Source organism: Pristis pectinata, chromosome 9, assembly GCF_009764475.1.
Source record: "Pristis pectinata isolate sPriPec2 chromosome 9, sPriPec2.1.pri, whole genome shotgun sequence".
NCBI lineage: Eukaryota > Metazoa > Chordata > Chondrichthyes > Rhinopristiformes > Pristidae > Pristis > Pristis pectinata.
The window spans coordinates 95,216,219-95,504,576 of record NC_067413.1 but is presented as its reverse complement, the minus strand read 5'-3'; the positions used below and the strand labels follow the sequence as shown (position 1 = coordinate 95,504,576).

The 288,358-nt window shown below is 45.2% G+C and overlaps 1 protein-coding gene across 4 annotated transcripts; it reads left to right on the top strand.

Moving 5' to 3' along the window:
* Positions 1-54,001: 54,001 nt before the first annotated feature.
* LOC127574270 (collagen alpha-1(XV) chain-like) lies at positions 54,002-280,191 on the top strand. Of its 4 annotated transcripts, XM_052023134.1 has the most exons (41): positions 54,031-54,194; positions 54,341-54,420; positions 136,833-137,380; positions 146,761-146,835; positions 146,938-147,036; positions 163,539-163,719; positions 169,203-169,303; positions 179,711-179,878; positions 180,475-180,501; positions 189,801-189,863; positions 191,414-191,494; positions 193,434-193,496; positions 195,431-195,580; positions 200,375-200,437; positions 201,453-201,497; positions 203,374-203,490; positions 212,879-212,956; positions 214,374-214,409; positions 220,673-220,735; positions 229,499-229,534; positions 233,505-233,579; positions 233,681-233,737; positions 244,055-244,108; positions 244,742-244,816; positions 246,027-246,062; positions 253,350-253,403; positions 253,496-253,555; positions 255,114-255,191; positions 255,340-255,381; positions 256,774-256,816; positions 258,981-259,070; positions 261,383-261,411; positions 263,670-263,798; positions 264,534-264,678; positions 264,945-265,009; positions 268,189-268,317; positions 268,406-268,465; positions 268,565-268,606; positions 269,893-270,090; positions 276,783-276,895; positions 278,297-280,191. In XM_052023134.1, the coding sequence occupies exons 1-41, from the start codon at positions 54,184-54,186 to the stop codon at positions 278,514-278,516; spliced, it is 3,879 nt and encodes a 1,292-aa protein (XP_051879094.1). In that variant the 5' UTR covers positions 54,031-54,183; the 3' UTR covers positions 278,517-280,191. The 4 variants fall into 4 exon arrangements, with proteins under 4 accessions (XP_051879096.1, XP_051879094.1, XP_051879092.1 ...); XM_052023136.1 differs by lacking the exon at positions 255,340-255,381 and having other exon boundaries at positions 54,002-54,194; XM_052023132.1 differs by lacking the exons at positions 54,031-54,194; positions 54,341-54,420 and adding an exon at positions 125,142-125,996.
* The last annotated feature ends 8,167 nt before the right edge of the window (positions 280,192-288,358 follow it).

Sequence of the window (288,358 nt, the reverse complement as noted above, 5' to 3'; positions counted from 1 at the left end):
CATTCTCCCCCACAGACGCTGCCTGACCTGCTGAGTTCCTCCAGCATCCTGTCTGACCCTGCGGATTCCAGCATCGGCAGTCTCTTGTGTCTCCAGTCAGTTTAGTGCTGTTGGTTGAGGGGTAATTATTGGCCAGGACATTTGGAGAAGTCTTTAGTTCTTTGACTAATCCTTTGGAGTCTTTTGCGTCCTTGTAAGCTTTGGATAAATGTCAATTGGGACTCAAGTCTACAACTCAGGATTTTTAGAATTAAACAGTTGGAAGATTGAAATAATAACTTATATTAAGTGACGTTGTAAAGTTCATCAGAGCAATGAAAGGCAGATAATATAAGATTTCTTTATTAGTCACATGTACATCGAAACACACAGAGAAATGCATCCTTTGCGTCGAGTGTTCTGGGGGCAGCCCGCAAGTGTCGCCACGCTTCCGGCGCCAACATAGCACGCCCACAACTTCCTAACCTCTATGTCTTTTTGGAATGTGGGAGGAAACCGGAGCACCCGGAGGAAACCCACGCAGACACGAGGAGAACGTACAAACTCCTTACAGGCAATAGCCAGAATTGAACCTGGGTCGCTGGTGCTGTAATAGTGTTATGCTAACCGCTACACTACCGTGCCTGCCCCCAATTAGCCACCTGCATGTTTCTACTGGAACAGCAGACAGCAGTGGCCTGCAGTGCTGAATCTGTCGGACTTCACCGGTTATAGGGTCATTGTTATAGGGAGATACAGCACAGGAACTAGCCCTTCAGCCCAATGAGTCTGAACTGACCATCACTGCAGTAATCCTGCATTGATCTCATTTTGTTGATGTCTCCGTATTCTCATTAACATCCCCCCCCCCCCCCCCCCCCCGCCCCAAGAGTGTACCACTCACCCACCAATGCACAGTGACCAATTAACCCACCAACCCTCACATCCTTGGTTAGGGGGAATGTGAAAACTCCACACAAACAGCACCCGAGGTCAGGATTGAACGTGGGTCTCTGGTGCTATGATGCAGTGGCTCCACAAGCTGTGCCACAGTGCCAGAACTGTCCTTGATGCCCCGATCGACCTTAGGCCGGTACATATAGTCTCCCACGTTCATAAGAAAAATACCTACCTGGATGGTCCTTGACCAGAGTGAGATTATGCTGGCTATAAATCTCTGAAAATGAGTGATACTGAAATTGAAGTCCGTGTGCCTTCTGTCCACACCCCGTGCCTGCTCGGTCCCTCATCACAACTGTTCGTTTGAGTCTCCCCCACACACTGCTGTTTCCTTCCCTTTACTCCATGGTCCACTGTCCTCTCCTATCAGATTCCTTCTTCTCCAGCCCTTTGCCTCTTCCACATATCACCTCCCAGCTTCTTACATCACTCCCACTTCCCCCCCCCACCTCCCTATCTTCCCCCTCACCTGGATTCACCTATCATCCATCAGCCTGTGCTCCTCCCCCTCCCCTCACCCATTTATTCTGGTTTCTGCCCTCTTCCTTTCCAGTCCTGATGAAGGGTCTCGGCCCGAAACGTCGACTGTTCATTTCCCTCCATAGATGCTGCCTGACCTGCTGAGTTCCTCCCTCATCTTGTGTGTGTGACACTTAAAATAATGTTCCTCGGTACACATTCAGAATCAGTGAACTGTGGCCCCACTTCAGACAGCCCTGACTCACTGACAGTCCTGGAACACTGATTAGATCGGATGGATCTAATCTCATCCCTCAGTTCCAACTCTGATTCACCTTGCTTCAATAAGGTGTATTCATACGTTTGCCTTAAAGCTTCATCTGTGCAGGTGGTCCTAGCAAACTTCTCAACTATGAGCAGAAATTCTCTGTCAACAACATACATCCACTGTAGCATTTTGCTTCCATGTTCAGTACTCAGTAGAGCACTCCAGATGTGACACTATTGTACCTACCATCCACAGAATGGCCAACTTTGGCCCAAAGATGCATACCTCCCATTTATTGTCCATGACCTGGGTGAAAAGCCTGCCAACCAGATATTTTTGAAATCAAATAACCCTTAAAATGATGGCCAGAGCCTCTTTTTCCATCTTCATGGAGTTTTTCTCACTGGAGGTGACTGTCGCACGGCAGTGTAGCTGTTAGTGTAATGCTATTACAGTGCCAGTGACCCGGGTTCAATTTCGGCCATTGTCTATAAGGAGTTTGTACGTTCTCCCCGTGTCTGCATGGGTTTCCTCTGCGTGCTCCGGTTTCCTCCCACATTCTGAAGATGTACGGGTTAGGAAGTTGTGGGCATGATATGTTGGCACCAGAAGCGCAGCGACACTTGCGGGCTGCCCCCAGAACACTCTACGCAAAAGATGCATTTCACTGTGTGTTTCGATGTACATGTGACTATTAAAGATATCTTATCGATGAAGTGTAGATGGTTGGTATCTCATCGGGTGGCTCCATGACATTGATGATGAACCCTCCATCCCATAGATGGAGGCAGCGCATGACAGTCAGAATGGCTTCCGCATATCATAATGGATCTGAAAATATTTGCTACTAAGTTTTGTCCCACAAGGTTTATCTGCCATCCGTAATTCTTACCCACTGAGCAGGGCTCCACTGTACGTAACTTTAGCCAGCCCCTCGGGCTCAAGAACAGTTTGCTTCTCCTCCAGTTCTCTTGGTTCTGAGGTGGTTGATGAGCTTCTGCCTCACGGTGCAGGAGATACTTGATGGGTGGGTGGGTGGGAAGGGAGATGGTGTACCTCCACCATTTTCAGTGGGCTTCCTTGTGCCCTCAGTAGAATGGCTCAGTTTTCAGCAGCTTGTCAAATGTTCCTTCTCCATTCCAGTTGGTGACAGGCCAGGGATACCTATGTTGGTGGTGATACTCTAATTTTTCAAGGAGGATTTGAAGCATTTCCTTTCTTATCCAGGAAATTTGTCATGATGGAGCCAGGAATAGATTGCTTGTTTCAAGAGTCTGATCTGGGGTGTGTAGATGCTGTGATCTGCCCATGAGAGCTCAGTGTTTCTGATCAGAGCATCAGTTGTGGGGCTGTTGGCCCGGGAGAGAATGCTGATGGTGGTTTGCCTATCCTGCTAATGGAATTGAAGGATTTTGTGAAGATGACATTCCTGGCACTTCTCCAGGGCTTTGAGGTAGGTGGTTCGTGTCTCTGAAATACACAGGAGGGTGGAGATCAAACCACCCAGTAAAGCAGAGATGCCAAACCCAGAGTTTGAAGATCAAGACATCAAACTCAGCTGGGTTTGAGGTCTTGATCTTCAAACACCCTTCCTCGGACAACCAAAGGCTGTGCTGGTGCACTGGAAGCAATGTTCCATCTTTGATGTCTGGCATCCCTGCAAAGTGTTTCTCAAGGTACAGAAAATCATCCACGTTTTCCAGGGTCCAGTTGTTGACCTTTATCGTTGTGTTTTACAGCAGGGGAAGATAAGTCGTGGACCTTTGCTTTGTGGATATTTGGTTAAGGCCCACCTTCTCATGTGTGCCATTAAGTCAATGATGGTTTGAAGCTGACTCACTGAGTCCGACCCTTCACAAGCATTGCCCGCGTACAACGAATCAGTGGTTGAGAACCCAAAAACCTTCCGATGCTGAAACCCAAAGGATCTTAGACCTGAAAGGTTAAGCCTGTTTGTCTCTCCACAGATGCTGCCTGACCTGCTGAGTACATCCAGCATTTCTGTTTTGAGCTTAACGACTGAGATTGACATAGAATTGTACATATGAACAAATGAATTAGAAGCAGGTGTAAGACACTTCCCTCAAGCTGGCTCCTCTATACAACACGATCATGTTTCAACTCCATTTTCCCATCCACCTGGGGGCACCTTTCACACCCTCCCCCCTTGATTATCAAATATCCACCTCCCTCTGCCTGAAACATATTCAATGAGATTTCCAAAGACCCACAGCCATCCGAGAGAAAAAATCTCACCTCCTCTCTGCTTTTTTTTAAAGTGACCATTAGTTCTAGATTCTGCCACAAGATGAAATATCCCTCACTCAAGACCCCTCAGGATCTTGTATGTTTTCATTAAGTCATCTCTCACTCTTCTAAACTGTGATGAACGCAAGTCCAGGCTGTACAACCCTCAACCGTTCATTCCAGGGAATGGTCCGGTGAACCTTCTCTGAACTGCTTCCAACAACCTTCCTCATAAAAGGACCAATACTGCACACAGTGAAGTGTAATCGATGAAGGGTCTCGACCCAAAATGTCACCTGTTTATTTCCCTCCACAGATGCTGCCTCACCTGCTGAGTCCCTCCAGCGTTTTGTGTGCATTGCTCCAGATTCCAGCACCTGCAAAATCTCTTGTGTCTCCATGGAAGCATAACCCCCCTAATCTTTCAGCGAATCCTCCAGCAATTACATTCTGTTTTTGTTCTAATTGTGTTACTTCTTCTACTAATTTGTATAATTTACAGTTAATTTATGTTTTTCTAGTGAATGTTGTGCATCTGATGCTATGTGCCTGCGATGCTGCCGCACGTAAGTTTTTCATTGCACCTGTGCACACATGTACTTGTGCAGATGACAATAAACTCAACTTTGAATTTAACCTTGACTTTGATGTGGCACCTTATCAAGTGTCATCTGAAAACCTAAGTATAGAACATTCATCGCTTTTCCTTTATCAACAGCATGTGTTACTTCTTCAAAGAGCTCCAACTTTGTCGCACATGACTTCCCTTTCGTAAAACCACATTGACTTTGCCTGATTACCTTGAATTTTTCTAAGTGCCCTATGATAGCATCTTCAATAATAGCCTCTAACTTTTCCCATTAGGCAGATGTTAAACCAACTGGCTGCAGTTTCCTGCATTATGGCCCTCTCACTCTTTGAATAAATCGGTTATATTTGCTATTTTCCAATCAAATGGTACCTTCTGCAAATTTGGGCAATTTTGAAAAATTAGAACCATAGAACCATACAGTACAAAACAGGCCCTTTGGCCCACCGTGTTGTGCCGTCCATCAAACCACCTTCACACTATCTAACCCTTTCCTCCTGCATATTCCTCTATCTCACATTCCTCCATGTGCCTATCCAACAAACTCTTGAACCTGTCCAATGTATCTGCCTCCACCACCACCCCAGGCAGTGCATTCCATGCACCAACCACTCTCTGGGTGAAAAACCTCCCACTGACATCTCCCCTGAACCTCCCACCCATTACCTTAAAGCCATGCCCTCTCGTCTTGAGCATTGGTGCCCTGGGAAGGAGGCGCTGACTGTCTACTCTATCTATTCCTCTCAATATTTTATATACCTCTTAAAACCAATTATCAACTGTCTCACCAGCCACTTCATTTAAGACCCTGGGATGAGGTCCCTCAGAACCCAGGGATCATTAGCCCACAGCTCCATCCATTTGTTCAGTACCACTGCCCTAGTGGTTATAATTTTCCTGAGATTCTTCCTTCCCTTTCCCGTTTATCTATATTTCTCGTATGTTATTTGTACCCCCATGTAACTAATTGGTGGTCAGTGCTTCCAGTTGAGACTCTGCATGTAGAGCAGGGTCTCAACCCAAAACATTAACCATCTGTTTGCCTCCACAGATGTTGTTCAACCTGCTGAGTTCCTCTAGCAGTTCTTTTTTTACTGCAGGTACCAGCATCTGCAGTCTCTTGTGTCCCCATGAAACCAAGTAGAAATTATCCCACAAAGCTCCAACTATGCTGAGGACAATTACGATGTCTAATGGAATCTGTGGTACCCAGCTAACAGGGGCTACTGATTTGAATTTTACAACAAACACTTGTAGATGAGGTTGTAGGCACTCCACAGACTGAAGATTATTAATATATCTGGACAGAAACATTTCTATAGCATTACAGAGAACAGATTTAAAATTTTCCAGCTTCCATTCAAACTGGCTTTCACAATTTTGGAAACAAGGTTTCTCAAGCTTTCATACACTGAAATGGAACAATGAGTTGAGAATCTAGAAACTATTGTCTAATCAGGCACGGCAGTGTAGCGGTTAGCGTAACGCTATTACAGCGCCAGCGACCCGGATTCAATTCTGGCCACTGTCTGTAAGGAGTTTGTACATTCTCCCCGTGTCTGCGTGGGTTTCCTCCGGGTGCTCCGGTTTCCTCCCACATTCCAAAGGCGTACGAGTTAGGATGTTGCAGGCATGCTATGTTGGCGCCGGAAACGTGGCGACACTTGCGGGCTGCCCCCAGAACACTCTACGCATAAGATGTATTTCACTGTGTGTTTCGATGTACATGTGACTAATAAAGATATCTTATCCTATTGGCAGCAGCATTAACCATGACACCCGAGATCTTCCAGGTCACAGTGCAAGGAATGAATCATTGCTTGTTTAACCAAGATGATTGCCGGTTGCCATTAATACAGAAGATGATAACCTACATATTGTGGAGGCAGCATTCAGATTACACTAGCAACAACATAAACCTGAAGCTGAGAAATGAACTTTGGTTTGAGCTTTGATGCCAATGGTCCTCACTCTGGAGGAAAATGTAGAAGTCAATTCCGATGCACCAAGAGCAGAAAAGATAGCAGAATGGAATTTGTTCTTTGGGATAGTGCAGTATTAACTGTGGTTCTTTCTAATCCTGCAACACAGTATGCACATCATTGAAACAAGAATATGTAACAGATGTGAAGCAATGAGCAAAAAACCGTGCATGGGGAATGCAAGTAAAACCTAGCAAGTGAAGTTCTCTTAGTTCACTTTGATACTATGTGCATTTGAAATCGGTATGTGACGCTTGATGTTATGGCGTGGGTGCAGTGGCAAACCACAATGATAGATGACAGACGAGAGAATCTCAACACTTTTGCTTCATGTCTCCTCACGAAGAGTGACCGCACTTAAAAGGAAATATTTGGAATTGTGTTTGGAATCAAGAAATTCCTTTAGTTTTTACCAGACCAGTTCATTAACTACTACAAGTCCTGAATCAGTGAGACCTACAGTAGCGGCATCAGAGATGTAAAGTTGAGTATTCTGTCTCGCAGGATGCTGATGCAAGCAGAACACTATTGTGGGCACTCTGTCACAGCTGTAGCATGAGAACTCATGCTGAAAACAAAAGTGTGATTGATACGTTAGATTAGTCAATGAGGACTTCCCAATAACTGCATCTGAGATCACAGACAAGACCCAGAAAGACACAATGTTTGAAGGACAATAGAATTTGACAACATATGGACAAGGAACTGAAACTGCTCCACAATTATCACCATGAGATGTAAGGTGAGCATAGGTGATTCAGGGAGGGTTATACTGAGTTAATATTAGTTCTTTCAAGAGAACTAATCAACAGAAAAGATCTTGGCTGAACTTCACACTGAACACACAGCAATGGTCTAAATGAAAACGATTGCAGGAAGCTTTGTTTAGAGGACTGCTTTGACAGTTATCTTGTTAGTACAGTATTAGGCAAAGTTGTTTGAATATGCCACTGAAAACTCCTTTGCAGTCATAGCCCTGGGCTACCAGACCTTTTCAGAGAGTAATGTAGATTTTTTTGAAATAGGGAATAGAAGTTTCCTGGGCTGATTGATAGATCACGCATCACCACTGAAGTGCTGAAGATGGATTGAGGTGCCATATCAGTTCACCACCACATCAGTTCACGCATCACCACTGAAAGTGCTGAAGATGGATTGAGATGTGTAGGATTCCTACAGATGGATTCCTGAAGAATTCCTGGCATCTGTTCCTGGTTTCAATAAACTCTGAGGACTTAATGAAATAAAATAGCATCACTTATACTTACCACTCATTGTGCCTCGTATGTTTTGGGCAGTGACAAAGCTCTTTCACCTCTGAATGAATCTGACAAGTCTATCAGTGGTTTCTCAGCTGTCCCCAGGTTTCTCAACATGGTTTCTACAGTGCTTCACCATGTAGCTTTTGGGTGGTCTTCAGGTGTCCATCTTGTTTCTACTCTAGTGATGGAGCCAGCTTCCATCTAAAACACACGGTTAATCCATTTCCAATACATCCCGGTCAGGGTCAAAAGACGTGGATTTTCCTGAGGCAAGTTGTGTGAAATGGAGTGAGTTTGGACATTTCAAGCTCTTCCTAATCCCACTTGCTAACACCCAACGCATTTAGGCTGTAACATCTCAGCTCTGCTGTGACATAAGTTACTTTCCTCTTTTGTATATTGTCAGCAGGTTCCAAAGAGCAATCTGGGTTTCATCCTTGACGTTGAGCACTTCAACCTTCATACCAATGGCTTCCTTCCAGCTTTCACCACTGGTCATTTTGCCAAAGGCCATCGCACGTCGTAGTGGTAAATTTCTCTGCCACTGTTTCTGGAACCTGTTCTTGATTTTACATGGCAAGTTGAGTGCTTTATGAACAGCCCACGACCTGGAGGACCAAGTTGTCAGTTTTGTCTGGGTCCTCCTATGAAGACTGACCAGGCATTGTGGAATCTGTCAGCAGCAGAGCCCAAGCCTCCTCCACTACCTAGCACTCCTTCATCGCTGCCCCCCTCCGCACCCCCATCCCCCCATCTCCCCAGCACGCACTCTGAAGATCATTGGAGTATGCAACAACACAAAATACTGGAGGGGTCCAGCAGGTCTCCAGCATTTTATGTGTGTCCTGACCTGCTGAGTTCCTCCAGTATTTTGTGTGTATTGCTCCGGATTCCAGCATGTGCAGATTCCCTTCTGTCTCCAATTGAAGTATGCAAGTTGTCTTGCCATGGAGGGTGCAGACACCCAGGGTCAGATCAACCATCTTGTTCCTTCTTATCACCTGGCTTCAAACAAACCAGCTAAAAGGTCAGTCAGAATGATAAAGGAAGCTCTCACAGGCGTATCTAAAATTCTGCACAGAATACCAACAGGTCAATTTCTTACTGAAAGGTAGAACAACTTCAAACGTTCTCACAGGTGAAAATGTAAACAAGAAATGCTGGGAATACTCTGCAGGTCAGACTGCATCTACGGGAAGAGTTAACGTTTCAGATCAAAGACCCTTCATCTTTTCCAGAAGAAAGAGAACATGGTTGACACTTGCTTCTAGAGTTGAATAGAGGTTGGTTGAGTCAAAAATGTCACCATGGCACTAATCAGAAAGAATGAGTAGGTTTTGATTCTCAGCACCCTTTCCCCAGCAAATCAAACTCAACAAGGAGGAGATTTAGCCTCCTCAGGAGGCTAAAGAAATTTGGTTTGTCCCCTTTGATACTCACCAACTTTTATCGATGCACCATAGAAAGCATTCTATGTGGATGCATCACGGCTTGGTACTGCAACTGTTCTGCCCAGGACCGCAAGAAACTGCAGGGAGTTGTGGACACAGCCCAGCGCGTCACGGAAACCAGCCTCCCCTCCATGGACTCTGTCTATACCTCTCGCTGCCTTGGTGAAGCAGCCAGCATAATCAAAGACCCCACCCACCCAGGTCATTCTCTCTTCTCCCCTCTTCCATCAGGCAGAAGATATAGGAACCTGAGGGCACATACCACCAGGCTCAAGGACAGCTTCTATCCCACGGAGATAAGACTATTGAACGGTTCCCTTATACAATGAGATGTACTCTTGACCTCACAATCTGTCTTGTTATGACCTTGCACCTTATTGTCTACCTGCACTGCACTTCCTCTGTAGCTGTGACACTTTACTCTGTACTGTTATTGTTTTTACCTGTACTACCTCAATGTCCTCTGTACTACCTCAATATAATTGCACTGTGTAATGAATTGACCTGTACGATCGACATGCAAGACAAGTTTTTCACTGTACCTCGGTACAAGTGACAATAATAAACAAATTCCAATACCAATTCCAGATAGGAACTGCAGAACCCAAGAGATTCTGGATTGGAACTGGTGACAAAATTGAAAGTATTCATGTGAGTCAAATGGTTTCAGCGAGGGATGATCCAAGTCTGGAGGGTGAACTGCTTTAGTTGGGTCCAGTACAGTCTTCAAAATGTGAAGTTCGAAATCCATGGAAGTCTGCCAAAGAAGCAGAGCATTCTTTGAGTTCATTTTGAGAGCCAAACAGTCCAAAACCTGCAAGGTAATCAGGAAAACTCTGAAAACCAATCATTGGATAAGATTTATTGTCAATTACATGTGAATAGAGGTAAGTTTCTTGAATCTCACTGCTGGCTTAAAAAAAAGAATGTACAGTGGCATGCAAAAGTTTGGGCACCCCTGGTCAAAATTTCTGTTACTGTGAATAGTTAAGTGAGTAAAAGATGACTTGATTTCCAAAAGACATCAAGTGAAAGATGACTCATTTCTTTAATATTTTAAGCAAGATTACTTTTTTATTTCCATCTTTTACAGTTTCAAAATAACAAAAAAAGAAAAGGGCCCGAAGCAAAAGTTTGGGCACCTTGCATGGTCAGTACTTAGTAACACCCCATTTGGCAAGTATCACAGCTTGTAAATGCTTGCTGTAGCCAGCTAAGAGTCTTTCAATTCTTGTTTGGGGGATCTTTGCCCATTCTTCCTTGCAAAAGGCTTCTAGTTCTGTGAGATTCTTGGGCTGTCTTGCATGCACTGCTCTTTTGACGTCTATCCACAGATTTTCAATGATGTTTAGGTTGGGGGACTGTGAGGGCCATGGCAAAATCTTCAGCTTGTGCCTCTTGAGGTAGTCCATTGTGATTTTGAGGTGTGTTTAGGATCGTTATCCTGTTGTAGAAGCCATCCTCTTTTCATCTTCAGCTTTTGTTACAGACGGTATGATGTTTGCTTCCAGAATTTGCTGGTATTTAATTGAATTCATTCTTCCCTCTACCAGTGAAATGTTCCCCGTGCCACTGGCTGCAACACAAGCCCAAAGCATGATCGATCCACTCCCGTGCTTAACAGTTGGAGAGGTGTTCTTTTCATGAAATTCTGTACCCTTTTTTCTCCAAACATACCTTTGATCATTGTGGCCAAAAAGTTCTATTTTAACTTCATCAGTCCACAGGACTTGTTTCTAAAATGCATCAGGCTTGTTTAGATGTTCCTTTGCAAACTTCTGACGCTGAATTTTGTGGTGAGGACGCAGGAAAGTTTGGCTTCTACAACAGGATAACTATCCTAAACACACCTCAAAATCCACAATGGACTACCTCAAGAGGCACAAGCTGAAGGTTTTGCCATGGCCCTCACAGTCCCCCGACCTAAACATCATCGAAAATCTGTGGATAGACCTCAAAAGAGCAGTGCATGAAAGATGGCCCAAGAATCTCACAGAACTAGAAGCCTTTTGCAAGGAAGAATGGGCAAAAATCCCCCAAACAAGAATTGAAAGACTCTTGGCTGGCTACAGCAAGCGTTTACAAGCTGTGATACTTGCCAAAGGGGGTATTACTAAGTACTGACCATGCAGGGTGCCCAAACTTTTGCTTCGGACCCTTTTCCTTTTTTGTTATTTTGAAACTGTAAAAGATGGAAATAAAAAAGTAATCTTGCTTAAAATATTAAAGAAATGTGTCATCTTTAACTTTATGCCTTTTGGAAATCAAGTCATCTTTTATTCACTTAGCTATTCACAGTAACAGAAATTTTGACCAGGGGTGCCCAAACTTTTGCATGCCACTGTATATAGTGTTTCTTTAAGCATGGATGTACTGTCCTCTGGGTATCTACGTGTACATTCATGCTGTGGATGTAATGTTGGAAACACACAACAGGTCAGGCAGCTTTTGTGGAAAGAGAAGCAGAATTAATGTTTTTGTTCTGACAAAGTCCCTCTGATCTGAAATGTTATTTCTATTTGCATTTCCATGGCTGCTGCCTGACCCACTGAGTGTTTCCAGCATTTTCTACTTTTATTTCAGAATTTAAAAAAAATTTCTTTCATACAATTATCCCAGCATCACCAATAGCCTGTCCTGGTCCAACCACGTAGACATCACAGCCAAGAAAGCTCACCAGCACCTCTACTTCCTCAGGAGGCTAAAGAAATTCGGTATGTCCCATTTGACTCTCACCAACTTTTATCGATGTACCATAGAAAGCATCCTATCTGGAAGCATCACTGCTTGGTACAGCAACTGCTCTGCCCAGGACTGCAAGAAACTGCAGAGAGTTGTGGACACAGCCCAGCGCATCATGGAAACCAGCCTTCCCTCCATGGACTCTGTCTATACCTCTCGTTGCCTTGGTGAAGTAGCCAGCATAATCAAAGACCCCACCCACCTGGATCATTCTCTCTTGTCTCCTCTCCCATCAGGCAGAAGATACAGGAGCCTGAGGGCACTTACCACCAGGCTCAAGGACAGCTTCTACCCCACTGTGATAAGACTATTGAATGGTTCCCTTATACGATGAGATGGACTCCTGATCTCACAATCTACCTTGTTTGATCTTGCACCTTATTGTCTACCTGCAATGCACTTCCCTGTAGCTGTGACACTTTACTTTGTATTCTGTTATTGTTTTTACTCTGTAATATCTCAATGCACTCTGTACTACCTCAATGGACTGTGTAATGAATTCATCTGTATGAACGGTATGCAAGACAAGTTTTTCACTGTACCTCAGTACAACTGACAATAATAAACCAATACCAATACCAATTGGACAGGAGAATCATGTTCTCCCTGCTTCTCAGCAATGTAACAACATCACAGGCAGTGTGAGACATTCAGTCTGCCAGGTTAAAGTTTCAACATGTAAGCTGTTTAAATGTCTTGCTTTGCAAATAAATCTTCTTCCGAGGCAATCCCTCAGGACTGAGGATGACTTGCTTCCGCTCTGGGTCTTCTGGGTTCTGAGGTAACTGATGAGGCCAAGATGTGAACCAAGAGCTCTTCCACAGGGGCAGGCAGCGGCTGACTGTGTAGGTGGGTGGGTAGTTTGTGAGATGATATCTCCCTCTGCCACGTACACAGGGCTTCTGTGAGCTTGTGAGATATGGCCTCGTGAGATATATCCTCCACTCTGAGCATCATGGGCCCGAGGTTCTCAGGCGTCAGTGAGAAGGTTGCATTTCTTTTCGAGGAAGCTTTTGAGCACATCCTTGCATCTTTTTCTCAGATCACTGGGTAACGTCCTCCCACAACAGAGTTTGGAATAAAGAGTTTGCTTCTGGTGCTGAGCTTGCAAATGAAGTGGCCTGCCCAGCACAGCTGACCAAGATTAAGTCGGGCCCTACTGCTGGGATGTTGGCCTGGAACAGGACGCTGACAACGGTTCACTTATCCTTGCAGTGAACTTGGAGGATTTTGCAGAGATGGTGTTAGTGGTTTTTCCAGCACCTTGGGATGCCTGCTTATATCAAATAAACCACTAATCCTTTGGCTATGTTTACAGTATCTTAATGACTTGTGGAGCTATTACAATGCAAAAACAATGTGATTAGGTGCAGTTAATTTTTTCCCACTTTAGTTTTGTGTAAACAGAAGAGTTTTTAAAACACTTTTTGCATAAATCAAATGAGAAGGATTGCTAACATGTATAGCTAAGGGTTTAATTACTTGAAGTACTTATGACAAATATATTGTTACTCGTGAAATTGTCAAATGTTAAATCAGAAGTAAAATTTTCTTCAGAATCCTTAAGATCTACATGTTGAAAAAATGTTAAATGAATCATATAGAACGTGCAGCAAAATCTCTGCTTAAAGTTTTGGATCACTGGAACTCACTGCCTGTAAGATGAGAATCAGGATCAGGTTTATTATCACTGACATATGTCGTAAGGTTTGTTGTTTTGTGGCAGCAGTACAGTGCATAAAGACATAAAAATTACTGTAAGTTACAAAAATAAATAAGTAGTGCAAAAGAGGAATAACGAGGTAGTGTTCATGGGTTCATGGACCGTTCAGAAATCTGTGGCGGAGGGGAAGAAGCTGTTCCTGAATCATTGAGTGTGGGTCTCCTGTACCTCCTCCCTGATGGTAGTAATGAGAAGAGGGCGTGTCCCAGATGGTGAGGGTCCTTAATGATGGATGCCACCTTCTTGAGGCACCGCCCCTTGAAGATGTCTTTGATGGCGGGGAGGGTTGTGCCCGTGATGGAGCTGGCTGAGTCTACAACCCTCTGCAGCCTCTTTCGATCCTGCGCATTGGAGCCTCCATACCAGGCACTGATGCAACCAGTCAGAATGCTCTCCACTGTACATCTGTAGAAATTTGCGAGAGTCTCTGGTGACACACTAAATCTCCTCAAACTCTAAATGAAGTAGACCTGGAAGCTGTCATATGTCCTGAGTCAAAGTTTCAATCAAAGAACAGATAGACCAATAATTCATCTCCATTCATTAATTTCCTGTCTTTGTTGGATCCAGTCCTGCTCGGTGTAATTTGACAGAGCATTTTATATCCTCAGAGTCAATTAGTACCTCCAAAGGCAATTGGAAAGGCATTTGAGAGTGAGTAATTTACAGGGCTCTGGGGATAGGTCACAGGAATGGGACTGATGGGATTGTTCCAGAGAGAACCAGCACAGATTGGGGGGGGCTGAATATGCTGGAATAACTCTATCATTCTATGACTTGCTGGCCCAGATCTTGACCTTGTCCAAGATTGCAGAGAGCTGCTAGCCCCCTTAATGATCTCCTAGGTGAGACAAGTGACACAACTGCTGGCTCACCACCTTAAACAATCGGGCACGATCAAGACCCGCTCTATGAGCCTTCGTATCTGTTCCTGACAAAGACAAGCAGGTAACTAACACGTAGCAACAACTTGGTAAAGGCTATACAGTGTAGAGTACAGACTTGGATTTGTTATGAAGTGTACTATTTGTAGGTTGATTTGTTACTTGTAATATTCCCTTCCAATTCCTTTTAAGGATATACACTGATGTTGAATTAATCCCTTCAAAATACGCTACTGGTTGGTGACACTTGCCTGGGGAGCAGCCAAATTAACACATAAATATGTAACGTGGCTGAGTTAGCTCAGTGGCAGAACTACTTTCTAAGAGTCAGAGAGCTATGTATTCTCATCTCACTGAGAGACTCAACACATGATGCCTGCTGAAGCATTTGGTGCCCAGCTGAGGAAATGCTTCACTGGCCGAGGTGTTATGACCTAATAGAAGCCTAATTGTTCACGTGGATAATCTTGGAAGCTCTCATACGCCCTGGGCCAAAATTTCATCCAAAGAACAGATAAACCAATAGTTCAAATCCATTTATTAACTTCCTGTCTTTGTTGGATCCAGCCACTGTCTGCATAATGCAAATTTTTTGGAGCATTTTATATCCTCAGGATGTCATGATATGTTTCTCATTGGCTGGTCTCAGTTGTGGCTCAAGTCTGTTGCATCCTCATCAAATTTCACTCCAGCATCTTGAGTACAAAAGTTTAGGCTGGGTCCCCACTGCATTAGTGATCGTTTTTTGTTGTAGGCACTGCCTTCGGCTGACAATAAGGCTCAGAATTTCCTGGTAGCAATGAGCCACCTCTGTTCATCAGCTCATTAAGCTCAAACTTACAAACAGACATACAAATTAGGATCAAGATGTCTGGGCCCAACACATTGACGCAATCACGAAGAAGGCATGCCAGCGGTTCTACTTCATTAGGAGTTTGAGGAGATTTGGTATGTCACCAAAGGCTCTTACAAATTTCTGTAGATGTACGGTGGAGAGCATTCTGACTGGTTGCATCACTGCCTGGTATGGAGGCTTCAATGTGCAAGATCCCAAGAGGCTGCAGAGGGTTGTAGACTCAGCCAGTTCCATCACAGGCACAACCCTCCCCACCATCGAGGACATCTTCAAGAGGCGGTGCCTCAAGAAGGAGGCATCCATCATTAAGGACCCTCACCACCTGGGACATGTCCTCTTCTCGTTACTACCATCGGGGACGAGGTACAGGAGCCTGAAGACCCACACTCAATGATTCAGGAACAGCTTCTTCCCCTCTGCCATCAGATTTCTGAACGGTCCATCATTATCCTACCTCATTATTCCTTTTATTTGCACTATTTATTTACTTTGTAATTTATAGTAGTTGTATGTCTTTGCACTGTACTGCTGCCGCAAAACAACAAATTTCATGACATATAGGTCAGTGATAATAAACCTGATTCCAATTCTGATTCTGAGTTTCAATGAAGTCATCGCTGATCTGACTACAAACTCAACTATGCATTCTCACCTGCACCTACTCACCTTTCAGCCCCTTGCTCATCTATAATCTACAATAAAAGACAATAAGCTGCTCTCCTATTGTTTGAAAAACCAAATGGTACAACATCTAGCTCACTGGGACCATGTTTCTCATGTTCCTTATAAACTCAGTGGGACCACGTTTCTTAAGCTCCCTTTAAACTCACTGGGCCCTCTATCATGAACTCCTTTTCAACTCACCAGGAGGGCCCACTTTCCACATTCCTTTTAAGCTCATCAAAGCCCTGGTTGCTGCGCCCCCTTTACTGAGACACATTTCCTACACTCCCTTTAAACGCACCAGATTCACTGGAAAGTTTGTTGGTCTACTGTGTAACGTCTAATAAAAAGTGAATTAAAAATGTGTTGGGGTATCAACGGGAGTAATATCCAATAGTCCGGAAAATCTGCTAGTCCGATATCACCAAAGCAGAGAGGGTGCCGATCACTGGAGTTTTACTTCTGCCTTAAAACTATTCAAAGACTTGGCTTCCATCACCCTTTGAGGAAAAGAGTTCAAAAGACATGGCACTCAGCCAAAAAATTTTGTCTCTTATCTCTGTTAAAGGGGTGACCCATCATTTTGAGACAGAGACACCTGTTTCAAGATTCATCCATTGAAGGAATTACCCCTCTCCACATCTACCTGTCAAGACTCCTCAGGATCTTAAGTGTTCCAGTGCAGTCCCCCCTCACTCTCCTGAACTCTAGCAGGTACAAGCCGAGCCTGTCCAATCTTTTCTCAGAAGGCAACCTGCTCATTCCAGGTATCAGTCCAATAGACCTTCCATGAAATGATTCCAATACATTAACAATCTTCCTTAAATAGCAAGACCAGTACAGAATACAGTGCTCCAGATGTGCTCTCACCAATGCTCTATATATAGAGTCATAGAGCAACACAGCACAGATACAGGCCCTTCTGCCCAACCAGTCCATGCCGACCATGGTGCCCACTCAGCTAGTCCCAATTTCCTACGTTTGACCCATATCCTTCTAAGACCCGCCCCTCCGTGTACCTATCCAAGTGCTTCTTAAATGATACTATTGTACCTACCTCAATCACTTCCTCTGGCAGCTCGTTCCATATACTCACCACCCTCTGCGTGAAAAAGTTGCCCCTCAAGTCCCTTTTAAATCTTTCCCCTCTCACCCTAAATCTATGCCCCGTCATTTTGGATTCCCGTTACCCTGGGGAAAAGACTGCTTCCATCCACCTTACCAATGCTCTTCATGATTTTCTCAGCCTCTATAAGATCATCCCTCATTCTCCTATGTTTCGAGGAATAAAGACCTAGCCTGGCCAACCTCTCCCTGTAACTCAGGCCCTCTTGTCCTGGCAACATCCTCGTAAATCTTTTCTGCGTTCTTTCCAGTTTAACCACATCTTTCCTATAACAGGGTGACCAAAACTGTGCACAGTGCTCCAAGTGCAGCCTCACCAAGGACTTATCCAACTGCAACGTAATGTCCCAAGTCCTATGTTCAGTGCCCTGACTGATGAAGGCCAGTGCACTAAACACCTTTTTCACCACCCGCTCCACCCGTGATGCCACTTTCAACGAACTATGCACTTGTATTCCCAGGTCCCTCTGTTCCGTTACAATCCCTTGTGCCCTTCCATTCATAGGGAGTACCATATCTGAAAGATAACTTCCCTGATTTTGATTCAATTTCCCTAGCAATAAACAAAATCATTCTGTTAGCTCTTCTAATTACTTACACTTCCTGTCTGTTCACTTTTTGTGAATTGTTCAGCAGGACACCCACATCTCACTGCATCACAGAGTTCTGTAATCTCTCACCATTTAGATAATATCCTTATGGTTTACTTTTCCTGCCAAAAAGAACAATTTTGCATTTCCCCACATTATACTCCATTTGCCAGATTTTTGCCTGCTCACTTAACCTATCTATATCTCTTTCGTAGCCTCCTTAAGTTTTCTTCACAACTTACTCTCCTACGTATCGTTGTGTCATCAGCAAATTCAGTGATCATACCTTTAGTCACACCTTGGCAGAATGAAGCCATCCTGACCCTTACTGCAGGACTCTGCAGAGTTCTGCAGACTTAACTCCCGTCACATGGTGGGACCAGAACAAATCCCTGCTACCGCAATGAATGTTTCAAAAATGTCTTCGACAATTTAAACAATTCAAAATTGATCAAAGTATCTAAAAATTACACAATTAATTAATTTTAACAGTCTTGAATAACTGAAACTTACCTTTCACCCTGCGGCCAATCCTCTCCATTCAGATGTCGAATACACTGTTCCGTAGGTCTAACCCAGGTTCCCCAGCAGGAATCCAGGAAAAATGCAGGATGTTTGTGCTCCAGTGCTGAAGTCAACAAGGAACTATTGACACTTCTCAGGAAAAGCTGGGCCGTTAAACCGAAGCTGTATTGGCTCTGGATGGATGGAATAAAACTGTTAGCAGTACGCCAAGGAAAAGTGGGAGAATTATTTCTGCTGCATACCCAGAATTTATCCCTCAATCAATATCACCAAAAAATGATTCGGTCTTCAGAACATTTTTCTTCCAGCCATGTTGGTTGTGAAAGTTCTCACATTACACTACGTTTCGAATTTTCTCTTGCTCTGAGGTGATGAAACTTAGAGTCATAGAGTCATAGAGCAATACAGCACAGATACAGGCCCTTCGGCCCAACCAGTCCATGCCGACCATGGTGCCCACCCAGCTAGTCCCAATTTCCTGCGTTCAGCCCATATCCCTCTAAGCCCCTAAAATAGAGGTTTGTAAGATTATGAGAGGCATAGATAGAGTAGACAGCTGGTATCTTTTTCCCCGGGGTTGAAATGTCTAATACCAGAGGGCATGCATTTAAGGTGAGAGGGGGTGTGTTCAAAGGAGATGTGCGGGGCAAGTTTTTTTTTACACAGAGAGTGGTGGGTGCGTGGAATGCGTTGCCTGGGGTGGTGGTGGAGGCAGATACGATAGAGGCACTCAAGAAGCTCTTAGATAGGCACATTAATGTGAGGGAAATGGTAGGATATGGACATTGTGTAGGCAGAAGGGATTGGTTTAGTTGGGCATTTTAGTACTAATGTAATTGGTTCGGCACAACATTGTGGGCCGAAGGGCCTGTTCCTGCACTGCAATGCTCTACGTTCAATGCTCCTCTCCCCACAGATACTGTGCATGTTCAATACACAAGACTGCAGATGCTGGAATCTGGAGCAAAAAAAAACTGCTGGAGGAACTCTGTGGGTCAGGCAGCATCTGTGGAAGGAAATGGACAATCGACATTTTGGGTTGAGACCCCTCACCTCCACCGAACTCCGGACAAAGGGTCTTGACCCAAATATTGGCTCCCCATTTCCCTCCACATATGCCACCTGCCCTGCTCAGTTCTTCCGGTAGTTTGTTTGTTGCTCCTTATTTTCAGAACTTTCTGGTTTACGTCAGATATCTGCAGTTTTAGTTCTTCGGACAATAGGAGGACAGAAGACAGAAGTGATTGAATGGAAGAAGAGATCGCGCACAGCACCATAATGATAATTGGACATGTAGAAACAAACACCTCCTGCTGCTGACAGACGGTGTGGGAGAAGCAGCTTGGAAGGTTCGAATCTGGAGCAGGACTAGATCATTTTCTTTGAGCCTGTTCCCTCATTCATCAAGATGTGAGCTAACCTTTTGCCTCAACTTCATTTTCCTGCATGATTCTCACTCATAAGGATGCAATCATAAGGAAAGCGTGCCAGTGTCTTTACTTTCTTAAGAGGTTAAGGAGGTTCGGCTTGTCACCGAACACTGTAACAAACTTCTACAGCTGTACTGTTGAAAGTGTCCTGACTGGCTCCATCATGGCCTGGTACAGCAGTTCGAATGTGCAAGAACGTAAGATGCTGCAGAGAATAGTGGACTCTGCCCAATACATCACGGGCACATCCCTCCCCACCATCGGTAGTATCTACAGGAGGTGCTGCCTCAAGAAGGCAACATCCAGCATCAAAGATCCCTACCGTCCGGGCCATGTCATCTTTTCACAGCTACCATTGGGCAGGAGGTAAAGAAGCCTGAAGTCCCACACCACCAGGTTCAAGAGCAGCTACTTCCCCTCAACCATTCAGTTCTTGAAACAACCCACAAACCCTTAATCACTACACTTTAGCAACACCATGACCACTCTGATCACTTTGCACGAAAATGGACTTTTTTTTTGTTCTAATTGTGTTTCTTCCTTGGAAAAATTGCAATTAATTTATGTTTAATTTATATTTTTCTTGGGAACGCTCCTTATCTGATTTTATGTGCCTACGATGCTGCTGCAAGTAAGTTTTTCATTGCACCTGTGCACACATGTACTTGTGCATATGACAATAAACTTGACATTGGCTTTGACTTTGACTCACGTGATCCCTTAATATCCAGAAATCTACTAATCCCTGTTCTGAATGCAGTCAAGAACTGAGCATCCACAGCCTTCCAGAGGGAAGAATCCCAAGGATTCACAATTCTCTGCCTGAAGAAATTCCTCCTCATCTCAGTTCTAAATTGCCCACCCCTCATCCTGAGACTGAATCTTGGTTCTAGGCTCCTCCGCCAGGAGAAACACCTTCTCTGCATCCAGCCCACCGAGACCTGGAAGAATTTGGTTAGTTTCAGTGAAATCTCGTCTCCTTCTTCTAAACTTCAGAAGATACCAGACGAGTTCACCAACTGTCCTCTCAAGCAGCAAACCCGCCATTCCTGGAACCCGTCTTGCAAATCTTCACTGTGCTCCCTCTATGGCAAGTAAGGAGACTGAAACGGCACATTCTCAAAGAACTCTGGTGGATTCATCAAACATGTTTTTGTTTAGATAACACCATGCTCTCTCTGCCTGGTCCTGTTATGCTTTTCAAAGTGTTCTGTCATTGCAATTTTCATAATGGATTCCAGTGTTTACCCTGCTATCAATTTTAGGCTAATCATTCAGAGGTTCCCTCCACCTCCTTCTCTAAATAGCGAAGTCACAGTTATTATCCTCCATCTATAGGAACAATTTCAGAAACTATAGAAATTTGGAAAATGATAACCAGAGCATCCATTATCTCTAAAGCCATTTCTTTCAAATCTCTGGAATGTAGATTACCTAGCCCTTCAGATTTATCATCGTTTTGTCTTACCAACTTATTTAGTTCCATTTTTAGACATACTTGCTCGAGAGTGCGCTGGTATTTCTGGCAGATGTTTTGTGTCTTTTCTGTGAAGACTGACAAAGAGTGGTTGTTTAATTTTGTCATACAGTCAGCCCACAGTCAGCCGGTAGTGTACGAGGTACAGTCCTCCCACTGTCAGTCAGTGGTGTAGGAAGTACAGTCCCTCCACTGTCAGTCAGTGGTGTACGAGGTACAGTCCTCCCACTGTCAGTCAGTGGTGTAGGAAGTACAGTCCCTCCACTGTCAGTCAGTGGTGTACGAGGTACAGTCCCCCCACTGTCAGTCAGTGGTGTACGAGGTACGGTCCTCCCACTGTCAGTCAGTGGTGTAGGAAGTACAGTCCCTCCACTGTCAGTCAGTGGTGTACGAGGTAGTCCCCCCACTGTCAGTCAGTGATGTACGAGGTACAGTCCTCCCACTGTCAGTCAGTGGTGTACGAGGTACAGTCCTCCCACTGTCAGTCAGTGGTGTATGAGGTACAGTCCTCCCACTGTCAGTCAGTGGTGTACGAGCTACAGTCCCCCCACTGTCAGTCAGTGGTGTGGGAGGTACAGTCCCCCCACTGTCAGTCAGTGGTGTGGGAGGTACAGTCCTCCCACTGTCAGTCAGTGGTGTGGGAGGTACAGTCCCCCCACTGTCAGCCAGTGGTGTACGAGGTACAGTCCCCCCACTGTCAGTCAGTGGTGTGGGAGGTACAGTCCTCCCACTGTCAGTCAGTGGTGTGGGAGGTACAGTCCCCCCACTGCCTCAGCCCCAGCTACAGAAGTGAATTCGACAGCCCCACAACCGCGGGAGAAGATGCTCGTGTCCTCTGTTTGAAATCTCAACTTTTAGTTTTTTTGCCAGGCTGATTGCCATGCGGAACAGTTGGTTGCGTCCACCCTGGTTTATCTTTCAACCGGAACTCCTCACAGCTTCCTCCTCTGCCTTGCCAGCATCTTGCACACTCCTGGCAAACTTCTTCATTGCATTGAAAGGAGAGGAGAGTTAGATCCTTTAAACATCAAAATAGCAACTAGGATGCTGCGGCACTGTGTCATCTGGGGATTAATTCATTCCCATAAGCTAACTTGTTTTCTCTCTTACCCAGTTCCAACGAGTCTTTGACCTGATACATTAACTTGGGTTTCTCTCTACATAGCTGCTGCCAGAACTGCTGAAAACAGCAATGAGATGGACAAAGGGGGAAATCTCTGAACTGTTCATCCACTGTCTTCTTATCAACTTTCTCTCTTTCACAGCTCAGTGATGAGGTGCATCTCAGTCAGCAGGGAAAGGGAAATCTAGCGGGAAGCATGCTCTCCTCTTACACCGCCCATCCCAATCTGCTGCCATTATTTTCAATGGATTTTGTGAAGGTTTGCCACGCACGTCCCTTTGGTCCCAGTGTCGATCATGATGGATACTCGAAGGGTAAAGAGGAACATCTATGCCCATTGTGTGCAGCGTGGACATACTACCTGGTGTCGTCCATCCAAAAGACTAAAACCTGATTAAAACTTAACCTCGCAATCTATAGAAATACTCCATACTTTTTCTCTTGTTGGTTTTGCTGTGTTCTTTCTCAGAAACAGGCTGTCAATGAGTGATTTGCAAATTCCAGAATTGCATCCAAGGAAAATAAACTGTTCAGGAAAAGCCTTAATGACTCTCCAAGGTATTTGAATTCTGCTTCACACCATTAAGTTTTACAAGGAGAGTCTTTTCATGGAACTGGCTGGTACACAGCAGAGGTTTGAATTTACATAGGGGGGGTATTCAGTAGCTCCCTTAATCACTGCTACATGCACAACCATTGGTAAATGTTGCATTTCTGAGGAAAATTTCTGTAAGTTTACAAGCATGAAATGTGACCAATGTGTTACAACAGTGATGTCCAAAAGAAATCATTGATCAGCTACAGGTGTGGCTACAATGACAAAGTTTTTGCCACATTTCTAATTTCAGTTGAAACTGCCTGAAACACTCATAGGTAAATGTATCATGCATGTGTTTATTCACCGAACAACTACACATTTGCAAAGAATGGAACAAACTGTTCCACTGGATGAACTTGCAGAGATGTTGATGCACCCCTCCACACAGACTCCAGATTACAAAACACACCCACGCTCTTGATCTTCGCTCTAATGGGCAAGAGTGCAGCACTTTCTCAGCTGTGTGAGGCAGCTGTGTCAGACGACACCACGATCATACAAAGGCATGAAGATTGAGAGCTGCAGCTGGACTGGTGCTGTGATGAGACCCAAGGGCCAGAGACTTTGAGTATTTTAGAGCAGTTTGTACTTTAATCTACAACAAAAAAAAATCACAGGTCTTAGGTGACATATTCCAATGTTCCAGACCATGATTTAGGGTAGGCTAAAGGAAGTCTGTGTCACCCTCACTTCGATGCAGCACAGCTGTTAATTCTGTCAACTTGCTGCTATCCAACCTCCCAGCCTTCAACGTACCCAGTGATATCAGATTAGGGTGGAGTTCCTGAATGGTCAATGTATTTTATCAGCCAATCCAATCAAATCTCCAGAGTTTTCCAGGCAACAGGATGTGGGCAGGCACGGTAGTGTAGCAGTTAGCATAACGCTATTACAGCACCAGCGACCCGAGTTCAATTCCAGCCGCTGTCTGTAAGGAGTTTGTACGTTCTCCCCGTGTCTGTGTGGGTTTCCTCCGGGTGCTCCGGTTTCCTCCCACAATCCAAAGACGTACGGGTTAGGAAGTTGTGGGCATGCTATGTTGGTGCCGGAAGCGTGGCGACACTTGCAGGCTGCCCCCAGAACACTCTACCCAAAAGATGCATTTCACTGTGTGTTTCGATGTACATGTGACTAATAGAGATAAAGATACCTATATTTAGTGCTACGGACAAGCAATGAAATGATAGATACAGCATGAAGAAAGGGAAGTCAGGGAGACAGAAAGGAGGTTGGGAGGAGAGTAGGGATGGGAGATCGGATGGAAATTGAAGACTTGGAGATAGAAAAGGGGGTTGGGAAAAATCAAAAGATAGAGAAGGACTCATGGAGCGGGAGATGGGGATCGATGATCCGGGACATTGAAGCTGATACCAGAGGTGAGGAGTTGGGTTGACAGGTGAACTTGATGTGTCTAGAGGAAGCAGACCTGTTGTAACAACCTGTGCTAGACGGGCATTGATGAAATTCCCTCACCTCGTGGGGAAACCTGGCTGACTATGGTTAGTAATAAAAATCCTGTTAAACTGGAGGCACATAGCCTGCCTAAAAGATTTCCAGGTTGTTAATATTTTAACTTCTCATCTCATCCAAACATTCCTTTTAATGTGTTAAATATACTCCCGTGGCCTGTGAATTGGCAGACGCGTTGCACATGCTGTGTGGTGTATGGGAGCCTCGTCTTTGTACACTTCACACTCAGGGTGGCAACTGAATTCTTCAGAATGTGCTGCTGAGATGTCCCGTTGGTTATCATCTTCACCCCAGAGTTAAGCAGTAGGTCACTTTAATATTTCCCACGCTGCCTATTACATGTACACAGAGATGCACTGACTACTTAGGGGAAGGAGAAATAATGCATGCTTGTTCAGAGGAAGAACAACAAACATCCACATCACTGACTTCTCACATTGTTCCTTATTATAAACAGGCATGTAAACTGTATGAAGGGCTCTTGTGAAGTTGGTCATCTCAGATTCTGATCTGACTGCCATGGTTCCTTATGTCCAACCCATCCTCTCTGCTGGAGCGTGGGATAGTCAAAGCCACAAGAACTCTGTTTGTAAAAACAATAAACATTCATTTTCTCAACATTATATCCCTTTCTTTTGAGCCACAAGCACAGGGTGTAGTCTGGTTACTGCTGGCTGATTTTTGCAGGGAAGTTCTGTACCACTGAAGAAGTTTGCAGGCAAGTTAAGCACTGACTGACCCTGTGCAAAGGAAGCAGGTCTCCCCTACCCCCACCTTCTTATTCTGGCTTCTGCCCTCTTCCTTTCCAGTCCTGATGAAGGGTCGTGGCCCGAAATGTCGGCTATTTATTTCCCTTCATGGATGCTGCCTGACCTGCTGAGTTCCTCCAGCATCTGCAGAATTTCTTGTGTCTAGGTTTAAAATATTCTGGTCTGGGGTTCTTGGGGCCAGTTGAGTCAGTTCATCACACAGTGCATTGAGATAGTACAGGGTAAAAAGGAATACAGAGTAAAGTGTCACAGCTACAGAGAAATGCATTGCAGGTAGACAATAAGGTGCAAGGTGATAACAAGTTAGATTGTGAGGTCAAGAGTCCATCTCATCGTAGAAGGGAACTGTTCAATAGTCTTATCACAGTGGGGTAGAAGCTGTCCTTGAGCCTGGTAGTATGTGCCCTCAGGCTCCTGTATCTTCTACCTGATGGGAGAGGGGAGAAGAGAGAATGAGCCAGGTGGTTGGGGTCTTTGATTATGCTGGCTGCTTCACCAAGACAATGAGAGGTAAAGACAGAGTTAATGGAGGGGAAGCTGGTTTCCGTGATGCGCTGGGCTGTGTCCACAACTCTCTGCAGCTTCTTGCGGTCCTGGGCAGAGCAGTTACCGTACCAAGCCGTGATGCATCCAGATTGGATGCTTTCTGTGGTGCATCAATAAAAGTTGGTGAGTGTCAAAGGGGACATGCCAAATTTCTTTAGCCTCCTGAGGAAGTAGCGGTGCTGGTGAGCTTTCTTGGCCGTGGTGTCTACGTGGTTGGACCAGGACAGGCTAATTGGTGATGTTCACTCCCAGGAACTTGAAGCTGTCAACCCTCTTGACCTCAGCACCATTGATGTAGACAGGTGCATGTACACCGCCCCCTTTCCTGAAGTCAATGACCAGCTCCTTTGTTTTGCTGACATTGAGGGAAAGGTTGTTGTCCTGACACCCCTGACACCATGTCACTAAACTCTCTGTCTCCTTCCTGTACTTCGACTCATCGTTATTTGAGATACGGCCCACTACGGTGGTATCATCTGCGAATTTGTAGATGGAGTCAGAGAAGAATCTGGCCATGCAGTCATGAGTGTACAGGGAGTAGAGTAGACGGTTGAGGACACAGCCTTGTGGGGCATCAGTGTTGAGAATAATCATGCTGGAGGTATTACTGCCTATCCTCACTGATTGCGGTCTGTTGGTCAGGAAGTCAAGGATTCAGTTGCAGAGGGAGGTATTGAGTCCCAGGTCTCGGAGTTTGGTGAAGAGTTTGCTTGGGATTATAGTATTGAAGGCGGAGCTGTAGTCAATAAACAATAGTCTAACACCCTGTCCTTGCCCCCTTGACCTCTCTGGCCTGCACTAGCCTTGAGGGCTGTCTGAATAAGTACTGCTTGCAATCACAGACTGATCAGTAGTTGGGAAAATCAATACGTTAAGCCATTCTGTCCCATTCAATTCAGATCTCCCATGTTATTCGCATTAAAGTAATGGTGTTGAAAACTTAACAGAGCTGGTGGAAGGAGGATAGGAATCAGGGCTGCGATTTTTTTGTTGAACCTCTGGACAGATAGCCCTGCTACCAAAAGTTAAAGGCTGTAGTTTTGTCCTTGGTTATCTCTCTCAGCTCCCTATCTGCAGCAATTAGAACGGTAATGGTACCTGGTCAGTTAGTGACCCATTTATGCCTCTCCCCTAGTGCCACCTATCTTGGGTGGCCCTCCGGGGCAGAAATCATGGTTTCAGGCAGTTGCCTCCCTAGTTCAACTGGCATCAACAGTCCCATTCCAGTCAGAACTGTGCCAGGCCCAGAGAAAATAAATGCTGGACCCAATCCATCCATCCGAGACTTCCCTCTCCTCTGACTCCACAGCTGGCACCCCCACCACAGGGCACCTCTTCCTCCTGGACAACGCTCTGTTCTGGGCTTGCCCAGCACAGGAGTCAATCGATTTTCCAATCCCTTTAACCAGGAAGCACAGGTTTAAGACTGCAGACAAGGTTGGCCAAGGTTGGGTGCCCCAATTAGCCTGGTGGGTAGGAACAGCACGAGCCCAACTGAGAAACAGAAAATGTTGGAGATACTTAGTGGGTCAGGCAACATCTGTAGAAAGGGAAACAGGGTTAACGTCTTGGGTCAAAGATCTTTCATCGGATCTGAAAAAGGTGAGAAAACAAGCATCTTTTAAGTTACAGACAAGGTGGAGGGTTGGAGAGAACAAAGGAAATGCCTACAATAGTGTGGAGATCAGGACGATCCAGGCAACACAAACGCAGTTGGTTCACTCTAAGAGAAGATGGTTACTGCTTGTTAGTCTGGAGGAGGTGTTGTCAGAGGGAGCTGAATCAGGGCAGAATGGAGAGAGAACAAAAATGCTGGAACTGTCAGAACACAAGAGTTGCTAGAAAACAGAAATCAAATAGAATGCTGGAAACACTCAGCAGGTCAGGTAGCAACTGTGGGGAGAGAACAACTGAGTTAATATTACAAGTGCATGACCTTACAACTGAACTGGCCTTGTTTAAGCACAAACAGGAAAGGCAGGTTATCTGAAATTGTTGAATTCAATATTAATTCCCAAGTGCTGCAAGCAAACACCACCCCTCAGACAACAGGTAAAATTCCTTGGAAGAGCTACTGTCAGAAGGGAGAGCTGTTCCACATTGACCTGTAAGACAGGTAAGTAACTGAAGGGCTGGATAACTGGGTACTTATCCCAAGGCGTAGGCTTTGTCCTTTTACCTTTTCAAGAAACATGCTCAGGATGGTGTTGTAACACCAGGATGATTCCTGGGATAGGAAGCAATAGAGGAGGATGTCACGAGCTGGAAAGGATGGAACCAAGGAGCCACCTGTTAAAGGAACAAAGGACTGCAGATGCTGGAATGTCGATGAAAAACACGATGATCAAACTGGAGGAACAGCACCTCATTTTCCACCTTGGAACCTTGCAGCCTAATGGCATGAACATTGAATTCTCCCACTTTAGGTAATCCCCACCCCCCCTTCCTCACAACACCTCCCAACCCCCCCCCCTCCCCACCACGCTTCTTCTCTTCTTCCCACTCCTAGCCTTGCTTTAGAACATAGAACATAGAACAGTACAGCACAGAACAGGCCCTTTGGCCCACAGCGTTGTGCTGACATAGCTAATCCCTCCTACTTACAGAATGCCCATATCCCTCTATTTTCCTCTAATTCATGTGCCCACCCAAGCCTCTCTTAAAAGCCCCAATGAATTTGCCTCCACCACCCTATCAGGCAACGCATTCCAGGCATTCACCACTCTGAGTAAAAAACGTACCCCTCACGTCTGTTCTGAACCTACCCCCCTCACCTTAAATGCATGCCCTCTGGTATTGGATCGTTCAATAATGGGAGAAAGAAATTGCTTGTCCACCCTATCTATGCCCCTTATAATTTTATACACGTCCAACAGATCACCCCTCAGCCTCTGCCACTCCAGAGAGAAGAGCCCAAGTTTGTCCAGCCTCTCCTGGACTCTACTCTTTTCTATCTCTTTCCCTCTGTCTCCTTACCTTTGACCCATCCCCCAGTGGATCTGCTCTCCCCTCCTCCCCCACACCTGACTATCACCATCTCTTACCTGCATCTACCTATCACCACCCTGTGCCCACCCCGCCTCCCCTCTTTTGTCCACCTGTTCTGCTTTTCCCTCCTATATATTGGGCTTCCCCTTTTCCTATCTTCAGTCCTGAAGAAAGGTCCTGACCCAAAATGTTGAGTACCTGCTTTTCTCCACGGATGCTGCCTGGCCTGCTGAGTTGCTCCAGCATCATCGTGTTTTTCGCTTGCTAAAGAGTTGTTTCAGCACTATGGGACCCCAAGATCGCAGATTAACACCAGGGATTCAGCATCGCTCTAACTTTGGGGGAAGTAGCAGCTCAGGGAACCGGTGATAATTCCCGAACTTTTCAAGAGTAATGGAGATGAATTACTAGGGATTGCATAACCAACTGTTCCAGTTGATTTAACCATGTTGCAATTCCCACAGTTGTGTAGTGTGAGATGGCCATTCAAAGTAATGGTGGAAAGTTAGTTGAAAAAGTTCTGGGTGGATATGGTGATAGATGCAGAGAAAGTACAGTTAGACCGCGTGTGCCCATGCATGAATATAACTAGTAATTTAAAGGATACCAACCAATGAAAGAGCAGGATTCTCCACTGGATCACATGGATGTCTCCAGACCTGACAGAGTGTGCTCAGACCAGAGACACGTTCTTCTGTCCTGATAACAGAATGGAGTGTGTGGGTTTGATCAGGGCCAGGAACCCCGGACTGTATCGTGGTGGTAACTGCAGACCAGCATTTCTCTACGGACGACAGGGGGGAGTTTTGTGTGACCACCTTGCACCAGGAATAATATACAGTAACCATTGTGTTGGGAATTTTTCTTTATTCTGCTCCAACTTGTAAGAATCGGGATGTTTCACTAAACCTGCATCCACACAAGGAGGTGAATATAATGGCATTAGTGAGGCTAACAGCACAACTACATAGCACAGTACAAACAGGGAATTCCACTCTGACCACAACACCTGCTACAGCTGATGAAACAAATTAACTGCTCACAATAGCATCATTACACTCCAACAAAAGATAATGGAAGGCACTGAGGAGGGGCTCCTTCATATGGGGAACGATTCACCATGGTAGGATACCTGCAAGAACACTAAAACTTAGCAATGAATTAGAATCTTGTCACACTAAACAAAGAGTTCATTGTGTGGGAGTTGAGTGTGGAGATCTGGGTCGAAAACAGAGGTGGAAAAAGCTGAGCCCGCTCTATTGACAAAATGACAAATGCTCCGGCTTGAGGTGAGGAAGTCAGTGCACAAGGTATTGGATCAGCAAGAACAGGAGAATCCAGATTAAATTGACTGACCTATTGAGAACTCAAAACTTTTGTCATTTGAGGGTGGAATCCTGTAGCCTTATCTCAGGAAGAATGGACAACAATACCTACCTTACTGGAGTCGAGGGGCTGTAGAGTAGAGGCAGTTTGTAGCACACATCCAGAAATTGACTAAAAGTTTAATATTCCAGCATACCAAGAGTTTGGTAAAGGACCAACTGTGAGGGGGGTGGGGTGGGTGGGTGGGTGTGGGGGGGGGGGGTGGAGAGAGAGAGAGAGATGTGAAAATGAAAAATAAATCAGAAAATGCAAAAGAATTAAAATAAAATCAAAATCACTGCAAAACAGTGAATATTTGTTAAGTTTAACCATATCTCTCTGTCTCTGATGCCCCATGGTTTTTGACTATCCACGAGTCTACAATCACAGTCTCATCACCAGCAGTGCTCCAAGTGTCTGGTTCTGCACTCAAAGCCTTGGAAGTGCTCACAGTCAGAAGCTTCTGAGTCAAAAAGCATTAGAGGAGCACTTCAATTATCCAAACAAAGAGCTGTTGTAGTTGAAACCCCAGCTGCACATCAAGGACTGCATTGTGAGTCAGTGGTATTTCACATCAGTAACGCTGTTAGTTTATTTCAACAAAGGAACACCCATGGCACTTGAACTTTCCCACCTGAAATGTTTTCTTCTTGGACAGTTCCCTAGAACCAAGGCTGACTTGCAATATTGTGGCTTCCAGGTGACTGCCAATATGGGGCAGACCATGCCTGAAGGGACAGGCAGGTGGGTAGTTTGTGAGGTGGGGGTGCACTCCATTTGCTGCTTACACAGGGCTTTGTGTGCTCCTGAGGCATGGACTTGAGGTTCTCAGCACCATCCTGAAAGTTCCTTGTCCACTTTGAGCAGTCATGGGCCAGGAATTCACAAAAGTCAGTGGGGGTGTTGCGTTTATTCAAGGAGGTTTTGAACACATCACAGAATAAGGTATTCTGGTCTTTGGTTATTCAGTGAAATCTGTAGCCAGGACTTCTGCACAACCTGTGGTAACCCATCCACTGTGAATATAAACAGTCTGGGGAAGACACCAGGCTACACCAGCAAAACTGAAGTGATTGTAAGGTGGAACATGTTATATCACTGAAGCAGAATGCCCAGGGTTTTGACTGACACCTGGTTCTTGTTACATATATAAAGTTAGTGCATTGATAAAGACCTGTCCCAGCTATTGTGCTTACAAGGTCTCGATTCAGGAGACCTAAAGAAATACCCAATGTGAATGCTAACTTTTCCTGACCTGGCCTGTCCTGATGTAGGTTTAAAAGGTATGTAGCAAACATTTCCTTTTACTCCCAAATGTGCTTTGTTTCAGATAAATTTGAACAGAATCACTGTAGATCAAAGAACGTGAGGATTCAGAATGTGCGGTCCTGAACCTTGGTCCCAGAAGTTTCCTTGCCCAGCCCACCTTTGCTGGGCCTCTGTGGGTATAGGCTCCAGGAAGGATTGATAAAGGCCCTGACTGTTCCTGGTCAAGGGAGAGGTCAATAAAAGCCTTCATGTTGGATTTGGCAGTTTTAGCTGAGGCAACAAGTGGGAAATGATGTTACTTATGTGGTATTTATCCAGTTGCTTCAGCAGCCAAGGTTTTCTCCCCTTGGTGTGGAAGGCTCCTCCTAACAGCAGGAATCTTGCAGAACATGCATGGTGACTCTGGAATGTGGGTCAGATTTTGGGAGCAGAATCACGGACCACTTAAGCACCTTTGGTCTGATTGATTAAAGGTGCTTTCACATTATAACTGGCCTTGCCGTGAAGTGGCTTCATTTGCTCCATTTTGTTTTGCAGTCTGTTCAGCAAAACAAATCACCTTGGTTTTGGCCTTTATCGAACACCCGTGTAACGTTTTGGTTCATTCACATGGAGGAGGATATTGGGACCCTGCAGTAGCTCGGAGGAAGCCCTTAATTCATGCTTAAGGACCATTAACATTTAGTTATTGGGATAGACTTGGGGAAGCTGATTCTTTAACTCCAGAACCAATTATCTGAACTAGCAAGGAAGAACTCAGGGTCTTCAGTAAAACTCATGAAATCCCAGAGTCCGGTTAGGCGCCAGGACATAGTTCCTTTCTGAGGAGATTTAGGTTGCCAGTGAATTCAGTGAATTCAGATTTACAAATGGTCAGCAATTGAGAGCTGGACAATTCCTGGTTCTAAAACTTGTGGAGGATGACTCAGCTATGAGTTGCATTAGACTTTATGTATCTTAGTTTTTTGAATGTTTTAATTTTACCAACAACTAGTATTATGAATGCTAATGAGTTCTTTGATTTAGTAAGTTGCAGTTCTCAGACATGTGGCAGTTTGCATACTTCCCAGAAGAGTTTATGCAATTTACCAGACATTAGAAAAATACTTATGATCTATCACATGGCAGATGTCTGCTTGAGATCTGCAATGATAATTTTTTGCAGACTGCTGCCTATGATTTATTTTACATAGCAACATTGGTAAGCTAATAAAGTTTTGAGAAGTGCTATGGAGGAGTTATAATGAAATTATTTAAAAGCTACATTTTGAATGAATGAAAAGGTATCCATCTAGAAAAATTCCCAGGTTACACATATTGGGCGAAATTCCACTGTTAGCAGTTTGTAGGTGAGGAAGTGGTGGATAGAACAATCATCCTGCAAAGTTTTATAAACACAGCTTTTGTAATCTTATCTTGTAGAAAGCCAACATGCTTCATTTTTAATGAATCATAAAGTCACAGCGAACCTCTGCTCCATCTGGACCACAACAATGATAAAAACTAAATTACAGGAAGATTCCAGAGAAAGATGGGTTCCAACTAAAATGAAAGCTGGCCTCCCTGAGGGCAGCTTCTCAGTCTTTCATGTAGTAGGCTCAGCTTTATCGTGTTTGAGTGATGTTCATGGCAGGTGTTTTTGGTTGTCATCTTGCAATGTAATCCAGGAGAGTTCAGTTATAGGCCGAGTGAAGATCAAAGACTAAATGGTGTGACAGAAAGACAACGTGGTATTCAGTTGTGGTTAGGTTGCAGCTTGCTTTCAGTGTGGGGCAGTGTTTATTTAGCTTGGGACCGTCAGGGGTTAGGTGCCCACTTTGGCAAAGCAATCCCACTGACTGGTCAAGGACCATCCTGGCATAGAAACAGGAAAATAGGAGGAGAGACAAGTCATTCATTCCTTCACACTTGCCCCATCACTCTGCACGATCATGGCTGATTATCTCAGTCTATATTCCTGCTCTCTCCCCAAAGCCCTCAATGCCTTTGTGTTTACAACTCTGTCTACTTCTTCAATCCAAGTTCAGGTTTATTGTTGTAACAGGCGTACATACACAGAGTACAAGGAGTATAAATGTCATGAAAATTAGCTCTTTGCAACAGTAGCACAGTACATTACAAAATGACAAACATAACATAAAATTAACAACATAAATTCTACATAACGTACTCATGTGCAACATAAACAACAAACTAAACATAATGACCCTAGTGCAAGACCCTAGGGCAGGCACGGTAGTGTAGCGGTTAGCGTAACGCTATTACAGCGCCAGCGACCCGGGTTCAATTCTGGCCGCTGTCTGTAAGGAGTTTGTACGTTCTCCCTGTGTCTGCGTGGGTTTCCTCCGGGTGCCCTGGTTTCCTCCCACATTCCAAAGACGTACGGGTTAGGAAGTTGTGGGCACGCTACGTTGGCGCCAGAAGCATGGCGACACTTGCGGGCTGCCCCCAGAACACTCTACGCAAACGATGCATTTCACTGTGTGTTTCGATGTACATGTTACTAATGAAGATATCTTAATCTATTAAGAGAGAGAGAAAAATATATGTAGTCTGAAGTAGTGTTAGGGTTTTTCAGGTGCGTTCAAGAATCTGATGGCAGTGGGGAAGAAGCTGTTGTTGAACCTTGAGGCGTGAGTCTTCAGGCTCCTGTACCTCCTGCCTGATGGCAGCAATGAGAAGAGGGCATGTCCCGGATGGTGGGAGTCCCTGATGATGGATGCCACCTTCCTGAGACATCGCCTCTTGTGGATGTCCTCGATGGTGGGGAGAGCTGTACCCATGATGGAACTGGTTGAGTCCACTACTCTCTGCAGCCTTTTGCACTTCTGTGCATTGGAGATCCCCCATCAGAATGCTTTCCACTGTCCATCTGTGGAAGTTTGTCAAAGTCTTTGATGACTTGCCATGTGTCCTTAAACTTCTAAGAGAGTAGAGAAGCTGGAGGGCCTTCTTCATGGTTGCATCTACGTGCTGGGCCCAGGGTAGATCCTCCAAGATGTTGACACCCAGGAGCTTCTTAAGATTTCCACAGATTCAGCAACCAATGTGAGGAAATTTCTCCTCATTTCAGTTCTCAATGTCTTGTCCTATATCCTAACACTGCGACTTCTCCTAATACTCCCAGCCAGACTATAACTCCGAAAAGCCTCCGTGGTTGGAATCATATCTAGCACAAAGGACAATGGTTGTGATGGTTGGAGGTCAATTGCCTCAGCCACAGGACACCTCTGCAGGACTTCCTCAGGGTAGTGTCCAAGGTCCAACCATGTTCAGCTGCTTCATCAATGACCTTCCTTCAACAGTAAGGTTAGAAGTAGGGATGTTCACTGATAATTACACAATGTTCAGCACCGTTCGTGACTACCCAGATAATGAAGCAGTCCGCGTCCAAATGCAGCAAGACCTGGACATTATAGATGGAAAGTAACATCCGCACCATGCAAGTGCCTGGTAATGACGATATCCAACAAGAGAAAATCCAGCAATTACCCCCTGACATTCAATGGCATTACCATCACAGAAACAGACCTGGAGTAGCCATGTACACAATGTTGGCTACAAGAGCAGGTCACAGGCTGGGAATCCTGTGGCAAGTATCTCACCTCCTAACTCCCCAAAACCTGTCCACCTTTTACAAGGCTCAAGTCAGGAGTGTGACCCAATACTCTCAACTTGCTTGGATGAGTGCAATCTCAACAACACCCAAGAAGTTCAGCACCATGCAGAACATAGCAGCCCACTTGATCGGCACCCCATCCACAACTATTCACCTGCTCACCACTGACAAACAGCAGTAGCAGTTTGTACCATCTACAGGATGTCCTGCAGCAACTCGTCAAGGTTCCTTAGAGACCACCTTCTAAACCCACCACCTCTCCCAACTAGAAGGACAAGGGCAGCAAAAGTACAGGGAACACCACCCCCTGGAAGTTGCCCTCCAAGCCACACCCCATCCTGACTTGGAAATACATCGCCGTACCTTCAGCGTCGCTGGGACGAAGTCCTGGAACTCCCTCCCTAACAGCATTGTGGGTACACCCACGCCTCAAGGACTGCAGCGGTTCAAGAGGGCAGCTCACCACCACCTTCTCAAGGGCAATTGGGGACGGGCAGTTAAGTGCTGGCTCAGCCTACGAAGCCCACACCCCTTTGCAAGATCTCCCGTGAAGCATAGTTGTGGGTGGGCAGGCTGAGGTTCATCAGAGTGCTCCAAGTATAAGGAAAAGCTCTGGCGATTTCATTAGAACAAAGGAGGGGTGAGGTGATCGAGGGGCTACAGTGGAGCAGGCGGACAGATCCCAGTGATTGACAAGTCCACGCAAAGCAGATTCAGATCTGGGGTTAAGCACTGAGAGAACCAGAGCAGTAGATTGAAATCCCTTTTCACATTGTGAAGCTGTTGTACACATGACTCAAATAAGGTACTGAAGCAGAAACAATGATGATTTAAGTCATGCTTTCGATGAGTGTTTAAGACAGGAGCAGGGCCGAGGGAAAGGTGGGCCCACCACTCTCCCACATCACACACCATCACCCTCCCCCACCCTCCAACACACCCTTCTCCTCACCATACTCTTCATGGTTGGATTCGACTGTTTTAAGTGATTTTTTTAACATGTTTAGTGTTTAATACACCTCAAGTGGCTGCACAAGGAATGGCCACTTACTAGCTTATTGGTTCGTCCATTGAGTTTTCTCATTGGTTGGTTTCGCCACAGGTATCTAACAGGTTTTCTGATTGGACAATTGTTAGCTAAGGAGTATCTCTTATCTCAGGTATAAAAGGAGTTATTTTTTGTTGTTCACTCTCTTGCTCTTTTACTCTTTTCCCATCTTCCCATCTTCCCCTCTGCCCCCCTTCCCCCCTTCCCCTCTGCCCCCCTTCCCCACTTCCCCCCTTCCCCTCTGCCCCCCTTCCCCCCTTCCCCCCTTCCCCCCTTCCCCTCTGCCCCCCTTCCCCCCTTCCCCTCTGCCCCCCTTCCCCCCTTCCCCCCTTCCCCCCTTCCCCCCTTCCCCCCTTCCCCTCTGCCCCCCTTCCCCCCTTCCCCCCTTCCCCTCTGCCCCCCTTCCCCCCTTCCCTCCCTCCCCCTCCCCCCAGCTTATCTTTAGTTCCTTTTGTCTCGGCTCGTCTCCCAGTAGTAAAGCTGGTGCCATGTGCTCTGTGACTGTTTCTTTGTTTTAAACTTTCCAATGAAACTTTGTGAAGGACCAAGTTGTTTTCAACTCATTCCTGGACTCCTGAAAGAACCTGCGGATTCAAAAGTAACCGGATCCGACACCACCCTTCAGCGGCCTTCCTCCTGCACCCCCGCGGCCCCCAAATTCCTCTCCCATCAGCACACCCCCACATCCCGCTTCTTCCCCACTTTCCCACAACCCTTACCCATCAGTGTAGCCCCACATCCTGCCTCTTCCCCACACTCCCACGTCCCACCCCCTTCCCACTGTCCCCACCTGCCCCATGTTACTCACACCTACCTGCCCTCCCACAATCCTCCCCACACCTCCCCCCACCCTCCGCGCATCTCTACTCTCCGCCGCACTCCCAAGCTTCCCGTCCCACAAAACCCAACCACCCTCCTCTACTGCTCTCCCAAACTTCTCACCCTCCTTTCCTCAGGAAAATGCCATCAGACCTGTGCAAAGGAACCAAACCATCTGACCATCCGGAAGTTAAGCATTAGCCCTTCTGCTTGAAGCCTGTGCACCGGCGCAAGGAAACCCGGCCCGACTCAGTCATCTTATAATTAAGTAAATGAATCTGTGCGATGACTGTGCCACACTGCCCGAAAATATGATTGTAAGATGAGTCAACCACATAAACTGGCAGCAGTTCAACACTTTGTGAGCAAGAGAATTAGTGCTCGACCTCTTCTCATGTTGCAAAGAAAAGGAAAAAAAAACTAATTTTCACTCTAAAGTCTTTTCACAAGCATAATCAGTAATTAAGTATTTAATGAAGGCCCTTGGACATTGGGATAGACGCAGGCAGCACCTTGCCTCTCTAAAACTCCAGCAAACTGCACCAACTAAATGACTCAACAGGTAGAAAGGAAATATCAAAGAACAGGGACATTTAAACCTGAAGGAGTCGTTCAATGTCTGAAAAGCACTTCAGGACATTTTGGTACTATAGAAGTGTTTGTCTATACCACTAAGTGCCCTTCTGTTTGTAGATGGCTTAACCAAACTTCACAGCTGTTTGTCCCACTGAGAAGAAGAGATGGAGAAGAGGGCAGGAAGATGCCTTGGAGTGTGGCTTGCCTCAGACGTCAAAGGTGGCAGTGTTCAGTGAAGTTGGTAGTGACAGAGTGATGCTAATGTCCTTGTGGTGACCTGGCTGTGAGGGACTTGTCTTTTGTTCCTTTACCAAAGGTGGTTTATTCAGTGAGTACAGAATCACATTAATACAATTTTACGGTACTTCATGATTCACACTATTTACATTTTTAAGACCCCACCCACCCGGGTCATTCTCTCTTCTCTCCTCTTCCATCAGGCAGAAGATACAGGAGCCTGAGGGCACGTACCACCAGGCTCAAGGACAGCTTCTACCCCATTGTGATAAGACTATTGAACGGTTCCCTTATACGATGAGATGGACTCTGACCTCACGATCTACCTTGTTGTGACCTTGCACCTTATTGCACTGCACTTTCTCTGTAGCTGTGACACTTTACTCTGTACTGTTATTGTTTTTACAAAGGAGTGTGCCACCTCACAAGCTGCCCCACACACCCACCACCTCAGCCACCTCCTGCCCCCTGAGGAAGGGTCTGTTGTTCCCACATTGACCCCCTTCAGCCACCTCAGAACCCAGAAGAGTGGAGCAAAAACAAATAATTCTCAATCCTGAGAAACCACCGAGGGTGACAAAGAGTCTCATGAGTAAGTATGAATGATTGATCTCACACCGTTAATGACATTTAAATGTATAAGTACAAATTTTATGAATAAAGCATGACTTTAGAAAATAATATTTAAATACACAACTCAGCTTCTGTAAGCTGTAAGTGGATGCATTTGAGGCAAAATGGGTTTGCCAGAATATTTGCTTATTAGACTTCACCCAAGCCGACAATGCCTGTTTTGGGGGTTACAATTATTCCCTGTCATTCAATACAGAACCCATGGAACACAAGGGACCCTGCCCCAGTTGGGTCCATCTGCCCATCACCCACACACCCATCCATCTAGGTTTCTTCTCCCTTGGCCTACCCTCCCTATCGCCTCCCCCACCTGGCTTCATCTGCCCATCGCCCCTCCCTTATCTGTCTCCACACATCACCTTCCAGCCTCTGCCTCACCCCTCCCTCTCGCTTCTCTATACGACCTATCTCCCCCCTGTGCTCTCAGTCCTGATGCAGGGTTTCGACCTAACACATCGACCAACCCTTTGCCTCTACAGATGCTGCTTGACCTGCTGAGTTCCTCTGGCAGTTTGTTTTTTGTTCCATAATCCATGGAATGTTTCCTTGGAGTTTTAATTGGTGGATCTGCTCAAATATTTGGTTCGCAATACATTCCTAGGCTCCCCTTTCAGCTCGTTGGAAAAGTAGAGTGCTGAGGAACGCTCCACGAGTGGGTCAGTAAGCCAAAGCAAGCACTGGACTTCCTTCAAGTTGTTAACCCCCTTTTGATTGTTTTACATTTTTGCCCAGCAAGTGACATTAAATTAAAGGTAACTTAAAATGAAGGGAAAGAACGATACAGTGTCTGCTTGGTCTAGTAGCTGACTTAAATAAGATTTCTGCTGAATTTTTTCTATTCCTATTCCCAGACATTACATGCACAGTGATGCACATCTGGAGGGTTTGGATCAAAAAATCAGCCCCTTGTAGTGAGCACACAGACAAAATGAGGAGAATTAATGAGCCATCTAAAAGTGTTAAGCTGTCGTTCTCCATTTCAGTTACAATTTAACCAGTGCTATTCCTCATTATCACATTTATTGCATGTGATTTACAAACTGCGGAAACAAAATTCGTTCACAGACTTGTATTTATCTATTTTTGTTGTGTTTGTTTATAAACTTTAATTAGTGGGCCAGTAATTAAAGGCAACTAGTGAACTTCCTTCAACTTTACAGTGGCTGTTTAATTCAGTAGCTGATTTAATCTTGCTGGATCTATCCAACTTTCGCCCATCGGTGCTACTTCCCCCACTCTCGCGGAACTCGTCAATGTTATCACCTTTGCCGTCTGCCTCCACCCTGTCCTCACGTCCACATTGACCATTTCTCACCTTTTTCTGGATCTCTCTGCCTCCATCTCAGGAGACAAACTATACCGACATGTAGTATAAACTCATTGACTTCCACAGCGACCTCAACTACACCTCCTGACCGGCTGTAACCCTTTAACCCAGTTTCTCTGTCTCCTAGTGCATCTTCCAAAAGATGAGGCTTCTGTTCCAGGACTTCTGAAATGTCCTCCTTTGTCAGCAAGCATAGCTTCCCCTCTGCTCTAAATAATGGAGCCTTCACCACTTGGTACGGCAACTTCTCTGCCCAGGACCACAAGAAACTGCAGAGAGTTGTGGACGCAGCCCAGCCCGTCATGGAAACCAGCCTCCCCTCCTTGGGCTCTGTCTTTACCTCTCGCTGCATTGGTGTAGCAGCCGGCATAGTCAAAGACCCCACCCACCCGGGTCATTCTCTCTTCTCTTTTTCATCAGGCAGAAGATACAGGAGCCTGAGGGCACGTACCACCAGGCTCAAGGACAGCTTCTACCCCACTGCGATAAGACTATTGAACGGTTCCCTTATACAATGAGATGGACTCTGACCTCACGATCTACCTTGTTGTGACCTTGCACCTTATTGCACTGCACTTTCTTTGTAGCTGTGACATTTTACTCTGTACTGTTATTGTTTTTACCTGTACTACCTCAGTGCACTCTGTACTAACTCAATGTAACTGCTCTGTGTAATGAATTGACCTGTACGATAGTATGCAAGACAAGTTTTTCACTGTACCTCAGTACAAGTGACAATAATAAACCAATTCCAATACCAATTTGCTGATGTCTGCTCTCACCCCCTTAACCACAGACGGACCAGAAATAGAGTTCCCTTAGTCCTTATCTTTCACCCGACTCGCCTCTGTATTCAGTATATCGTCCTTTGGCATTTCACCTTCCACAGGGACCACTCTCTCTGCGACTCCCTGGTCCGCTCATCCCTTCCCACACACCCCTCACCGTTGCTCGGCACTTTCCCCCGCACCCATAGGAGGTTCAGCGTTTGTTTGTATGCCTCCTTGCTCGCCACCATTCAGGAACCTAAGCAGGCCTTCCAGGTGAGGCAGTGATTCATGTGCACCTCCTCCAATCTCATCTACTGTACTTGATGCTCTCGATGCGGCCTCCTCAACGTCGGCGAGACCAGGCCTAGACTAGGCGACCATTTTGCGGAGCGCCAGCCGTCTGAAGCTTCCAGTTGCGTGTCATTTCATCTCCTCTTCCTGTCCCCACACCGACCTGTCTGTCCTTAGCCTTCACTGCCACAGTGAGGCCAAACACAAACTGGAGGAACAGCACCTCATATTCCCATTGGGTGGCCCGCAGACCACTAGCAATGAGCTTTGAATCTTCCAATTTAAGATAACCCACTGCCCCCCCCCCCCAGCCCCCGTGTTCATTTCCCACTGCCACCAGTCCACCCAGGTTCTCGGTCGCTGCGTTCACCTTTCCCCTGTTCCATCCGCCCACCACCCGCGCACCCATCCACCTGGGCTTCTCTTCCGCTGGCCCACCCTCCCTGTACCCTTCTCCCATCCAGTTCCGTCTGTTCACCATCCCTCCTCCCGTCTGGTTCTATATCACCGTCCAGCCTCTGCTCCCCGCCGCCCCCCCCTCTACCCACCATCCCCCACCCAGGTCCATCTTCTCATCGTTCCCCACCACATCTGGGTTCACCTTTTACTTCCAGCCCCTGCCTTGGAATTGGAGCTGGAGTCGGTTCATTACGGCCATGTGTACCGAGGTACAGTCAGAAACATGCCTTGCGTACTGTTCATACAGATCGATTCATATAGGTCAATTCCTCGATCCTCCCTCTCACGCCTTTATGCTGGCTATCTTACCCCTGCACTCTTTCCCCTGATATAGGGCCTTGGCTCAAAACATTGACCATCACTTTGCCTCCACAGATGCTGCTCGACCCACCGAGTTCTTCCAGCAGCTTGTTTTTTGAATCAGCCCCATTCTTACGTGTAAACACTACAAGAATAATTACCCACCTCTGAATTTGAAGTGGTTTGAAACAACACCAGTTCACAATTTCCTGACTCCACTAATGTAGTAAAATGTCTTAAAATGTTTCAAGAAACTTAATTAAAGAAAATAACCGGAGAGAGGTAGCCAAGTCCTCGGTCAACGTGGTACATGTTACGGCAATCTGAAAATAAGGAGGAAAGGAGCAGAGTTTTCAGGAGGAACTCTGGAACTTGTTGCCTGGTGAGATGGTGGTGGGCTAAAGGCAGTGAGAGACACAGGCCAGAGTGAAAGGGGGGCAGAGATCTGGGCGGCTGAGAGGGCAGAAGTTGCTCTCTGAGAGGGAAGTTGTTGAAGCTGGGAGATCTGGGTGGGTGCAGGTTTCCATCAGGCAGGGTGAGCTGGAGGAGGAGGAAGCAGGGACTGGGGCAGCACTTAGATCTGCAGGTTCAGGGGACTGGGGGGCCCAGTGACCCAGAGGGGAAGTAGGGTTGAGATGGACAGATGTCAGTGCACTTGGATGTGGCTGAGTGCAGGGAGCCAGGAATCTCGGAAGGTTGGTGGGTGATGGGACCCAGGAATCTCGGAATATTAGTGGGTGTAGGGACCCAGGAATCTCAGAATATTGGTGGGTGCAAGGACCCTGGAATCATGGATGGTTGGGAGTGCAGGGATCCAGGAATCTCGGAGGGTTGGTGGGTGGGGGGATCGAGGGTCTGATGTAGAGTTCCAGGAGGTTCTGAGCTCTGGATCCAAGCAGACAGGTGGGAGGCTTGGAGAGCTGGAACAACACAAAGACTCAGGATCCTCGGCTGGTGTAACACAGGGATACGGGGGGGGGGGGGGGGGGGGGGGGGGGGGGGGGCGGGGTGGGGGAGGTGGTGTCAGGTGGTTGGAGGAGTGTAGAGACCTTGGAGGGCTGTGGGAGCACTGAGATTCAGGAGGTTCTGGGGGCTGTTTGTACCAACATGAATGGAATCACATGGTGTTTCTCGTTCTTCCAAAATAGTCACTTTAACTCACATTGAAACGGAACATCGAGTAAATATAACTGTTGGTTGTGGCAGTGGGACCTACAGCAGACGCTCCAAGCATGGCACAGCAGAGAACCTCACAAATTTAGGTAGCAGCAAGCCACAAGCTTAAGATGGAGGTTTCTTTCACAACTGGGAGATATACACCACAGACAGACAGCAGTTCATGGGGGATTCTGACATTTATAGCCGGTGGTTGGGACGGAGACCATGTAAATGCTTTTGGTGATTATCTCCAGAAGTCCATCTCACTTTGTGCTGTAACTGGCGTGCGCAGGTGAATGCACTGAACAGCTCAACATCATGATTGGGAGAATCAGTGGGGTAAAGCAGGTTAGCGCTGCACCCTCCTCACTATATCCAGCTGTGGCCAGGGTTGCTTTCAAGACAGAGTGCACCTTGGAGGTGGTGGTGCTCCCATGAGTCAACAGCCCTTGGTCTTCAGGTTGATAAAGACCCTGGGTGTGGAAGATAAAGAAATCACGGCAACTGATAAAGGGTTCCTTACAGGCAGTACACACTGCAGCCACAGTATGCCAGTAATGGATGGGGTGAATGTTTAAATAAATGGTTAAAGTTCTAAACAAATGGATTGTTTTGTTCGAGGTTGTCATTGGCTGGCACTTGCTCCGTGTGAAAGTTGCTTGCCATTCAGCCCATTTCTGAACGTTATTCAGATCATACTGCATGGAGGGATAGATGTTCCATTTCCTGAAGAGCTGCAAATGGAACTGAACAGCTCTCCTCCTGAATCAATCTTGAGGCGAATTGGTTGGATATCGGATAGTGCTGTGAGTAACCGCTGAGTATTTACTATCATCAACTGAAGTCTGGATTATCTCCGAGTCCTACTATACATGGCCATGGACTGCTCCATTATCTGATGAATTATAAATGGAACTGAACACTGGGGCGTCATCAGGAAAGGTTCCAGCTTCTGACTTTAAGATGATAGAATTACACAGAATAGCATTGAAATTACAGCACAGAAGCAAGTTATCAGCCAACAGATCCATCTCACTCGCACCTCCTCCCAACTTCCCTTATCTAAGTCTGTCTGCATGACCTTCTATACACTCCGACATTTACTTTCTACTTTTCTCTGCTTACCTGACCTCCCCTTAACTATTATTCACCTTCTTGTAACAGCAGATTCCATATCCTGACTTATCTCTGGGTAAAGAATTTTCTTTTGAATCCCCCATTTGATTTCTTGGTTGTTGCCTCATTTTGCTATTCTCCATCCTCTCAGAACATAGAACATAGAACATTACAGCACAGTACAGGCCCTTCGGCCCACAATGTTGTGCTGACATTTTATCCTGCTCTAATATCTATCTAACCCTTCCCTCCCACATAGCCCTTCATATTCAATTAAAGCATTTTATTATTTTAAATGTCTTGATTTGATTAGTTCTCTGCCTTTTCTAGTAGCTAAGGCTTTCTATTTCCGGTACCACCCTCATAACATTTTGGCATTCTCTCCACCTCCTCTCTATCCTTTCCTATTAAGTGGTGCTCAGAACTGTGTACAGTTTTCCCTGTGTGTTCTAACCACTGCTCAGTTTGGGATTGGCAGAACCTTTGTGTTGTTCAATTCTGACCTGTAGAAATAAACTCCTGTATTTATTTTGTTTTGCATTACTAAGTGTCCTTATTAACCTGTGTCACTTCTTTCAGTGATTTGGGTAATTATGTTCCAAAATTCATTTGTTTTTCATTATCCCATACGGTTTCTTATTTTCTGTTTTGCAACCAATAGACCTCATATGCAGCCAATGAAATTCATGCCAATTATATTCCAACACTACGAGTTTACTAACCTGTTGCCGTGCAATGGGTGAATTCACTATTGACTATTTACCTTCTTCCCATTCCCAAATTTGATGTCAAATGCAAACGCAAACGTAGAAATTACGCCCTTGACTCAAAAGTCTAAATTGCCAATGTGAACTGTGAACGACAGTGGTCCCATACTGATCTTTGCAGGACTTCAGTTTCCACCTTCTACCCTTCTGAATAGCTAACCCTATTCCCCTGCCCCTGACTTGCCCTGAGGCCAGCCGACAACCTCTTCCACTATTTACCTCCGGAATAGGGCTCGTGCTTTATTCATTTATCAGGTATGTGATATTTTAATGAAGGTTCGTCTTGAAATCTTGATAAACTATATTTATTGCATTAACCTTGTCCACTCTTTGTGTTATAATTTCAAAGAACTGAATGAGGTCGGTTGAGCAAGATGCTTGCTTTCGAAATCCATACTGACTGCTCATTATTGTATTTTAACTTTCTATCTATCTTCAGTTTTCATTTTTTTGTGAGGATCCAGTTATTTTTCCAACTCACTGATCTTTAGATCCTGGACATGCTCAACTTCCCTTCATAAATACATTGGCTATCCATCTGACCTCTGATGCTATACTTTTTAATTGTTAAATGTAGTACTGCCTCTGATATCACTTTCCCCATTCTTTTAATATGTAAAGACCCAGGAGGTTTATCATTTTTGAGTTTGATTAGTTTGCTTAATAATCCTATTTTATTTTTTAAAATTCAGATGCATCATTTCCAAAATCTTTTCTTATCATATCCAATGGCAGTTAATTATTATTTTTGCCATTTCACTAACACTGCCTATAATATTTACCTTTCTAATCCAATCCTGACTTCCCTGTTTTTATTTTAGACAATAGACTGTTTTATTGCGTTGTTTTATGGCCCGTAATAATTTAACCTGCTGATTCCCCTTCACCCTTTGTTAGTTTTTTATTTCTCCCTTAACCTCATCTCCCTCATATGCCTCTCTCCCTGCCCTCAGTTTTTTCTCCTAGGTCTTCATACACTCAGGTTGTGGAGTGCCCTCCCCCATTTTTTGGAAAATATATTTTCCCTCTACTCTGTTGGTCACCGTTTTAATTGTTTGCCGTTACTGCTCAGCATCGTTTGCATCGACTTTCTCACAGGGATGCTGGCAGAGCTGCAGAATATTTATAATATTTGCATCGGGGAGGAGGTACAGGAGCCTGATGATCCACACTCAACGATTCAGGAACAGCTTCTTCCCCTCCGCCATCAGATTTCTGGACGGTCCATGAACCCATGAACACTACTTGGTTATTCTTTTTTTTTCTGTACTACTTATTTATTCTGTAATTTACAGTAATTTTATGTCTTTGCACTGTACTGCTGCCGCAAAACAACACATTTCACGACATATAAGTCAGTGATAATAAACCTGATTCTGATGTGAAAAGACTGACTAGACTGGGATTGTTTTCTTTGGAACAGTGGAGCACAAGGGAAGATTTAATCAAGGTATAAAAAGCTATGAGAGATTGAGTCCAGGTGAAGAGGGATAATCTATTTCCTGGCAGAGACTTCAATAGAGTCATAGAATCATACGGCACAGAAAATCTGACCATCTGACCAAGATGCCCATCCAAACTAGTCCTATTTGCCCACGTTTGGCCCATAACCTTCTAAACCTTTCCAATCCATGTAGCTGTCCAAATGTCTTTTAAAAATTGTTATTGTATCTGCCTCAACCACTTCCTCTGGCAGCTGATTCTGCATAGATACCAACCTTTGTGTAAAAAAAGTTGCCCCTCAAGTTCCTCTCAAGTCTTTCCCCTCTCACCTTAAACCTATGCCCTCAAGTTCTTGATACCCCAACTCGGAGAAAAAGACATTCACCAGGTCTCATGATTTTATACACCTCTATAAGATCCCCTCTCAGTCTTCTACACTCTAAGGAACAAAGTCCTAGCCTGTCCAACCTCTCCCTATAACTCAGTCCTGGCAGCATCCTTGTAAATCTTTTCTGCACTCTTTCCAGTTTAATAACATCTTTCCCATAGCAGGGCGACCAAAACTGAACATAATACCCCAAGTGTGGCCTCACCAGTATCCTGCACAACTGCACCATGACCTCCCGACTTTTAAACTCAAATCTAGAGAACACAGTTCTGAGACAATTAATAGAGAAAATAGAGGGGTGTTAAGGAAATATTTCTCAACTGTGTTGAAGAATGGGACAAAATGAGAGACAGGGGCTTCAAAGGTTTTAACTCTGCACTGGTTTTAGTGGAGGAGGTGGAGAGGAGAGATTGGTATTGGTATTGGTATTGGTTTATTATTGTCACTTGTACCAAGGTACAGTGAAAAACTTATCTTGCGTACCGTTCGTACAGATCAATTTATTACACAGTGCATTGAGGTAGTATAGGGTAAAAACAATAACAGAATACAGAGTAAAGTGTCACAGCTACAGAGTAAGGCAATAATGTGCACGGTCATAACAAGGTAGATCATGAGGTCAAGAATCCATCTCACCGTATAAGGGAACCATTCAATAGTCTCATCACAGTGGGATAGAAGCTGTCCTTGAGCCTGGTGGTATGTGCCCTCAGGCTCCTGTATCTTCTGCCTGATGGGAGAAGGGAGAAGAGAGAATGATTCCTACATGACTCCTTTCATTTCAGTGTCAGTTCATTAAGCAGCAACACACTTCTCAGTAGTTGGGAGAGTTCAACTGATGTGTGCATGCCCCTTTGATCTGTACGAACGGTATACATGACAAGTTTTTCACTGTACCTCGGTACAAGTGACAATAATAAACCAATACCAATACCAAATACCAAGGGTTCAGAGGGACCCTGAAGGGCTAATGAAGACCCTCTGGGCCACATCCAGGTGCTTCTGGCAGGAGGTTGCCAGGGAGATCAGCAGGACCTGTGTATAGAGCAATAAAACATGAGAGTAGTGCACTTTGGGGAAGTCTGCAATGCAGGCAACTGTCTGGAGCAACACACAAAAAATGTCAGAGGAACTCAGCAGGTCAGGCAGCATCTATGGAAGGAAATAGCCAGTTGTCCGTGTCCACTTTGCCTTCTCCCGTGGGCTCCAGGCAAGGTAAACACATTCTTTTTTTCCTCCATGGTCTGGGTGACCTCTGTAATGCAGAAAGCTGTACCAGATGGCAGAGATCAGCGCAGTAACCTGAAATGAAGTGGATGCTAGGAAACTCGAACTCCATGGCCAATGCAGTCCAAGTCCAAGGTCACTGGAAGAGGAATGAATGTTGTTTGAGTGTTAGCCCTTTAAATAGCGCAGTTTCAGGGAAACAGGTTTATTACAAGCTGCTTGTTTTGTAGGTAAATAAGAACTATGGTTTCTCAGAACAGTGAGGCGAAGCATAATGCCGAGATGAAATTTAAGTTGTTGCACCATTGTTGGTGCCACTTGCAGAAGTCCAACGACATGAAAAACATTGCAGACCTAATGGAAATCCTGCCACAAAGTCAGATGTCAAATTGTCAGCCAGGCACTAATAGGTGAAGCCGAGTGTTGTCAAGTGGAGTTTATTGTCATGCGCACAAGTACGGTGAGGTACAGGGACGGTGCAGCAGCATCACAGGCACAGGTCTGGAAAGCAGAAGAATATTGATCCACTCCAGGTTGAAGGGACTTTCAATTCACCAGCACTGTTTTATGGAGTTATGCAAAGTAACTTCTTGGCCCCTGTCACTCAATTTCACATGCAGCTTCCAACTCTGACAGGAACATTACACAGGAGGAGGCTGGAGCTGTGTGCAGTGAAACAAGACAAGACAACAAGACGAGATATGTTTATTAGTCACATGTACATCGAAACACACAGTGAAATGCATCTTTTGCGTAGAGTGTTCTGGGGGCAGCCCGCAAGTATCGCCACGCTTCTGGTGCCAACATAGCATGCCCACAACTTCCTAACCTGTACAGCACCCAGGGCTGAGGGAAGGGAAATCCCAGGTCTCCACCTGACAACTATAGGCTACAGAGAAAGGCTGCTGGATATACCCAGTACAATACTGGCCAGATTCCTGCCAGGAAATTTATTTCCACTTTCCAGCACTGCAAGCTTTGTCTTTTGATTTTCAGGTAACTTGCCTTCTTTCTCTGTATCAGAAGTGGTCATTTCTGCGGTGAGTCATGCTTCTATGACAGTGCCTCAGTTTTTCTCTCTCGGTTAATCCTGCCTGAGTTGCTGGGCATGTCCCACAGCCCTGCGATTTGCAATAACTTATACTGCTTTCTCTGTATGATCACCCTTTATATCTGCCCCTATTAACACATTGACTGGAGGACCTAAAGCAACACACACAAAATGCTGGAGGAACTCAGCAGGTCAGGCAGCATCTATGGAGAGAAATAAACAGTCGATGTTTCGGGTCGACTGTTCGTTTCCCTCCATAGATGCTGCCCGACCTGCTGAGTTCCTTCAGCAAGTTGTGTGTGTTGCTCCAGATTCCAGCATCTGCAGAATCTCTTGTGATTGGAGGACCTGAGCAGCCTATCCCCATGGTAACCATGGCTTACCCTACTATTGCTATCCACAATCAATATATATTATTATTCTAGGAGATAAGATATAATGTACCTAGGTTTGCTTCTGCTACAAAGCTGGGTGGCAGTGTGGGCTTTAAAGAGGACTCAGAGAATATGAGAAAGTAGGAGCAGTAGGCCACTCAAGTCTGTTCTGATATCCCATTTGATATCAGAGGTAGTGTAGTGGTTAGCAAAACGCTTTACAGAACCAGCGACCCGGGTTCAAATCCGGCCACTGTCTGTAAGGAGTTTGTACATTCTCCCCGTGTCTGTGTGGGTTTCCTCCAGGTGCTCCGGTTTCCTCCCACATTCCAAAGACTTACTGGTTAGGAAGTTGTGGGCATGCTATATTGGTGCCAGAATATTGGCGACACTTGCGGGCTGCCCCCAGAACACTCTGTGCAAAAGATGTATTTCACTGTGTGTTTCGATGTACATGAGACTAATAAAGATATCTTATCTTATCTTAAGATTATGGCTGATCTGCCTCATGTCTCAACTCCTCTTTTGTGCCAGTTCTACAGAGCGCTCGCTGCCCTGATCTTTCAAAGAGAAAATGCTCTTTAAATACTTCCAGTGATCTAGGCTCCACAACCATCTTGGGTAGAGAATTCCATAGATACACAACACTCTGCGAGAAGTTCCTACACGTCTCAGTTTTAAATGACCACCCTCTTATTGTGTACCTATGTCCTCTTGTTTAATTCTCTCCACTAGTGTCTACTTCTCAATATCTACCTTGTCATGCCCTCTTAGGGCCTTATGTTTTTCAATGGGATCAACCCTAAACTCCAAAGAATACAGGTCTGATTTTCTTTACCCATTCATGATAGGACCAACTTTTCTTCCCTGGAATTAGCCTAGTGGACCTCTTCGGGACTACCTACAATGCTAGTCGGCCTTCCTTAAACAATAGGACTAAAGCTGTAGAACTCCAGGCATGGCCTCAACAACACCCTGTACAACTGTAACAGTATTTATCTGCTTTTAATCTCCAAACCCTATCAGTCAAATCCAAACTGCCATTTGCCTCCCTAATTGCTTTCTGCACCTGCACAAAACTCTCAGATCCCTCTGAACTGGATTCATTCTCCATTTAGATAATAATCTGCCTTTTCGTTCCTCCTCCTGAAGTGCATGGCCTCACATTTCCTCACATTAAATACCATTTGCCACATTTCCGCCCACTGACTCAACCTAGACACATCATGTTGCAGAGAGGCTTCGAGGGGGATGTGAACACATTGTGTGAGTGTGGAAGGGAATGGCAGGTGGGAGATAATGTGGAAGATGTGAGGTCATCTACTTTGGTGGAAAAGTTAGAAAGACAGAGTATTTGTCAAAGGCGGGAGCTTGAAAGTGTGACTTTTCTGATGTCCTTGTACATAGGTCACTGAAGGTTATCACGCAGGTGCAGCCAATTTTCAAAGGCAAAGGTGTGTTAATCTTTATTGCAAGGGGATTTGAGTACAAGTATAGAGACATCTTTCCTCAATTATACAGAGCTCTCTGGTGAGAATGCACCTGGTCTCACTCCTTAAGGAAGGATAAAGCTGTGACAGAGGGACTGAACTGCATGTTCACCCGATCGATTCCTGGGGTTGCAGGTTTATCAGAAGAGGTGATATAATGCAGACTGGGCCTATGTCCTCTAGAATTTAGAAGAATGAGAATTAATGCCATTGAACTCTACAAAATTCTTTCAGGGCAGTGGTGTGGACATGAAGAGGCTGAATAATTCACTCCTGCTTCAAGTTCTTATATTCTTTTGTTGGGCAGAACATACAAAAGCCTGAAAGCACGTACCACCAGGCTCAAGGACAGCTTCTATCCCGCAGTTAAAAGACTATTCAATGCTTCTCTAGTATGATAAGATGGACTCTTGACCTCACAATCTACCTCACCATGACCTTGCACCTTATTGCAAGGGCAGGCACGGTAGTGTAGTGGTTCGCATAACGCTACTGCAGCGCCAGCAACCCAGATTCAATTCCCGCCGCTGTCTGTAAGGAGGTTTACATTCTCCCGGTGTCTGCGTGGGTTTCCTCCGGGTGCTCCGGTTTCCTCCCACATTCCAAAGACGTACAGGTTAGGAAGTTGTGGGCGTGCTATGTTGGTGCCGGAAGCGTAGCGACATTTATGGGCTGCCCCCAGCACAGTAACGCAAAAAGACTCATTCCACTGTGTGTTTTGATGTACAAGTGACTAATAAATAAATATCTTAAATATTTTATTGTCTACCTGCACTGCACTTTCTCTGTAACTGTAACACTTTATTCTGCATTCTGCTATTGTTTTACCTTGCACTACCTCAATGCACTGTTGTAATGAATTGATCTGTATGAATGGTTTACAAGTTTTTCACTGTACCTCGGTACCTGTGACAATAATAAACCAATTTACCAATTAAGCATTCTCTTCTTCTGCCTCTTCCAGGTTGCAGAAGAGTTTCTCCCTGAGTCATAGTGCGGATTCCATTCAAAAGGCACAATGGACATAATCTCTATCAAAGTACAGCTCCAAGAAAATTGCAGAGAGAAGCATCAACAGTCTTATCAACTGAGAAGAATTCAATTCTCAAATCTGATGGCATGCAAGCTGGTGGTTCTGGCCGGGAGTCCACCACAGGACACAGAATGGGATCCCCCGGCATCATTCCGATCCTCTTCTCAATGGTCCTCACTGCAATGTCTGACAAGCTCCCAGGTTTAGTGGAGCTAATCTGCTGGATGAAGGAGGAACTTCAACCTCTTTCATTTCCACTCACGCGTTCGAGGGTCACAATAACCTCAGTCAGCAAGCTGCAGTTTGCACCCAATGCTTCAATATGGGCTCTCTCGGAAGCCAACTTGCAAGACCTAATCAACTTGTTCACTGAAATGTACAAGAGAATGGACACTGAACAAAAGTCCTCCAACCTCGCTCAGCTGCACACCATCCCCCACCCACCCCAACAATAGAAAGGGTGCTTTAGAGAGGGTGCAGAGGAGGTTTACTAGGATGCTGCCTGGATTAGAGGGCATGTGCTATCAGGAGAGGCTGGACAAACTTGGGATCTTTTCTCTGGAGCGTCGGAGGCTGAGGGGTGATCCATTGGAAGTGTATAAAATTATGAGGGGCCTAGATAGGGTGGACAAGCAATACCTTTTTCCCATTATTGAGCGATCCAATACCAGAGAGTATGTATTTAAGGTGAAAGGGTGTAGGTTCAGAACAGACGTGAGGGGTATGTTTTTTACTGAGAGAGTGGTGGATGCCTGGAATGTGTTGCCTGATAGGGTGGTGGAGGCAAATTCATTGGGGGTTTTTAAGACGGGCTTGGATGGGCACATGAATGAGAGGAAAATAGAGGGATATGGGCATTCTGTAGGTAGGAGGGAATAGCTATGTCGGCACAACATTGTGGGCCGAAGGGCCTGTTCTGTGCTGCACTGTTTTATGTTCTAATGAATATCCATGGGAAGATCCTGGAAATATGAACTGCTCATCAAAGGCAGACATCCATTATGAAATCCACCTTCACCTTCAGTGATGTTACTTTTTTTGGTCATCTGAGGGAAGGATCCCATGTCTGGAACTAAACCGGGCAGCAGTCATCCCTGTTGTCCTGTACGCCTCTGAGGTCTGGACTACCTCAAAGCACTGGAGGTGATATCACCAATGCTGTCTCTGCACAGTCCTCCAAATCCATTGGCAGGACAATGAAACCAATATCAGCATCCTCTCCAGGGACATGGCTCTGATCACACCGAAGCACCTCCAGTGGACATTGTCCACATGCCTGGCACTGGAATCCCGAAACAGACACTCTACCCTGAATTCCATCAGTGGCAAGAGCTTCCATGAAGTCAGAGAAAATGCTTCAAGGATGTTCTCAGAACCTCCTTGAAAATATGTAAGATCCTCACTGGCTGGTGGGAACCCATGACCACTCACAACCAAGGTTCTCAGAGGGCTAATTCAGCAGCAGTAGACAGAGGTCAGACCAAGATAGTGGAAGGAGCAGAGAACCTCCCAAGCCCTCAGCCAACACACAAAAAGTACTGGAGGAACTCAGTAGGTCATGCAGCATCCATGGAAGGAAATAAACAGTCGACGTTTCAGGCTGAGACTCTTCATCAGGACTGGAAAAGAAGAGGGCAGAAGCCAGAATAAGAAGATGGGGGGAAGGGGAGGAGAACACACAGGCAAGGGAGAGGTGAGATCAGGTGAGAAGGGGAGGGTAGGTGGGTGAGGGAGGGGGAGAAGATGTAATAAGCTGAGGCGTGATAGAACTCACCTATCCCCTGCCTGCATGTACTCCTCCCTCTCCCCCCACCTTCAGTGTAGCAGTTAGCGTAACGCTATTACAGCGCCAGCGACCCGAGTTCAATTCCCGCTGCTGTCTGTAAGGAGTTTGTCCGTTCTCCCCGTGTCTGCGTGGGTTTCCTCCGGGTGCTCCGGTTTCCTCCCACATTCCAAAGATATACGGGTTAGTAAGTTGTGGGCATGCTATGTTGGCGCTGGAAGCGTGGCGACACTTGCGGGCTGCCCCCAGAACACTCGACGCAAAAGATGGATTTCACTGTGTGTTTCGACGTACATGTGACTAATAAAGATCTTACCTTCCTTTCCAGTCCTGACGAAGGGTCTCGGCCGGAGATGCAGACTGTTTATTTCCCTCCATAGATGCTGCCTGACCTGCTGAGTTCCTCCAGCACTTTTTGTGTATTGCTCCAGATTCCAGCGTCTGCAGAATGTCTTGTGAAACTCTCAGCCAAGCTGCATCTGTGGCTGAGGTCCCACCACCTCAGAACCCATAGCAAGTCATCCTCCACACTGAGGGACTGTCCAAGGTTCAGTTTAGATTCAGTGGTGGCAGTGTACAATTCTGTCGCTGGGCTTGGAGTGCACTGGTTCGTTGGTGCTGGTTGTTTGATTCGGTGCTAGTTGTTTCTAGCCTGAGTTTACTGTCAGCTGGTTAGTTTGGTCAGGGAGGTCGGGAGGAGGGATCTCCCAGCCCTCTGCTATGTAAATAGGAGGTGGGGAGAGGGAGGTGCGGGCCATCGGGAGGGGGTCCTCGCCCGCGCAGACTGACTGCTGCCTGTAGCTCGGATTACAGTGCAAGTGAGTTAGAAAATCGCAGTCTTTGTGACTCGCTGAGGTGGCCGGCGGCTGAGGCCGGCGGCACTGGTGTTCCCACCCATGTGGCCGTGACTGGATCAGCTAGTGAACAGCAGTCATGGAGCACAGGTAAGGAGATGTGAACCCCCTCACTCTTTCTCCCTCCAGCCTTCGTCTTTGCCCCTTTATGCCTGCCTTTTGCTGATCTCTTCTCTGGTTCCTTCCCCCCTCCCCTGTCCGCTGTGTGTGTGTGTGTGTGTGTGTGTGTGTGGCAGGTTCTACAAGACCACCCTGACCCAGATGTTGCTCCTGCTCTGGTGCTGCAAAGGGACCACCGCCGCCCAGGTTCTGGAAGGTAAGGAACGCCAGGAGGGAGAGGGATGGGAGAAGAGGGAAGACTTCCACACCAGTCTCAGGTCACAGGGGTGAAGAAGGCGGTGCACATTGCATTTAGGAAACGTTAGTATGCCCCTGTGCTGTGAATGAGAATTTACATTTCAGTTTGGTGTCTAGCGAGGTTTAATTGCTCAGAATGACCATTGAGTTTATGGGCAGCTTTACTTCAGCCACGTTCCTGTCCTGGACTTGCCTAGTTTGGTAAAAGGAGCGTTTGTACTTGTGGGAACGGGGGTTGGGTGAGGACAAGGAAAAATGATCTTTCCTTTCAAGGTTTTTCTGATGTGTGTGGTAGAGACTTGAGCCTCCGACCGTCAACGCTTGTTAATGGTTTGTGTTAACTGTTAGCTCAATTCTATGGCAAGTTTCTGGTCGTAATGGCGAGGAAATCAGTGCAAACTGGTGGCACTGTGCGGAGCACCTTGTGTGACAGCTTGCAGCTTTTTTCGTGAAAGGAAAGGGTTAACCATTGGACTTTGCCTGAATTCACCAAAAAAATGAAGGAAATTTTACATTTCTATTTATGAATCATTACCTGTTTTGTGAATGAGATCACTATATGAGCTCTGAATTTATGTTTGAATGTGATTATGTAAAATATATTTGTGGCAAAATGTGGCTCTTATGTTGTTTGAACTGGAGTCAACGATTGCCACTCAATGGTGAATGGTCAGTTTTTATCATCACTGTTGGAAATGCATTAGATGAGAGAGATTTTTCCACCGGTGAAATCATTCATGATCTTGGTTGCCTACTGTTCCCACAATGTGAATGATGAGTTCCAACTTTAGTTCCAGTTTGGGAATATCGGCATCCAGTTGGCTTCTGCTGGAACGCCATGGTCCCCGAATGCATCCTGCGCACTGGCGACGGAACCTATGTTTGTCCTCCCTTGACACAGAATTGAGTCAATCAGACCCTTGTATCTGCTCCACTGCTGAGGTTACTCACTAGCACCCCCTGGTCATACCCATCTCTATCACTCCCTCCCATCCACATTTCCCGACCAACACTGAAACCCTCAAAGTCCTCACTTACAAACCTCTGAAGTAGCTGACAGCTCTGCCCTGCACATATTACCATTAACCTTCTCTGCTTTAGAGACCTCTTCTGTGTTTCCTTGTGCCATATCTTCCAGTCTCCCCCCCCATCTCAAACCTTTGCTGCTACCCTTGCTTGTTCAATCTTGCTCGTCACAGCCCCCTCAGACACCACCGTCAGTGCCACCACGTCCCTGAGGTCTGTAGCTCCCTTCTCCGCCTTGTTACTGCTCCTCCCACCTTTAAACAGATCACTCTTTCACTGAAGCTTAGTTCCTTCTCTGCCTCTCTCTCAAGCTCCCTGCTCAGTACCGAATGCTCCCTCACTCCCAAAACTCCCTTTTTTAAGCAGCAGTTGACAGTTTGTTGAAATTATGGATGTCTTATGGTTAATAGTAATTCAGAACATGTGTGCTGGTAGTGGTTTCTATATGTCAGATTGTGACTGAAGCAGAGCAGCAGTATAATTTCAGGGGATTGACCAGATTGTATGCACAGCTTTCTGTGACATTCTTTGCATCATTAGGGCAAAAGCGCAATGTTTGCTGATAATTGCTTAATGTTCGATTCTATTTGAAACTCGTCAGCAAGTGAAGCAGGCCATACCCGCTTGCAGAAAGACCTGGACAACATTCAGGCATGGGCTGATCGGTGGCAAGTAACATTCATGCGACAACATGTGTCAGACATTACTGTTGCCACATGTCCCATCATCAACATCCTGTGGGATTGTCACTAACCAGAAACTCAACTCAATACCATAGCTATAGGAGAAGTTAGAGGTGGGTATCCTGCAATAACTCACTTCCTAACACTCCAAAGTGTTCCCACCATCACAAGACACAAGTCAGGAGTGTAATGGAATGCTCTCTGCTCGCCTGGATGCTTTCAGCTCCAACCACTCACAAGGAGCTTAGTACCATTCAGGACAAAGCAGCCCATTTAACTGGAACCTGATCCACTCAGTTGCCTCTATTGCTGGTACACATTGACTTCACTGTGTAACATAATTGGTATTGGTTTATTATTGTCAGTGAAAAACTTGTCTTGCATACTGTTCATACAGATCAATTGATTACACAGTGCATTGAGGTAGTACAGGGTAAAACAATAACAGAATACAGAGTAAAGTGTCACAGCTACAGGGAAGTGCATTGCAGGTAGACAATAAGGTGCAAGGTCATAACGAGGTAGATTGTGAGGTCAAGAATCCATCTCATCGTATAAGGGAACCGTTCAATAGTCTTATCACCGTGGGATAGAAGCTGTCCTTGAGCCTGGTGGTCTGTGCCCTCAGGCTCCTGTATCTTCTGCCTGATGGGAGAAGGGAGAAGAGAGAAAGACCCAGGTGGGTGGGGTCTTTGATTATGCTGGCTGCTTTACTGAGGCAGCGAGAGGTATAGACAGAGTCCATGGAGGAGAGGCTGGTTTCCGTGATGCGCTGGGCTGTGTCCACAACTCTCTGCAGTTTCTTGCGGCTCCAGGCAGAGCAGTTGCCGTACCAAGCCGTGATGCATCCAGATAGGATGCTTTCTATGGCGCCTTGATAAAAGTCAGTGAGTGTCAAAGGGGACATGCCAAATTTCTTTAGCCTCCTGAGGAAGTAGAGGCGCTGATGAGCTTTCTTGGCTGTGGCATCCATGTAGTTGGACCAGGACAGGCTATTGGTGATGTTCACTCCTAGGAACTTCAAGCTCTCAACCCTCTTGACCTCAGCTCTGTTGATGTAAATAGGAACATGTGCATCGCCCCCTTCCTGAAGTCAATGACCAGCTCTTTTGTTTTGCTGACATTGAGGGAAAGGTTGTTGTCATGATACCATGTCACTAAGCTCTCTAACACAATGCACTGGAGTTATTTACTCATCTTCCAAGTTCACAACTTATGCCACCAAGAAGGCCAATGAAGCAGGTGCATGGTAACATCACCACCCTCAGGTTTCCCTTGGGAATATATTGCTGTTCTCCCATTGTCACTGGGTCTAAGTCCTGGAACCCTGCCCAACAGCACTGTGGGAGCACCTTCATCAGGACTGCAGTGTTTTAAAAAGCAGTTTGAGGGAAATTAATGGCGTGCGATAAATACTGGCCTTTCCACTGAAGGTCCATTACAACCTGAAAATTTAATTGAAAAAAAGTACTTACACTTCACTGTAGCTAAAGTACAAATCCTACCTGAATCCAATCAGGGTCCAAACTGACACTGGTCCAATGGTCTAAATCACAAAGAGCTGCATAACAGCACTCCAAAACCCACAGAATGCCATACTGACACTGAAGCTGTGAAGTGTGAATGCCATTCTGCAGACCCATTTAACTGTTTCAAGAAAGACATTGCGCATAGAAAATGGCAGCCTGTCTTTCTATCTATACAACTGCTCTTCCTCTGAATCTGAGGGTGTCATTTATAGTGCCCAGTGCTCCCGGTGCGGCCTCCTCTACATCGGTGAGACCCGACGCAGATTGGGTGACCGCCTCGTCGAGCACCTTCGCTCCGTCCACCGCAACAGCCAGGATCTCCCGGTGGCCGCCCACTTCAATTCCCCGTCCCACTCCCATACTGACATGTCCGCCCACGGCCTCCTCTACTGCCGCGTCGAGGCCAGACGCAGGTTGGAGGAACAACACCTCGTATTCTGCCTTGGGAGTCTCCAACCTGACGTCATCGACGTCGGTTTCTCGTAACCCCTTCCGGTGACCCCTCCTCTCTGCTTTTCCTTCCCCCCCCCCTTGTTTTCCCTCATTCTTGTGGCCCCCCTCACCCCTTCTCTTTCCCCTCCCCGCCTCCCCTCACGACCTGCCCATCCATTCCTCACCTCCTTCCCTTTATTCCATGGTCCACTGTCCTCTCCTATCAGATTCCTTCTTCTCCAGCCCTTTGCCTCTTCCACCGATCACCTCCTAGCTTCTCACGTCATTCCCACATCCCCATCTCCCCCACCCACCTACCGTCCCCCCCCCTCACCTGAACTCACCTATCCCCTGCGTGTGCTCCTCCTCCTCTCCCCGCCTTCTTATTCTGGCTTCTGCCCTCTTCCTTTCCAGTCCTGATGAAGGGTCCTGACCCAAAACGTCGACTGTTTATTTCCCTCCATAGATGCTGCCTGACCTGCTGAGTTCCTCCAGCATTTTGTGTGTTGCTCCAGATTCCAGCGTCTGCAATCTCTTGTGTTTCCTATCTACGTTGGTGGCTTTGTTATTGAAAATATTACAGGATTAAGGTATCAGCTACGGTTCAGTGGTGGCAGTTTGTCTCTGGATCAAGTGCTTGTGGGTTAAGTCCCACTCCCGGGACTCGAGCGCATAATCCACGTTAGAGTGTACTGAAGGGGTGTGGAGTTGTTGGAAACTCCATACTTCAGATGCACAGTTAAGCCAAGGCTAATCTGCCCTCCGGTTGAGGCCAAATATTTCATGGTGCCACTTACACGGGAAGTAGGAAAATTCTCCCTTGTGTTATGAGCAATGTTTATACTTCAGCCAACAGCTGTAGAGAGGTTACTGGACTAGGTGCTGTTTATGGGACCTTGTACATAAATTGGATGCTGCATTTCTTACCTCACAATGTAACTGCATTTCAAAAGTACTTCATTAATCAAGGAAACATTTGCTCTGGGATATTCTAAGTGAAGGAAAGGGAGTATATACGTGTAAATTGCTTCTTTCTATAAAGTGTGTAGAGGAAGCCACAGTCACAAATTAACAATGCGCTATTTCTGGTTGCTATGTTTATGTCTGAAAATATTTCAATGGCTTGATATTCCCTCCTTTAGCTTCAATCACATCTTCTCGCCCCTTCTATCTTTAATTAGAGTAGCCTGTCTTTTCTCATTGGGTCACTGTCTTATGTTGAATGCATTTGCCTTTGACTTCCCAGATAACACAGGGGCTCCATATGGAAACTATTCTGTGGATTACCTGGATGGTAGAAAATGTATCCCATTATTTAATATGATGGAGGTTTTGGCAAACGTTTCAGCTGGAACTGTTTTTGCTGAGTTTTAAGTGAATTTGTCAGGGGGAATCTCTCCACTGCAGTATTTTATTTATATTAAGTTGCTTTTGATTGACCATTCACCCTCTCTCAATGCCATCAATAAAGTGATGCATTTCAAAATAAAGTTGGTATACAAGTTGTGTTGTTTCTCCAGGGGCTGCACAGCGGATTACTCACTGACCTTCCCTGCTCTATATTATACAGTTCCTCCTTGGTACGGTAGTGTTACTTTTAAAGAAGCCCTTCACCTCTGTTCCATTTTGCACTGACAGCCATGTATCAGGTCCACAAGGATGCTGATACCATGGCTTTACCTCACCATGGACACCAATCTCAAATTTAAAATCCTTGGACTCAACTCCCCTCAATGGCCAATTTCTGCAACCTTCTCCTGCCCCATAATCTCCCAGTGACCCTGCTTCACTTCACCCCCCTCGGTGGCCCAGTTTCTGTGACCCTTTCCAGTTTAACAGTAAATCTGCTTCTCTCCAACTCCAGACTTTGGCATATGTCCACTTCTTTTTTCCCGTCTGTTTCTCCAGCAGCGCAGGCAGCGAGGCCCAGGATTTCTTCCCCGGAGTACCCACCTTTCCTCCTTTATCGCCATCCTTAAATTCTCTCACTTCGACTAAGTCTTTGGTCACCAGTTCTGATATCTCCTTCTCCGGTTCTCTGTTGGATTTTTCCTGATTACACTCAGGGAGTCGTCCTTTCAACAATGGTACTTGTACCATTCAGTTTTGCAAGCTACATTTGTCTTTCAATGCAGTGGTTACTGGATGAAAAATCCAGAGTTCTGGACTAATAATCCAGAGAACGTGAGTTCAAACCTCACAGTGCCAGTTGGTATTGGTATTGGTTTATTATTGTCACTTGTACCGAGGTACAGTGAAAAACTTGTCTTGCATACCAATCGTACAGGTCAATTCATTACACAGTGCAGTTACATTGGGTTAGTACAGAGTGCATTGATGTAGTACAGGTAAAAACAATAACAGTACAGAGTAAGGTGTCACAGCTACAGAGAAAATGCAGTGCAATAAGGTGTAAGGTCACAACAAGGTAGATCGTGAAGTCATGGTCATCTCATCGCATAAGGGAACCATTCAATAGTCTTATCACAGTGGGGTAGAAGCTGTCCTTAAATCTGGTGGTACGTGCCCTCAGGCTCCTGTATCTTTTACCTGATGGAAGAGGAGAGAAGAGAGAATGACCCGGGTGGGTGGGGTCTTTGATTATGCTGGCTGCTTCACCAAGACAGCGAGAGGTAAAGACAGAGTCCAAGGAGGGGAGGCTGGTGGCCGTGATGCGCTGGGCCGTGTCTACAACTCTCTGCAGTTTCTTGCGGTCCTGGGCAGAGCAGTTGCCGTACCAAGCCATGATACGTCCAGATAGGATGCTTTCTATGGTGCATCGATAAAAGTTGGTGAGTGTCAAAGGGGACATACCAAATATCTTTAGCCTCCTGAGGAAGTAGAGGCGCTGGTGAGCTTTCTTGGCCGTGGCATCTACGTGATTCGACCAGGACAGGATGTTGGTGATGTTCACTCCCAGTTTGGAATTCAGTTTTGAAAACATGCAAAAAGTGATGCTATTGCTATAGCTATCTAACCAACATTTTCTTTAGGCTGGGAGGCCTGTGTGACTTCAGTTGCATTCCAAGTGGCTTAGCAAGCAGCTCAACTGTATCAAAGCCATCAATGTTTTGAGGAAACACTCTCTCTACATAGACTAGAGCAAGTCCAGAACATGACCCTGCACTGCCTTCCACAGGACAGCAATAAATGTCAGCCTTGCCAGCAACACCCACATTCCACGATTTTAAATTCACTTTTAATTGTGCACTGAAGGCCAGTACTTGGCAGCACTTGTAGGAACACACAATGATTATAAAGTGCATAGCTTGTGTTTTAGAGCAATGGAGTCTTTCCATTTCTTGCTGTTTATGAAGTGGTTGGACTTTTAGCTTGCGTTGATGACCAGAGTCTTGGCAAGGCCTGTGTTCTTGGAAAACAGTCACAGAAAACATGCCAGAATAAAATGTGATACCTTTGGCTTTGTAGGATCTCAAGCTTCTTCCTGTGGAGCTGAGAAATGACTAAGGGTTTAACAGTGCTCTGGTTTCTGTCGATTTGGGGCCTCACATCTAAATGACAAAGGAAGAAGCTCCCTGAGTGAAAAGAAAGCACAGATTATGTAAGGACAACACCGAGTAAACCCCTTGCAAACTGTAGTAAACCCCAGAAACTTCCGGCTCTCCCTACCTGCTTACATACTTCATAAATAACTATCTTTGAAAATCCTGCCAGTTTATCTGTAATCTGTACAATGATCTGTGATCTGTAAAATAAATTCTTTTGATAACTAGGGCAAAACCGGTATTGTCATACAGAGGTCATGAGGCCATGGTCTGGTTTATAAGATTTCTTTATTAGTCACATGTACATCGAAACACACAGTGAAATGCGTCTTTTTTGTGTGGAATATTCTGGGGGCAGCCCGCAAGTTGTCACCACACTTCCGGCACCAACATAGCACGCCCACAACTTCCTAACCCGTACGTCTTTAGAACGTGGAAGGAAACCGGAGCACCCGGAGGAAACCCACGCAGACACGGGGAGAACGTACAAACTCCTTACAGACAGCGGCCGGAATTGAACCCGGGTCGCTGGTGCTGTAATAGCGTCATGCTAACCGATACACTACTGTACCTGCCAACAGAAAGCAATATCCCCTGCACTGGGATCTCCTGTTAGCCAGCCATTTTAATCCCACTTCCCATTCCCACACTGACGTGTCTGTCCACGGCCTCCTCTACTGCCAAGTTGAGGCTAAATGCAGATTAGAGGAATAACACCTCATCTTTCATTTTGGGAGTCTCCAACCCGCCGGCATCAACATCAATTTCTCTAACTTCCAGTAACCACTTCCCTCGTTTATTACCCCCCCACACTTTATTGTTTTCGCTCTGGCCCCTTTACCCCTTCTCTTTCCCCTTCCCCGCCCTCCCGACCTGCCCCTCACCCACACCATCCTCCCTCTGGTTCCTCACCTCCTCCCCTTTACTCTATGAACCACCGTCCTCTCCTATCAGATTCCATCTTTTTCAGCCCTTTGCCTCTTCCTCCTATCATCTCCCAGCTTCTCACATCACTCCCACTTCCTCCCTCTCCCCGCCCACCTACCTTCCCCCCTCACCTGGACTCACCTATGACCCACCACTCATGCTCATCCCCCACCCCCACCCTTTTATTCCGGCTTCTACCCTCTTCCTTTCCAGACCTGATGAAGGGTCTTGGCCCAAAACGTCAACTGTTTATCTCCCTCCATAGATGCTGCCTGACCTGCTGAGTTCCACCAGCATTTTATGTGTGTTGCTCCAGACTTCCAGCATCTGCAGAATCTCTTGTGTCTCTATCTCCTCTGCACAGTGTGCGAGTCCCTGTAGCTGGTGTCCAGTGGATGGGGGGACTCAGAACTTGGGCTGGTGCCCCCTCTTGTTGTTGACGTATCTCCTGGCATCGGCTCCAGGGGCCGAACGGTCTCCTTCTGTGACTTTATGTGGTCAAGGTTAACGAGTCCACGATGGGCAGTAGAGGGTGAAGTGGTGGATGGTAGACAAGTGACACACACACACACACACACACACACACACACACACACAAAACTCCGAGGTGATGGATTACAGGATGCATCGGAGAAATGAAATATTTTAATCAGGCTCCTGCAGTGAGTTGGGAGCCTGGTTTAAATGTAATGATTGCTGTGGGATGTCCCAGACCGTGTCATGACACAAGTGACTGCGGAGGTTGCAGTGCTTTATTGTGCACTGTCCGAGGCACCTCTGCCTGCTGGTCACAACCTCTCCATGCCCCTGCTCTGGACAGACAGTGTTCCCACCAGCCGATTTTTCTCACCCGTCCTGATGGCAGGTATGTTCAGGTCCCTCCGTCCCCAATCTCTCAGCCCTGGGCTCCGAAACAAGCCCATCCCACCCTTTCCTCCCCCCACACCCCAATCCTCATCACTGTCCCACCCCCCAATCGTCTCCAACTCCTACCTCCACCTCGAATTTCCATCCCCGCCCCAAACCCCAACTCTAGTCCGACTCCAATCCAGCTACAACCCCCGGTGCTGCCCCCAACACCCAACCCTGCCCCAGTTCCCATCAGTTATCCAGCCCACACCCCTGTCCAGACCCCATTCAATGGGACTGGCTTGGATGGGGCATCTTGGTTGTCATGGACCAGTTGGACCGAAGGGCCTGTTTCAGTGTTGTGTGACTCTATGACTCTGTGGCACTCAGACATGTCCCTAGCCCCATCCCCATCCCTGCAGCCAGCACCCCCCATCCCCCATTTTCTTCCCAACATCTCCTTCCCTCCCGTCTCCCGGTTGCTGGCCTTGACCAATCCCCTTGATCCTGTCAGCTGCTGGGCTCTCCAACTCTTATCCTTCACCATAATCAAAGACCCCACCGACCCTGGTCATTCTCTCTTCTCTCCTCTCCCATCAGGCAGAAGATACAGGAGCCTGACGGCACGTACCACCAGCCTCAAGGACAGCTTCTATCCCACTGTGATAAGACTATTGAATGGTTCCCTTATACAATGAGATGGACTCTGACCTCACGATCTACCTTGTTAGGACCTTGCACCTTATTGTCTACCTGCACTGCACTTCCTCTGTAGCTATGACACTTTACTGTTATTGTTTTTACCTGTACTACCTCAGAAGAACTGGAGGAAGAACATAGCCGGAAGCCCTGCCATGATATTTGTCAGGAGATTCAGCTGGCCCCCACTTCCAGGTCTCTATCCCACTGTTTCACTCTCTGGTGGGAGCTGTCTCCAGTCCTGCCATTTGGCACTGGTATTGGTATTGGTTTATTATTGTCACTTGTACCGAGGTACAGTGAAAAACTTGTCTTGCATACCGATCGTACAGATCAATCCATTACACAGTGTAGTTACATTGAGTTAGTAGAGAGTGCATTGAGGTAGTACAGGTAAAAACAATAACAGTACAGAGTAAAGTGTCACAGCTACAGAGAAAGTGTAGTGCAATAAGGTGCAAGGTCACAATAAGGTATATTGTGAGTCCACAACTCTCTGCAGTTTCTTGCAATGCTGGGCAGAGCAGTTGCCATACCAAGCTGTGGTGCATCCAGATAGGATGCTTTCTATGGTGCATCGATAAAAATTGGTGAGCGTCAAAGGGGACATACCAAATTTCTTTAGCCTCCTGAGGAAGTAGAGGCGCTGGTGAGCTTTGACTGACAGCAGCTCACTGGGAAGGACACACTGCCTGCAGTGACTTCACGTTGCCCTCCCTCTGAACTGCGCTGCTGGGCTTGAACAAAGCAGTTGGAATCATTAACGGAATTTGCAGGGTCCTGATGTGGAAAGTGTGGAGCACACACAAGTAGGCTGCCTTTCTCTTAAAGCTTGGCTGATGCAGGGAGGGGTGGAGAGCTGAGCCATGCACCAGGGCAGTGACGGGGAAGGCGGGGGGTCCCAATCTATCACTGATCGTACTTTTCCTGAGGCAGTGGATGGGGTGGCAGGTTGGTGTAGATGGTGGGGGTTGATGGTCTGGTGGAGGCTGGACAGGAGGGGTGGGGGTGGACCGTGGTGTGGGGGGATACGAGGAGGAGTGGATGATGGTGGTGAGGGGGTGGATGGTGGTGAGGGGTGGGGGATGAATAGTGGGAGTGGTGGTAGGGGTGGATGGTGGAGGGGTGGGTGGTGGAAATGGGTGTTGGGGGCGGGTGGGCTTAGGTGGGGGAGGAACATCACAGTGGCCAGGCAGCGATGGGCGATGGTTCCTGTCAGTCTGATCCCCAGGGAGATTCCGGATTGGAGCAGGGTGCAGGGGGAGGTGGGAGCAGTAGGAAGTAACACCCACTCCCCCATGCTCCCCCCCCCCACTGCCCCCCCCCAGTTGGGAGGTTGGGGGAGGGAACGAGGGCATTCCTGGTAGGTGTGATGGAGGAAGGGACCTACCAAGTAAGGGGCAGAGGCAGGAGCAAGGAGGCCCGATGTAGAGGCAGGGGTCATGTCATGAAGTGGTAGGTGGGTGAGGATGAGGAGAGAGGGGGTGTGGTGTGAGCTTCAGTGCCCTATGGTGTTGGGGAGGGGGTGGGGGGGAGACACCAGAGACCCTTGACGTGGGACAGAGAGGTGTGGAGGAGAAGTGGTTGGGAAAGAAGAGAGCCCCAATGTGGTTGGAGGGGGGCAATAGTGTGGGAGGGGTGATGTTGGGGAAGGGGCAGGAGAGTGGGTGGAATCAGGGCCCTGAAGTTGGGGGGAGGGGCAGTGGCTGGGGGGTGATCAGATACCCCTAATGTTGGGGGTAGGTTGGTGAGGAGCTGTATCTTCTAACTGGGGGAGGTGGGGAGTGAGATGGGCCTGTGATAGGCACCCAACTGCGGTTAGCGTAACGCTATTACAGCGCCAGCGACCCGGGTTCAATTCCAGCCACTGTCTGTAAGGAGTCTGTACGCTCTCCCCATGTCTGCGTGGGTTTCCTCCGGGTGCTCCGGTTTCCTCCCACATTTCAAAGACGTACGGGTTAGGAGGTTGTGGGTGTGCTATGTTGGCGCCGGAAGCGTGGCGACACTTGCGGGCTGCCCCCAGAACACTCTACGCAAAAGATGTATTTTACTGTGTGTTTCGATGTACATGTGACTAATAAATAAATATCTTATTCCTGGAAGCAATTGCGCTGAAATATCTGCACATGCTTCTTCTTTCTGAGAGAGGAAGGAATTGCTCCTTGATTTATTTCCATGCGAAGGTTGTGGGAATGAGGTCCAAAGTTGTGTCTGGTGCCAAGAGCACTGAATCCAGGCGTGGGATGAGGGAATGTGTGTCCAGCCAGTGGGAAGGGTGAGCAATCTCAGCACAGGGCCCACGTCAGCCGGTGGAACAGGTCATTGTGTTTCCATTCCATAACCACCTGAAAATAAATCAGAAAGCAGAATCTGTCCTCCCAGAAAATATCCAGATGTGTGGCTACACACAAAGAAACGCAAGCTCACCATCCCCGGAGCTATGAGATTGGTGAGTACACTTGTTTCTGTCGAATTATTACAGCAGTATAAATGTGTAATAAACAAAATAACATGCATTTGTTCAATGCTTCTCACTCTTAGTATGACTCCTCTTAAAATTCAGAAACTTTTCCAGTCCCGAAATGATGCCAGTTGTAATTCCGTTACCCTGTCAAGTGAAAGGGATCGACCTATGATTACAGCGTCCAGTGTCTCTGTGACCCCAGTTTTTATTCTTGTGACCCCAAATTAGGTTGTGACCCCATGGTCAGGAGCCAGTGGACTAATTACTCAGGTTGCCAGGTAACTTCTCTGTTTGAATGTCAAGTAAAAGTCATCAAAATCCTACACACACACACACACACACACACACACACACACACACACACACACACACACACACACACACACACACACACACACACACACACACACACACACACACACATCGTGCATCACAAGGCCCATCCCCAAAACACACAATCTCAAAGTGACAGTCCTCCAGCAACTTGACTTCACATCGAGCAGAGTGTCTTTGATTCTGTTCAGGAAGAGATTTTCATTTAGTGCGCTTGGGTCTGTGGCTTTGGATTGTTGACCTAATCTTGGCACGTGAAGTGCTGATGTTTGCTGTGGCCCCTTGGAGAGACTCTTGGATCTAACGTCGATGACCTCAGGTTTGTGGCCTGTATGGATACAGTGAGGAGATCACCATTCCCTCACAGCACGCAATGTTTAAAGTGGCGCACTCATAGCTAAAGGTGGTGTTTAAAAAACATTTACAGTAAAGTACCACTGTTATTATATGGTAACATCTATTGCAAATATTGCTGCTTGTTCTGAGAAGTGCTTTTCTTTATTTTAAAGGAGTGAAATAATTGTTTGATGGGGCATACTTCTGTGGAATCTCTGTACTCTGTGTTTGCAAATCACTTAATTCACATTGCTGGAGTTTTTTAATGACATATAAACATCATAAACCAGATTGTTGTTTTTCCTATAACTAGAAGATGAACTCTCCTGCCGCTCCCACTCATCTGTGTAGCCGTTTCCCCCATCAGCACACAAACTTATTCACACTATTCCGCATTCCAGAGCTGAAGGCCACAGACAGTTTCAATGGGAGTCTGATTCTGTGTGAATCTCAGACCGGACCATGTTGTGCTGTTTGCTGCATTAACCCAGCTGTGGGCCATTTATAGAGAGGGAAGGAAAGAGATTGCTTGATTATGAGTTTGTAAAGTGGAATGTCTATTCGCAAGATAAGAGGCTGACTTTCCAAAATACTTCGCCATGGCCAAGTATGGTTGTCCCTTTAATGCAGTATTCATGGCAGGTCAGTAACTGTGTAACAGAAGGGAGGTTTACAGAGCATCTCAGGAACTAAGTTTGAAACAACAGTGAGAATGGCACGGTAGTGTAGCGGTTAGCGTAATGCTATTACAGCGCCAGCGACCTGGGTTCAATTAAATTAAATTTAAATTTTATTTTATTTTCAGCGTGGTAACAGGCCCTTTTGGCCCGAGTCCACACTGCCCATTTTAAACCCCCATATTAACCTACCCGTACATCTTTAGAATGTGGGAGGAAACCGGAGCACCCGGAGGAAACCCACGCAGACACGGGAGAACGTACAAACTCCTTACAGACAGCGACGGGAATCGAACCCCGATCGCTGGCGCTGTAATAGTGTCGCGCTAACCGCTACACTACCGTGCCACCCCGCTTCCGGCCACTGTCTGTAAGGAGTTTGTACGTTCTCCCCATGTCTGCATGGGTTTCCTCTGGGTGCTCCGGTTTCCTCCCACATTCCAAAGACGTACAGGTTAGGAAGTTGTGGGCATGCTATGTTGGCACCAGAAGCATGGCGAAACTTGCGGGCTGCCCCCAGAACACTCAACGCAAAAAATACATTTCACTGTGTGTTTCGACGTACATGTGACTAATAAAGAAATCTTATCTCATCTAATCTAATCTAAAATGTAATCCTCGAGACCCAGTTATCACATCATTCGCTTCACTTTTTTTCTCGTTTTAGCCGAAGGGAATTGTGCCACAGGCGAAGTGAATTGTCACACCCGTGCATCTGGGCGGGACTCACTGCTCTGATGCCCGTTCTCAAAGCCAAGAGAACGGGAGTGAATGTCAGGCACTGCCTTCAGTTCAGTTTGGCAGGAGAGTGCCCATGCAGGCAATTTGGTGCAGATTTTATTTGTATTTCATTGCACTTTTTAAAACTTTAACAGAGTACTTCAATCATTTAAAAAAATGTCTGGAATCTCTTTTAGGGTTAATATTTGACTGCAGTGCTACTTGGTATGTCCTGAGAACACGCAGATTAAAATTGTACATTCCAAGCTGGTTTCCATTCAGTGGAATATTTATTCCACAAGAAACTGGGGATGCACAGATTCGAAGAAGTTCACTATCTGTTTCCCAGTTAGCAGCAAACCATCATTTGTTGTAGGAGTGAATCTAATGATACTTTGAGTTGCAGCTACATGCTTAATCAGGTTTAATATTTTGTGAGTTTGAGCTGATGACACCGCGTAAGGGCAACTGGTCTTCAAACAATTGCATGGACAAGGGGAGTGGCATAGTATCTCCCTAACTTCTCAGGATGAGGCACTGAGGGAAAAAGTGCATTCGAGTAATGAATCCAATCTCCAATTAGGCAAAGTAAGAGAAATAAAGAGAGAGGAGAAAGTTAGGATTGAGAGAAAGGAAACAGGAAGTTTAATTTTTAAAGCAACACACAAAACGTCTAAATAGAGAGAGATTCTGCAGATGCTGGGATCTGGTGCAACACACACACAAATTGCTGGAGGAACTCAGCAGGTCAGGCAGCATCCGTGGAAGGAAATAAACAGTCGACATTTCGGGTCGAGACCCTTCATCAGGACAAAGCATCTGCAGTCTTTCTTGTGTCTCTACTGTTTAGGTTTCAGATTTCGAAATCGCCAACAAGAATTAAAACCTTAAGTAATCCACTTTTGTGTTTATTTTTAGTGCTAGTCAAATCCATTTATAATAATTAAGAAATCATTGCAAGTTAATCCAGACTCTATTACGTGCAGTCAATTCCTGATTATTGGCTTGCAGGTGAACCCCTGCTTTTATTTCCAACTCTGCATCTACATATTAGTCACAGCTTCACCTACTGCCAGAGGTAAACTTGAAAACTGACACCCAAAATTCAACATCTAAACTCAGGTAAAGTCTCCTGCCCTCTCTAAAACAGTTTCTGCAGCCTGCCCGTGGCAGGGAAAGAAAGTCTAAAACTTCGGATCATCCGTGTTTCTCCAATATCCATGGAGCCCCCCACCCCCCAGTTCTGGATGATCAAGATTGAACTGCATGTGCACATTTTAAATGTTTGCAAAGTAAGCTTGTTGTATCATTTCTGAATAGCTCTAAGCCTCTGTGGTGAGTTTAGTGTGTGTCTACCATACGGACACTGTACTTCATGCTGTTCGCTGCATTCCAGTGGGAGCTTAACAGCAAGATGTCATATTTGTAAAGCTAATGGTTGAATTGGCCCATCAGACAACTTTTGGATTTCTATAATTAACCATTTTCCTACCCCTCTCCTGTAAACACTGTACCATTTGCATACCAAGTGGTATCTGTCATGATTCTTAAGCAAATCATTTATCACCATACCTCTCATATCTTCCCCCACATCCCCTCACCCAATCCACCTCTGAATCTCACCCAGGTATAGATAATGGTCTCATGCACCTATCCCAGGGAAGGTGATTATAAGAGTACCCTGTACAAGGTATCCTTTCTTCTGTATGAGGAACCGCAAGGAACTACAGAACTACAGTTCTGGTCGCCTCATTACAGGAAGGATGTGGAAGCTTTAGAGAGGGTGCAGAGGAGATTTACCAGGATGCTGCCTGGATTGGAGAGCATGTCTTATGAGGATAGGCTGAGTGAGCTGGGGCTTTTCTCTTTGGAGAGAAGGAGGATGAGAGGTGACTTGATAGAGGTGCACAAGACGATAAGAGGCATAGATCGAGTGGACAGTCAGAGACTTTTTTCCAGGGTGAAAATGGCTAACACGAGGGGGCATAATTTTAAGGTGATTGGAGGAGGGGGATGGTAGAGGTTAAGTTTTTTACACAGAAAGTGGTGGGTGCATGGAACACACTGCCGGCAGAGTTTGTGGGGGCAGATACATTAGAGACATTTAAGAGACTCTTAGATAGCTACATGAACGATAGAGAAATGGAGGGGTATGTGGGAGGGAAGGGTTAGATAGATCTTAGAGCAGGATAAAATGTCGGCACAACATTGTAGGCCGAAGGGCCTGTACTGTGCTGTAGTATTCTATGTTCGATGTTAAAAGGGGCAGGAGAGGTTTGACTTTTCTGCAGCGGAGTTCACAGGAGGCCCCGGGGATGTGCCCAAGGGCCATCTTGCACAAGAAAGATAATTTCACAAAGTAACACCAATGGAAGGGAGCTGAGAGATGCAGGAAGGGACCATGTATCACCCTCAGTCTGTGTGTCCTGTGCACCACAATAGCCAGGCGTAGGCTCCACTTTTGCAAGAGTGATTTTTATTGCCTGAGACTTCTGTTTTACTCCAGCGCAAGGCCTTAGACCTTTTCTGGGAGAGTGAGGCATTAATCACTTTGTTCAAGTGTAATAAAAATGGCTGCTCTCACCCAGCACCCCCCTGCGGTGTTCCACATGCTGGGCTGGCCCACAGCCAGATGTGGCGTGATTTACCGGATCTCAGGAGGAACCTTTTCCCGACTCATATGCTCAAAAAAAGCAGAGAGAACAAAAGTTTGCGTTTCCATCGAGCAGAGAACGGAGAGGGGTTGCCGCGGAAACGAGCACGGGCTGCTCGTCCTGTGGATTCCGAGGGACTCTTCATGCAGACGGACCACCTGAGGACTGAAAACTATGCTTGTGATGACCACAGTCCTCTCGGCCAATTACTATTAATCAGGAACAGAACTGTTCTTTAATTAGACTCCCACTTTCAAACAGCTCCCATTGCACAAGAGGAATGGTGGGCACAGGTGAGAGGCAGGCTCACTGTAATCCTATCACCGGGCTAGGCTGCCTTGGACAATCCCCGTCCAGCTGAGAGCGTGGGATTGGCACTCGGGTTCCATCCGATGGGGGATTATTGTTCACTGATCACCTACTCGGTCTGTTGTAGTTATGCTTTACACCACCAGCTTTAACCACGTGTCAGCCATGACTCAGTGACAGCACTTCCCACCAGACAGAAAGTTGTGGGCTCATGAGCTCCCGTCCCCCTTTAGTTTTCCGAGTCTTGTGGTGGGGGATGGTTGCACTGACAAGGGTGTTGTCTGACCTGTAAAAGATCCCATGAGCCTAACTGAAGAATAGAGAGGAGGTTACTATTCAGTGGAGACACAGGAGAGTAAATACTGGAATCTGGAGCAAAAAATATCTGCTGGAGGAACTCAGTGCAAAGAGCAGCATCTGTGGGGGGGGAAGGAACTGTTGACGTTTTGAGTCAAGGCTCTGCATCAGGACTAAGAGAGGTGTTGGTTGATTATTGTCACTTGTACCAAGGTACAGTGAAAAACTTGTCTCGCATACCGTTCGTACAGATCAAGCCGGGACATGTCCTCTTCTCGTTACTACCGTCGGGGAGGAGGTACAGGAGCCTGAAGAGCCACACTCAGCATTTCAGGAACAGCTTCTTCCCCTCCGCCATCGGATTTCTGATCGGTCCATGAACCCATGAACACTACCTCGTTGTTCCTCTTTTGCACTATTTATTTATTTTTGTAACTTATAGTAATTTTTATGTCTTTATATCTTGCACGGTACTGCTGCCGCAAAACAACAAATTTCATGAGATACATCAGTGATAATGAACCTGACCCTGATTCTGATTTGATGTCATGACTCGTCACTGAAAGGCAACACCTCCGGCTCCCCGTGGGAAGAATGGAGAATCGGCATACTCCAGGGACTTCAGCACCCAACGCTGACATCCCCCAATGGTTTGCCAAGGGTTTGCTGAGGTGCTGCCTTTCAGTGATGAGACGTGAGATCGAGTCCCAGCTCCCCTCTCCGAAGGATGTCAGAAATCTCTTGGCACCACTTCTGGAAGAGCAGAAGACTTGTCCTCCGTGCTTTGCCACTATATATCCTTCAACCAACTCCACCATAAAGTGGTTCTGGAATCTGACTGACTGCACATGTAATCTATGTGAGGTGCCACTTCAATGCAAATTTGTTCCTTCCACACACAAGGCAAATTTTACTCATGACAGAGTCACCAACCACTCAGTGCAGAGATATTGGAACTGCTTATCCAATGCTGAGGAAGTCATGAGACTTTTAAGAGGGTCTATTGGAAAGAAATGTTCCTGGACGCAGTTAGAGACTGGCTCCAATCCCAGACCGAACAATGGAATTTCATCCCCTTCAGATTTTTATGAATTGCACTGCAGAAGCGTATTCACACAGTCTCCACGGTATTTACAGTATAATACCAGTCCTGGTGGAAATCAGTGAAAACTCTGTTGCATCAGCTGGGTTGCTACTGATGGAAGGGGTCCAATGAAAATCAGGCAGCCCAGTGTATTAGCATGAGTGATGAACCACATCAACTCTGGGACTCCAGATAAACCTTCACCTCAAGCATCACATGACTCACCAGTTGCACCTTGGTTCAGGAAGCTGAGGGCTCACATTCACTCCAAGAAACTTGAGGACAAAATCCAGGCCAACCCTGACAGAGTGAACTAAAATTGGTTTATCATTGTCACTTGTACCAAGGTACAGTGAAAAACTTGCCTTGCATACCGATCGTACGGATCAATTCAATACACAGTCCATTGAGGTGGTACAAGGTAAAACAATACACAATGCAGAGTAAAGTGTTACAGCTACAGAGAAAGTGCAGTGCAGGTAGACAAAAAGGTCCAAGGTCATAACAAGGTAGATTGTGAGGTCAAGAGTCTATCTTTTCGTACTAGGCAACAGTTGCATAGTCTTATAACAGTGGGATAACATAAGCTAAGATATCTTTATTAGTCACATGTACATTGAAACACACAGTGAAATACATATTTTTGTGTAGTGTTCTGGGGGCAGCCCACAAGTGTCGCCATGCTTCTCGCGCCAACATAGCACGCCCACAACTTCCTAACCTGTACGTCTTTGGAATGTGGGAGGAAACCGGAGCACCCGGAGGAAACCCACACAGACACGGGGAGAACGTACAAACTCCTTGCAGACAGTGGCCGGATTTGAACCCGGGTTGCTGACGCTGTAAAGTGTTACGCTAGCCGCTACACTACCGTGCCTGCCCTAGATAGAAGCTGTCCTTGAGCCTGGTGGTAGGTGCTTTCAGGCTTTTGTATCTTCTGCCCTATGGGAGGGGGGAGAAGAGAGAATGTCCGGGTCAGAGGTGCCGTCATTCAGATGGGATGTCAAATTGAGACCCCAGTTGCACTAAGGCAGATGTAAAAGATCCCATGGCACTCTTCTGATGAAGTCTCCTGTGCAACGATAACTTCACAAACAGCATCACTGAAACAGATCATCAGATCAATATGTCAGTAATAGTTTGAGGAGACCTTGCTGCATCCATTTCTGTGTTGCTTAATATTATAGCAGTGGTTACACTTCAAAAGCATTCGGTGGTCTATCCCAGGGCTGTGAAAGGCACTATTTATATGCATGTTTTTTCCCTGTCTTACCATCCTCTACAGCACAAAGTAAACTTTAGCTAAACAAGTAGTATAAGTTGGGCATTGATCCCAGGCTCCCTCCTCAACCCACCCATGTCCCCATGTCATTTTGCAGTTCAGACAGGATTCGGACAGAGTTACCACCAGGCCTGAGGGCAGTGTCTCTCTCTTCCACTTTATTCTGTGGATATGGCAATCAAACTGCTCTTGCAGAGACCCTGATCTCTCAGAGGCCAGTGGCTGTATGAGTCCACGTCAGAAGCAACATCATGGGCTTTTATAACTTCAGAAAGATTGGGACTGAGTTACTCCACTCATTCCCACAGCCAAAGCATGGTGCAAGGACTTAAATAGAAGCTTAAGCATCGAACTCCCTGATGTTACATCAACCGGAAGACCTTCAAATTGTTTCATTTCAGCTCCACCTGCATCCTGGCACTCACTTACAGCTGGCAGGTGCATTGGGAAAAAAACAGTGTTGGTCTCCACACTGCAATGTTGGGTTGACACCCCCGTGACGTTAAGTCTTTCGGTTACTTTTCAGATTTCGGGCTTGCTGACCAATCACACCCCCCCCCACACCCCCTATAGTCACTACATCAACACCCTACTACCCTCTTATGCTGTTCATTCCCCCTTTCCTCCTGTCCCACCTAAGGTTAGGAACCAGCAAGGAAGCAGGATGCTTTCAAAGCTGCAGAATTCGAGCGCATTTCTCCAAGGTTGCGGTGATGTCAATGGCTATTTCGATGGTGGGACACAGCTGCAAACTTCTATAGTGAGATTGTGTTGCCCCAGGTCAAGGTCAGATCCAGGGCTGGGGATCAGGAGGGCAGGTGACCATAGCCCAGTCTGGGTCAGTACTGAGGTCAAGGGATGGGAGGAGGGAAGGATCAGGAGCCTGTTCTAATGTCAGGTGGGTGGGGAGGGGGTAGAAGTATCTGAAGATCAGGACAGGGATTTAACATTGAAGAAGCCCCCATTGGGGGCCCCGATAGGTTCTGGGAATGGCTGGTGGGGGCAGAACTAGAATATCATGGTGCGTTGGGATGGTCTTTCCACTTCTGGAAAGAGTTGCTTTTAATTTAATAACAGTGAAAAAAAACAGTGCATGCAATTGAGTTTCTGGGTATCAATTATTTCAAAATGAGTTCCCCCCCCCCCCACCTATCTACCTTCCCCCCTCACCTGGAGTCACCTATCACCGTGCACCTCCCCCCTTCCCGTTATTCTGGCTTCTACCCTCTTCCCCTCCAGTCCTGATGAAGGGTCTCAGCCCGAAACGTCGACTGTTTATTTCCCTCCACGGATGCTGCCTGACCTGCTGAGTTTGTGTGTGTGTGTTGCTCCGGATTTCCAGCATCTGCAATCTCTCTTGTATTTCAGAATGAGTAATGAGAATCAGCAGCCAGTTCACAGAGGGTCAGGAGGGCAACGGGCCAACGGCAAGTCTCCCAGTAACCCTCACGTCACCAACACCCTCACATGCCATGTACACTGAGGTGGCCTTGGCCCTGGGTTCCATCAAATGGTTGTTCACCATTTCACCTGCCTGCCAAGAGGTTGTGGTCTCACTGCAGAGTCTGGAAAGTTTAATCTGGCATAAAAGAGTCATCAGCACTTTTCCAGCACGACCACACTTCACTGCAGTATTTTTCTTGGTGCAGGTTTGCTTTTGAAGGTGGTAGCAGAGTGGCAGTGGTCCTGGGCAACTGGATGGACCACGGGGCAGTTATGGCTGGTCTGGGTCACACAGTTACAGTTGTTCAGGGGAACAGGGTGGTTACAGTCAGGGTTAATTGAAGGAGGAAGTCATATAATGGATGACAGGAGCCAGGCCAACAATCCGGTTCTGCACACAAGGCTCACAGACGGATTTGGGGAACGGCAGTGCTGTTGTACAATGAGAGATTGGGTTGACTCAGCTCATATTCACGAGAGTTTAGAAGAATAAGAGGGGAATCTTCTTGAAGCAGTCAGGGATAGACAGATTCTGTAGGGAGTGTGTTTCCCACCAGGGGTCACAGTCTCAGGACGCCAGTTTGAGATGAGGAGAGATTTCTTTGCTTGGAGTGTGGTGAACATGTGCAATTCTCTACTGCAGAAGGTAGAGGAAGAGATAGATATCTGGAGCGGCGGAGGCTGAGGGGATACCCGATAGAAGTTTATAAGATTATAAGACATAGAATGGAGTAGACAGCCGGTATCTTTCCCCCAGGGTTGAAATGTCTAATACTAGAGGGTGTGCATTTAAGGTGAGAGGGGGTAAGTTCAAGGGAGACGTGTGGGGAAAGTTTTTTACGCAGAGAGTGGTGGGTGTCTGGAATACACTGCCAGGGGTGGTGGTGGAGGCAGATACAATAGAGGTGTTCAAGAGGCTCTTCGATAGGCCCATGGATGTGCACATGATGTGAGTCACCAGTGAGGGTGGAGGTCGAGGGTCACCAGTGAGGGTGGAGATCATGGGTCACCAGTGAAGGTGGAGGTCATGGGTTACCAGTGAGGGTGCAGGTCGTGGGTCATGAGTGAAGGTAAAGGTCATGGATCACCAGTGAGGGTGGAGGTGAGTGAAGGTGGAGGTAGTGGGTCAAGAATGATGGTGGAGGTCATGGGTCGCCAGTGATTGTAGATGCCATGGGTTACTAGTGAGGGTAGAAGTTGAGGGTCACCAGTGAGGGTCGAGGTCATGGGTCACCAGTGAGGGTGGAAGTCGAGGGTCACCAGTGAGGGTGGAAGGCAAGGGTCACCAGTGAGGGTGAAGGTCATGGGTCACCAGTGAGGGTGGAGGTCGTGAGTCACCAGTGAGGGTGGGGGTCGAGGGTCACCAGTGAAGGTGATAGTCGAGGGTCACCAGTGAGGGGGGAAGTCATGGGCGATGGATGACGGTAGAGGTTGTGAGCCACGGCCAACAAGAGAGGGCTTGAGCAATGGCTGGTGGTATGAAGTCATGAGTTCTGTCTGATGGTAGAGGTCATGAACTCCACGTTGATAATGGGAAGTGGAGATAGGTCAGTAAATATGCATAGGATTCTGGATTGTAATAAAACTTCCCATGGATTCACTAACATAGTTCGGGGAGTAGGTCTACATGTGACCCCGGTCCACACACATTCGTGACTGTAGGGTCAACGCCCTAGGACAAAATATGAGGAAGATTTGACTCACTGTAATCTGAGTTTAACTATGATAAATTGACCAGAACTTTTATTTGGGCAATTTCCAGCAAAGTATTTTGGCATCGGAGAAACAAAGAGAAAGAAAGGAAAATACCACAGCTACTTCCTTGTAAACCAAAATGAATCAAAATGTAAGCAGTTTTGTTTTGAAGATGTAGAAGGTTGAAGATAGCCCAGTGTTAAAAAGAATTTTGATCATTTATGGATTATTGAAAACCTTGTGTACTATACTGACATTCTACCCCTCCATGTTTGCCAATGTAACAATATTACCCTCTGATTTTTCTGTCAACTGTCACACCGTAGTTGAAGATTCTGGTCACTAGGTCACTCTGAAGAGTAGGTTTCTGGGGTCTTTCCTCACAGTATCAGCTGAAAGGAAACACAAGAGATTCTGCAGATGCTGGAATCTGGAGCAACACACACAAAGTGCTGGAGGAACTCAGCAGGTCAGGCAGCATCGATGGAGGGGAACATTGACTGTTTATTTCCCTCCATCGATGCTGCCTGACCTGCTGAGTTCCTCCAGCATTTTGTGTGTGTGTTAGTATCAGCTGACGGCCTGTTTGAGTACACTTCTCAATGTAGAAAAAAAAATCACACTTAGAGTACTATGTCCAGTTCTGGTCGCCTCATTATAGGAAGGATGTGGAAGCATTGGAAAGGGTGCAGAGGAGATTTACCAGGATGCTGCCTGGTTTAGAAAGTATGGATTATGAGGAGAGACTAAAGGAGCTAGGGCTTTACTCTCTGGAGAGAAGGAGGATGAGGGGAGACATGATAGAGGTGTACAAAATATTAAGAGGAATAGATAGAGTGGACAGCCAGCGCCTCTTTCCCAGGGCACCAACGCTCAATACAACAGGGCGTGGCTTTAAACTAATGGGTGGGAAGTTCAAGGGAGATATCAGAGGGAGGTTTTTCACCCAGAGAGTGGTTGGGGCATGGAATGCGCTGCCTGGGGTGGTGGTGGAGGCAGGTACGTTGGTCAAATTCAAAAGATTACTAGATAAGCATATGGAGAAATTTAAGATAGAGGGACATGTGGGAGGAAGGGGTTAGATAGTCTTAGGCGAGGTTTAAAGGTCAGCACAACATTGTGGGCCGAAGGACCTGTATTCTGCTGTACTTCCTATGATGCTATGAATATTTAGATTGCTGCATGGTTCGGCATCTGGCTCACCAGGTAATCTTTGCCATGATCCCCTTCCTCTCCCCACGGCCCCACTTCCTGCATTCCCTTTCTACACAGCTGAGCCCCAGTTCCCTTGCCCCCTTTCAACTCTCCAGGCCCTGGATCCCCCACTTACCTGGTTCACTGGGCAGTTCTTTATAAAACTGTATAACATCTAAAAAAATAATTAAAGGAGTATCCAATTACAGTACATCCAATAGTCTGGGAAGTCTAGTTTCGGAAGAAAGTACTTTAATATCAGAGATTGACGTCAGCTGGTTGAGACACTGAACTTTCAAATTCATTGAACAAGGAGCAACTACAGTGCCATCCCAGCATTTTTGGGCATCACTGCATAATCCTGAATTAGTCAGGAAGCGGACTGAGAGACAGATGTGTTGTTCCAATAAATGTGTGTGCTTTCTCTGGAAATGTACTTTCCCTTCCTATTCAGGCTTAAGTATGTGAGTGGCTCATGATAATCCCAAATACTATGTTGGGCGCATTTATAGAAGACTTGCTGTTGTAGCCTATCTTTCACAAACAAGCTCAAACCACTTCCCCACCAATTCAGTACATTGAAAGGTTTTCACTGTTACAATGTAAGAAAAGCGTCAAGCAATGTGTGCACAGCAAGGCGGACAGCAAGCAATGACCAAAGCCACCAGATCACCTGTTTTATGTGTTGATTTTGGAATATACATTGGCCAAATCAGAGAAGCAAGGGAAAGTGGTCATGTGGTATGGCAACTGCTCTGCCCGTGACTGCAAGAAACTGCAGAGAGTTGTAGACACAGCTCAGCACATCACGGAAATCAGCCTCCCCTCCGCAGACTCTGCCTACACTTCTTGCTACCTCGGTAAAGCAGCCAACATAATCAAAGATCCTACTTACCCCGGACATTGTCTCTTCTCTCCTCTCCCATCAGGCAGTAGATACAAAAGCCCAAAAGCACGTATCACGGACAGCTTCCATCCCGTCATTATAAGACTATTGAACAGTCCCCTAGTACGATAAGACGGACTCTTGACCTTACAATCTACCTCATTATGGCCTTACACCTTATTGTCTACCTGCACTGCACTTTCTCTGTAACTGTAACACTTTATTCTGCACTCTGTTATTGTCTTACCTTGTACTACCTCAATGCACTGTGTAATGAATCGATCTATATGGGTGGACAGCGTGCAAAACAAGTTTTTCACTCTACATGTAACAATAATAAACCAATTTACCAATTTGGCTGAATTGATATTTGCACCCTTTCATGTCATCAGTTGAAAGGCTAGTGGCGGTGTTATAGTTTCTGAAAGGGAATTGGATAAGTACTTGAACCAGAGAAATTAACACGGCTGTGGGGAAAGAGTCGCAGAGGGAGACTACTTGATTAATTTACCTCAAAGCCAGCAAAGACACATTGTGCTGAATTACTGGTCACTGAGCTTTAAGGCTCTGTGAATCCAACAGAGAATTAGCTAAACCTATGAAGAGATTGCTACAAGTTAATTGACTGTAGTTATTTCACAGCAGGTCCTGTTATTTAAAAAAATATAATGATTTGCACAATAAAGCATATGCCCAAGGTATGTGTTTGTAATTCACTTTAAATTAAAACCAGGAGTCAGAGGCACATTGCTCTGAGGCGTTAAATTGGCCAAGTTGAAAGGGAAGGATGAAAAGAATTTTCTTTGTGTGGATGTGTGTGTTCTTGTCACTAGTTTGAGGCATTCGGAATGTTTCCCTCTGTCCCAGCAGTCGTGATTTCCGGTGTTGTGCGTTTGTACAGATGTAACTGCTGGACGTGTCGATGATGTTTGTTTTCCTCCTCCATCTAAATGCAGGAGCAGGGAACAGTCAGATTTTTTTTTCTTTTTACAGCGGATTTCACAAACCAGGCAAGTATCTCCATCTTTCAAAGTTAGAGCTGCAGACCCAGGCATTTCCTACTGCAAAGTTGCCCCCTCTTCCCAGTCCCTGCTGTGATTGTAGAATCGGCCGACACACAGTCCAGCAATTCTGGTCCACAGGATTGCCTTACCTTGCTTCAAACTATACCTTGCTCACTGACTGTATGCATGACTGGAGTTCTGATGGTTTCCTCAGTTCTCATTCATCTCCGAGGAGAGCAGTTGAAGAAGAACAAGTCGCACTCTATATGTTCTCTTCTCTCAGGCGGTCCCTTAGGATGGAGGATGACTTGCTTCTATTCTGGTTTTGTGGGAACCACAGACTTCCAGAGATGGAGCAGGTAGTGGCTGCTGGAGTTGATGAATGTGTAGCGTGTGAGGCAATGCATTCCTTCTGCTGTTTAGGCAGGGCTCCAGTGCGCTCTTCATGCATGGCCACGAGGTTCTCAGTACCTTTCCAAATGCTTCTCCTCCACTTTGAGCCATCGTGGGCCAAAGATTCCCAGGAGTCAGTGGGGATATTGCGCTTCTTCAAAGAAGCTTTGAGCACCTCCTTGAATGTTATATTCACTTTATAACCAAGAAAATAGTTTTTAAGCGTAGTCAATGTTGCAATGGAGCAAACATGGCAGCCAACTTATACACAGCAAGAACTCATAGATGACAATGTGCTAAGACCAGAGAAATTGGTATAGAAAAATTTATTGAGGAATAAATATTGGTATTGGTATTGGTTTATTATTGTCACTTGTACCGAGGTACAGTGAAAAACTTGTCTTGCAAACCGATCGTACAGGTCAATTCATTACACAGTGCAGTTACATTGGGTTAGTACAGAGTGCATTGATGTAGTACAGGTAAAAACAATAACAGTACAGAGTAAAGTGTCAGAATATTGGCCCAGAGACCAGGGGTATACTGAAATAATGCCATAGGAAACATTATTCAGATGTCAGTCCAGATTTTGGTTCTCAAGTCTCTGGAGTGGGACAGGAAACCAGAAGTTCTGACAGAGATGGAGCACTACCCACTGAAGTTCAGATAACACTGGCATTCTATAACCACTTACCCTCATTTTTCCAACTGGATATCACAGAGCTGACATGCACCTTTTAGTCAAAGGGTACAGTTACAAGAACCAGAAATTGGAAAGACCAGAGGTCATCAACCTGAAAAGTTAACTCTCTTTCACCGTCCACAGATGCTGCCAGACTTGCAGAGTAGTTCAACGTTCTGTATTTTTATTGCAGATTCCCTTCATCTGTAGTTTTTTTACTTTTTGGACACAATTATGTTGTGGATATATTCGTGTGACTTTTACATAAAATGCAGATGATTTGAATAGCATTACACATTCTGTGCTGTACTGATTTCTCCACACCCTCCTCCTCATGGTTTCTAATCTTCTGAACTGATCAACATTACTCAGGCAGCAGATCACTGACTCAGCCTTTAAATGAGCAATTGGAACAAGTCGCTTTGACCCATAAAATCTGTCTCCTGAACTGCACTTTACTTTCTCATGGTACAGGTAATGTAATACTTTGTTCTTGCTTTATCTTTCAAGCATCTCATTTACAGCTGAAACTCTCCAATACATCAACCACTAGTCACCAGCCGTTTGGGAATTACAGGGGGAATTAACTGCGAGGGTTTGTTGGTAACATGGTGCGACTAAGAGCAGAGGATGCAGCAGATTTTTGATCATTGTTCATGTTTTATTTCCTTAGCTCCTGAATGTTGGTGGATGTTTATAAAATGGTTTGTTGAGTAAATGCACTCCTGAGGCACAATTACCACTATCATGTGAGTGTTTTTGACTTTCTGTTTTAAAATTAAATGATATAACTAAAATGCCATCAGTGTAGCCAAACATCTGGTCGATTGGTGATTTACAGAGATACAGACATCAAATGACAAAGTACAGCATAAGAAACAAGCCATTCAGCCCATCTGGTAGTGCTGATGTTACGGTTCCTTTGAGCTTCTTCTCCTCAGTGCATCCAAGCCTGACAAGTGATCATTCTTAAAGTTAGAAAACTGGATGAGGCCAAGGTGGGAACCACGGACTTCCAGAGAAGGAGCAAGTGGTGGATGACGGAGCTGGTGGGTGGGTAGTGTGTGAGACAGTACCTCCCTTCCACCGCTTGTGTGCTCTCTTTGCTTGGTCTCGTGGTTCTCAATACCCTCCCAAATGCTTCTCCTCCACTTTGAGGGATCATGGGCCAAAAATGCTTGACGCAGGAAGATTGAAATAAAAACAGGAAAATGCTGGAAATACTCAGTAGGCAGCAGCAACTGTGGAAAGAGAATCAGTTGAAGACCCTTTATTGGAACTGGGAAGAAAAGAAGAACTTTCGAAGCTGTGACCTGCACATATTAGCTGCTTTCTAGATGAAGTCTGTCATGAATTTGCATCTGGACATATTAGTGAAAATAATCTTAAAGTTTAGATGTAGATTTACATTTCAATTGGATCACTTTGCTGAGTGGATATTCTTCACCTTTTGCTGGGACCACACATGGAGTACTGTACACAGTTAGGGCCCTTTTTTTTAAGAAAGATAGACTACATTGGAGACAGTTGGAAGGAGATTCACTGGGCTCCTTCTGGGGTGAGAGAGTTGTCCAACCACAAGCAGCTAAAATGAAATTAGATCTGTATTCTTTGGAGTTTAGAAGAATGAGGGGTGATCTTATTGAAAGACATAAGATCCATAGGGGTTATGACAGGGTAAATGTCAAGATTGTGAGCAGTTTTGGGCCTTCTACCTGAGGAAGGATGTGCTGATGTTGGAGAGTGTCCAGAGGAGGTTTACGAGAATGATCCCAGGGATGAAGGTGTTAACGTATGAGGAGCGTTTGATGGCTCTGGGCCTGTATTCACTGGAGTTTAGAAGGATGAGCGGGGATCTCATTGAAACCTACCGAATATTGAAAGGCCTGGATAGAGTGGACGTGGAGAAGATGTTTCCAGTAGTGGGAGAGTCTAGGACCAGAGGGCCCAGCCTCGGAATAGAAGGATATCCCTTTAGAACTGAGATGAGGAGGAATTTCTTTAGCCAGAGGGTGGTGAATCTGTGGAATTCATTGCCACAGATGGCTGTGGAGGCCAAGTCATTGAGTGTATTTAAAGCGGAGGTTGATAGGTTCTTGATTAGTAAGGGCGTCGAAGGTTACAGGGAAATGGCAGGAGAATGGGGTTGAGAGGGAAAAATAAATCAGCCATGATCAAATGGCAGAGCAGACTTGATGGGCCGAAGGGCCTAATTCTGCTCCTATGTCTTATGGTCATGTCTTATGGTTTCCACTTGTGGGAAAATCTCAAATGAGGAGACATTGCTACAAGATTAGGGGGCGGTCATTTAAAAATTAAACATGTAGGAACTTTTCTCATGGAAGGTGGTGAATTGCTGGAATTCGCCACCCAGGGGGTTGCTGAGACTCGATCATTGGGGGTAGTTAAAGAGGAAGTCAATACATTTTTGAAAAATCAAGGAATTGAGGGCTATGGGAATTGGTTTCAGGGGCCAAGTGGCCTACTCCTTTTCCTATTGTATAAGGTTATGTTCTTCTTTAAACCATGTGATTTAATTTTCACTTCCCATCTCGTGGTCCATTCTGTACTTCAATACCTTAGGTATCAGGAGGGTTTCCATTCCTCAGCAGACTACCCTTAATCCTTTAGACTAGGTGGTGGCTCTCAGTCACCTCCTTCATACTTTCCCTGGACCACGGTCCCAATAAGGAACGCCAGGCCACTGTCTCCCAGAGCATCGCATCAGTCAATCTCTCCTTCACTGCCTCCAGATGTCCATTACTTATCCCATCAGTAGATCTCCCCTTCACGGCCTCCAGCTTACCCCATACTGTCCATTTCTATCCCTTACTCAAGATCCACGACCAGGACTGCCCTGGAAGACTGATTATTTCTGCCTGTTCTTGTCCCACCAAACCTATCTCCTCATACCTCGACTCTATCCCGTTTCCTCTTATCCAGTCCCTTCCCGCCCACATCCGGGACACCTCACATGCCCTCCATCATTAAAACAATTTCCAATTCCCTGGCCCCCACCACCTCATCTTCATCGAGGATGTCCAATCCTTAGGCGGGCACGGTAGTGTAGCGGTTAGCGTAACGCTATTACAGCGCCAGTGGCCAGGGTTCAATTCCGGCCACTGTCTGTAAGGGGCTTGTACAATCTCCCCGTGTCTGCGTGGGTTTCCTCCCACATTCCAAAGACATAGGGGTTAGGAAGTTGTGGGCATGCTATGTTGGCGCCGGAAGCGTGGTGACATTTGAGGGCTGCCCCCAGAACACTCTACTCAAAAGGTGTTTTTCACTGTGTGTTTCGATGTAAATCAGACTAATAAAGAAATCTTACCTTATCTTACCTTACCATCCCCAATCAGGAAGATCTTAGGGTCCTCCTTTCTGGCTCCACCCATCACCCACCAGCTCCTGCATCCCCCCTCCCTCTCTCCTCTTTATGCTGGCTATCTTTCCTCTACACTTTCAGTCCTGATGCAGGGTCTCGACCCAAAACTTCGAGCATCTCTCTACAGATGTTGCCTGACCCACTGAGTTCCTCCAGTAGTTTGTCTTTTTGCTCCAGGTTACAATATCTGTAGCCTCTGGTGTCTCCTGTGTTCTCTCAAACCTTGGCGCAGGTCACCAATGGCTCTCTGTGACTACTGGGCCGACTCAGCATGGGGATTTGGCTCGTCTCCTGCACTGAGGTCCCTTCCAACCTTCTTATGCCCTTTACAGCTGGTGGGAGGGCATTTTTTAAACAGAGCTTTGTGTCCAGAGCAAGGGGCATAAATCTAAGCCATTGACGATTGGCTGTTGTTTATACAGTTCCACTCATAAATCAGGGAGTCCTATTTCATAAATTATATAGTCCTTGGTTAGGAGGTGATTAATTTCAACAAAAGAATTAATCTTTCAGCGCCCTTCTGTTTTGGAACAGCCTGCAGTTCTGAGCATCTTGGTGCAGGACTGGGATTTGAATGTAAGTCTGGTGTTCCTGGGCTGGGGACCTGCATCCACCCTTACGCATCACAGGCAATGTTTATATTTAACCAGAGCAGCTGTATTTGTTTTTTGAGGCTTTAATTCCTGCTCTTAGGCAGCCAACAATCAGCAGACATTCCTGAGCACACGTATACATCACTAATGGCAGCAGCAAAGTGAGGTCATGAAGTTGCATGAGCCTGCTGCTGTCTTCTTGCAGAGTGATTCCTTTATGTTAAACAAACTTTCAACTGATTTCAGCATCGATTCTATTAGCTTCTACAGGTAAACCACCAAAGGACTGTGTCAGCATGTATACCCATTGAGAGAGGGAGAGAGTGTGCATGCCAGCACATTGTGCGTGTGTGTGTGTGTATATCTGTGTGCATGTGCACACGCCTGCATTTGAATGCATGTTTGTGTGTGAGAGTGCATGCATGCACAACTCCAGGCAGTGGTTCATGGAGCTCTCGGATTTTCACATTGGTAAACCAATGGTTCAGTGAATTAATCTTCACATATGATTCTCTGGTTTAAGTGATCAAGTCCTGCCACAAGAGAGGAGCTTTGGTCACTCTTTGGAGATTAACTGTGACTATAACAGTTGCTAACTGCAGTCGCATTGATTCCTTCATAATAAACGTTTTAATTCTTTTCTCTCTCTTTCTCTCTCTCTCTTTTGCTCACTCACTCTCTTTCTCTCCCCTCTCTCTCTTTTGCTCTCCCTCTCTCTGTTTTTTGCTCACTCTCTCTCTCTTTTCCCCCTTCTCTCTCCCTCCCTCTCTCTCTTTTGCTCACTCTCTCTCTTTCTCTCCCCATCTCTCTCTCTCTTTTGTTCACTCTCTCTCTCTGTCTCTCTCTTTCGCTCACTCTCTCTTTCTCTCCCCCTCTCCTTCTCTCTCTTTCACACTCTCTCTCTTTCTCTCCCCCTCCCTCTCTCTCTTTTGCTCACTCTCTCTTACTTTCTCTCCCCCTCTCTCTCCCCCCCCCACATCTCTCTCTCCCTTTTGCTCACACTCTCTCTCTCTCTCTCTCTCAACCCTCTAACCTCCTCAGGGTAGAGGGTGGTTGGTGTATGAGAAAAGCAAGGTCTGAGGCTGAGTTCAAAATGTCAGGGAGAGAGAGGGCAGGTGTCAGAGGTTCTAGAGCTGGGCAGGAAGGGTGCAGATATTGGAGGTCCAACTTGGACTGGAGAGAGCGGCAGTGAACAGGAAAGGCCTGATCAGACCCTTGGTTAGTGGTATTTGGCTGACCTCAGCGTCTCATTGGCAGGTGGGGGGGGGAGGCTTTAGGGTGATTACCAGCACCTTTATCGATCTGTTCAGGGGTCAGGGAATGGGAAGTCAGTGATTGGATGGTAGAGGCCAGACATGATTGGGAGATCGGGGCCTGGAGTGATGAGGAGAATTGGGGAAAGTGATTGATGACCCTACCGAGTAAGGTCCTGGACCAGAGCAGGCTAATGTGACCTCAAAGCAAAATACTGCAATGAAATCAAGAAAATGGTACGAATACTCAGCAGGTCAAACAGTAGCTGCAGAGGGAGGAAGGTCAACAATGTGACCTTCTCGCTCTCTCTCTCTCTCTCTTACTCTCTCTCAACAGAACCTTGCTGTCTGGGACTGACCAATGACAGTTGTCCCGGGCAACATAGATTAATTCCCTGACAAATTGCCAAAAGGAATGATATCATTTGTTCTGTCCAACATGAAAATTACAGGAATGACTCACACTGGAAATTAGCTGGTTAAATTTACAGCGTGATGCATTTCAACCTGAGGATAGCACTTTTCAATCCAAGGCTAGATATTTCAATCCAGGGACAGTCTTGTTCAGTCATCTTTAAATCATGGGGTAGTTCTTTACCATCGGAAGACACTCCTTTCCACTCTGCGCATTACCGTTTTCGATCTGGGATCAGTCCTTTTAAATCCCATGATAGTCCTTTACAATCGAGGGATAGACCCATAGTCCGAAGGTATTCCTTCTTAAATCCAGTGATAGTCCCTTTCAAGTTAAAGATAGTCCCTTTCAATCAGAGGGCAGCCCTTTTAAAATCCAGTGATAGCCCTTTTGCGTCCAGGGATAATCCCTTTTTAAAGTACAGATTAGGAGCATAGAAGGCCATCTGGCTCCTTGAGACTGCTCTGTTACCTAATAAGAACATGGCTGATCTGATTGTGACTTGAACCACTCATTCCCGTCTATAACCCTTTGCTTTTCAAGTATCTTACTTTTGCACTGAATGTAATCAAAAATCCTGCTTCTACCAGCCTTTCAGGAAGAGAATTCCAAAGTCTCACAATGATCTGAGAAAAAAAAATCATCTCATTTTGGACTTAAATCTGTGATCTCTTATTTTTAAACATTGACATCTGGTTCTATAGACTTATCAAAAGGAACCATCCTCTCCACATCCATCCTGTCAGAGCCCCCCTCAGTTTCTTATAGATGTTAGTCAAATCCCTTCTCACTCTCCTAAATTCCTTATAAGACAACAACCCTTTCCAGGTATTGGTCCAGTGCACCTTCTCTGGATACTTCCAACAAACTTCTGTAAATAAGGAGACCAATACTGTACACAATATACCTGATGTGTTGTCACCAATACCCTGCACAGATCAAGCTTAGCAGCGGTTAGCGTAACGCTATTACGGCACCAGAGACCCAGGTTCAATTCCGGCCGCTGTCTGTAAGGAGTTTGTACGTTCTCCCCGTGTCTGCATGGGTTTCCTCCGGGTGCTCTGGTTTCCTCTCACATTTCAGAGACATACAGGTTAGGAAGTTGCGGGCGTGCTATGTTGGCGCCGGAAGCGTGGCGACACTTGCGGGCTGCCCCCAGAACACTCTAACGCAAAAAAGATGCATTACACTGTGTGTTCTGATGTACATGTGACTAATAAAGATATCTTATCTTATGTATGATAACATTCTGTTAGCTTTCCTAGTTACCTGCCCTCTGTATCTCAGGGCACTCTAATCTCTCACCTTTTTCAATTTTCCTGTGAAAATGGACAATTTTGACAGTTTCCACATTATACTTCATGTGCCAGAGCTTCGCCAGTTCACTCAACTTTCGTTTCTCCCTTTGCAGCCTTCTTATGTCCCTTTCACAACGCACTCTCCAAAATAACTTCATGTCATCAGCATATTTAGAATCTAAGACATTTATATGCACTGATACCTGTGGTACATCACTCATTGCATCTTCCAGAAGATCAGCCAGAAGACGACCTATTTATCCCTATTATCTGTTTCCTGCTAGCCGGCCAATTTTCAATCCATGCCAGTAATTTACTATACGCCGCGTGCATTTATCTTCCATATGATGCAGCACCTTACAAAATGCCTTGAGGAAATCTAAGTACATCCGCCATTTCCCTTTCATACACTACACATGTTGCTTCTTCAAAGAACTCCAGTAAATTGATCGAACATGATTTCTCTTCCACAAAACCACATTGACTTTGTCAGATTGCCTTAAATTTTTCTAAGTGCCCTGCTATAATGTCAATAAAAAACAGCTTCTAATATTTCTCCTGTGGCAGATGTTCATTTAACCGGCTGTAGTTTCCTGCTTTCTGAATAAAGAAATTACATTTGCTGTTTTCCAATCTAATGGAACCTTTCGCAAAGGGAAATTTTGGAAAATTAAAAATCAAACATCAACTATTTTACTGGGATCTTCTTTTAAAATCCGAGGATGAAGTCCCGGAGACCTGTCAGCCCACAGATCCACCGATTTGCTCAGTACCTGGTGATTGCAACTTTTCTGAGTTCCTCCTTCCCTTCCAATTCCCAATTTACAGCTAATATTGGCTGTTACCTGTATCCTTTACAGTGAAGTCTGATGTAAATATCAGTTTAATTCACCCGCCATCTCCTTGTTTCCCATGTTTAATTCTCCAGTGCCACTTTCTATAGAACCAGTATTCACTTAGTTAACTTTATCCTTTTAAACATCTATCGAAAGTCTTACTATCTTTTTATATGTCTGGCCCGCATTATCTCATGATCTATTTGGTCCTTCCTTATCAATACTTTAGTCATTTGTGGCTTTTTTGTAACACTTTATTCTGCATTCTGTTATTGTTTTACCCTGTACTACCTCAATGCACTGTTGCAATGAATTGATCTGTATAAACGGTATGCAAGGCAAGTTTTTCACTGTCACAATAGTAATACATGTGACAATAACATATCATCACAATAATACATGTGACAATAATAAACTAATTTACTAATTTTATATGCTGTCCAATTTTCCTAGCTACCATCTATTTTTGCACAATAGTATGTTTTTTTCTTTAAATTTGATACAATCTGTAACTATTTTAGTCAACCACAGATGGTGGGTCCAACATTTAGCATTTTTCTTACTGGTTGGAATGTATCCATTCTGTGTATACTGAAATGTTCCATTAAATGTCTGCCACTGCTTGTTGACTGACTGATCCCTGGAACTAATTCATTAGTGATACACCCTTTTAAATCCTAGGATAATTCTTTTCAATCTTTTGTTAACTCTGAAATAAACATGCTGCTGAAGTAAACACGGCCACGATTTAATTTCTAGGCTAGTTACTTTCGAGTGTTCTTTCGTACATTTTGTCTGACCTTGATGATTTCTGTCAGAATGTGCACGGTAGTGTAGCGGTTAGTGTAACGCTATTACAGCGCCAGAGACCCGGGTTCAGTTCCGGCTGCTGTCTGTAAGGAATTTGTGTGTTCTCCCCGTGTCTGCGTGGGTTTCCTCCGGGTGCTCTGGTTTCCTCCCACATTCCAAAGACGTACGGGTAAGGAAGTTGTGGGCGTGCTATGTTGGCGCCGGAAGTGTGGCGACACTTGTGGGCTGCCCCCAGAACACTTCACGCAAAAAGATGCATTTCACTGTGTGTTTCGATGTACATGTGACCAATAAAGATATCTTAATCTTAATCTATTTTCACCATCAATACAAATAGGCTGACAGAACACAACTCACAGGAACACTAACATTGTGCTAAAGTTGTTGGACTTGTAAATTCATAGAAAATCAAAAAGAAACGTAGATCTGATTATGTGAAATAAAAGCAGTAAATGTTTCAAACGTTTAGCAGGCGGGCAGCATCTTCAGGGAGAGAAACAAAAGTTAATATTTCAGGTCAACTAGTTCTGATGAAGAGTCATTGAGCTGAAATATTAACCCTGTCTCTTTCCACAGATGTTGAGTGTTTTCAGCATTTCTGCTTTGCAGACGCTGCTTTCTAAACTAAATTACAAGTGGTTGAATTCTCCCTTTCAAGTTGGGGAATTGAAATTCAGTTAACAGCACATAGAAAAATACAGCAAAAGACAAACTGCGGGATAAACTCAACGGGTCAGGCATCATCTGCGGAGGGAAATGGACAATCAACGTTTCAGGTCGAGACCCTTCATCTGGTCTGAAAGATCGAGGGGAGGTGGCCGGTATAAAGAGGTGAGGGGGGAGGGGTGGAGCGAGAGCTGGCAGGTGATAGGTGGATCCAGGTGAGGAGGGGGTGATAGACAGACGGAGGAGGGAGGGTGGAAATAACGACAGAGGCACGGAGGTGAAGGGTGGAGGATGGTGGAATCTGACGGGAACGTAAGGTGAAGCATGGAAGCAAATAACGGAGGTGAATGCGAAAGGGAATTAAAATGGCAAGCAAGCGGGAGCTCCAGAGGTCCGTGGCAGACGGAGCGCGGGTGCTTGGCAAAGCGGTCGCCCGCTCTGCGCTTGGTCCCACTGATGTAGAGGAGGTCACATCGAGAGCGCCAAATGCGACAAACAAGGTCGAAGGAGGTGCACGTGGATCCCTGCCTCACCTGGAAGGGCTGTTTAGGTCCCTGGATGGTGCTGAGGGAGGAGGTGTAGGGAAAGATGGACAATAAATGCCAATGACTTCCACATCCCTAGAAAGAATATAAAAATCAAATTTCCAGACTGCAAACAATTGTGACGAACGTTCTGTCAAACGACTCTCTCCCAAGTTTTACTCAATACTTTGCGATTAGTCAGTTCGAGCGCATGGGAGAACTCCAAATAAATGTTGTGCAGCTGCAATTGCCTTAACACAGAGAACAGTTTTGTACATATTTCTGGGTGCCTTAACAACTGCAAAGAAATTCAACTCCGAACTATTTAGCAGAACTTTCAATTATTCCAGCACTCTTTTACCCAATGCAAAACTCCTCCTAATTACAAGACACAAAGGTTGCCTCCAGTGAAATTTTCAATGTCACTCATCTGAAAGGTAACGAGTCGAGTCCTACTCCCTCACAGAACAACCTACTTTCTTTAACCCCACTTCTCCTGACACCGTGCTGTTTAAAGGACAAACACTCAAACTGAATTCTCTGTCCTCACCGAAATCTGTGACTTCCTGCAATCTCAAATTGACCCTCAAACATGTGCCTCAGCTGCTTTACCCCCAGTTGTTAGTGTCTGGGTCACTCTAACTCTCAGCTTCTTAGCCTCAGGACCATTCCAGGCACCTGCTGTTATCTGTCACTTTTCACAGCTTGCTGTATTAGAGTAAAAGACTTCACCCACTTCCTGCTCAGTCCACAGACACAAATGAATGGGCATAGGTATCATTCCCTAAAGACATTCCCTGCTTACTGTCTGCCAGGCGCACCTGGCTGTAGCTCGGGAGAATCCCTGTGGATTCCTGTACAAAGTACATGCCTTCTCTAAACACTGTTCTTTACCACATCCCTCTGACTGCCTGGAACCACACTCCTACCCCTCTCCCCATAAAGTGTCCCCTCCTTTTGGGCAGTAGGTTGAGTACCAGTGGCTGTTTACTAAGTCTAACTTGCATTATTATCTCTAAAGTGCCAAGGGTAATTTCAGTGAAGAGAAAGAGTTAATGTTTCAGATCAATGATCCTTCATCAGCCATTCCAGATTCCAACCTCTTCAACCGTGGTAATATCTCTGTCGAAGTTGCATTAATGAAAGGCCGGAACAATTCTTCTGAGTAGCTTTGTTTCGAAGCAGCTATACTTTTCAGCCTAGGTAACTGAGACCTGCTTTATGGCATCAGCTACTCTGTCTTTGCTCTCCAGTTTTCTCTCAGAGCTGCTGGTTAGCAGACAAAGCTTACCTATGTGTCTGTCTAATCTTTCATTTTACTGGTGGTGTTTGAAAAGAGGGTGGTGGTCATGTGTGTATGATAAGAGTCTCCATTGAACCAGGAGAAGGGAAAGACTTGGGGAAAACTTTATACCCAAAAAACTGAAAGGGCTAATCAGTTGATGCAAAGAAAACAAGTCCCACTGCTTGAATTTGTTGCTTTATTTGGAACTTGTTCATTTACAGAGTGAGAACTGGACTGTGTAAATAGCTGTGATGGTCGTTAACAGCTTTTAGCCGAGCTTTTCTTTCTGTTTGGGCCCTAATAACCCAACAGAGGAGCTGGGCTCAGAGATCACCGTATCAGCACAAAGGGTTGCTTTCTGTCTTTTCAAGAGCTGCTAATGGAATTGTAATCTGATTGTAATAAGTGGGTTTTCCAGCATTTTAAAAAGGAATTAAAACTCCCTCATTTCCATCCAAAATGTCAGAATTGTTGACGTTATGAAGACATAAAAAGGTAAGAGGCAAAAGGTCATATTTTTAGAAATGGCAACCACTATAAACCTCTTGTTCCCTCAAACAATGATGCTTTACAGACGACAAGGGCCATTCGATGAAAGGAGCCAGGAGAAAATTGGCCAAAAGAAAGAAACTAAAATTCAAACCTCGTGTGATAGGAAAATGTAGACATGCATTTTTGTGTTTTGGTTCATCGGAGTAAAGGCAGATAAGTGATGATTAATGGAAAACTGAATATATTAAAGATATATCTGCATACTAAAGCACAGTTTAAAACCTAGCTAAGAGCATTTCGAGCTTACACTAAGTAACGTCAGAGTAAGGCTGCAACTGGGAGTTGCAGTCAAAGTGGCAATTCACATCTGCCAGAAAACAAATTGACTTCAGTTCCCCAAATGAATGTTTCTCTGATGTGAAAATTTCCGTTCTGGTTCAAACCGTACAAATACAGCAGCAGAACTGACACTGCCTTATAATCAGGAAAGCAATGTTATCTGGTTTATTAAAAGCCTCTTGTTATATAATATTCATAAAAGGTAACAACCTTAGAGACTGGTGCATGGTGGGAAAGGTGTGCTCAGCCGTAACGTGCAGGGGCCACTGCGCATTGGTGCATGGCCCCACACTACAGTATCCCACTGTGTATGGCATTCTGTGCAGTTACACAGGTCTTCACCACTTCTGCTGATGAGCCAGGCAAACTTGGGGAGTGTCGGCTCATGGGTGTGGTTATCGTGCTTGAGAGAAGTTGGGAAGGTGGGAAGGGCGGATCAGGACTTCACTCCAAGGGTTGGCGACTTGAAGATTAGGTTGGGGTACATCTTTCGGTTTGAAGGTGATGTGGGTCAGGCTCAGGATCAGTGCAGGGTCAGGTGGTACGAGCCCAAAGGAGCCCTGCAGTGACAGGGCATGTGGAGTGGACTAGGAAGTAGGAAGTAGGTGGACAGTGTAGGGGGTTCAACCTGCAGGTGGTTCCAAGCAGCGGGACTCAATGCCATTAAGGCTGGTCTGCTGAAGCAAGCCTGGTATTAACCGTGGAGCCTCGGTGGGCTGTGGTGTTTGCAGGTCGCACACGGGGGCCATTGAGTGTAATGCATGTGGTGTCCAGACGCAGTAGGTACCTCAGTGGTTGTCTGGCTGCTTCTGTGCCTCAGCATGTCACTCACAGGACAGGCCCACACCTTCGCAAACAATGCCACAAGGTGCTGTTGGGGTGTCTGCGAAATTTCTTCTGTGCAGTACAACCAGAACGTTGGTCACATCTACCATCCAACTCACAGCTGTCACAACCAAGTGCCAGAAAGTTCTCAATATCTCATAGAGGGTCATAGAGCAATACAGCACGGATACAGGCCCTTCGGCCCAACCAGTCCATGCTGACCACGATGCCCACCCAGCTAGTCCCAATTTCCTGCGCTTGGCCCAGACCCCTCTAAGCCCCACCCTTCCATGTACCTATCCAAGTGCTTCTTAAGTGATACTATTGTACCTGCCTCAACCACTTCCTCTGGCAGCTCGTTCCATGTACTCACCACCCTCTGTGTGAAAATGTTGCCCCTCAGGTCCCTTTCAAATCTTTCCCCTCTCACCCTATATCTATGCCCCCTAGTTTTGGACTCCCCTCTGGTGGGGAAAAGACTGTTACCGTCCACCTTATCTATGCCCTCATTAGTTGCCCATCTCCATTCAGACTGTTAAGTTCCGCAAAGACTCACATGGAGCATTTAAAACCTGTCGACAACCCTGGCCTCAGACTACTGTGTGGACAGGGGCTTCCTATGTGACCAGGGCTCATTGTGATTTGCCATGCTTCACGTCCAGGCTGTGGACTCCCATCCCTAAAGCCATGCCCTGCCTCTTACCTTGTCCCATTGTGTCCGTACTTGTCTCGATGCGCAGACTTTTTTCTTTCTGTGAAGTACCTTGGAGCACTTAACTACATTTATGATCCTGTGTAAATGTAAATTATCGATACAAGCATCCTACCTGGATGCATCACGTCTTGGTACGGCAACTGCTCTGCTTGTGACCGCAAGAAACTGCAGAGAGTTGTGGACACAGCCCAGCGCATCACGGAAACCAGCCTCCCCTCCATGGACTCTGTCTACACTTCTTGCTGCCTCGGTAAAGCAGTCAACATAATCAAAGACCCCACTTACCCCAGACGTTCTCACTTCTCCCCTCTCCCATCAGACAGAAGATACAAAAGCCTGAAAGTACGTACCACCAGTCTCAAGGACGGCTTCTTTCCCGCTGTTATAAGACCATTAAACGGTTCCCTAGTACAATAAGATGGACTCTTGTCCTCACAATCTACCTCATTATGACCTTGGACCTTATTATCTGTTTGCACTGCACTTTCTCTGTAACTGTAACACTTTATTCTGCACTTTTTTATTGTTTTACCTTTTTTTACCTGGTTGAAATCTGTTTATTTTAAAGCGAGAAGTATTAAGAATAAGACCGATGAACTCAGAGCATGGATGAACATGTGGAATTACAATGTTGTGGCCATTACAGAGACTTGGCTGCTTGATGTTCTGGGGTTTAGGTGTTTCAAGAGGTAGGGAGGGAAGTAAAAGGGGTGGGGAGTGACATCGCTAATCAGGGATAGTATCACAGCTGCAGAAAGGGAGGACGTCGTGGACTGAGTCAGTGTTGGTGGAAGTCAGAAACAGGAAGGGAGCAATCACTCTATTGGGAGTATTCTACAGACCCCCCAGTAGCCACCGGGACACTGAGGAGTGGATTGGGAAGCAGACTTTAGAAAGGTGCAAAAATAATAGGGTTGTTGTCATGGGAGACTTCAAGTTCCCTAATACTGATTGGCACCTCCTTAGTGCAAAAGGTTCAGATGGAGCAGAATTTGTTAGGTGTGTCCAGGAAGGATTCCCGACACAGCATGTGGACAGGCCGACTGGAGGAGAGGCCATTCTGGATCTGGTACTAGGCAATGAACCTGGTCAGGTGTCAGATCTCTCGGTGGGCGAGCATTCCGGAGATAGTGACCACAACTCCCTGACCTTTAGCATAGCCATGGACAAGGATAGGAGCAGACGATATGGGAAGGTTTTTAGTTGTGGGAGGGCTAATTACGACGATGTTAGGCAGGAACTTGGGAGCGTTAATTGGGAATGGATGCTCTTAGGGAAATGCACAGCAGAAATGTGGAGGCTGTTTAGGGAACACTTGCATGGGGTTCTGGATAGGTTTGTCCCACTGAGACTGGGAAAGGATGATAGGGTAAAGGAACCATTGTTGACAGGAGAGATGAACTATTTAGTCAAGAGGAAGAAAGAAGCATATTTAAGCTTTTGGAAGCAAAAATCAGACAGGGCTCTTGAGATTTATAAGATAGCCAGGAAGGAGAGCTAGAAGGGGGCATGAGAAGGCCTTGGTGAGCGGAATTAAGGAAAACCCCAAGGCATTCTACACATATGTGAGGAACAGGAGGATGACTGGAGTGAGGTAGGACCACTCGGATAAAGGGGGAAACATGTGCCTGGAGGTGGAGGAGGTAGGGGAGGTCCTTAACAAATGCTTTGCTTCTGTGTTCACTAGGGAGGGGGACTTTGATGAATGTGAGGTCAGCATAGAACAGGCTAATGTGCTGGATCATGTCGAGGTTAAGAAAGAGGCAGTGTTGGAGCTTCTGAAAAACATTAGGATAAGTTCCCAGAGCCGGACGGGATATACCCGAGCTTACTACAGGAAGCGAGGGAAGAGATTGCTGGGGCGTTGACAATGATATTTGCATCCTCCCTGGCCACAGGAGTGGTACCAGAGGATTGGAGGATGGCAGATGTTGTTCCCTTGTTCAAGAAAGGTAATTGGGATAATCCTGGGAATTATGGACCAGTGAGTCTGACGTCAGTAGTGGGCAAACTATTGGAGAGGATTCTAACAGACAAGATTTATGAGCATTTGAAGAAGCATAGTCCTATTAGGGATGGTCAGCATGGCTTTGTGAGGGGCAGGTCGTGCCTCATGAGCCCAAATGAGTTTTTTGAGCAGGTGACAAAACAAGTAGATGATGGAAGAGCAGTGGACCTTAGTAAGGTATTTCTCCATGGTAGGGTCATCCGGAAAGTCATGAGTCATGGGATCCATGGAGATTTGGCTACGTGGATTCGGAATTGGCTTGCCCACAGAGGGCAGAAGGTGGTAGTAGATGGAGAGTGTTCTGCCTGGAGGTCGGTGACTAGTGGTGTTCCGCGGGGATTTGTTCTGGGTCCCCTGCTCTTTGTGATTTCTATACATGACTTGGATGAGGAGGTGGAGAGGTGGGTTAGTAGGTTTGCAGATGACACAAAGGTTGGAGGTGTGGATAGTGAAGAAGGTTGTCGTAGGTTAAACGGGATATAGACAGGATGCAGAGTTGGGCAGAGAAGTGGCAGATGGAGTTCAATCTGGGCAAGTGTAAAGTGATACACTTTGGAAGATCAAACTTGAAGGCGGAGTGCAAGGCTAATGGCGGGATTCTTAGCAGTGTGGAGGAACAGAGAGATCTTGGGCTCCAAGTCCATAGATACCTCAAAGTTGCCGTGCAATTTGATAGGGTGGTTAAGAAGGTGTATAGTGTGCTGGCCTTCATTAGTTAGGGGACTGAGTTCAAGAGCAATGGAGTAATGTTGCAGCTTTGTAAAACCCTGGTTAGACCACACTTAGAGTATTGGTTCTGGTCACCTCATTCTTGGAAGGATGTGGAAGCTTTAGAGAGGGTGCAGAGGAGATTTACCAGGATGCTGCCTGGATTAGAGAACATGTCTCGTGAGGAAAGGTTGAGCGAGCTAGGGCTTTTCTCTTTGGAGCGATGCAGGATGAGAGGTGACTTGATAGAGGTGTATAAGATTATGAGAGGCATAGACAGAGTGGACAGCCAGCACCTTTTCCCCAGGGTGGCAATGGCCAACACCAGAGGACATCAGCTTAAGGTCAGCGGAGGAAAGTTCAGGGGAGATGTCAGAGGCAGGTTTTTTACACAGAGAATGGTGGGTGCCTGGAACGCATTGCTGGGGGTGGTGGTAGAGGCTGATACAGTAGGGACATTTAAAAGACTCTTAGACAGGCACATGGATGTAAGAAAATGGAGGGTTATGGGCTGTGTAGGAGGGAAGGGTTAGATTGATCAGGGAGTAGTTTTATATAGGTCAGTACAACATTGTGGGCTGAAGGGCCTGTACAGTGCTGTACTGTTGTATGTTCTACGTTCTATGTACTACCTCAATGAATTGATCTGTATGAATGCTATGCAAGACAAGTTTTTCACTGTTGCTCGGTACATGTGACAATAATAACCAGATTCCAATTCCAATTCCTCATGGAATCATATAGCACAGAACAGGCCATTCACCCCCCTTTCCCACCCACTTATTTATACTAATACTACTTTATTCTCCCTACATCCCCATCAATTTACCCCAAATTCAACCACACACCTACCTACCAGGGGTAACTTACAGTGGCTAGTGTACATTTTTTGGGATGTGGGAGGAAACCGGAGCACCCAGAGGAAACCATGCGGTCACAAGAAGAACGTGCAAACTCCACGCAGACAGCACCCGAGGTCTTGTTCCTCTTATGTGAGAGCTTCTGACCTTCATCTTGTTCTTCTTGTATGAGAAGTATTGAGAGATATTTTTGACCCAGGCATTTATATTGTCACATGTGTGGTTTATCACATGGGAATCACAGGACTTATTGATGTCCTTGAGGAGTAACAGATGGAATGCAACATTTTGACAGTTGTTGCCGACCAGTTTGTCATTAACCCTATGTTCAAATCTGCTCATGTGTTACAACAACACTTCAAAATCACTATATTGCCTGTAGCTCACTCCAGGAGTTCCAACACTCCATGTGTCCAAGTCTGCTGTCAATCTATAAAAACAAGGATTGTTTTACTGTTGTGGGGTACTGTCGATCATTTCTGGCCCAGCTCTTATATTGTTTTGTGATTTTTCCTATTTCATGTTCATGAAAGGCTCAATCAAAGCTTACATTAAGCAAGTTAATGGATTATCTATAGGGTCAGTACCAACCCTCAAATACTGGCAGATCAAACCTGGCGTGCTCAGAGCAAGTCAATGGTTCCAATGTTGTAAAGTGGAATGTGAGGGAAAGAGTTTATGAGAAGTTCTCCCCTGATATTAGGGTGGTAACCTTCACAGCAAACCTTGTTGTATTTCACTGTTAACTTGTGCAGCCACAGGATGTGTGTTGATTGAGTGATTATTTACTCTGAAAGCAAAAGCCAAGATCAACCATTCGAGTTGTAGGGTGTTCGCATTTTTAAGCAATGTTTGATTCTGGGCTCTGCAAATGTTGCTCTTGGCACTTCCAGTATCAACAAGTTTAGTCCAGGAAATTTAGGAGATGGGCCAGACTACAAAGTGAACACTGCACATGATGATGAGCCTGTGCCACAGAGGTCTGTTGCCACCCTGATTGTAATAGACTTTAGCATCAGTAGGAGGCAGGCCTAGTGAATGACTCTACAAAAGATAAAGTGGATCTCTATCACTGGGGAGCCACATCCTCTCTTGACAAAACTCTGTTTTTTGGAATTCCTTCTGTAAACCAGCATCTGCCTTCCCTTAACTCTTCATAAAAATGCCTCCATCACCAAGTAATTTGATGGCAAAATGTTGTTTTGCTTTCCTAGCATGCATCTGTGAAGCATTGTGGGACATAGTTCCACATTAAGGGTGATTGGCAATGCCAATTGAAACATAAAAAACGGCTGCTTTCACATCAACAGAAAAGAAGAAACTGTTGCATTTACAGCAAAACTCCAATAAGCCAATCATTCCAAAATCCTGATGGTTTGGTATTTGATTCACTGGGAGTTTCCTAGACTCCACTTAAGCTCACCGGGGCCTTGCGTCCCATGCTCCCTTTAAAGTTACAGGTCCGCACGCTCTCATTAAGCTCACCGGGGACCTGCTTCCTGTGTTTGCTTCAAGCTCACTAGGGCTCTGTTTCCCATTCACCTGAAGCTCACCAGAGTCCCATCTCAGGCTCCTTTTAAACTCACTAGGCCATGTTTCCTGCTCCCTTTAAACTCACCAGGGACCTGTTTCCCACACTCTCTTTAAACTGACCAGGTTCACGAGAAAAGTTATTAAACAGCTGTGTAACGTCGAACAAAAAAATGAAATAAAAGGGAGATGCAGTCACTTCAACTCCCCCTCCCACACTATCACTGATACATCAGTCCTCGGCCTCCTCCACTGCCAGGAGAATTCCAAGCGCAAACTGGAGGAACAGCACCTCGTTTTCCATCTTGGAACCTTGCCGCCTAACGGCATGAACATTGAATTCTCCCACTTTAGGTAATTCCACCCCCCTTCCCCACACCCCCCCCCTCTTCTTCCCTTTCCTAGCCTCTTTTTTCCTACCCCTTTTTTCCTCTCTCTCCTTCCCTTTGACCCATCCCCCAGTGGATCTGCTCTCCCCTCCTCCCCCGCACCTGCCCATCACTATCTCTTACCTGCATCTACCTATCACCACCCTGTGCCCACCCCGCCTCCCCTCTTTTGTCCACCTATCACTGCTCTGCTTTTCCCTCCTATATATTGGGCTTCCCCTTTTCCTATCTTCAATCCTGAAGATGGGTCCTGACCCGAAACGTTGACCGCCTGCTTTTCTCCACGGATGCTGCCTGGCCTGCTGAGTTCCTCCAGCATCATCGTGTTTTTTATCAATGACATAATGATGCTGTGTGTTGGATAAATATTAGCCTGGGCACCAGATGAAGAGCCAATAACAATAATTCGATGGTGTGATGTTGAAGCCAGATACTTGCACTTGGAGTGGCAGAGGGTATGCCTCTGTCATGTTTATGTGTTGCACTTTGCATTGTTATGTTCCATGGCCCGTCCCTGTTCAGCACAGTCACACAATGGAGAAGTTATTAATTTCCATTTGTACATCAATGGTTTGCATCTGGCACTATTTGTGCGGGTGGTTTAGAGGTGACCGTAGGTAAGTGTGAAATGAAAGCCAGAGATTCTCTGCTCTGTGTCCTTCACAAGGTGTTTATTTGTGAGCCTTGTGACTTCCACCCGCCTTACCAAGCTTCCCCAGAGTTGGAGATACATTTGTGGAGATTAGCATGTGTGAATCCAGGAGGGTGGGTGAGGGACAGTGGTGAGGTGCTGGGGAATGGATCTTGAGAAAGCTTGTGCGTCACAACCTTCAGATGGAGGAGTGATGTTTGTCAGCACGGGGTCCAGTGAGCTTTTGTGTTCCAGTGACGCACTGCACTGCCGCGTTGAGTGCGTTATGTTAAGGTGGTTGTAGTCCCACACTCTAGTGAATCCACTGAGGATTATATGCTTTCTGATTAGATTACAAAATGGACAGTATGATTTTTCTTCAGTTATTTTGATGTGGCTGAATATTTTCATTATTCCTAAGTGCTTGCATGTTTGTAATTATCTTTTCAATTTTTTTTACGATTTGCCGCAATATTTATAGTTTATAGACATTCTTTAATCTTTAAATGCTGTTGGAATCTAAGGGTCTTTCAGCAGGAGAAGATGTTCCGCCCTGAACCTTGAAGCATGGCAGTGATGTCCCCATCTAGACTTTGCTCCCAGTCTCCAGCACACTGGAGCCCCTGCGTTCTGCCCAATAAGGGACAGGCAGGGATTCTGGGGAACCATTCCTGGCAACAGCCAGTCCAGCACAATCCAGCACAATGTACTTCTTAAGAACTTCCCACATAACTTGGAGATTCCTAAATATATAGGCATAGATTTATAAAGAATACAAAGATTTAGAATAAACAAATATTCTGCCACTATTTTCTAGCCATGTGTAACTGTCATTTAGAAGATGACTTTTGCTTGCAATGTACTGGGATTCTGAGGGAGGAGGTATGATTCAGAGCCTAACAAATCCTTCTTTGACATTCATTTCCATTATGGCATTGTTTAGTTATGTTTTGGAATTTGGAAACTATTGCTATAACACCACTGGAAACATTCCTGATGCTTGCATTTAAGATCTGCTTTTCACTTTATGCATCAGGCCTTTGAAGCCATAATAAGGGCCATTTTTCGGGCAAATCTTACAAATTATTTTCAAAGAGCATTAAAATAAGCCATGCATTCTTCTTCAGAGGAATGTAAACAATCCCCAGAACTGCAACAACACACTTCAATTGATGCGGGTTGGATTATTGACACTGAGGGTTCAGGTCAGGGTAAAAATAATGCCCGGATCTTGTGATCAGAGGCAAACTTATGGTACTCGCCACTGACCTCAAAGCAAGCTGCCCACCAAGACCTAAGGATCCCTGTACCATGGATTTCCCCATCTTTAGCATCGTGAGCCATCTGACTTCAGTTCAAAAGATAGCTCCTGGCGTCCAGTGAAGTGATATCCTGAAGCAGGCCAACCAGCTAGTAACATTGAAGAATCCTTGCCATCCACAAACCTAGAAGTGAAAAGTACAATGTTTAACTCACACTTTTATGAAGTCCAAAGTAAGAAGTCTAACATGCATATTGGATTAAGATAGAAACTGAAGTATTATAAAAAGTTTTAAATAACACAGTAAACATCTTTATTAATTGAAATGTGAGCAGTTACGGCCCTGTAGAGGTGAAGTGCAGACTGTTAAGGAAGGAAGTGCCGGCAATTCTCATGCTGCAGCTGACAGAAAAGAATAGAACAAGGTGAGTGAGGCTTCAGGCTGCTTGCACGATGGTGGAGAGGCATTAGAGAGGGATGGCTTGGAGCTCACCTCAGAGGGTCACTACACAATCACATCGACCTCAATAATGTCCCTGATCAGAGCCACCTTGGTTCTGCGGAAGAAGTGGAAACCCATTTGGAGGGAATCAAATAAGAAGTTCTGGGACAGGTGGACGTGGATTTGAGAAGCTGTGGCATGTTAGTATTGAAGAGGAAAAGAACATTGGAGGTGGGGAGGTGGGGAACCTCTTTCACAGAAGAGAGTGAAGGAGAGGATAGCAGTATCTGAGGGTTTAACCATCAACAAAACTAACTGAGGGACGGTGGTGGGGTGTGTGGGGAAAGGCAGGGAGGGAAGTTGTGTTCAGAGGGAATAGGCTCTCAGGAGGTGAAGTCACATGGCAAATAATATTGGGGGGGCACTCAGAGAGAAACAGGAAAAAGAGGTGAATTTGCAAGAAGAAGCTACTGATAGGAAAGATTTGTCTGTCTCTTAGCAGTTGTCATTGTGTTGGACAGAATATAGGAAATTAGAGGACTTTATAACAAGGCTAATGCAATAAAATTACAAAAGCGTATAACCTTCAATTAGAATGAGCAAACCACACTGGTAGAATTAGCTTGAAGCAGAAGTTCATGGAATGAGTTTTCTAAAACTAAATGTTGAGCAATTGGAGCAATTAGATTACTAATTAATCCTGCCTCATATATTATGCAATTGGGTAGGATTAATGTAATGATACAGGCTTATTTAGTAATCTTAGGGTAAATAATCCTCTGTGGTTCATGACAATTTTTTTCATTAAGTTTGAAAGTGATGTTGTTAAATCCAAAACAAGTCTTAAATTTTCCAGTATTGAATGTGAAGGCGAGTTGAGCCAAGTAGACCGGCAAATTAGAATAAACAAGTCTTAAAGGAATAACTCATAAAGCTCAATTCTTTAATTGAAACATGATGTAGTCATGACTGAGTGAACTCGACTTTAAATTCAGGGTAAAAGAGGCTCTCAATATAAGAAGAACAGTAAGCCCAGGGATCTTCTCAAAAATTAGAAAATAATGACCAAGATATAGGTCACGTTTAAATCTTCAGTATGTTCCTCATTATCATTAACTCCAAAGAATCAGCACCATGCTGTTGAAAATTGGGACAACATGGAAAAAAGCAACTTTTTCACACTTCTTGAGAGACACAGGAGACTGCAGATGCCGGAATCTGGAACAACAAACAATGTGCTGAGAGAACGCAGCAGGTCAAGCAGCATCTGTGAGGGTGAAAGTAGCTGTCAATGTTTCGGGTTGGAACCCTGCATCAGGACTACAGTTGTGATGCAGGCTTTCGACCCGAAACGTCGACAAGTCTTTTCCTCCCACAGATGCTGCTCGACCCGCTGAGGTCCTCTAGCGCATTGTTTGTTGTCACGTTCCTAGGTGTCTGAGCACCAATCCGGAAGTTTGCCTCTTCACTTTGGGTGGGGTTTTTGTTTTCCCTGGCACTTTTTTATCCTCTGTAAACTTTCCCAAATTAGCTGGTGTAAAATTAGTCTGCAATAGATCTTCAGCCTCACTATCTGAAAAATGTCAGTTTTCCTTTACTCATGGAAGAACGGTTTTTACTAACCCCGAAACCATGCTATTTAAAGCCCAACACTAATTTGCCCCCGAGATCTATAATTTCCTACAACCTCAAATGCAACTTCACATTTGCAGCTGGACTGCTTTGCCCCTGGAGGTACGGCTATAGTCCCTCTCAGCTGCTGGGTCTCAGGATTACTCCAAGCTGCTACTGTGGGTCATTGCCACGTCTCACAGTTTGTTGCTCACTGTTGCATTAGAGAGGTCATCCAAACCCCATGCTCAGAGAGACAAGACCGTCTACTTTTCTTTCCACCAACAAGAGCAGGCCAAGTGGGGATTTGCCTATACTGTGGGCTTCTCTGGTGTGTGCAGCTATCCATAGACCGCGCTCATGCCTTTAAGATCCCCCCCCCACCCCCTCCCCCCCCCCCCTTGGCAACCTACTGCTGGGATTTCCTGTCTGCAGCCCTGTGGTATCTCCCGGTGTAAACAAAGGTCCATCTCTCCTGTAGGCACTGATGCTCACCAACCTGCCCAGGTTCCACTTATCCCTTGCAAGCACACTCCCACAATCCTCTTGTCAACAGGACACAATGCTCATTCATTGACAACACTCCCCTGTAACTGGAAGAGTGTTACTTGTAGCGTGGACTGTCCCTTTAAGAGTTGCCCTTTAAAGATCATACTCACAGACTTACATTGTAATAACTGCAAGACCTTTCAACATATCCATTGGAGAATGCCAGACAATGTTTATTTCAGAACGGCGTTATACAGGGAAGCCTGATCTCGCTAATCTGTGAAGCCCACTTTTGAAATTCCTTCTTTCAATGTGATTTTCACAAACAACGTTAGGGTGACCCACATTGCTGTTTAAACATAACACAATGACGTGGAGCCATTTCCATATCAACACTCTGTTACACTTTTCTTGAACATTCTTAATCATTGGCAAGTATATTGTAATCTCGGCAAATTCTCCGCATGTAATTGGATGATTAGTTCCACATGAATATAAAACAGCTGTTGCTAACTATAGACAAGTAAATTAAACCAAATGGGAAACAGCAGGACAGCAGCAAAGTTAAATGTAGATATAACTATCCCGAAACAATTAATTTCCAGCAACCAGGTGATGTAGTGTCCAAGCAGGCACAGTAGTGTGTGGTTAGCGTAACGCTTTGCAGCGCCAGCAACCCCGGTTCAATTCCAGCCACTGTCTGTAAGGAGTTTGTACGTTCTCCCTGTGTCTGCGTGGGTTTCCTCCAGGTGCTCCGGTTTCCTCCCACATTCCAAAGACGTACGGGTTAGGAAGTTGTGGGCGTGCTATGTTGGCGCCAGAAGCGTGGCGACACTTGCGGGCTGCCCCCAAAACATTCTACGCAAAAGATGCATTTCACTGTGTTTTTCGATGTACATGTGACTAATAAGGATATCTTATCTTATGTATGCTTCCCTCTTCAAGTGCTTGCTCACTCTCCTATTGATGCAGAACAATATCACAAAGCCAGCACCTGCCCCTTTTCCCAATCCGTCACCACTCAGATAACAATCTGCCTTCCTGCCATTACCACCAAGGGGATAACCTCACATTTACCCCCTTTACACTGCGTCTGCCAAATATCTGCCCACTCCCTCAATCTGTCTCAGTCAGCCTGGAGCTTCTTGGCACCCTCCCCAAGGCTCACCCTCCACCTATGTGCAAGCTTGGAGATGTTGCATTTAGTTCTCTCATCCAAATTGTGAAGACCTTGGTGGTACTGCTTGTCTCTCAAAAATTCCTACTGTCAGTTTCCTGTTGGACAGTTCTTTATCCACCTTACTCCCAATCCAATGAGCTCTAGTTTTGCATACTTATCCCTTTTGTAGTATCTTAGCAAAAACTTTCTGGAAGTCCAAATACGCCACGTCCACTGGTTCTCTCTCAGGTAGTCCGCTGGTTACAGCAGTAAATATTCCAGAAGATTTGTCAAGCACGATTTCCCTTTCACAAATCCTTGTTGACTTTATCCTTCCTTGTCACCATTTCCAAGAGTTCTGCCATGACATCTTTTGTGGAACGCACTGCCGGCAGAGGTTGTGGGGGCAGATACATTACGGACATTTAAGAGACTCTTAGATAGACACATGAATGATAGAAAAATAAGGGGCTATGTGGGAGGGAAGGGTTAGATAGATCTTAGAGCAGGATAAAATGTCAGCACGACATTGTGGGCCGAAGGACCTGTAGTGTTGTATGTTCTATGTTCTGTGATGGGCTACAGCTTTCTCCCCCACCACTGATAACAGACTAACCTGCCTATAATTCCTTTTTTTAAATATCAGGGGTTACTTTCACTTATCTTATTCTCTGCACCTAAACATAGAAGAGTTTAGAGTCACTTTTTATGTTCTCTGTAAGCTGACTCACATACTCTGTTTCTCATTTCCTAATCAATCTCTGTGTTTGCTGAATTATGAACTGCTCCTATTTCTCAGGTTTACATTTTCTGGGCTTTTTATATTTCTATTCCTTGGATCTAATACCAACAATTTCTTTTGAAATCCGCCTTTCCTGTTTTATTTTTGTACCAGACGGGAGAACAATTTTTGTAATTTATCCATTCAGTCTTTCAATGTTTATCATTGCCTCTCCACTGCCAAACCTTTAAGTACTGGTTCCTAATCTACCAAAAGGTGCAGACCGAGACGTTCATATGAATGTGGCACTTTTTTTTTCCAGTGTCATTAAATGAAAATTGAATGGAACATGATTGATTAGCGGGTTAAATGGTGCCGTTCTAGAAATTCAATCAGATAATTCTGCTCATGAACTGTGCTTGTGCCAATAACGCAATTTGTATGTCAGACATGCATGAAATGGTATCATTCTCCATGTGATGCTCATCAAGACCACTGCTCTGAAAATTGGATCAGTTATTCTGAGGTTCAACTGTCATTGGGCATTTTCAGTACAACTTTGCTTGTGGAATGTTGCCAAGTATGTTCGCCCAGGAGGGCTGCAATAAGACTTTGAACTAGTCAGCTAGCTTCTCTAGAATGAAGTCTTGTGATAGAGTTAGGTTTGGAATAGTGAAGTTGTTGATTGATATATGCAGTGAGAGGAGGAAGCTACATGCTAAATCAGATCCATACTGAGAAACAATCAGGAGAGTTTTATTGGCAAGTGACAGCTTGGTTCTTTCTGAGGCAGCCACTTGTGGATTCAAAGCACTGTTGAAGAATTTGGCCACATCATTTAAGCTGCACATTCAGTACATCACACTGCAATAGAACTAGTATGATAAAATGGACTCTTGACCTTACAATCTACCTCGTTATGACCTTGCATCTTACTATCTACCTGCACTGCACTTTCTCTGTAGCTGTGACTCTTCATTTTGCATTCTGTTATTGTTTTACCCTGTACTGCCTCAATGCAATGTGTAATGAATTGATCTGTATGAACGGTATGCAAGACAAGTTTTTCACTGTACCTCAGTACATGTGACAATAATAAACCAAATTACCAGTTTACCAACTATGCTATAAAAGTTGCAAACGTTTATTACAAATCACAGATTTTGCGCTCAAAATTAGCCAACTATATTTAAAAGTCAAAAAGTCCGCAGCTGCTGGAAATCTGAAATAAAGACAGATGATTCTGGAAATACAGATTTAACATTTCAGACTGACGGCCTTTCATTAGAAGTAGGACTAACCTTTCCCAGCTCTGATGGAAGGTTACCCAAATGAAACATTAACTCTGTTCCTCCCATCATGGATGCTGCCTGATCTGCTGAATATTTCCACCTTTGCATTTGCCTGTCCTTCAGTTGCTGGCAAATGTCACCCATTTCCAAAGCTCCGTAATTTGCCACAGCCAAGAAAGTTCACCAGCACCTCTACTTCCTCAGGAGGCTAAAGAAATTTGGTATGTCCCCTTTGACACTCACCAATCTTTATCGATGCACCATAGAAAGCATCCTATCTGGATGCATCACGGCTTGGTACAGCAACTGCTCTGCCCGTGACCGCAAGACACTGCAGAGAGTTGTGGACACAGTTCAACACATCACGGACACCAGCCTCCCCTCCATGGACTCTGTCTATACCTCTCGCTGCCTTGGTGAAGCAGCCAGCATAATCAAAGACTCCACCCACCCGGGTCACTCTTCTCTCCTCTCCCATCAGGCAGAAGATACAGGAGCCTGAGGGCACGTACCACCAGGCTCAAGGACAGCTTCTACCCCACTGTGATAAGACTATTGAATTGTTCCCTTATACGATGAGATGGACTCTTGACCTCACAACCTACCTTGTTGTGACCTTGCACCTTATTGTCTACCTGCACTGCACTTCCCTGTAGCAGTGGCACTTTACTCTGTATTCTGTTATTGATCCTACCCTGTACTACCTCAGTGCACTCTGTACTACCTCAACGCACTGTGTAATGAATTGACCTGTACGATCGGTACGCAAGACAAGTTTTTCACCGTACCTCTGTACAAGTGACAATAATAAACCAATACCAATACCAAGCTCCTACTCCTCTTCATTTTTGCAAACTAGCAGCCTTCCCACCAAGCTTTCCAGACTGAATTGCTCGACTCTGAACGACGACATCAGAAGTCTTCTCATCAATTGCTTCTTCAGGGCTCAAGTACCATTGGCTTAATTGTCCCATCCAAAACCGCCTTGACACCAGGAGTCAGAGGAACATAGGAACTTGCATTGACTGTAGGGTCCCTGGAATCATGTTCAGCTGTCCAGATAAATCTTGACTGGATTTTGATTCCTTCAGCAACCTTGCTTCCTCATCACTTAACACACTCATCTTCAAGTTCCCATTTGACCTCAGCACCACTGTTGGATACTTGCAGGGTGCCATGTGCTTACCCCAATGATGTAAATAAATCAGATCACAGCATTTTGAACAGAGTCTTGTCCTAAGACTGGGGCAGTGGAGCAGATCCACGGTGGCTGAAATGTGATTAAGAGCAAAGAGAGTCAGATCATCCATATAACCATAACCATAGAACCATACAGCACAAAACAGGCCCTTCGGCCCACCATAACATAATCTGCGAAACTGAATGGTGGAGAAGAGGCTGATTGGAGAGCACTCGGACAAAGTTTACTCTGTGTTCAATCTGTGAGCTTCACACGAACATGAAATTTCATTGTATTTGACAATAAACTAATCAGATTTAATCTAAAGTTGATGGAGTTGGTTGAGGGTTGACCAATGTGGTGCAATCTTTTGAAGGCATCTGGGAGCTCAGAGTGGATCTCAGTTTATGGTTTGACAATGTTCACTCCCTCTGCGCTGCACCAAAATGTCAGCCTGGGTTACACACTCACCTCAACGGGTGGTCAGCACAACTCAATGGACTGAAGGACCTGTTTCTGTGTGACTCTCCAGACAGGCGATGCCTGCATTACAGCGAGGTTGCATTCCTAGAAAAACACCCACACTGTGATCCTCTGTACTATGAGCCCCCTCTTCCCATTGAATCCCATGTTATCAGCGGAGATACATTCCTACCCGACGTTTTTTATCTCATATTAAGCTATTTTATCGGTGATAACATGACCCATTGCCATGATTTAATGGCTGAAGCCAACATTAGACTTGGTGGGGGGGGGAGGTGTGGGATGGATGAGGCTCTAGTGAAAGAAACAAGTTTTGTCATTTTTATTTCTAGTCACTCAATACTGTAGGGCAATAAGATTTAGATATGAATCTCTGCATTGATTGGGTTGGGAGTCACAGCCAAGTCTCTCCTTTGCCACTCCCTCTCTCGCCTGAGGACGTGGGAAAAGTCAGAATGCAGCAATACTGCTATCTTCATCTGCAAGGCATTTTCTCAAGCCCCAAAGATTAAGAAAGGGTTTAGGAAGTGGGGATATCAGGGAAGGGATGGGATTCGAGGATTGGGGTTTATGGGAGAACGGTGGTGTAAGAGGAGTTTGGGGGTAATGTGGAAGTGGTGACTTAGTGGGAAGTGGAGGAAAGATCAAGAGATACTTTAGATAAGATATCTTTATTAATAAGATAAGATAAGATATTAATAAGATAAGATAAGATTTCTTTATTAGTCAAACGTACATCGAAACACACAGTGACATGCATCTTTTGCGTAGAGTGTTCTGGGTGCAGCCCGCAAGTGTCGCCACGCTTCGGGCGCCAACATAGCACGCCCACAACTTCCTAACCCGTACGTCTTTGGAATGTGGGAGGAAACCGGAGCACCCGGAGGAAACCCACGCAGACACGGGGAGAACGTACAAACTCCTTACAGGCAACGGCGGGAATTGAACCCGGGTCGCTGGCGCTGTAATAGTGTTACGCTAACCGCTACACTACCGTGCCTGCCGGTAAGGAGCCAGTATAAGAGCTGGCTGTGGCTACTGCGGCTCGTCACGATGCACTGTGTCAGCGGAAATGAAGAACGCATTAACGCTGCACTCTGAGACGTCTGTTCACAAGTCCTCAGACTGGAGAAGGAGTGGCACAGGTTGGGTGACAAAAAATAAAAACGGACAACATTTGTTGTTCGGCATTTTGTGTCTATTCATTTATTTTCTTCCTCACATAAATTCAGTAAGAGCGAATTTTATTCTGCATCTCAAATTTTCGGCTAGTGATCTGTAAATCCCATGAGGGTGAATGTCTGTAACTCAAACAGCAGTCACGTGGGGCTCGCCTGTGCTGTGGCTTGAACCCACGATCATCTGGCTCAAAGTCAAGAGCAGCATAAAGTATCATGAAAAGTGAAAATCTTCAAATGCCTATATAATTCAATGGAGTCATCCACCTCACCCTCCAATCCCTGAAGGTACGAGGCAACAGTGAACAAATATTGTCAGAATCAGAATTAGGTTGATTATCACTGTTTTATATGATGTGAAATTTGTTGTTTTGTGGCAGCAGTACAAGTGTGAAGACATAAAGTTACGAAAATTACAAAATAAATAGTACAAAAAAGGGAATAACGGGGTAGTGTTCATGGGTTCATGGACCGTTCAGAAATCTGATGGCAGAGGGGAAGAAGCTGTTCCTGAATCGTTGAGTGTGAGTCTTCAGGCTCCTGTACCTCCTCCCCGATGGTAGTAACGAGAAGAGGGCATGTCCCGGATGGTGAGGGTCCTTAATGATGGATGCCGCCTTCTTGAGGCACCGCTTCTTGAAGATGTCCTCGATGGTGGGGAGGGTTGTGCCCGTGATGGAGCTGGCTGAGTCTACAACCCTCTGCAGCCTCTTGCGATCCTGTGCATTGGAGCCTCCATACTATGAATGGGTTTATGCTACAACAGAATATAATAATTGGTTAATTAGAACTGAACAAGCACTGACTTTAACCAGACCTGCGTAGCAACAATGGAACAAGTCTACAACTCTGCGTTGGATTCCAATTTACACTGTCACCTGCAATTCAGTTCCATTGAAGTCAACGTATTTCAAAATCAGGGAGGTTTAAATTGGTATTGTTTTATTATTGTCACTTGTACCAAGGTACAGTGAAAAACTTGTCTTGCATACCGATCGTACAAGTCAATTCATTACACAGTGCAGTTACATTGAGTCAGTACAGAGTGCATTGATGTAGTACAGGCAAAGACAATAACAGTACAGAGTAAAGTGTCACAGCCACAGAGAAAGTGCAGTGCAATAAGGTGCAAGGTCACAACAAGGTAGATCGTGAGGTCATAGTCCATCTCATTGTATAAAGGAACCGTTCAATAGTCTTATCACAGTGGGGTAGAAGCTGTCCTTAAGTCTGGTGGTATGTGCCCTCAGGCTCCTGTATCTTCTACCTGATGGAAGACGAGAGAAGAGAGAATGTCCCGGGTGGGTGGGGTCTTCGAGGAGTCCAAGGAGGGGAGGCTGATGTCTGTGATATGCTGGGCTGTGTCCACAACTCTCTGTAGTTACTTGCAGTCCTGGGCAGAGCAGTTGCCGTACCAGGCCATGATACATCCAGATAGGATGCTTCAGAAGTCTCAGAAATCAGAAGTCTGCCTCAGGTTGTGTTGGAGACAGACTTGGAATGAGGTGGTTTGAAACAGCCATGTGTAAATCAGACATCCAACTCAGTTTGCGTTGGATTAAAATGAGCCCCAGATCTTTTATAGGGATAAGTTTGACCCAGGATGACTCAGGTTAAAATCAGGCAGGTGTCCCAAACCAGAACAGATTGGGTAAAAATCAGGTAGGTGTAACTCAGGAGCCCAAACCAGGATGGGTTGAGTTAAAATCAGGCAGGTGTAAATCAGGAGCCTGACACTGGTTAGACTGGGTTAAAATCAGGACCGTAGCCTATTCATTGGAGATACATGGAAGTGTTCCACTTATTTTGGACAGAATGCCGTGGGTGGCACTTTCTGAATCCAGACCTTTCATCTGTACCCAGTGATTGCATTTTTCCAAATGGTGACGCACTTCTGTTTGCTCGAGCATAATAACACGGGGAAGCACAGGCAGTGTGAACACACAACCAGTCGCTGTTGACACTCTGGATGAGTTTAAGGTGCTTGATGTACTGAAACAGCAGAGGGCAGTAGATGATAAGGGCAGATCACAGTTCCCGCTTCAAGCCAGTAACACAGGTATCTCCACGTCAGATTTAACACTGCTCCAACCTGTTGTATAAATAGAGTACATGATAAATAGAGACTGGAACAGTAAGTCCATCCTGACACCGTTCTAAAAGATCGATGGCTCTGCTTGAGAGCAGCAGGGAAGTTCTCCTCTGTATCCTGGCCACCAGTTTCCCTTCAACCAGCAGATTATCTGGCCTTTACCTCATTGTTGTGGGAGATGGACACGTGCTTCACCCGCCAGTAATAGCACTTTAGTAAGTGTTTAAATATTGGGGAGTGAATATCCTATCTGGAGGTATCACGGCTTGGTACGGCAACTGCTCTGCCCACAGGATTGAAGCTGTCCTTGAGCCTGCTGGTACATGCTTTCAAGCTTTTGTATCTTCTGCCTGATGGAAGGGGGGACACTATGGCCAAGAAAGCACACTGATGCCTCAACTTCCTCAGAAGACTCAGGAAATTTGGCATGTCCCTGATGAATCTCAGTTTTTACAGATACGCCATTGAAAGCGCCCTATCCGGATGCATCATAGCTTGGTATGGCAACTGCCCTGCCCAAGACCACAAGAAATTGCAGAGAGTTGTGAACATAGCCCAGTCCATAACACAAAGCAATCTCCCCTCCATTGACTTTGTCTACAATTCCCGCTGCCTCGGGAAAGCAGCCAACAAAAAGTCAAAGTCAAAGTGGAGTTTATTGTCATGTGCACAAGTACATGTGTGGCCAGGTGCAATGAAAAACTTACTTGCAGCAGCATCGCAGGCACATAGCATCAGATAAGCAGCATACAAGAAAACATAAATTAAACATAAATTATACCCAGTTTTAACAAGAAAGAATACAATTAGAACAAAAAAAATGTCAACTTTAGTGCAAAGTGATCAGAGTGGTCATAGTGTTGCTAAACTGTAGGGATTAGGGTTTTGCTGGTTGGTTCAACAACCAAATGGTTGAAGGGAAGTAGCTGTTCTTGAACCTGGTGGTGTGGGACTTCAGGCTTCTGTATCTCCTGCCCGATGGTAGCTGTGAGAAGATGGCATGGTGGGGATGGTGGGGATCTTTGCTGATGGATGTTGCCTTCTTGAGGCAGCGCCTCCTGTAGACACTACCGATGGTGGGGAGGGATGTACCCGAGATGTATTGGGCAGAGTCCACTGCTCTCTGCAGCTTCTTACGTTCCTGCGCATTCGAACTGCTGTACCAGGCCGTGATGCAACCAGTCAGGATACTTTAATAGTACATCTGTAGAAGTTTGTTAGTGTTCAGTGACAAGCTGAACCTCCTTAACCTCCTAAAAAGTAGAGATGCTTGCACGCCTTCCTTGTGATTGAATGATGATAATCAAAGATCCAGTGCGGGGAGAACTCCTCTGTGAGAACTGAGGGATATTTTATGCCCACTTGACACAACAGAAAGAACTTCAGCGTCTCGTCTGACAGATGACAGTGCGCTCTTCCCTCAGTACCGCACTGGAGTGTCCCCCCCTCCCTCAGTACCACACTGGAGTGCCCCCCCTCCCTCAGTACCACAGAAGAGTGCCTACACTCTGTGCCTGAGTCTCTGCAGTGGGACTTGTACGAACCCATGACAGGAAGTTGTGGGATTAACACCCACGGTTTCTTCATGCACTTGGACACATTCTCATTCTCAAAGCAAACACTCTGATCTGCATATCAATCAGTGCACACTTTTCCATCTCAGTAAAAAATATTTTGAATGCACTTGTAATATTTCTTACTTCCAAACAAACTAGTGGCATTTTAATCCTGGTGATTAAATTGACACAACAACTTCTCTGAACCATTTATAGGATGCATTTTAAGAAAATGGTGTGTGCGCAGCCCTTCTGCTGCTTGGTGAGTTGTCGCCCTGTTGCGGTGCCCGCTGATAGCAGCATGAGCGCACAGAATGAGGCAGCTCCAGGGAGCACATCACAACACTGCGATGACTCATCAGCTCCATCATTCCCAGACTGTCTGAAGTTGAAGGTGGGGTGACCAAGAGTTTGTGTGAGGCCAGATTGAGAATGAAGTCATTTTATGTTCAAGGTTAAAACCACAGAAGTTTAGATTCATCTCTGAAAATTTCAGACAGGTATTATTGATTCAGCGGGATTAACTGAGTCACATGTTTGGATCAGCTGTCAGTAAATTCATTGTCTTCACACTTTAGTATTTCAACAAGGCAATTCCAGCTGATTTATGTGGTGCTGGTGGTAGACTTTCTGTGACGGGTGTAGTGAGGCTAGCGGGGTTCCCAACAGTGCACACTTCCTGCCAAGAATGAAAGCTTGTGGATGCTTTTCAGATAGAGAGCTGCCAAATTACTCATCCATAGGGAAACTGCAGGGAGTTGTGGACACAGCCTAGCACGTCACGGAATCCAGCCTCCCCTCCATGGACTCTGTCTTTACCTCTCGCTGCCTTAGTGAAGCAGCCAGCATAATCAAAGACCCCACCTACCCCGGATCATTCCCTCTTCTCTCCTCTCCCATTAGGAAGAAGACACAGGAGCCTGAGGGCATACACCGCCAGGCTTGACAGCTTCTACCCCACTGTGATAAGACTATTGAATGGTTCCCTTATACGATGAGATGGACTCTGACCTCACGATCTACCTTGTTGTGACCTTGCACCTTATTGCACTGCACTTTCTCTGTGGCTGTGACACTTTACTCTGTACTGTTATTGTTTTTACCTGTACTACTTCAATGAACTCTGTACTGACTCAATGTAACTGCACTGTGTAATGAATTGACCTGTACGATCGGTATGCAAGACAAGTTTTTCACTGTACCTCGGTACAAGTGACAATAATAAACCAATACCAATACCATCTTTGCACTCTGCGTCTGTTTTTTCACACAGCACCATTCTCACTGTACATTGCTTCTCATGTTTAACCCCGAGCCTGTGACAACTGGTTGACTTAATATGACAAAACATCTCAACGGCTTCAGTGACGTGAAATCAGACAAAGTGTCACAAAGCCGCATAAGGAGGTGCTTGGATTGATGACCAAAGTCGTAGTCAATATCTCGAGTTTCAGAGGAGAGCTTGAAGGCAGTGACTGGGTAGAGTCAGTCAGGTCTACGAAGGAGATCTCAGGATCCAAGACCAGGGCATCTGAGGAAACCCCCAATCCGGCGCAAAGAAAACTGGGCAGCCACAGGAGGCCACAATCCTGTGAGTCAATGATCTGCTGACGAATGAAAATTTTGGGTTTCGAGATGAAACCACTAACAAAACAATCTTTCCTAGGACTCTCTTTTGAATTCCCGCATTAAGAGTCCACACGTGCCACAGGACAAGGTAGCTCTGGTCAAAGTCAGTAACCACAAGCCGGGTGATTGTGACCAAGATCATCTATCCCTATTTGTCCTTCTCCATCTTGTCCTGTCAGGATTTGTGCACACTTGCCCACACCTCTCAATGCCATTATTCAGCTGGGTGTGACCACACTCGTCTGGTTCTATTTATATCTCTCCAGAGAGTTGGCAGCAGTGGTTTCTCTTTCAGTGCCTGGATCAGTATATTGGGCTTCATTTTCTAAAAGAACAGCATCAGCTTCTGCCAGGATGCCTCCTGTGTCTCCCTATTGTACTACTGGCAGCCTGGCACCCAATGACAGAGGAGCAGAAACTTCCACTGACTGGAACCAGGAGGACCAAGCCCATCGTCCTCAGTTCCCACCCTTCCTGGTCACTAAATCTACCTCTCTCCCTGGCAGCTGCCTGGAACAGAACCAGAATCCGATCAGTCAGTCATATTTGACCACAGGATGAGCTTCAGGTTTTGCATTTGCTGTGTCACCATGTTAGCCCATTTCTGCTTCTGTCACTTCATGTGACCACTCCTCTGCTGCTGAAACCCTCACCCTGTTACCCTCACCCTCCAGGCTTGACCACCCTAATGCCCTTCCTCTGGAAGATTTAGCCAGCCCAAACCTCAGCCATCCATGCATAAGTGCCCCAAGTCCTCCATCCACTTTATTTCATCCTCACCAATAGCCTGTCCTGGTCAAATCATGTAGATGCCATGGCCAAGAAAGCTCACCAGCGCCTCTACTTCCTCAGGAGGCTAATGTCCCCTTTGACCCTCACCAACTTTTATCGATGCACCATAGAAAGCATCCTATCTGGATGCATCACGGCTTGGTATGGCAACTGCTCTGCCCATGACCGCAAGAAACTGCAGAGAGTTGTGGGCACAGCCCAGCGCATTATGGAAACCAGCCTCCCCTCCATGGACTCTGTCTATACCTCTCACTGTCTTGGTGAAGCAGCCAACATAATCAAAGACCCCACCCACCCGGGTCATTCTCTCTTCTCTCCTCTCCCATCAGGCAGAAGATACAGGAGCCTGAGGGCATGTACCACCAGACTTAAGGACAGCTTCTATCCCACTGTGATAAGACTATTGAACGATTCCCTTATACAATGAGATGGACTCTGACCTCACGATCTACCTTGTTGTGACCTTGCACCTTATTGCACTGCACTTTCTCTGTAGCTGTGACACTTTACTCTATACTGTTATTGTTTTTACCTGTACTACATCAATGCACTCTGTACTAACTCAATGTAACTGCACTGTGTAATGAATTGACCTGTACGATCGGTATGCAAGACAAGTTTTTCACTGTACCTCGATACAAGTGACAATAATAAACCAAAACCAATATCATTTGCTTCCTGACCACATGGTCTCCCCCTTAAGCAACAGCTCAGTTTTATAACTTTCACCTTTATTTTCAAACCCTTCAGCACGGTGCCCCTCGCTATCACAGTGACCTCCTGTAACCCTGAAAACTTTGCTCCCCACTAACTCTGTCTTCTCAATCACCTCCAAATGTAATAATTCTGCTGCTGGTGGCTGTGTGTTCAGGATAAGACCCAACACTTAGAAAATCCCTCTCCAAAACCCTCTCCCTGCCTGTCCTCTTCCTTAAAACTTACCTCTTCATTCAAACTTTTGTACAATTCTGATGTGGCTCAGTGTGGCATTTGGTTTGAATAAACCCCTGTGAAGCATCTTGAAATATTTTGTATATCAAATATGCTGCATAACTTCAAGTTGTTATTGATGGAGATGATGGTTTCCTCCTCTTCCTCCTGTCCCAGGTGACCTCCAAGTCAATGTGGACCTCCTGCTAGAGGAAGTTTCAGCAGGGAGTAGCTGGGATTTGGGGGCTCTGTAACCTTCAGCTAAAACCAAAATCCAAAGGTGAACATCCCCAATAGCCTGTCCTGGTCCAACCACGTAGACATCAGAACCAAGAAAACTCACCAGCACCTCTACTTCCACAGGAGGCTAAAGAAATTTGGCACGTCCCCTATGACCCTCACTAGCTTTTATCGATGCACCATAGGAAGCATCCTATCCGGATATATCGCAGCTTGGTATGGCAACTGTTCTGCCCGGGACCTCAAGAAACTGCAGAGAGCTGTGGATACAGCCCAGCGCATCACGGAAACCAGCCTCCCCTCTAGGGACGCTGTCTATACTTCTCACTGCCTCGGTAAAGCAGTCAGAATAATCAAAGAATTCACCCACTCCGGACATTCTCTCTTCTCCCCCTTTCCATCAGGCAGAAGGTACATTGATATTGGTATTGGTTTATTATTGTCACATGTACCGAGGTCCAGTGAAAAACTCGTCTTGCATACTGTTCGTACAGATCAATTCATTACAACAGTGAATTGAAGTAGTACAAGGTAAAACAATAACAGAATGCAGAATAAAGTGTAACTGTTACAGAGAAAGTGCAGTGCAGGCAGACAATAAGGTGCAAGGTCATAACAAGATAGATTGTGAGGTCAAGATTCCATCCTGTCGTACTAGGGAACCGTTCAACAGTCTTATAACAACCGGATAGAAGCTGTCCTTGAGCCTGGTGGTACGTGCTTTCAGGCTTTTGTATCTTCTGCCCAGTGGGAGAGGGGAGAAGAGAGAATGTCCAGGGTAAGTAGGATCTTTGATTATGTTGGCTGCTTTACCGAGGCAGCGAGAGGTATAGACAGAGTCCAAGGAGGGGAGGCTGGTTTCCATGATGTGCTGAGCTGTGTCCACAACCCTCACATTGGGCAGGAGATGCAACCAAGCTGGGCACCTCAGAACCCTGCAAATGGAAATGTGATAAGTAGCCAAAAAGTTTGTTCTCTGTGTTACTATCTTAGGGATAAATATGGACTAGGGAGAAGTGTCCAGATTTGTAGCCTGGGATCTCCCCTCATGAGGAGATCAGCCTGATCACTGTTTGTCTGGAACAAGAACATAGAACATAGAACATTACAGCTCAGTACAGGCCCTTCAGCCCACAATGTTGTGCCGACAAAACTTAAGCTGAATGGTCTCTGAAAAAATATCAAGTCATGTTCCTGACGTATGAGCATCAGAGGAGTATTGGCAGTGACTCATCCTATCAGCCTGCTCTGCACCACAGGCCCTGCTAAAAAGCAGAGCTTGTTCCAAATTGGAAGTTTGCATACTGTTTAACCTCGCAGGGTCTGGGAGTGGGAGACCCATTCCCTGAGCTGGGCCCAATTCCGAGCATGCAGAGGGCAGTGGGATCAGGGTCTGGAACAGGACCATCATTCCCGCTCAGCCAGGCCGCCTGCCTCTCTCTCCCAGGGCCTGTACTGACAGCTGCTCTCAGTGACCTGACCTCTTGGCCGACTTTCAAAGAGCTGACAGGGAGCTCAGTGCATTCTGTTGCTAGGCACCAAAAACATTCATTGTGAAGCCTGGCGCCAGGGGAAGCTTGTGAGGAGAAATGGGAGAGAGAAACTGTGGAAAATGCAGCTGAAGTCAGGTTCCAAAAGTCAGATGTTATTGTAGAAACCAAGAGCTAAATACTGGAGATGTGGAGATCAGAAAGACAAAAGTGCTGGAAAAAACAGCTCAGGCAGCAACAGTGGAGAGACAGAGTTGGTTCTGACTTTAGAGAATTAAGGAGCAAAGGAAACTTGCTAGAAGCCGGCTTTTAAACACTTCCACTTTGGTTCTGTGAGTTTGGAGCTGACTGAGGAAGGCAGTGTGAGACCTGCAAACTCTGTCACAGAGAGGCAAATATCTTCGTGTGTTGTGCTGGGCTTCTGTGTGCTCGCAGTGAGTGGACTCCAGCTTCTGAGTCATTGTAAACAAGTACAACCGAGCTGCTTTTTGTCCAAGTTATCAAAGGATCTTACAGCAGAGAGCCCTTCACACTGCATCTGTTCCAGTGGTGAATTACAGATCATAAGAACTGTGCATGTGAAAAAAATTACTTCTTTCCAACTCCCTTGATGCTTTGCTCTTTTAAGATTTACCACGCCAGCAATAAGCTTCCAAACTATGCTGTCATATGGGTCAGAGAAACAAAGGTTTTCAGCTACCCACGAGTGCCAGTTCCTATCACCCCTCTCCCAATTCCTCGCATTCCCTCCTCCACTGAACTCTTCCCGCATGTTCAAAGGAGAGGGGGGAGCTGCAGGTGATGCCATGGTGTAATTTCTCCATGAAGTCAACTTGCAAGGAGCAGTAATACATTTAAAAAGTTTACAATTCCCATTTTGACTTTAAGTGTAAAGAAAGGACCGATCAAGGAAAGGAGTGGGTTCTTTGAAATTTGGTGTTGGTTTATTATTGTCACTTGTACCGAGGTCCAGTGAAACACTTGTCTTGCCTACCGTTCGTACAGGTCAATTCATTACACAGTGCAGTTACACTGAGGTAGTACAGAGTCCATTGAGGTAGTACAGATAAAAACAATAGCAGTACAAAGTGTCACAGCTACAGAGAAAGTGCAGTGCAATAAGGTGCAAGGTCACAACAAGGTAGATCGTGAGGTCAGAGTCCATCTCATCGTATAAGGGAACCGTTCAATACAGCTCACAACAGAGGGCTCTCATCCCATTGTGTCCATGTTGGCAAAAAGATGCAGCTATTATGTTCATCCCCTTTCAGTGCTCTTGGTTTCAGCGTTGCAGCAGTGCAATGACAAATTTGCAACAAGGTACCTTTAAAAGGATGTGTGTTTCAGCCCACACCACTCTTTTAGGCGGTGAGTTGAGACCTCACTTCCGTTCAGCTCCCTGTAAGTCCTTCTGCCAATTAAACTTAATCTTTTAGACTCAAGCAGTTGTTCAGCAGAGTTTTTCAGCATTTCTGGATACTGTGGAATGCATGAGAAAACCTAGGTCAACATTGCAGGCACTTAAATGGACGGGCAGGCTCTGCCAGCGTATCGTGTCCCTGTCAAATGTGAACATCTTGGAGAACATAGAACATAGAATACTACAACACAGTACACCCCTTCGGCCCACGATGTTCTGCCGACATTTTATCCTGCTCTAAGATCTATCTAACCCTTCCCTCCACATAGCCCTTCATTTCTCTATCATTCATGTGGCTATCTAAGAGCTTTAAATGTCCCTAATGTATCTGCCCCCATAATCTCTGCTGGCAGTGTGTTCCATGCACCCACCAGTCTCTGTGTAAAAAATTTACCCCTTGACATCCTCTCCAGTCACCTTAAAATTATGCCCCCTTCGCTTTAGCCATTTTCACCCTGGGAAAAACTCTCTGACTGTCCACTCGATCTATGCCTCTTATCATCTTGTACACCTCTATCAAGTCCCCTCTCATCCTCCTTCTCTCCAAAGAGAAAAGCTCTAGCTCACTCAACCTATCCTCATAAGACATGCTCTCCAATCCAGGCAACATCCTGGTAAATCTCCTCTGCACCCTCTCTAAAGCTTCCACATCCTTCCTATAATGAGGTGACCAGAACTGTACACAATACTCCAAGTGTGGTCTAACTAGAGTTCTTACAGAGCTGAAGAAGCCTGTAGAAGCCTGGCCCCTGAGTCTCTTGTAGCCAGTTGCCACACCAAACTACAGCATGGATTAAAAATTGGTTATCACATAGAAAGAGCAGAGTTGGAATAAATGGGTCTTTTCCAGGTTGGAATGGTGTAACTAGTGGTATACTCAGGGGTCTTGACAACAAAGTTAGTTACTATTTATATTAGTGACCTGGAGGAGGGGAAAGAATGTATGTACCCAAGTTTGCCAATGACATGAAAGTAGGTGGAAGGGCCCGTTGTGGTGAGGATATTTTGACTCCGCAATGCGATACAGATAGATTGAGTGATTGGGTGAAAACTTGGCAAATGGAGTATAATGTGCGAAAATGTGAGATTGTCTACTTCAGTAAGAAGAATTAAAAGGCAGATTATTATCTGAATAGAGAGAGGCTGCAAATGAGTGAAGTTCAGAGGGATCCGGCTGTGCATGAATCATAAAAGGGTTAGCAGATAGGTGAAACAAATAGTTAAGAAGGCAAGTGACATGTTGACCTTTATTGTAGAAGGGTTGGAGTTTTGAAAGGGGAAATTTTGGTCACTGTTGTACAGGGTGTTGGTAAGGTCACACCTGGAATGCTGCACACACTTGATCATTTTAACTAAGAAAGGTTATTGCAGCATTGGGAGCGGTCCAAAGGATAATTCCTGGGATGAGAAGATTGTCCTGTCGTAAGAGGCAAAACAGGTTGGGTCCGAAATCTTTGGAGTTTGGAAGAATGAGGGGTGATCTTAATGAAACATACTAAGGGGGCATGACAGGGTAGAGGTTGAGATGTTTTCACTAGTGAGTGAGTCTTGAATGAAGGGGGCATATCTTCAAGATAAAGGGCTGACATTTACAAACAGGGTGCACAAAAATTTCTCCTTAGAGAGTGGCGAATGTCCAGAATTGTCTACCCCAGAGAGTTGTGAAGGCTTCACCATGAGAGGCATTTAAAGCTTTTGAAAGATCAGGCAACTGAGGGATCAATTATGATCGTACTGAATGGCGGGGCAGGCCTGAGGAGCTAGACAGCCGACTCTAGCTGCTGTTATCTTGTGTGTTCTTACGTGCATGGCACCAGCTCCACCAGTTACCCCCATCCCACCGGTGAGTTCCCAGGTTTTGGTCAAAGTACAGTCAGAACTTCTTCCTTCCAGAGTACATAGATGTCGCTGACCCTGGGAAATGTTGGTATTGGGCCTAATCTAATGCATTTACAGCAACTTCAGAAATTGATTCTACATCGCTGATGTATCAGTCTTAACTCCACCCATCTCGTGGTCGTTGATCACATCACATCACTCAGTAGGACATTGTAACAATGCCTCTCCATTGATATGTAAACTGAAGATACAGGAGCCTAAGGGCACATACCACCAGGCTCAGGGACAGCTTCTATCCCATGCCAATAAGACTATTGTATTAAGACTACAGTATAAGGCTATTGAACGGTTCCCTTATACGATGAGATGGACTCTTGACCTCACGATCTACTTTGTTATGACCTTGCACCTTATTGTCTACCTGCTATGCACTTCCTCTGTAGCTGTGACACTTTACTCTGTATTCTGTTATTGTTTTTACCCTGTACTACCTCAATGCACTGTGTAATGAATTGATCTGTATGAATGGTATGCAAGATAAATTTTTCACTGTACCTCAGTACAAGTGACAATAATAAACCAATACCAATACCAATATTGTAACTTTTGAACATTAGGCACTTCAATTGATATCAAAAATGGAATAAGGAAATGTTGGGTCAGATGAAGCAAGATTACTTAATGCATCAGCTTTTGCACAATTGTACAAATTAAAGATAAGATATCTTTATTAGTCACATGTACATCGAAACGCACAGTGAAATGCATCCTTGGCGTAGAGTGTTCTGGGGGCAGCCCGCAAGTGTCGCCACGCTTCCGGCTATCTTTCCCCATAACAGGCCATCTTTCTTGAAAATTCCAGTCGATCCAACGTTTACAGCTTTTTGGTGGCTTCCTAGATTTCCTCAACTTTCCATGAAAAAAGTGCTTCCTGATGTAATTCTTAGTTTTAATTGTAAGGTTGTACTCCTTTGCTGCAGGCTGTCTCTGTCTTTCTTTCCCTGCCCTCACTCATTGCTCTGTTTTTCTCTCATGCAGTCGATCGGATTTTGGGTCAATCTGGTTTTCATGCGCTCTTCCCGACAACAGTGTCTGGATCCCCAATCCTCCCATGGATTAAAGTCTGTCCTCCCTGTGGGCTGAGGAAAGTATCGTCAGCTTTGGGCCCACTTTCCTCTGCCAGATATACTGCCTGTCCTGCTGAGTGTTTCCAGCGGGCTTGCTTTCATTTCAGGGGGCCATGTGCCCTCTTTTTGCTCCAACACATTAATAACATTAAGTGAGCTTAGTTTCATCCCCCGCATGTGAACAGTCAATTATTCCACTGCATGACAGGCAGCTGATCGCGGCCATTGCCATTTATGAGCTTGTAAAATCCACAGTCCCATGATCACACAGCAGGATGTAATCTTACTAAACACATGGAGAATGAGGAGGGGAGGCAGCTCCACGTTCCAAATACTCTTAAGCAGTGCTGTAGTTACTGGGGTTACTGTAGTTCATTGTGTTGCTCAACCACATTGTATTTGCTGGCAACTTATGCAAATCAATTCCTCCTTTTTAGCTCTTTCCCTTTCAGTTCTTGGGCCGTTACTTCCCGTGGCCGACACAGAGACCACTGTGTTGCTGAGATTTGTTTCTTTCTAATCATCTTCTGCACCTTTCAAAGGAAGATTTATCTGGAATCCCGATTCTAACCACAGAAAGAAGGGACACAACCAACCACACACTTTCCTCTTTTCTCCCTTTTGGATTTCAACCGGGATATGTTTATTTTATTTGTGATGTAAAGAAAAATCTGTGGGCTCTTGTCACTGTGTTGGTGACATTAGACAAGGACAAAGGCTTCAGTGTAACAGAAGTGGGTTTTCAAAGTAGCAGAACCTGCAGTTGCTTTTGATCAACAGTAATTTGCTCTGAGGGGCCCCATCCATTCTCTGCGGGGAATATAAAAGATCCCTCAGCAATAAAAGAAAAATGGGTGCCCTCCCCACAGTCCTGGTCAATATCCATCCCTCAACCAAAGATGGATTACTTGCCAATTATCAGAATGCTCCTAGTGGGAGCTTGTTGTGGGCAAATTGGCTGCTGTATTTGCCTGCGTAACGACAGTGGTTGCACTTCAGAAGCCCTCCTTATTGGCTGCTCTGCGCTTTGCAACGCCCTGAGGTTCCGATATAAATACAAGTTTATTCTTTCCTTCTGCAACACAGCTGAAAGACTCTTATACTTCCAGAAAACAGCCGAACTCCAACTTGGCACAGACATCGCAATATTAATTAAGATGCCCTTAAGATGCAACGAATAATGCTGGAGATCTCTGCATGAAGATTATGTCCATCTTATTCTTTAATGACAAGTTACTTCAATGCAATTGATACATATGCTGGAGAGAATGAAGCTGCTGATTGACTTTGGCTTGCGCTTAAGATTGAAGCAGCCAACAGGCTATGCAGCTTCTTAACAGATGGAATTATTTGGTCGGTACTCATGGACCCATGCCAAATTCAACATCACCTTGGCACTCTGGTAAACCTCTTGGAATTACGATACAATTCTGCTCAAACACCCGAGGCAGCGGTAGACTGGTAACAACAGAGCAGGGCAGCAGAAGGAAACAGAGGATATCTGGGAGCTTCGACCTGTTGTGAAAGGCTGTGTTTTTATTTTCAGTATCTCACAAGAAGGAGCCATGTCTGTGGGGCTTGTTGCTGTCTCTCTCGGTCTGCTGCTGTGCAATGGGGTGCACGGTCAGTGGGGTTGGTGGTACAAGTTGTGGGGCACAGACCCACCCACTGCAGCTCCTGCTCTGCCTACGTCAGTCAGCACGCAACGACCCGTCAGCGTCGTGGCAGGGACCACAGCGGATCCGGAGGACCGATCGGCGCCCGGCACTCAATGGGCCAGCGGAACCGAGCCACCGTCGGGGAGTTCCCGGCCGTCGGGTCCTGGTCATTTCCCTCACCCAGCGCACTCTGGTCAACCGGCCTCAGCACTGAGCAACTCCTCGGCGGGACACTGGGCCAAACCCCAGCTCGCCAGCCAGCTCCCGCGCAGGATCCTGACAGGTAACATGCGACGGGACGGCGTCTGATGAGCAGGACGCTGGAGCTCGGGTCCGAGGGAGCAAAACCCTGCCAGAGGAGCAATGCTCCACATACTGAGGGTTGGAGGTTCTGCCCGGTCTACGTGTGGCAATGGGAACTGTGAAGCTCTCCAGTTCTAGTTGATGTGAGTTGAGCAGGGAAGCAGGCAGCAGGTCTGTTCACATGTGCAAAGAGAGTGTACGGCATGACATAACAGCTGAGACACTGGTCTTTGTGTATATTGGTATTGGTATTGGTTTATTATTGTCACTTGTTCAAAGTTCAGTGAAAAACTTGTCTTGCATACCGATCATACAGGTCAATTCATTACACAGTGCAGTTACATTGGGCTAGTACAGAGTGCATTGAGGTGGTACAGGTAAAAACAATAACAGTACAGAGTAAAGTGTCACAGCTACAGAGAAAGTGCAGTGCAATAAGGTGCAAGTTCACAACAAGGTAGATCGTGAGGTCATAGTCCATCTCATTGTATAAGGTAACCATTCAATAGTCTTATTACAGTGGAGTAGAAGCTGTCCTTAAGCCTGCTGGTGCGTGCCCTCAGGCTCCTGTATCTTCTACCTGATGGAAGAGGAGAGAAGAGAGAATGACCCGGGTGGGTGGGGTCTTTGATTATGCTGGCTGCTTCACCGAGGCAGCGAGAGGTACAGTATAGACAGAGTCCAAGGTGAGGAGACTGGTGTCTGTGATGCGCTGGGCTGTGTCCACAACTCTCTGCAGTTTCTTGTGGTCCTTCTGTATATCCAGCACCTTCTGTCTTTTCCAGTCATCGGGTTCACCCAGTGTACACTTACTCATTAAGTACTTGCCTCAGCCAGTCAGGGCTCGGTGATGCAGTGGTTACAGGCTATTGCTTCCCCCAGACATCTTTCCCAGTGGTTGTTGCCCCCTCGTTGTGAGATAGATTATGTGGTAGATGTTCCATGGGATCTGATTACAGGGGCCTGGAATGCACTGCTTGGGGTGGGGGTGGAGGCAGATACGATAGAGGCGTTCAAGAGGCTCTTAGATAGGCACATGAATGTGCAGAGAATGGAGGGATATGGACATTGTGTAGGCATAAGGGATTGGTTTAGTTAGGCAGGCACAGTAGAGTAACACTACTACAGCGCCAGTGACCCGGGTTCAATTCCAGCTGCTGCCTGTAAGGAGTTTGTACGTTCTCCTCGTGTCTGCGTGGGTTTCCTCCGGGTGCTCCGGTTTCCTCCCACATTCCAAAGACGTATGGGTTAGGAAGTTGTGGGCATGCTATGTTGGCGCCGGAAGTGTGGTGACACTTACGGGCTGCCCCCAGAACACTCTACGCAAAAAAAGATGTATTTCACTGTGTGTTTCGATGTACCTGTGACTAATAAAGATATCTTATTTGATTACTAATTGAATTAGTTTGGCACAACATCATTCCCGTGGGCCTGTTCCCATGCTGTACTGTTCTAAAGAACATAGAACATTACTGCATAGTACAGGCCCTTCGGCCCACAATGTTGTGCCGACATTTTATATATTCTATGTTCTATGATTTGTTACGGACTCAGTGAAAGTCCCTTTAAGATAGAGAGTGTGTGTGTATGTGTGTGTGGGGCGTGCTTACGTCAATAGAAGATAAAGGACGTAATGACGTTGTTGAAGAAGAAGAAGAAAGAGAGAGAGAGAAGGGAGAGAGACACCAGCCTGCTTGTTTTTCTCTATCGATGGATGAGAAACAATAACTGTGTTTACCACTGAAATCCATGTATGGAAGTTGGAAGTAATCCGGTGGAGTTCACTTTGTTGCTGACCTGTAGAAGGAAACAGGTATTTGTGTGTGGACGACCACGGTTCGGATGCTTTTCGGGGTGAGGAAGTCACTACCGAGTAAACACTGAAGTGTCGTTTGGGTTCCATCGTGGAACATTTGGATTTCGTATGTACTCTCTCTATGTTTTTCTACATCTACATCTTATCTTCAGACAACGGTGGTTGTTGAAGAAGCCCTTGCTCACGTTTCACCTTATGGCTTGCGGAACTGAACTTTAAGAACCATTCCGGAACTGGGAGTTTTGGACTTTGTCACACACACACACACGACGAGTTTAGTTTTGGGGTTAACGTTCGAGGTTTAACATTTTTGAATTCTAACATACTAACATTTTTACTTTTATTTTACGTATTACCATAAGTAGTCATTAATAAAATAGTTTTTAACGCTGAATCATGCTCAGTGTGTTTCTTTTGTTGCTGGTTTGTGACAAAATTCTATCTTCATCTGAGTTGGTTTTTGTTCAGCCTCTAATTTCTTTTCCTTTTTGATTACCTCCCAATTTAATCTCCGGTTTACCTGGATTGTCATTTGTAACAGAAAATTTTGTCACGAACCAGCAGCAAAAGAAACACACTGAGCATGATTCAGCGTTAAAAACTATTTTATTAATGACTACTTATGGTAATACGTAAAATAAAAGTAAAAATGTTAGTATGTTAGAATTCAAAAATGTTAAACCTCGAACGTTAACCCCAAAACTAAACTCGTCGTGTGTGTGTGTGTGACAAAGTCCAAAACTCCCAGTTCCGGAATGGTTCTTAAAGTTCAGTTCCGCAAGCCATAAGGTGAAACGTGAGCAAGGGCTTCTATCTTTAACTGGGTTTGCTCTCGTTCAGCTTCTATCTTTGCCAGCTGCACCTGTGCCTCAGAAATTGCTATTTCACTGCCAGGAAACTGTTTTAACACTTCCTTCTCAAACACTTTCTTTTCCACATAATGGCCAGCTATCAGTCTCTGAATATCTGCCTTTCTCATAGACTGCTTTACTTCTGTAAGGTTTAGCCTTGTAGCAATCTTTATCAGATCATCCTTTTTCGCCACCTCCAATCCCTTTTGGGTTGGTGACTCCAAAAATGCCTTAATATCCATTGCTGCTGGTTTCCACACACACAAGCCAATTAAAAAGAATTTATCAGACCTCCCTCAAAAATCTTTGGATTGAATCTCGAACAAATTTCGTCACTCTGGGGAACGATCCCAGATGACACTCGTTAACCTTGGGAACTATCCCGGACGAGCCCCCAATTTTGTCACAAACCAGCAACAAAAGAAACACACTGAGCATGATTCAGCGTTAAAAACTATTTTATTAATGACTACTTATGGTAATACGTAAAATAAAAGTAAAAATGTTAGTATGTTAGAATTCAAAAATGTTAAACCTCGAACGTTAACCCCAAAACTAAACTCTTCGTGTGTGTGTGTGTGACAAAGTCCAAAACTCCCAGTTCCGGAATGGTTCTTAAAGTTCAGTTCCGCAAGCCATAAGGTGAAACGTGAGCAAGGGCTTCTTCAACAACCACCGTTGTCTGAAGATAAGATGTAGATGTAGAAAAACATAGAGAGAGTACATACGAAATCCAAATGTTCCACGATGGAACCCAAACGACACTTCAGTGTTTACTCGGTAGTGACTTCCTCACCCCGAAAAGCATCCGAACCGTGGTCGTCCACACACGAATACCTGTTTCCTTCTACAGGTCAGCAACAAAGTGAACTCCACCGGATTACTTCCAACTTCCATACATGGATTTCAGTGGCAAACACAGTTATTGTTTCTCATCCATCGATAGAGAAAAACAAGCAGGCTGGTGTCTCTCTCCCTTCTCTCTCTCTCTTTCTTCTTCTTCTTCAACAACGTCATTACGTCCTTTATCTTCTATTGACGTAAGCACGCCCCACACACACATACACACACACTCTCTATCTTAAAGGGACTTTCACTGAGTCCGTAACAGATTTTATGAAGTCATGTTCAACGTGACCTTATTTTAGATAGGAAGAGACTTGGATTATGTAGCATATTTCTCAGTGGCCGGACATCCAAAACCTCTTTACAGCTGGAACCTTTGAGGTGTAGGCCCTTGCAGCTGGAAAATGGGAGAAAAGCTCTGTGCTGACGTGGATTCCATAAACTCAGCGGTATTTATGACCAGTAGCATGTTTCAGTGATGTCAGTTGAGGGACAGGTATTGGCCCGGATACTCAGGAAGATGTTTCCTGCTCATCCTCAAAACAATGCCATGGGATTTTTTTTTAGATTCACAAGACAGGGCAAGAGGGGGTTCAGCTCAGCCTGTGGTCTGAAGGGCAGCATGAATGACAGCGCAATATCAGTTCAGTACTGCACAGGGGTGTCAGGTGCTGGGAAAATGTGCTTACACCTGAAGTGAGAACTGAACCCGCATGCGCTGACAGAACTGGGAGCACTCCTGCGGAGTACTAGCTGCTTGCTGCTGATTGGAGACGGCCACTGTTTAACAAACCTGCAAAGTAGCCCAGTGCTACTTCAGTTGGAGTGTCTATCATATATTAGTAAGCACTAATAGATTAAAGAATGGCACAGTAGTGTAGCGGTTAGCGTAACGCTATCACAGCGCCAGCGACCCGGGTTCAATTCCCACCGCTGTCTGTAAGGAGTTTGTATGTTCTCCCTGTGTCTGCGTGGGTTTCCTCCGGGTGCTCCAGTTTCCTCCCACATGCCAAAGATGTACGGGTTAGGAAGTTGTGGGCGTGCTATGTTGGCGCTGGAAGCGTGGCGACACTTGCGGGCTGCCCCCAGAACACTCTACACAAAAGATGCATTTCACTGTGTGTTTCGATGTACATGTGACTAATAAAGAAATCTTATCTTATCTAAAGAAACAAACTACCTCAGGGGATTATGAGGAGAGAATTCCCCTGAAGTGATCTGTGAATGATTGATGAGATTTCAGTGGGATCGCTCACTCCCACAATGCAGAACAAACTTTCCCACAGTTGACGGATAGCACTACTGTGGGGAGTCTGGTAATCCGTTTGCGAGCCCAGTGATACTGCGGGAATGTTGGTACTTCTGATGGACGGCTGTTAATCCTGGTGGGACGCCAGTAATCCTGTGGAGGGCTGGGTGTCTTGCCTAGAGGCAGGTAATCCTCATGTGAATGAAAATAAAAAAAACCTGCAGATGCTGGAAATCTGAAACAATGCAAGGAACACTTTCCGTCTTGGAAGGAACAGCACCTCAGTTTCCATCTAGGAGTGACCTGCATCTCCCCGTTGCCAGTCACTTCAACTCCCCCTCCCACACTATCACTGATACGTCAGTCCTCGGCCTCCTCCACTGCCAGGAGAATTCCAAGCGCAAACTGGAGGAACAGCACCTCATTTTCCACCTTGGAATTGCAGCCTAACGGCATGAACATTGAATTCTCCCACTTTAGGTAATCCCCACCCCCCTTCCCCACAACACCCACCCTCCCACAGTGCTTCTCTTCTTCCCTTTCCTAGCCTCTTTTTTTGTCTCTTTATTCCCTCTCTCTCCTTACCTGTGACCCCTCCCCTGGTGGATCTGCTCTCCCCTCCTCCCCTGCACCTGCCCATCACTATCTCTTACCTGCATCTACCTATCACCACCTTGCGCCCACCCCGCCTCCCCTCTTTTGTCCACCTATCACTGCTCTGCTTTTCCCTCCTATATATTGGGCTTCCCCTTTTCCTATCTGAAGAAGGGTCCTGACCCGAAACGTTGACCGCCTGCTTTTCTCCACGGATGCTGCCTGGCCTGCTGAGTTCCTCCAGCATCATCGTGTTTTTCATCTAGATTTAAGCATCTGCAGTCCTTTGTTTCTCTTTTCACAAGAAACACTCAGCAGGGCAGCCAGCATCTGTGAAAGGAGGAATATTTAACACTTCAGGTCAAAGACCCTTCGTCAGAATTGGGAAAGAAAGAAAACGAGTTAGTTTTCAGAGAAGGGGAATGGCAGGTGGGAGGAATGGATAGAACGAGGAGCAGCATTGGGAACTATATTATGCTTCTTTGTCTGTGTAATGTTAATAGCACCACAATGGAACTTGCCCAGCAGACTGGATACAAGTTGAGTCAGAAAAATGCTGAGCTAAAATGATGATAGATTTCTTTATTAGTCACATGTACATCGAAACACACAGTGAAATTCATCTTTTGCGTAGAGTGTTCTGGGGGCAGCCTGCAAGTGTCGCCACGCTTCCGGCGCCAACATAGCACGCCCACAACTTCCTAACCCGTACGTCTTTGGAATGTGGGAGGAAACCGGAGCACCCGGAGGAAACCCACGCAGACACGGGGAGAACGTACAAATCCCTTACAGACAGTGGCCGGAATTGAACCTGGGTCTCTGGCACTGTAATAGCATTACGCTAACCGCTACACTACCGTGCCTGAGTAGTGGTCAGTTCTGATACGAACGGGAGGAGAGAATGGGTTACCTACAGTTGGAGGATTTGATATTGAGCCTGAAATGCTGCAAAGCACCCAGATGGAAGATGAGGTGTTGTTCCTCAAGCTTGCATTAGGCCTCATTATAACAGTGCAGGAGGCCACAATAAGATGGACACTTGACTTCACAGTATACCTCGTTATGACCTTGCATCTTATTGTCTGCCTGCACTGCACTTCCTCTGTAACTGTTACACTTTATTCTGCATTCAGTTATTGTTTTTACCCTGTGCTACCTCAATGCACTGTGTAATGAATTGATCTGTATGAATGGTATGCAAGACAAGCTTTTCACTGTACCTCGGTACATGTGACAATAATAAACCAATACCAATTCCACAGACAGAAAGATCGGAGTAGGAGTGGAATGAACAATTAAACTGGCAGGCATCAGGAAGCTCAGTGTCATTCCCGCAGATTAGATGCTGGGGTTTCGCCAAGCAAACACACAATCTGTGTTTGGTTTCACAAGAGAGACTGTGGATGCTGGAAATCTGGAGCAACACACACAAAATGCTGGAGGAACTTAGTAGGTCAGGCAGCGTCTGTGGAGGGAAATAAACAGTTGACGTTTCGGGCCGAGACCCTTTATCAGAACTGGGAAGAATGAGGGCAGAAGGCCAGAATAACAAGGGTGGGGGGAGGGTGAGGGGGAGGATTATGAGCTGGTAGGTGATGGGTGAAGGGGTGAAGGTAGGTGGAGTGGGGGGGGGGAGTGGGAATGATGTGTGAAGCTGGGAGGTGATATGTGGAAGAGGCAAAGGGCTGAACAAGATGGAATCTGATAGGAGAGGACAGTGGACCATGGAGTAAAGGGATGGATGTGGGGAACCAGAGGGAGAAAGGTGTGGGTGAGGGGTGTGTCAGGAGGGCAGAGGAGAGGAAAGAGAAGCGGTAAAGGGGCCAGAGGAATAAGGGAAAGCCAGAGGGGGGGTGGGAGGCGGAGAGGAGGTTTCTCCAACGTTGTGAACAGTGAATGCAGCACCCTAGATTAGAACAAGTGCAGGTGAATCAGTACTTCTCCAGGGAAGCAGTCTGGATCTCTGGATGATGGGAAGGAAAGAGGTGAAAGGACAAATGTGGCATGTAACCCTACTGCTAATCCTTCCGGATGCCTGGCAACTCTGCTGGGAAACTGGGAAATGGTTTGCACTGGTAATAAAGTCCATTCCATGTTTTAGAGACTGAAATGATGACAAAACCTGCATAAAGCATATCTAATATCTACAAACTTCGGAATATAAGCCTGAGATGGAAACAGGGAAAGTTGGAAAAATGCAGCAGGTCTGGCAGAATCTGTGGAAAGGAAAACAGTTAACATTACAGGTCTGAGACCCTTCGTCAGAACTGAGAAAGAAAGAAAACAAGGTAGTAGTGAAATTCGAGGGGGACAGTGGCAAAAGGAATTTCTTTGATAGGATGAAAGAATACACTCGTTAAGCATTTTCTGTCATTATTTCAGATTAAACGGTGTCTGCAGTTTTTGTTTGATTTTCATTTACTTAGAGTGATCTGCGTGAAAGTTTTAGAACGATGATAGGATTTACTGGAGTACATTTCTGCTGAAGTAGGAGGTCAGAAGCAAGAGGTTATAACCTTGAATCTTGGCCATCCATAATTCAGAAACCATGGGCCAGCCAGCAACTCTGCTCAAGGACATTCAAGTAAATATAACAAAGAAAAAAATTCCTCTCAATCTTAATTCACTCTTTTTCCCCTCCCTTTAGTGCCCTTTCATTGACCCGGCCCACTTGAATTCACTGTCTTTTTCCGTTATTATCACATTTAATTCTCACCCTCCCTAACTGACGACAGACGTAAAGAGACAAGCCACTGCTTATCTTTACTCAACCCCTGACGTCCAGTTTCTCTCCCTTGGCTATCATCAGGTTGAACTTCCAGCCATTCACAGCCTAAAAACAATTAATGTAAAGCCCAAATAGTGCCAGGGCAAGTCTAACAGCAGCACTATTGGACACTCAGCAAAACTTATACAATTGGTATTCCATGTAAGAAGACCATTCAGCCTATTGAGTTTGTACTAGCTCTTTGTGGAGCACTCCCATGAGTCTCATTCCCCTGTAATTCTCTCTCAAGTGCCTGTCCAATTCCACAGAACCATGGAACCATAGAACAATACAGCACAATACAGGCACTTCGGCCCACCATGTTGTGCCGACCTTTAAACCACGCCCAAGACTATCTAACCCCTTCCTCCTACATATCCCCCTATTTTAAATTCCTCCATATGCTTACCTAACAATCCCTTGAACTTGACCAACGTACCTGCCTGCACCACCGCCCCAGGCAACGCATTCCATGTGCCAACCATTCTCTGGGTGAAAAACCTCCCTCTGATGTCTCCCTTGAACTTCCCACCCATTACTTTAAAGCCATGCCCTCTTGTATTGAGCATTGGTGCCCTGGGAAAGAGGCGCTGGCTGTCCACTCTATCTATTCCTCTTAATATTTTGTACACCTCTATCATGTCTCCTCTCATCCTCCTTCTCTCCGAAGAGTAAAGCCCCAGCTCCCTTAGTCTCTCCTCATTTTCCCTTTAGAAAACCTTGTTTGACTATTTTCATCCTCACAGGCAGGGAGTTACAGATCATGACCACTCTCTGCACATATAAAAATCTTTTCCCCTTAGCCTCCCCACCCCCTGTATCTTCAGTTCATAAGTTTAAATCTGTGCTCCTGCTAAACAACTTCCTTTCCCTTACACTCTTCAAACCCATTAACTTGACCTGTTACTTTTCATTGTGCTCACTGATCTGAGAACATGGAGTACACTGCAGAAGTTGGCAAAGCCATTCAATTGCCTCGGTTTTGCTGCTTTTTAGAGTCTGAAAAAGGTGAAATGTTTGAATGGACAGAAGAGGCTTTAAGATGACTGAAATTTCTCGGTGATGAAACGCAGAGCAGCTTGTTTCATTATTAATAAATACTTTCACCGGTTTTTGAGAAGCTATAACTGATTTTATGGTGTGATATCTGTCCCTGCTGGGCTTCATAGTTTCATTCATAGAATTAACACTGTCATTACCTTCACTTACAGAAGGGTTCCCATGGTGACGGAGGTAATGTCCAATCATTGGTTTCTCTTTCACTTTAAATAGGGTCCTCCTGTTGGTTCCTTTCTTCGTGCTCTCTTGGAGGGCAGTTTGATAAGATAAGATCTCTTTATTAGTCACACGTACGTCGAAACACACAGTGAAATGCATCTTTTTTGCGTTAGAGTGTTCTGGGGGCAGCCCGCAAGTGTCGCCACTCTTCTGGCGCCAACACAGCACACCCGCAACTTCCTAACCCGTACGTCTTTGGAATGTGGGAGGAAACCGGAGCACCCGGAGGAAACCCACGCAGACACGGGGAGAACGTACCAACTCCTTACAGACAGCGGCCGGATTTGAACCCGGGTCGCTGGCGCTGCAGTAGTGTTACACTAACCGCGACGATGGAGTTGGGGAGATGCAGAGAGGACCTGTGCAAGACCAAATCTTCTGATTCACCTGTCATTGATTTGGACCCTGCTATGCACATGAAACTTGGAACACCCTTTGACCAGTTTTTCAGCTGATGAGTGGAAATGCAGAAAGAATGATGAACGTGCTTTCTAGGGAGGGAAGACATCTCAATCGGAAAGGTTGGAAGCTCCTTGTATCTGGTGGGAATTTCTGGTGAAGTTAACGTGGTCATATCTTATATGTAACACAAATATAACTATGGAAGGCAAACAACAGATTTATTCACGAGAAGCAAAGGACTGCAGATGCTGGAATCTAGATGAAAAACACAATGATGCTGGAGGAACTCAGCAGGCCAGGCAGCATCCGTGGAGAAAAGCAGGCGGTCAACGTTTCGGGTCAGGACCCTTCTTCAGGACTGAAGATAGGAAAAGGGGAAGCCCAATATATGGGGGGGGGGGAAGCAGAGCAGTGATAGGTGGACAAAGGAGGGGAGGCGGGGTGGGCACAGCGTGGTGATAGGTAGATGCAGGTAGGAGATGGTGATAGGCAGGTGCGGGGGGGGGAGGGGAGAGCAGATCCACTGGGGGATGGGTCAAAGGTAAGGAGAGAGAGGGAAAAAAGGGCTAGGAAAGGGAAGAAGAGAAGAAGCGTGGTGGGGGGGGGGGGTGTGGGGAAGGAGGTGGGGATTACCTGAAGTGGGAGAATTCAATGTTCATGCCATTAGGCTGCAAGATTCCAAGACGGAAAATGAGGTGCTGTTCCTCCAGTTTGCACCTGGAATTCTCCTGGCAGCGGAGGAGGCCGAGGACTGACACATCAGTGACAGTGTGGGAGGGGGAGTTGAAGTGACCGGCAACGGGGAGATGCAGATCGCGGTTACGGACGGAGCGCAGGTGTTCTGCGAAACGGTCACCTAGTCTGCGTTCGGTCTCGCCAATGTAGAGGAGGCCACACTTGGAGCACCGAATGCAGTAGGTGGTAAATCTCTGTGTCACCTGAGAGGACCGTTTGGGTCCCTGGACAGATTTATTCGATGAAAGAATTAACAATCACCTTTCTTTGTATTGCAGAGAGAAGACCCAATGCTCATATTGACCTGACTGGGTTGATTGGAGTGCCCTTACCACCTTCGGTCGCATTCATTACTGGATATGAAGGCTTTCCAGCGTACAGCTTTGGACCAGCTGCAAACATTGGTCGACTTACTAAGACCATGATACCTCAATCTTTCTACAGAGACTTTGCGATCCTTGTGACCGTCAAGCCAGCGAGTGACGATGGTGGGGTGCTGTTTGCAATTACTAATTCCTACCAGAACATTATTTACTTGGGAGTTAAGCTAACCTCAGTTTTGAACGGCAGCCAGCAAATAGTGGTCTTTTACACGGAATCAGGTTCACAGACCTCCCAGGAGGTTGCCTCATTTACAGTCCCGTCAATGACGAATAAATGGACTCGGTTTGCCTTGTCCATTCAGGGTGAATTTGTCACGTTGTACTTCGACTGTGATGAGTACCAGCAGAGCCGCCTCTCAAGGTCACCTCAGGCGTTATTTTTCGAGCCAAGTTCGGGAATTTTCATTGGGAATGCCGGAGCAACAGGACTGAACAAGTTTATAGTAAGTGGCACAGAGGATTTTGGAATGTAAGCTTAAATTCTGAATGCTTGTCACTTTAACTAATGAAATTGGTGATATATTAGCAAAAAACTATGCTAGTTCAAAATACTGCAGGACCAAATGTTTAATGTTTTGTTTTATTAACCCTGGTATAAATAATTCTGATCTTAATGCTTATGGGTAGAACGTAAAGACAGTGAAACATACCAAGGTGGATTTGAAGGGCTGTTATGGTGCCAGGGGGAGAGTTTGAGAGTAGATTGCACACTTTCTGAGAGAGGGGTCGGTGTGGGAGGGGTTGTATGATTTCAGAGGAAGGGGTCGGTGTGAGAGTAGTGTGCAACAACCCCTCCCTCTGAAGTCAGACACCCCCTCCCACACCGACCCCTCCCTCCAAAATCATACACCCCCTCCCACACCGACCCCTCCCTCCGAAATCATACACCCCCTCCCACACCCTCCCTTCTGCACCCAAGTGGCCCTTTAATCCAGAACCTACCTCTGATTGTTTCGGGACAAATGAGTTCTTCCTTCAAGTATTAGGGTCAGAATTAGAGGAAGCAAAATTAGTACAAAAATGACAGAAGGTCCTGATCCAGTCTTCATGGGTCTGGGTTGATAAACCATTTCTCTTTAAGCCTTGTGCTTGTAGCTCCCTCAAATGAGCCTCCTTTTCAGAGAACCAGGAGTGAGAGTCTGATCCAAGGCCAACAGTTACCAAGTTTTCTGCTACATTAAACGTTTCCTCCAAGAACTGACAGGTCAAATACAGTAGTCCAATTATTTGTATCAAGGAAACAATCAAATACTACCACAGCCCAGGTTAACCCATTCTTCGAGGCTGGAGAACAGCTTTCAAACTTCCATCTTCCACCTTCCAGGCACTTCTGCTGACTCAAGATTCTGCTGCCTCTATCCAACCTTGTCTGAAGTGCGGACTGTCCTTTGCTGACCCTGATTGGCTCCCAGCCACTGAACGCTTCCATTTTACAAATCATATCCTTGCGTTCAAATTTCTCCATGACTTTGCATCCTCCTGCTCAAGAGTTCCGTCATCCTCTAACGCTGCTCTAACCCACTCACCACTTACTGGAATGAGCGTCGCCTCTCTCCTCCGTGATCTTTTGCACATCATCTGCTCTCTTTGTCCCATTGCTGGCAGTCAGGAATATCCCAAATCTCCCCCGCTCTTATTATCCTTAACATCCTCCATTTGGACCAAAGTTCTTGACACTTCTCCTAATGTCCTTAACTTTGGTTGAGTGTCAATTTTTGTCCCAAGATGTTCCTGTAAAGATATTTTACCACATCAAAAGTGCTAGATAGAACGTAGATGAGAAAACCTAGGTAAGCATTGCAGGCACTTAAATGGACAGGCAGGCTCTGTCAGTGTATCGCATCCTTGTCAAATGTGAACATCTTGGAGAACATAGAACATAGAACGTTACAGCACAGTACAGGCCCTTCAGCCCACGATGTTGTGCCGACATTTTATCCTGCTCTAAGATCTATCTAACCCTTCCCTCCCACGTAGCCCTCCATTTCTCTATCATTCATGTGGCTATCTAAGAGTCTCTTAAATGTCCCGAATGTATCTGGCCCCACAACCTCTGCCGGCAGTGCGTTCCACACACCCACCACTTTCTGTGTAAAAAACTTACCTCTGACATCCCCCTTATACCTTCCTCCAATCACCTTAAAATTACGTCCCCTCATGTTAGCCACTTTCGCCCTGGGGAAAATGTCTCTGGCTGTCCACTCGATCTATGCCTCTTATCATCTTGTGCACCTCTATCAAGTCACCTCATCCTCCTTCTCTCCAAAGAGAAAATAGATAAATGAGCTTGATTTGCATATTAGAAATGCGTTGGAATAAAAGTCTCTACTTTCCATTGGTAAACAAAATATGGCCCCACATTATGCCCCTTTATACTGGGAAGTTGGTATCCTTTTACTTATGCTGGGCATTCCCTCACAAATCCCAGCAAAAAATGGCAAATGTATAACATCCACTCACAACCTTGATGATGGTCAAACAATATTTTCCACCCAATGCAACCATTGACCTTAAAATGACCTTCATCTGCTAACCAGCTTTCTACCCGCTGTTTGCAGAAAGTTAGCATTTTACGCCAATTTTTAAATGAGCTGAACCCACAAGGTTGGCAGTCACTTCTGTGCCCTTTGCCCTGGCAGGCAGCCACCCCTGGCACACAGAATGCTGGGATCGTAATAATGGCTCTGTGCTCCTGATCATTCTTCTGTATGGCTTCGCCCCTGCTTTAAGATAACAGAATCAGAGAAAATCGATGACACGGAAGAAGACCATTTGGCCTATCTTGTCTATGCTGATCAGAAAGAGGAGCCCAACAACTCCAGCTTTTAGCACCAGGTCCAAGGTCCTGCAGGTCACTGCTCTTCAAGAAGGCATTCAGTCAGGTTTGAAGTGAGATGGAAGTTTCTACCCCTACCGCCTATTCAGTGAGTTCCAGACCTCTACCATCCTCCGGGTGAACAAACCGTTCCTCCTCCTCTCCCCTCTAATCCCATAATTATTCAAAAATAATTAATAAATAATAAAGACGCAATCTCACTGGCTCTCCACTCGGCTTTGGAGCACTTAAACAACAGCAAAACGTACGTCAGGCTGCTGTTTATCGACTGCAGCTCAGTGTTCAACACCATTATCCCCGCAATAAGCTTCAAAACCTGGGCCTCTGTACCTCCTTCTGCAACTGGATCCTCGACTTTCCGAACAGCCCATGAACCCATGAACACTACTTCATTATTCCTCTTTTGCGTTATTTATTTATTTTTGTAGCTTATAGTAATTTTTACGTCTTTATGTCTTGCTCTGTGCTGCTGCCGCAAAACAACAAATTTCACGGCATACGTCAGTGATAATAAACCTGGTTGTGATTCTGAAAACCCTGGCTTTTGACCACTCTGTTATCGGTCTCTCCTAATTTATCTAGGCCCACTCATAACTTCATACAATTCTCCCCTCAGCCTCCTCTACTCAAAAAAAGAATCAAATCCAAACCTATTCCATCTTTCCTTATAACAAATTTTCCCAGTCCTGGCAACAATCTCCTTCGTTTCCTCTCCAATGTGATCACAACTCTACCGTATTGTGGAGGCCAGAACTGTTCGCAGTACCCAAGCTCTGGCCTCACTGGAGATGTGTTCTGTTCTAGCACAACCTCCTTGCTCTGACATTTCATACCTTATATATGACTTTATTCTCTTCAGATCTATCCAGTCAAATCTTGTTGATATCTCAATGCTCTTATTTGTACACTTCTACCATGACTGCTCCTAAATCCACTCCTACCTCATCAGTACCGCTCTTCCCATTTCCCACCATTCCAAACATCCATCCTCCCAGTGTCGACCCCTGACTGTCCCCATTCAGCCTCACCGCTAGGTCTCCCGATCTCAGCACCCCCCTCCCCCTCCCCTTTTGCCCTGATCTCTGAATGGCTTGCTTTCATTATGTTCACCAGCCGATTAGATAAATAAAAATCATGTATCCCTAATAGCGGAAGGGCAGGAAGAGGGGCAGGGAATGAAACTGAAGGAGCAAGCAAAGAAGCGAGAAGATAGGAGAAATTTACAGAAAGTGTGGAAGAGATAAATGGAGAAACCTGTGGAACAGAAGTGAAAGGGTCAGTGAGGGAAGAGAAAATCACGGGATAAGCACGGGATATGCCGGATTGTATGGATTAGAGGAATTCAGTTATAAGGAGAGAATAGGTAAGTTGGCCTTGTTTTCCCCAGAGCAAAGGAGGCTGAAGAGTGTCCTAACTGAAGTCTACGATTATGAGAGGCAGAGTTAGGGTGGATAGAATCCTTCTCCCATGGTAGGTGTATAAAAAACAAGAGGGCATAGGTTTAAGGTGAGAAGAAGGGGTTTTTAAGGGGATCTGAGGTGTAAATTTTTACACAGAGAGTGGTTGATGTCTGGACCGTGCTGCCAGAGGAGGGGGTGGAATCAGATACAATTACTATGTTTAAGAGGCATTTGGACAAACACTCAAGTAGGCAAGGCAGAGAAGCGTACAGTCCTACTGCAGACAAAGGGAATTAGTGTAAATAGGTGAAACAGTCAGCATGGCTGTGATGATGCGAGGGGGCTGTTTCTCTGCTGTACAACTCCACGAGTCGATAGCTCCACAGGGTTTACGATGGTTGACCACAAAGGGTTCCCTGTGGAAACTCAAGGCCACCATCTTCCAACTCAGCTGTGGGCCAGGGTCCCTCCTCCTGTTGAGGTAGGTGTGAAAGATCACACATGCCACTAGTTAAATGTCCTGAAGAACTCCCCTCATCCTAGCCAACAGACCTCCTCCCAAAACAGCAGTATCATAAAAACACATTAAATACCGCAAACTGGAGGAACAGCGCCTCATTTTCCATCCTGGAACCTCGCAGCCTAACGGCATGAACATTGAATTCTCCCACTTTAGGTAATCCCCACCCCTTTCCCCACAAACCCCCCCCCCACCACCATACTTCTTCTCTTTCCTAGACTATCTCTCTTTTTTTCTCTCTGTTTCCCCCTCTCTCCTTACCTTTGACTCATCCCCTGGTGGATCTGCTCTCCCCTCCTCCCCCGTACCTGCCCATCACTGTCTCTTACCTGCATCTACCTATCACCACCCTGTGCCCACCCCGCCTCCCCTCTTTTGTCCACCTATCACTGCTCTGCTTTTCCCTCCTATATATTGGGCTTCCCCTTTTCCTATCTTCAATCCTGAAGAAGGGTCCTGATCCGAAACGTTGACTGCCTGCTTTCCTCCACGGATGCTGCCTGGCCTGCTGAGTTCCTCCAGCATCATCGTGTTTTTCATCATGTTAAATACTCATTCACTTCAGAGGTGATTTGGGGGTTATGTGAATACTGCAATTCTCTCTGAAACAAGAATGGTGCACCTCGAATGGCAATCCAGTGACACTGGGAAACAAAGTCATACAGTATGAAAACAGGCCCTTTGGCCCAACTGATCCATGCTGACCAAGATGCCCCGTCCAAGCCAGTCCCACTTGCCAGCGTTTGGCCCATAACCTTCTAAACCTTTTCAATCCATGTACCTGTCCAACTGTCTGTTAAAAATTGTCATTATACCTGCGTCAGTCACTTCCTCTGGCAGCTGATTCCACATAGATACCACCCAAAAAGTTGCCCCTCAAGTTCCTCTTAAATCTTTCACCTCTCACCTTAAACCCATGCCCTCTTGTTCTTGATACCCCAACTCTGGGAAAAAGACTGAGTGCATTAATCCTGAAGTCACAATTAGACACTCCATCGACATTTGTTTTTTTCTGTCTAGGAATTCCTTTTTAAAAATATTTTACAGCAAAGAATAAATCATCATTTTTCACAGAAAGTACCAGTTCAGTCTGTTTTATACAGGGCGGGCTCTATGCTTGTATCGTTGGCATGGTGCTTGTTTGGAGAACTTATCCAAACCTCAAAGCTGGCCCAGGCTCAGCTGAACATTGGCTTTGATTTGTTCACCTGCACTCCACAGGCACGTGGCTCTGAGTCTCGTCAAGGCTGCTGATTCTGCTGTTGGAGTTCCTGGGAGGCCTGTGTAACCAGAGGCCTCGACCCGAAACTTCGACTGTCCACTTCCCTTCACAGACGCTGCCTGTTCCGCTGAATTCCTCCAGCATCTTGTTTGTTGCTCCAGATTCCAGCATCTGAAGTCTCCTGTGTCTCCGTCTGACACTCAGGTCTCCTCAGTCTCAGCTCCACAGCTCCCTTTTCTGCTTTAAGAACGGATTGCGCCGGCTACACCCCAGGAGCAGCTGTTTCACTAAGTGAAACTTAGCTCCTTCATCAGTTGGTTGCTGCAAGAATCAAAAGATCTGTAGCAAATTAATTCAATGTGTTTTTACTGAGGAACTTTAACCAACTAAAATGGTTAAAATACCAAAGCCTGACGAGTAAGATTATCGCTTGAGGATGGAAAGATTGTCAAACATTGATTCAATTTTTCCTCTTAATTCAAATTTCAATGGTTCTGATTGAATCAGTGAATCTGATTGTGTGGGAAGTCATTCAGCTGATTGTACCTATACCTGGATTCCGAATGTGCTGTCGATTTCTCCTGCTCCTTCCCCATTGCACGCTTTTTTTTCCTGTCAATTATTTATCAAATTATCTTTTAAACTTTAATTTTAATCTGCTGCCATCAGGGCAGCTCATTCCAAATTATAATAAAAAAGAGTCTCCTACCTCATTTGCCCACAGCCTTTAATCCGTGCCTTCAGATTGACCCCTTGCACTGAAATAGTTTCACCATTGTTACTCTGTCAAAATCCTTCATCATTTTGAGCACCCATGAAGTCACCACCATATTGTCTCTGCACAAAGAAGGCTTTGTACTTTCTCCAGATTGTGGAAGTCTTTTATTCTTCATTTCACTCCATTATTTCCTCCATCTTCTCTCTAAGACCTTGACATTCTTCCTGAAGTGTGCTCAGAACTGTGCACCAGTCTCCAGCTGGGATCTAAACAGTTATTTATAATGGTTTGGTACAATTTGGTATTGGTATTGGTTTATTATTGTCACTTGTACCGAGGCACAGTGAAAAACTTGTCTTGCATACTGATCGTACAGACCAATTCATTACACAGTGCATGGTGGTAGTACAGGGTAAAAACAAAAACAGAATACAGAGTAAAGTGTCACAGCTACAGGGAAGTGCAGTGCAGGTAGACAATAAGGTGCAAGGCCATAACAAGGTAGATTGTGAGGTAGATTTAGAGTCCATCTCATTGTACAAGGGAACCATTCAATAGTCTTATCACAGTGGGATAGAAGCTGTCCTTGAGCCTGGTGGCATGTGCCCTCAGGCTTTTGTATCTTCTCCTGATGGAAGAGGGGAGAAGAGAGAATGACCCAGGTGGGTGGGGTCTTTCATTATGCTGGCTGCTTCACCAAGGCAGCGAGAGGTATAGACAGAGTCCATGGAGGGGAGGCTGGTTTCTGTGATGCGCTGGGCTGTGTCCACAACTCTCTGCAGTTTCTTGCGGTTTCCCTGCCTCTCTGCCTCTGTTTATACACCCAGGACCAACTTTCCATGATGGGAGCTCGATGCACCAATTTGATAGATACACCCACAGCTCCTGATTTCCCAGTAAACAAAATACTTGCCATATTTTGGAACATTCACAACAGAGGAAGTTGTGAAGACACAAGGGGCTGCAGATGCTGGAACCTGGAGCAACACACAATCTGCTGGAGGAGCTCAGCAGGTTAAGCAGCATCTATGCAGGCAAGGGAATTGGCGGCATTTTGGATCGAAACTCCGCGTCAGGACTGCATCAGTTGTAGTGAAAACTGGACAAACAGGCTTCTCACGATGGGTTAGGTACACCATATCATATCACACTCCTCAAACCAACCTCTCCAGCTTGACACCATAGTACTGCTCATGGAACTGAACTCCAAGGACAAATACACACTTCTGGTCAGAGCATTGGGACGAAGGTTCAATGTTCACATTGTCTCCCTGATTAGTTTGAAAGAAGCCTTGAGGTGGAAGGGAGGGTGCCTGGCACCCCAGACAGGGGGCAGGAGGAATTAAGACCACAAGGGCCAGGACAGGGCGTCGGGGTTAGGGAGATAACAAAATGGCTGCCGCAGACGGGATGGTGGGTGAGAGGCAGATTCAGTCTTGCCATTGGATTAGAGTTGTGACTGGAGTTGGGGGGCTTTGGGAGAGTCCAGGAGGGAGAAGCCACGGGGGTACGTTTTGAATTTAAATGACCTTAGCTGAACCATGTTCTCATGGACTGTGATTTCCTGGGGGAGGCCTCCTTTGACTAGTGGGAACACAGGCCTGATCTGTGCAGTGAAGGTCTGTGCACGAGTGATGGGAGCTCACGAAGGGTCACTCACGGACCATGTAAAAGCATGGGTGGTGAACAGGTTGACTGCTGCTGCCCACACAAGCACACGGGGGTGATGGTAAATTGGTAAATTGGTTTATTATTGTCACATGTACCGAGTTACAGTGAAAAACTTGTCTTGCATACTGTTCATACAGATCAATTCATTACACAGTGCATTGAGGTAGTACAAGGTAAAACAATAACAGAATGCAGAATAACGTGTAACAGCTACAGAGAAAGTGCAGTGCAGGTAGGCAATAAGGTGCATGGTCATAATGAGGTAGATTGTGAGGTCAAGAATCCATTTTATCGTACTAGGGAACTGTTAAATAGTCTTATCGCAGTGGGATAGAAGCTGTCCTTGAGCCTGGTGGTACGTGCTTTCAGGCTTTTGTATCTTCTGCCCGATTGGATGGCGGAGAAGAGAGAATGTCCGGGGTGGGTGAGGTCTTTGATTATGCTGGCTGCTTTACTGAGGCAGCGAGAGGTATAGACAGCGTCCATAGAGGGGAGGCTGGTTTCCGTGATGTGCTGAGCTGTGTTCACAACTCTCTGCAGTTCCTCGTGGCCCTGGGCAGAGCAGTTGCCATACCAAGCCGTGATGCATCCACATGGGATGCTTTCTCCGGTGCATCGATAAAAGTTGGTGAGTGTCAAAGGGGACATGCCAGATTTCTTCAGCTCCTGAGGAAGTAGAGGCGCTGGTGAGCTTTCTTGGCCGTGGCATCTACATGGTTGGACCAGGACAGGCTATTGGTGATGTTCACTCCTGGGAACCTGAAGCTCTCAACCCTCTCGACCTCAGCATCGCCGATGTAAACAGGTGCATGTGCACTGCCCCCTTTCCTGAAGTCAATGACCAGCTCTTCTGTTTTGTTGATGTTGAGGGAAGTGTGGTTGTCGTGACACCATGTGACTAGGCTCTCTATCTCCTTCCTGTACACCGACTCATCGTTATTTGAGATCTGGCCCACCACGATGGTGTCATCTGTAAACTTGCAGATGGGGTTAGAGCAGAATCTGGGCACACAGTCGCAACTGTATAGGAACGAGAGTAGGAAAGTTGCATTCTGTGTGATCCATATGATATAGCCCAGGTCTCTCTTTTAACAAAAATATTTTCATTGAAATTCAATCATGCAGAGCACAGGAATGTTGTGCCACATGAAACGATTTGTAGGTTCTAGTCTGTAACTCTCATCCTGGTATGTTGAAGTGAACTTACTTTCTCACTGAATGGATAGTGGAGGCCCATAACACCATAGTGGCTTGCAAGATGATCCGTTCCACAGGCTGGTACGAGGAGGGTGTGACCACAGAGGATGTCTCTGTCGGTCTTCCAACCTTCCATGCTCTTTTCCAAGGGCAGTGGGTGGTGATATGGGAACAAAGGGAGGGCGAGCAATCTGCTGAGCATTATTTGGACTGGAACAATGCAATGTTTTTTTACTTTAATTTGAAACATGTTTTTCAGGGGTCCATCCAAGAACTGACAATTAAGTCAGACCCTCGAGCTAGTGAGGAACAGTGCTATGAAGCTGATCCAGATGTAAGTAATGGTTCTACCTCAGTGTGCCCCTCTCAACACTGAATCAACAGGCTTTTTTCAGCGCTGGATTTTCACTTGTTGACCTTGATTGTTTTGCCGCAGGGACCTTCTGGAGATGCCAGCGGAGACAGCAGCGGTCAGTATATTCCTCAGGAGCAAGGAGGTGTTAAACCCCAAATTCAGCATATTACTCCACGCCCCGTGAGTAGCAACATAGGGTTACTGTTCTGTTCTGGTCTCTTTTTCTTTTCTCTTGACGTCTTTGGCTCCTGTGGTTCGAGCTTTTGTTGTAGTTAAGCCCCAGCTTGCTTACATATTTAGGTAACTAAGGCATGGTATTGTGGTTGTAACACAGAGGCCTATTCAGCTAGTAGACTAAGAATGCAGAGAATGTGAACTCAAGGCAGCTTAAATATTGAGAGAACTGATTCCAGTAAAAGCTGTCACAATTGTTGTAAAATGTGCTTCATTCATACACTCCAAGATATAAAATGTAGAAGCAGGAGTAGGCCATTCAGCCCTTCATGGCTTCTTTCCCATTTAATAACACAATTGCTGATGTTTTACCCCCATACCACTTTCCTGCACTATTCCCATTTTCTCTAATTCCCATACTCTATCAGTCTTTGCCTTGAATATATTCAATGACCACCCTCTTGGGGAGAGAATTTCAACGATCCACTACCCTCCAGGTGAAGGAATTTCTTCTCATCTCTGTGCTGATTGGCCATCCTCTTAGTTAGTATTGGTATTGGTATTGGTTCATTATTGTCACTTGTACCGAGGTACAGTGAAAAACTTGTCTTGCATACTGATCGTACAGGTCAATTCATTACACAGTGCAGTTACATTGAGTTAGTACAGGGTGCATTAATGTAGTACAGGTAAAGACAATAACAGTACAAAGTGTCACAGCTACAGAGAAAGTGCAGTGCAATAAGGTGCAAGGTCACAACGACGTAGATTGTGAGGTCAGAGTCCATCTCATTGTATAAGGGAACCGTTCAATAGTCTTATCACAGTGGGATAGAGGCTGTCCTTGAGCCTGGTGGTACGTGCCCTCAGGCTCCTGTATCTACTGCCTGATGGGAGAGGAGAGAAGAGAGAATGACCCGGGTGGGTGAGGTCTTTGATTATGCTGGCTGCTTCACCAAGGCAGCAAGAGGTAAAGACAGAGTCCAAGGAGGGGAGGCTGGTGTCCGTGACGCGCTGGGCTGTGTCCACAACTCTCTGCAGTTTCTTGCGGTCCTGGGCAAAGCAGTTGCCATACCAAGCCATGATGCATCCAGATAGAATGCTTTCAAAAGTGCATTGATAAAAGTTGGTGAGTGTCAAAGGGGACATACCAAATTTCTTTAGTCTCCTGAGGAAGTAGAGGCGCTGGTGAGCTTTCTTGGCGGTGGCATCTACGTGATTTGACCAGGACAGGCTATTGGGGATATAACCACAGTAACCACTGGTGCTAGGCATTCCAGCTGGGGGAGGTGCCCTGCATTCATCCTGCCAAGCCCTGTGAGAATTTTGTGTTCTTCAGTGAGAATATCCCACATTCTGCTCAGCTTTAGAGGGTATGGGCCCAGTCTGCTTAATTTCAACACCACCCTATCTGATTCTTGACTGGGCCCATTGTGAGCCCTCTCCTGTGCTGCTGGCGATCACTGTCTGCCATGAGATGGGTGACATTTGATGTCTTGTGACAGCAATTTGTGAACTATCAATAGACAGTGTGCTGGTTTGGGGTTGAAACTGCCAGGGTCTACCAACGTGAGTGGATTTGTAGCCAGAGTTGGAATCAGTAGTGCTGACAACTCTGCTGTTTGTGCTTCAGTGGGTAGCCACGAGCTACCAGCTGCCATGGGTGGTGAGGAAGATCCAAAGCTAGTCATGGTCCTCCCTCTGAGGCTGCAGTTAATCAAAAGCAAACCACACTTGTTTTGACACGCTGAAACTTGTGTGGGGGCTCCCCAGGTTACAAATGACCTGACTTGGGAAAATCTGACTTTATGCAAATTCTCCCATACATTTTAAAGCATTTTTCAAGGTGGTAATAACAATGAGATGTTTCATGATGTTCATTAATGACGGATACAGTATATATTCCATCAGTTTGATAATGGGTAGGGTAAGAGTGATTACCGGCAGGCACAGTAGCGTAGTGGTTAGCATAACGCTATTACAGTGCCAGCAACCCTGGTTCGATTCCGGCCGCTGTCTGTAAAGAGTCTGTACGTTCTCCCCGTGTCTGCGTGGGTTTCCTCCGGGTGCTCCGGTTTCCTCCCACATTCCAAAGACGTACGGGTTTGGAAGTTGTGGGCATGCTATGTTGGCACCGGAAGCGTGGCGACACTTGCAGGCTGCCCCCCAGAACACTCTATGCAAAAGATGCATTTCACTGTGTGTTTCGATGTACACATAACTAATAAAGATATCTTATCTTATTATTCAATGGAATGAAAGAATTATAGCAAGTGTATGTTGAGCGATACAACATGGGTTACTACAGAAAATGGAAAAGTCGGCTCATGGACACTTCTCAGGAACAGGATAAGATAAGAAGTTTCATAGTGCATCTGAGACAGTTTACTGGTGGGCTCGGGCCTCCCCCTACTCTTTCAATCAACAGGTCTATCGCCTCATCCCGCGAAACAGAAAGGGAAAGAGGATTATACACTTCCCCAGCTTTAATTAAAAGCCTAACATGCGCAGATGTGTTGGTTTCCCTGGTGACCCAGCAGGACACTGGAGTCCACTTCACAGAGGGTCAAAAGGCCCAACGCTAATTTTCATCAGAGGTTACCAGATGTTCAGTATGATGTTAACGTCACAGAAAAAAGCAAACACCTCTGCAACAGACCACACTTTACACCCTCTGATCAAAATATATCGGGAGAACAGTGTTCCCAACTTAGCCTCTTTAACATTGTTGCTGAGCACTTTGACAGAACTCCTTGTCGTGGGAAAATTCTGTCTGTTCTGAATGCAGTTTCCCTCTGTTCTCCTGATGCTGTTTGAGACTCTTTCACATCTCTTCCAGGCAGAAGGTACCAAACTCTTACACTCTTCTAAACCACAGTATTTTTAAGGACCACAGTGCATTGACAACCAGAGTACAAGCTTATTTTGCATGTGTAACTTTATAATGAGCATTGAACCCAGGCAAGCATGTGCCAAACCTTGCTGAAAACAGAAACAGAGAACTCGTGAAATACTCAGCAGATCAGGCAGCATCTTTGGAGTCTCTCTCTGCCCCAGTAGGCAGCCTTCATTGCTGTGTACTTCCAGCATCTGCTGCTTTTAATGTCGGGTTTCAAGCATCTGCTGGATTTTGGATTGTTGATCGGCCAGGCCTAGGCCTATGGACCAAAGTCTCTGTCAGGGATCTCTGCCAACCTGGACACACCTGAACCAATCTCATTGCTCCTCCGCAACCTGGCTGAGGTGGTGAGGTCTCAGCACGGCCTCAGGTGGGGCAGTGCTGTGACTTCACCCCCCGACTGAGGGAAGGCGGAGCTGGGCCAGAGCTTTGCCTGCTGTTAGAGGAGTCAAGGATTTGATGACCATTAAAACCCTTAAAATTGAAGTAACTGATTTAAGCAAAGCAAACTTATTTTTCATAACTAAAGGTAATTAAAAACACAAAAATATATAGAAGTAATTAAAAAATCTGCAGGCCTGAATCCTCGTTGAACTCAGTAGGGTCTCCAACCTTGGCCCAAATCTGACCCAGGAGTTTATAAAAAAATTGAGTCCACCTCCACTACCAGCCCAGACAACACAGCTCAGAACTGAATCACTTGTTATGCAGAGAAAAAAACTTTTCTTCCTGTTAGTTCTGGTTCTTATGTCAATCACGGTTGTTCGAATCCCTGAGGCTTTGACCACTCTGCCATCGGCAATAGTTCCTAGGCCGATAGGAGTCAAAACGTCATATAGTATGGAAACAGGCCCTTCGGCCCAACCTGTCGATGCCGACCATCATGTACCCATCTATGCTAATCCTATTAACCAGCACTTAGTCCGTGGCCTTCTGTGCGTTGGTGATTCAAGTGCTTGCCTAGTTGCATCTCAAATGTTGCGAGAGGACCTGCCTTAACCATCCCTTCAGGCAGAATGTTCCAGATTCCAACCACCCTCTTGGTGAAAAAATTCTTCCTCAGATCCTCCCTAAACCTCTTACCCATTACCCCAAATCCTTGCCCTCTAGTTTTAGATACTTCCACTGTGGAGATAAGATTCCTACAATCTACCTCTCTCAGGTCCCTACTCAGCCTCCTCCCCTCCAATGAAAATAAACCCAGCCTATCCAGTCTCTCCTCAGAACTGAAACAACATCCCGGTGAACCTCTTCAGATTACTTTATTGGTCACATGCACATTGAAACACACAGTGAAATGCATCTTTGCGTAGAGTGTTCTGGGGGCAGCCCCCAAGTGTCGCCACGCTTCCAGCGCCAACGTAGCATGCCCACAACTTCCTAACCCGTACGTCTTTGGAATGTGGGAGGAAACCGGAGCACCGGGAGGAAACCCATGCAGACACGGGGAGAACGTACAAGCTCCTTACAGACAGCGGCAGGAATTGAGCCCGGGTCACTGACACTGTAATAGTGTTATGCTAACCGCTACACTACTCTGTCCTTGGTATAGCCTGGCAACCAGAACTGTAGCCTAACCAATATTGTACCATAACCTCCCTGCTCTTATATTTTATGCCCCAGCTAATGAAGACAAGCATCTCATATGCTTTCTTCAGTATCTTATCTACCTGTGATGCCCTTTCAGAGATCCTTGGACTTCTGCACCAAGGTCCCTCTGTTCCTCAGTACTCCTTCAGGCCATGCCATTCATTGTGTATCTCTTACCTTTATTAGTCCTCCCAAGTGCATCATTTCACATTTCTCTGGATTAAATTCTGGATGGTCTGCCAATATTACCAACTGATCAATGTAGCACGAGGCTATCACTTTCAAAAACACCGCTGATTTTTGTGTCACCTGCAAACGTATTAATTATACCACCTACAGTATATCATATCCAAGTAGTTAATACATATAAAACAAACAGTAAGGATCCCAGCACTGACCCTTCAGGCTTCCAAACACGAAAACTGTCACCATCACCCTCCTGTTACCAAGCCAATTTTGGATCCAGTTTACCAACGTGCCTTGAATACCAGGGATTCTAACCTTTTTCACCGGTCTCCCACATGAGACTTTGTCAAAGGCCTTCCTGAAGTCTGTGTCATCTACATTATCCACGCTGCCTCATCAATATGTTTTGTTACCTCTTTAAAAAAATTCAATCAAATTGGTCAGACAACATCTCCCCTAACAAAGCCATGCTGATTATCTGTCATTAGTGCCTGCCTTTCAAAGAGCCTGTGCCCTACTCAATGTAGGATCAGAATAGGAAAGGGACAATTCAGATGATGTTCACTGACTGATAGGTTCAAGGTAATTGCCTACAGCATGTGAACATATGAATTAGTAGCAACAGTAGACCATGGCCTCTCAAACCTGCTGTGCCACTTAATAACATGACTGAGAGCAAAATGTAGATGCCCGCTGTTTGATTTTTCACCCAACAAGATCATTGGACATCATTAGTAGTGAAAGTCTCTGGAAAATCCTCCACATGGCTAGGAGTTGGTCTTAAAAAGGGAGAGGATCTCACCAGTCCACCAGTCATCACCATTGTTGGTCACATGCTTCAGGCTGTGGTCAGGTTCTCCTACTCTAGAGAAGTCCTTATTGCCATGGAAGCATCCTCCAGAATCACTACGGCCAGCTCAGTGTTTAGCACACTGCAGGTCCCAGTGATGAAAAGGAAATCCTTCTGCAGAACAAGCTCAAAGTGTAAAGGGATGAAATATTGGGGGTACTGGAAATATAGAACATAGAACATTACAGCACAGTACAGGCCCTTCGGCCCACAGTGTTGTGCTGACATTTTAACCTGCTTTAATATCTATCTAAACCTTCCCTCCCACATAGCCCTCCATTTCTCTACCATTCATGTGTCTATCTAAGAGTCTCTTAAATGTCCCTGACGTATCTGCCCCCACAACCTCTGCCGGCAGTACATTCCACGCACCCACCACTCTCTGTTTAGAAAACTTACCCCTGACATTCCCCTTATACCTTCCTCCAACCACCTTAAAATTCCCCTCGTGTTAGCCATTGTTGCCCTGGGAAAAAGTCTCTGACTGTCCACTCGATCTATGCCTCTTATCATCTTGTACACCTCTATCAAGTCACCTCTCATCCTCCTTCTCTCCAAAGAGAAAAGCCCAAGCTCGCTCAACCTATCCTCATAAGTCATGCACTCCAATCCAGGCAGCATCCTGGTAAATCTCCTCTGCACCTTCTCTAAAGCTTCCACATCCTTCCTATAATGAGGCAACCAGAACTGAACACAATACTCCAAGTGTGGTCTAACCAGAGTTCTATAGAGCTGCAACATCACCTCGTGGCTCTTGAACTCAATACTCCGACTAATGAAGGCCAACACACCATACACTTTCTTAATAACCCTATCGACCTGCACAGCAACCTTGAGGGATCTATGGATGTGGACCCCAAGATCCCTCTGTTCCTCCACACTGCTAAGAGTCCTGCCATTAACCTTGTATTCTGCCTTCAACTTCGATCTTCCCAAGTGTATCACTTCACACATTCGGGTTGGACTCCATCTGCCACTTCTCAGCCCAGGTCTGCATCCTATCAATACCCAATCAAGAATAGGAAAACAGATATAATTAATGTTGAATTTGGAACTGCTACGTCTTTGAAAGAGCATGCATCCAGGAGAAAGAACGTGAGGGAAGATTGCAACTGAGTGGAAAACAACAGAATTTTTGCTTCTTTTTCTATCAAATTCACTGTTGTCTTTTGGGGCCTATTTTTGCAGAAGAGATGATGATCCAAAGCCAAAGTGGGGTGGTAATGAGCAAGTAAAGAAACAAATGCTGGGTCTCAGTGCTGTAATAAAAACATATTAAGAAACAAAGCCATCTTAAGCTAAATGGCCTGAAGCGTCACATAAAGAGCAGAGAACAGACATAATCTATGTCATTGATGCTCTTGTCACTGGTCCAGGTCACTTGAGACAATTGTCTCTTGGACAAATCGCAGAGAAGGTCTCCTTTGGCACGTTGACAACTGGAAAGTGATTCTATGGTGGACTGGAGAAGGGACACAAAGCCTAACTAAAATCCGCTCAGAAAGAAAATAGTCAGTGGGAATAACTTGCTCAAGGGCAGAAAGCATGGCAAAGAAACATCCATTGGATAGGAGGTTGTTGCAGTGTTCCTGCAGAATATAACCTCCAGTTCAAAAAAACATTCCAGAGGTCAAGATCCCCACCCTGGACTTCACTGTTCAATCTATGGACTCAGATTGCCAGCATTTCCTTCAATGTTATCAATGAACTCACTGCAAAAAGAGAGTTTATATTCCTGCTGACCTCTTTGTTACTGAAGGACGGATGACGGAAAATTTTCTTGTGATGAACTTAAGACAGAAAATGCTGGAAATTCTCAACAGGCAGCATCTGTGGAGTGAGGAAGCGAGTTAATGGGCCAGAGATTTCGGACCAGCGACAAACTGCTCACAGTCACCACTGACCTTAGCTGACGTGATTGGACAAAGACAACGTACAGCAGATTGCCAAATGGATCCCTTGCAGGAAGGTCACATGCATTAGCAGGAATTCCACAACCTAATGGGATCATGTTGGGGCTCCGAACAAGCCCTGCCCACAAACAACTAAGACAAGCTATTTCATCAAAGCTGTCAGATGCTCTGAATATTTCTGGCATTAAAAAATATGCAAGAACTACTAAAAACTTTAAAAACACTAAAATGTTTAAGAACAATCATAATTTTAAAAATGCATTTAAGCCATTCTTCTCCATGAAATGTAATGGTGACGTGTCCCTGTCACTGAATGTCCAACTTGGCTCAAAATGCTTAGATGGATTCCTCACCAGAAGTAATAGGAAGTTGCCACAACTTTGCAGTTCCTCGATGGACTCTGTGAGAATTTCATGAGGAGCCCAGTGTCAATCGCAGTAGAAAAACAGCAGCGAGAAATCGACCACGGTTTTGGAACTTTTTCATTCACACTCACAGAAATCCAAAGCTTCATTCAGTGACCAAAAAAAATGATCGTGGGAAGAAGTCAGCAGGTCAAGCAGCATCTGTGGAGGCAAAAGGTGTAAGTTGATGCTTCAGGTCAGAAACTTGCATCAGGACTGAGAGGGAAGGGGAAAGATTGCCAGTGTATAAAGTAGCAGTACAAAGGGGGGTGGGATAGAGACTGATGGATGATGGGTGAAACCAGATGGGGAGGGGATGATGCACAGGTGAAACCAGGTGGGGGGCCAGGGTGGGAGAGACGAACAAAGGGAGAAGGTAACTCAGTGGACGGGTGGTAGGAGAGCACCGAGGGTGTGTGTTACCTGAAATTGGAAAATTCAATGGTCATGCCACATCTGCAGCCTCTTTTGTCCTCATGATATGTGGAATTGTCGGCAGGAACATGGAGAGAGGTGCACATTTCCCCATTAAATCTGGGCTATCATTTCAGGTCATTGAGTATTCATCAGAACTGTACATTTGGTATGAAGAGTTTTTTAGGCAGGAAAACAACATGTAGAAGGTACAAGTGATCAGTGACAGAAAGGACCTTGGTGCAATAGGGTGGAGGGAAACATTCCTTGGACAAGCAACCCTTCTATCATTCAACCAATCCTGCCCTCTGTCAGAGATTTCTTTATTGCTTTTGTTCTTTTCCTGCTCCTCTTTTCTCTGCCTCTGTCTTTTATTAACCTGGAACATTATCTCTGTTTCTACCTCCACAGACGCTGCCTAAATTGCTGGAAATACTCAGCAGTTTTAGTTTTTTATTTCGGATTTGCAGTACCTGCAGTGTTTTGCTTCTACTTCTTGCGGCGAGTCTGATAAGTCAATGATGAGTTGGCTGCCGTTAACTCTGACAACACAGTACACACATCCCTTCATTGGTATGTTGAGGGATTAAGCCCCTCATAAATGGAGGAAACCATCGCTCAGAGTGGTGTTTCCAGCAAAGAACCCTCTGCAGATCCCCTCCTTATAATTTCCCAATCAGTTACATTCATTAACTGAAACTTAAGTGACCTTTTTAGGGAATAGTGCCTGCATTTGCAGTTTGGAAAACAAAGCTGGCTGTGTAGAAAGCAAGGGGCGCAACTACAGTGAGGCTCTTTGTGATTAACTAATCACCCCATCATCACGCTATATGACTCGGCTGGCCCAATGGTCAGATGTCTGGAAGGCTTCTAATTGGTAGCTAACTTAAAATATTTAAAGCCGTACTTCTCCAGTTTTTCTTCCACTTCAATCAAGACGACAAAAGCCTTGAAGTGTTGGAAGAAACCTAAATGGAATTGATGTACATCTTTAAAAATACACTCCACAGAAATCATTACAATGGGAAGCCTTATATCATAATTAATTAGGCAGAAATGCTGACAGATATATATTAATATAACAAGAAGAAAATGTTCGTTGAGCAGTGAAAAGATATCATTGAGCTTAGCGGCACTGAGACAAAGTACAAAAAGACCCATGAATGCCAAACTCGATCTGTGTTTTACATTCTGCTCGGCAACAAGTACCTTTCTGACTTTAATTATTGCCAGTCTAATCATGTGATTGCCCTCAAAATGCCTTCAGTTCCTTTTCCCACAGAAGCTCAATTCAGTTTTCCTTTTTCTTATGCTTCTCTGGTGGTTGTTTACACCGCTGTCTCCTCAGAGAGTGTGCCCCTGCCTTTCAAATCATGACCACTCTGCTCAAGAAAAACCCTCGACCCCAGTATCTGCGTAAGCTTCTCTGGTGGTTGTTTACACCGCTGTCTCCTCAGAGAGTGTGCCCCTGCCTTTCAAATCATGACCACTCTGCTCAAGAAAAACCCTTGACCCCAGTATCTGCGTAAACTACAGCCCCATCTCCAACCTCCATTTCCTCTGATGAGTCCTCAAACATGAGGTTGCCTCCCCAATCTGTGCCCATCTTTCTCAGAACTGGATCCTTGATTCCCTCCAATCAGGTTTCAGACCCCACCACAGACACCCGATGTAAGGTGTGACGAAGGTAAATCCGTCCTCATCCTTCCTGATACAGTTGGCCACACCACTCTCTTCTGACTGCTCTCTGCTGTTACCCAGCTGAGTGAAGCCACATTTGGCTTGTTCCATTCCTGTCCACCTAGCCCAAGCATCATCAACTCTGCCTTCTGCACATCCATATCTCTGGTGTTCCCCAAGAATCTATCCTTCACTATCGGCACCCAGCTGTTGCTCACCATCACCTATCTCAACCCTTTCACTGTGTCAAAATGCCAGACCGCTTGCTTAATGTCCCACACTGAATGATCAGAAATTTATTTGACCAAAATGTTGGGAAGCTAGAGTCATTTGTTATTGTTCCCTGCCACAAACTCTGCTCCCAAGCCCCTAATTCCATCCCCGATTATCCCCAAAACTGAAGCAGACATGGTGGGACTCTCTCCATGTTCCCAACATCATGGGCCGAATGGCCTGCCCAGTGTTGTACTGTTCTATATTCCCAACCTTCGCACCTTGTGGGCGGACACGGTAGTGTAGGGGCAGGCACGGTAGTGTAGGGGCAGGCACAGTAGCGCAGCGTTTAGCGTAATGCTATTGCAGCGCCAGTGACCCGGGTTCAATTCCGGCCGCCGTCTGTAAGGAGTTTGTACGTTCTCCCCGTGTCTGCGTGGGTTTCCTCCGGGTGCTCCGGTTTTCACCAACATTCCAAAGACGCATGGGTTAGGAAGTTGTGGGCATGCTATGTTGGCACCGGAAGCGTGGCGACACTTGCGGGCTGCCCCCAGAACACCCTATTGCAAAAGATGCATTTCACTGTGTTTCGATGTACATGTGACCAATAAAGATATCTTATTTTATTTGACCATAGGTTAAGCCCCAAACCACTTCCTTGTGATATTGCTAAGATCCATGTATCCACTTTATAACCTTGCTTGATTCCATTCCACTGTACTACATGTGCCACAGAAACACATTGTTTCCATTTTTCCCCATTCCCTCTTTGATGACTTTGATGTAAGGCAAATCTCTGCTGCAGTATCCTAACCCATACCAAGTCCCAGTGCCCCAAGGAATGCCTCTCTGCAGGCTGTGAATGTGGGAATGTGAACACATCCTGGAGTTCTCACTGTGTAAGGACTCCAGTGGCTCCGCCAAGATATGGTTTATCTGGAGTCAAGATATAGTTTAGTCAAGAAGGCAGAATAGGCTTATAGGGCAAATGGCCCACACTCTGAGTACTGGGAGAGATGCAATATAAGTAGAGCAAAACAACCCATTAATGGAGGCATCTGTTCTCAGTTGACTGCCCCACAGTGCCTTAGACTTTGTACAACACGTGGTTTTTATAAAGCCTTCTATAGGTAGAAATAGTAAGATAAAAATACTCAGAAAGCTTGTAGGTGTTGCCTGATCTCCCAAGTATTTCCAGGATTTTCTTCCTTTAATTGCAGAAAATATCAGTGTAAGGAACTGTTCAGTAAAGGCCTGTTGACTGTTACTCGTCAGAAGCAGAGATATTCTGGCAGAGGTGGTTGAGGGTGATGGTGAGTTGATATAAGGGCCATAATTCTCCCCACTTTGTTCTGAAATTAAGCTGCTCCTTTGAGCAGAAGGGCAGCAAGGGCGTGACCTTAAACCTGCTGATTTGAGCAGCATAGTTCCTGTTACAATGGTACCGTTAGTGAATGATAATCTTGACATCCCAATCAAACATGCAGGGCCAGAACAGTTTACCAGTGGCATCCTTGCACCATTATCAATGCACAGTTCTAGTAATTGGTAGTGAAAAGGTCAAACAAAATTAAGGATTGGTTAAAAAAAATCCCATTTTTCTGCAGTGGCCACAAGATGCTTCAGCAGATTTTGGGCAATGTGTGTGCTGGTGTTTCTGTGTCCTGGGCAACATCCATTCATAAAATAAGCACGTATAGAAACAAAGTTAGTGAGTGGTCATTTATAAAAGAAATCCTAATGGGTGGGCAATCCTGAATGGGAATCCTCATATCTTATTAATCATGATTCCGATATTTGGTGAATGTGACATGAAGATCACAAACTAACTAATCAGGTTAGAGCAGAGGACTGTGTCGATGGACGTGTGAGAAGGCTGCAGGGAAGTGTGTAGGGAAATGGCATTGTCTGAGAGCCAGCACTCAATGGGGTACACTGCCTTGTTACTTGGGATGGGGTACCCTGCCTCGTTACTTGTGGGATGGGGTACACTGCCTTGTTACTTGGGATGGGGTACACTGCCTCATTACTTGAGATGAGGTACCCAGCCTTGTTTTTCGGGGTGGGGTACACTGCCTCATTACTTGGGGTGGGGTACACTGCCTCGTTACTTGGGGTGAGGTACACTGCTTTGTCACTTGGGATGGGCTACGCCGCCTTGTTACTTGGGACAGGGTACATTGCTTGTTACTTGGGATGGGGTACCCAGCCTTGTTACTTGGGATGGGGTACACTGCTTTGTTACTTGGGATAAGGTACACTGCTTTGCCCTTGAATGTCTTGTGAAAATTTGGAGACCAGTGTTGCTCTCTAAATGCTGTATTATATTAATAAAATACATTTCCAGTGTTAGTGGAAAATGAATAACAGCAGAATGCCTTTCACTGTAGGAACCTCAACAACCTTTTAAACAAAGCTCAACTTCTAAAACCTGGTGCTTTTTTCCTTGAAAGTCAGTGCTGACTGGAATAGTTCAGTCACACACGATGACAACAGTCTGACAATAGAAGTTAAATGTACAGTGAGGAGGAAACAGTGTGTACGTGTAGTATTAAAAGACCAGGAGTATTGGAGTGCGAGTTCACGCTTCCATCTCAGCCATCCTCTGAAGTCTTTAAGTTCATTGTTCCAGACATTCATGGTTATAATTTAAATTGCATATTGCTGTGTTTTTAAGGGCTGTGACATGGAATATTGATGTTTTCAAAACACAGTTATTCTGTTTGAACACTGAGCCCGACAGCTCCCTCCAGGATGAGCACCTGTGCATCAGCTGTGTAGCTCTCACTTTAGTGTTTCCAGGTGAAACTCGACTTCAACAAAGCCATCCATTTCCCTGGTGCTCCGTCCCTGCAGCTGCACAATTTAAAGGATCACTCATGTACTTGACAGGGAATTCGGCAGACTGCTGCAGAACATCTGGAGGCTGCCTTCAGATTCAGGAGACTCCTGCTATTTACCCTTGTTACTTGGGATGGGATACACTGCCTCATTACTTGGGATGGGGTACCCTGCTTTGTTACTTGGGATGGGGTACATTGCCTTGTTACTTGGGATGGGGTACACTGCTTTGTTACTTGGGATGGGGTACATTTCTTGTTACTTGGGATGGGGTACACTACCTTGTTACTTGGGATGGGGTACATTGCTTGTTACTTGGGATGGGGTACACTACCTTGTTACTTGGGATGGGGTACATTTCTTGTTACTTGGGATGGGGTACACTACCTTGTTACTTGGGATGGGGTACATTGCTTGTTACTTGGGATGGGGTACACTACCTTGTTACTTGGGATGGGGTACATTTCTTGTTACTTGGGATGGGGTACACTACCTTGTTACTTGGGATGGGGTACACTGCTTTGTTACTTGGGATGGGGTACATTTCTTGTTACTAGGGATGGGGTACACTACCTTGTTACTAGGGATGGGGTACATTTCTTGTTACTTGGGATGGGGTACATTTCTTGTTACTAGGGATGGGGTACACTACCTTGTTACTTGGGATGGGGTACATTTCTTGTTACTAGGGATGGGGTACACTACCTTGTTACTTGGGATGGGGTACATTTCTTGTTACTTGGGATGGGGTACATTTCTTGTTACTAGGGATGGGGTACACTACCTTGTTACTAGGGATGGGGTACACTGCCATGTTCTGAGGGTTTCTGCGCTGCTCCCACTGGCTGTTCCTCATGAGCTGTGCAGGGCAGCAACAGAGGTAGGGCAGTCGTGCCCAGCCATCCCAAGGCAGGAGGGGAACAAAGTCTCCCGTCTGCCAACACTATCTCCTGATGAGTGTTCGGGAAGCCCTGCAGCGCTGGCAGAGACTAACCTTTTCCAAAGCCGTGGTGACAGAATCTATTCCCTTTTCCTGGAACCACTCCAGTTGTGTACCTAGGTCTGCAGTACCCTCACTTAAATCACCTACACCCTAAACTGATAGGAGTGCGGGGGTGGGGTGAGACAGGAGCAGGTAGGTGATAGGTGAAACCAGATGGTGGGGGTGGGGGGGGGGGGGGGGGGGGGGGGGGGGAGGGGAGTGAGTATGCTGGACAGATGGAGCCCGGTGGGGGTGGGGGTGAGGACAGGGATGGAAAGGTGAACAGAGGGAGGGAGGGCCTGGGGGAATTGGTAGGAGTGGGAATGGAACAACTCCCACCAGCTTCCCCCCCCCCCCCTCTTTTTTCACCATTTCCATCCTCCCCCCCCGCACCCCCCCCCCCCCCCACCTGGCTCCGTTTGCCCATCATTCTACCTCCGCTACACCCTCTCGCCGAAATCTGGTTCCACCTATCACCTACCAGCTGCTGTTCCACCCCACCCCCGCACTCCTATATACGGCCACTGCTCTGCCCAGGACCGCAAGAAACTGCAGAGAGTTGTGGACACAGCCCAGCGAGTCACGGACACCAGCCTCCCCGCCATGGACTCTGTCTACACCTCTCGCTGCCTCGGTAAAGCAGCCGACATAATCAAAGACCCCACCCGCCCTGGACATTCCCTCTTCTCTCCCTCCCATCGGGCAGAAGCCTGAAAGCACGTACCACCAGGCTCAAGGACAGCTTCTATTCCATGGTTATAAGACTATTGAACAGTTCCCTAGTATGATGAGATGGACTCTTGACCTGACAATCTACCTCGTTGTGACCTTGCACCTTATTGTCTACCTGCACTGCACTTTGGTAATAGTATTGGTATTGGTATTAGTTTATTATTGTCACTTGTACCGAGGTACAGTAAAAAACTTGTCTTGCATACCGATCGTACAGATTAATTCATTACACAGTGCATTGAGGTAGTACAGGGTAAAAACAATAACAGAATACAGAGTAAAGTGTCACAGCTACAGGGAAGTGCACTGCAGGTAGACAATCAGGTGCAAGGTCATAACAAGGTAGATCGTGAGGTCACGAGTCCATCTCATCGTACAAGGGAACCGTTCAATAATCTTATCACCATGGGATAGAAGCTGTCCTTGAGCCTGGTGGTACGTGCCCTCAGGTTTTTGTATCTTCTGCATGACGGGAGAGGGGAGAAGAGTGAATGACCCGGGTGGATGGGGTCTTTGATTATGTCGGCTGCTTTACTGAGGCAGCAAGAAGTGTAGACAGGGTCCATGGAGGGGAGGCTGGTTTCTGTGATGTGCTGAGCAGAGTCCAACAACTGTGTCTAGATGTATGCACAGATGCAATGAAAAACTTACTTGCAGCAGCATCAGATAAGCTGCATTCACAAGAAATATATAAATTAAACACAATTTTACAAGAAAGAACACAATTAAAGAGAAACAAACTGAGCATTCTCTCAGGGCAACTACAGCAATGGGTGCCTGGTGTTTTTTTGTTGTTTGAGGTCTGAGATGTCACATCTGTCTTATGCCGTTGAAGGTAGTGTAAGTGAGGTCCAGTTGAAGGTGTCAGAGCACTTACCTTGATATATTTTTTTAAGGTTACAGGACTGTCTAACAGTGCTGCTCCCAGATATCCATGAGGTAGGTTCTGCCACTGTTTCCTGCCACCTCCATTTCTGCTCTGAGTTCTCTCTTCAGAGAACTTGCCTCTTTGCTTCAGGTCAGACACAAGGATAACAAGGTCCGAATCACAGTGGCAGGGACTCACTCCCTTCCCTTCTCCACTTCTGCCGGGCACCTCCATTAACGCAGCAGCACACAAACAGCAGTGGTGAGGCTTTTAATGGCTGGAGCCCTGATGTCAGTTCATTCAGGAAAGGGCCAGTAGATGCAAGAAGCTGGAGCAGTAAATGTCGGCCGCTGTGCACACAGGATTGTTGCACGCTGAAAATTTACTTACACATTACAATGAGGATTGCGATGGAGCCTTTGTCCAGGTTACGCTGCAGGTTAACTCACCAGGATTAGTGCTCCTGTGTAGGAGATTCTCCAATAGCCTCATTCCAACATCTCCTCACTCTCCCACTGCCCGATAGCCCCTACACTGAATCTGCCTTCCTCACTATCCCACTGCCCGATAGCCCCTATACTGGATCTGCCTTTGTGTGTGCCATCCACCAACTCCATCAGTAGCTTTGGTCTAACTCACTGGAATTCCTTATGGCACCTCGGCCTCGCCACTTCCCTCTCCGTTAAAAACCTGTCACCAAGGCTTCCTTTCCATTTGTGCCTTTGGGCATCCAGCCCAGTCTCTGCGCCCCTGTCTTAGCATTCGTTTCCCAGCCAATTGCCATTTATGAGGCTCCCGCGTAAACATGTGCTGTTGTCCATTGATGGGTGTCGTGAGAGAAGCTTCCAAGTGTCTAACCTGAATTAAGTGGTGCATTAACCCTGTCCGCTCTGCTCCTGGCTAAAGGTTTTTATGTTCCATTTCCTTACTTTTCAGACAGTTGATAGAAATCTCGTCAGCGAACCAGTCAAGGAGCCTCCCACCGAAGCTTCTGTCACAGAGGAGATGGAGAGTTCCTCAGGTCTGCCAGACGCAGCCTTCCAGGAGACATCCACCTCAGGCACTTCTGGGGAGAGGCCATCGGAGGAAGGGCAAGACTTTGAAATAAAAGAGCGAGGTACCTTTATTTTCCTGACTTTAGAAGTCTAAAGTTGTTTTACTATAGTTCCAGTAGTCCCTTTCATCTTTGTAGGGCAATGCCTGGGATCTCTCTGGAATCCCTGCTGTAATTGAGTGGGAGAGTGCAGGAAACAGAAAAGATTTCTGGCATTGTCTTGTTACTCCCTCAGTACTACCCCTACCTCCCTCCATCCCTATTCAATCTTCCTCTGGATCCCACAGGGAACAGAACGGACTTTCCTTCCCCACCCAATCAACGTCAATGATGGGACTCTCCCTCCACTTAATGATGGCCATGCTCTTGGCTAAACTCTTCAGTGGGACATGGCTTCGGATATGCAGGGCAATTCTCCCCCTTAGATCCCATTGCCTTATTTGGTAACATCGGCCTTCCCTGGAAAACCTCAGTGAATCAGACAGGTTTTTACAACCATCCAGTGGCTATCCTTACCAAGGTTAATATTTTTCTTCCAGGTATCTATAGTTACATGCATTTAAATTCCACAGGTCCCACAGTTGCTGCGATTTATACTCATGCCTCAGGACAAGTGGTCCAGGCCTCTGTATACAAGTCCAGTAACTTAACCCCAACAATAAATAAAATCAGAAAATGCTGGAAACACTCAGCAGATCAGGCAGCATGTGTAGAAAGAGAAATAAAGATGATGTTTCGGGTCAAAGACCTCAGGATTTCAGATATCAATCATGTGTGTTTTTATTTATTTTCTTTTAACATGATTCCAGGCATATTGATATCAAGAAGGAGGAGATATTGGGACATTAAGGTGGATAAGTCCCCAGGGCCTGATGGGACCTATCCCAGGTTATTGAGAGAGGCAACAGAGGGGATTACTGGGGCCTTGACAGAGACCACAGATGAGGTCTCAGCGGACTGGAGAATAGCCGGTGTTATTCCTCTCTTTAAGAAGGGCAATAGGGACAAACCAGGGAATTATAGGCTGGTGAGCCTTACATCAGTGGTGGGGAAATTATTGGAGAAGTCTTAGGGACGGCATCCACTCACACCTGGAAAAGCATAGACTTATGAAGGATAGTTAGCACGGCTTTGTGCCGGGGAGGTCATGTCTTACAAACTTGATTACAAAGATGATTGATGAGGATAGGGCAGTGGATGTTGTATACATGTACTTCAGTAAAGCTTTTGACTAGGTCCTTCATGGTAGGCTGATCCAGAAGATTAAGGTACATGGGATCCACGGAGACTTGGGAGACTGCATTCAAAATTGGCTTGGCCATAGAAGACAGACCGTAGTGGTGGAGGGTGCTATTCTGACTGGAGATCTGTGACCAGTGGCATTCTGCAAGAATCAGTGCTGGGACCTCTGTTGTTTGTGATATTAGATATAAATGATTTGGGTGAGAATGTAGGTGGCTGATTAGTAAGTTTTCAGACAACACAAAAATTAGTGGATTGTGGATAGTGAGGAAGTTGTCAAAGGATTCAGCAGCAGGATACAGACCAGCTGGAAATGTGGGCAGAGAAATGGCAGATGGAGTTTAATCCAGACAAGCATGAGGTGTTGCGCTTTGGGAGATCAAATGTAGAAGGAAAGTCTACAGTAGATGGCAGGACTCTTAGGAGCATTGATACACAGAGGGATCTTGGGGTGCAAGTCCATAGCTCCCTGAAAGTGGCAAGACAGGAGTAGATAGGGTGGTAAAGAAGGCATATGGCATGCTTGCCTTCATTAGTTGGGGTGCTGAGTATAATAGTCGAGAAGTCATGTTGCAGCTGTATAAATCTTTGGAATATGGTGCGCAGTTCTGGTTGCCACATTACAGAAAGGATGTGGAGGCTTTGGAGGGGGTGCAGAAGAGGTTCACCAGGTATTGCCTGGGATAGAGAGTATGAGAGGTTAGACAAACTTGGATTGTTTTCTCTAGAGTGTGGGAGGCTGAGGGGTGATGCCTGATAGAAGTAGATAAAATGATGAGAGGCATACATAGGGTAGGAAGGCAAGAGTCTTTTCCCAAGGTGCAAATCTCAAATACTCAAGGGCATGGCTTTAAGGTGAGAAGGGGAAAGTTTAAAGGAAATATGTGGGGCAGGTTTTGACACAGAGAGTGGTAGGTGCGTGAAACGCACTGTCAGGGAAAGTGGTGGAGGCAGATACGATAGCAACACTTAAGAGGCATTCGGACAGGCCTGCGAACGGGCAGGGAATGGAGGGATATAGACTGTGTGCAGGCAGATGTGCAGTTTAAATTGGCACAGATATTGTGGGCCGAATGGCCTATTCCTGTGCTGTACTGTTCTATGCAGTCACAATGCCGCTGTATCCAACTTGATTCTGTAACTCTTAATACACTTGCCATGTAAAACTGTTTCAATCTGACCTTGATAAATTCTTTTGGTGGATGAAGCTCAAAGTGTCTCTTTCTGGCCCATCACGTCGCTCCAAGGTCCCATTCTTCCCTCCACATCCCTCAGTTATTGAAAAAACAACCCAGCCTCATCCCACCTTCCTGCACTGCTGTCACAACTCTTCAAATGGACACCTACGTACTGTTTAAATGGGATGAGGAAGATTTCTGCCTCTTCTGTCCTTTCAGGCAGTGAGTTCCAGAACCCGACCCCCATCTGGGTGAAAAACTATTCCCTCATTTCCTCTCTAATCCTTCTACCAATTACTTGAAATCTACGTCCCAGTTTCTGACCTTTCTGCATAGAGAAATAGAACCTTCCTAATCACTTTGTCAAGACCCTTCATAATTATACACATCTCATTTATGTCTCTACTCAGTCTCGTCTCTTCCAAAGAAAGCAATCCCGGCCTTTCCATTCTTTCTTCAAGGCTAAATTTATCCCAGTCCTGGCAACATCCTCAAAATTCTCCTCTGCATTCTCTCCAGACAGCCTTCTTGTAATGGTGGTGACCAGAATTGTGCTGGCTCCACAGCTGAGTCTAACTAGTGTTATACGCGTTTCTTGAATAATCTCACTGCTTTTATATTCTATGCCTCAACTAATAAAGGAAAGCATGTCATTTGCTTTTATTAATCAGCTTATTGACTTGTCCAGCTATCTTTAAGGATCTGTATGTGACGCTCCAAGGTCCCATTCAGAGCTACGCGGACTTAGATTAGGTCCTCGGTAAGGATAAGAAACTGCCTGGAGAGTGGACCAGTAATTATTAGCAGCTACAAGGGAATAGAGGGAACAGTAAATACAGCACTTGCTGTACAGGGAGCACGAGCACAGAGTCCTCGTAGCTCTGAGGTGAACCACTGATTTATCAAGACAGTCCTGCATCAAAGGCCTTCTGGATGTCCAGCTATCGGTGCTGTGAGTCTCCCTGGAGTTCTTCTCAGCTCCATAAAGTACTCAGGGACCTAAAGTGGTCAGGTTTCCAAATCAAAGCAAGTTGCAAGGGCCAGTCGAATTGGAATGTGTTGGGCAAAGTTAGTCCATAGAATAAACCGATATCGATATAGAGAAGAGGATTGGCTGGTCAGGAAAGGTCATCAAGTCCATCTTCGGCATCTGACGACCATATGATATGACAGTATCGAGAGTTTTTTCACACTTCTTGCAACACAGAAGGAGGACATTGAGCCCATCATGTCTGTGCTGGCACATAGCATTTCTATCTGCGCCATTCCCCAGTTATTCTATTCTCTCTCATATGCTTCCCAACTCTGCCCTGATCCTCCGATCACCTACCTACGCCAGGGGTAATCTACAGTAGCCAGTTAACCTACCAAGCCACATATCTTTGGGATATGGGAAAAAACCTGAGCACCCAGGGGAAACCCACACAGTCACAGAGAGAGCGTGCAAACTCCACACAGACAACACTGGGAGATCAGGGCCACATGAGGCATCAGCACTACCTGCCGTGCAACTTTACTGCCCAATGGTTGAATAACGACTGCAATCAATCTCTACCAATTTGCCTGCACAGAGAAAGATGACCTAAGGAAATCTTTAGTAACTGAGAAGTCCTGGAAGCAGAGGTCCATAGTCACTCCCAAGACTCCCACTTGAGATATAGAAGCAGGAGCAGGCAATTTATCTCCTTGCCGCTGCTCCTCCATTTGTTAAGGTTACGGCTGATTTTTCGACCTTTGCATCCAGTCCTAACCATGCATCCCTCGAGTCCCATAAGATTCAAAAATCTATTGCTCTCTGATATCCCGTGCACCATCTGAAATTCCTCTTCCCAAAATAACCAAAGTGTACGAAACACCACACAGCAGGAGGAAAAATAAACACCTCATGTACTTCATGAATGGTGTTGAGATAGTCACGGAGGAAACTGAAAGAGACCGGAGCCTAAACAGGACTGGACTCGATGCCCAATATATCCAGTTGCATCCAGCAGAGGCAGCAGAATTCTGATCTATGTGGGCAAGCAAGTCTGACGATCAAACTGCACAGCATTCCATCAAACCACACCTTAAACAGTGATCTCCTTTGCACTTTTTCTCTGTTCATCTTCCTCTGTGCCTCTTGCAAGGATTGTTCACTCAATGCCAGCGGGCATGCATTCAAGGTGAGAAGGGGTAGGTTCAGAACAGGCATAAGGGGTACGTGTTTTACTCAGAGAGTGGTGGATGCCTGGAACGTGTTGCCTGATAGGGTGGTAGAGGCAAATTCATTGGGCGCTTTTAAGAGGAGCTTGGATGGACACATGAATAAGAGGAAAATGGAGGGATATGGACATTCTGTAGGTAGGAGGAAATAGCTATGCCAGCACAATATTGTGGGCCGAAGAGCCTGTTCTGTGCTCTACTGTTCTATGTTCTAATGAGCATGGGCGCTCTCCCTTCACATCCTGTCCTGTGTCGCTCCCGGGCACAATAGCTCTTGTCATTGGGCATTACACTGGCCACCTCGCTTGGAGAGGTCTCAGAGACCCAAGGCCAGGCCATCAAAAGGACTGGGCTGAATGCCATGGAGAGTACTTGCCTCAGCCTGGCATCATGTCCATCACTGGAGCAGGAGGGAGGAGACTTAGCGTTTCAAACATGCCATTTGTGGGATTTATTTCTGCAGCCTGCTCAGCTTCAATCCTGAATGATTCTCATTGTGTTTTCAGCAAAAACATTAATGCAACTAGCTGTACTAGGAAATTAGTTTGTTTATTATTCTGGAATCAGAATCAGGTTTATTATCACTGACTTATATGACGTGAAATTTGTTGTTTTGCAGCAGCAGTACAGTGCAAAGACATAAAATTACTATAAATTACAAAATAAATATATAGATGAAAAAAATAACAAAGTAGTGTTCATTGGTTCGTGGACCATTCAGAAATCTGATGGCGGAGGCGAAGAAGCTTTTCCTGAGTCTTTGAGTGTGGGTCTTCATGCTCCTGTACCTCCTCCCCGATGGTAGTAACAAGAAGAGGGCATTAATTCTAATTTGCAAAAGTAGACCGTACATCAAAGGAAATGCTCTCACCTTTGCACAGCTGTCACTTTTCAATGCTAATTTTCTGATGAACTTGTGTCTAGCTCCCAGTCTGAGTGCTGAAAAGGAAGACCAGAGTCTATCAGGACTTAAAGGAGAAGTTGGATCTGGAAGTGAAGCTCTTCACAGTGAAAGAGGCACAAAGGTAAGTTGCTAACCTGGGCAATAGGAGACACTTACGGGTGGGAGAGTTCCCTTGCCTAATTGTTTTAAATGCAGATTGTTTTTAACCTCTTTTTGGGAGCTGGGAGGTTTTGGAATGAGTTGGAACTACTGCAGCTGTGTCTAAACAGCATAACGGTTAGCATAACACTATTACAGCGCCAGCAACCCGGGTTCAATTCCAGCTGCTGTCTGTAAGGAGTTTGTATGTTCTCCCCGTGTCTGCGTGGGTTTCCTCCGGGTGCTCTGGTTTCCTCCCACGTTCCGAAGACGTACGGGTTAGGAAGTCGTGGGCATGCTATGGTGGCGCTGGAAGCGTGGCGACACTTGCAGGCTGCCCCCAGAACACTCTATGAAAAAGATGCATCTCACTGTGTGTGTCAATGTACATGTTACTAATGAAGAAATCTGAAATCTTAAGAAAAATCAGAAGACCCTCAGTTTCCACCAGATGTACACCACAACTTAAGTAAGAAGTAACTATCTGGTGTGAACGGGCACATTTACGATAACAGGTCAACGTTGTTAATCTGCGTCTATCAAGGCTCGAGTGGTGTGGGGGACCTTGAGAAAAAAATCTAATCCAAAAAGAAATGCATTAATCTCCCTATAAAGGGATGCATTGTCACATTTGTATGGCGATTGTAATAAAAACTACAGATGCTGAAAATCTGTAACAAAAATAGATAATGCCAGAAACTCTGAACCAGTCAGGCAGCATCTGTGGGAGGAGAAACAGTTAACATTTCAGGTCAAAGACACTTCGTCAGACAAGGTCAGAGACGAGCTTTGTTGTAGTTTGGCTCCCTCTAGGGACAGACAGCTGAACTGAAGTCCACACTGCTGTGAGTGGTCCCCGACAGCAGGACGAGATGCACTTGCCCTATGCTGCTCTGATAGCTTGTATATCACAAAACTTACACCCCTCACCCAATCTGGAAAAGATAAACAAAAAATGTAAACTAAATACCTGGAAAAGTGTGAAGTGATTCACTTCGGGAGATCCAATTTGAAGGCAGAATACAAGGTTAATGGCAGGACTCTTAGCAGTGTGGAGGAACAGAGGGATCTTGGGGTCCACGTCCGTCGATCCCTCAAGGTTGCAGCACAGGTTAATAGGGTTGTTAAGAAGGCATATGGAGTGTTGGCCTTCATTAGTCGGGGTATTGAGTTCAAGAGCCGCGAGGTGATGTTGCAGCTCTATAGAACTCTGGTTAGACCACACTTGGAATATTGTGTTCAGTTCTGGTCGCCTCATTTTAGGAAGGATGTGGAAGCTTTAGAGAGGGTGCAGAGGAGATTTACCAGGATGCTGCCTGGATTGGAGAGCATGTCTTATGAGGGTAGGTTGAGCGAGCTAGGGGTTTTCTGTTTGGAGAGAAGGAGGATGAGATGTGACTTGATAGAGGTGCACAAGATGATAAGAGGCATAGATCGAGTGGACAGTCAGAGACTTTTTCCCAGCATGAAAATAGCTAATACGAGGGGGCATAATTTTAAGGTGATTGGAGGAAGGTATAAGGGGGACGTCATAGAGTGGTGGGTGTGTGGAACGCACTGCCGGCAGAGGTTGTGGGGGCAGATACATTAGGGACACTTAAGAGACTCTTAGATAGACACATGAATGATAGAGAAATGGGGGGCTATGTGGGAGGGAAGGGTTAGATAGATCTCAGAGCAGGATAAGATGTCAGAACAACATTGTGGGCTGAAGGGCCTGTATTGTGCTGTAATATTCTATGTTCTACCTAAGCCAAGCAAGACGCAGAATTCAGGAAAATTCCTCTTTCAGCAATCAACATTGATCTCAAACCACATTGGCCCAGATTTATATTGAATGTTACTGAACCCACCTCCTGCTCCAGAGTAATTGCACTGGGGTTTAACTGGCCAATAATGGGACATGTTTGAGCCAGCTCTATCCCTTCATCAACTTATATGATAATATTCCCAGTCAGTGGCCTTGCTGTGTAACTGTTTGTGGTCAAATGCTATCAGGGGAGCTCAGTTCACACCATAACTTTTATTCATCTCCCATATGAACTATGTGGTTATTTAGATTATTTCCACATCATCGTTCAATAAATATTTCTCCCAAATGCTTTGAGGACTGAACTTCCCCATAATCTGTAGTCATTTGGCAATAAGTATCGGTAATAACATCTCCTCCTTGCTGACAATCAACACAGGCGCACCTCAGGGATGCATGCTTAGCCCACTGCTCTACTCTCTCCACACATGACTGCATGGCTAAGCACAGCTCAAACGCCATCTATAAATTCGCCAATGACACCACTGTTATTGGTTGGATCTACGATGGGAGGAGGTACAGGAGCCTGAAGACCCACACTCAATGATTCAGAAACAGCTTCTTCCCCTCCGCCATCAGATTTCTGAACAGTCCATGAACCCATGAACACTGTTTCATTATTAAATTTTTTCTGCACTATTTATTTAATTTGTAATTTACAGTAATTTCACGCCTTCGCACTGTACCGCTGCTGCAAAACAACAAATTTCATGACATATAAGTCAGTGATAATAAACCTGATTCTGATTCATTTATCCAGCAAACAGTCCAAGCCATTAATCAGCTTGGAATCCTCTGCCAGGTCCCTTTCAATAACACTGATAATAATCCCAACTTTCTTAACCACAGCTTTTCATTCCTGCTGAATCGTTACAGTCAACTTCTCTTGATTTTAATATTTTTTCTTATGAAGCAGTGTCCTGAAATGCATGCATTCCAAATGAACCCTGATCGGTATCATTTACAAACACACTATTACTGTTCACCTTCAGTAGGCCCGATGTATATTATGATCACCATTGCCTTTTATGGCCAGATATTTGAATCTGCTAACCACTCACCACTGAGGTATTTTTTGTTGCACTGATGTGTGCTGGCTGTGACTCTGTGACGGACCTGCTGGCTCGGAGTCTGGGCCCAGGCCGGCTCTGGGAAGTGCGTTGCAGAGGGAGCACTGCCCTCCAGGAACGGATCACCATTTTAGGACAGATCAGTTATTTTCACACATTTGGTGGCTTTGGTCTCCTGAGACTTGTGTTTTTTCTCTGATTTTCTCAGCTTCCCCTTCTGATTTTTGGCCAGTTTATTGTCTGTGTATGCATGCGTGTATGCTTGTGAGTGAGTGTGTGTCCGTGTGTGTGTGCGTGTGTGTGTGCATGTGTGTGTGCACGTGTGTGTGTGTGTGTTTGTGTGTGCATGTGTGTGCGTGTGTGTGTGTGAGTGTACGTGTGTGTGTGCGTGTGTGTGTCTGGTGTGTGTGTGTGTGTCTGGTGTGTGTGTGTGTGTGTGTATGGTGTGTGAGTGTGTGTGTGTGTGTGTGTGTGAGTGTGTGTGTGTGTGAGTGTGTGTGTGTGTGTGTGTGTGTGTGTGTGTGTGTGTGTGTGTGTGTGTGTGAGAGAGAGAGACAGCATATTCAGGGTTAGTCAGTTTTCAATTGTTTCGGCTATTCATTAAAGATCACAGATGGGGCCTTGCTGAAAACAAGGCTTTGAGTGATTTAACAACACAGTGATGTTATAAATAACACCACAAACCAGAACAAATAAACATTTTAAAAATGTTTGTCATTTTGGTCTTGATTGTTTTTGCTGTTTCATTTAATTTTTCCACAATGACTGGTACACCGACCCTTGAGTGCGCAGGTCCTTCTGGGACCCGCCTGCAGATGGCAGTGTCTTCAATTGCCTGAAACCCTGGTTCTTGGTGACAGACGTCACCGACCACTGATTTCTCTGACAAAATTGTCTTAAACCTCCTAAAAAAACAGAGAGCAGAGAGAATAGGATGATTTGGAGAAGGGTAAACTATTAACTGGTTCATCTCATCAGCACATTGTGATCTATTTTCACTTTCCAGGCCCCAAAAAGGCTTACTGCTAACCTCCGCTTTTTAGCACAGCGGCATGACCCGTCCAAAGGTCAAGAAGTGGTTGCTCATTAAGCTAAACTCCCTTTTGCAAAAACAGCAGAAACTGTCCAAGGTTCAAGATTTTTGTTGATGAGAAACACGATGATGCTGGAGGAACTCAGCAGGCCAGGCAGCATCCGTGGAGAAAAGCTGGCGGTCAACGTTTCAGGTCAGGACCCTTTCTCTGAAGAAGGCTCCTGACCCGGAACGTTGACCGCCTGCTTTTCTCCACGGATGCTGCCTGGCCTGCTGAGTTCCTCCAGCATCATCGTGTTTTTCATCTGGATATTCCAGCATCTGCAGTCCTTTGTTGCTCAAGATATTTGTTGTTTGCTAAATTAAACTTCTAACCAATATTCCCTGCTCAGCCTCTTAACATAAACAGGAGAACAATGGGGTCCACGTTTACTTAATTAAACCGTCCAGTCACCTGGGCTGAAAATGTGGTTGAAAAAACAATACAGGCCAATGATGTCAACTCAGTGAAAAAACAGTATGGATGTTAGAAAGCAGCCAGGGTCGGGGGAATGACAGAGAGAAGGGGTGACAGAAAGAAGACCTAGAATTCATTCCTCAGCCTTTGGTTTTTGCAACGGATGATTTGTTCATCTGCAACTTGTTGGTTTGACTTTTTAGTTTGTAAGAATTGTGTTTGGAAGTCCTTTGTAAGTTACAAGTCATTGTTCAGAATTACTTATTAGAATTAAACATGTCTCACTTAAAATAAAATAAACTGTGTTTAAACTGCTTCATTAGCTGGGAGTATCTTCTTGGTTGGGAGGAGGGACCCACCGCTCAAAATAGTGGTTATTGACAGCTAGACTGTTCCATAGAGACTAAAGTAGTGAAGTATTGGTATTGGTATTGGTATTGGTTTATTATTGTCACTTGTACCGAGGTACAGTGAAAAACTTGTCTTGCATACCGATCGTACAGGTCAATTCATTACACAGTGCTGTTACATTGAGTCAATACAGAGTGCATTGATGTAGTACAGGTAAAACAATAACAGTACAGAGTAAAGTGTCACAGCTACAGAGAAAGTGCAGTGCAATAAGGTGCAAGGTCACCACAAGGTAGATCATGAGGTCATAGTCCATCTCATCGTATAAGGGAACTGTTCAATAGTCTTATAACAGCAAGGTAAAAGCTGTCCTTGAGCCTGGTGGTACGTGCCCTCAGGCTCCTGTATCTTCTGCCTGATGGGAGAGGGGAGAAGAGAGAATGACCTGGGTGGATGGGGGTCTTTGATTATGCTGGCTGCTTCACCAAGGCAGCGCGAAGTGTAGACAGAGTCCATGGAGGGGAGACTGGTTTCCGTGATGCGCTGGGCTGTGTCCACAACTCTCTGCAGTTTCTTGCAGTCCCGGGCAGAGCATGCTATGGTTTTAAGAAAATAAGTTAACACTACTGAATGTATTGACCATGAATGTAAAAAAGTTTTGCACTATTTATTCTTTAGTATATATTTTTATTATGAATAAATTTTGTTTTTGAAAATTATAAAAAACATTCGGAGCTTTACTGGACCTGGTGCTGCAATACCAGCCTCCTCCTGGTGGGGGCTGTCGATAAGCAGTCGGGACCTCACTGTGGACAGAGCTGCCTCTCTGACAGCAGATGAATTATTCCAGCAATTCCTTACCCTGAACAGCAATCCCTTACCCTATGAATTCGGCAACACAATTAGAGAGGATTCTGAAGTTTTCTTTCTCTGCATTCGCCTTTCTAGACGTGCAATGGCATTAACAAGATTCTTGTTAAAATGTTTAGGGAGCTGTTGGAAGTCAATATCAAGTACCAGAATTTGTTTCTCTAATGCAAGCTGTGATTGTGCCTCCAGTGCACCACCTTGGGCCTTGAGTAATGGTGTGTTTTTAGCTTGATGGTTGTACTCTCAGTCTGAGTCAAAAGATTGTCAGTTTAAAACACGTTCCAGAGACTTAAAAGCACAACTGACACTTTGGCGCTGAACTGAGGAAGTGGTGCACTGTGAAACTGTGGGCAGTGCTTCTCTGCAGGGAAGGACGGTAAACCGATGCCCTGTTAGAGTCACAGATCCTGTGTTGTTTTCAACAATGACCACTGAAGTTTTCATGGTGCCCAGCCAGGTATCTATTAACCTGTCAAAGTCATGGAAAAACAAAGGTCCTCAAAGATGTTTGTGAATGTTGCTGTAGCTCCGTAATTTGCAGCACTGACTGCACATCAGAGGTATTTATTTGACTGTTATGCCTCGGCACATCCTGAGAACACAAAAGATGCTCCATGAAAAGGATGCTTATTACTATTTACTCTTCCTCGGCACAGATCCTTGACTGCATCTCTCTGCTTGCATTCTCCTCATTGGGTAACCGTTCTCTTACACTGAGACGTGGAAGGTGGGGTGACCTACCTCCTTCTCAGTCCATCCCTTGGATCAAGGGCCTATACTCTCTTAGATTTTATCCAAACTAGTCCCACTTGCCTGCGTTTGGCCCAAATCCCCTTAAACCTTGTCTATCCGTGAACTTATCATCTAAACTTTGTAACTGCATTCACTTCTACAGCTTCCTCTGGAGGCTCACCCATCACCCTCTGTGAAAAAGTTTCCACCTCAGGTCCATTTTAAATCTTTCCCCTCTCCCCTTAAATCTATGTCCTCTAGTTTTAGCCTCCCCTACATTAGGAAAAGGACTGTGACCGTCCACCTTATCTATGCCCCTCATGATTTTATATACCTCCATAAGGTCACCCCTCAGCCTCCTACACTCCAGGGGAAAAAGTCCCAGCCTTGCCAGCCTCTCCTTCTAACTCAAGCCCTCCAGTCCCGGCAACGTCCTCATAAATCTTTTCTGCTAAACACTATTCACTTAATTTCATTTCAGCCCCATTCACACATGAGGCAGAGGATGCTTAAAATCAAGGAAGCTCTTCACTGTGTCATAAATATCCACTCAAAGAGAAAGGAAAGGATAAACATAGAACATAGAACAGTACAGCACAGAACAGGCCCTTCAGCCTACGATGTTGTGCCGACATAGCTAATCCCTAGTTCCAGACTCCCTAGCCTGAGGAGTCTGCATGCACCCCGTCAAAATGTTATACACTTCAATCAGACCATCACTTATTCTTCTGAACCCAAAAGAATATAGGTGCACTCTCCTTAAGCCATCCTCATGTGACAAACCTGCCATCTCAGAAGTCAATGCGGTGAACATTTACTACATTACCTCTATCAAATGTAGGGAGACCAGACCTGTGCCCACCCCACCTCCCCTCTTTTGTCCACCTATCACTGCTCTGCTTTTCCCTCCTATACAGTGGGCTTCCCCTTTTCCTATCTTCAGTCCCGAAGAAGGGTCCTGACCCGAAACATTGACCGCCTGCTTTTCTCCACGGATGCTGCCTGGCCTGCTGAGTTCCTCAGACATCATTGTGTTTTCCATCTAGATTCCAGCATTTGTAGTCCTTTGTTTCTCCAAATTCTCCCGATATGATTTCACCTGGGCACTGTATAATTAAAGAAGGCCTCTTTACTCTTGTGGTCAGCATACCATTTGAGCAGATCTCCAGGTGTCTACTTCCTAAAGCCCTGTTGTACCAGCAGGTGACCCTTTACTGATTGGTGTACAAGTATGCTCAAGTACCTCTGAACATTAACACCTTTCAATCTCTCAGTCTCTTACCATTTAAAACATACACTGCCTATGTTTTTCTATCAAAGTCGATGACCTCAATTTTTCACAATGCTTTCCATCTGTCGTGACTGCACCCATTGACTTAACGCCTCCTCACAGCCCACATTACCACCTAACTTTGAATCATCAGCAAACTTGAATATATTTCACTTAATCCTCTCAACCAAATCATTGATCTAACGCGTGAACATTTGCGACACTCCACTCCCTGCAGCATCCCATTAGTCCAAATGATCCATTTTTCCCACCCTCCATTTTAGAACATAGAACATAGAACAGTACAGCACAGAACAGGCTCTTTGGCCCACAATGTTGTGCTGACATAGCTAATCCCTCCTACCTACAGAATGCACATATCCCTCCATTTTCCTCTCATTCATGTGCCCATCCAAGCCCCTCTTGAAAGCCCCCAATGAATTTGCCTTCACCACCCAATCAGGCAACGCATTTCAGGCATCCACCACTCTCTGAATAAAAAACATACCCCTGACCTCTGTTCTGAACCTACCCCCTCTCACCTTAAATGCATGCCTCTGGTATTGGATCACTCAATAATGGGAAAAAGATATTGCTTGTCCACCCTATCTATGCCCCTCATAATTTTATACACGTCCAACAGATCACCCCTCAGCCTCTGCCGCTCCAGAGAAAAGAGCCCAAGTTTGTCCAGCCTCTCCTGATAGCACATGCCCTCTAATCCAGGCAGCATCCTGGTAAACCTCCTCTGCACCCTCTCTAAAGCCTCGACATCCTTCCTATAGTGAGGTGGCCAGAACTGCACGCAATACTCTAAATACAGCCTAACCAGAGTTCTATGGATGCAGCCTAACCAGACTTCTGTCCTTCCTTGGTCCACACCAGTATATTACCCCAATACCATCCATGCACTCGAAATTTGTTTAATAATCTCCTGTGTGGCACCTTATTGAAGGTCCGAAATTCCATGTCCACCACATCCATTGAATCCGCCTCAACAATTCTGTGTTTACAACCTCAAAAAACTCCCAATCGATTTTCCAAATATAATTTCCCTTTAACAAATCCATGTTGACTCTGCCCAAGCCTATTAATATCTAATTACCCTGTTACCACTTCCTTCACAAATAGATTCCAGCAGATTCCCTACTACTGGTGTTACCCTACATAATCTGCCATTCCCTGTTTCCCTTCTCCCTCCCTCCTTTAGTAGTTCAGGAGGAACTCTCCCAACCTTCTGTTGTCTGGCCTCATATTTCTATCTCATTAAGCTTATTCAGGGCTTTGTGTTTCTTCTCACCAAGTTCCAATGACCCATCAGTTTTGTGCACACTTATCTATGTTGACTGCTGGTTTGCTGAATCAAGGATTGTCAGCATCATTTAAAATTTTTATCCTAAAGTTTAAAATTCTTCTTGCCCTCTTCGCTTATTCTTTTTCATATCTTCTTTGGTCCTATAGGGAACGGTTGAATAGGTTAGGACTTTATTCCCTGGAGCACAGGAGAATGAGGGGAGATCTTATAGAGGTATACAAAATTATGAGGGGTGTAGATAGGGTGAATGCATGCAGGCTTTTTCCCCTCAGGTTGGGTGAGACTAGAACTAGAGGGCATACGTTTAGGGCGCAAGTTGAAATATATAGGGGAATCTGAGGGGGATCTTCTTCACTCGGAGGGTGGTGAAAGTGTGGAACGAGCTGCTAGAGGAAGTGGTGGATGCAGGTTCAATTGTAACATTTAAGAGAAGTTTGGATAGGTGCATGGATGGGAGGGGTTTGGAGGGATATGGTCTGGGTGCAGGTAGATGGGACTAGGCAGAAGATCAGGTCGGCATGGACTAGATGGGCTGAAGGCCCTGTTTCTGTGCTGTAGTGCTCTATGACTCTATTATCACATCCCCACCTCTCCTCTGAATCCGACCTGTTGTTCAATCCGCACCCCCCCCCCCCCCTCCCTTTCAACCAGAATCTCATCTCCAAATTCTCCGGTCTCCAGTTCCCTCCAAGGTTCTCTGTCAAACCTTAGAGCAATCCAACCAAATACCACCTGCCTTGATTCACTGAAGCCTCCTGCATCCCGTTATTCAGACACTGAGCACACTTTATAACTGGAGGTGGTTTGGGAGCAAATAGTCTTGGTGTTAGCCCCTGACTTGCTGGATCTGACAATAACAAATAATGTCAAACCGTCAACAGGGACAGGACTTAAATTTTGTGTCACCCGAAGCTGAGACCAGCAATGAGTTGTTGGTCAACAAGATGAAAATGAGAGGGTCTCCATTTAAATAATCAGAGAAAGAATTTAGGAGATTTCAAAAATTAATTCTTACTCAGCTGTTGATAATAACATGGGATCCTCTGCCACAAACCCCTGCATAGTCCAAAAATTCCTTTAAAAGAGAATTAGAAGTTTAAGGATGCAGGGAATAAACTAATCGGAGACAAACGATGCAGATACGATCGGGTCTTTAAAGAGACTTTTGGGTAGGTATATGGAGCTTAGAAAAATGGAAGGCTATGGGTAAGCCTAGTAATTTCTAAGGTAGGGACATGTTCGGCACAACTTTGTGGGCCGAAGGTCCTGTACTGTGCTGTAGGTTTTCTATGTTATGTTTCTAAACCTTGGTGCATCCCCTAGAATGAAGAGCCACTTTCTGTTGCTCCATTTTATAGTGTAGATTTAGTAAACGGCACAGACTCACAGAATATGGAAATCCACCTGTCTACCTTTGTATTAGATTTGTCACTGTTTCTTGCAGTATTATCTCACCTTAGGTTTATGTTGATTTGTCCATAGAGTGAAGATGGACTGGGATTGGGACTCAAGGGTGAGAAAGGTGAACGAGGAATCCCTGGACCTCCAGGACCTCCCGGCCTGCCCGCCACGAGAGATGGTAGTCCTGTAGAACTTAGTCCACCAGGACCAGCTGGTCCCCCAGGTCCACCTGGAAAAGACGGTAAACCAGTGAGTGGGCTTTATTGTAGCTCGGTTACTTTCTCTTCTGTTTAACTAACCTTGAACAAAAGAAACAATGGGTCCAGCATCTGAGTGTGTTCTATCGCTTGACAAGCCAATGCAGTAGCCATATTTCAAGAGCTTCTCTAGTTGCAGGGCAGAGCTTATTCATGCCAAGGACACTGTTGGCTAACTGGGCTCTTGAATGATCAACTAAACCATTGACAAAACTGTTATGTTTGTTCTTCATCAAGAGACAAACTTTGCTTGGGTTTAACATCTGAACATTTTATTAACCAACACCAGCCTGGCTTGCTCTCCCCGTCTTTTTAAAGCCACTTCCTGTCCCCCCCTGTGACCCCTTGCATTGCCTACTGGGAACTGTAGTTCTTTATTATAACTACATAATAACACAAAAACAGAATGTAGTTACCTAGCAATCTGCTAGATAGATGTTTACAGACACCCTGCCTGGTTTAAGCTCTGAAGTTCAAGCAGTGATCCAACACTGCAAGGCAAAGTGTTTAACCACTGGCCAAACTGGTGTACTTTTAATTGGTAATTCCCCATTCGGACCCTTTTCTAACTCTGCTCTGTCGTTGCAGGGAGCCCCTGGAAAAGATGGACTGCCGGTAAGTATTTCATTAATGTTGGTCATTGTGCAGAGTTTGATTTGCTGGAAGCAGAAGATAAATTTGATGATATTAATGTTCTCTGAAACATTCTATTGAAGGCAAATGCTAGAGTTTTGTTTTTTTCCAAAGCTAAAGAAGTTGGTGGATAAAGAAAACTCAGAAAATATAATGGGATTGATTTTCAACTGCTGATCATCCATGTTTCTGAACGTGAAATGGGCAACCAATGGTGAAACATTGACTGGGCAGATCACACATTCCTTTGATGCCTATATTCTGCCTGAGGTCAATCTTTAGCCAGGAGGCCAGCTGTAGCTCCCAGAACAGGCGGGAGGGGGGTGGGGTGGTGGGGTGGTGCGGTGGGATGGTGTGCTGTTGGGGTGTCCACATGGGAAGCTGCACTGGCTGCAAGACCACAGCTAACGTTTCACCTGCAACGTGCACCCTGCACTTTAGGCTCACACTGTGGCACCCACAGCCACTCCAAAAACACGCAAGAGGAGCCCAAAAGAGTAAGAATCCTCTTGTCTCTCCACAGACCCTGCCTCCTCCCCTGCCCCTCTTCCTCCCAACATCTGACACACCAGCTCACTCCCTGCCCCTCTTCCTCCCAACGTCTGACACACCAGCTCACTCCGTGCAACAACCTACCAGTTTTAAGCACGTATGCAGCTTGGACCATTGGATGGTGACTTTTGGACAGCTGGCATAGACGTATTCACTGCGGGCTCCATGAACCATCCAACTCCAGTCCACCCCATTTCAGACCCATTGCAAATCCTCCTCCTTTCTATTGTTCCTGAACATTACAGAATCAAAATCAGGTTGTGAAACATGTCATGAAATTTGTTGTTTTGCAGCAGCAGTACAGTGCAAGCCGTAAGCATCTATAAATTACCAAAATAAATAAATAGTGCAAAAGAGGAATAACAAGGCAGTGTTTATGGGTTCATGGACCATTCAGAAATTTCATGGCGGAGGGGAAGAAGCTGTTCCTGAATCGTTGAGTGTGGGTCTTCAGGCTCCTGTACCTCCTCCCCGATGGTACTAACAAGAAGAGGGCATGTCCTGGATGGTGAGCGTCCTTAATGATGGATGTCGCCTTCTTGAGACACCGCTTCTTGAAGATGTCCTTGATGGTGGGGAAGGTTGTGCCCGTGATGGAGCTGGTTGAGTCTACAACCCTCTGCAGCCTCTTTCAATCCTGCGCATTGGATCCTCCATACCAGGCGGTGATGCAACCAGTCAGGATGGTCTCTACTGCACATCTGTAGAAATTTGCAAGAGTCTTTAGTGAAATACTAAATCTTCTCAAACTCCTAATGCAGTAGAGCCATTGGTGTGCTTTCTTCGTGGTTGCATCAATGTGTCAGGCCCAGGATAGATCCTCTGAGATGTTGACACCCAGGAAACCGAAGCTGCTCACCCTTTCCACCACTGACCCCTCAATGAGGACTGGTGTGTGTCCTCCCGCCTTCCCCTTCCTGAAGTCCACAATCAATTCCTTGGTCTTGCTGACGTTGAGTGCGAGGTTGTTGTTGCAACACCACTCAACCAGCCGATCTATCTCACTCCTGTATGCCTACTACGTAAGGTTATACATTGGTGTGGGGCCCACAAGATCGTGGCATGGGCCTAGGGGACATGGAATAGAGCGAATCCATCGGAGAAAGCAGAAAGCAATTGTGCGTGCCTCTTCCTGTGAATGGAGGAAGGCGATTGGTTTGTGCATCAGGAATTAGGGTGGAGACGGAGACTGAACCTGCCCCAATAAAACAGAAGATGCTGGAAACACTTAGCAGGTGAGGCATTGTCTTTGGAAAGAGAAGCGGTTAACGTTTCAGGTCCAGGACCCTTCGCACAAACTAGAAGAGTGAAAAACAAGTTAAATTTCTTCAGAGAAAAAGGGATTGGAATGTGTAGAAGAAAGGGGAGTATCTCTGACCGGGTGATTCCAAACAGGTCAATGAGAGTAAGGAAAACTGAACCAGAAGGATGACAGGCAACAATGGTCAGTTCTGACACCAACAGAAAGAAAGAGCAACACACACGACACGCAGGAGGGACTCAGCAGGTCAGGCAGCATCTATGGAGGGAAAGGAACAGTCGACGTTTCGGGCCGAGACCCTCCATCAGGACCTGCCTGACCTGCTGAGTCCCTCCACCATTTTGTGGGTGTTGCCCTAGATCCCAACATCTGCAGAATCTCTTGTGTCTCCGAGAGAACAAGTAAGCTGCCTAAAGTTGGAGGGTGTGATATTCCTGGCAGAAGGCTGGCTGGTAACTGCCCCCCCCCCCCAAGCCATATCGGAGAGATTCCCTTTGTTCTACACATCCCAACCCCACCTGAGACAATCTCCTTCTACAGATGCTGCCTGACCCGCTGAGTGTTACCTGCAACTTCTGTTTCAGATTTCCAGCATCTGTAGTTTCTTTTACTTACGTTTACTGAACCTGCCCTGACGTTCTAATGATAAGATAAGATATCTTTATGAGTCACATGTTCATCGAAACACATGGTGAAATGCATCTTTTGTGTAGAGTGTTCTGGGGGCAGCCCGCAAGTGTCGCCACGCTTCCGGCGCCAACACAGCATGCCCACAACTTCCTAACCCGTACGTCTTTGGAACGTGGGAGGAAACCGGAGCACCCGGAGGAAACCCATGCACAGGGAGAACATACAAACTCCTTACAGACAGCGGCGGGAATTGAACTCGGGTCGCTGGTGTTGTAATAGCGTTACACTAACCGCTACACTACCATGCCTGCCCCATGATCAGAAACAGGAAGGTGGAAATCAAGTTGAACAAGTGGACCAAACCAGTGGTGTACAAGAGGTAAAGGCTATTAAAGGCTCACTGTATGGTTGTGAAAGGGAGTAACAGGAGGACACAACATACAAGAGACGTCCAAGGTAACAGTGAGGCAGGCACAGTAGTTCAGCAGTTAGCGTAACGCTTTACAGCGCCAGCGACCCGGGTTCAATTCCAGCCGCTGTCTGTAAGGAGTTTGTATGTTCTCCCCGTGTCTGCGTGGGTTTCCTCCGGGTGCTCCAGTTTCCTCCCACATTCCGAAGACGTACAGGTTAGGAAGTTGTGGGCATGCTATGTTGGCGCCGGAAGCGTGGTGACACTTGCGGGCTGCCCCCAGAACACGCTACGCAAAAGATGCATTTCACTGTGTGTTTCAATGTACATGTGACTAATAAAGAAATCTTAGTATGATGTTGAAAGGCCCATTACAGATAGTAAAGGAGATTTCAGGTGGAATTGATAATAAACCTTCTGAATGGGTATGCGTTGAAGAAGGATGAGAAGAAGCTTGAGTGGACTAGAAAAGACAGTTTGTTTCTCTGCTCTGTACTCTGGAAGGGTTGACGTAATGCCAGGGGTGATAGTGAACTCACATAGAGGGAGCCTTGTCCCTCCTGAAGAACTATGTGAAATTCTGATCAATGTGGCAGGAAAAAGGTAGCATACTTACATTGCTGAGCTTGTAATCAAGAAGCCTGGATTAATGATTGAGAGACGTGAGTTCAAATCTCATCATAGTGGCTCAGAAATTTAAATTTGCTAAAATAAATCTGGAATATAAAGATGATTGATGGTAAGAGTGAAGCAAATTGGTTGTTATAAAATGCCTTTGAGGAAAGGAAATCTGTCATTCTCACACAACCTGGCCTCCGCATGATTCTGGACCCACAGTGTTAGGGTCTGAAATAGCCCAGCAACGCAATCAGTTGTATGAAAGTGAACTCCAGACAGTAACAACAAAACCAGGGAGGTGCTCAGTATCAATTGTAGTATCATTTTCAACAAGACATTTTCAGCACAGTCAGCCTGTAATATTATGTTTGCTAGACTGCAGGGGGCGATCCAAGAAGCAACATTGGAAATGTTTGTGTGATCATATCTTCACCATTTTCTCTCTCTGTCCACGACTGTGTTGGTAAGTGTTTCCATGCAGAGTCCCTGTGGAGACGACATCTCATCCTAACACTCTCCATTGTGTTGTGTGGCACTCCCATATCACTAAATGGGATAAACTGGCAATGATGTAATGATGAGGGCATAACACGTGAAGAAATCTATTCCACCACAACCTGTGACCTGATGGACCAGCATAGCACTATTTTACACTTCCTTTCAAACCATTGAACCAGCGGTTCAATGTGACATTTCTAAAATGAGACGCCAGTTCTGTGAAGGTACACATCGGACGACATGCCTGCAAAACGGCAAAAGCAATGCACAGAGTTAGGCAATGAATCAGATTGAAGCCCTGCAGTCCTGCTATGTACTGTACCATGAAGCAATTAAACAGCTAATGGGAGAAGGCTCTAAGAACATTCCCATCCTCAACAGTGGCAGGATCCAGCAAGTAAAAGCCAAAGACAGTGAAGCAGTTGGAGAGGTGCTGATGGGGTGATCTGTTTCCACCACCTTCAGATCCAGGGCCAAATCTGAAATAAACAATCTAGAAAATATCTGTCAGAACTTGTCAGACAATAAGATAAGATATCTTTATAGGTCACATGTACATCGAAACACACAGTGAAATGCACCTTTTGCATAGAGTGTTCTGGAGGCAGCCTGCAAGTGTCACATGCTTCTGGCGCCAACATAGCATGCCCACAAACTTCCTAACCCATACGTCTTTGGAATGTGGGAGGAAACCGGAGCACCCGGAGGAAACCCATGCAGTCATGGGGAGAACGTACAAACTCCTTACAGACAGCGGCCGGAATTGAACCTGGATCACTGGCACTGTAATAGCGTTGCGCTAACGAAGCTAGTCGAGGAGAGAACAGTGACCATGTCACATTAACTTCCCTGGTATATCATTAAAACTACAAATGGAAACACCAGGAGAAAAAGTTATTACAATCAAAGCAGAGTTGGGCAGAGCACATAACAAGAAGGAACCCATAACCCCTGAAGGTTAAGGATAAAATCCACCTCAGAGTGCTTTACCAGAAGCAGTGGCAGAGCTAAATTTACTACAGATTTTAAAAAGTGGATTTATATTTGAATAAGATTTTTTAATGCATGAGGGAGTAGAACTAATTGAAAAGCACTTCCCAAGAACTGGCATGGCCATGATAATTTAAAAACCTCCATTATTCCCCATCACGCAGTTTTTCTGAGAAGATGATTAAAATCGAAACTAAATTACCTTGACAAGCACAATTTGTTTTCCACTGAACACTTATCTTAAATGTCTGTCCTGTCCACTTTTAAAACAAGGTCAGGCATCATTGTTGGGAGCTGTCTCACATGCACGGCTCTCTGCATGACTGACTTGAAGATGTAACGTTGACAGGCTGTGGTTTGTCCTGCCTGTACTGGATCTCAAACACCTATTGACACATGGTTTCAGCTCCAATTACCCTGGGCTCCAATATGTCAACATATGCCCTGTGATTTGGAGCATTATGTATCAAAGCCAACTGGATTTGAAAGGACTGTTACCCACAATAGATCTTGATCATTAGAAATGAATTTAAAGTATTAATAGAATAGGTTTTGAAACCTTAAATGCAGTCCTGATACAGGGTCTCAACCCGAAACATCGACTGTTTACTTCTCTCCATGGATGCTGCCTGACCTGCTGAGTTCCTCCAGCATTTTGTGTGTATTGTGCAACAGGTTTGAAAGGTGGGTTTCCGATCAGCAGCACTGTGAGACTGGAGGAGATTTATGGAAGCACCCCACCCTCACTACTTTCTCAAGGGCCCTCCTGGCCCTCGAGGTTAAATTCTGGCCTCACCAGCGACTCATCCATCATAACAGTAATGAAAGAAAAATAACAGAGCCATTTCTCTTCTGGGGTCTGCTGTGCAGAGACTGCCGTGCTGGGGTCGATCACTACAGTTACACAACAAAATGGACAACACATATCCTCAGCCTGCGATCCATTGCCTTTGAAAGAGAAGCAGAATGAAACAGACGAAGGGGCACAGACCTGAAACGACAACTCTGGTTCTCCTTGCACGGCTGCTGCCCGACCTGCTGAGTGTTTCGACCGTTTTCTGATTTGGGGTTTCTAGCATCTGCAGTTTTTCTGATTTTCATTGCTATCTAACACCATGTTGGTAATCTCATTTAAAGACATCAAGGAGATACCGGGGATGAATAGTGTCCCTGTGAAATAAGAGTCCGTGGAAGAAGCTGGATCAGTGACATCCACGTCATGTTCACCAACGAGTCTCTGTTGCTGATGCGGAATGATGAAAGTAGGAAACTGTATTTCCATCACTGGACCAATATTTTAAAAAATACAGGCCCTGAAACACACTCTGTGTCTGTGGCAGGTCAATGAGTCAATCTCTTCTGGGCTACACTCCCTCAGTGTTTGGTTATTTTGTCTAGAGTCAAAAACCTCACATCCGCCAGCCTTTGTGTGAACTTGCAGGTCTACTTCCCCCGGTGTGAGCCAAAATGCCAAACCTTTAGGCCTTTGCTCATTTCACTGGGTATCCTCGACGTTTCCCCTTCAGTTCCTGTGAGCCATTGGGCACGGCGGTGGTTTGAAGAGTCACAGTTCATGTCTGGGTTCAGCGTGCGGTGACTTCCTTGTTCTTCGGTGACCACGCGTGCAACATGTAAGGGTATTGGGTGCTCCGGTTTCCTCCCACGTTCCAAAGACGTACGGGTTAGGAAGCTGCGAGCGTGCTATGTTGGCACCGGAAGTGTGGCGACACTTGCGGGCTGCCCCCCAGAACACTCTACACAAAAGATGCATTTCACTGTGCGTTTCAATGTACATGTGACTAATAAAGATAAAGATATTTTTTGTCAGGAACCATAGGTTTAAACTTGCAGACAGCAAAAATCGTGACATTTCTCATTTACTTCCCAGTAGAAAAAGGATTATGGCCAAAACAGTGATGTTGCTTTCTGGATTTCTGTTGAACTGTGGTTCCTAAAGGACTGATGTTTGTATTTCTCCCAATTTTGTAAAAAGAAAGAAATAATTATTGTGGAGCGTTTTTTGTATTATTGATCATAGTGAGTATTTTCTGTGAACCCATCACCGAAAGAAGGGACGGCGGATGGGGAGAGTCCAGGAGATACAGGATGACCAAGATATTTGGGTTCTTCAGCACTGTTAAGACTATCCACAGCCCACACAGTCAAGGGCCCACCCCCGAAGAACAGAAGAGAGCTCATTGAGGATAGGGAGGCAGTCAGCATTCGCCAGAAGAACTCCTCAACCAAACACTCTGTCCTTGAAGTGAGTGGCCTTGACTTCCAACCTGCTCCACACTCACCACCAGCCTGAACCGACAAGAAGGCAAAAGGACCATATCTCAACTGAAAAATCACAAGGCCGTGGGAGCAGACAATATCCTGCTGGAATTCTAAAACTGGGCAGTGAGTGAACTCAATCACAAATTCACGACTTCACCTCCCACATCTGGAGAGAGCCAGGTGACCTCAGAGACACCATAACTGTGACCAAAATGGAAAGAGACAAATCTGAGTCAGTGACTATTAAGGGTTGTCCATGCTGCCTCCCAGTGGCTGAGCTGCTCCCAGAATTGCTGTGCAAATTCTGTCCAGCTAAGGCACATCGGACATGATCTTCACTATGTGACAACTCCAAAGGAAATTCGGGGAACAGCATCAACCATTGCACGTGGCCTTTCTGACTTTCTATGAGTCTTTGACTCTGTCAGCCAAGAGAGATAGTAGAGAATCCTTCTCAAATATGCTTGGCCCCCAGAAATGCCTCGCCATCCTACATTTGCTGCACGATGTCATGCAAGCCCTGATTACAGCCAATTGATCCACCACTGACCCAGTCCCAGTGCAGGATTATGTAAGGCTCTGCCTTTGTTCCATCTCCCTTAACCTTCCTCACCACGAGGCTGCATCTCATTTCCAACAAGCATTCTGCTGGGTTGCCTCTAATTCTTCGAGCAAGTGGGAAATAGTTCAGCCTACATCATCGTCACCCGAGAATCAAGTTCACCCCAACTTCATTGCTCAAGTTTCCACATGCACATGTTTGGATGATGAGTTCCAAGTCTTCATTGACTTGTTCACTGAAGACTATAAGAAAATTGGCCTTATTCTAAACACCTGCAAACCAAAGACCTTCTACCCCTGTTCTGCAACACTATTGGTATTGGTTTATTATTGTCACCTGTACCGAGGTACAGTGAAAAACTTGTCTTGCATACCAATCGTACAGATCAATTCATTACACAGTGCGGTTACATTGAGTTAGTACAGAGTGCTTTGAGGTAGTACAGGTAAAAACAATAACAGTACAGAGTAGTGTCACAGCTACAGAGAAAGTACTTTGCAGTACCCTCTGACAATAAAGATTCAAGGTGAGACTGATAGCTGTAGAGCATTTTCCATATCTTTCAACAAAGGAAGACGTTGGTTAATTTTATCATCATCTCCTTCAATGCACCATAAAAGCCTTTGGCTATCTGAGGAATAGGAAAAAATCAATATCTCAAACCCAATCTTAAAAACTTTTGAGAGAGGACCCTCTACAGCAGGAACCTCAAAGCACTGGAGAGATATCACCAATGCTATCTCCGCAGATCCACTGGCAGGGTAATGTCAGTGTCCTTATGTTGGCCAACACCCCCAGGCCCTACTTAATTGCCACCATGAAGAGGCCACTTCATTCCCACGGCCAGCATCAGACTCCCAAAACAGACATTCTTGTTCGAATACTGTCCCAGGACAATATTACCAGGTAGATAAAAGGGAACAACACAGGGATATTCTCAAAGTCCCTTTAAGCAATTGGAACCTTCCCACCAACTCATGGGAATTCCTGGCTCATAATCACCCAAGGTGAAGAGTTCCAGAGCTGGCATTGTGGACCTCAAGTTCATTTTTCAGAACATATGGAAACCGAGCAAAGTCACTGGGAGTTGCACACCATCTACCTTCCTACCCACATCCGCCACCTCAGATGCCTCCTGTCTCACATGGCGCCCACACTGTGACCTCAGTAGTGGAATCGAAGCAAATCTTATTGATCTTGAGGGAAATTAAGAGGGCGATAGGGGAATGACACTTCATAGATTGGGCTACAGTGGGCCGAAATGAACTTGATGGGTCAAATGACTTCTTTCTTTGCCGAAATGATTCTATAATTCCTTGATCTCAAGGGGCTGCTTAAGAAGCAGGAGTGCTTTGGATTCTGATAGTCAGTAATTGAGTGAGGTCCTTTTTTTTACTGCCTCGTGAGTTTTAGTAAGGTACAGTGAATAAATAGTCATGCATTTTCTTTAAATAATTTTTTTTTTCTCAATTTTAATTCAGGGTAAACAAGGATCTCAGGGACTTAAAGGAGCAAAGGGTGATCTGGGCCTCAAAGGAGAGAAGGTAAGTCGTGCAGTTCTCTGCTCAGGCCCCTCCTTTTGCTCACCTCAAGCTTTGCCGAACGGTTAGGCAGCAGGCTCAGGGCTAAAACGGTTGTTGCCACATCGAGCAACAACAAACTGACACTTTGGTGGAGGTCAACAGATCTCTAACCATAAATGTTTCGGCATCACGTAACTATGTAAAGCTCAAATACAACTGCATTGCAAGGAAAATGAACTGACATCTCCCTCATCAATAACTTCAGTTTTAATGAGGTTTTTTTCTCTTACCCACTGGTCTTTAGTTATTATTTTCAATAATTATCACTCTTGTTACATATATTTGTTATTCCAGCAAACTAAACTTTGATCTTTATGCCTTCGTTCCCCTTCTATTTTCAAAGCATTTTCCCGGTTTGAGAGAGTCACCAATTAAAAAGAAATGACTTACTCAAATGCTTTCCATTTGCAGAGGCATCTGCAAAGGCCAGGACACCATAATGCTCCAGTTTAATGTTCTGTGAGCAGCTTACATATGAAGTACTTAACAAAAGAAACATTTTGTTATATTTCTGCTTCAGTTAGAAGGTTCTTCAAATAAGCCACACCATGTATGGAAACTGAAGTAAACATACAAAGGATGCGAATTCACCATTGAGACAAAAACGTTCTTTAATCCTAATTAAGACCATAAGACAAAGGAGCAGAAGTCGGCCATTCAGCCCATCGAGTCTGCTCCGCCATTCTATCATGAGCTGATCCATTCTCCCATTTAGCCCCACTCCCCGCCTTCTCACCATAACCTTTGATGCCCTGGCTGCTCAGATACCTATCAATCTCTGCCTTAAATATGCCCAATGACTTTGCCTCCACAGCCGCCCGTGGCAACACATTCCACAGATTCACCACTCTCTGGCTAAAGAAATTTCTCCGCATCTCTGTTCTGAATGGGCGCCCTTCAATCCTGAAGTTGTGCCCTCTTGTACTCGGCTCCCCTACCATGGGAAACAACTTTGCCACATCTACTCTGTCTGGGCCTTTTAACATTCGAAATGTTTCTATGAGGTCCCCCCTCATTCTTCTGAACTCCAAGGAGTACAGCCCAAGAGCCGTCAAATGTTCCTCATATGTTAACCATCTCATTCCTGGAATCATTCTAGTGAATCTTCTCCGAACCCTCTCCAACATCAGCACATCCTTTCTTAAATAAGGAGCCCAAAACTGCACACAGTACTCCAAGTGAGGTCTTACCAATGCCTTATAGAGCCTCAACATCACATGCCTGCTCTTATATTCTGTTCCTCTAGAAATGAATGCCAACATTGCATTTGCCCTCTTCACCACCGCAATTAAATGCAGTTACATTCAGAGAGGCTGGTGTCTAATCACGCAGATGCACGGGGAATGTTTTATGTGCGCAAGTAAACGCAGTGGGAATTCCGGCTGGGAAGGTTTGCTGCCGGGAGTGAACTGGAGGCCAGATCGGCCTGCAGTTGTGTCTGCACTGCTTTGCTTTCCCAGTGGTTGCTGTGCATCGAGCTGTGGCTGATCACAATCTTCCTCTCCCTTCAGGGCGACCCAGGAATCATAGGTCCACCTGGTCTTCCTGGTCTTCCTGGTCTTCCTGGCCCACCCGGTCCCCAGACAAGACTCGTGAGTAAACCTCAGCACCCATCTAATGAGCAGTTTGTAACCAAGTCAGCCGCTGTTGTTTGCTTTTCTCAGGCTACCAGTTATCATCAGTGGTGCGTGGAATCCGCAGCATGCCTCCACTGTTCAGGAAAGGATCAGCTGAAGCTCCAGTTCCGGGTCTCAGCATCCACACTGGGACATTGAGGGTGGGGGGGGGTTTTGGGAGAGAGGGTCGGTGTGTGACAGGAGTCCCGATGATTGGGGAGAACCTGATAATTGGGGAGAACAAGAAGGGAAGTGTGAAAGGGTTAAGAAATCAGATGCTTTGGTGAGATGCACCCCTGGACTGGAGACAGGGCTTTAAGGAGATAGCTTGCTGGTGAAGTTCTGATGGCCAGTTATCGAGGCTGATCCTGGAGTAGCCTTGGCACAGGAGAACCAGAGTTTGATGATGTTGGGTCGTTATTGGAGGGCAAAGCAGGTTTTGTGCCACTGGGGCTCAGAAGCTGACCCCATGGGGCATCAGCAGCTCGAAGGAGCGAGGTGGGAGAGAGGGAAGGCATCACTGGGGAAACGAGGCCCTCAGCTGGGGCGGGGAGAGAGCTGCTGCTCACACCCACAGATCAGAAGCTCCGACACACAGGCAGTCCCCAGGAAGGTGGGTTGTACATCAGCCGGGGCGGAGGGTGGGACTGCACCGAGGAGGGAATCAGGGAAATGGTTGAAGATGATCTCACCTGTAATGGCAGCACAGAGCGGGAAATCGTGAGAATGGGTCAGAAAGTTCACTTGGAGCAAGAGGTTCGGAGAAGTCAATCAAACCAAAGGCTTAAGTTGAGCAGCAAATCAAAATGTTTCAGGATAAGGTGTCGCACGTTGTGGCAGATTGAGAGAGGATACCTCAGCAAGAAGCCGTGAGGCAGGGGTTCAGGAGGAACGGAAGAATTTAAAGGGGAGACGGGAGGGTTGGAGGTGCTCTGAGGAGGATGAGGGGAGATGCTGAGGATGGAGTTGATGATAAATGAATAAATGGAAAATATTTTCCGGAACAAGGATATGTCACTGTGGTTCACTGTGTCACCAACTTCAGTCAGGGTTAGAACATAGAACATAGAACACTACAGCACGGATCAGGCCCTTCGGCCCACAATGTTGTGCCAACATTTTATCCTGCTCTAAGATGCATCTAACCCTTCCCTCCCACATAGCCCTCCATTTCTCTATCATTCATGTGTCACTAGCCAGTAGGTGTAACCCAGTATGTGTTAGACTAACACTACTCCAGTTAGTTACTGGGTACAGGTAACTGAAGTCAGAGCAGCACAGAACTAACATCAGTAAGGAGCAAGAAGTCAGGATCAGGATGTCACTGAATTCATTGGAACGCAGGCCATCAGGAGTACTGTCGGGGCAGTAAACCAACAACACCAGCTGGGGACGGGCTATCACTTACACTGGTTGGCAGAAAGGAGGAGTCACCAACTCCAATCAGGGCAGGGAGACGCTAAATGACTGAGGATGTGGGGTGTCACTGATTCTGTCAGCGGTCGGAGACCGCCAACACCCGTCAGAGGGAGTGAGTCACAAGTACCAGTGATGGACAGGATGTTACAATGTCCAGCAGGGACAGTGTGTCAGTAACACCAGCAGGGAGCAGTGTGTCAGTAACTCCAGCAGGGACACTGTGTCAGTAACACCAGCAGGGAGCAGTGTGTCAGTAGCACCAGCAGGGACAGTGTGTCGGTAACTCCAGCAGGGAAGGAGGGAGTCACTCACTCCTAGCTCAGGTGGAACCTTCTGTCTGTGATCTCTGGTGTCAGGTGTGAAACAGCTCTCGGGAAAGCCTCCATTTTGTACTGGTATGTCAATCTCAATGGATTAAATTGTGGTAAAACTGGAAACATTGTTTGTGCCCTGATGCAGTCTATTGGCCTTATTTTTGAGTATTCTTCCAATACAGGATATCATCCCTGCAGAAGGCTCCGGACTGGATGACAGTGACATCGACAGTGAGAAAATTCAGGTGAGTGCTCTGTTCTGAGAGTGCGGAGGTTATAGGTCCAAGGTCAGCAGCCACGGCTGAGAATGGGGTCCTGTTACTCACCTCTCTCTCTCTGACCCAGACTGGATCCCAGCTGATCTCTCTGCCCCCTTGGTACTATTTCAGTAGTTTGAGGCACAGAAAGATCCCAGACATCCCGGAATGCTGGATGAACAGTTTTACGAACATCCGCAGACAACTCTTGGGAAACGGGAATGTTAAGAAAGGAGATCTGCTGGTCTGGGATCCCTGCGATGACCCCTTTGAATTTCTGGATCCTGGCAGTGCTACAGAGGATAATCCCGGGGACTGAAGAGCAAAATTTGGAAGCAGAATGCAGCATTAATGGCATTGGCCTACTTTTCCCAGTATTTAACAGCAGTTGGGCTTGACACCTGCTGGTCCAAGTGAGTGGGAGTTAATGGAAGCCAGTGAAATATCTTGGTCCCATTTGAACAACTGTGCGCCAAACATGCCGTCAGGTCCACTCCGCAAATCATAGACAGCTTTTGGCTTCATGTTCTTGCATTAAAGTATAAATATTCTCTGTTCTTAAAACTAATGGTAAAGGTCATGTTTTTCCAAAATGCCTTCTCAACATCATAAAAGTGGAAAAGCTAACCGTCAGTGTGATATTAGTTCACTGACTTACACAGTCTTTCAGAAGTAAACTTTATTCATTAATAAATATTCAAAAGTTCATTGCATTGGTAGTTTACAACTTCTCATATTGAATTTCTGAAGTTTCAAATACAGTGCAGAGGACAGAAAGTTTAATTGAATGCATACAAATACAGAGGTCATGGGTTTAGAGGAAAACTACTTTTAATAGACAATCTCTTTAGTTCAAAATGACTCCATGACAACTGGCATTGTCTCTTGTAGGTATTCTCTGTGAGGTGTTTATAGTTTTAAAAAAAACTGCAATACTCACAGAGTAATGACTTGCTTTGAGAAGAGAATCTCCACAGAAAGATTGGAGACAGGGTCCCTTGAGCACTTAATGCATGCATTGCACAGCAGGAAATTCACCCAGAGCACACTCAGGTGATCAAATGCTCCCACACTGTTGAACTGAATGTCCTCCTGCCAAAGCCTCTTGCCACGGATGTAAAGAAAACCTCTAATGACGATAAACATAATAATTCAGTGAGTAAATTCAATAATATTACTGTAAAATACGTATTTCTTTCTTTTTATAATCCATAATAATTTTTTATAGAAATTAGATTAGTTCTGGATTCTTTCATCTCCTTTCCTTTTCCAGAACTTTATAATAATGTCCATTTATTTTGTTAAATGCAATCTCTTTGAGGCTTATTTCTATAGAAGGTATGATGCCATAATCCAATGAGGTGATTGGAAAATCACTGGAGCACTGTAATCTCTAAAGCTACCAGCTGTAGCACCTTATCTCAACCTGCTTTCCTTCTCTGGTTGGAGATGTCACTGGCAAGGCCAGCATTTATTGCCCAACCCTGGTCACCCCTGGAAATGCCATGGTTACAGAGCAGGGTGCAAGCCACATCCAAGTGGAGTTACAAGATGGTCATGTTAGTGTGCGACTTGTGTGATATGCAGACCAAACCGTGGAAGAGTAATGGGCCTCCTAGAGGTTAATGAACCAGCTGGACTGTGCATTCACAACACCAGCCTTTTATTTCCAGACTTCCTTTGAATCTTTAATCGAGTTCTCAAAGCTTGGCTTGCATGGACTTGGGGGGGTGGAATATTGGGAATATTGTTCTCACACAGAGCTGGGATGGATGCCTCTACGTCAAATCACTCTGTGATCCGAGGAAAACAGGATTTGACCTCATTCTCTGGGATTGTTCAGTGAGGGGTTCTGGTTTCCTAGTGTGGTGACCATTGCAATTCTGGACTACAAGTGCAACAGTCCATGTCTCTGTTTGCAGTGCCTTCCAGGACCACCGGGTCTTCCAGGTTTGCCGGGACCACCGGGTATCCCAGCTCCATCCGCAGGAGAGAACCCAAACCTCGTTGGTGCCCCGGGGCCACGTGGTCCTCCCGGTTACCCCGGACAAGATGGAGGGTTGGGTGAGCCAGTAAGTAGACACCATCCTTATCCTTCTCTTACTTGTTATTTGTCTTTTGTGATACTGCCTTTATTTCTATCCTATTGATTGCTCTGACTTTAACATCTTACAGGTGTTTGATGAGAAAACGAGCGGCTCTGGTGAGGTATTCATCTGGCTCGTTCAGATCCATTCCCTTCTTAGATCTTCCCGTAGAAACCAGCCAGGGAGGCAGCGATTATTTAACACTAAAAAAAAATCAGCCTGTTCAGTTTGTCACATCTTTGCCTCCTATGCTTAGCTGCACTGTTGTGATATTGCGCTCCACCAGGCAAATGTTCTGCATTAATCTGGAACAATGCTATGTAATACAAGGCAGCCAAATGCCTTGTGGGAGGATACACTTCTTTGTACTGAGAAGCTGTACATTGTGCTCTTCTTGGTAGATGAAATGTAGCATGCATACTTATACTCTCCTTAAAGACTCTTGAGTGGAAACCTTGCTCTACTTCTCAGGCAGGCCTGTGGGTAAGTGTTTATGAACGAGGAAAGTGTTTCTGCTGGCACTTTGGTCAAAGCCATAGTCTTTGAGGGTGATTTTTTGAAGAAAAGTACTTTGGCCCCCACTCCCAAACCCGGTCAGTACTTTCCTTCACCTTTAACTTGGCTCTAACCTGAAGTCACATTTATCCACATCAGTTGTGTCTCAGCAGTTTCATTCACCCAGATAAACTTTTCCTTCTTGTGGTTTTGTTCAGGCTCATGTTAACCCTCACTAATAACCTCTCCCACCCCTCTGTCCCCTTTATTCTGCTATCTCCTACAGTCATTTCAGTTTCTGGCTATCTTCCATCACTTGGCCAATTGACACCAGGAATACTTCGGGCACTCACCAACTTCCCTTAGAAGATAGAACATACAACATTACAGCACAGTACAGGCCCTTCAGCCCACAATGTTGTGCCGACATTTTACCCTGCTCTAAGATCTATCTAACCCTTCCCTCCCACATAGCCCCCTATTTTTCTATCATTCGTGTGTCTATCTAAGAGTCTCTTAAATGTCCCTAGTGTATCTGGCCCCACAACCTCTGCCGGCAGTGCATTCCACACATCCACCACTCTCTGTGTAAAAAAAGCTTACCCCTGACATCCCCCTTATACCTTCCTCCAATGACCTTAAAATTATGTCCCCTCATGTTAGCCATTGTCACCCTGGGAAAATGTCTCTGACTGTCCACGCGATCTATGCCTCTTATCATCTTGTACACCTCTATCAAGTGACCTCTCATCCTCCTTCTCTCCAAAGAGAAAAGCCCTAGCTCACTCAACCTATAGCTCACTCAACCTATCCTCATAAGACGTTCTTTCCAATCCAGGCAATATCCTGGTAAATCTCCTCTGCACCCTCTCTAAAGCTTCCACATCTTTTCTATAATGAGGCGACCAGAACTGAACACAAACCACCCTTCTGTGATTCTATCTTCCTCCACCCATTTCTGGATTGTTGTACCTCCTTTTCTGCGGGCAAAGCAGTGAACATCTCCCTCCTTCCAGTTTGCAGAGATTTGCCAGTTCCAAAAGGCTAGATTTTTGACAGAGTCGAATCGAATTTATTAGGACGACTATATTTGGGAAGGCAAATCTCTTGCAGTTAGCAAAGAAACCTACATGCAAAAAAAAATTGTACAGAGAGGCAATTAAAGATGAGTGTTGGACCAGGCTTCTAAAAATTATGGAAGCTTTTGAATAGTCTTGAGTAATCTTAGCCAAGGTTGAAAGACTTGAGGATCTGCAAGATAGAAGCACCAAACCACCTAAAGGTGCAGGCAGAGCTCTTCAGGAGAGGAAGGAGCAACTCAGGACCCCACCCTACACTTGGTCCCTGCTGGAGTAGAGGTGGTGTTTTATTTTCAGCTGGTTCTGTGGTTAGCTCAGGACCCCACCCTACACTTGGTCCCTGCTGGAGTAGAGGTGGTGTTTTATTTTCAGCTGGTTCTGTGGTTAGCTCAGGACCCCACCCTACACTTGGTCCCTGCTGGAGTAGAGGTGGTGTTTTATTTTCAGCTGGTTCTGTGGTTAGCTCTGAGTCTTGCATGACCCATGCTCAGTGAAGGCAGTTTCCTCTCATTGGTCCCAGGAAGATATGCCAGGCTCTGTACAAACACCCTATTGCCCTGTGCAGCAAATTATACAGTGCTCATTTCATTGCAGCTGAAAGCTTGTGATTGGATGCTCCAGATGAAGTATCTATTTTCCAAGTTAATCAGGTGTTCACATATCCTAGAGTGTGAAAATGGCAGCTCCCTTGGAATAGTCTCTCCCTAGTTGGACCACTTTTTCCCTTACCTGACGGTACGCAGGCATCAGTAAGTAACACCAAACACCTCCTGAAGAGGTTGACTTGCTTGGTGTCCCTTCATGCCCCTGGATCCCCGAGCATGTGAGATAGGGAGGTTCACATTGGAAACTCTGCTAATATTTGCATGGTTGTCAGACACAAAAGCAAATATTTTCCACCAAGCAAAAGAGCAATCCTGAGGATAGTCGACTGGAAACCACAAAGTGAATAGAGCTCCAGCAGAGTGGGAATTGTTCCCATTTCCCTGCTCTTCCAGGGTAACAGGGACTGTTGCAAGAAGCTTTCTGGTGTTCCAAAGTTTACAAGACTTCGTTACTTCACAGGCAAAGAACAAACCTAACATGTCCCAGTCCTAATCCCAGCACATCCTGTCTGCTCTGGAACTGAATACCTTCAACACTACATGAGATTGGTACCCACTGGTGGCCAATTATTTCACTTTATTAGAAATTCCAACGAGTGTGGGTGGAGAACAGTGTGGGCTATATCCAGTGGCGTTGTAAGTGAACCCCTGCAGCTTTTTGAGTAAACACATGATTATAGTTAGCCCTGGTATTGGAAGAGGATTTAAATTGGAGCATTCGATGCTTATATGCTTTTCTCCCTACGTGCCCCTCCACAATTTGATAAGAAAATCTGGCTTTAATTCTCATGTGTTGGGACTTTAAGTGAGACGTGCTGCTTCTGCTATGCAAAGGCTGCCCTGGCACTGTGCACAAAATGAAGCACCTTCTGTACAATTATTAACAGGAGGGAAGATTGACTCAAATAATCAGAGGATTATGCAAGCGTTTGGCATAATCTGCTTTTGGCTTGCATGGTGATATAAACAGCTTGATCAGTGAAATTTGTCTTTTTTGTATATCAAAAAAAAAGCAATACCAAATACTAACTCTTCACAGTCATTGCCGCCTCACATTCACTTGTTTGGAGGACACTGCTGACAATCAACATCTTCTACAAACTGGTTGCATACAGCTTGTTGTTACGAAGCCTCTACAAAACAGAGGAAGTTCTTTTAAAGAAAGTTCTTTTTGCGAATGGCGGTAGTTAGGTGGTAACCAAGACCAGTAGTATCACTTTATGGAGAACGATTGCCTTCAATGGTCAACAAGTAATCCTCCCAGCGATTTTTTAATTGGTCATTGGTGTTCTCTGGGTTTTGACTGTCCAAGAGATTGGATTACTGTGGGCGCTTCCCAAACCTAGGAAAGATAATAGATAGTAAAGTACTTGCTGGGCCGTCCAACCTCCCACACCCAGTTCCAATGGTTTATATGCTGGAGTGTGTACAGTCCTCACCTTTCCAGAGCCATGCAATCCCTCAGGAAAGAAGGAAAAGGGGTAAAAATCCAGTCTAATCCAATTGTTGGGATGTGGGTGGAAATCTGACAAAGTTCTCTCCACTGGTTGCTGGACTCTACCTTGGTCTAATTAATATCCCCTATCTGTTGGACTAAGTGATCACCACCACAGCCAGAAATACATCCAACTTAAGAGTCATAGAGGAATACTTAACTGTGTTTAATTCAGCAAATAATATCCATCAATGAGCCGGCATCCATCATTAAGGACCCTCACCATCCGGGACATGCCCTCTTCTCGTTACTACCATTGGGGAGGAGGTACAGGAGCTTGAAGACCCACACTCAACGTTTCGAGAACAGCTTCTTCCCCTCCACCATCAGATTTTTGAACGGTCCATGAACACTACCTCGTTATTCCACTGTTTATTTATTTTTTGGTAACTTACAGTAATTTTTATGTCTTGCACTGTACTGCTGCCGCAAAACAACAAATTTCACGACATATGTCAGTGATAATAAACCTGATTCTGGTAACCTGTTCTATTGTTCTCTGGGGAAGGAAACCCTCTACAGTATCTGATCCAGTCCTGCCTTTCTTTTGTTAGGATATACAAGTTGCAATTTCTCAGAATTGGACAGGTTTGATCAGCCAGTTGGCCATCTTTTTTATGCACTTGCAACCTATAGTTTGTTTGACGTGCTGTCAGATTTATCAACTTGTTATTTAAGCCCTCCTTGGTCAGCTGGACTGACCTGCAGCTTCAATGAATCCTCTCACAGTAGCATTGCAAAGGTCCATTGATGCTTGACGCAAGTGACTGTTGTGGAGTCAGAGACAATACCACCACTGGCACAAGACACATAGTCCTGTTGTGAGGTCGGCCCAATCCAAATGAAAGACCTTGGCCATCACCATTATATATACTAAGCCCATAGAGTTGAAAGCAAAGTAATACAAAAAGCTTCAGGGTTATAAGAACTGACACAGAGCTATTAGAGTTTGAAAAGAATTAGTAACACTTGAAAAGATGTTACTGTCAGCATTGTTTTGAGGAGCATTGAAGATTGGGAGCATGTGGCAATACTGATTTCACATAAGCACAAGGTTACATTATGTTCTTCTGCCCTCCATTAAGAGACTCTTCATTGTTTGTAGGGTCCAAGAGGACCACCAGGAGTAGACGGGACTCTTGGTAAACCGGGGACCAAAGGGCAGAAGGTAAGTCGTGCAGACATGGTGATGCGATTTGGTGTGCGGTTCCAAGCTGGCCTTCATCAGGTGATTTTCCCATCATGTTCAAATCTTTCATCAAGTCTACAATATATGTTTATACTTCAAACCTCTTCCTTAATCACCTTTGCCAGTAGGTTGCACAAAAAGATATTTTATTATTGGATATTTTCCATTTTTCTTGGATAGCAACCAGCTGTTTCAGCAACCTGTGCAATATCAGTTCACTCTGCTTGCTTTACAGTGTGATTTTCTATTAATGAGAAACCAACACAAGCCTAATTTCCAACACCAGGATGAACGGCAATTGTAAAAATAATAGGATAAGGCGCGTTCCCCTGTGTATCTTGCAAGTTATGCTCTTATCTTTCTTTCTGTGTTACACATCCGTCTGACTGCAAAGAGGAAGAGGAACAGTATGTAACGGAGGTGATCATTTTTTGAGATCAGTCAAGATACAGAAGATAAGAATGTTAATCTGTGCAGAACAAAAAATTCTCCCAGCTTTTGTTTGGTGTTTTAGCAGGATTAGCTGGACCAGTTGTGAATTTTAAATGCTTCGTAGTGAACCTATGAGCAGTGCAGAACCAGTAATTTCTGTGCAAAACATCAATGCATATAGTTTGCCGGAAAATTCTGCACCCAAAGAATGATTGCTCACTTTGGATCAGTTGCCCAAAGCTTTAAGTGTGCTTCCAATTGATTAAAACATGTTCTCTCACACAGAATAGGACACCTGTAGCAAGCTGTGGATCAGAATAAAGGAAGCTAGCCATAAAATAAAAATTGATGGTTGTCAGATTGGATTGAAGGGATGGTGTCTTTGCACTGCTGCCAGATCGGGTTCTCATTGTCACTGTGAAAGTGTTAGGCCTTCCCATGGACTGTAGCTCCTACTGTCTCCTAAGAAAGTGTGGCTTCTGTGTCTTTTCTGCGATTTTTGGATGCAATGGGAACCTTCTGTTTTGCACAAGAAAAATCAATAAAATGCTTTTGTTTGCAGGGTGACCAAGGTCCAACTGGCGTGCCAGGACTTCAGGGAGCAAAGGTAAAATTTAAACTTTTAAAGGTCAGATTGACTGCACTTCCCTTGTTCATCCAAGAAGGATTAGCTTGTGATCTTCTGATTAGGTAGACACTCAGGATAGAGGATAACCTGTTTGTACTCTGGCTTTATGGGATCCAAGGTGGGGGAACCACAGACTCTTCCACGGATGGGACAGATGGTGATCAACGAGGAGGGTGGGTGGTTGCTTTGTGAGGTGGTGCGCTCTTTCTGCTGCTTACCCGGGGCTTCTGTGTTCTCAATTCCACCCTGAAAACTCCTCCTCCTCATTGGGCAGTCTTGGTCCAGGGATTCCCAGGAGCCAGTGGAGATGTTGCATTTCTTCACAGAGGCTTCCAGCACACCCATGAATCTTTTCCTCTGTCTGTCTAGTAATACTTCCCCATGACAGATCTCAAAATAGCAGGCTGTGCTGATTGATAGGCCGCCAAGAGTCTGCCCAAGGTGTGATCTTGAGTCCTAGCTAAACTCAGCCAACTGGGACTGATGGGCATTGGTGAACTGCTTGGGCTTAGACAACAACCTAGAGTTTTATCTGGAGCTAAACCACAACTTACCACTTTACCGATTCCTGTCCGCAAAGATCTGCTTCTTAATTCAACCTTAAGACCAATACCTGTGGCTTACGTTGTGATTATTTTCGGGCTGCAGGCTTGTGTCTGTTCACGAGGAATGATCCAGTACAAAAATAATATAGATCCCTGTTCATTCTTGCAATAACATTTGTTTGTTTACTTTCCTATACGCAGTTTGTTAGCAAGGCCATTTTTTATTGCGTGTCCCTAATTGTCCTTGAGAAAGTCATAGTCAGCTATGTGCCGCAGAGACACCCACAATCACTATTGCTGGATTGCTCCTCCACTCCACCACTATTCCAGTGATAAAACTCTGATGTAGTTCAGCACAAAATAGTATTGAAATCCATATGAAACATCGAAACCAGTCATGTTGAATTTGCTCTCCATTCTGGCTAGATATATGAATGCATTACGGAATTTGTTGCTATTTCACAGTTGTAAACCCACAGCAAACTCTGCACTGACTGGTATAACCCTTGCACATGCACGATCATATTTTACACTGTCCTTAGGTGCCACTGCTGGCATTTTCATTTGCCCAACAGAGGCCTCACAGATCTGAGGCTTGCCATGGAAGTACACTAGTGGGAAAGGGCTGCATTCTTGGAATTGCAAATCCTTCAGATCTTTTTTTTAATTTCTCATCCCCTCCCTTACAGGTAGACAAATGTCATCCAAGGTGCACTTTGGAGATGAACAGAGGGGATTTCCCAGCCAATATTTGTCCGATAGCTATTCATCTGATCCTTATCTCATTACTCTTTGTGGGAAATTTGCAATATTCCTGCTAAGTCTGCATATAAATAAATTGATACTATATTTCAAAAGAGCTTTGACAGCTATCATTTTTTGTGTGATTCCAGGGACTTTGAAAGACCTACATAAATGGAAGGTTTTTTAAACTAATCTCAGTTTCAATGCATGTTTTTCTGTAAACAAGTGTCCACTCTCTGAATCTCACCAGCCTAACAGATCATAAAAGAACATTTTGAGTCTGCAAGACCTAGGTGGGTGAAGTGGATTTGAATTTATTTCTAGTCTCCTATCAAGGAGCAGAAGCAAACAGTATCGTGGAAGACCCATTGCAGGAAGATCCCACAAGTTGCCATGCTTCACCAGGAAAACCTAAACATTCGTTCTGTGAGCTGCCCCTCCCCTTCTCTAACCCTTGTGCCTTTCTCCCTGTACAATGAAGTGACACACAAATTAGCTTGGTGGTGAGTTCATGAACATTACCAGTTTGTAAAAATCACCGCTCTCCCTAAATTGTTCCTTTTCAGGGAGAAGTTGGAGAGACTGGTTTACCAGGGCTTCCAGGACTCCCAGGTCAACCAGGTCCACCTGGACCTCCCGGACCTCCTGGGCAAGCCGGCAGTGGTCTCGGCTCTGGATTTGAGGTAACTTTCACGGTGCTAATGATGACCTTCTGAGAAGGATTGAATGGGTGACTGTCTCATAAAACAAAACCTTTGGATTAGAACTGAACGTAGACACCTAAAGGCCTTTCAGCAAAGGTCTACATCAGAGACTTTTAATTAAATCAAAAAGTTCAGCAATGTAAGATTAGCTCTGGCAATGGTTTAGGAAACAACTGACAATTAGGAAGGAAAGATTGAGGCATGGATGGAGGATGAGATACCAAGAAGGGCACTGTTACTCCTTTAGATTTACAGGAAATGCATGGATTGAGAAGTGTGAATGCAAATTGGTCAGACCTGTATGTGAAGACCATGGGGAGAGAGGGGGGAGGATGGGTGGTGTCAGGGCAGGCTGTGGATTCAGCAGGGGCAGCTCAGAAATACAAATAGTTGGATCAGATAGGCAAGCAGCAGAAAGCCGACAATGGAAATTTACCATATGCCCATATAAATCGCTGAATGCAAGCAGGAGGCACACTCACAGCAGTTATTCCACAAATAGTACTAAAATGACTAAGCATAAAGCTGAAAGAGATCTGGGAGTCTACGCAGGCTCAGTAAAGCAGACCAGAAATTGGCAAAGCCAATGGGTTGCTGAACTCCCCTGTCAGTCCAATCAAACATCCACCAGAAGATATTAAGCGGCACTGTAGTGTAGCGGTTAGTGCGACGCTATTACTGCGCCAGCAATCGGGGTTCGATTCCCGTCACTGTCTGTAAGGAGTTTGTACATTCTGCTGTGCCTGCGTTGGCTTCCTCTGGGTGCTCCGGTTTCCTCCCACATTCTGAAGACGTATGGGTAGGTTAATATGGGGCTTTAAAATGGGCAGCATGGACTCATTGGGCCAGAAGGGCCTGTTACCACGCTGTAAATAAAACTTAAAAAAATATTTAATTATGGGCAGACATGGAGCACTCTGGCCAATCAGCACTTTGATTGCCATCCCTTGCTATAGATGCCAACACAAAGGAGATATTCAAGGGAAGGTCTGGCAGCCAAAAGTCTCCCCACTTGCACAATTCTTCCACCTTGCTTGTGAATTCAAAACTAGCTTTTACTCTCAATAATTCTTCATCTTCCTAGGCGGCTGTTTGGGATTGAGGGTGACTTGCTTCCACACTAGTCTGTGGCTTCCGATATGGCTGGTGAGGCCAATGTGGGAATCACAGTCTCTTCCATAGATGGGCAGGAGGTGCTTGATGGGTGGGCAGTGGATAGTCTATGAGGAGGTGTTTACTCTGGGCTTCTATATGCTGCCAGTGCACGGACTTGGAGTTCTCAATACTATCCTAAATGTTCCTTCTCCGCGTTGAGTGATCGCGGACCAGGGAGTCAGTCAGGATATTGCATTTTATCAAGGAAGCTTTGAGCACATCCTTGAATCTTTTCCTCTGTCTGCCTGATAATCTCTTCCAGTGACAGAACTGGGGCAGCATCTCCTTCAGTTTGTCAGCACAGCCTTTGGTCGACTGATTAGGACCTCAAGCCTGGCACAAAACTCACGGTCTATTGGGTAAGAGGGATCCCTGCCCTACTAAATGCTTCCAAGACCAGGTCTACCTGTAGTAGGCATCCCAAGGTACTGGAAGGATATCACTCCTGCTGTTTCTGTAATATCCTTCAAATTCACGAAAGGAGAAGTAAACCAGCATCAGTATTCTCTTCCAGGCCATATCCTCAGCACTGTGGTCCTAACTGCATTCAGTTAGCTCCGCTGGGCTGCCCAGTGCCAAGTGCAGCTCTGGATACTAGCTCTCTTGCATGTGCAGGTATTTAATTCTATCCCCTCTCCAGCATTTGTAACTGGTATGAAATTTACATCAACTACCCCTACATAAATCCCTGCTCTCCATGAATATAATCTGATCAGTGACACATTGACTCATAAATCTCTGAACATCAATAGAAGTTCACTCCAGTGCACTAAATTTATGTAAATATCCATTCATCATATATACCTAGAAATCCCTCCTTTGTCAGTAGCACTAAACCCACCCTATAGTATCCTGTGCCTTGCTGCATACCTCCAAAATTCACTTCATACTGAAGCATCCTGTACCAATCCCCAAGCCATGACTTTCTATTCATATTCTTCCGCTAAGTTGCCTAAGGTGAAATTAACTCCACTGGCCCGTGCCCCATAAAAGAGGAACATAGTAACCTTGTAAAATAATTATAAGGATGCCCTAATCCCCTTATATTCTCTTCTCTTTCCATAGAACACTACAGCACAGAAAACAGGCCATTCAACCCTTCTAGTCTGTGCTGAAACTTTATTCCGCTAGTCCCATTGACCTGCACCCAGTCCATAACCCTCCAGACCTCTCCCATCCATGTATCTATCCAATTTATTGTTAAAACTTAAGAGTGAGCCCACATTTACCACGTCAGATGGCAGCTCATTCCACACTCCCACCACTCCCTGAGTGAAGGAGTTCCCCCTAATACTCCCCTTAAACCTTTCCCCTTTCACCCTAAAGCCATGTCTTCTCGTACTTATCTCTCCTAATCTAAGTGGAAAGAGCCTACTCACACTTACTCTGTCTATACCCCTCATAATTTTGTAAACCTCTATCAAATCTCCCCTAATTCTTCTACGCTCCAAGGAATAAAGTCCAATATTGTAACATTTCCCAAGTCAGAGCTTCCTAACATCACAAAGCAAAAATACTGGATAAGATTGATTAGTTGTTGCTAAAGGAAATTCACCTTTGGGTCTACACATGACATGAAACAGTGTGAAAAATCTCAGCTGCTGACTCTGGTAAGGTATGGATACCAGGATGGAATTCCATACAATATGTGCCAGCATTCATTGTTAAGGCTAGGATGAAAACTTCTAAGTAATTTAATCAAAAACCTCCAGGCAAGCGAGATTCAAGGGCACCATATATCTCAATGTATGTAGTCAGGACTATGATTGTACTATCCAGGATTCTCTCCTTGGCAGCTGTCAGTGCAGTAATACCAGGACGTGGGGAGTGAGGTGTTCAAAGAAACATAAAGCATTGGGAACCCTTTGATTGTTGAGTTGGTTTATTGATGAGCTCGGAATCAGTTGATGTGCGTGCTTTCTCAAACCAAAGAGGGTTTGCTGAACTGAATTGATGATGAGTGTGCTACTATATGTTATTAGCAAAAGATATTTATAGATGTTCAAAAACAACTCACCATTATTGTAATGAAAAGCAAGATGCTGGAGGAAGTCAGCTGGTCAGGCAGCATCTGTGGAGGGAAATGGACGGTCGACGTTTTGGATCGAGACCCTTCATCAGGACTGGAAGAGTAGAGGAAGTTTTGTGTCACTATTATTGTAGAGCAAGCATGAGTATTTATTTATTGTGTGGCATCAGATTCATTACAAGAGTAATTTTTTGTTTCATTGGTTGCCCAGTTAATTTAATGCAGTTTATTACCATTTTACCAGTGGGTATTTACCACTGATGTGGGTCAGCAGCCCGGGCTGTGGAAGCTTTCGACCATTGTTCGTGCCTGCAGAGTGGCGATCCTTCAAGGCTAACATGAGGGGACATAATTTTAAGATGACTGGAGGAAGGAAGAAGGGGGATGTCAGGGGTAAGTTTTTTACACAGAGAGTGATGGGTGTTGTGGTACGCACTGCTGGCAGAGGTTGTGGGGGCAGATACATTAGGGACATTTAAGAGACTCTTAAATAGCCACATGAATGAGAGAGAAACGGAGGGCTACGTAGGAGGGAAGGGTTAGATAGATCTTCAAGCAGGATAAAATGTCGGCACAACATTGTGGGCCGAAGGGCCTGTACTGTGCTGTAGTGTTCTATGTTCTATGAAAGTATTTTATGCAAGGTCGGAGGGCTTTAAGCAAAGTGGAGAAAGGCCGATATTGTCGTCAGCCATTGAAGTAGTTGGATCAGGGATGCACTTGTGTATAAGCATGCATTTAAGGTGAGAGGGGGTAGGTTCAGAACAGACGTGAGGGGTGTGTTTTTTACTGAGAGAGTGGTGGATGCCTGGAATAGGGTGGTGGAGGCAAAATCATTGGGGGCGTTTAAGAGGGGTTTGGATGGGCACATGAATGAGAGGAAAATGGAGGGATATGGACATTCTGTAGGTAGGAGGGAATAGTTGTGTCAGCGCAACATTGTGGGCCGAAGGGCCTGTTCTGTGCTGCACTGTTCTATGTTCTATAAGCAGTACAGGAGCACCTACATGAGCATCAAGTAGGGCAGCATTATGTGTCACCCAGGCTGCTTCAGTGTTTATTGGTCATTATTGTGGTAATGGAGTGCAGAGAGGGTCACTTGGTTTGCATGGGGACTGTGACAGTGCAGCATGCTCAGGAGGAGCTTCTCTTTATAAGAGAATCTGTTCCTGTTCATCCAGACAATGCATCCACCTCCTCGGCTGGAAGATAAAGCTGCTCCTCAGAGAGTCCTCCTGCTCCTCTTCTTCCTGACAGTTGTGCGTCAGCCTCCTGGGCCCTAGGGATCCTCAGGCACTCTGTTTGCAGAGGTGTGCAGTGTGCAGCGCTCTCCTGAACTCTCCGCACCTCTACACTGCCTGCTGACGAAGGCACCTTCATGGGACCAGCAGCACTCCCCACGACTATCCTCATGGTTGTGCGTGGGGTTATGTCGAAGCTCAGCTGGTGTGGTCGGGGTGTGAAAAGGTATCAGCTATGGAAATTGAGGGCAGTATCTCCCATGATCCATCCCTCAGCACAGAGCTGACCACTGTAAGCGGGAGGCCGTGCAGATTCCCGAATGGCTAAAGGGTCATGAGAGCTGCTGGGGAACATTGTATTGACCATTGTTAATTCTTCTCATGACCCATGGTGACTTGTACATTTAGTGAGTGGAGACCCTTTCCACTAATGGAAAGATCTGTATCATTGAGGGGAGCCTTAACAGGCACACTGGCGCAGTCTGTGGCTACCTGCATTGGTGGGAAGTGCTAGGAAATCCCAGTGTTTGAAACGTTACCTGTTTCACACCAAAAATTTGAACTCATCCTGTATAATCACAGAAGCCAGGTGATTCCTTCATTGGTACATGGACAATAAACCAAGATGGTGATATGGATCTCAGGGGTGACTGCCTGAAATGATCCAGTGAGCAGGAAGTTGAGATTCACTGTTGCCTTGACTTCTACAGAGAGAGCAGTCCAGGCATGAGATCGTGGCCAAGGCTGACTCCTAGAATGTCACACACCTGTTATTACAGACTTAGAAAACCTGAATCTGCAAAGACATTGATCATCATGCTGAGTGTGCTTTGCACAATGATGAGGTACACTTCTAATGCTGGGATGACTTAAAGTGAGCTAACATGGGCCGTGACTGAATTTGCCTGGTCTAATATTGCAATCAACACAAACTTACCTGGAAATGACCATTAACATGAGTTACTCCAGGATTAATGCAGGAGTAAATGTGATTAATATAGAATTAGTGTAAATGGGCTGAAGGACCTGTTGTATCTCCCTACGACACTGTGGCTAAAATCAACCAAGCATTGAATTAAAGTGCTTAATAGGCAAAGCTGTTAGAAAATGTTGACAATTGATGAACGTGAATTAGAGCAACAGCAAAGGATATTAGTTCTATTGCAGGCGAGCTTGTGGACAAGGGAATGGAGTGCAGAAAGCTGGATAGGAAATATAACATGAAGATAACTTCATACAACCAGGTGGCAGACATTTTCTTAACATTTGGATAGGAAATTTGTTAGCAGCCACACTGGAGTACTGAGAAGAGCCTTAGATATCAACCAGAAGGATATCCCCAGTAAGATGGTACATGGGGACTTAGACCTACATAAATAAACCAAATAATCAACAGCAAAACAGTAATTTGCTGACCATTTCACCAGCACTAGAATGGAAACATGAGGGATCAGACTAGAATTAAATGGGACACTCAGTTAGTACTGGGTGCAGGGTACAGCAAGTATTGGTAGTGTGGAGGAACAGAGAGATCATGGAGTCCAGGTACATAGATCCCTCAAAGTTGCCGCACAAGTGGATAGGGCAGTTAAGAAGGCATATGGTGTGCTGGCCTTCATTAGTCAGGGGATTGAGTTCAAGAGCTGCGAGGTAACGTTGCAGCTCTGTAAGACTCTGGTGAGACCACACTTGGAATATTGTGTTCAGTTCTGGTCACCACATTATAGGAAGGATGTGGAAGCTTTGGAGAGGGTGCAGAGGAGATTTACAAGGATGCTGCCTGGGTTGGAGAGCATGTCTTATGAGGAGAGGCTGAGCGATTAGGGTTTTTCTCTTTAGAGCGACAGAGGATGAAAGGAGACTTGATAGAGGTGTATAGGGTTATGAGAGGCATAGACAGAGTGGACAGCCAGTATCTTTTCCCCAGGGTGACAATGGCCAATACTAGAGGTCACCTATTTAACGTGTGTGGAGGAAAGTTCAGGGGGATGTCAGAGGTAGGTTTTTTACACAGAGAGTGGTGGGTGCCTGGAACGCACTGCCGGGGCTGGTGGTAGGGGCCAATACGATAGGGTCATTTAAGAGACTATTAGATAGGCACATGGACGAAAGAAAAATAGAGGGTTATGGGAGGTGAAGCAGAGAGGGGGATAGATTGAATGGGGATAAGGTTTATAAAGGTCAGCACAACATTGTGGGCTGAAGGGCCTGTACTGTACTGTTCTATGTTCTATGAATGGGACAGTGCATACTGACTTGGAATCTCTCCTTTCTATATTTGCTCATTTCCTAGGTATCCCAATCTATATGTAGAACCCCATACCACCGCTAACCCCCACTCCTCCCACCACCAATGATAAAAGCCATTATCAGATTCATCAGTTCATTGGTATTCCTTAGGGCTTCTTACTTCAGGGAAGGAAATGGACTCTACGCAGAGTTAGACTGAATTGATTAGAAAAGTGGCAGGTCAGTCATGTTTGCAGAAGTCTGAGACAGAAGTCTATGAAGTAATGACTTACTCCAAAAGTCTTGAGCACATCATCCACTACCTTCCTTTAGAGTAGTGGTCAAGTTGCAGTGTTATGTTTCAGATTAGATGTCAATGAAGGTCGCCTCCTTGGATACCAACTACCAGTCCAGGTTGGGCCCACTTCTAACCATTGGAAGGTTGGAACACCCTCATTTCACTATGTCAGGACCCACTGAGCCAGGAAAGCAAAACAAAGCATAAGTGACTCCTTCCCCTGGGCACACCCTGGTTAATGTCTTCCAAAGTCATTAGAGTGTCTTCTAAAGACATTAGTGCACCAGGGAGCAGTTTGGCTCTAGTGACCACAGTTCTATTGGTTTTAAGATAGCGATGGAAAAGGATAGGACAGGTCCACAGGTTAGGGTCCTAAACTGGAGCAGGGCTAATTTTGGGGGAAATAGGCAGGATCTAGCAGAGGTCGGCTGGGAGAGCCTGTTTGAAGGGAAAGGAACAAATAGCAAGTGGGAGGCTTTTAAGAGTGTGATATCAAGAGTCCAGGAGCAGCATGTTCCCGTTAGGGTGAAGGGTAAACCTGGCAAGTTTAGGGAACCCTGGCTGATGAGAGGTAATGAGGTTCTGGTCAAGAGAAAGAAGGAAGCATACATTGGGTTAAGGAGGTCAGGGATGAGTGAATCCCCTGATGATTATAAAAAGATTAAGAATACACTTCAGAGGGAAATCAGGAGAGCAAAGAGACGGTATGAGATGGATCTGGCAGGCAAGGTGAAGGAAAATCCCAAGAGGTTCAGAGTCAGAATCAGGTTTATTGTCACTGACTTATATGTCATGAAATTTGTGGTTTTGCAGCAGCAATACAGTGCAAAGATGTAAAATTACTATAAATTACAAAATAAATAAATAGTGAAAAAAAAGGAATAACGAGGTAGTGTTCATGGGTTCGTGGACTGTTCAGAAATCTGATGGTGGAGGGGAAGAAGCTGTTCCTGAATCATTGAGTGTGAGTCTTCAGGTTCCTGTACCTCCTCCCCGATGGTAGTAAAAAGAGGGCATGTATTAAGAGTGAAAGGGTGGCAAGGGAGAGAGTAGGTCCCCTTAGAGATCAGCAGGGCCGCCTATCTCTAAGCCACAGGAGATGGGTGAGATTTTTAACGAATATTTCTCCTCAGTGTTTACTGAGGAGAAAATCATGGTTGCTCAAGAGATAAGGGAAACAAGTAGAAATGTTTTGGAGAACATTCATATTACTGGGGAGGAGGGGGATCTTGATCAGTTAGACAAGTAGGCCGAGGAGTGACAAGTGGATTTCAATACAAATAAGTGTGAGGAAATTCAAACCAGTGTAGGATTTATACGCTTAATGGTAGGGCACTAGGGAGTGTAATGGAACAGAGCGACATAGGAGTACAAGTGCATAGTTCGTTGAAAGTGGCGTCACACGTAGATATGGTGGTGAAAAAGACATTTAGGACGCATGCCTTCAGTCAGGGCATTGAGTATAGGAGTTGGGACATTATGTTGCAGTTGTATAAGTCATTGGTGAGGCCGCACTTGGAGCACTGTGTACAGTTTTGGTCACCCTGTTATAGGAAAGATGTGGTTAAACTGCAAAGAGTGCAGAAAAGATTCATGAGGATGTTGCCAGGACGAGAGGGCCTGAGTTATAGGGAGAGGTTGGCCAGACTAGGTCTTTATTCCTTGGAACGTAGGAGTATGAAGGGCCACCTTATAGAAGTGTTTAAAGCTATGAGAGGCATAGATAAAGTGGACAGTAACAGTCTTTTCCCCAGGGTAGGGGAGTCCAAAACTAGGGGGTTTAGGGTGAGAGGGGAAAGATTTAAAAGGGACCTGAGGGGCAACTTTTTCACGCAGAGGGTGGTGAGTATATGGAACGAGCTGCCAGAAGAAGTGATTGAGGCAGGTACAATAGTCTCATTTAAGAAATACATGGAGGGGCGGGGCTTAGAGGGATATGGGCCGAGCGCAGGAAATTGGGACTAGCTGGGTGGGCACCATGGTTGGCATGGACTGGTTGGGCCGAAGGGCCTGTATCCATGCTGTGTTGCTCTATGACTCTATGACTCTGAAGACTTGATATATTCTGCTGAATGGATTAAAGGATAAGTTTCACTCAAAGATTAATGAAAATTTTGAACCCCATAGGGTTTGGGTCATTTGAAAGGGTTTAATGAGATCAATCACTGTTTGTTAAGATATGGAACGAAGCAGGTAAAAAAAGATTCTGGTTCAGATCTCCCATGAATGGTGAAGTGAACTTCCAAAGCTGGAGATCTACTCCAGTGTTTTCAAGATCATAGAAGAAATTCCACAGCCGCTCTCCCCTGCAAAGAATAAAATGCAATAGGTATTTCAAAGTTAGGATTTGAAACATGTAATTTGACTGTTGATTTCACAAGCCATATTTTAATATATTTTCTATCTTTCCAATAGGATATGGAAAGCTCTGGTGAATTTGGACTACCAGGCATACCTGGAAAACCCGGACTTCCTGGATCTAAGGGGTCCCCAGTAAGAATTTTAAATAATTTAGAAAACCCTTCACCCTAAACCTATTTTCTGGGCTTGGTGGTTTACTGGATTTCTGGGCAAGGAGTTCACGCTCAGAGGCAGGCAAGTTATTATCCTTGAGACTCACATTTACTTCAAGAAAAGTTGTAGGAGTGTGGAATTTCCTCGAGATTCCTGTCATTGTCTTGCAGTGATGTCTTCTGTTGTGTGGAGGAATATGTGTAATAGTATACTGTCATCATTCCGAGAGAGTAAATATTTATAAATAACTAATATGATTGAAGTAATTACCTTAATTTGGTCCACATCAGAAGCAGAGGGACTTAGTGTATCAAAGTGCCACGCATCAGGATCCGAGGGCACAGCCTCAGAATAAAGGGACGTCCCTTTAGAACTGAGGTGAGGAGGAATTCCTTCAGCCAGAGGGTGGTGAGTCTGTGGAATTTGTTGCCACAGAGGGCTGTGGAGGCCAAGTCATTGGGTATATTTAAGGCAGAGACTGATAGGTTCTTGATTGGTAAAGGGGTTAAGGGTTACAGGGAGAAGGCAGGAGAATGGGGTTGAAAAAAATAAGTCACGATTGAATGGCGGAGCAGACTCGATGGGCTGAATGGCCTAATTCTGCTCCTATATCTTATGGTCTTCTATAGTTAACGGAAGTTAGGTTATTAAATGCTTAGAAGACCTAACAGATTTCAAGTTATCTTATTCTTTGGCGTGCCTTACAAGTAATCTATGAGCAGACTGAATATGCCTCGGTAAAATGAGTTCTGGGTAGAGAATCAAAGATGTGAATGCTAATGTAGAGTTACCCTGAAGGGCATCAGTTCCCATCCCATCTCAGTAAGTGGAATGGAAGATAATAAATCTGCTAATCTGTTGACTGGCACCAACCAAGCAAGCCCCCAGATTGTTGAGATTGTCCAGTAAATGAAGTCAAGCAGGAGTTATGGTTTTGATTTGGTGTTGGCAACATCAACAGAAGTTTTTACAACAATCAGTAGATTTTATCCCACTGCCTCCTCACGCAGTCTAGCAGATTTATAACTTTCAGTCACATAAAATGGCATTGGCAGGATTTGAAGCTCAAGGTAGTCACCCTCTGTTGTAACTCCCTCCCTCCCAAATGGGCCACCATATACAGGAGACAAAGGGTCCCTTCAGAACAGAAGTTCTGCCTTTGCAATATCCTTCTGGTACAGGTCTCCCACCTGTAAACTGTGCAATCCTGGACCCTCTCTGCACAGCACCAAGTCAAAGCCTTGAAACAAATTATTGGACGGAATTGTGCTTTCTCACAAGCACTGACCCTGTGCTTGTGTCTGATAGATCAGATTTGCAGGTTACAGAGATTCCACATGTTCAACAGTCTTCAAATATTTGTTCAGTAGTTGATTGACTCACTCTCTATTTGTAGGGTGAAAAAGGCGAACAGGGTTCTCCAGGTGAAAAGGTAAGTTCAACTCAATTGAGAGATTTTTTTAACCCTGTTTTCTCCCCATTGCAGCCTTCAGACCAGATGGGAAAGGATCAGATCCAATTGAAAACGTTGACTTCATTTTTCCAGACGGCATGCTTGGGTTTTCTTCTTCTTCTTAGGCAGTCCCTCAAGATCAAGGATGACTTGTTTCCACTCCAGTTATGTGGCCTCTGAGTAGATGACGTGGCTAATGTGGGAATCACAGACTCTTCCACAGAAGAGGAAGGAGGAGTCTGATGGGGGGGGCAGATGGGTAGTTTGGGAGGGAGTGCATTTCTCCTACTAATTGCGTAGGGCTTTTCCGTGCTCCCAATGCACCAACTCAAGGTTCCTAATGCCACCTCAGATTCTCCTTTTCTTTGAGGGCTCCGGGGCCAGAGATTCCCAGGAGGCAGTGGATGTTGCATTTCTTCAAGGAAACTCCAGTAGTCTCTTCCTGGGTTTGGAATTGTGTCCGGTGTTTAGCTTTAATTGGTTAGTGATGGACTTCTCCAAGAACAATGATTTCCCAGCACAAGAGGTGTAGCAATCTTTTATTGACCTGTGCTTACCCGTCTAGAATGGCCAGAATAGCAAAGGACACTGAGATCACAAAAATTGGTAAATTGGTCTATTATTGTCACATGTACCAAGGTACAGTGAAAAACCTGTCTTGCATGCCATCCATGCAGATCAATTCATTACAACAGTGCATTGAGGTAGTACAAGGGAAAACAATAACAGAATGCAGATTACAGAGAAGGTGCAGTGCAGGCAGACAATAAGGTGCAAAGCCACAGCGAGGTAGGTTGTGAGGTCAAGAGTCCATCTTATTGTACTAGGGGACCTTATAACAGCGGGATAGAAGCTGACCTTGAGCCTGGTGGTACATGTTTTCAGGCTTTTGATTCTTCTGCCCGATGGGTGAGGGGAGAAGGGAGGATGTCTGGGGTGAGTGGGACGGGCTACTAAATGAATTAGATCAGTGTTTATCAAGAAAGAAAATGCTGCTGCAGTTTCAGCAAAGGAAGGTGCAACTGAGATCCTAGATTGGTTAAAAGCTGATGATGAGGAAGTTTGAGAAAGGCCAGATGTACTTAAGAGTGGGTGAGGCACCAGGTTCAGATGGGTGGCATTCTGGGTTGTAGAGAGAAGTGAGAATGGAAATTGCAGAAGTACTGGCCAGAATCTTCCAAGTGTGTGTAGACATGGGACTGGTGCCCGAGCATTGTTTCTAAAAGAAAGGTGTACAGATAAACCCAGTACATATCAATCAGTCAGTTACCTCAGGACAGATGACTCCCTGCCATTCAGGTTACAAAAATTGGCTCTTACAGAATTCGCAAATCACTGTCCAAAAATTTGTGATACGGAATAAAACTTGGTCTCACAGAATTTATGTGGGAAAAAAAAGTAACTAAATAAATGTAGAATTTTTTTTTCAACTCACGTCTCTTTTATGCATGCCCAGATGAGATAGCTTCACGTTACAGAAAATCGTGACACTCTCCATTTTTTTAGGAACACAACCCCCTGTAATATGGGGGCCACCTACAGTGATAAAAAGTTTAGAAATGATAAGCAAGAGCAGAATTTTCAGTCATAGAGCCATAGAGCACTACAGCACAGAAACAGGCCCTTCGGCCCATCTAGTCCATGCCGACCTGTTTTGCTGCCTAATCCCATCTACCTGCACCCAGACCATATCCCCCAAACCCCTCCCATCCATGTACCTATCCAAACTTCTCTTAAATGTTACAATTGAACCCACATCCACCACTTCTGTTGGCAGCTCGTTCCACACTCGCACCACCCTCTGAGTGAAGTAGTTCCCCCTCAGATTGCCCTTACATATTTCACCTTTCATCCTAAACCTATGACCTATAGTTCTAGTCTCACCCAACCTGAGGGGAAAAAGCCTGCATGCATTCACCCTATCTATACCCCTCATAATTTTGTATACTTCTATAAGATCTCCCCTCTTTCTCCTGCACGCCAGGGAATAAAGTCCTAACCTGTAACTCAGGTCCTCGAGTCCCGGCAACGTCCGTGTAAATTTTCTCCGCATTCTTTCAAGCTTATTGATATCTTTCCTGTAGGTAGGTGACCAGGACAGGACACAATACTCTCAGTCTGGCCTCCCCAACATCTTGTACCACTTCAACATAACATTCCAACTCCTGTACTCAATGCCCTGATTGTCCAGTCACCTGGACAAAAATGAACTAGTTGGGGGAAAGTGGATGGATTTGTAAAAGGAAATCATGTTTAACTAATGATGGTGTTTTTGATGAGATAACAGAGAGGGTTATAAGAGATGTGCAGTTGATGTTTATGTGGACTTCTAAAAGGCACTTGATAAAGTGCCAGATTAATGGGTTGTCATCAAGTGTGAAGCCTATGGAATGGAAGGGGACTGAAGCAGCATGGATGGAGAACTGGCTACCTGACCACTGCTAAGAGTAGTGGTGAAAGGCTGTTTATATACTAGAGGAAAGGCTACAGTGATCTACCCCGAGGTCAGTCCCAACCACACTGCTTTTCTTAATAGTAATGACATTGACTTCCAAGTACAGGGACAATTTCCAAATTTGGAAGCCCAGTGAACTCGAAGGAGGATGCTAGTGGACCTCAAGAGACAAAGCTGTTCAAAAAGTACACAGAATGCCAGGCTTTATAAACAGAGGCAGAGAGTACAAGAGCACAATGAACCTTCATGAGACGCTGGTTCAGCCACAATAACAGTATTCTGTCCAGTTCTGGGCACCACATTGTAAGAAAAATATGTAGGCCTTAGAGAGGACACAGAAGAGATTTACGGGGATGATTCCATGAGGACTTTAGATGTGTGCATAGGCTGGAGAAGTTGGAGCTCCCCTTGGAACAGAAGAGGTGGCAAGGGGATCTGACGGAGGTATTTAATGTTATGAAGGGTCTAGAGACAACAGATAGGGGGTAACACTGAACATAGAAAATGGAACATAGAACACTACAGCACAGTACAGGCCATTCAGCCCACGATGTTGTGCCGACATTTTATCCTGCTCTACGATCTATCTGACGCTTCCCTCCCATATAGCCCTCCATTTCTCTATCATTCATGTGTCTATCTAAGAGTCTCTTAAATGTCCCGAATGTATCTGCCCCCACAACCTCTGCCGGCAGTGCGTTCCACACACCCACCACTCTCTGTGTAAAAAACTTACCCCTGACATCCCCCTTATACCTTCCTCCAATCACCTTCAAATTATGTCCCCTCGGAAGAATAAGGAACCAGATAATATATAAGGAATGTAAAGAACCACAAAATAACACGAGGAAAAGCTTCTTTGTGCAGTGACTGGTCAGTGATCTGGAGGTTTGGAATGCCTACTACCAGGAGTTGGGGAGGAAGATTCAATCAGGGCCTTCATAGGGAACTGGATAAGTACTTGAAAGGAAAATGTTTGCAGGGCTGTGGAGAGCAAGACCAGCTGTATTGCTCTTGACTCAGCCCAGCACAGACTTAATGGGCTGAGTGGGCTCCTTCCTTACTGTAACCTTTCTGATCCTGTTGTGGAATCTCCAGTGCAGACGGATGTTCACATGGACCTCCTGTCCACAAACACCACCTCCTTTTGTCTTCCCTCCCATGAAGCTGGCTATTGGTTCTGGGAGCAGAGGATAAGACTGTCCATTGGCCCCTTCACCCTGCAGATGACCTAGATCTCTACTGAAGACTTCAGTTTTGACTAAGACCTTCAATGGGAGCCCTCTGTCTTTTTTTGGAATGTTTCCATTCACTTAGGGTTCCTTGGTACACTAGAGATTTTCTCATGATGTGCCAGTCGTGCTGTTTCCTGTCTGTAGTCTCTTTTGGCTGTAGGACCATCACCATAAGTCAACAATGGAGATGAAATGAGCCTTGACCCGGGAAAAAGATATCAGGGTTGGTCCCGGCAGAGTGAGCTGGGGAGGTATTTACCATCATCCAAAACCAAGCCGGGAAACGGAGAATATCCTTCAGGCTGATGTTTGGAAGAGTAAATTAACCCAGACTGTAACAAATATCTGTAGAGCAAAGAAATAAATTCCCTCTTCATGACTTGAAATCCTGAATTCCCTTGTGATTTCCCTCCTCCCATTTGAATTCTCAGCTGGAACACATCAAAGGATTTTTCAGGTATGCTATAAATATCAGGAAACAACCATACAAGACTCAAAGCTGCACCCATTCAACTATTGATCATGTGCTCAATGCACATACGATTCAACATTAGTCACTGAGAGAGTAACCTCCTGAAGTAGTTGTCTGTGTAAAGGGCTCAGAAAGGAATTTTTCCCCCTAATTGGGAACATATCCATTTTTCTTCCCCTTCAAGGAGATTAAATGGCTTTCTAATATGGTGGGGAGCATATACATTGTGATCCACAGGATGACATTACATGGGTCACCCTGAGGGAATCTTTGCCTGTCCATTGTTGCTTGTATAAAACCACTGGATGCCCAGCTCTGGCACTCAATGTGAGCACCAAAAGATGTGTGAGCGTAGCACAGATTCTTGTTCCATTTGATTTCCTTCTCTCTTCGTAGGAAGCCTTCATTAGGGATTCTCTCTCAGCCAGTCTGGGATAACAAAATGCCATCCTTCAAAATGTACCTGCAGGGTCCCCAAAAATGTTCGCTATCTGCAAGGCCCAGTCCAAGGAGTGATGGATTATCCTCCACTTGCCTGAATGAGTGAAGGTCCAACAAGTCTCAAGAAGGCCAACATCATCCACTAGAGTAGCAGCCTATCCTCAAGCCTGAACGTCCATTCTCTCCACCACTGTATACCACGGCTGCTGAGCATACAATCTAGTGGAAGCTCTGAGGCAGGTTGACTAGGCTTCTACAGCAACATTAACTGAACCCACCACACCAACATTTAACACAAGGACTATGTCACCACCCCCAAATTTGCTTTCAAATTACACATAGAAACATATAAAATTATGAAAGGGACAGATAGGATAGAGGCAGGAAGGTTGTTTCCACCGGTAGGTGAGACTAGAACTAGGGGACATAGCCTCAGGATTTGGGGGAGTATTGGCATTGGTCTTGGCTTATTATTGTCACTATATATAGCTACAGTGAAAAACTTGTCTTGCATACCGTTCGTACAGATCAATTCGTTACACAGTGCATTGAGGTAGTACAGGGTAAAAACAATAACAGAATACAAAGTAAAGTGTCACAGCTACAGGGAAGTACATTGCAGGTAGACAATAAGGTGCAAAGTCAAGGAGTAGATATAGGACGGAGGCAAGTAGTAGATTTAGGACGGAGATGAAGAGAAACTGCTTTTCCCAGAGAGTAGTGAATCTGTGGAATTCTCTGTTCAAGAAAGCAGTAGATGCTACTTCATTAAATATATTTAAGACACCGTTAGATTTTTGCATAGTGGGGGAATTAAGGGTCATGGGGAAAAGGCAGGCAGGTGGATCTGAGTCCATGGCCAGATCAGCCATGGTCTTATTGAATGGCGGAGCAGGCTCAACGGGCCAGATAGCCTCCTCCTGCTCCTATTTCTTATGTTCTTACACAGCTTCCCGTTGGTAATATGAATGATGACGTAACATGAAAGATGAAAATTTACATTTCAGTTTTCCACTTCAAGTCTGGAACAAGGTGGGCTCCCATTGAGAAGTGACATTGAACCGCCTTCCCTGAGCTGAGCATTTAATCCAAAGCTGGGGTCTTGTGATCTCTTCATCATCTCTGAGACACATGCCTGTAGTTCCCTGTTCAATAACACTGTGGATATTCCTTCATGAGAGTTTTAGGAAGGCCCGTTGCAACCTTCTCAGCAGTATCTCAGAACAAGCAATGGCTACTGAACTTGCCGGTCCTTAGAACAATGAAATTTCGCATTCCAGTTTTCCATTTCAAGTCTGGAACAAGGTGAGCTCCCACTGAGAAGTGACGTTTGACTGCCTTCCCTGAACTGAGTGTTAAGACCAAGGCTGAGTTCCTTTGATCTCTTGGCCAACCTTCTGTACAAGAACTTCTCTCCAATTCAGTGATATAACCAATAAATGATCTGTACTCCTTATTTGCAAATGAACCTAAAATGATAAAAAGAAATAAGAAGTTTGCAATTACATGGTGCATTTCACAACCTCAGGTACTGTACAGCCGGTTGGAGCATTTTTGATGTGTAGTTACTACAGTAACATTGATGAGACAGGGAAAGGCACTGATTGTTCTCTGACATTCGCAACTCATTTGTTTTTAGGGCTCTTCTGGTATTCCTGGTCAACCAGGACAAAATGGACGGGCTGGATTACCCGGACCTATGGTTAGTGTATTTTTATTGACTGTTTCTGCTGCTTTGATTTCAATAAATTTGGCCTTTGCTTACAGTAGACTCCAAGGTGAAGATGGTACAACTACTCACCCTGGGCAGAGAAAGGAAATTCATGGATTATTCCCAGCACTAGAGGGTTGTGAGTCTCCCTAATGCTGATTTAGTTACAGAGAAGATCAATTCAAAACTTACAGTAGTGTAGTGGGCAGGCACGGTAGTGTAGCGGTTAGCGTAACGCTATTACAGCGCCAGCGACCCGGGTTCAATTCCGGCCGCTGTCTGTGAGGAGTTTGTACGTTCTCCCCGTGTCTGCGTGGGTTTCCTCCGGGTGCTCCGGTTTCCTCCCACATTCTAAAGACGTACGGGTTGGGAAGTTGTGGGCGTGCTATGTTGGCGCCGGAAGCGTGGCGACACTTGCGGGCTGTCCCCCAGAACACTCTACGCAAAAAGATGCATTTCACTGTGTGTTTCGATTTACATGTGACTAATAAAGATATTTTTTCTTATCTAGGTTGTTTTTATGTAGGGCATCCCAAAAACCTTTAAAGCCAGTGAATTCTAGCCACTGCTGCAATGCAAGAAAGGCAGTAGCCAGTTGGCATGCAGTGAGCTCACAAGAAACATTTTGGTAGTGACCAGGTAATCTGTTATAGTGAAGTTAGTCAGGGGTTATTTATTGGTCAGGGCAGAGGGAAGGATTTCCTTGTTCTTTTTTCTGCAATATCTTTTGCAACCCCTGAAAGATCAGATGTCTTACTTTAACTCAGAGTTGTAAAGCACTCCATCAGTGCAGTCTCAGCCCAGTTATGTGTTCAAGCCTCTGGAGTGGCATTTGAGCCCAACACTTTCTGACTCAGTTAAGACTGACACCTGAACCATGGTTTAACAAGGGATTGTTGGCAACCTGTGAATGTGAGGCTAACAAGGCTTCTATCATCCAATTAAAGCCCCAAATTGTCAACACACTTAATATGTGTTGTGAATGATTCCCTTGTTATTGAATGGGGTAGGAATAATAAATAATACTATTTACCCAATGTAGCTTCCCACCATAAAGGAGAACGGTATAGTGGAAGGGCTGAACTTCACTGAGCCCGCTACTCGGGTGTCCTTGCTGTGCCACATTCAGTCACCGAGCTTCCACCAAAGGAGGTGTCCCCAACACACATGAGGAATCATCCTCAAATGGGCCTGAGCCTGGAATGGGCCAGGATTTTGGATGGATCAGAGGGATTTTGTACTGGGTTTGAGCTAAAAGGAATATCTGGGCTAGTGGTTTGATGCAAGAGGAGTTGTTATTGCTGTTATTTTGAGAGCATCCAGTGTTAAATCATGAAGAGACTACAGATACTGGAATCTGGAGCACAATACATGTTAAATCATGTTTCACAGCTTCAACAATGCCTTTTAACATGCTTGTCAATTTGCTGCACTGTATTTTTATTTCCAGGAATTTGTTGATGCAATCTAACTGCCTTGCAGACAGATTGACCTGTGAGTCAAACACTTTTAAAAGTTCCAGTCATACTCCAAATGTGGATCCCAAGTTATGACGAAGTAACATTACCCTAAATTGGCAATTATTTTAAAAGTCAAAAAAAAAACCCAATTCTCTTGTTTATGGAAGTGAGTCAACATAACAAATCTAAGTAGTTGTTTCAGGAAATCTTGAATAAATTATTGTCTGCATGCCTGTCCCACAAGCCCAGACAAAACACTTTGTTCAGGTGTTTGGCTCAGCAATAGCACTTGGCTTTATTAAGGGAAATTTTCAGATACCAGGCTCTCAATAGAAAGCTTTGCCTATCAAGCGAGTTTCCTGGAAATCTTGGTGGAAAAATTCGTAAGGCATTTACCCGGATTTATGACCTGGGCTTTCATTAGGTGAAGCTTTCCTACTGAAGACAAAATCAGAAAAGAATGGTGTTCCACTGGTAACATAGTCTCAGCATTGATTCGTTCTCACTTTATCAACAGAAGGTCCCAATCTAGAGACTTGAGTAAATGCAGAAAATGCTAGGAGTATTCGGCAGGTCAGGCCACCTCTGTGGGAAGAGAAACAATGCTTCAGGTCACTTTGTCAGAACTTGAGCCTTCAATCTAGGCAGACATGGGAGTGTTATGCTATATTGTTGGATTTACCATCTTTCAGATAAAACTGATGTCCTCTTAGCCAGATGCAAATAAAAATCCATGGCACTAATAAAAATAGCCCCAGAAGTTCTCCCCAGTACCTCAGACTATATTTATCTTTCAATGAACAGCACCGAAAGAGATTATTTGTTAATTTAACTGTAAGCATTTTTATTGAATCTTGGTTAGTCCACACTTAGATAACTGTGCACAGTTCTGAGCTCCCCCTTGTACAGAGAAGATAGAGACACTGGGAAGGAGCTATCAGGGAAGACTGTTCATTCTTCCAGAAGAGAAGGGTGAAGGTGGCCAGGGAGCGCTCTTTTAAAATGATGGATGGGTTTTGATAAGTAGATGTGAGAAGGTCAAAAAGCAACAAAGCTGCAGATGCTGGAAATCTGAAATAAAAACCGAAAATGCTGCAATGCTCAGCGGGCAACAATTGCAGAGACCTTTCATCAGGAAACTTAGAAACTAAACATGCCTTACGTTGCAGAGAAGATAGGAGGCTGGAGTGAAATGTCTGTGGTAGGATGGAGCACAAGAGAAACTGAATGGTGTACGTGGTGGTGGTGCCAGTGGGGGAGGTTGCTGATTTGCCGAGAGGAGATGTAAATAGGAGATAATGAAAACAGAGGAGAGAGAAAGCAAAGGAATTAAGGGGGCAAATAATGCTGGAACTGAAGGATAGCCCCTGGAGAAGGAAGACATTGCAAATGCTGGACAACAAAAGGAGGGTGAAGTCCAGAACTAATAGCCATCATCTCAAAAAAGGAGTAAGCCATTTAGGAGACCAAAAGACTGCAGATGCTAAAATCTGGAGCAACACACAAAATGCTGGAGGAACTCAGCGGGTCAGGTAGCATCTATGGAGGGGAATGGACAGTCAATGTTTTGGGTCGAGATCCTTCATCTGGACTCATCTGGTCTAGATAAAGGGTCTTGACCCAAAATGTCAGCTGTCCATTTCCCTCCATAGGTAAGATAAGATAAGATAAGATTTCTTTATTAGTCACATGTACATTGAAACACACAGTGAAAAACATCTTTTGCATAGAGTGTTCTGGGGGCAGCCCGCAAGTGTCGCCACGCTTCCAGCGCCAACATAGCGTGCCCACAACTTCCTAATCCGTACATCTTTGGAATGTGGGAGGAACCCAGAGTACCCGGAGGAAACCCACACAGACACAGGGAGAACGTACAAACTCCTTACAGACAGTGGCCGGAATTGAACCCGGGTCGCTGGCGCTGTAAAGCATTACGCTAACCGCTACACTGCCATGCTGACTGAACCGCTGAGTTCCTCCAGATTTTTGTGTGTTGCAATAAAAAGAGAGTGCTAGGTACTCAGAGAAAGCAAAAGAGAGACAGACAGAGACAAAGTTAATGTTCCAAGTGGATGGTCTTTCATCTAACCTGGCCAGTTCAGATACAAGCTCGAAAGGCTGGTTGTCTGAAATTGTTGAATCCAATGTTAGGTCCTGGGGACTGTATTGCATCAAGTTGTAGGATAAGATGCTGTTTCTAGACCTTACATTAGGCTTTACTGGAATGATCTAGAAGGCCAAGGACAGAGAGGAAGCAATAAGATGGAGAATTAAGCTAACCAACAACTAAAAGCTCAGAGTGAACAGAAATGTCCTGCAAAGCACTTGCCCAATTCTATTCATTCTTCACTGCATTCAATGCTTTAAAAGATGACCTTTTCATTCCATTCTGATGTCAAGGACTTCAAATCTCAGCAGCTCATGAATTCCAACACTCCTCTGGATCTATCCCCCTTCACTCCCCTCTGACTCCATCTCTCCCCATCCCAGTTTTACCACCTGCTGTATTATCATTTCTAAGCTTCACCTCTGCTCCACTTCAAGAGTCAGGAAATTATGTTGCTGCTTTATAAAACTCTATTTAGGCTGCATCTGGAGTATTGCATTCAATTCTGGTCGCCCCCATTATAAGAAGGATGTGGACGTTTACCAGGATGCTGCCTGGATTACAGGGCATGTGCTATGAGGGGAGGTTGGACAAACTTAGGTTTTTTTCTCTGGAGCAGCAGGGGCTGAAGGGAGACCTGACAGAGGTTTGTAAGATTATGAGAGGAACAGATAGAGTAGACAGCCAGTATCTTTTTCCCAGGGTAGAAATGTCTAATACTAGAGGGCATTCATTTAAGGTGAGAGGGGGTAAGTCCAAAGGAGATGTGCAGGGCAAGTTGTTTACACAGAGTGGTGGGTGCCTGGAACGAGCTGCCAGGGGTGGTGGTAGAGGCTGATACAATAGAGGGTTTAAAAGGCTCTTAGATAGGCACATAAATGTGCAGGAAGTGGAAGGATATGGACGTTGTGTAACAGAAGGGATTAGTTTAGACGTTTAATTACTAGCTTAATTAGTTCGGCACAACATCATGGGCCGAAGGGCCTGTTCCTGTGCTGTATTGTTCTACATTCTTTGTTCTAATGATCACTCCTCATCTGAGGCCTCAGCTTCATTTCCCTACATCTCCTTCCCAATGAATTCCAACTCGACATGACGTGAGCTCTTTCCCACCATGACTGACTCTGCACCCCTTCGTCGGTCTGGAGTCTTCACCCCCGACTCAGTCTCAGTCTGAACTCGTAACGCTCGACTCACTAAGGATCAAACCCAACATTTTCATTGAACTGTTAACAAGGACAGTGCTGTTGTTTGGCAAGCTATCTTGCAGAGGCTGAATGCCAGCTCTCTGACTCCTCCTCATACCTCCCCCTGGATCTGCTAGATAGTCATGGATCTCATTATCTCTGAAGATCTTCTCACGACATAGTACCTCAACACTATACAGTCCAGGTCGCCCTCTTCCTCAGGATCCACAATCAGGACCCTTCCAGTAGACCCATCCTTGCAACCTGTTCTTGTCCAACATAACTTATCTCTTGCTTATTCGACTCTATCCTCTGACGTCCGATCTCTTCCCCCTCCAAATATCTTCCATCACTTTTACAGTTTTGAATTTCCAGAGTAATCCCGTCTTCCAGCACTTGGCCTATAGCCCGGGAAATTTAAATGCTCATCGAGACAGACTCCCAATTTGTCTTCATTTTTCCTGGTTCCTGGTTTTCACGCCACCACAACTGATGACTTTTTATTACATTAGTTGGATTTCCTTCCCTTCTGCTCTTCCCCTTTTCTGCCACCCAGAGCAAAGGGTTTCCTTATTCTCATGCTCCACCCCATTAGGAATTTCTCCCGCCTTCAATGTGACACCACTGTCAGATACATCTTCCCCTTCCCTCCCCTTTTGGCATTCCAAGGGGACCAATCCCTCTGCAATGCTCTGGCTCAGACTTCAATCTCCACCAATACCCACTCCTCAAGGAACCTTCCCATGCAATGGCAGGACATGCAACAACTGGCCTTTGTTCTCTTCCTTTCCCACCAAACTCAAACAGTCCTTCCACATGAAGCAGCAAGTCACTTGTACCTCTTCCTGCTTAGTCCACTACATTCATTCCTCTCATGCGATCATCTCTATCCAGGAGAAGCCAAACCTACATTGGGGGATCACTTTGCAGGATACCTCCATTCAGTCAACAAGGGCAACCCTGAGCTTTCACTTGACTGCCAGTTTAAGTCTCCGTCCCACTCCCGCTCGGATCTCTGGCTCTGGCCTCCTTCGTTCTTCTAACAAAGCCCAACGTAAGCTCAAGGAACAGCATCTCATCCTCTGACTGGGCAAGTTGCAGCCCTCGAGACTTAACAAGGAATTCAACAGACAGATAATACTGTGTCAGGGAGAGTTGCGAGCTGGTGGGGCCAATGGGATAAATTGTTCAAAACCAGACTTATGCCTGAATGGCATTCTGATGTGCTGTAATGGATCAGTAAATAAGCTTCCCCAGTGATCCTGGATAGCCATCTTGTAAGTGTTGGTGGAATATTGAATGTTATTCTGGTGTAGACACTGGGGAATTATCTGGGCATTTAATATGATAACATAAATGACTGCTAGCTCCTGTGGTACAAAATCAACTGGAGCAAGGAACAGAATGCAAAGTGGCCATGGAAATCTGGTGTAACACATCTCCACTGTTTCTCTCTCATGCCTTCATGCCAATTCATCAACAGTCGTCAATCAGAGGGTCCACTCTATGGAACCTTCATGTGAAAATGCACAAACTCTGATCCAAGGGAAAGGAGAGGGGCACAAAGGGCACTCAGCTCGCAACGAGAAAATCATTTGGAAACAATCTGCTGAGTGATTTGGATGTTTAATACAAACAGACTGTAGTTCATTGACAAATGCAGTTCAACAGACCGACTGGATTTTCTACTTGCGTTGCAAATTGTGTTTGGTGTCAGGGATATTGCTGGTTGCTGTCATCCTTGGGACCTTGCCATTCAAACAATTAAAATCTAACTTCTCAAGGACACACGCTGCCACGCCCAGATCCCATGGGACCTGCTGACTAAAACTAGTTCAAGGTTGATCCTGACAACCACTCCAACCCAACTAATTTAGGCCAGAACCTATCAAAGCGGTCACCTCATATGACCCTCCGGATTATAATCCAGAACTTTCACGGTGGCCTGTGATTATTTCAGAATACAATTTTACCTTGAAAGTGGAGCCACTTCCCCTAAGGCGTTAATTATTGCTGCTGGATTTCTGCGGAATTCGGCTGAAGTCGTGACAGGAGACCAGGAGGGCTGGACACATGCTTACAAGAGCTCATGCGCACAATCCCTGCCTGCCTACAGAGACACAGGACCGCTGTGTGGGCTCTCAGCAGTGTTGTCCTTAAGCATTTGCTAACCAGCTGCAGTTTTATGTACCTTGACACTTTTTTTTTAGCCACATGGAGTTACTTGTGGTAGAAAAGGTACAGAAGAACACAAGAAGATAGCAGGAGTAGGCCACTCAGCCCCTCAAGTCTATCCCACCATTCTGTATGATAGAGAAATGGGAGGGAACTGTTAACATTTAGGAGGGAAGGGTATTAGAGCAGGATAAAATGCCGGCACGACATCGTGGGCTGAAGGGCCTGTACTGTGTTGTAGTGTTCTATGGCTGATCCATGTTGGCCTCAACTCCTTTTCTGTGCCATTCCTTTTTATTCCTTGATCCATTAAATATTTATCCACCACCACCACAGTAGTGAGGCGGTTAGCGTAAAACTATTACAGCGCCAGAGACCCGGGTTCAATTCCTGCCGCTATCTGTAAGGAATTTGTACGTTCTCCCCATGTGTCTGCGTGGGTTTCCTCCGGGTGCTCCGGTTTCCTCCCACATTCCAAAGACGTACGGGTTAGGAAGTTGTGGGCATGCTATGTTGGCGCCGGAAGTGTGGCGACACTTGCGGGCTGCCCCCAGAACACTCTACGCAAAAGATGCATTTCACTGTGTGTTTCGATGTATGTGTGACTAATAAAGAAATCTTATCTTAAATACTTCTAATGATCCAGTTTTCCATCACCCAATGGCATAGTTATGTACATTAACTATATAAATAGTTACCAAACATTGAGCACCATTGGTAACTCATGATAGTCCGAAATCACCCACACTCTACTTTTGTCTCACTATTTTACCCACAAAGGCAGAAAGAAGGTTAAAGTTCAAATACACTGTATGAATGACCATTGGGGTCACATGTCAAATGACTGTGCTTATAACTCACTTTCCATTTTTTAAATCTAAAATGCAGTTAGCAACATGAAGGTCCCCAATTAGCCACATCTACATTTCTAATCAGCTACATCTTGACTTCTAGTCAACCACACAAGACCAGTGGCCAACGTATTGAACAATACTGCTATACTGAGCACCCAGGATGTCGTTACCCTCACAGCAAAAGACAATTAACCGGCAATGTTCCTGAAGCAGTCTATTTCCCTCAGGATTCAGGAAGATCAAACCACTCAGTGCTCTCGCTCATTTACTGTAGCCTGATCTTCCTGAATCCAAAGTCTGGCAGTGTCAGAGAGCCTTGGGGCAAAGAATAGAAAATGCAAGTTATCAGGTAATAATTCCCTACCATGGGCAACAGTAACCAAGGATTGAAACTGGCGATCTATAATGATTATAGTATTCTTCGGCTTTCTTCATTCTGATCTCTAAAGGGAGCCAATTAACAAAATTCCTTTGTTTTTTTTAACTGATTCCATTTTGTTCTGATGCGGTTTAGTTATTGATCCTGAACATGGGGCACCGAGTGCTTGACCAGTCAGAAGAGATGTAATGGTCCCTGACACTCCAGCACCTTAAAGATCAACAAGACATAAGGAGTTGTGCTCAGCTCTGGCCTCCAGTGCTGACTCTGTCAGAGTTTGTGGGACAAGTGGGAATCCATAGGGTAGATGGATGCTGGAAAATCATCAGAAAAGGGATTGTCCATGTCCATGGATCTAGCCATCTCCTGCCATGCTCTTTAGAAATGCAAACTACCTGCTTGTCCTTTACTGCTCCTTCCTCCCACCTTTTCATCCAACTGGTGGGGCCTATCTATGTCCATCTGCCTCCATGGGACCACCATCTTCTGCTGGTGTGTCTTAACTGATAGATAACAAGAGTCCCCTCCTCACCTTCAGCCTTGCACAGGAGACTGTGAAAATCTGACCTGGTTTGTGCTCTTCTTTTCATAGGGACCAAAAGGTGAGAAAGGTGAACAAGGACCAAAGGTAAGTCTCTGTTACTTTTTGGTATTGGTATTGGTATCAGTTTACTATTGGTATTGGTTTATTATTGTCACTTGCACCGAGGTACAGTGAAAAACTTGTCTTGCATACCGATCGTACAGGTCAAATCATTACACAGTGCAGTTACATTGAGTTAGTACAGAGTGCATTGATGTAGTACAGGTAAAAACAATAACAGTACAGAGTAAAGTGTCACAGCTACAGAGAAAGTGCAGTGCAATAAGGTGCAAGGTCACAACAAGGTAGATCGTGAAGTCATAGTCCATCTCATTGTATAAGGGAACCATTCAATAGTCTTATCACAGTGGGGTAGAAGTTGTCCTTAAGTCTGGTGGTACGTGCCCTCGGGCTCCTGTATCTTCTACCCGATGGAAGAGGAGAGAAGAGAGAATGACCCGGGTGGGTGGGGTCTTTGATTATGCTGGCTGCTTCATCAAGTCGGTGAGAGGTAAAGACGGAGTCCAAGGAGGGGAGGCTGGTGTCCGTGATGCGTTGTGCTGTGTCTACAACTTTCTGCAGTTTCTTGCGGTCCTGGGCAGAGCAGTTGCCGTACCAAGCCATGATACAACCAGATAGGATGCTTTCTATCATGCATCAATAAAAGTTGGTGAGAGTCAAAGGGGACAAACTGAATTTCTTTAGCCTCCTGATGAAGTAGAGGTGCTGGTGAGCTTTCTTGGCCGTGGCATCTACGTGATTTGACCAGGACAAGATGTTCGCTCCCAGGAACTTCAACGTTACAGGCCAACTATTGGGAGAAGAGGAAGGATTTGCATTCATGTGGCACCATTCATCACCTCAAGATGTCCCAAATCCCTATGCTCCACAAAACCTCTTCCTCAGTACTAGAGGCCACTAGACTGTGGTCATAGGATATTGCAGTGCATGGGCAAACGAGTTTGTGTTATGGGTGCAAACTGAAGCACAATGAGGTTAGAAACTGATAAGCTTTTCTCATTTTAGACACAAACTTTATCCAAAGTCATGAATTAGGCAGAAGACAGCCTGTGATCAATCAGTTCAGTTGTTGTTTCTACTTCTAGATTTGTGGTTCCTTTCTTCTCTGTCCATGAAGCCCTATTATAATGAAAATTAGGAGCTTAATTCTCTTAACAACCCCAGACAGGAATCAATCTCCAATGCACAACGCACAGAGATCGGATCCACCCAGCAGAGGAAATAGGCCTTTCACACCCCAACCAAGGGCACAGTGGTATATTGTAAATCCTTTTTAAAAGGTATTCTGGGGAGCAAAGGGACAGGTGCAAGTTTTTGGAATGGGAGAGCTCGGAACCCTCTGACTCAAAGCTCAGAACCTTCTGACTCAAAGCTTACTGAGCCAAGGCTGATCATTTTGTGTGGATGCCCAATGACTTAACAGGAAAAGAACACAAGGAGATAGGAGCAGTAGGCCACAGTCCCTCAAGCCTGCCCCTCCATTCAATATGACCATGGTTGATCCATCCCAAGGCTTACTTCCTCTCCTTTGCCAATGACCCACAGCCCGCAATTCCCTGATTTTTCCAAAATGTATCTATTTCCTTTTTAAATACCCCCAATGATCTTGACTGCACAACCTTCCTGGGTAGAGAATTCCAGACATTCACCCCCTGAATTGTGTTCAGTTCTGGTCGCCTCATTATCGAAAGGATGTGGAAGCTTTAGAGCGGGTGCAGAGGAGATTTACCACGATGTTGCCTGGATTGGAGAGCACGTCTTATGAGGATAGGTGGAGCGAGCTGGGGCTTTTATCTTTGGAGAGAAGGAGGATGAGAGGTGACTTGATAGAGGTGTACAAGATGATAAGAGGAATGGATTGAGTGGACAGTCAGAGACATTTTCCCAGTGCGACAATGGCTAACACGAGGGGGCATAATTTTAAGGTGATTGGAGGAAGGTATAAGGGGGATGTCAGGGGTAAGTTTTTTACACAGAGAGTGGTGGGTGCATGAAACGCACTGCCGGCAGAGGTTGTGGGGGCGGATACATTAAGGACGTTTAAGATACTCTTAGATAGACACATGAATGATAGAAAAATAGGGGGCTATGTGGGAGGGAAGAGTTAGATAGATCTTAGAGCAGGATAAAATGTCGGCACAACATCGTGGACTGAAGGGCCTGTACTGTGCTGTAGTGTTCTATGTTCTTCCGTGGTAAGAAGTTCTAATGCACCTCCCCCTAATCTTGTAACAATATCCCCTCTTTCACGATTCTCCAACTAGTGAAAACATCTCAACACCTACTCTATCATGCCCCCTCAGGATCTTATATGTCTCAGTAAGGTCATCCGTCATTCTTCGAAACTCCAAAGAATATCAATCGAATTTCCTTTAGCCACTTGTGATAGGACGGCCTTCCTATCCCAGGAATTAGACTTGTGAATCTCTTATAGACTGCATACTCCAGGTGTGGCCTCACCAACACCCTGTATATTTGGAACAATGCTTCCCTAGTATTAAACTCCAGAATTCTTGCAATAAAAGCCAATATGCTATTTGCTTTCCAACTTAATTGCTGCACCTACCTGCTAACTTTTTATGATTTGCACACCAGAACACCTAAGTGCCTCTGTACTTCATTCAACTGCCACCTTACTCCATTTTGTAGTCGACAGCTTTTAGATTACACAGTGCAATTACATTGAGTTAGTACAGAGTGCATTGATGTAGTACAGGTAAAAACAATAACAGTACAGAGTAAAGTGTCACAGCTACAGAGAAAGTGCAGTGCAATAAGGTGCAAGGTCACAACAAGGTAGATCGTGAGGTCAGAGTCCATCTCATCCAATAAGGGAACCATTTAATAGTCTTATCACAGTGGGGTAGAAGCTGTCCTTGAGTCTGGTGGTGCGTGCCCTTAGGGTCCTGTATCTTCTATGTGATGGAAGAGGAGAGAAGAGAGAATGACCCGGGTGGGTGGGGCCTTTGATTATGCTGGTTGCTTCACCAAGACAGTGAGAGGTAAAGACAGAGTCCAAGGAGGGGAGGCTGGTGTCCGTGATGTACTGGGCTGTGTCCACAAATCTCTGCAGTTTCTTGCGATCCTGGGCAGAGCAGTTGCCGTACCAAGCCAAAATGGACTCTTAACCTCATAATCTACCTCATTATGACCTGGCACCTTATTGTCTGCCTGCACTGCACTTTCTCTGTAACTGTAACACTTTATTCTGCATTCTGTTATTGTTTTACCTTGTACTACCTCAATGCACTGTTGTAATGAATTGATCTGTATGGACGGTATGCAAGATAAGTTTTTCACTGTACCATGGTACATGTGACAATAATAAACCGATTTACCAATTTTACCAATATTTACCAACCAATAGTTGTGGCTTATTCCTGATAATTTTTGTTCCCCAACTAAACTTTCAGATTGGGTGCCTAGCATCGCACTTGTCCCTTCTAATCACTACCTGGAGTTTTTGTCTGGACCTGCAAATCAGGGGACACCTTTGCCTTTGGAAGATTGACCAGTGCCAGCACCTAACACAGAGCGTGCTACTGAAATTGAGGCACTGCTTTCAGCAGGCTTGCTCGGGGTGCACGCTGGTCTCAAGACTGTGCCTGAAAACAGGCAGAGACCAAAATCCGCCCACCTGTCCCGAGTCCTGGCAAAAGCAAAAGTACAAAGGCACAGAGCGCAAGCTTCCACACATGGGAAGCCAATCTGTTGAAGAGTGAGGGTCTTTGTTCTGCCTCCACTGACAGCCACAAGAGCGGCACTATCCAACCCTGGCTGTACTGCACTGTCAGGAGATAACCTGGTGAGGGCAGTTGAGGGGTGTTTGTTGGGCTTTAACCAAATGTGACAAGGAAATTTCAACACCTTCACTCTTCTCACAGAGTTAATAAGAAAAGCACACATGGCGTGCCGAGATTTCAAGAAATAAATTGCTAGCCAGCCGTTCTATAATGCATTTCACAAACCAGTACTACTTTCTGTGATGGCACAGGGCGAACGTGGCCAAGATGGCATTGGTAAACCAGGACCCCCAGGCCCTCCAGGATCTATTGCATCACTACATGAGGTGAGCCACGCAACCTCCTGCCGAAGCCTCAGACAATGGTTTGCTACCTTCGGATGAAACAATTTCCCATTCATCTTTCCCAATGTGATTCAATATTTCAGTTGCTGATGAATGATACTGAGGACTTCAATGGACTCCAATTACCTCCTGGGCCCCCTGTGAGTATTTATCCCTGAGCTAATGGTGTACTTTGACTTTTAAATCCTTTTGAGGTTAACAGTGGTTACAAAGTTCTAAATTTTGCAGTGGACCCATGTAATATTTCCATGCCCATTTTAGAACTGTGAGAACAATATACAGTCAATAATATAAAGTAACACAAAATGGCAAATTGCAGAATCTACAGCAAATATAAACGTACATCCAACAACAAAGTCCACAATGAGTCCAGTACTCTTCGTAAAACTGTCATCTGCTGAAAAATCAGAGTCTGTAATAGGAAACTGAATTGTTTTTCCCGGCTGTTGATGCAAAATCAAGCTAAATTTCCTCTCAGACCTTGCACATCTCCCAGTGGGTGCCTGCCAGGTACAGGTTCCCGGATGTACCCTGCTGGGGGAAGACTGCACCTTAATTTTGTCCCCTCTGACACATCCTGGGCACCTATTGATCTGATCAGTGGAGACATGGCCATGGATCCAGCAAGGAGATCCTCTGCTTGGATATTTTGTTCCCAGAGAACATAGCTGAGACTGAGGATATCTCCTCACCCTGCCTCAGCTGCTTGCCTCAGTCATTTGCAGAAAGCTCAGGACAACATTGCTTTCTCATCACTGCTCCTCAGAAATGTTGGTCAAAGGCAATTAAGGATGAACAACAAATGCCATGTCCACCAGCAACATCCAGATCCTGGGAAATATATAAAGAAGAGAAGCAGCTGATAGGAGGTTTGCAAGTCCAAGAACACCCCCATCCTCAGCATCTGACAAGACTAAAACATTAGCTACCACCTTCAATGAAGTGATACATCTTGGCTTCCTCTTGCGATCACGCAAGCCAGTCTTCAGCTAATTCAATCCATTCCACGTGATATCAAGAAACACCTGAGAGCACTGGAGACAGCAAAGACTATGGGAGTAGACAATATCCCAACTGTAGTACTGAAGACTTAGTCCAGAATTAGCTACACCTCAAGCCAAATTATTCCAGTAGTTACAACACAGGCATCTGACCAACATTCCAAAAATTGCCCGAGTATATCCTATGAACAAAAATCAGGACAAATCCTGTCTGATCATTAATGTTCTATCATTGCAATCAGCAGCAAAATGATGGAAGTCATCATCACATGTGCTATGAAACAACACTTACTCACCATTGGTCACTGATGCCCATTTTGGGGTTTCGTAGGACAATTCAATCAGATCACATCCCAGCCTTGATCCAAAATTATGGCTAAAAGTTCTGAATTTCACAAATAAGGTGAGAGTGACTGTTTTTGATATCAAGGCAGCATTTGATTGAATGTTGCATCAAGGATCCCTGGTATAACTGATGTCAATGAGCATCAAGGATAAAGAAATGCATTGATTGGGCGTCATATCCCGTACAAAGCAAGACGTTTGTTGCTGTTGGAAGTCAATCATCACAGTCCCAGGACATCACTGCAGCAGTTCCTCCAGACAGTGTCCTAAGCATAACGCCATTAATGCATTCAAAGGCCTCACTCCATGCACTCTGGAAGAGCCCATGAAGGAAAACAAGTTCTTCCTGGATCTAGTTCACAAGTCAAGGAGAGAGAAGGTCCAGAGTTTGGTAGGGAGAGTTGTCAGTTGTAGATCAGGACTTTGAAGCTCTGGTCTAGGTGTCATGCAGGTCGGAAGCGAATGTTGGCAGATCGTAGCTTGGCCACGCTTGGGTTGGAAAAGCCTCAGGAGCACAGCTGAGATTTATCAAGGTTCCAAGGGTTGAACTCTAAAGACACGTTATACAAAATTGGCTTTTATTTCCTGAAATGTAGAAGGTTAAGAAGTGATCCGATTGTGAACTTGGGGAGTTTGAAAGGAATTGATAAGGATTGTAGAGATGAACAACAAGTGGTGGAAAGTGCAGGGCAAAGAGACAGAACCTTCACATCAAAGGCAGGACATCCAGGAGTGAAGGTAAGAAACACTTCTTCCCATACAAGGTGCTGGGTGGTGGTGGACAGAAACTGCCAGAGAATAGCTCAGTTAATAACTGAAATCTGGGATTAATGGATACCTTCTGACAAATGGTCAGCACTATATGTGGACCCATTGCAGGAAGATGGAGTGAGCGTACGTAACAGACATGATCTCAGTGAGAAGCAGAATACGCTTGAGGGACTGAATGGCCTTTCCAGCTCCTGTTCCAATGGAGCCTCAGTATACTTCATCCACGATCCAATTGGAAGACAGAACGGATCTGAGGAACTGAATGGTCTTCTGACCGTAACTTCGCGAAGGTCTGCCAAGGGTCATCTGTGTAACAAGAAATAGTGTAAAGTGTGCTGGTTGAGTTCAATCTCCAGGATTCCCTGCGATTCCCAGGTCCATACCTGGGGTTTCTCCACCTTTGCACCAAACAGGGATTTCCCATGCCATCTCGCTCCACTTTAACAGGTAATTCCCAGGACAACAACCTCAGAGGGTAGGTCCCAGAGTCCTGGGTTTACAGTGTGAAGTTCATTTCCCCCACCTACTCTCTGACAAGCTGATTTCCTTCTCCTGCTATAGCTTCTCTCCTTGCATTTTAAAATTGGTGGTAGGGGCTCTTCTAGTCCCACATTCCCAGCAGGGAGGGGAGAGAAGAAATAAGATCACAAGATGCAGTGCAGCAGTTCATTCAGGTTAGGATCTTTGATTCCCGGAGCTGAAACCTCAGCCTTTCTATCGAGGTTATTTTTACCTGACCACTCACCCACTTGGTTGTAAACCAAGGCTTGTTTCTCTCATGTCTCACCATGATCTTGGACTAGGTTATCAAAGCCGGGTTTGTGTGGCTGAGCGAATCAAAGGATGATGTTGCTTAGTGCTTTCTTTAGTTGGTAGGATATGTATATTATATAAGGTTTAGCTCAATCCCTGTCTCCAGTGCAGATCCTGGACCACAGAGGAGTGTTTCTGGAACAGATGTGTAACCTTCAGAACTTGAGCTTTCATCCCAGAAGCATCTTTTACCATCATTGAAATAAACAGAACGTTTGACTGGACTGGAGGGGTGATCTGATCCATTCGGATGTTGCACCATGGTAACATTCAGAGCTGATTGCGGCTTGGAAAACATGGAACAGCTGCATCATGTGATTCCCGGGAGGTTTTAACAAAGCAGCGTTGTGTAACCTTGAGCTGAATTACTAATGTTTACCTAAGACCCAGAGTCCAATTATGTACAAATCAATTTCTCACTCTATAACGTACCTTCTATAAAAGCACAATGTTTTTATCGACTTAATCCCTTGGTTAAAAGTTGGCTGGTCATGCCTCACAATAAACAATTTCTCTAGTTTACGGTTACTATGACAGCTCCATGGCAACTTTTCTTTCTGCTGTGACAAGCAGTCAAAGGTAATTGAAAAGAGACTTTTCCTGCCTGTCATCCCCCTTCAAGCCTCTTTCCCTTTGGACAAGCAATCCAAGTTCCCTTTGCCTTAGTCGCTGTCGAGCCCCCTCTGCATCTTACCAACTCCTTCCTTGCTGTGAGCCCCACATCTGCCCTTAAACTGGATCTTCATTTTGTTCCGTGATGGAATCACGGAGAACGAAAGCAGATGACCGATGTCTCATTGATGGGAGAATTCCCAGAGAACTGATAATGGAAGCTGGGAGGAATCCTCTTTACAGTGAGGTTACAATTTCACCTCTCTGAAGCGGAGGAGCACAAAGATCAAAATGTCCAGAGTGAGACCTTAATGATAATTAGTCTCAATATTATTCATTAATGCTGTGGGTTGACTTCCTTCAGAAAATATAGCATTAATTTAATGAAGGATGTAACTTGAGAATTAGTTGTGTTTCTCATTTGGGAGGAACAGCTGGTGTGGGACGTGTAGTTCCCAAAGCTCTCCATCACCGGGGGATTTCCTTACATTATGTCTGGATGTGTCATTGACTAATTGATAGAGGTTGATTGCCATAACCCCGTGGTGATTGAAGTATGCGACAACAGAGTTGTTGGGAAGTGAACTCTTTGGGATTGCCTACCCCAGAGAGCTGTCAATGCTCAGTGATTGACTGTTTTCTTTGAGCATTGGGCATTAAGGGACTGAAGGGAATATGAGGAAAGAGCTTAAAGGCTGTAGTACTGATGGAAGAGTAAGGTAGCTGCAAAGGGGACCAGGGCCACTCCTGCTCCAATTCCTCCTGCTGTGATGGAAAGTGAGCCTCAAAGGTCAAGTGCACCAGCAGAGGTATGCCCACTGGGTACAGCAGTGGAATATCTTGAGCACAAGTGGCCAGGCACATTTCCAGTGCTGAAGATCCACTGCCCGGTACTCCTTTCAGAGAGCATCAGTGCCACAGCCTGGCTCAGGTGCATGAGGGTGGGGGTGAGGGCAGTGTAGCCTGCTCAGAAGGTGGGGTTAGGGATGGAAACCAGAAAAACTGCAAATGCTAGAAACGGGCAAGATAATTAGAAGATACTGGAAACACTCAGCAGGTCAGGCAGCAGCTGTGGAGAGAGAAACCAAGCTCAGGTCAAAGATGGCTTGGGGACCATCAGCTGGGGGACAGATCAAGAGGCAAGGACTCAGAAGCCTGCATTTTCAGGAGGGGAGATTGCTTTGTCGAAGGACAGGAGATGAGGGAGTCAGTGGGTGCACTGGAGCTCGGGAGTGTAGGAAGTTCAGTGTAGTGCATGCTGGCGAGTGGGTGAAGGACGGACGATGGTAAGTCACTCATGCACCTGAAGTGAAACAGAAAGAGCTGGAGATACTCAAGTGGATCAGGGAGAGAGGGAAATGGTCAACCAGTTCAAGTTGATGACCCTTCAATGCTCTTTCACCTGACAGGTGTGACTTACATCCAAAGTGTCTGGTCAAATTTCTCTACTCTGAAGAAAGTTGATTTTCACTGAAAAAAAACATAGGGTTTGCAACTGGACTTCTAGACAGTGGTCTTGTAGAGTCAAGGTATTTGAATGTAGCCTTAAGCTCACTATCTACAGTTCAATATCTTGTCTTCAGTTCAATATCAATAACTTTAAATCCAATGGATAAATATTCCAATATTATTTTAAGTACCAGCGTCCCATATAGAATCAGACAGCAAAGAAACAGGCCCTTCAGCCCAACATATCCATGTCAACTATCCACCCTTTCTTACAGACTCTTTTACTTTTAGCCTAAGTTGTTAAGTCGTGTGATGATGGAATCACCACCCTGTCAAATCAATGCTGTCACTGGCCAGTGGATTCAGATATTGGCCACTGTAGCTAATGTCAGCTGGATAGACCTGAGTGCCAAGCAGTGCTTTAGGAAAGCAAAGAGCATACAATTTATAAACATCTCGCTGTTCGGGAAGTTACGAATGTAATAGCCTGGAAGTTTTATGGCACGTAACGCGGGTGTGAAACCAGTGTTGGGCGGGGAAGTCTGGCCAGTTTTGTTCAAAGCCATTCTGCTCCAAAGCCACACGCAGTGACCAAGGCCTCACGAGCAGCCACAGATCACTTCTTTCACTGCCCCTCGCCTATGCAGAGGTGGAGGTTGTGGGGCAGTGGATACAGGAATGGATTAGGTGTGTGGATGAGAGATGGAGGGACGACTGTGAGGGGTGGCAGGAAGGATTGGACTGTGGGAAAGGGGAGAGGAGCCACACTGGAGGAACTGATGAAGACAGTCAGTGGAGGTGTGGTCATCAGGTGGTGGGGCGTTGTGGGTGGAGCAGCAGATGTCTCAGTCGGAGAGATATTCGGCAGAGGTGTCACGCAAAGAGTTAATGGCGGAGGACCCAACTGCAATCAATGTGGGAGGGGTGGAAGATAATTGATGGGCTGGATTCAGTGGTCAGTCGAGGGAAAGGGGAGGAAGATCAGCAGAGCGATCAACGAGAGGGGGAGGGAAGTGGGATCATTTGAGGGAATCTTCAGATTCAGGTCGAAGAGTTTATTGGGATGGTGAGAAAGTCCATCGAGGGACTGATCGGAGTGAGGAGGAGTGAGTCAGGAGAGGTGTCAGTTTTGAGGGGGGTATGGGAAGGGTGGGGTAGCTCAGTGGGGGAGTGGAGAGGGTTGGGGTGGCTCAGTTGGGGCCATGGTCGGGATGGATCAGTTGGGGACTGGAGATGGTGGGGGTCTGTGGGGGGGGGGGGGTGGCGGAGGTGGGGGGTCAGGGAGATGGAGTTGGTGGGGGGGGTTAGTCAGGGAGTGGAGATGGTGGGTGTCAGTCGGGGGATGGGAATGTGGTGTCATTCAGGGGACGGAGATGGTGGAAGGTCAGTCAGAGGGGCAATTAGTTGGGGGGTGTGGGGATTCAGACGGGGATGATCAGGTTGATGGGGTCATGGCTGAGCGATCAGTTGGGAAGATTGGTTTGGGAGAGTCTTCTGGCGGAAGATCAAGGTCATTCAGTTTTCATTGGGGTGAAAGCGGTGATTTGTGGGAAGGTTCAGTTGGAGGGATAATCAACGTGGCAGCTTGAAGGAGAGACGGGATGCGGTACTGGAGACATCGGGAAGAATATAAGTGAGCTGGAGCGGGGGGAATCATTCACAGAGGACCTGTCCGGAGGAGGAGGGAGACCATGCAGTCCTTGGCAGCAGTCCAAATAGGGTCAAGCCCTTTAACGCTTGCCAAAGCAGGCCCCATCCCTTTAAGACCTGCTTCACTCTGAACATGACAACACTGTAGATTTTATGCAAATATCAAAAAGATTTTGCCATTTGTCAACGTAGGCGCTCTGTGTGTTGAATAGTTAAAACACATTTATTACTCTTAAATTGTCACCAGCACAAGCTGGAAAATTGCACCACAGTTGGGCTATAAAGTCCAAATTTCACAACGCTGTTACACATCTCCTGCACAGACCCACATTTTGTGATCAGGAGGAGCTGAAACACTGACACAAAGTGACAGGGTCAAAGGCCTGCTTCTGTGCTCCCTATCCTTTGTAATCCCCTGTAATCATTTCAAGCGTAGGATATTACACAAAGAAAGTGGGTCTAGGTTTTCCCATATTGCATGGGTGAGCTGGATAAAACCGTAGATGGGTGGGTTAGTATGTTCACAGACGATACAAAGATTGGTGGTGTTGTGGATAGTGTAGAAGACTGCCAAAGGATACAGCAGGATATAGATCAGTTGCAGATATGGGCAGAGAAATGGTGGGTGGAGTTTCATCCAAGCAAGTGTGAGGTGTTGCACTTTGGGAGATCAAATATAAAGGTACAGCACACCTTTAATGACAAGACCCCTAACATTGTACAGAGGAATGTTGAGGTCCAAGCCCTTAGCTCCCTGAAAGTGGCTGCACAGGTTGATAGGGCAGTAGAGAAGGCATATGGCAGGCTTGCCTTTATTAGTCAAGGCATTGAGTTCAAGAGTCAGGAAATTATTCTTCAGCTTTATAAAACTCTGGTTAGGCCGCATCTGGAGTATTGCATTCAATTCTGGTTACCCCATTTCAAGAAGGATGTGGGGGCTTTGGAGAGGGTGCAGAAGAGATTTAACAGGATGCTACCTGGATTAGAGGGCATGGGCTATAAGGAGAGAACATAGAACATAGAGGTTGGACAAACTTGGGTTGTTTATCTGGAGCGACAGAGGCTGAGGGGAGATCTGATAGAGGTTTATAAGATTATGAGAGGCATAGATAGAATAGGCAGCCAATATCTTTTTCCCAGGTTTGAAATATCTAATACCAGAGGGTTTGCATTTAAGGCGAGAGGGGGTAAGTTCAAAGGAGATGTGCGGGGCAAGTTTTTTACACCGGGAGTGGTGGGTGCCTGGAATGTGCTGCCTGGGTTGGTGGTGGAGGCAAATATGATAGAGGTATTGAAGAGGCCCTTAGATCGGCATATGAATATGCAAAAAATGGAAGGATATGGACATTGAGTAGACAGAAGAGTTTAGTTTAGTTAGGCATTTGATTACTAGTTTAACTAGTTTGGCACAGCATTGTGGATAGCCCACATAGTCCCTTGTATACAGGGTACTAACTGCCCAGTATCACCAATGCCAATGGTAATCTCCTATTTCAAGTGATGTAGATTTGTAACTCCATTCAACGCATCCAGATTACCTGATAAGAACAGTGAACTGTTGTCCCTGTTCAAAAGTCCTCAGCAAATTTGAGTTGCCCATTGCTCAATAATATCAACATCAATGGAATAGTAAACCAGTCAGGTAATGTCAGAAGCAGGAGGTACAATGGAGACTTCATAAAGTTGCCAACTGTGGTGTGTCAAAGTCAAAGCACACAAAGTATGTAGAGTGTGTGGACGTTGCAGGTTGTTATTTGAAGGTACAGGGTCTGCCCTTGTTAGTTCTTTCATTGAAAAGCTTCACTTTGCAGCTTGTTCCTCAGCTGTTACACATATTTCATAATACCTCGTCCTTGCATCGGGGATCAAGCTGGATTTCCTGCAAGATTACATTTAATTTTATCTGTCTTTAGCACCAAGGAAATGACCTGGTTGCTTTGCTGTTTCTCATAATTTTTTACTAATTGTGGCAACAGATTATAGATCAAAATGTCAAATAATCATCTGCAATTTCACAGCTGAAGTACAGTAGGCTTGTGTGTATGTGGTTATTTTCTCGATCTTGGGACATCTCAACTTGCAGTCAGTGAAGCACTTCTATGAATGGGAATTCAGCAGCTAAAGTGTGCACAGCAAAATCTCCCAAACAGCAATGAGCAAGTGACTATATCACCTGATTCAGCTGTCAGTTGAGGGATAAATTCTGGCCGGGAGAGCTCCCGATATCTTTTTTGAATAAGTGGCTTGCCTCCTGATTCTCAAAGCCTTTCCACCAGCTGCAAGGCACGGGTCAACAGCAGAATGGAATGCTCTTCACAGCTCCAACACTCAACCCCATCCAGAACAAGCCACCCTCTGTGGAGCCCTATCACTACCTGAACATTCACTCTGTTCACCACTATGGCTCTCGAAATACCTTCTACATTTCTTCTGAAGACTTGCCAAGACTTCTGTAGCAGCATCTCCCAAACCTTTTTAATGGTTTGAAACAAGGATAGTTCCAACCTCTCTATGTTCTATGTTCTCTCCTTATAGCCCATGCCCTCTAATCCAGGCAGCATCCTGTTAAACCTCTTCTGCACCCTCTCCAAAGCCTCCACATCTTTTCTATAATGGGGCGACCAGAATTGAATGCAATACTCCAGATGTGGCCTAACCAGAGTTTTATAAAGCTGCAACATAACTCCCCGACTCTTGAACTCTGTGCCTCGACTAATAAAGACAAGCATGCCATATGCCTTCATTACACCCAGAACAAGAATAGTTAATGCAAAGGATCACCACCACCTGCAGATTCCCCTGAAGGTTCCAAACCATCCAGACTTGGAAACATATCTCCATTCCTTCAACCTCATCGGTCTTACTCCGCGCCCCCCCCCCCCCCCCCCACTACCCAGCAACATTGTGGGAGTATCTTTACCAGAAGTACTGTGGCAGTTCAAGATGATTCATTGCCACTGTCTTCATCCCATAAGTGAATAAAAACCTGTTTGTCTCATGAAACACAGCAGATTGAATTGAAATCCTCACCCTGGGATCCTGTCCATGAGCTCACTAACCCCGTCTCTGGAAGCTTTTCTTTCCCTACCCTCTTTAAATCCCTTCACCATTCCCATTAAACTCAAGTTTCGGCTCACTAGTTCTCCTAACTCTTACACCACGGATTGTCCATATCTTCACCCCTTCATCGATTTTCTCTGTTCCTCCTCCACAATGGCCCTTGACATGTGCTCCGTATAGAAGATGCTGCAACTTCCTTTATACGTTGGGTACATAAAGGGATTAAATAAATATAGCCTGTTCTTAGATTTTCAGATGCAGCACAAATAATTAAGGAAAAAAACATCTTTCACAACCTTGGGGTGTGCAAAAGCACTTTACAGCCATTGAACTGTGGCCCTGCTGTAACTCAGAGGATATAATAACCAATTCCTGCTCAGCAATGAGATAGCGAGCAGGTAATCTGCGATAAATCGCTGAGGCATAATGGGTTGGAGTTCTTTGCTGTGTTTTAAATGGTGTCCTGGAATCTTTCAGATCCACTCGATAAAGCAGATGAGGACTTGATTTTAGTCTCATGTGAAAGAAGGCACCTCTGACAGAACTGTGCCCCTCACTGCTGTGTTCAGTGGCACAGAGACACAAGCTTCAGACTGAAGTGACAAAATTACCAGCGACACGTCCACCTTTCGTAACTCAAGTATACCAACTAGCCGTTAAAAATATACTTATTGAGTAGCAGTGTGGTTAGAAATATCTTTCGCTCTCCCTCTGTGTTGTCTGGTAACATCATTGGTTATTTTCATTCTTATGCAGGGCCCCAGAGGACCCAAGGGCGACCTTGGTATTCCTGGTTTTCCCGGAATAAAGGTAGGTTCAATCACCATATTTTTGTTGGAAAACCTGAGGTCAAGTAGGCTGAGTATTTTGAAGTATATCGAGGGTAATCTAGAGATCTGTATTTTAGTGATTTGATATTGGTGCTTCAAAGCTTCTAAAGGTTTCAGAGCTATCCCGTGTGAAATATTGTCGGGAAACTCTTTCCACATGCAGAAACATCAGTGAACGTCTCCAATCGGCCATTGACTGGGATAGCGGTCAGTGTGTCCCCTCCCTTCACCTCAGCCTGATTTACATCTTTTCTTTGCTTGACCTGGACTAGGAATATGACCTAGGCTGAGAAAGAGAATCGATGGCAGAACCTCATGTTAGGAGAACACCTGTAGGCTGTCATTGTTTACCACCTCACCCCATGAACATCCAAGGTAGATAGGAGTACGTAAAGGTCCAGATGATGGGGTGTCTGCAGTAGTGAAAGTAAGTAGACCTTACCATTTCCTTTTTGTCTCCAGTCTTTCGTGCCTCCTGTTCTTTCTGCTCCTCTTAAGTGTCCTTCCTGCCAACAATGTAGATGAGAAGCCAGCCTCCACATGCCACACACAGGCCTTCACCATTTTTGCACTCTCTTGGTAAACTGGAAACTGTCTTTTGTTTTGGCTGCAGGGTGAAAAGGGTGAATCTGGAGCCATTATAGCCGCAGATGGATCACTGCTGGCCTCAACACTAAAAGGGCAAAAGGTGAGCGTAGCAAACGAGTGGAAGGGACTTTTAATTGTTCTCTTGGTGCAACTAAACCAATATTGCTTGATGCACTAATTCCTGGCTATTGATCAAGTAATTGTACAGTAGTGTAGTGGTTAGTGTAACGGTATTACAGCGCCAACGACCCAGGTTCAATTCCTGCTGCTGACTGTAAGTAGTTTGTACGTTCTCCCCATGTGTCTGCGTGGGTTTCCTCCAGGTGCTCCGGTTTCCTCCCACATTCCAAAGATGTACGGGTTAGGAAGCTGTGGGCATGCTATGTTGGCACCGGAAGTGTGGCAATACTTGTGGGCTGCCTCCAAAGCATTCTCAGTAATGCAAAAAGATGAATTTGGTATTGGTATTGGTTTATTATTGTCACTTGTACCGAGGTACAGTGAAAAACTTGTCTTGCATACCGATCGTACAGATCAATTCATTACACAGTGCAGTTACATTGAGTTAGTACAGAGTGCATTGATGTAGTGCAGGTAAAAACAATAACAGTACAAAGTGTCACAGCTACAGAGAAAGTGCAGTGCAATAAGGAGCAAGGTCACAACAAGTAGATCGTGAAGTCATAGTCCATCTCATTGTATAAGGGAACCGTTCAATATTCTTATCACAGTGGGGTAGAAGCTGTCCTTGAGCCTGGTGGTACGTGCCCTCAGGCTCCTGTATCTTCTACCCAATGGAAGAGGAGAGAAGAGAGAATGACCCGGGTGGGTGGGGTCTTTGATTATGCTGGCTGCTTCACCAAGACAATGAGAGGTAAAGACAGAGTCCAAGGAGGGGAGGCTGGTGGTAACACACATTTCACTGTGTTTTTCGATGTACATGTAAGATAAGATAAGATATCTTTATTAGTCACATGTACATCGAAACACACAGTGAAATACATCTTTTACGTAGAGTGTTCTGGGGGCAGCCTGAAAGTGTCGCCACATTTCTGGCACCAACATAGCATGCCCACAACTTCCTAACCCGTACGTCTTTGGAATGTGGGAGGAAACCGGAGCACCCGGAGGAAACCCATGCAGACACACGGGGACAACGTACAAACTCCTTACAGACAGCGGTGGGAATTGAACCCGGGTCGCTGGCGCTGTAAATCGTTACACTAACTGCTACACTACCATGCCTGCCCAGTAAATGACTAATAAATAAATATCTTATATCTTAATATCTTATCTTATCTTCCTCACAGGGTCAGCCTGGCCTTCAGGGACCCTCTGGACCTCCGGTAGGAAGGTTTTACACATTAGACCTGCTTTTCTTGCATGAATCATATGTTCCCTTGTAAATTATAATACTTCCCTAACTGGACTTCAGATTAGTTATGAGAACTGCAGACGGCACAAAAAGAGATTTGTCCAAATGCTACTGGGGATGAGGATTCATGTGGTGAGGATTCATGCTGGGATTGATCACCTCAGCCTTCTGATGCTGAAGAACATCTCCAGCGGAAGTATTCGAAATAATCATGGCATTTGACAGAGCAAATATGCTTCCTCAGTAGCCAGCGGATAAAAATATAAGGGGATAGCGGCAAGTGACTTTGCAGGCGTGTGATGTCACTCAGAAGCGTGCGGGTCATTTAAAAAGAAGACTGCCATATCCAGCGCGCAGCATCGGAGTGGGCAGCTGAATGAGAGGGTGCAGGGCGATTTGGGCTTTGGCTCAACGGGCTTCAGTGAGACCGGGTAAGAGGCGAGAGTTATAGAGCGGGTGTAAGTCACTGGTTTATTTATCTCAGTAGATAGTATTGAACAGTGCCATAGCAGTATCCATCTGGGGTTGGTCTTATGTTTGGAGTGCCAGATGTGGGGAACCTGGGAGACCACCAGCCTCCCAGATGACTACATCTGCACAAAGTGCATCGAGATGCAGCTCCTCAAGGAACGTATTGAGAGTCTGAAGCAGCAGCTCGATGACCTTCAGCTGATTAGGGAAGTTATAAAGAGTATGTAGACAGTACCTCTATGGCAGTCCCCCTCAAAAATCGGTATCTCATTTTAGATTCTGTTGGAGAGGATGACCCTGGACTTTGGCACCGTGCCTGGTGCTGTAGTCCAGAGGGGAAGGAGTAATGCAGTGGTTATTGGGGATTCTATAGTGAGGGGAACGGATAAGAGATTCCGTGAACCCGATCAATGAATCCCAGATGGTGTGTTGCCTCCCTGGTGCCAGGATACGGGATGTCACGGACTGGGTCCAGAACATTCTGAGGGAAGAGGGTGATCAGCCAAGAGTCTTGGTACATGTAGGTACCAATGACATAGGTAGAAAAAGGGAAGAGGTCTTGAAGGAGGAATACAAGGAGTTAGGAAGAAAGTTGAGAAGTAGGACCTCAAGGGTGGTAATTTCAGGATTACTAACTGTGCCACGTGCCAACGGTAGAAAGAATAGAAAGATCTGGCAGATGAATGTGTGGCTGAGTGACTGGTGCAGGGGGCAGGGCTTCAGATTTCTGGATCATTGGGACCTTTTTTGGGGGAGGTATGACCTATTCACTAAGGATGGGTTACACCTAAACTCCAAGGGGTCCAATATCCTGGCGGGAATATTTAATTTAGCTGTTGGGGAGGGTTTAAACTAATCTGGCAGGGGGATGGAAACCAGGATGTTAGGATACAAGATGTTAGGGTAAAGGAGGAGGTTTATAGAAAAAAGTCCAAGACAGTGTGCAGTGAGGATGGTAAGAAGGACAGGCAGGTGAAAAGTCAGGATAATTTGCTGAACAATAGAAGTACAACAAAATCAGCCACAGATACGGGCCTAAATGTACTATATTTAAATGCACATAGCATTAGGAATAAAGTGGATGACCTAGTGGCACAACTACAGATTAATAAATACGACATTGTGGCAATCACCGAGTCATGGCTTTATGACGGATGTGATTGGGAACTAAATGTCGAGGGGTACACAGTGTATAGGAAGGATAGGCGGGTAGGCAGAGGGGGTGGTGTGGCCCTGATGGTTAGTAATGATATAAAATCAATAGAAAGGAAGGACATTGGGTCAGAAGAAGTGGAATCCTTATGGGTGGAGCTAAGAAATAGCAAGGGTAAAAGGACAATAATAGCAGTTATATATAGGCCCCCTAATAGCAGTCAGGAAGTAGACCATAAGTTGCAGTTAGAAATAGAAAAAGCATGCCAGAGTGACAACGTTAAGATAATTATGGGGGATTTTAACATGAAGGTGGACTGGGAAACCCAGCAAGGCAGTAGATCTCAGGAGAGTGAGTTTGTAGAATGTCTACGGGACAGCTTTTTGGAGCAACTTGTTGATAAGCCCACCAGGGGATCAGCTGTTTTGGATTGGGTGCTGTGTAACGATCTGGAGGTGATTAGGGAACTAAAGGTAAAGGAACCATTAGGAACTAGTGATCACAATATGATTGAGTTCAGTTTCAAATTTGAGAAGGAGAAGCTGATAACTGGTGCATCGATATTTCAGTGGAACAAAGGAAATTACAGTGGTATGAGAGAGGAGTTGGCCCAAATTGATTGGAAGAGTAAGCTAGCTGGAGGGACGGCAGAGCAGAAATGGATAGAATTTCTACAGGAAATAAGGAAAATGCAGGATAGATATATTCCAAGAAAAAAGAAGGTTTTGAATGGAAAAAAGGCACAAATGTGGATAACGAGAGAGGTTAAGGCTAAAATAAGAGCAAAAGGGAGGGCATACAAGGAAGCAAGAATTAGTGGGAAAACAGAAGACTGGGAAACTTTTAAAAACCTGCAGAAAGAAACAAAGAAGGTCATTAGGAAGGAAAAGATGAATTATGAAAAGAAGTTGGCAGATAACATCCGAAAGCATACTAAGAGTTTTTTTTAAATATATGAAGGGTAAAAGAGAGACACGGGTTGATATAGGACCAATCGATAACGGTGCGGAAGAGATTATAATGATTGATAGAGAGGTGGCAGAGGAACTAAATGAGTATTTTGCATCGGTCTTCACTGTGGAGGACATCAGCAATATACCGGATAGTCAGGGGTCTCAAGGAATGGAACTGAGTTCAGTTAAGATTACTAGAGAGAAGGTGCTAGGAAAGCTAAATGGACTAAAGACAGATAAGTCTCCAGGACCAAATGAGGTGCATCCCAGGATTCTGAAGGAGGTGGCTTTAGAGATTGCAGAAGCACTGGTGATAATTTTCCAGGAATCAATAGACTCCGGCATGGTTCCAGAGGACTGGAGGGTCACAAATGTAGTTCCGCTGTATAAGAAAGGTGGGAGGCAGCATAAAGGAAACCACAGACCTATTAGTCTGACATCGGTGGTGGGAAAGTTATTAGAATCGATCCTCAAGGATGAGGTTATGGAATACCTAGAGGTGCAAGGCAAGATAGGTCCAAGCCAGCATGGTTTCGTGAAGGGAAGATCCTGCCTGACCAACCTATTGGAGTTTTTTGAGGAAATCTCAGGTAGGGTGGATAAGGGAGAGGCTGTGGATGTTGTGTATTTAGGCTTTCAAAAGGCCTTCGACAAGGTGCCACACAAGAGACTGATTAATAAGATGAGAGCTCATGGAATTACAGGTAGGATAACAGAATGGGTGGAGCATTGGCTGGTTGGCAGAAAGCAAAGGGTGGGAATAACAGGATCCTGTTCTGGTTGGCTACCGGTTACTAGTGGTGTTCCGCAGGGGTCGGTGTTGGGGTCGTTTCTTTTTACTTTGTACATTAACAATTTGGATGATGGAGTAAATGGTTTTGTGGCTAAGTTTGCGGATGACACCAAGATAGGTGGAGGAGTAGGGAGTATTGAGGAGACAGGAAGGTTGCAGAGAGACCTAGATAGTTTAGGAGAATGGGCAAGGAAATAGCAGATGAGATTCAATGTTGAGAAATGTGCCGTTGTACACTTTGGAAACAGAAATAAACGGGCAGATTATTATCTAGAAGGGGATAAAATTCAAAGTACAGAAGTACAAAGGGACTTGGGGGTTCTCATGCAGGATACCCTAAAGGTTAACCACCAGGTCAGATCAGCAGTAAGGAAAGCAAATGCTATGTTGGCATTCATTTCGAGAGATGTAGTGTATTAAAGAGGGAGGTGTTGATGAGGCTCTACAGGGCACTAGTGAGGCCTCATTTGAAATACTGTGTGCCGTTTTGGGCCCCATATCTTAGGAAGGATGTGCTGATGTTGGAGAGGGTTCAGAGAAGATTTACGAGGATGATTCCTGGAATGAAAGGGCTTACACATGATGAGCGTTTGTTGGCTCTTGGACCGTACTCACTGGAGTACAGAAGAATGAGAGGGGACCTCATAGAAATATTTAGAATGTTGAAAGGACTGGACAGAGTAGGTGTGACCAAGCTGTTTCCCTTGGTGGGTGAGTCCAGGACTAGAGGGCACAATCTTAGAATTAGAAGGTACAGGTTTAAAACAGAGTTGAGGAAAAATTTCTTTAGCCAGAGGGTAGTGAATTTATGGAATTCTTTGCCACGTACAGCAGTGGAGGCCAGATCATTGGAGGCATTTAAGGGGGAGATTGGTAGTTATCTAATTAGTCAAGGTATCAAGGGATATGGGGATAAGGCCAGAAATTGGGGCTAGAAAGGAAGTGTTTTCTTTCTCATGGACATTCCCCCATTTCTCATTTCTTTTTCCCTTTCTTTTCTTTGGAGCAGACTCGATGGGCCGAATGGCCTACTTCTGCTCCCTTGTCTTGTGATCTTGTGATCTTGTGATGTGGAGAAATATTTTTATGCAGGCAAATGTGAAGCTCTGGAGTACATAGCCTGAAAGGGCAAAGGAGGCAGATTTAACAGTAACGACAAAAGAGAGTGGGTCAAAAACCTGAACACGAAAACATTGCAGGTCTGTGGGAAAAGAGGGAGGAGTGGCTTTAATCAGGGAGCTCTTTGAAAAAGCCAGTGCAGGTGCAATGCATTGAACAGCCTCTCTCTCTGTTGTACATGTGATTCTTTAACTACTTTTCTTTGTTTTTCATTATTCTTACGGCTAAAAACAAAATCTGTTTTCCATCGCATTTTAAAATTTGTTGCATTTGTTCTTGAGGTAGAAGCATGATATTTTACAGCAGGTTTGGCTTGTTACAGTGTAGATGAACTGATGCCAAATACTTGATTAAGGGAGAAACAGCCCCCTTCTCCAGATGTTTAATGAAGAATATTCGGCAATTCGTACATAGGACTTACTGAGATTAATCCTGCCAACTTCCAGCAGTAAGCCATGCAGGAGCTGCAGAAATTAATTCTACCCACAGTGTCAGGCGGTCAACATTTCGGGTCAAGATCCTTCTTCAGGACTGAAGATAGGAAAAGGAGAAGCCCAATATATAGGAGGGAAAAGCAGAGCAGTGATAGGTGGACAGGAGAGGGGAGGCGGGGTGGGCACAGGGTGGTGATAGATGCAGGTAAGAGATGGTGATAGGCAGGTGCGGGGGAGGAGGGGAGAGTAGATCCACCGGGGGATGGGTCAAAGGTAAGGAGAGTAAAAAAAAGGGTTTAGTAAAAGGAGAGATAGGCTAGGAAAGAGAAGGAAAGAAGAGGCATGGTTGTGTGGGGGGGGGTGGGTGTGGGGAAGGGGTGTGGGGATTACATCTCTGCCCGATGGCGAGAGACCCCACCCTGCCTGCCAGCCCACATGAGGGAGTGATGGTACATTCCAGTACCGCCTGTGGAATTGGACGCAATTATAGATTACAATGGTAAGGGTTGCTAAGCAAATAAATGGGAAATTCTAAATAGTATTTTCATATCCTAAATTTTGGAATAATGGAATAAATTATGTTAAAATCACCTTTTCAATGCCTGTTCTTCACTCAACATCCACTTTGCCCTGTATAAAGTGGACGTCTGACAATTACGTGAATAGCAGGCAAGGGGATACTAGATCATATTACTGAAGTGTTAACCCAGAGAATTTGAGCTTGAGAATTTGGATTCATTTTTAAAAATCCAGAAATATAAAAGTCTGGTTTCTGTAAAAGTGGCAGTGAGGTTGGGGCGGTGGGGGAGGTAGAGGTGGGGTTGATACACCGTAAGGGAGATGTTTACCCTGCTCAGTTGTTTTGTGACTCCACTCCCACACCACTGTGTGTAACTCTTAACTGACCACTGAGGTGACAGAGCAGGCTGCTGCAAAGATGAAGAGCAGCTTCACTACAGCAGTTCGAGAAGAAAGCCCATCACCAACTCCTCGGTAACCAGGGATAGACAATACTGGTGTAGTAATGCCCAGCTCCTGAGAGTAACTCTGGAAAGGTTCATACTAAAACCTCCTCTGGGACGGTCTACATGACACACAAATTGACTAAGAACTGACTGATGGAATGGTTAAACCTTTAAAACTTTATTTATACAGCACGGTAACAGGCCCTTCCAGCCCAATTACACCCATGTTAACCTACTAACCCGTATGTCTTTGGAATGTGGGAGGAAACCGGAGTACCCGGAGGAAACCCATGCAGACACGGGGAGAACATACAAACTCTTTATAGACAGCGGCGGGAATTGAACCCCGATTGCTGGCGCTGTAAAAGATTCACGCTAACTGCTACACTACCGTGCCACTCAGTTGAGCTGAGGCTACAGAGATGCTGTAGCTTGAAGTAGCTAGGCTCAAGCAATGTTAGACTCCCTTTCAGTTGACCAATGGTGGGTTTAACTGCACTTCTCAACTGATGCTTCAGTACAACAATGAGAAAGTATTGCAGTGTCAAGTTGCTGAGTCAAAATTCAGTTCTGCAACACATGATTGTTGTGAACTATGGTATCTTTTTCCCGTTATTGAGCGATCCAATACCAGAGGGCATGCATTTAAGGTGAGGGGGGCAGGTTCAGAACAGACGTGAGGGGTACATTTTTTGCTCAGAGTGGTGGATGCCTGGAATGCGTTGCCTGATAGGGTGGTGAAGGCAAGTTCATTGGGGGCTTTTAAGAGGGGCTTGGATGGGCACATGAATGAGAGGGAGATGGAGGGATATGGGCATTCTGTAGGCAGGAAGGATTAGCTATGTCAGCACAAAGTTGTGGGCCGAAGGGCCTGTTCTGTGCTGTACTGTCCTATGTTCTATGTTCACCCCCCTCCCAGCTGAGTTGTGCAGCCAATAGTTGGTGTACAAGGCACTAGGTGGAGACAGCACAGAGTTGGAGAATTGCTTATATCAGAGAGGCAGAAAGTCAATTTTATTCCCCATCATAATCCTCATGCACGTTCTCAGTGGGCTTCCCGCCTGAGCCACCTTTGCAGGGGATCCAACCAAGGCCCCACTTCAGTGAAAGGTTCCCTGACGGCTTACGGAAGGAGGAAATAGAACTGTTCTGGGTTTCCCCAAGCAGGGGCCTTAAGGTGGGGACGGCAAATGATTAAGGTCTTCTCGTGGCTATTTCAGACCAGCATTAGATTATGTATCCTTTTAAATTAAACCTGTGTTTGTATTTCTTTTGAAACAATAGAAATTGTTTTATATGTCCTAATTTGAAACAAATGCAAATGTGATTCAATGTCATTCAAAATCTTTTGTACCTGCATTTGTTTGTAGGGGCCAATGGGGCATCCTGGACCAAAGGGAGAATTTGGTTTTCCTGGCAGACATGTAAGTTCATAGACATTACAGAAAGGGAAAACAGAATTAAATATTCATAACCATATAAGTAAATAATTATTTGACATGTTTTATTTTTGTAGGGTCGTCCAGGAATAAATGGCAGAAAGGGTCAGAAAGGTGAACCTGCATTAACTCCTGTGGTACGTGTGTTCTGGTGAGATCTGATCTTTGCACCTTTTATTTCGGTTGGTTTACTAAGTGTTCCTCGAGAGGTCTGGATACAGCCCAGAGGTGCACACTGAGTGTTTAATTCATACTGTGCTGGACTGTTACACTTTTCTGAGGGAGCTGCCGTTCAGCTGCTAGTTCCATTCATTTGTTTTCCACCCTCACCAGATAAATCAATATTACTTGACTTATCTCACGCCGTTTCGAACACCATCTATTTCTCTCTTCTGCCAAGGGCTCCCTCCCTCTCACACTAGTTCCACAATTGGAAAAAATATTGAACTTAAGTAAAATTGTAGACTAACCAATGTCCACCTCTCAGCTTATGTTAGATATTATGACCAAATAAAAGTCCAGCTTACTGGAATTATCCTTTTATTTTTATGGAATTGTATGGATGACTCCATTTTTGGAGAGAGAAGAACTAACTTGGTTTTATGCTCGTGATATTAGTTTGCTGATCATTAATAAAACTCTTGTCAGTCCCATGGCAGCATCCTATATTGGCTTGTCATATGTCAACAGTGATATTTTGCATCAGTTCCTCATGTTCAGAATTAATGTGGTAAAATTCCCAACAACCCCAAATCTGTTTGTTTGGAAACTTTGGTGATTCAATGCCTGGCTCAGCCATCAGCCCGGAGTGTGAGTCAGGGCTCCAGACTGCAAGTGGGAGGTGCAGATAGAGCCAGGGGTCCAGAGTCTAGGCTGGGTGTGTGGCTGTGCCCAGATACCAGACCGTGACTGGCTGTGGCGGGATTAGGGTCAGGAACTCCAGTACCTGAGTAAGTTTCTGGCAGGAGCCTGTGTCTGGAATTCTTATGTGGTCCAACTCTCTTTAAACTCATCTGGGCTCAGTTTCCCACTCCCTGTATACATATATTAAAAAAAAAAGGTGAAATAGAGGTGTGATGGGGTACTATTCAAGTCAAGTCAAGTCAAGCTACACTTGTCATTCCCCCATATGCTATAAAAACATGTGGAGGAATGAAATGTCGTTTCCCCCAGACTCACACAACAGAGGACATACATAGAACAGAGGACATACAATAAACGCAGACAAAAAAATTTTGCAAGTACAAATAGTGCAAAAAATGGTATATACAGAATACAAAATTAGTGCAGGGTTAGTGCAAAACCGAGTTGGACGAAGAGAATACAGAACTCAGTGTGTTGGACTAAATGTATAAACATGTTCAGCAGCAGCCAAAGTTCTTATACGCCATTGTGCAAACCAGGGCCTTTGACGCGGCATTTGTCTGAAACTGACTCCAGGGTATTCAGGAGCCTGACAGCCTGGGGGAAGAAACTGTTGTACAGTCGAGTAGTTCTGGCCCGGATGCTCCGGTACCGCTTGCCAGACAGCAGTGGGACAAATAGGTCGTGGGAGGGATGAGAGGGGTCATCAATGATTCTGCAGACCTTACGTGTGCATCGTGTGTTGTAGATATCCAGGATGGAGGGAAGAGGCACTCCATGTTCATGAAACAATGAGTAACAGAAATGTCAATGATCTGATTCCATTTTCAGGGACCTGTTGGGCCACCAGGACCTCCGGGACCTCCTGGACCTCCAGGACCTCCTGGTCGAATTCTCAACATAAAAGGAGTAAGTTATCTATCTGTTCTTTGGGTTGCCCCGTCATTCTCCAAATTGCTCTTTTCCCATTTGGTTATCTACTTTTTTTAATCACACATACGTGTTTACTTTGCACTTGTTTTTAATTGCCAATTCGTTTTCCTTCAACTTTGAATAGACAGTTTTTCCAGTTCCTCCCAGGCCGCACTGCAAAATGCCCGTAAGTGTAATGAAGAATGCCATGATCATGCTCTTAAAGTCCCCATTGACAAATGGAAACCCAACGTTTTGATAACCCAGCCATGAACGTATGCTCGGTTCTCTGTTCATTAATAATTCTTGAGACCTCTTTCTTACTGCCTGTGCTTGTCTTAAATGCTACAGCTTACATCCTTAACACTTCAAAAGTAAGTATTCATTTCTTATTAAAAATTGGACCCATTGCTTGAGGCTGACCTCAGACCTGATGTCTCGTGCCTTAACGTGAAGATGTGAACAGCCTTTGGAAATGTTCTTGTCCTGTGAAGCAGTAGTACTGTCTCATGAAATGCACACCACAGGAGGCATTGATATAGCCAGGATGTCATTTCTGCATGTTACATTAATATCAATATTATACATATATTAATCTGCCATCTGGTATTCTTGTTTTTCTGAAACAGCAACAAAAATATTTGTTGCTTAGCAGTTTGATTAAAACATTTGATTCACATCCTTGCAATGTTGTGAGACTTCACAGCCAGCACATTGCCAATGATTCTATCTGTTTGCCATTCCTAGACCCCTGCCACAAGAAGGAAGCCTGTCAACCTTAGTGTCTCTGATGGCTCCCTGATGGAGTCCTGGTCCGACACTCTCAGCTCTTCCGCCTTGTCCTGCAAAGTTTTCTTTGCTGCAGTGGCGCCAAGGCTCTTCTGGGACCATCCAAACCTAGTGAAGACGTAACCCTCAGACTCACCATCTCAAAGCATTCACCATGTCTTCACCTTAAACTTCCTGCACTTGCATGAGAGACAGAACTTTCAGAGCAATTTCCAGAGGCTAACAGAATTGTCAAAGTCCTTGTCAAAGAACCGTATGAAAAGCATGAAATTAAATAAAAAATGTTTGCGGCATGATGCATGGCATTGATGTGATGGTTAATTGTTTTGCATGACAAGGTGAATGAGAATGCATACTGTAGCTGAATTGTGACAGCGGCTGCCTACAATGCAGCTTCTGCTGGGTAGAAAAGTGTTGTACAGCAGAGTCTGGATAAACACACACCTGATCTATGAACACCCCAGTGTCTCCAACTACTTTCGAGTTCTCAAGTGAGAAATGCTCTGCTCATTTAAGCATTCTATTTATTGAGATTCAATGCATTTAAATTTGTATATGAATGCAAATTTATGCCAACTATAAGTTGTTAGAAGTAAGTCATTTCTGCTTCATTTTATTAAAATAGGATTTACATACAGTGGTTGAAAGGTGTAAATAAAAACCAGTAAGAGATATTGTTAATTGAAAAAAAGGTAATCCTGATTTTTTAAGTGCATTTGCTAGCTGGTGTTGTGGGCTAATACAGTTCGTAGTCACTGACATCTGGTTTCTTGCTCTCCTTCTCTTTTAGATAAATGGTCAATTTAAACAGCAAGAGGACTTCAACTTTCTGGGTAGGTTAACCTGTTGTCCACCTGCTCAGATTTGCAATTCTTTTATTAAAATGATTTCTCTGGATGTGATTTCATTTTGTGGGAAAGAATGCATGCTTGTTTCTCCTGCATTCATTTAGTCCCTACATGAAAATGAGCAAGCTATTACCAGCAGCTGAACAAAACTCCTTGTTCATCCTGATCAGGGTTTCAGCCTGAAGAATCATTTAGCTCATGACCGCCCCATCACTTGTATCAATCTGTTCCAACCTATGGTTATAGTTTCAGTTTTTCATTTGTTCATACATCCAGAATGGCAAGACAGATAGCTCTGTCTAAATCTATCTGTCAATCTGATTGAATGCTTTTCTCTAACAATGTACGATCCACTTTGTTGCTTCAATGATACTTAGAAATTATTGGTATTGGTATTGGTTTATTATTGTCAATTGTACCAAGGTACAGTGAAAAACTTGACTTGCATACCGATCGTACAGGTCAATTCATTACACAGTGCGTTGAGGTAGTACAGGGTAAAAACAATAACAGAATACAGAGTAAAGTGTCACAGCTGCAGGGAAGTTCATCACAGGTAGACAATAAGGTGCAAGGTCAAACAAGGTAGATTGTGAGGTCAAGAGTCCATCTATTAAAAGAATGAGGGAGGATATCAGAAAAAAGGTTGGAGGAACAACACCACATATTCCACCTTGGGAGTCTCCAACCTGATGGCCTCAACATTGATTTCTCCAACTTCCGGTAACCTCTCCCCTTTGTCTATTCCTCCCCACTCCTTTGTCTTCCCTTATTCCTGTGGCTCCCTTCCCCCACCTTGATGACCTGCCCATCTCCTCTCCTCCCCTCCCCCATCCTTTAGTCCATGGTTCACTGCCCTCTCCTTCCAGATTCCTTCTTCTTCAGCCCTCTGCCTCTTCTCCCTGTCACCTCTCAGCTTATTACATCTTCCACCCTCCCCCACCAGCCGACCTACCCCCTCTCACCTGGACTCACCTATCACCTGCCTGCGTGTGCTCCTCCCCCTCCCCCCACCTTCTTATTCTGGCTTCTGCCCTCTTCCTTTCCGGTCCTGATGAAGGGTCTCGGCCCGAAAAGTCGACCGTTTATTTCCCTCCACGGATGCTGCCTGACCTGCTGAGTTCCTCCAGCACTTTTTGTGTGTTGATCCAGATTCCAGCATCTGCAGAATCTCTTGCATCTCCGGGGAGGATATCAGAATGTCTTGTGCATAAATGGTCTACTCGTGTTTTGAATGCAGGGTCTGCACAAACCTGCCCATTTGTTCTCTCTGAGCTTTGCGAGCAGTTGGACACAGATAAAAGCAAGAAGCTAACTTCTCTGATCAGACTTTGCCCAAAGTTCTTAAATTAACAATGATAGCCAGAGTTTTTACTATTCTCCATTGAATTTGATTCTGAAGGCCAAATAACATTTAAAGAATTAGAAAGGGGGTTGTGAATGTTCTGGCAGCAACTTCAACTTGACTAAAGTACAGAAAAAAATAAATTTCAATTATACAGGATGAACGGTTTTATGAAACTTTTTGAAGTGGTGAAATATTGCATTAAAATATGGTGGACATTTCAGTTTGCACAGTGTTTAGTCTGCTGATTTAAAAATAATTTATATACTTAAGGCCTTTAATGTCGATGACATCCATTGTTAAAGGCTCCAAAACAATTGAATGGGGGAGATGGGAAAATCAGAGCCAGAGCAGATTGTGGCTGTGAAACTTGTTGGAGCATCTATCCCATTGTCTCATCATCTGCTGGTATTTGATGATAGTAATGACCTTACGTCATTAAACAGAAAAAGGAGTCTCCTTACCTCTGAGAGAAGTAAACTCAAGCACATGTCTTGCTGCTTGCCGTAGGATGTATCAGGAAAACCCAATGATATAACCTATTGAGAAGACTGATCTTCCAAGTCAGCATGGTTATTTGTGTGAACGTGCTTAATAAAATAGAACACGTTTACGGAATCTGTCCACCAGTTGTCACAGCACTATCGCACTTTGGCAGCTTTTCTTAAAGAAATGTTTCTTTGGAAGTATCTGTGCCCCATTCATAATCAGTTCTGCCACGTGTGGTGGAATTAGCTCATCAGTCGAGAATGGCACCTTCTGATTTACGGAAATATATAATCAACATGTGTTCATTTCTCCAAGGACTGAAGGGGGAGAAGGGTTCCTTTGGATTATTTGGACCGAAAGGTGGTAAAGGTGAAAAGGGGGAGCAAGGTGCCCCAGGACTGCCAGGTATTGTGAAATGTTTTATTCCTTTCCAATGTAAAAATTTTAACTGTATGTTATGTGAAGAAGTAGTTTTACTGGCCATTGATTTGTATGATCTTAGAGAGATTATGTTATGTTATAGATGACATTGTACAACTTCAAAGAATCAAAAATAACTCACCTCACCTCTGCATGGGAGCCAATAGATTCTCACCCTCTTCAACTGGTGAGCCATCTGTGTTTGCCAGAACATTGACCAGGTGTTAAAATGAGGCCCATCCCTCAAATGACTGCAACAAGAGCTTGAATTTGGAATTGACTTTGATCTTAAGGAAGTATACATTAGTAAATTTCACTGCATTAATACAAATGTACACAAGATATTAAGTCTTGTGTCTGAAATGATTCAGTGAAAGCGTCATGACTCTCAGTCAGTAGGTTTTGAATTCAACTTCCACTGAGAGACCTGGGTGCATGTTACAGACCTATACTTCAGTGCAGTCTGGAAGTCCCATTGTTGGATGAGCATTAAACCCCAATTATCACTGAGCCTCACAGCAAATATAGAAGATCCCATGGGAGCATTTTGAAGAAGATTAGAGCAGTTCTCCCCGATGGCCAGGCCAACATTTAACACTCAACCAACAACTAAAAACAGATGCCCTGCTCCTCAAACAGTGATGTTTGTCTGACGACGCTGTTCATAACTTGGCTGCCATGTTCCCAAGCGGCACTTCAGAAGAATACCATTGACAGCAACGTGTTTAAAGTTGCCCTGTGTTTATGAAAAGTGCCATTGAAATACAAATCTTGCTTTATGTTCTTTTGATTATATCAACACAGATTTCAATAAGTTAAAAATTATTGCATAAGGTTCCTCTTTTAAGTTTTTTTTCTAAAATGAACCTTTTGGCAGGATCTTCCTGTAGCCCCATAATTCCAAAGTGAATTCAAATCCTCAATGCCAGGGCCCTCTAAATTTCTAAATATGAGGATAATTAACTGAGATTGCTCTGTCAACAGGGAGTCTGACTCAGTTATGCTGGGAAAAAGGACCTGCCATTTATGTAGCAGCTTTCCCAATCTCAGGATGTCCCAAAGCACTTTACAACAAATTGGATACTTCTTGGATGATAGTCATTTTTCACCCTCATGACTGCATGGATATTTTTGTGCACAGGAGTCCGGAGTGTGACTTGACCCCATGATATTTGAACTAAGTGAAGTGCAATGCCAACCTAATATATCAGGAGAGCGACTGCAAATTTCTAATCTGCTGGATAGTGAATGAGAAATTCAGAACATATATCCCACAAGTCACTATGAAGAACATTTTGAGCATGTGAAATGCTCTGGCCAAGATTCCTCTACCTGCTTTTATATTTCTCATATTTACTTACGACAGGGAAGCAGTCATCAAGTCTATACTGAGTCTCAGTATAATCCTGTCAATCACACTTATTTCCGTGTAACCTATTTTCCATCCCATGTCCATCAACACCCTGCCCCTCCCCCAATGTTGCTGCCTGTTATAGAGTCATACAGCACAGAAACAGGCCCTTCGGCCCAACTCATCCATGCCGACCAAGATTGCCAGCTAAGCTAGTCCCATTTACCCGCATTTGGCCCATATCCCTCCAAACCTTTCCTATCCATGTACCTGTCCAAGTTCCTTTTAAATGTTGTTACTGCACCTTCCTCTGGAAGCTCATTCCCCACACTGACCATCCTCTGAGTGAAAAAGTTTCCCTCCAGGTTCCTATTAAATCCCTCCCCTCTCACCTTAAACCTATGACCTCTAGTTCTTGATTCCCCAACCCTGGGGAAAAGAATTGCAAAACTGTTTTGGTGGTTTAATAATCTAATTTAAGTCAGGAAAGGCTAGCCTTTGTGTTAACTGTAGAACCGACAACTGTGCTTACAGACTTTGATCCTGCTGCGTTGCAGTATGCCCTGTGAACAAATCTAATGCAAATTAATTTGCTTTGCCCTGTAATTTTATACCTGCGCAGATGCTGAAGGGATTTATTTCACCTGCAATAATACAGGTTAAACCCTCAGATGGTTCTGAGTCAGACTGTGTCTTTTTATACATGGTATAGAACACACAAGCCTGCAATTTAAAGCAAGCTGCATTGTGACATTGTGACCGAACACTCCAATGCCTGACACACAACTCCCAGTGATAGTCTCATAAGAAGGTTTGGTGTAATGATAATGAGAATTACAATTCTGGGGACAGACTTAAAACTGTGTGATTTTTTGTAATTAAACTTTAATCAATTTGTTTGTTTAAGTTTATCAATGAATTTCACTCGAGATTTCAATTTTTTTAGGTCCCTATTCACCATATATCAGCCTTAAAGTAAGTACAAAAGCAAAACACTGCAGACCCTGGAAATCTTAAATGAAAATAGAAAATGCTGAAAATACTCAGCAAGCCAGCTAGCATTTGCCTTCACTATACTAACAGCAACAAGAATCAGGGTTGGTAAAGTTCCCACTCTGGAAAAGTGCAACAGGTAGTGATTTCATAAGATTAAAGATAGAGTGAACATTTAGGGACAGATGGAAGCTCTTTCACAGTATCAAAGGTGGAAGAAAATAATTGACAAAAAGTTATTGATTGAGCAGAAGGAAATTTGTAACAGATAAAGAACAAAAGTTTAGCCTAGAGGTGGAGTAGCAGAATCATTCTTGAACTCAGTGTTGAGGCTACAAAGTTGTGTCTGAAGAGGCAGTGCTGTTCCTTGAGCTTATTTTGACTTTCGTTGGGCATTGTAAGAGGTTCAGAGAGAGCCATCTTATTGTGAGTAGGTTGGAAGTGCGTCTGGGACACCGGGAAGTAGGAAGAGAGGAGATGAAAGAACAGGTGTTTCTTCTCCTGTGTTTGAGGAGAGGGTTGTTGAGGTGATTAAAGGGGGGTGGGTGGGGAACCAGGGTGTCAAAGAGGGAACAGACTTTCACTTCATAATGCTGAAAGGGAAGGGCATGATGTGTTTGGTGGTGAGTGGACAGGGCAGACAATGATTCATTGAATGTGGAGGTGAAAATGAGGACAAGTGGAACCTAGTCGCAGTTTTGGGATAAGATACCTTTATTAGTCACATGTACATCGAAACACACAGTGAAATACATCTTTTGCGTAGAGTGTTCTGGGGGCAGCCCGCAAGTGTTGCCACGTTTCCAGCGCCAACATAGCATGCCCACAACTTCCTAACTGTACGTCTATAGAATGTGGGAGGAAACCGGAGCACCCGGAGGAAACCCACGCAGACACGGGGAGAACATACAAACTCCTTACAGTCAGTGGCCGGAATTGACCCTGGGTCGCTGGCGCTGTAAAGCGTTATGCTAACCGCTACACTGCCGAAGCAGTTGTTAGGCCAGTATAATTTTACAACAGAGTGGTAACTGATCAGTTTGCTGAAAGTAAAAAGGCAATGACCTTAATGAAGATGTTCTCACATCAGTGTGGCCTGAATTTGGGATCACTTCAGGTTGTGCTTTCGATTTGTTAAGGTAAATATAAACAAAACAAAATAATACCATGGGCTCTGCTCTGGATACAGTTCATTGAAGCAAAGAAGGCAGTAGGCTAGCATGAGCTGGAGTTTAAGGTGGGCCACAGAAGGCCCTTGCACAGAATGGGTGTAGAGCTGTGCAGAGCTCAGTATCTTGGACTGTCTGGGGAAAGTGCTGCAGGCTGCTGCAATTGTTGTGATTACAGACCTTCTTGAGGAAGACCTCCTGCCTACTGGACCTTAACATAAATGAAGCGCTGTTTATCAAGGACCTTCCAATCCTCAGCACAGTAGTGTAGTGGTTAGTGTAACACTATTACAGCACCAGAGACCCGGGTTCAATTCCACCGCTGTCTGTAAGGAGTTTGTACATTCTCCCCGTGTCTGCGTGGGTTTCCTCCGGGTGCTCCGGTTTCCTCCCACATTCCAAAAGATGTACAGGTTAGGAAGTTGTGGGCATACTGTGTTGGTGCTGGAAGCATGGTGACACTTGCGGGCTGCCCCCAGCACATTCTCAGTAACGCAAAAAGATGCACTTCACTGTGTGTTTCGATGTACATGTGACTTAATAAATAAATATCTATATCTATCTATAAAGCTTGGGTAACTGGACTGTTGTCATTATCAGTTTGACAACTCTAGCGATCCTTGAATTCCTTGACTGATGAGAGACTCAGTTTCTGAGCTGGAGCTTGTGTTATTAAGTCCCATTCCAGAGCCTTGGAATACTGGACTACTGGAGTGCTCCCCTGCCAGTGGTGCTGACTTTCAGATGAAGTATTAAGCTGAGACCCTATCTGCTCTCTCAAGTGGCTGTTAAAGATCTGACAGGACAATTTTCAAGAAGGGCAGGACAATTATCCCAATGTTCTGGCCAGACTAAAAGCAGGTTATTCAATCACTACCACAATGATCCTTGTGGATCTTGCTGTACACAGATTGGCTGCTGCCTTTCCTGCATTGCAACATATTTCAGAAGTAAAGTTCTTTGGGATGTCTTCAGATCATAAAAGATACAATATAAATGTATGATTGTTTGTTAATTTCCGGTCATCTTGGGTCAATAAATTAAAACGTGTTCTTGTTCTTAATACCGAAGGGTGAAAAAGGAGACTCGGGAGCATTGGGTCAGAAGGGGGAAAAGGGAGAATCGGGAGGTGGCTTGTTTCTGCCTGGTTTGCCTGGACCTCCAGGCCCCATTGGACCTCATGGAAGACCTGGGCCAGTGGTAAGTACCTCTGAACAATATCTTTAACATTACCCAGCAAAGCATTAATTAGGACAAAGCCTAAGAGTATTGAAAATATGCCAAATGTCATACACCTGTGATATTCATCATAATATAGAATCACATTTAGTTACAGAGTGGAAACAGATCTTTAGTCTTTTGGATCTGTGATAGCCTGGTCTCCCTCAGCACCTTATAGAAAGACTTTGTGCACTTGCATTGAGAACATTGCAGTTAAGAAAATTACTACAACCTCTGCTGTGGCTTTTCTTTGGTTTTATTAATAGTTTTCCCTCTTGTAACCAACCTGCAGACTGAATAATCTCTCATCTTTTGTTTTTTTGTAATCCTTCGGAATCTTAAAGATCTCAGTCAGGTCATCCTCAGTGTTTTTAATCCCAAGGGCTAATTTCTCAGGTTTCCCTCCATAAACCTAACGCTCTCTTTCCTGATGACATCACGGTGAGTCAGCGCAGTTTTTACCTCCCACCTTGTCATATAGATCGTACATGTTCAATATTACCCAAACACAAGCAAAATACTGCAGCTGTAACAGATCTGAAAACAAAAATAAAGGCAGCCAGAGACTCTCAGTGAGACAGGCGATTCCTGTGGGACAATGAGGATTGGTCAACACTTCAGGTTTTAAACCCTACCTCTGCTCTTCAAAATAAAAATCTAAGGTTCTCCCCCCACCCCCCTGTTAAACGTGTTCCCCTTCCCTCCTCCCTGCAGGGACCCAAGGGTGAATCTGTTGTGGGACCAATGGGACCTCCAGGAATGCCTGGTCTTCCAGGTCCTCCGGGATATGGAATTGTAGGTCCACCGGGACGCCCTGGACCTCCTGGGCCTCCAGGAATGCCGGGTATCTTTGGATCAGGTGAGTCCACACTGTCAACTCTGGGATGGGTATTTCAGTTCACTGTCAAACGGCAGGAGATCTCCCAGTACCGAGAAAGTGTGACGAAGCCGGTGGTGCTCGGGTTTACATCAGCAATGGAGCCACACACTGGTGCGCCACAACGTGGCCGGCAGACGCTGACCTGGAGTAGCCACAGTCACAACGTGGCTACAAGAGCAGGTCGGAGGCTCGGAATGCTGTGACCAGTCTTCACCTTCCAGTCATGTGTCCTTCTTCCTCTCCAGCTGTTGCACTTCCTGGACCCCCTGGACCAGCAGGCCCACCAGGACAAGGAGGCAGCGGCAGCCTGGTAAGTGAAACAAGACCCGGCAGATGAGTGTATTGCAGAAGAGAGTAGACACACTGAATTCCATTGAAAGCCCCGAGAGAGCACAGCCATGATTTCCCAGTGTGTGCTTCAGTGGAAAAGCCTCCATGCCCCGAGTAACATTTCAGCTTAGAACCTTTCACCTAAGAAGACGAAAGGTCACATCTGACCTGCAGTACACCATGACTGTGTTGATCTTTCTTTTCTTCAGGTAGGTTGGGTAAGATTTGAGAGGGTTTCCTTAGGAGAGATTGAGTAAAATGGGCTGATAGCCTCTTAAGTGTCGAAAAGTGAAAAGGGATCTCATTAAAACATGCAAAGTCCTTACGGAGCTCGGCAGGCTGGAGGGTCTGTGAACAGGGAATCAAAGTCTGTGGATAAAGTTGGCCATTCACTCAGATGAGCAACAGTGTGCAGGAGGAAACCATATTTATTTGTGCACTCATCTGCTAGAGGGTGTTGATAACAATAGGGTCACAACAAATTGTACATATGGGTCCTTAAGATCACCTTCAGCTGTCACACACACTCATGATTATGAGTTCTCTATTCCAGGGAGTTGTATATGCCCAGTAGGCGAGTCCATTCAAATTGTGAGATGACTAAGGTCAGAAGTAGGGATGTTCGTTGATGATTGCACAGGGTTCAGCACCATTCGCAACTCCTCAGATAATGAAGCAGTCCACAGCCAAATGCAGTAAGACCTGGATAATACTAAACCTGGGCTGATGAATGGCAAGTAACATTTGTGTCACACAAGTGCCAACCGTGACAATATCCAACAAGAGGAAATCCAGCTATCACCCCCTGACATTAGCATCACTGACTTCCCCACTATCAATATCCTGGTGGTTACCATTAACTGACCTGGAGTAGCCATATACACAATGTTGGCTACAAGAGCAGGTCAGATGCTCGGAGTCCTGTGGCAAGTATCTCACATCCCAACTCCCCAAGGCCTGTCCACCATCTGCAAGACTCAAGTCAGGGGTGTGATGGAACACTCTGCACTTGCCTGGTTGAGCGCAGCTTCAACGACACTCAGCTGCAACTTGACACCACACAGAACATGGCAGCCCGCTTGATAGGCACCCCATCCACAACCATTTACTCACTCCTCCACTGACACACAGTGGCAGCAGTTTGTTCCATCTACAGGATGCACTGCAGCAACGCACCAAGACTCCTTAGCACCTTCCAAACCCACCACCTCTACCAGTTGGAGGGCCAGGTGGATCAAAAGCACGAGGAACACCACCACTTGGAAGTTGCCCTCCAAGCCACACCCCATCCTGACTTGGAAGTATATCGCCGTTCCTTCACCGCTGCTGGGACAAAATCCTGGAACTCCCTCCCTGGCAGCACTGTGGGTACACCCACACCTCAGGGACTGCAGCGGTTCAAGAGGGCAGCTCACCACCACCTTCTCAAGGACAATTGGGGACGGGCAATGTCAAGCCCACATCCCTTGAATTAATTTAGAAAATGGGGATAAAGCAGAAGAGTGGAGCTGAGGTAGAAGAGGTAAAAACTTGCCCAGTAGCTAATCAGGTTCAGGTGTCCTTATGACCTGCTCCTGCTCCTGTTTCTCACATTCTTATCATTGGAGTGATGCAGCTCAGAAGCTCATCTGTCTGTTACGTGCTGGGTCTTGGGAAGAAATCAGTCCTGCCGCCCCCTGCTTCCCCATGACCTACAAGCATATATCCAGATTTTGTTTTTACCATTGCAAACCACCTTCTAAAACCGCTTTCTGTCTCCTTCATCCACGTGCCCAATGTGGTACAAGGAGCTCATGAGCTTACAGGCACGGTAACGTAGCGGTTAGCGTAATGCTATTACAGCGCCAGCGACCCGGGTTCAATTCCGGCCACTGCCTGTAAGGAGTTGGTACGTTCTCCCCGTGTCTGTGTGGGTTTCCTCCGGGTGCTCCGGTTTCCTCCCACATTCCAAAGACGTATGGGTTAGGAAGTTGTGGGCGTGCTATGTTGGTGCTGGAAGCGTGACGACACTTGCGGGCTGCCCCCAGAACACTCTACGCAGAAGATGCATTTCACTGTGTGCTTCGGTGTACACGTGACCAGTAAAGAAATCTTATCTTATTTGCCCTCAAGGCTGATACCCTCACCTCTGTTGTTTCTGCTACGTTTCTCATTTCTTCTGTTCTCTTAGCCAAACCTCGAAGGTACCCCCTTCCCTACCCCTGCACTTAATGCCTTTCTCTTATTTTTCTGCCATCTTCCCTCAAGTCCAGTTCAGATGAAGGTCTCGATCCAAAACATTGACTGTCCATTTCCCTCCATGGACGCTGCCTGACCTGTTGATTCCTCCAGCATTTTGTGTGTTGCTCTGGATTCCAGTATCTGCAGTCTCCTGTGTCTCCCTTCATATTTGCCTGAGCTCACCTTGTCCGTCTTGTCCTCCTGCCCCAAATAAACTGCTCATTTGAAAATTCCCCTTTTTCCCCATGTCTTCATACATCTCATCTTACTTGGTGACAAAGTTTGATTGGGAAACTCTCCTGCTTTATAGGTTGGGATATTTTGCAAAGTTAAATGGAAATTTATAAATGCTGTTATTACTTTAAGGGAATGTAATTGGATATAAAGTTGATATCCAGACAAAGAAAGGGACATTGGAACAGAGGTCTTGAAGAATGAAAATGCAAGGTTCAGGTTGGGACTCCAGAATTCGAGACCCAGACAGCTGATGCAAAGTTGAGCCAAACTGAGTCAGCAAGAGGCCAGAGTTGGAACAATGCACCAGTCTCAGACGATTGCAATGCCTGAGGGGTTTACAGGCTCTGAGGAGGAGAAACCACAGAGGAATTTGAAAACATGGATGTCAAATTTTTAAATTATTTCTAGACCACAGTTCAATGTAGGTCAGTGAGCATGGGAGTAATGAATGAAGGGTTCTTACTGAGAGTTAACACATGGGCAGTGAGTTTTGGATGGGCTCAGCTTATGGTGGTTAGAACCTTTATCCTCATCACAAGGTGAGTCTGTTGATTTTTTTTTAACTTGGAAAGTTTTGTTCACCTTTTTCTGTATAATTCTGACTAATATTGAATTGAATAAATTTTCATCCTGTAACGTTTATCTCATTTAGTCCCTGCTTGTTGAATACTTTGGTTTAAGGTCTCATCTTGTTTATCTCAGGTAACAGTGTACAGGAACATGGAACTTATGCACAAAGCAACCTTTTCGGTGTCAGAAGGTACCCTGGGCTATGTTGCAGATAGCAGTGACCTTTACATTCGAGTTTACAATGGCTGGAGAAAGCTCCAAGTAAGTTTCTAAATATGAGCACTAATTCTGCAATTTATTACTGGATCAGAATCTTAAGTAGTTTTCTCTTGTAATTTTTTTTTGCCAGCTTGGTGATTTGATTCCTGCTCCAGCTGATGACCCATTTCAGTTCATGAATACTTACTCAGTAAGTAAAGGCTTTGAACTTGCCACTAAGGCCACACTGAAGAAGGAAGAGGCAATAAAACAAGCTCATGACTTTTGTGTGTTTCTTTTTGTCCATCAGGCACCAAACACATTCCCAAAGATAAACGATCAGAAACCAGCTGTAAGTGTGTGCATTTCTTAATGTTGCAATGACACAGAGCAGTTAAAACTAGTTTCCAGGACTCAGCTCACAACTGGTCAATATCAAATTCAAAATGATGCATCACAGAAATGGGAGAAGCGATCGGCGTCTGCTCATTGTGACCTGTAAAGGAATCACTTACCATACAAGTCAATCTGTCCACAATCTGGATCAGGGGGCCAAGTGCAATATTTGCTGTTGATACAATACTGGGTGCCAGTGTAAGTTGTTTAGCGAATGCAGAAGATATTTTAGTGGGTGTAGGTCAGCTAAGTGAAATGGCCTGGGTTGTGGATGGAATATAATGTGAGAAAATGTGAAGCCTTTCACAACAGTAGCAAAACCGGAGCATTCTAAATGGTGAGAGATTGGAAGATGCTGGTGTTCAGAGGGTTCCTGGGTGACCTTGTTTTGGAATCACTGCAAGTTCCCATGGAGGTTCCACAAGTATCGCGGAAGGCAATGGTGTATTGACCTTTCTTCCAAGAGGGTTAGACTATAAGAGTAACGACAGCATGTAGAGTCCTGGTAAAACTACAATGGCACCCCGAGGAAGGAAGTATATGAAATCAAGGATGTGCAACAAAAGTTCACCATCTGAATTCCTGGGGTGGGTGAATTGTCCTATGCGAAGAGATTAAGTTGACTGGGCCTATGCTCTCTTGAGTATGGAATCATAAATTTTACAGGGCTTAACAGGAGAGGTGCAGGGATGATGCTTCTCCTGACCAAGAAGTCTAGAACCAGACGTCACAATCTCAAAATAAGGATGCCCGGGGCTCTCTGAACACTTAACGTTCTTTAGGGAGGTAAACTTGGAGACTTAGTTGATCAGAGGTAGATATCATTACAGACAGAGATCGATATTAAAGGAACCAAGGGGTATGGAGTCAGTCCAGAAAATGGCGCTGTAAATTATTTTATGGTCTTATTGAATGACGGAGTAGGGTTGAAGGTCAAATGACCTAATCCTCCTTTATATGTTCTTATGACACATCAATAACCACCAAGCTGTGATTTTATATGTGCTGGGTTGTCAGATTCAGACTGACAGATTCCATCGTTCTGAGCTGTCGACCAGAAGTTTAACTCAGTGTGGCTTTCTACAAACAACTTGTTTAAGCTTCATTTTTGGTGAGAAGCATTTGCTAAGTTGCATATTTCACTAAGGCTCCACACCAAAAATGAAGCTTGAGCAAATATGAAGGTATGAATAGAAAATTGTCTACTTCAACTCAAACCTTTCTTTCTTGTTTCTTTTAAAGTTGCACTTAGTCGCTTTAAACACCCCCCTGTCTGGTAACATGCGGGGAATCCGTGGGGCTGACTTGCAGTGTTTCCAGCAAGCTCAAGCGATGGGATCCTTGGCAACGTACCGAGCTTTCCTCTCCTCTCAGCTGCAAGACTTATACACGGTGGTGAGGAAAGCTGACAGGTTAAATATGCCAGTCGTCAATCTAAAGGTAACAACATTTGCATTGAATGCTGTTTCCGGCAAAGTATTAGAACTGCTGTATCCAAGAATACATTCAGGGGGGTTCAAGGGAAAAATGCTTTGTACTAATTTCCTGAAAATCCATGAATTTCTTTGAGGTTATAGAAAAATAATTAGAGATTGTGATCCCAGGAGTAACTTTATATTTCGAGGAGTCTTCAAGTCCCTTTGTAAGTTGATGTTGGAGAAAATTTGAGAGGAATTTTCAGTTATAATTTGTTTCTCATCAGTCCTGTTTGTTTTGTCTTTTTCTAAAGGTTGGTGAGTTGGTGGGCTGTGGGGTATGTTCAGATGGCCATTGTTGGGGGAGGAGTGGGATTGGTGTGCATGGTAGAAAGCATTCACTCTTCTGAAGACCAGAGGACAGATGTTCATAATAATTTGAAACTATATATTTATAAAATAAAAATTTCCCTGAAGTAGAAAAACAAGTGGTTCACCGATACCCTTTCAGGAAAAGGAATGTCTCTCAAAGAAAATCCCAAGTAGTTTTGGTTGTGGATTACCACTCTGGTGTCTACTCATGATTTGAATATATTTGCGACAAGCAAAGCACAAAGAACAAATAATGCCTTGGGGTTTGGAGGCAGTGGTTAATGCTGTCAGCCATTCATCCATGTTGTTCACATTTTCCCTATACAGTTTGTACAAAAGTCTGTTAGCTTTCATGACATTTTCTAATGTCAGCCCAGCGATCAGCGGACTCATTGGAATCAGTTTTGCAGTTTTAAGCAGAATTGGAACACAAGAGTTAATCCACTGCCTCCGAGGATATTAAAGAACCATCTGAGTTTTTAGCCTCTGAGTCCCATTTACTTCCAGATTTTTTTTAAACTCATTTCAAATGTTCAGGCCCCCTGTTGAATTTATTTGTCTGGGATATTAATCCAGGCCTCTAGATTATTGGTAACAAAACCAGAACACCCACTCTGAATAGGACGTTACAGAGTGAGGGAGCTAAAAAGAAATAGTGTTGGGGATAATCTGATAAAATAATTGAGTGAAGAAGAACTTTAGCAAAAAAATAAATACTTAACAAGGTAGTGAAGAAGTAAGAAATGAAGGGGTTGATTTTGAGAGGCTGCTACAAAGTGGAATCTCTGCACACCAAGTGGTGCTCACGAATAGTTGGATTCAGTGCACAAAAATGTTAAACAAGAGATGGAAGGAGAAAATTAGAAAGTCAAATTACAGTGGCTATCAAGAGAATTGTTTGAATACGCTTGCAGCAAAGTTCAAAGAACAACAAATGCCTGGAGAAATGAAGCTGGTGGTTAAACGTCCCGTCACTTGTTTGCATTTTCACTAATCGTGTTCGGATAGTTTATGCAACTGTCTAACAGCTTTCATGATCATTTTTCCAATGTCAATGCAGAAATTAATAGCTTGATGGCATTCAGTTTCACAACTTTCCTGGGAGGGATTTGGCTGGGTTGCTAATCCACTCCCTGAACCACAGTACTATCGTTTACCGAAGCAATAACTAAACTGATAGGCGTTCATTTTAACCATGGGCATTAGTATAAACTGTGTGATAACAAGGATTGTTGAGCATTCGAATTATTAATTAATAAGTTGAGCGAGCTGGGGCTTTTCTCTTTGGAGAGAGGAAGGATGAGAGGTGACTTGATAGAGGTGTACAAGATGATAAGAGGCATAGATCGAGTGGACAGTCAGAGACTTTTTCCCAGGGCGACAATGGCTAACACGAGGGGCATAATTTTAAAGCGATTGGAGAAAGGTATAAGGGGGATGTCAGAAGTAAGTTTTTTTTACACAAAGAGCGGTGGGTGCATGGAACGCACTGCCGGCAGGGGTTGTGGGGGCAGATACATTAGGGACATTTAAGAGACTCTTAGATAGACACATGAATGATAAAGAAATGGAGGGCTATGTGGGAGGGAAGGGTTAGAGCAGGATAAAATGTTGGCACAACATTGTGGGCCGAAGGGCCTGTGCTGTTCTGTCATGTTCTACGTTCTATGTAATTTCCCGTTAATCTTAGTAATAAACTCTGAAACAATAACAGAATACCCAAATCTTTGAATGGTACTGTGGAAAATGCATTGCCTTAATACTCAGAAGTCAGCTGAGTCAGTTTCAGAGTGATGCAAAACAATACTTCAAATACAACGTTTCTTCGGATTACATGGGATATACTGCATATTAACAGGCCGCTCATCCTTACCCATCCATGTTATGTTTCAAACACGCCTCCTCCTATCTTTCTGCAGCTAAATCAGTCAGTGTTGTCCTCGTTCCACTTCAGTTCATACGCTTGTCCAACCTCCCCTGAACCACCCCAACGTGATAGCAGATCTACATTTTCAGCAATTTTGACGGCCTCTACTCTTGCCCTTCTCCACAAGTGGTACTCCGCAAGTAACCACTCTGTCAAGATTTAAAGACCTTTATTTGGTGACCCCCTCAGCCTTTCTGCAGAGAAAAGAGACCTAGTCTCTTCATCCTCCCCTGAAATAAATACCCTTGACTTTCTATTATCCTTTCCAGTGCCTCTCTATCCTTTACAGAGGATGGCAACCAGAAGTATATGCAATAAAAACAGAAAATGCCGAAGTCACTGAGCAGGTCAACTTTTAGTGATTGGTGTACTTGAATTCCAAGATTCGTTTGCTATATGCTCACATCTTCCATGTGAGAAGTGACCTCTCTATCCGTCCTCCCAACATGTACAACCTTACATTTATCTGTGTTGAACCTCATCTGCAAAGAATTTTCCCACTGAGCAAGCTCATTAATGCCCTCCTATACCACAGTCCTTCCAGTACTGATTCTTTCCCCTTCCTCCAATTTGGTATTATCTGCAAATTTAGGAAATGATTTTAAGGGTCTCAGTGATTAAATTGTGAAAGGTGGTCCCAGAACAGATCCTTGTGGAACTCTTTCTTCCACTGCAAACTACTGGCCTTTTCTCCCACTCTCTGCTTCTTGCCCTGAAGACAGTCCATTCTGTTCCTTGTCCCCAACTCTGAATTCCATGACCTTATTCATTAGTGTATAATGAGCTTCCTTACTGAAGGCCCTTTGAAGATCTAGATTAATTATATCTACTGCATTGCTATTGTCTGCTCTTTCTGTGATTACCTCAAAAATGCATTAACGTCAAGAACTTCCCTTTTGAAATCCATGCTAACTCCTCATTATCATATTTTTCATCTCAATTGTCAACACAAGTTAATTGAGAACGGATGATGTGAGTTAGAAACCATTGACAAGACAGTCTGTTGGCTGAGGTGATTGATGTAATGTCAATTTGGTAACTAGATTATCAACTGTCGAAGATTGGATAATGGAAAACAGCATTTTTGTTCTGTGGCATCTATTCAAAAGCAATATCCAGTGATGGGAACTCCTGCATCCCTTGTTATGTATGTTTACAAGTACCACCAAAGGATACATGGGCACCCAAGAAAGACTGACAGGCCCATGGCCAGTTGAAGTGCATTGAAAAGTTTTTAAGGCAGAGGTGAAGATGAATTTCAATGGAACAAATCTATGAAAGAAGGATGAGTGACAAAAGATATCTATCACAAACACACAGAGAACTCTGGAGATCTTCTCCTGCCTGCTTCCAAGTAGTGTAATGGGCTGCGGTGAAAGTAACTTTCTTTCTGGTTTGGTTGTGTGGTTAACATCACCAATTTAACCCTTCCATACTGATAGTGCCAGCCACTTGCTCACCAGTATGGTGTACTGGTTGGTTTACTCTCACCTCTAAGATAAGATAAGATGAGATTCCTTTATTAGTCACATGTACATCGAAACACACAGTGAAATGCACCTTTCTGTGTAGAGTGTTCTGGGGGCAGCCTGCAAGTGTCGCCACACTTCCGGCGCCAACATAACACGCCCACAACCTCCTAACCCATACGTCTTTGGAATGTGGGAGGAAACCGGAGCACCCGGAGGAAACCCACGCAGACACAGGCAGAACATACAAACTCCTTACAGGCAGCGGCGGGAATTGAACCCGGGTCGCTGGCGCTGTAATAGCGTTACGCTAACCGCTACACTACCGTGCCGCCCACATGGTAATATGAAAGAGAAACCACAACAGTGTGGTAGCTCCTTTGCCTGTATTAGAGACTCAGCCCTGATTCCGGAGGGGGACTTGAACCTGCAGCATTTTGTCTCAGAAAGATGTTCAGCCCCAGCAAGGGAGAGTTAGGCCAGCTGAGAGTAATAGCTTTTCCTATTGCTTAATATCCCCGTGTTCTTATTAATGTTTATAGAACAAAGACAGAGATATCATTACTTAGGCAGCTTAAGTCGCAGTACTCCCAGCTCAAATTACCAATTATAAAAAGCTAAACTGAGTTTCAGTCAATACACAGACGGAAATGAAACACTTCTTGGCCGAGCTGAGGATTTGCGTTCATCTTTGAGAATCATTCTACTGTTCCGTTTGCATAAACAAGAGATTACGTTTCAGACAGCAGGATGACAATTTAATTAAACCAAATATGTGTTTCCATTTTGGTTGCATGGTGAATGGCAACAAAATATTGTGAGATAAACAGAGGTCCTTCATATCCAAGTTTCCTGTAAATGGATATAGCAGTATTATGTAACGAGGAGGGGAAAATCTGCACATCCAGCATGGAACTACAGTGGAAAGATGGGTCAAAGGTAGTGATTGGGAGCATAGCGTTTGTCATATATGCCTGACTTCTGAACAGCTTACCAATTATTTTATGCATTGTTCATCAATAACATTAATCCCAAAAACCCTGCCTAGATATTCCAAGCAATGTGTAATTAAGTGGTAACAGAACACAGTTACTTTCACCTCACGCCATTCACTCACAGTAAAGAAATCCCCCACTATGGCTGTTGCTGGAAGCAGTGCTGATTCTAATTCCGGTGCCTGTCACTGGGGAAGACAGAACACAGCTTTGCCTGTTCCAGTAGAAGATTAGGATTGTATCCCCAGCTTTGCATGTTACTGGGAGCAGCATTGACTGAAACCACAGAGCCTCCTGTTACAGGGGCTAACTCTGATTGCACCCCAACTTTGTTGTTTACTGGGGACACCAACTGAAGCCCCAGGTCCGCCTGGTTTTTCAGTGGTTTACATTGACTGATGATTCAAAATCAACCCTTCACTCAGATTGAACGTGCTGTTTTAAGTTTGCCGTACTCTGAAGGAGTTGTACAGGAAAGCAGTTCCAGGTTTGATTCTTGATACGTACTGAGCTTGCTTATGAGATGATGAGATATCTTTATTAGTCACATGTACATCGAAACACACAGTGAAATGCATCTTTTGCGTAGAGTGTTCTGGGGGGCAGCCTGCAAGTGTCGCCACGCTTCCGGCACCTACAGAGCACGCCCACAACTTCCTAACCCGTACGTCTTTGGAATGTGGGAGGAAACCGAAGCACCCGGAGGAAACCCATGCAGACACACGGGGAGAACGTACAAACTCCTTACAGACAGCAGCCGGAATTGAACCCAGGTCACTGGCGCTGTAATAGCGTTACGCTAACCGCTACACTACCGTGCCTGAATACCAAGACATCAATTAGACTCCACAGTTGGCTGTTGAATTAGGGAGGTGAATCCATCAGAATTCCCACCTCCAGTTGTTGTCTTCATCCCACAAGTGTTGTACGGAAGCTAGAGTAGCCTTCCCCACATCTTCTCCCACAGAGAAGTACCATGCCAGAGCTCACATATTATGCAGCAACAGCTGGAAAAGCACATCAAAAGTATACTTATAAAAGTATTTAGTGGCTAGATTTTATAAATTACTGTGACAGTTAACATCGTAAAGTTGAGTAGGAACTGTTGACAAAGCTGGTTGCAGTGGAATTGCTCTCCTAAATATATGACCAAAAAAATGTTACAACAAGACATAAGATATAAAACCATAGAACAATACAGCACAATACAGGCCCTTCGGCCCACCATGTTGTGCCAACCTTCAAACCACACCTAATACTATCCAACCCCTTCCTCCCACATATCCCTCTATTTTAAATTCCTCCATATGCTTATCTAACAATCTCTTGAACTTGATCAACGTATCAGCCTCCACCACCACCCCAAGCAGCGCATTCTATGCACCAACCACTCTGGGTGAAAAACCTCCTTCTGATATCTCCCTTGAACTTCCCACCCATTACTTTAAAGACATGCCCTCTTGTATTGAGCATTGGTGCCCTGGGAAAGAGACGCTGGCTGTTCACTCTATCTATTCCTTTTAATATTTTGTATACCTCTATCATGTCTCCCCTCATCCTCCTTCTCTCCAATTTTTCATGGTAGCATTACTATTGATGTCCAGACAGAGCCTGTATGTGCAGGATTTGAAGAAGTACGGAACATCAGGAACTAAATCACAAATAGGGATTGTAGTCACATATCTGAGGTGAGTGATAGCTTCTGGGCAGAAGGGGAAGACGGGGAGAATTAAGAATCGACCAGACGTGTGAGCTGATCACCGGCACAGGGAAACTTTGCCAGCTTAGGGAAGAGTCAATTCTTCCAGTGTGGATCAGGAGCAGACAGGCAATTTTTCATAAAAATGGTTGATTAAAAAAATAAGTGTCAAGTAGAAGTAAGTGGATCTCAGGTTCCGCCTCCTGGAAAACAGAAAAATAATTCAGGTTAATAAGTTATGTTTCTTTTTGACAGGGGCAAGTGCTTTTTGACAGTTGGGAGTCCATCTTTAAAAACCGTGCTACTTTCAACACAGACATTCCTATATACTCCTTTGATGGAAGAAATGTCATGAAGGATTCTTCCTGGTAAGAATTTCCCGTTAAAAATTAAGGCAAATGCAAAGAACATTTTTGATCTCAGAGGGCATCAAGGCTCATACATAGAGCCATAGAGCAATACAACACGGATACAGGCCCTGCAGCCCAACCAGTCCATGCTGACCACAGTGCCCACCCAGCCACCCAGCTAGTCCCAATTTCCTGCATTTGGCCCATATCCCTCCAAGACCCGCCCCTCCATGTACCTATCCAAGTGCTTCTTAAATGTGACTATTGTACCTGCCTCACCCACTTCCTCTGGCAGCTCGTTCCATATACTTACCACCCTCTGCGTGAAAAAGTTGCCCCTCAGGTCCCTTTTAAATCTTTCCCCTCTCACCCTAAATCTACGCCCTCTAGTTCTGGACTCCCCTACCCTGAGGAAAAGACTGTTACCGACCACCTCTCATAATTTTAAACGTAATTATAAACAAATAAACCTTTCTATAATGCCCCTCATTCTCCTATATTCCAAGGAATAAAGACCCAGCCCGGCCAACCTCTCCCTATAACTCAGGCCCTATCGTCCTGGCAACATCCTCGTAAACCTTTTCTGCGTTCTTTCCAGTTTAACCACGTCTTTCCTATAACAGGGTGACCAAAACTGTACACAGTGCTCCAAGTGCGGCCTCACCAACAACTTATACAACTGCAACATAATATCCCAACTCCTATAACTCAGTGCCCTGACTGATGAAGGCCAGTGTGCTGAACCCCTTTTTCACCACCTTGTCTACCTGTGACGCCGCTTTCAATACCTGTACTCCTAAGTCCCTTTGTTCGATTACACTCCCTACCATTCATAGTATAAGTCCTACGTCTGAAGGGGCTTTACTTGAAGTGTAGTGATGTAGGGATTTTGTTGATCCCATTGTACACAGCAAGTACCCAGCATTGTGATGAAATGGCAATTAGTTTGAATTTTTTATTTGAACATGTGTATCAGCATTTATGACATATCCCTGATTGCCGTTGAGAAGTGGTTGGTGAGCCAACTTCTTGAAATGCTGCCGTCCATCTGGTGAAGGTACCCAATGCTGTTGGATGGTGAGTTACAGTAGCCAGACCCAGCAATGATGAAAGGTGAACAATGGACAATGTATTCCCAAGTCAGGATGGCATGCGATGGCGTTCTCATGCACCCATTGCCTTTGTCCTTCTTGGTCATAGAAACTGGGGGGGTTTTAGTGATGTTGTTTAGTGATTAAAGATTGGGTAACATATAAAAGAGAGTCCACTTACTCCTCCTCATCAGATCTACTACTTTCGACCGAGAGGGCCGACATAGCCGTAGTTCACTATCGTATCCAAAATTGCTGTACATGTGTTACACATCATTTTCTTCTGGCGATCTTGCAATTCTGTTGCAATTTTATTCTTATTTTCAAGGCCCCACAAAATAATATGGCACGGATCCAGCGAAAGAGGCAGCCGGGTTCCAACAAGTTACTGCGGGGCATGGCGAGCGACGGACATGACCCTCACCGGCAACGCGTCGCCACTTACCAGTGGAAAGCTCCTTGGTCAGCACTCCTACAACTGCGCAAATAACTTCATTGTTCTTTGCATTGAGAACAGCTACTTCCACGATCACAGGAGGAGAAAATAACAGCCTGCATCTGCACACGAAAGCTTTGGAATTACATCAGTCTCATCGCCAAAACTGGTTAAGGGTGACACATTTTTATCTCTAAAAATATATCCAAGTGGGATAATGTAAATATTGCTTTCTGATGAGATTGGCAGTTGGCAGAAATGGTAGCCAAAGATGACATACCTCAAAAATCTGCATGGGTTGTCTTTTTATTAACAAAGCAAACCCTATTTGATCTAAAGAACTGTTCTCACACAGTTTCTCAGTCATGCTTGTTGATACTTTGGTGCTAGTTGAAAAGTAATTGAAATGGGACTGCTGTTAAAATGCCATATTTATAACTGCTATTAACTCAACTTGCGCATATTACAACGTAGCCAAGTTGGTAAATGGGGAAAGTTGCTGAGCCTTGGCAGGCCACTGTGTCCATTAGGTAAATATGATTTTCCACCCATTGGAATGCACTGCAGTTACGTTTCACTGGGAATCACTTTGTATCCAACCTCCATGAGGACGGATCCTTTCTCCCTTCAAAACTGCTCTGAATGGAAATTAGTGTTTGTTTCTGAAATCTGCCATCGTCATGTCTAAACAGCGCAGTGCACCAATATTTTTAACATAATGTTCAATGTAAGTCTATGCAACATTATATTACTAAACTCTGCATAGTGGTATTCCATTTAAGTATCTTAATGTTCATATACATGCATTTTTCAGTGCTTTTTCTACATCGACTGGGTCCCTTTTTAACCTCTTTCTGGAATGTTTCTGAGAGTGGTATTATTCAACAGTAACAACATAGTCTTTATTGCATCTGCCCATCAGTGCTGTACAGGGCCAATTTTGCCACAGTGTGACCAAGCAGCTGAAAGCCTCACTGCCCACACGAGTGATTTCCCTACCTTAGCTTACCAGATATCATGTGGCTGGCAGGTGGAGTCTTCCCACTAGTAACCCACCCTATAAAAGCAAACCCTTCTGTCGGTTTTGTTGACTTTTTATATGAAGCAATCCTCCTGCAAACAGTAGACTTAAACATTCCCCCCCTATTTTACAAAGCAACAGTGAAAATGTAGTTGAGGTAGTTTTTGTAACTGATCACATTTAAATACCTTGAACTTTAAAATGGCAGCTTTTCAGCATAATCGCTCCCACTGCAGATTTAACCAATTTACACTGAAGATTTAGTTCATTGACACTGCAGATTTAGTCCATTTACACTGCAACTTCAGTCTATTCACAATACAAAGTTAGCCCTCTAAAATGCAGATTTAGTCACTTTACACTGCAGATTTAGTCAATAAATACTGTACGTGTCATATATGTACAGTGCAGATTTAATTCATGTACAATACAGAATTGGTACAGATTTTGTCCAAATATATGAAAGATTGAGTGCATTTACTTTCCAGATGGAATCCATTTACCAAACAGATTTAATTCATTTACAGTGGAGGTTTGATACATTTACAATGCAGAATTAGTTAATTTATACATTTAGTCCATTTAGAACCGTGATGCATTCCACTTAGTTATGTCCATTCAGATAAACTCAACTACCATGCCAATGAAGTAATGTTTGCATAGATCAACAACTTTCTAATATATGAACCAAATGTCTAAATCAGATTGTATTGAAATGAAGGATGTTTCACAAGCTGAATAAACTTAATACTTTTTTGTAAATGTCTACCCTGTCTGATTTTTGATATGGGATGGAGTACTGGAGAACTGAGAAGGAATCTCCTGTGTTGCTATGTGTAATTATTCTCAACCAGCCTGGGACTTTACAAAACTAAAGACTCCAGCATGAATTGTGCAAAAACCTGCTGGTGCTGTACATCCAGAACAAAACCAGAACATGTTGGAAGCACTCAGCAGATCAAGCAGCATCTGTGAGACAGATAGAGACAATATTTCAGTCCTTCATTAGAATCCTGATAAAGGATACTTGACTTGACCCGCTTTGCTGACTGTCTTAATCTTCCCATAGATGTATCTTGACCTGCTGAATGCCTCCAGCATTTTCTGGTTTTACTTCATTATGAGGACTAACAGCAAGTTGTCACACTTCTTTTCAGGTCCTGTTGCAACAGCTTATTACATATGTAAGATCTTTGCAGAGATGTACCTATTAGTTTTATAACAGATTAACCTAATGCTGTAACAAAGCAGTGGATCATCCTGGCACTGCTCAGTCCCCAGTGGGTCACAGGCCTGTAGTATCAGAATGAGAGGGTGGTGGTTCAGAATTTTCAGTGGTGAGGAATGGCTGCTTGACAGAGAGGGGAGGAACAGACTGAAAACCAATTGCTGGCAACCTTCTCTGGGATAATGGAGGCAGCCTGGGAGCAACATTCAGTATGTTAGCCACATGTAGATGTTTGGGAATCCAGATGTGCATAATTGCATTTCTGAGTATTAAAAAAATGAGTAATATGTTGCATAATTAGGCATGTGATCTCAATAGAAATAAGAAAAAAATCTGGAATTTAGTTTCCAAAGAAGTTAGAACCGTACAGCACAGAAACAGGCCCTTCAGCCCAACTCGTCCATGCCAACTGTGTTGCCCAGCAAGCAGGTCCCATCTGCCCACGTTGTAGACACCTCGGTTTAAATCTTTAAAGCTAATTTGGACGATGGTCACAAAAATCAAGAACCAGGAGCTACGATGGGTAAATAGAGGTGAGGTGCTGATCTGGTGTGATCTGATTGAATTACAGAATAGACTCAAGTGACTGAATATCCTTCTGTTCCTATTATTGTCCTTGTTGAAGGTGCAAAAAGTGTTGTCCAGCATATTAGTCAGTAGCTACACGTGGCCAATTGGTATTCCAGGTCTGGCTGTTTGTATTTATCATCTCCCGTTGTCATACAACATGTGAGCTGCAATCTTTAGGGTAAAAGCAGAGGATGGAAAAGCTTTAGATTGATGTGAACAATTTACTTCCCTCGTTATGAATAGTGGTAGGTATTAAATATGGTGGTAGGGCAGACGCTGTAGTGGTTAGCATAACGCTATTACAGCGCCAGCAACCCGGGTTCAATTCCCGCCACTGTCTGTAAGGAGTTTGTACGTTCTCCCCGTGTCTGCGTGGGTTTCCTCCAGGTGCTCCGGTTTCCTCCCACATTCCAAAGACGTACAGGTTAAGAAGTTGTGGGCGTGCTATGTTGGCACCGGAATCGTGGCGACACTTGCGGGCTGGCCCCAGAACACTCTACGCTGTAGTTCTCCCTTGTCCTCTTTGGTTAACCATGACTTACTGTTTGTACCATTATTGCAATGTGCTTCATGCAAGCAGAAATTTTAGTTTTACCTTTGACCATTGTTCCTGGAATTGACTCTGTCTTTTAGTAGCTTATAGTAATTCTTATGTCTCGCACTGTATTGCTGCCACAAAACAACATGTTTCACAACAGATGTCAGTGATAATGATTCTAACTTTTCCCATCTTACTGTACTTACTTGCTAATTTGGTCTCTTGCCTTTAAGCCTATAAACCTTCTCTCACCTGGACCCTGCCACTTCTTCACACCCACTCATTAATTTGAGGCCTTTACAGCACCAATAATCCAATCTACTGCTACACCGATCCCAATCCAGTTTAGATAAAGCTCATGTAAAAAAAATTTTAAAAAAAACTGCAGATGCTGAAAATCTGAAATAAAAACAGAAAATGCTGGAAACACTCAGCAGGTCAGGCAGCAGCTGCAGAGTTAATGCTTCAGGTCCAAGATCCTTTGTCAGAACTGGGAAAACAAAAAAAAAGTTAGAGAAACAAAGGACTGAAGATGCTGGAATCTAGATGAAAAACACAATGATGCTGGAGGAACTCAGCAGGGCAGGCAGCATCTGTGGAGAAAGGCAGGCAGAGAGGATCCGAAACGTTGACCGCCTGCTTTTCTCCACAGATGCTGCCTGGCCTGCTGATTTCTTCCAGCATCATAGAGAAAACAAGTTAGTTCTCAGTGACAGAGAAGGTGGGGGAAGTATGCCCAGAACAAATGGAATATCTCAAATAGGGTGAAATGAGACGGGTTAATGTGGCAATTAGAAGCACATTATGCTTCCTGTCTGTGTTATGTGCTGCTAATAGTGGGGCTGCGGGACGAGAAAAACTGAGCCAACATTATACAGTATATGGATGACTGGCAGAAATGATCAGTTCTCACACAGCAAGAAAGAAAGCAAGAGAGAGTACTTAAAGTTGGAGAATTCAAAGCTCGATGAACACGCCATTCTTTAGATTAAGGAGCTGAGGGAGACAAGCGATGATTGGAGAAGTGAGGAGCCCCAGTTTCCCTGGCTCCACACTTGAGTAAGAAATGGCAGCTCTGGTTCTGCAGACTGTTGCAGGTGTTGGTGTTGGCTGCCCCAGGGCAAAAAGATCCTGCAGCAGAGGCTTCAGACAGGTGCACAGCCCACTATTTGCTATGCAAAGGAACTAATGTCTGTCTTAGTTTTGGGCCCGGGGTGCTTATTTTCCTTGCTGTGCCGATATGACCTGCCAACTCGCCATGTGTACACACAGTCATCTCATTCACCACACCAGATTTGGTAGAAGACACTTTGTGGGAGAATCTATAGATATAAACCATACAATCGCATCCAAGAAAACAGATAGATTTTAGAACTGCATGCAGGCAATTGATTAATGCAAGAAATTTCCTCCAACCCAACCTCTCAAAGATTCTACCAGACACAGTCAAGTTGAGATTATAAGATAAGATTTCTTTATTAGCCACATGTACATCGAAACACACAGTGAAATGCATCTTTTGCGTAGAGTGTTCTGGGGGCAGCCCGCAAGTGTCGCCACGCTTCCAGCGCCAACATAGCATGCCCACAACTTCCTAACCCGTACATCTTTGGAACGTGGGAGGAAACCGGAGCAGCCGGAGGAAACCCACACTGACACGGGGAGAACGTACAAACCCCTTACAGACAGCGGCCGGAATTGAACCTGGGTCGCTGGCAATGTAATAGCGTTATGCTAACTGCTACACTACCATGCCTGCCTATATTATTGGTCAGATGCACAAGTACATGTACACACAGGTGCAGTGAAAAACTTACTTACAGCAGCATCACAGGCAAATAGCATTAGAGACACAACATTCAAAAGAAAAACATAAATTATACAAAAATTATACAAGAAAGAACACAATTAGAACAAAAAAACCACAAAGTCCTTTGTAGCACTTTCCTTGTAATCGCATGTTCACCCTCCTTCCCCTTCCTAGTCAACAATCAGTTCTTTAGTTTTGCTGACGTCGAGCGAGAGATTGTAGTTGTGGCACCACACACCCAGGTGTCCTATCTTGCTCCTCATAGTGTCCTTCATTGCTGTGCAGTTCTGAGGCCTAGGAAATGCAGTACATCATTGTAGATGAACAAAATAGCCACTGTACGGCACAACCACAACCTTTCGAACACAAGCCTGCTCCTGTAAACTTTAGTAGCACCCCTGGCCCATTCAGAGGATCAAAGGGTTGATGAGGGAAATGTGCTTCACGTGATATGTATGGACTTCCAAAGGCTGCATTAATAGGATAGATATCAAGACTGAAGTCCTAGAATAAAACAGCATAGATAGCATATTGGTTAAGGAACAAGAGACAGTACAAGTGAAAGATTGTTTCCTGCAATAGAGGGAGCTCCCCAGGGATCGCTGCTAGGATCTCTCTTTTCCTTAAGATATATATTAATGATATGGATCTGGGTGTTCAGGTCACTGATGAAAAACACAATGATGCTGGAGGAACTCAGCAGGCCAGGCAGCATCCGTGGAGAAAAGCAGGCGGTCAACGTTTCCTGGCAGGACCCTTCTTCAGGACAGGACTCTTCTTTGTCCTGACCCGAAACATTGACCGCCTGCTTTTCTCCACGGATGCTGCCTGGCCTGCTGAGTTCCTCCAGCATCATCGTGTTTTTCATCTAGATTCCAGCATCTGCAGACCTTTGTCTCTCTACACGTCACAATGTTCAAATTTGTAGATGTTGCTAAACTCAGACAGAAAGTGAACTGAGCAGAATAGTAATCAAAGGAGATATATTCAGGGTGGTCTAATTCGCACCAGGAAACCGCTGATCAAATTCCAGGAGTGATGTGAAATGACCTGTGGGTGTTATTATCATTTATCGTTCCAACCAAAGCGCAGCTTCCAACACCAAGTAAGATAAGATAAGATTTCTTTATTAGTCACATGTACATCGAAACACACAGTGAAATGCATCTTTTGTGTAGAGTGTTCTGGGGGCAGCCCGCAAGTGTCGCCACGCTTCCGGTGCCAACATAGCACGCCCACAACTTCCTAACCCGTACGTCTTTGGAAAGTGGGGGGAAACCGGAGCACCCGGAGGAAACTCACACAGACACGGGGAGAACGTACAACCTCCTTACAGACAGTGGCTGGAATTGAACCCGGGTCGCTGGCGCTGTAATAGCGTTACGCTAACCACTACACTACCGTGCTGTGCAAAGGGAGCAACACACACGAAACGCTGGAGGAACTCAGCAGGTCAGGCAGCATCTATGGAGGGAAATAAACAGTTGATGTTTCAGGCCGAGACCCTTCATCAGGACTCCCCGTTCCTACCACCTACCTAAGATCCACAAACCTAATTGTCCCAGTAGGCCCATTGTTTCTGCCTGCTCCTGCCCCACTGAACTCGTGTCCTCATATATTTTTTATCACTGCCCTGATGTGCAAAGCAAATTCTAGGTCTAAATGCTTCTGTTCAAATGCTGTTTCCTTTAAAAACATTCTCTCTCTCTTTCTCCCTACACCTCTTATTTCCAGGCTTCAATACTTTAGCGGAACAGTATTCCGAAAATGCATGCAAATCCTTGTTCCTGCCATATGGTGTTTTGGACCCGTCTGACGCTGAATTTTCGAGCATAAGTTCCCTACCTCCAGGAGGAGGCCAGCACCTAGGTCATAGCCCAGCAACCGGCTCTACTGTGAGAGGCTCTACTGTGTGAGAGATGATAATGTGTTTACTGAAACTGCTTTGATAAGGGAAGGTCTCACAAAATCCAAAGGATTGAACCCATTAGTTTTGGTGAAGGATTTGACAAGGGTCTTTGATTTGAAACATTGATTGTTTCTCTTTTCTGACCTGCTGAGTGTTTTTAGCATTTTCTGGGATTTTTTTTACATTTGATACAGTTAATTTGTTTTTGAGGGTCATTTGATCCAAACAGATTCATGCTTTGTGTCCTTGAAAGTGTATGCTTAACAGCTGTCTCTGTTTGCAGATGGTGTGAAGTAGGTTTGTGTGCTGCTGTGAAAATGCTTATTTAATTATTGTTGATAAATTTACTTGCAGCTTATAGCTTTCATCCTGAAGTCAAAGCAACCACATGAGATTATGTGCTATACTTGGGAGGCACAACCAATAGATCTGCTACCTCACTCTCCAGTGGCTTGGGTTCAATCCTGACCTCTGGTGCTGCCTGTGTGGAGTTTGCACGCTCTGCCTGTGACCGCGTGGGTTTCCTCCCAAATATTTGCTGATAGGTTCATTGGCCACTGTAAGTTGTATTGTTGTATTGCTATTGGCTTATTATTGTCACTTGTACCGAGGTACAGTGAAAATCTTGTCTTGCATACTGATCGTACAGATCAATTCATTACACAGTGCAGATACATTGGGTTAGTACAGAGTGCATTGAGGTAGTACAGGTAAAAGCAATAACAGAATACAGAGTAAACTGTCACAGCTACAGGGAAGTGCAGTGCAGGTAGACAATAAGGTACAAGGTCACAACAAGGTAGATTGTGAGGTCAAGAGTCCATCTCATTGTACTAGGGAACCGTTCAATAGTATTAAAGTTACAGGAAAAATTATTAGGGGGTAGAATTGCTCTGTGAGCTAGCATACACTTGATGGGCCAAAATGGCCTGCTTCTATGTTGTATGGAAATATGTATATATTTCATGAAATATATACATATTTTTCATATATATATCTATATATATATATATATATATCTATTTCATATATTTCATATGAAATGCAAAGTTCTAATGCATCAGTACCGAGCTCAAAAAATTAGGGGTATGAAGATATGCTCGAGCACTTCACAGAGTGAGGGGTTCTCTAATGGGCTTGGTGTCTGTGCAGGTTTTCAACACAATTAGATAGAACATAGTACATAGAACACAGAACAGTACAGCACAGGAACAGGCCCTTCGGTCCACAATATCTGTGCTGACCGTGACGCCAAACTAAACTAATCCCATCTGCTTGCACATGATCCACATCCCTCCATCCCCTGCATGTTCATGTGCCCGTGTAAATGCCTCAAACGTTACCATTGTATCTGCCTCCACCACCACCCCCGGCAGCACACCCCAGGCACCTACTGCTCTCTGTGTAAAGAACTTGCCTTGCAAGCCTCCTTCACCCCCACCCTACCCCCACTGCCTCAACTTAAAGTTACTCCCTCTAGTATTTGACACTTCCACTGTCAAAAAAAGACTCTGATTATCTAACCTATCTATGCCTCTCATAATTTCATATATTTTGCGAGATGTAGATTTGGATTCATAAAGCACTTAGGCAGATACTTGGTTCATTTGCCCCTCCCGTCTCTTTGATAGATCTACATTGTTGGTCCCTTTCCATTGCTCTTTCCTTATAGCCCAGATTTTTTTTCCTATCAAGTATTCAAGTCAAGTCAGGTCGAGTTTAATGTCCCGTGCACAAGTCCAGGTGTGCACAGGTGCAATGAAAAACTTACTTGCAGCAGCATCACAGGCGCATAGCATCAGATAAGCAGAATTCACAAGAAAAGCATAAATTATACACAACTTTTACAAGAAAGAACACAATTAGAACAAAAATAAGCAAAGTCCATTTTAGTGCAAAGTGACCAAAGTGGTCACAGTGTTGCTAAACTGTAGTGATTAGGGTTGTGCTGGTTGGTTCAAGAACCGAATGGTTAAAGGGAAGTAGCTGTTCCTGAACCTGGTGGTGTGGGACTTCAGGCTTCTGTACCTCCTGCCCGATGGTAGCTGCGAGAAGATGGCATGGCCCGGATGGTGGGGATCTTTGATGATGGATGTTGCCTTCTTAAGGCAGCACCTCCTGTAGATACCACCGATGGTGGGGAGGGATGTTCCCAAGATATATTGGGCAGAGTCCACTGCTCTCTGCAGCTTCTAATGTTCCTGTGCATTCGAACTGCTGTACCAGGCCGTGATGCAAACAGCTAATTCTCCCTTGTAAGTTCCTGTTGAAGGAACTTGCAGTAATATTTCAGAATGTGTATCTCAGATCAATAACAACTACTGTTTTAAAACATTTCTCTTTGTTCCCCCTGTGGTTTCACTAACAATTGTCTTCAACCTAGGAGCTAAAAAGCAAATACTGCAGATCTGAAATAAAAATTAAACATCCTGCAGATACTCAGTAAGTCGGGCAGCATCTGCGAGAGAGAAAAACAAAGTTAATATTTCTGGCCAATGACTTCTCATCCAAAATGTGGAACGTTAAAAATCAAACCTGTTTTAAGTGGTAGGGAGGGAGGAAGATGCAGGGAACAAAGGGAATGCTTGTGTTAGGGTGAAGATCCTGCCCTTTGAGATGGCTGCTGACTCTCTAACCCGCTGCCACTCAGACCTCTCTGACCTCGCGTTCCTTACACTGTTCCACCAAAGCCAGCAGCTGCTCAACAAGCAGTAGATTATCTTCCAGTCTGGCACGTGACAGCCCACAGGATTTAACAACGGACTCAACAATTTTAGGTCATCTGCTTTTCCATCATCTCTCAGAACTGGCCACTTCCGATGACGGGTCACTAACTGGCAATTCTGTTTCTTCCTGCACGGATGCTGCCTGGCCTATT

Bases quoted from the DNA above. Each gene is read 5' to 3' on its own strand.
- LOC127574270 (XM_052023132.1), top strand. From the start codon at position 125,621: ATGTCTGTGGGGCTTGTTGCTGTCTCTCTCGGTCTGCTGCTGTGCAAT. The intron at 246,063-253,349 runs GTAGGAAGGTTT...ATTTGTTTGTAG, and splicing joins AGGGACCCTCTGGACCTCCG to GGGCCAATGGGGCATCCTGG. The intron at 263,799-264,533 runs GTAAGTACCTCT...TCCTCCCTGCAG, and splicing joins ATGGAAGACCTGGGCCAGTG to GGACCCAAGGGTGAATCTGT.